Below are 288,358 nucleotides of genomic sequence, written 5' to 3' on the forward strand. Positions count from 1 at the left end.
GTCCTTGCAATATCGCTTTTGAAGCTGTAGTCAATGTTAGGCAGCTTCGACTGAACATGTACACAGAACACCACGACGTTTGCGTGTGCTCCTCGCCGCAGAGCTAGGCACTATGTCTAGCCTCTTATTCAACCATGTGAAATGTTCAGAGCCCGTGCATAGTAGTGCCTATCTGGCAAAAAAAAAAAAATAGCAACGAAAACAGAGCCCAAGTCACAGTAAGTAGTGAAGTATGTCTGAAACAACATTCAAGAAAAATAATAAGGGGCGAATTTTCTTCTCCAAGGTTTGTGTTTTAATTTAGTATCTTTAACTACGAAACCATAACAGCGAGTTCCGCCTTTGGTTTGCAAGAGAAGAATTTAATTTAGACGTCAGGGCAATAGCACGTTTTCTTATATGATTGCATTGCGTTGTCGTCAGTGTATAAACACGATGTGATGAATGAATAGTGCCCGAGAGAATCTGTAAAGCAAGTTAAAGATAAAAACGGACTCACAGTAGAGAGCCCCGAGGCACGCCTTGATTAATGGATTTGGTCTCGGAGAAAGTATCCTCCACATAAACCATTTGTTATCTGTCAAGCGGGTAACTTTTCAATAAGCTCGCTGTTTTTCCCCCGAGTACGGGGTCTATCTCGCTGTCAAGAGAGTTATCCCAGGAGCCGGTATCATTATCTAAATTTTGGCTTCCTATCCCGACAGCCTCTGCCTTGGTTGTCAGGTGAGTGAGCGCGCACGCCGTGATGCTTAGGCGTGGTTCCGTCTCATTACCTTTCTCGTGTCCTGCGAATTCACGGTGCAGTCTTCAAGTTTGATGACTCGTTCAGGTCGCTGGTTAACGTGCAAAACTCATAATTTTGGAGCTTGAATGGGCTTGCAAAATAACCAAAAATGTGAGTCTAAATATCTTAGTAGTCGCAATGACAGAGATGCACTTTTGTAGTCTCGAAGTGCAAGTTTGGGTGGATAAGCATGCAGCTTACTGTACCGCTCGCAGCAATCCGTAAGATACCTTGTGGTTGGCTCAAGATAGCCTTAGTCGCTTGTGTGCCATAAAACAAAACACAACGCAGGACTTTCTACATAGGCAAGATATGTTGCTGGGCGAGTTGTTTGGTAAGAAAAGTAGGGCTGGCGGACCATGGGCAAGGACAAGTGGACATAGCTGTGCTGAACTAACAACTTTTTTCGCCGAAGGTACCCAAACTGCAGCCCTCTATGCTGCGACAGAAAGATGACAACCAAAAGAAGGCAGAGACGCGCATGCGCAAGCATATCCAAAGATTAAACGAAGCAAAAGCTACGAGTCGCAGCCTTTCTTTGTTGTTTCCCACACAAAATGGGTTGGTGAACGTTCCGCTGGCCGTTATGAAACGCGACACCTCATCGAACGCGTCTGGAGAGGTCAAGAATAGAGAGAGAGGCTGCCATTAAAGTGTGCTTTGCTGTTGTCGAAAAGGTCATGTTAGCAGCTGCTGTTCGCTCGGTTAATAGGCTGTGACTGCTACTGGCCTTCCGTTGGAAGCGAAACTGCTGACAGCATATCTGCGTGCTTACTTTCCTTTGATAAGACTAAACCTGGTAGATTCGGCTTAAAAATATTAGAGGCAACAATTGTGCCTTTTTGCCCTATTTTTGAATGTTTACTTTTTTCCGCACGAAACTAAGAGGGGGAATGAGCCTTAGTTTCAACCGTTATACTGCTGTTCAGGATTGTAGGGCACCGACAAAATTTAGAAAGTGACACACAGGGACGGACTCTGTATTACCAGCACTACCGCGATTCTCGCCACCTCACTGGCCATTGTAGGTTTGAGGAATAAAAAGGAAATAAAAATTGCCGTGTGATTACCTTTTATAACGTATTCTCTAAATTTTATTACTTTGCACGTTCTTTGTTCATAACGTTCGCAATGCTTTAAGTTTCTCTGAAAAATTATACGTATGGAATAAAATGAGTACATTGCAAAGTTCTCACTCGAGTGTGACCGAATATATATCGTTCATTATAATGGCCATTATTGCTTGATAAATGCTTCTTCAGCCTTACATGTCGTTGAGGGCTGGCAGCCGAGTGTCCATCCGGGCGAGAATTTTCGGGCCCCTGACGCGCACGTGCCGCTTAGTAAAAGAATGCTTGACCAGGAGCCCACGCACAGTTGTGTAAGAACTCGCAACATACCCCAGACCCCATAGAGTGAAGGCTCTTTACAGAGTCCCTGAGAAACGTCAGAAAAGCATATATATTAGGCCATATCTTATCGGAACGTACGTTTCTTTAGAGAAGAAAAAAGCACAAGTGTTGCCAGATTCTCCGTTGATTTCTGCCAGGATATGCTATTCGAACAACAAATTGACCTATCGAGACCCATGTTTGTTGTCTTTTTCTTGCTCCTTATCTGTTGTGTTTGTTTTTATATGCCAGTACCCTTTCGGAGCTACGGCGGAGAGATTTGTTGAGATGAAGGGATGAGGAGGGATGCAGGGGCAGAAATATGCCAGACGTTCACAACAAGCCCAGAGCACAGTTTTGCAACATGTTGCCGAACCAGAGGCGAGCAATGCGATAACGCATAAACACAACACGCGCACAAAGAAAGAATTAGGTTAAAAGAGATGTGTGTAACATGTGGAACAGCAAGGAGTTGTGTAACCTAACGGACTTTCAGAGAAGGCTAGAGGGTCGCAAGACACAGGCACATGCGGTACTCGAATCTGCGCCTCAGCTCTTGGGAAAGCTGTTGCCAGAGTGCAAGTGTTTGGCAACTTGCCTTGCACAAGCCGAGGTCGGAAAGCGGTGATAGAATTTCCTTGCAGAGCGCACGGGAGAGACGCATTTCTGGCAACGTCGCCGTCGGCCGCGGTCTCCGTACTTGTTGATGTTTTAGCTGCGGGATATTCGCATGGAGCAGCCGTTTGTCAGCACGCCGCCGTAATAAAACGCGAGGGAAAAAAAAAAGTGAAATAAAGGAATGATTTTTAGGGCGCGATAAATCACCATGTTTTATTTCACTCAACGTCTTTATTTCCTTTCTTCGCAGCTTCGATGGTAATACTTTGACTCCCCGGCCACTGTGGGAACAGGAATAAATAAACGTCGTATGTATGAACAAACAAGAATACAAGTGAAAAGGCTGGAGGCAAGGGGAACATTGAACATACATCAGCGGAGGGAAGCAGCAGCGAAGAGCCGTAATACAGAAGTGGTTACAACGAAAAAAGCCATCTGCTCAGTTCTATTCAGGAAAGCACGTTTTTCGTTTTCTTTTCACCCTTTCCACTTTTCCGACCCCAATCTGGCTGGCGCACCGACATCCGTCACATACTAGGCTTAGCGTAGATCGAACTAGGGGACCTCAGAGTAACTGTCATGCGACCGAGAATCCTCCCCAGCACCTATTCATATTTCAAACCGGATCTCGTGGTTGAAATTGCAGACATTTCTGTCAAATCGGCCACATTGGCCAACTGGCTTCGCACTGACCAGTAATGCATGCCCGGTCCCGAATTCGGTCTATGAGCATGCGAGCTCGGTTATAAAACAAGGAAAGAGAAATAACGCCTAAAATAGCAGCCAAGAAATAGGAAGCACGAAAAGTTTTCTGGAACCCTAACACTGTACGCCATTAAACTACGCTCCCTCTTTCTCAACTGTTCTCTGTTATGATAAACGTATTTTTGTTTTCTTTTTATTTTGTGGTAAATTCCCTCCTCGTGATGTTAGAGTGTGGGAGCAGCGAGCCACGCCCATACGTTCTCCTTTGTTCCCTAAAAATTAGAAAAAACACTGGAAAAAAGGGAAAACGGGGGTAAAGCAAAAAGGAACGAGGGAAGCAGCCCAACGTCCGCACCGTGATCACTGCCGAACGGAGTGGGCCATCGTTCTTCTGGTCGGGAAAACTTTCCCGACCAGGAGGCGTGGTGGCCGAACAGGCTCCCGGACCCCACGAAGGTCGGCACGAAGGTGACGTCGGGGCGGATTACAAATGGCGGGAAGCCTGGCCGCTTTTCACTTGCCCCGGGCTGTAGGGCACCGCCGAAAAAGTTTGGGGACGGTGTGGCAGCGGGCACCGCCTTAACATGTTATTTGTCCCCGCTGACACTCGGATGGGGTCACGAAGCCGCTGTTCAGTGAACGGCAGCTCCGCGGGCAACTTAGCGAGTTCCTACTTGGCCGCTCTTGTTCGAGCATTCTGAAGAAAAGAAAGAGAAAAAACTCAAGAAAGGGGGGGGGGGGGGAGAGAGAAACGCTGGTGTGGCGACCTCGGCGCATACTGCCTTTTTGGGCGAATAAATGATCGGTTAGGGCTAAAAGAGACTGCAGCAAAGATGGGCTTTCCGGCTCAATGCATCCCCGGTAGCTCGAATGATGTCGTTCGGGCGATGGCCAAAGCAGTAAGTATGCCTGTTTGAGCGACTCTACCCGGCTTGAGGTGTCCGCCCAATATTCAACAACAGTTAACAGACAATTATTATTTAACTCAAAAGCACAACTGGCATGAGAACAGTTAAGGCGCAATATCAGAGCTGGAAATGATTAATTTGGATAACAACATTACTTGAATTCAAAATCAAGCCGGGTTTCATCTTCCAATCTTGAACTCTATGATTCTTGGCCGACTCATAAAACTCTTCCTTGCATAAGTGCAATCTGAAAATAATAAAAGAAATTCGTTTTCTAAGGGACCTCATTCTATAAACAACCAATTAAATCCCCGGTGGCTGCGGAGCAGCTGACCGGGGCGGCGGTCAGGCCTGTGACGCAGCGGAGGGTGCTAAGAATCATTGGCTCCGGACAGGCCGCCATTGTAAACTGAACCTGGCAACGTTTGAAGCAAGTGCCTTACCCAGTGAGGCTAGTTAAGCAGTGCTGTTGGAGAAATTAGCGGGTAATAAATGGGATGTCATAGGGCCTAGTGAGGTTAGGAGGACAGATGAGGCGTATACAGTCCTAAAGGGCGGGCACGTACTGTGCTATCGTGGATTAGCAGACAGACGAGAGCTGGGCGTGGGATTCCTCATCAATAAGGATATAGCTGGCAACATAGAGTAGTTTTATAGTATTAACGAGAGGGTGGCAGCTATCGTAATTAGGCTTAATGAGAGGTATAAGCTGAAGGTGGTGCAGACCTACGCCCCTACATCAAGCCATGATGACCACATAGTTAAAACCTTCTCTGAAGAGGTGGAATCGGCAATATCCAAGTAAAATCACAGTACACTGTACTGACGGGCGACTTCAATGCAAAGGTAGGCAAGAAGCAAGCTGGAGACCAGGCGGTAGGTGACTATGGCATAGGTTCTAGGAATAGTAGGGGAGAGTTATTTGTAGAGTTCGCATATATAAATAATTACTGATCATGAATACCTTCTTCCCCAAACAATCCAACAGGAAGTGGACGTGGAGGAGCCCCAATGGTGAGACTAAAATGAAGACCACAGCACAACGTTGATTAGTGCACTCGATGAAGAAGTTACTATTCGCAATCAGAATCTTAAAATATTTTACAAAATATTTCGGTCCCTCAAGGTGTAGGATTGGTGCACTCGTAGTGAAGCAAAAGATTTCATGAAGCAATTAAGCAAATCGTCCAAAGTAGAGTAGATTAGTAATAAAAGGATGTAATTACTTATTGGCATCCGCCCACGCGCAGCCATACGGCTGCAAGGGAAAGCTACACAGCTTTCTCAGAAACTTCGCAGTTACCGCCCTGGTTAGCTCAGTTCGTAGAGTGACAGCTCCGGTGAAGCGGTGGTCCCGGGTTCGAACCCTGGGCCAGAAAGAATTTTTCTTTAACTGGGCAGTTTCTGGGAAAGCTGTTTAGCTTTTCCTTGTATACCCGTATACGCTGCGTTTGTGCGTTTGAAAATAACTAATTAAACTCTTATTGTGAAGAAATTAAGTGAGAGGGGTTGGAGAGGGTGGTGAAAAGGGGAAAGAGTGGGCATCCATCACTGCGACAACTCATTAATGTGTATTTACTGCGGGCTAAATATTTCATCTCAATCGGTGGCAAAAGCAGCCCGGCAGGTAAACGGCAAATGCAGATTATTTGATGTGCTTGCAGTGAAACCAGAAGGCACCTTTCTCGAAGCATACACCTCATGATCGGCCTAAACGAGAAAGAAACCTGAATGCAGGAACTAATTGTCGGACTCAAAGAACGGGCTCAATCCTCTACATTGTTACCAACTTGTCTGGTATGTAGGGAACATTATGTAGAACGAAAGAATTATTTAAGCAATGCTAAGTTCGGTTAAGGCTATTCGGTTCACCTTAATTTGTTCCTCTAAAGCTCGTAAACTTTTAGTTATTTAGCAGTTATATTGCCACACTACAAAATCGAATACAAACAACCTTGTTCGTTAGCTTCAAATAGTACCATTTAGTTACCCGAAAACAATTAACACGTCGCAACTGATAAACATTTTGGTAATGCGGGAATCTTTTACTTAATTTGTGTATTCAGTAATTAAAAACAAACACTTATTTTGTTCTATAATGACCTGATGATCCTGAAGCGCTTTAAATTCAGCACATACTTTTTTTGCACGAATATAATGTGCAATAATATAGTACAAACGAAGGAAAGCCAGCTGTTTTGTTCATTTTTCTCCATTGTTCGTTCTGTATTTTCTGCTCACTCCCCTCTGCAATGCCTGCAAGGCCCTGGGGGTGAAATAAAATAAATAAAGAAATAAAAACACAAGGTTCTGAAAGATATGTGACGCAGATTAAGTGGGCATAAGAAAGAAACCGTATTATACATGCAGCAGACTTTGTGAGTGGCGTGCACAGCAGAGCTGCGGCACGAAAACAGAAAGAAAGCCTTTGTATTTTAAAAAAAAAAGCATACATGTGCGGACAGTTCTTGCGGCGAAAAACCACAGCACGATAAATATGCTCCGTTATGTGCATAGCGTCACGTCTGATGTTTCATATCGGACCAAAGCACTTTGGTAGAAAGGCTCTCGGCGCGAATTAGAAGGAGTTGTTCTCTTGAAACTGTCAAAACTGAGTTACATTTATGTAGTTTCGACGGTAGCCATTCAAAGTTAAAACAGCTTCCGAAAGAGCTGGAGAAAAAAAGTTTCAAAAAAGATGGGAAGCAAAATGAAAGGATCTGAGAGCATAGCTTTAACGCAGTAAAAAACGAAAGAAAGAAAAACAAGGGATATAACATCTCCTTCTAAGGACGTTTTTCGAACTCCGTGGAAAGTATTACGACACCACCGCGTTGTTATTGGATTAGGAGAGCACACCATGCTTCAACAAAGCCCTCTGTAGGCTTCTCTCCCTTTCCCAAAAGCCGATCACTCCTGCTAAGTGTGTTTCTTGGGGAGGTATTGAATTCCTTTCCTTTGCTTTCTTTTCAGTTTGTTACGGCAGGAAGAGAAAAGATGCACGGGGGGGAGGCATATTAGGGCCATTGTAGATCGTTCTGAGGAGAAATGCGAGGAAAAAGCCAGGACCGAGACAGAAAGAAGACTAGACAAGAGAGGCGACGAAGTGGCGTCGCCTGAGAAGCGACGTCAGGAGCGAACACAAACTTAAGCACACACACACACTCGCAGGAACCCTAAAGACGACGCGGAAGGGCGAAATACGGGTAGGAGGTGGGAAGGGGGGCTCGAGCGGGCCGCCGCGTCGCGGATGAAGATCTATCAGGCGCCAGGACGCACCGTCCCGTTCCGGAAAGCGGGCGCTTCTCTGGTGCCCCTCTTTTCAAACCCCATCTCTCTCACTCTCTCCCTTTGCTCCCGGCACCCATCCCTCGGAGTCCAATCAGGATCCGCCTCGCCGGTGCCGTCACCGGGACGACGAGTCAATACGTGTGGCGACGCGGTGTCCGATACAGCGGGAGGGCTACGGCTGCCGCGGCTAAGAGAGAAAAAATAAAGGGGCAGAGAAGGAAGGGAATCTAGGGCGCGCTGGGGATAGTGGGAGAGAGAGAGAGGTGGTGCCGCGGAGTGCAACAAAAACGAAGTGGGAAAAGGGCGATGAGAGAGAAATGATGCGGAGAAGACGGTGGGGATGCGCTGACGCCAAGGATTCTGCTGCTCTCTGCAGGCGATGCCGATGCCGGTGCCTGGCCGGGACTGGCCGGTGGATGGATCGGCCGATAGCTGCAGCTTCACTCGTGCCACTCATCACTCCCGCGGTACCTCTGCTTCTCCCTTCTCATCCTTTCTTCTGTTTTTTTTTTCGTTTTTTTCTCGATCTACTAGAGTCTACGGTCGTGCTTTTATTAAGCGCCCATCCCTCATTCCTGTTTTGTTCACAGAAGTTCGACGGCCTGTAGAGGTAAGGCGCCCGACGAGCCGCGGCAGACGACACGAGACGACGAAGCGCCACCGTGCGGGGGCACAACCGCGAGCAGTCGTCCCACGGGGCAATCTGTCAGGACGGAGAGAGAAAGCACTGAGAGGCGCCGCTACCGACGCGAGAAACGCTGACTGCCGCCTGGAGTCGTTTTTTGTGAAGCACTCCGAAAAGCGGCTCTTTGGCTGGCGCTCTGTCTGCCCGAACGAAAAGGTGAAGCGAGCTCATGCCCCTGCGGCTTTCGTAAATGCGTCTCTTCGTTTAGCGCATGGCTAAACCTTTCAATAACAACAGCAAACAGGAACAACCCTTGCCCAACACTGTTGTTTTAGGGCTTAATGCTAGATCGAAGACATGCGACAGCAATCGGCAGATATATTCCAAGCCCACGCTAGGAACATAGGCCGAACCAGTTCTCCACAGAAAACAGAACTGCTCGAGTGCCATCCAAGGACCCAAATCCTCCCCAGATGCAAATTAGGATCGACAACCAACTAATACCGAGAGTCCGAACCTTTAGGCTGCTGGTCATGTATATCCAGAGTAATGGCCGGGACAATGCTGTGCTCGGCCATCTTAGGGCATGTACAGCCAGTTCCAATCTTTTCATCCGCGCAATCACGAACAAGCAAAGAGGGATGACAGAGACTGATACGCGAAGACTAATTAGATCAAGCTTATATTATCAGCAGTATCACCTATACAGTCCTCTTCATCGCAGAAAAGAAGTTTCTCAACAAGCTTATGCATCAGGATTATAAGATAGCTGTTCACCTACGCAAAAACAACTTCAACAGAGAAGTTAATGCAACTCGGAATCCGTAACACTATAGAAGAGCTCACGTAGGCACAACTTATCGCACAGTGTGAGCGACTCACAAGCAGAAAAAGGAAGGGCTATTCTATCTAAACTGGAAATAGGGCCAAACGCTAATGCACATCCTCATACACACCATTCCTGGAAATATACCAGATCGTATAATCATACCAGCACTACCCAAAAATACGCACCCAACCCATGATCAGGGCACCATGCAGCCAGAGCTAAATCCCTGCATAAACATTACTCCGCTCTAGGAAGAAGAGTCCACGTAGACACGGCAGAATATCTCAGCCCATTAGTTTTTGCGCAATCGGTCGTGGACAATCAAAGCTCCCCCATCTTAGCAGCTACAGTCACTAAAACCATTCAACCAATAGAATCTGAGGAGGCAGACATTGCATACGCCATCGCGAAAATGAAGGCGGAATACATTTTTGGCGGTTACAAATCTGCACACAGAAGTCTCGCTAAAAGAATTCACACACCAGCTTTGTTCATCGTAGCCAAAGCTAAACAACTAAAACAGACAATCTGCATCGTATAGGTCCCTGCCTACTCTTCCCATTCGGGAAACACGGCCGCCCACAACCATGCCCGAGGATTCGCGTCGACCGGACGGTGGGCGACCCACACCTGCAATTGGCGAGGGAGCTCATGGTCACATATGCATTAACCTCTAACAGCATCGGAAGAAGTTGCTTGTAGGCAATTGCAAACCCAAACTTTTTGTAGTAGGATACAACTTCAAAAAAACAGCAGTTGCTAACCCTGGGCCGTCGTCCGTGGCGTAATGTATTACTCCGCTGACCAACAGCAACTGTAAACGAAATGAGCTTTCTAATGCTTGACTACATCAAACAATCCACGTGTCAAAATCCAAGAGCTTATAATTTTTTTGTTGTGATACGCTTTTTTATCGTGGAGGAATTCTGTGCGCGGAGGCTGAATGTGGGCGGAGCTTCACTGCAGACTTCAGTTGTATCCGACTATAGGTTCATTGGCCTTGGCGTTGACAACGTTGTGGACTCGGTTTATTTTCAAGAAAGGAAAGGCGCATAAACAGCTCCCTAAGTCAGAGGACACCTCAATCGCTAACAATCGCTGTATGGTCCGCCTGCAAAAAAACCGTGCTTTCGCACAATATTTCGTGCTTAGCAATCCTAAACCACCAGCCGTTTTTTTTTTTTTTTTCGGACACAGCACACCTGTCGTCAGCTACGTCAGTGAGCAGAGCCTTAGAGGTCGCCCGGAAGCACCAAAAACGTACCGCTTGAAACACACGACAAAACGAAGAAAAATCAGTTCATATTTAACCAATGTGGTGCCCTGTTCAATTTGTCCTGTAGTTTAAGTGATACATTTTTCGCCGTTTGGCGAATTTATGCAAGCCAGTCGCCTGAAATACATGTAAGTATATGAAGGAACCTGCGCGCTCAGTCGGCGGGTATCATTACCTATCATTACCAGACGGGTAGGCAGCAAGGCTGTGCTAAAATAAATGTGTTCCCCAGCACACGCATCCCATAAACCTTTGCTTCCGACTGTATGCAAGTGATCGCTTTGTGTTGCGTTGCGTTCGGTCCACAAGTGTCATCCTCCATGATATGGCACCGTCACCTCGCTTTTCCTCGTGAGGCTTAGAAGTTCTTGCGCAGTCCGCTCGTAGGCCACGTCAGGATAGCTAGGCTTCGGCATCATCGTTTTTTGTTCGGGTGCGCGAGATTACCGAAAAGGTGTGCGCATCTCGGAATTCACTTTGCTACTGGCCGCCTGCACTCACAAACAGGATCTCTGAAGCGCACTTCATCACTGATCATCAAAATTCTTTCTTTCATCATTGTTGTTCCTTATAGAGTGGTAATAAGAAAGGGACTCGCCGTCGTGTATTTATGCTCAGTCCAATGTCAAATTCAGGCACTCCGTTCTCCTTCCCAGTTCGCACGAAAAGCGATCCTGAAGAATTCACCCGCGAAGTGCGCAATTCTATAGTAGATGAGAAAGAGTGCACTTCTCTTGACCAGAGAATCAGGCGGCAACGCCATTCAGAAGTACCGGTCGTTGAGTGCTTTCAGTATGCTTCACATGCTTTAGTACAGGCGGCATTCCGAAGAGGACTATAGTTTTCTGCATACCCTGCCATATACCCTATACCCTGCCATATACCCTGCCAGCGTACCCCGCATACCCTGCCAGTGGCGCATCGCTTGACCACTCCACCAGGAGCTGTAGGAAGACTCCCAGGGATCTATGAATGTAGTGAATAACTGATTTCGTATTTAAGGACATTAACCCATTATCGCTATCCGAACAACTGGCATGCGTTGAACACTGAATCTGAACGCCGGAACCACAGTTAAAACCGACTTGCTAGTAGCAGTAGTAGTGGTTTATTTCAAAGTAATCATAAAAGAAATGAAAAACATTTTGCTAGTCCCGGCATCTGCTATCGCTACTGGAAGTACCTGAGCTGGGGCAGCAGAAATAAAGGGGGGGGAGAGACGACATGCTAGCGCACATAATTCATATTTAGTGTAACTGCGCAAATCAACCATCACTTTGTTTTTTCACGCTGCCCTTATCCGAAACGACGTGAGCGCCGTTTTAGAGATGACTGTGCACTAAATTATGATATTACTTCAGTTGACAGTTTTTTCTCACCGTTTAAATCGTGTTGAACGAACCCATATCCCCTAAGCGAAGCTGCAATTTGTTTATCATATCAGTTTGCCTTCCTGTGCTAATAAACTTGTCTGGACTTCTCGAGAGCATTGAACTTCGTCGACAATCCGTCTTAACTTTGTGTTCATGTGTTTTTTTGTAAAACTGCGTTTTCAGGCTGGGAAAAGCGCGCTTGCTTGGCCTAGAAAAAGGAAATCCCCGGTAAAGGCCGTAAGTTATGCGGCCATTTCACGTGAGGCCATGACGTCATGCTGTTTGCTACAGGGAAAGGATAGCATTGTGTCAATACTTCAGTGCAGTCTTCGCGTTTTGCTTCCTGTAGAGTGACTGGCCTTTCTCTAGTTGGACATATTTGTCAACTTTGCATTCCGCAATCTGTCTCAGAGAATAGTTGTCTGCTGACGTTTCGCTATCCTTCCGAATCCATTTGGTCCCTCATAATCTGAATTGCTTTGGGACGTTAAACCCCATAAATCACTTGGTACCTTCCGGTTGCCAAACGTCGCAGCATATCTAAGGGCAAACCGGAATGAGCTGTCATTAAAGCTAGCATACAAGAGACGCTAAAGAGTGGCTCACATTTGTATGCAGGCTTTATGCGCCGAAAAACTGACTCGGTACTCATTGCGCAGAAAAATCAAGTACCTGTGCTGTATGAGTTGTTTTGCTTTTCCGTGCGCAAAATCCTGCAGACTTTGTCGATCCATCTGCTAGTTCATACTGCCTAAAACATTTGGCTTTCGAATCGGCTCAGCTGTCTGATTCATACAGCAGATTGCAGCGTTGCCCCATTAAACTTTACGAACGCCGACACTTAACGGTTGCAGCTTCACTGCCGGACTTTATTTCCTGTCAGGGAGACAAAATAACAAACATAAAGTTCAACCCTATGGAACATTATAGAAGTGATGCTAAAGGTCATCTTGTGACTCGTGGTGAAAGCAACTTCTACGTCCTTCTACTTCTGCGGCCTTTTGTCATGCCCGGTAAAATGCAAGCCTTAAGACGATAGGGGTGGACAGTAAAGGTCGAACATGGTAGGCAGCTTCAGTAGGGACATGCTGGAAACAGTGGAAAAGGAACCAGGGAACATACAGGCAGCGTCCAATTTATATTAGCCTCTCAGTGATGCAAGTCACAGCAAAGGCTAAAAATAAATGCGGAGCAAATGCGTTGCCAACTCAAAGCCAGCCACAAAACAATATCTAAAAGACGCTTATGGTCTTTAGGTGACTAGTTACGAAAAAAAAAAAACTGGTTTATGACATCGGTTCCAAACAGAAGTCCTTCTATACTGCAGCTGCACTACCCATAGGAATGAGACAGAAGAAAATAAAAGAAAAGCATTAAGACGAGCGTTCCTCGAATTTACTGTCAACTTCACATTTTACTGAGAGCCTGGGACCTTAAATTGCATTTCTGCCCTTTTGTTGAAAACAGTGTGGCTCCCTAATAGCTCAGGCAAATTTCCAACAGAAAATTCTTATTATCGCAACGCAACGAGAGAGGTGATCAGGAGTAACCTGAGCTTCTCGGAGCGTGGCAGGCCTTCGTTGAAGGAAATAACCGCGCGAAGCACGTGCAAAAAGGCCGAACGCCATCTCTCCTTAAAGTGCAATCGTTCACTCCTGTCAGGCCGCGCCGACATTGGTGCCTCTTCATTTCCCTGTAAACCTTTCCCTGTAAACCGCCCAGTGCGCCTCGAACCGGCATCAATCTCCTCATCTCAGCCATTTGCGCTTTTTCGCATTTCCATTCTGCCAAGGCCTCCCAAGCCAGCCCATGAGTCTCTCTTTTTTTCTCTTTGTTGAGTGTAAAATGCGTAGCAATTTAAATGAAAATAGATCAATCATGCAGCATTGAACGTGAGGATCACTAAATAAATGTCCATGAACAATATTCACCCCCTTGTGCTCCCTTCGAACTATCGGCGTACAAAACGATGCAAAATCTTTTCGACGAAACGAATGCTCAATTTATAGTTAATTTTAGCTCTAACTGTTTTTGTGTACTGCATGACACCGCTCTTCATTGGACCAGTAGCACGACTGTGAGCCTTCTGAACGGCGAGTTTAATCAGTAAATTCGGAACTCTTTCAGGCTTGCTATGGTTACGTAATTGAAACCTCAAAATGTCCCCCCAAAAGTATTTCTCTAACCGTGTATTTGTTAGACGACATCCTGCTTGCTCATGTGCCATGAAACTCAACCTAACTAACCTTGCTCTACCTCACAATGCGTAACTGGCCAACGTTACTCTCAGCCTCCCTGCATCAAACTCCTTCCTTGCATTCAAGAACATTTTCGGCGCGAAAGAGAAATTGTCGCTGTCGTTGGGGCACAACGCTGGCAGAATAGCCACGGAAAGAGAACAGAAGGGAAGAAAGAATACGGACGGGGCTCAAAGCAAAAGGAGGCAGCGGAGACAGACACAGCCACACCCCGGCGAGGCTTGTTGTCGGTGGCAAAGAGGCGTGCACCCCCTCCGGATGATTAATTGAAAGGGCGCTGATCAATAGCGAGAACGATGCCGCGCTTTGGCGCCTCGAATGTCTTTTCTGCGCAACGCCACCGCCGACGCCGATGGGGGGAGTAAGGGGGGAGGGGGGGGGAAACGTCTTTGTTCACCAGCGTATAAGCACCGCGTTTTCAGGGCGCCCAATCGGGGAGAGAGAGACAGAGAGAAAGAAAAGAGGGGCAAAAGGAGGTGCGGGAGACCTGCTGGGAGTTGCCCAGACGTGAGCACGGCGGGGTCAAGAGACGACGGCTGAGGAGTGGCGTGAGCATCGTCAGCGCTCTGTGCGCTACTCTGTCTCACGACGCTAACTCTCCCGCCGTCTCTTGAGCCCTGCAACCTACCGCAATCCTAAGCCAGCTTAAAGGGCGGCTAAGGTGTTTGCGAATTTGGCGAGCTTAAAAGGGTGGAATGTGTGGAACATGCAGGTAAAGCATGCGGTGTCTTTTGTACTGTCCCCTGAAATGATGACGCAATTGCCGAATAAACCCGGAGACTGCGTATAGCTTTCTCTACAGTGCGCACCGCAGAGTGGGAGGACGCACGATGACGTCATATACGGCGGCGGTACATGTCCAATTCAGCAACGCTTCACTGAAGGAAGAAAACCAAGGTTTCATAAGGCAACGCCCTGGGAGCGTTGTTAGTTGGGGCACCTGACGACGCCCTGCGGGGTGTAGGCGATAACAGCGTTAATTTTAAATCTCACCATCCGTGCCACGACATTATGCAGCTTCTCCGCACTTCTTCGTCGCTATAGTCTGAACATCACCGCCGCTTTTTTTGATGATTTCGTCACCAAGTTATTTTCTATCGCCGAAACAAACTTGGCATATTTTGACTTAGAAGCGCCATGCCTTCGAATCCTTGAAGAGCGTCGAATTGCCGAAAAACGCCTCTGCTTTCTTAAAAAAAAAGGCATTCTTGGCATCCTGGACTTTCGTAAAGGCCAACTCTCGTCGTTTATAGAGGCTCACGCGTTTCAGTAATGCCTTTGCATCAGGTGGTCCTCTGTGGTGTGAACAGTGTTTCTCAGATTCTCAGCTCTGTGGTTTTTTGGTTGTGCACAAATGCCAATCAAGCATGCCCATTTGGTGGCCTTTGTTCAAGTTGGCTACTGCGGCCAAACCTGTGTTTACTACGTCACAAAAGCACAAACTCCGCGAATAATGAAAGGAAATAAGGGCAAGAAGCGTGACATTGTATTGTCAAGTTTAATGAAAAGCGACTGATTTCATAGAAGGGTGGCGCCTGTTAGAAATTAAATACCATCATTAACACAACAAGCCCTGTAAAACGTCCGGAGGTGGCTTTTAAAGTTTCGAGCTGTGGCAGGTTGAGACATGCAAAATGATAAAACTAAATATATGTTGCACTGATGGACTGCGTCAAATGACCGTGTGATCTTCCCAGTTCAGCTTGGTCCATTTGTATCAAAATGCTCAGTTGAAGGCCAGACTTATCACTTCTCATTTGTTGTTACTGAACAGTGCGCTTACTTTCCTTACACTGTTGTGTTTGGGAGGCGGGGGGAGGGGGGGGGGGTACTTTTGATTTGTTGTTACTGAACGGTGCGCTTACTTTCCTTGCACTGTTGTGTTTGGGAGGCGGGGGGTACTTTTGATTTGTTGTTACTGAACGGTGCGCTTACTTTCCTTGCACTGTTGTGTTTGGGAGGCGGGGGGTACTTTTGATTTGTTGTTACTGAACGGTGCGCTTACTTTCCTTGCACTGTTGTGTTCGGGAGGCGGGGGGTACTTTTGATTTGTTGTTACTGAACGGTGCGCTTACTTCCTTGCACTGTTGTGTTTGGGAGGCGGGGGGTACTTTTGATTTGTTGTTACTGAACGGTGCGCTTACTTTCCTTGCACTGTTGTGTTTGGGAGGCGGGGGGTACTTTTGATTTGTTGTTACTGAACGGTGCGCTTGCTTTCCTTGCACTGTTGTGTTTGGGAGGCGGGGGGAGGGGGGGCTACTTTTGATTTGTTGTTACTGAACGGTGCGCTTACTTTCCTTGCACTGTTGTGTTTGGGAGGCGGGGGGAGGGGGGGGGGGGGGCTACTTTTGATTTGTTGTTACTGAACGGTGCGCTTACTTTACTTGCACTGTTGTGTTTGGGAGGCGGTAGAGGGGGGCGTGAGTTCAGATGGCGGTTTCTTTGAGTTATAGGAGAGGGGTTCATTAAGTTGTCTGTCCTAGTATGTTCTTTAAGAGAACTCAGTTTGTCCTTCCGAGTTGCGACATATCTGGACATGCAGTGCACGCCGGAGCAGTTCAGTCTTACGAGCGAAAGGGTGGCCTACAAATTCAATCGAAATGTGAGTCTACAAAAAAAGTGAGGCATCAGGAGCTTCACTCCCTGTTTATTTTCCTTACAAAGGAGTAAAAAAGGCACGAAGAAATCAGTTAAAGGACGACTGCTGTATTTGGTGATGATACGGCATCCTAGCGGCAAGCAAATTTTTGGGCCGGGCAGCACAAATGGGTAGGGAATCAATTGAAGACGACCGGCGTTCAGGGTGTCCTGTCGAAGCATCCTCAAATGAAATGTGCCGCAATGTGGAGACCATGAAAATGGGTGGATCAAAAGCAGTGTTAAAGATCGTGCATTAACACTGACATTTAAGATGGCACTGTTCCAGTGCCGCCTAGGTAAGTCAGGAAGAAGTCCATCGTGAGTTAGTGGTAACGAGGAGAGTAGGCGAATTTAGGATATCCCTGGGAAACAGATATTAGGTTTTAACAGAGGACGATGACCGTAGTGTCAGGACGTGTATGATAATCTCACAAATATCATTACGAAGTGGACAATAGAAGTAGGGGGTAGAGTAGCAAGACAGGGTACAGGTAAGCTCTCTCAGGAGACGAAAGATCTGGCTAAGAAACACCAGCGCTTGAAAGCCATCAAACACGCACGTAGAATAGAATCGGCAGTGCTGTTAAAGATAAGCGCAAGGTAAAAAGTATATTATGAGTATATTATATTGTGAGTATATTATGAGTATATTAAAGGAGAATATTATGCAGAGAATCGAGAATGGGCTAAAAAATGAAACGAGGAAACTAGGCATGGAAAGTAGGCAGCGAAAGTTTCTGTCGCTAAGCGACAAGGGGGGGGGGGGGGGGGCAGTGTCATTAGTCTCATTACCAATAGATAGTTAAAGTGGTCGGCAAATTCTACACACATCTATGCAGTAACCGAAATAATCTAGACGCTAATTAAGTAGGCAGTGTGGTAAAGAAAAAGGACATCTCGCTGGTTACGAAAGAGGAAGTGAAGAAAGTGGTACAACGAATACAAAGGAAGAGATATTTGGCGAGGAACAGGTAGCTGCACACTTGTTGAAGAAAAGTGAGAAACCGCTGTTAGAAAAACTGACTACCCTGTTTGCGCAGTGCCTGAAATTCTGAAATTTTTCAGGAGCCCCAACATCATCTTGATCCATAAGAAAGAAGTAGCCAAGGGGTTAAAAATTACAAACTGTCGAGCTTACTGTCCGTTGCCGGCAAGGTATTTACTGAGGTACTCGCTAAATCATTCCGGGGAAACAGCCGACTTCTGTTAAGAAAAGGACCCGGCTGTCTTGAAGCATATTCGACAATAGCCCATATTCGCCTTGTCATTCAGGAGATAGAGAAATTAGCAGAATATAACCTACCACTGTGTACTGTAGCTTGTAAAATCGTTTAACTGAGTCGAAAACTCAGCAGTCATGCAGGCATAATGAAGCAAGGGTGTAGGTGATATGTATACATACAGGTAAATATCCGTAGTAGCTGCATAGCCACCATGGCCCTTCACAGAGGAAGTAATAAAATTTCAGACAGGGAGACTGACAACAAGGCGTCAGACAGGGAGACTTCTACAAGGCGTCAGAGAGGGAAACACAATCACACCAGTAATTTTCACCGCGTGTTTACAAAATGGTGTTAAGAGATATGAACTGGATAGAATCGTAGGGAACTCAGGAGACGAGTTGCCAAATCTGATCTAGGCCTGAGACAGCCAAAGCAGAACGGTGGGCATGAAAATTAAAATGCAGAAAACTGAATTAATGTTCAAAAGTCTCGGAAGGGACCAGCAGTTTACGATTGATAGGGAGGTGCTGGAAGTGGTAAAGAAATACGTCTACTTAGGACAGATAGTGGCCGCAGATTGTCACCACGAGGGTGAAATAACTTGAATAATAATGGGATAGAGAGCATCTGGCAGGTACTCTCCGGTCATGAATGCAAGTTTACCAATATCCCTCAAGATAAAAGTACATAACAGCTGTAGCTTACCAGTACTCACCTAAGGACAGAAAAGCGAAGGCTAACGAAACGGTTCCACTTAAAGTCAGGAGAACGCAGCCAGATATGTAAAGAAAATGATAGATGTGGCTTAAAGAGACAGAAAGAGAGCTGAAAGGGAACAAGCATGACTTCGTCATATTCTAGTCTAAATCAAGAAGAAAAAATTGGCCATGAGCAGGACATGTAATGGGGAGGCATATTAACCGACGGTCATAAAGGGTTACGGGATGGACCCTAAGAGAAGACAAACGTAAAAGCGGGCTACCGAAAGTCAAGTGGGTGGATGAGATTAGGAAATTTGCGGGGATAAGGTGGCCACATCTGGTGCAAAGATATGGAGAAGCCTTTGTCCTGCAGTAGGTGTAGTTAGACCAGAAATGATGATGTTGATGATGATGTTTCCAGTATGACTAAATTTTTGATAATGGCAAAGGTCAACTCCTGGTGAGTCCTGAATGTTGATGTTGTGACAAAAACATGTCGGTAGCAATTTATTGAGGACAACTTAAACACGCTTAGAAAAAACTGAAGCGACTTTTTCTGGTCTCGAGGTCTTGCCGGTGGTGAAACATGGGTCTACTACCATGACCGAAGTCCCAAACAAGAGCGTTGGCATTGGGAGCACAATTTAGTCGACAACTTCAAAGAAATTTCGAATGCAGCAATCTTATGTAAAGATCATGATGACAGTTTATTCTGATACAGAAGCCGTTTCGTCACTAGATTTCATGCCACACAAGACGAAAATTACTGGCGACAACCATAACTTAGTAATGGGCGTTTTACGCGAGGCCTTCAAAGGCAAACACGTGAGAAGTCTTGGCAGGTGTAGTGCAGCTTCACGACAAAGCTCACGAGTCTCGCAAATCAGGAGCTGCTCTCAGAGAAAGCAGATATATATAGCTTAACCATTCACCTTACAACCGAGGCCTGACCTTCACTAATTACTTTCTCTTTTGTAATCTAAAGAAAGTTATTCGTAGGTAGTAATTGCGTGGTGATAATGATTAAGAAAGGCCAGAAAATGGATCTTGCTGCGCCAAAAGGCTACTATTTTGATGGCATCGATTACTGGAGGGGAAGTGGAATAAATGTGTTGAACTCAGGGGGGATTGCAATAAAAAGCTGTAAATTTAATACACTCGGAGAATTTTGTTTTTTATTACGTGTAGAGATAGCTTATTGAATCTATCTGGCATTAATAAAGTGACCAGTCACAGCTGGGCAATGAACGAAACAATTACGGCGCCACTACTAAGGGATGGAACATCGTAATTTTAGACTGACTGCACTTGATGAAGAACATCATCATATAATATTGTCTTTTTCAGTTTCGATAAGAGCATTGCCGGTTTACGTTATTTTTGTTCTGAATTGCGTAGGTCCCAGTCAAACGAAAGGATAAAAACTGGTATGGTTTTAACCTAGTTTAAATCGAGCAGACGTGCGAAAGAGTGTATTTAGCCTGGTTGACTCATGGTTTTGCTTTGCTGGGTCCTCGGCACGTCTGGCGACGATATTAGCTCGATAGTAGTATTAGTAGATGAAGACGACGCTCGATGCACAGCGCGCGAAAATGTGTGCATTAGTTCGACAGTAGTATTAGTTAAAGAAGACGACGATGTGCAGTGTATAACGTTAAAGTTAGTTGCTGTTTAACACGAGGCGTGATCGGCTGCTGCGATAGCATAGTCCAACGGACTCTATAAATTACACACTGAAACTCTACCTGTCAAGACGTGGCTCGATAGGAAAAACTTTTTTGTGTCTTCTGTAAACTGTCGCTTGTGTAATGTGCCTGAAACAATTGAACATTGTTTTATAGACTGCAAAGACTTGATTTTGTTTTGGGATGTGTTGCAAAGGACGCTACAGAAAGATTTTCTCCTAAATTCTTACAGTGTGCGCTACCTTGTTGTTTCCCAACCTGACTCGAATCCTTATGATATGATTCTTCTGATTGGACTTCATAGTCTTTGGAAAACGCGCATGCAAGATCGCAACGTTGAACCTGTTGTTTCGCCCAGAATTCACTTTAGCCGAATGTTGCTGCAGGTAACGGACATTTACAAAAATTGGACTTTGTACCGGATTGGTTCCCTCTCCTGATGCGCTGTATATCCTTACCGGCCTTTTAGTTATAATATGTGACTATTATGTTTCTGCCACGTAGCGCCTACCTAGGTGCTCTGTAAATAGTTGTTTTTGTGTGTGTATATACACACACACATATGTATATATATGCTTTGTATACAAAACCATGTAAATAAATACCATGAAAGAAAAAAAATAGCATAGTGCTTTCGTGCTGTGGCCAGTGAAGCTGTTCTGATCGTGTCGCTGCGGGTTCGAATCCCAGCCGTGGCAATATTTATGGTTTGGCCAAGTCACCCTAAAGGCCATGCTTCACAAAACTCGGTGAACCGGTTAGACCTCGTGAGGAAGTGCTTTCGTATTAAAACATTTTTTTTCGTAACATCTTTACTTGATTAATTTCTGCGTCAATTTAGACTCCAACAGCTCATTTTCCTATGCTGCACATTTCTTTACGTACGTTACACCGATCCACATATAAACTTACCTTCTTGATCGTCGTCTCATATTCATTCCAGCAGCCAAAGAAATGTGTACCGACTTGCACGACTGAGAACGATCAGGAATGTAATAAGGAAGGAACTCTTCAAGGAACGGCTTGGATTATTGCTCTTCTAGACACACACAGAAAAAAAAAAACAAAAATTCGAGGGAACGTTTGAGTGGCAGCACGTGGCAGGCACTAGGCACCCGTGCGAAGCCCATTCGGATAATTTATTACCGTTTCTTGTCTCAGTGTTGCCAGGGGACACAGGAATAGGAAAGACACACAGCTCTTTTCTAGCGTGAGTGGGGAAAACGAAAGGCCTTTACGGCTGTCACGGAAACCGAGAGGAAGGGTTCTTGTCAGGACAGTCGGGGGTGGGAGCGAAATACAGCGCAAGCGGCGAACGATAAATGTTCGACGACGTAAGCATCTTATCGAGTGATGGAGGGGACGCCGGGCTACAAATTCGTTCTCCGCAATCTGCTTCCGTCGGCGGCTGGCGCAGAAAGAGGCTACTGACGGTGAAACAAAAATGACTCTTGCCAAGAGAGCGCTTGCGAGATGACATGTTGCCCGCATAGCGTCTTGCGTATAGGCTGCCCGAAGCTCTGAGAGCTTTATTTTGTAACTTTGTTTTTAGATCTCGCTTTCTTGGCAAGCTTTTCCTGGGCGTCTGTTTTCCTCAAAAGTCGACTGTTTTCTTTAGAGGTCATTGACAGTGTTGTTGTTTCTTATTTGCTGACATTTGCATGATGGTTCCTTGAAGTGCAGCTCATCAAAACTACAAGCAAAGATAAAACTAGCAACCCTCGCGGAAAGCCTCTTTCAAATTCAAATCGCCGAAAAATGTTTCTCCTCAAACCAGAAACAGATTGCGCCAACTCTTCTTCTCGTTGTTTTGCCTTTTGTCCTTTCGTCTCCTCCTCGGTCGTTTGTCCCGAGGCAAGGCTAGTGGCTTTCTCCCGTCTCCAGCTCATTTCCGGTGGATTTCATCCGGTCGGCAGGAACGAATTTCACTCGAGACGCTCTCTGTTCCCGGAAATTTCCCGACCACGTAAAAGACTGTATTTCCGCTTGCTCAACACCTTCCTGGGATCGTTTTCATGTCAGTTGTTTTTTTTTTTTTTGTGTGTGTGTTTAGCACTACTACTGTCTACTGTGATTTGGTTCTTGGCACTTCAAGTGCCGTTTCTTTCTTCTTCAGCGGGAAACACTTGGACGGCTTTTTCGTGTTTCTCTTATATAAAACAAGTACGTCAAGAAGGTGGCGCCTGGGAGCAACACTAGCTTCTCTGTTCTCTCAGGCTGCAGATCTGGCTGATAAGAAACTTAAAATTGTGACATTATTTTTGGAACTGTTCAGCTACAGTCAGAAACATTGAGGCAATAAGGTTCCGGCAATAATCCTAATTTTTTAAATATTATCACAGCACACGAACTATTGAAAGGAGTTTTAAATATCGCGGTGTTTAGTTTATTGAAAGCAAAGGATAGGTAGAAAATTATGCAATTGTTATTAATACCACGTACTTACGTCTCCATAGTAGTGCGAGCATAAAGAACATGAAAAGCACTAGAGAGATTCAACGTTTAGAATAAAGCGTAGCAAAGGTAAGAAACGATTCTTATTTTATCTAGCTGTTATGCCGACTTTTACCTTCCCCGACGCATAATTTGCGCTTCTTTTTCACATCTTGAAAGACTACTAATTTCTAGAGAACCTGGCCAAGTCTTTTTAGTATTTCACTAAACCTTCCGCCTTTGTAGTATGCGGAGAATGAGGAAAAAATTTAAGTTAGTTGGAAAAATGCAACAAATAGTGGAGTGCATGTATCGCCTCCACCAGTCGTTGTATCAAGCAAACATCGATAACGTCATGACATAACTTTCGTGGATCTCTGCGCCTGGTCTCCATTGAATTCACATAGACACCAGGATCGCGAAGTGATTTTCAGCGTTGCTGTCACAAGTATCGATCTAGTATCCGGAAAAAGCATGTAGAATTTCAAAATCCAATTTTCTGTGTAATAAACGCGTCTTTATCTGCCAAAAAACAATCTCTTTACCCATATAGGACATACCATTCAATTTCTACTAAGAATGAAAACTCTACCAACATGTCCTCAGTGTTGTTTTTAAGCAAAACGGGGAAAGATTATAGAAAGACGGCCGAATCCTCAGCGCATTTCGCTTGGTCACATCAAAGGTGGCGAATCAATGAGTTAAAGTTGTTTGTAAAACCTACAACCGGTCATCCTTCCTTTCTCAGCGTTATGTGGAGCTATTATCAGTAATAAATGCGTCCGAAGGCACCGCCACTACTTTCAGTTGCAAAAAAGAAGGGGGACATTATACTGCATATCAATACAAATTAATTATAATATGCTCCACATAAAAAACTATGAAGAGTTGAGAAATAAATGGCGCCATACACTGTGCTTCAGAACCCTCTCTTACAGGTGCGTGCTGAGGCGTAGGCTGCAGCAGTGATATTGAAGTGATAGCTTAAATCTGCTAGGTAAAACCGGGTATTGCCGTGTGTACAGTATCACGAGCGTGACTGGCAGGTGGCTCCAAGAGAGGCAGGTTGGACACCTAGGTCACGCGACAATGCGGCGCCATCGCAACCTGACCATCGGATAGTGAGCTCACCGTGATAGTTGACCCTTAAATTAATGATTGGTCGCTCGGGAAGAACAACATAGGCCACACAAAGCACACCGCTATAAGCGCCTTCCATCTCAGGGCAGTGGCGCATCGTTTAATCACTAACCACTGCGCTACGAATAGTATCCGGACTCCCAGGCATCTATGAAGGTATAAAATAGAGAATGTACTTCTGAATATATGAGAATTACCCCAATAGGCTATGGCGTCATGCCCATAAGACGGAGCTTATTAACCTCAAAAGAAATGAATGGGCTGCCTGATACATACTTCAGGCACACATTGCATGCACGTGGAAAACACAGGAGCAGGTGACATAGCTTACCCAGGCAACCTAGTCGTGTCAAGGTGCGGGAACCAACTGAGACTGTGCAGGTCGCATTTGGTTCTCTTCATCGACAAGACATCAACAGCTGCGTGTGCGGAGTTCACTAGTTGGCTGCCGAAATGTGAAAACAAATATTGCATTTTAAATGGCTTTCCTCGAAAGTCGCCACAGAGTGATGTGCGCATGAGGTGTATCCATCGTTTTACTTATATAGGCAGACATAAATGCATGAGAAAAAAGTTATCAGTAAGGCGGCTGCATTTTTGGCTATTAAGGCTTCTCAACAGATCATGCAGCTTCAGCATGACTTTGTATGGAGGGCGAATGGTGATAACTTTTTTTGCTAGTGATAACTTTTTTTTTTTAGTATTATTTGCTTTTGCGACAGCACGCCTTCTGGTTACTGTTAGCTGTCTTATTGGTAAAATCAAAATAGCACATAAAGTATTATTAATGAATGGCTCTTCTTTTCTTCGTCGTCATTGTATTCTCTTCAGATGGTCGGGACAGCGAACACCCGGGAGAGAATCAAGTGAACAGCAGTTTCCGCGCAAGAAAATATTTATAGGATTGTTTACTTACAGCTACCAGCAGCGAACTACTTCCTGGCGGCCCCGAAGACGCTTTCCTCGCCTACTCGTGTGTGGGTTGTGTTCCCAACGTAGCTTCAGACAAGTTCTCCCTCAGGAGTTACATGACACAATCTTTAAAGAGTCCTTGTATTCCCTTTCCAAAATCTTTTAACAAGAAGTGAAAGCGGTGCTTGCTGCCATTTTTCTCGAAAGCGGTTTACCTAAAGTAACGTCAGGGCCTCGGCCAATCGCCATTGCTGGTAGTGACATCAGGCTTCCTTTTATCTGCTGCTAAGCTTGCTCTTTCCAAAAGCAACCTATGCGTTTGTTGGGTGGGGATGAATTAAGCACTTGGCACGGGAACGCTCATCGACTCGCCAGCGTAACTCTGAGCGCCGCACAATCCCAGCGTGTTCAGCCGCCTTTCTCATCGTTCCCCGAAAGCAACGCGCCGAAGCTTACACTTGTGTTTAAAATAATGAAGAAAATAATTTGACAGCACATGCTTGACTAACAATCGAGTGTCTTGTTCCAAAATCAGTGAGCACGTACCATGCTGCATATCACTCGTCTGTGTTCTATATATACGAAGTTGCTCCTCTGTGCGGATTAAGTCTAGTAGTCGTGTAAAAGTGCGCAAAAATACATTTCAAACTAGCCTTCCAACCTTGAGTCATTGAACTGCAAACGAATTGATTGCTTAAGCGTGACTTGTTACAAGCGGAGACAGCACATTTTCCGCGGACGCAACGCGTTTTGCTAAACCTGCTGGCGGATTGTGAATCGTTAAGTGTGCTGCAGTCGGATGGCAATGTCAGTTTTGTTTTTATTGAGTACGTTGCTAAAACGAAGAGAGAAATGCCGTAGTTAGACGACCACAAAAAGGATAGTAAAGAAACCAAGTGGGCGTTGAAGAATATAAAAATTGCGATATAATCATTAGCGGGAATTTGTAAAAACACTTCTATTTCCCTTGGTTGCCCCCACGTGGTTCATGGCTTTAACCCTTTCGGCCCTGGATTTTTTATTTCGGCCGCAGATTTTTTTGCGCCGCGTTTTTACAGTGCCTAAGGCCCCATAACCACGCAGTAAAATTTTAAAGCTTGTGGTGCGAGTATTAATCTATTTACAGGTATGGTGTCAAAATCGGACATCAGGGCTCAATGGGTGTAAAATGCTAGTGGGACTGTTTTGGTAACCGCAACCGACAAGAAAGAAATTAACGAAAAAAATTCTTATTTTGCAGTGTGGAGACCTATAAACAAGCTTTTTTTTACTTCGTAAGGGATAAATAATCTCGCAGTTTCCACAAAAAACTTCGCTCGCTCCTGTCTACCTTGCGTTTTGTATCATGCCTCCGCGTTCTTGTTCCTGCCAGGTTTGTGTTCCAGCTTGTGTACGTCACGACAATAGCTCACATGTTCAAAACTTGCGTAGCCTTCCTGGAAGGCGACTGTGGTCAAGATAAAGGCTTTCCTCGAATCTGTAACGCCCTCCTCTATCGAGCTTCACGAAGCACTTCCGTAGCGCCCAGCGCGAAGGTCGGCAAATCTAAGTTCTAAGCTTGCGCGCGGCACACTGTATCTCGCTTGAGCTTGTTTTCAAACCAGCTGTTCGCTATAGAAGAATTCATAAAGTAGAACATAATCTCTTCGTGTCTGTGTCTTGACCGAATGCTGTTCCCTACAGGTGACAGGAAATTCCCTCTCATCCATAGGCTTATGAGTTCGGGATATCTCTCGGCCGGGGAGAAAGAAGAAGCTGATCATCAGCACACCAAATATGCTTTCTCAAGAAAACACAGCCAAACACGCTGCATTGATCCGAGCGTCGAGGGCGCGCCACACGTGCTGCACGAGCGGCGGAGCGCGAGTTTGAGTGTAAATACCCCGGTCGCTTCTTGCACTCAGTGTCGATGCTCACAGCTCACAGGAGGAGGAGAGAGGTAAAAAAAGCAATAAAAGCGCAAGGTCAAGCGTGCATTTCTTCTCGCTCTTCCTTCGGTCCGGTTGCTGTTCGCCGACATCCGCATGGTCATTTCCAGGCTCAATCTGAATATTCACCATGTATGATAGCGAAAATTTCCATTTTCCAATTCATCACAAAGCAAATTTTAAGATTTTGTCCATTTTCTGTAATGAACTTTCATGTCAGCAGTCCAAAAATGCCGTTAGTATAGGTGCATCTGCTAAAATACTAGCAGATTCTATTCTACAAAGATGACCTGTCATCACTCAATGGCCACCGCTGGCAACCGTTGAGCCCTGATGGTGTCAAAATCGCACATATCAAAATTGTGTTCAAACGCAGCGTCTACGCATTCAGTAACATTTACGACGGGGATGGGAGCTTGGATAGGCGTTTCGCACAACATATAAAAATCTGAGCGCAGAAGAACGAATGGTTAGTGAGATAAAAATGCGCAAATTTGCTACACCTCGGCTTCTTCACTCCATGCCTCCCATGCTGCTACTTCTTCTTCCTTAGACCGCACAGCTCAATGGAAGTCCGTGAACAGCGATGTCGATAGGAGCAGGGATCCCTAAGGAACTAATGTATTAAACATTAATAGTATTTTCTTCTGTTACTGAGGCGTGAGCGTAATATTTGTGTTGTGGTGTCAACTGACACCGCCACGGCCGAAAGGGTTAAGTAATAAAAAATCGCACGTTTACATCATCCGTGACGTAAGAAAAAAAATTAGATTGACTGATTGGCTGCAGAGCAGAGCGTGATAGGCCGTTAGGCTAAGCGGCACTTCTTGGGCGCACTCCATAATTACTGATAATGCGTTTGGTTGCGCCTCGAATGCAGATCACTAATGTTATCATCTGATTTAAATTCTATAGGAAAAAAAGCCATCAGTCTCTGAAATCAAGCCTAGAGGAATATTACTAGTATTTCTTCCTAAAGAGGGGAAGGGATTCAGTTATTAAATAATACTTCGAGATGTGAGACAACTGAACAACTTAAATGAAAATACAATGAGCAGCAGGCGGCATCTGAACCGCCGACCTTCAACGTGCCACATACTAGATAGGTATATCAGCCTAGTTTCCCTGGCAAGCTTAATGAGAAAAAATCGGAAAGCGTAGTTCAGAACAGCCTACTATTTTTTTTTTTTCAGCTTACGTAGCCTGTCGGAGAGGAGTCGCTGTTTATAATGAGAGCCCTCACTCATTAATATTAGAAAATATGGGAAACAACAACAAAAAAGAAAAAGTGCCTGAGGTTTGGGGCGCGGGGAGGGGTGAGAGGAGCGGAGGTGTAGGAAGAGACCAGAAAACCCCAGCCTCAAAGAAACTGCGTTCAGCAGCGTAGTTTTGCCAAGATTGCACTAAAGAAAATAGTACCTTTATGGAGGAATAAGGTCGCTGTATACTATATCCTAGGTGCACACGCCTGTGAACTCCGTCCGCAACTACTCAAGGTAACAGACTAACAGTGAAAAGAAACCAAAGTCGAGGGCTGCAAATAACTATAGGCCGCTCAGCCCGAACTTACCTCCACTGTTCAATTTGCACCTCTCATTGTAGCTTAAGAATTCAGTCCTTCGCTTCGAACTTTTCAACGTATTGAAAAACTCAGCGCAAGCCGGTGTGCTTAAATTTTGTGTGAAAATCGAAAAGAGCAAGAACATCGATTTACATCAATAATGGTAAGCTTAAAAATAGCTTCCGCCGGCGGTTTCGAGCGCTCTTCGCCGGTATGTTGCGCAAGCTTGCGAAGCCGGCGCTGACAGTCTCTGAGCAGAAGGATCGAACTTAGGAAATCAAAAATGTGTGCCCGCAAGGCGCTGAGACGCAGGTCTTGCCGGTCTGTATCTCTTGAGGCGTCTTAAATTTTCTTGCGCAGCTATTGAGCCATGCTCTTTCGTTGTTCTTGAAAAGCTCTTGAACAACGTCAAGAGCAGTCAACTATTCGGCACTTAAATGGAGCAATTTCTCTGGAAAAAATGGCAGCTGCGAAATTTCGCAACGTTGTTAATGTGCGAGCCCACAGAAACAAGCTGCCAGCTTGTGAAACAAAAACGGCCCAGCTGACGTGGTCTAGTCGAGAATCGGCTGTTGCTTTGGCCGTCATTAAACCTGTAAAGAAGTGTGAAGGAAACAATGTTCACGGCAGCCTAATTCTGTTTTGCTGCTAACGTACTCGAGCCTCAAAACCCTGAAGTGCGAGTTTCCCAATACCTTTTCTCTTCCGCACGTTTTCGTGTAAGCTGGCTTTGCCGTAAGGTGAACCATTGTGAGGCAGAGCACGCTTTAAAGGAGAACTCAAGAGAAATGGGGCATAATTTGCGAGACGTGCTCCACGTGGCCATCGAACCAAAAGCAGGGAAACCAACGGTAAATATAGCATAAATGGTAGGTCACACTGAGCGGAAGTAAAATACGGCGTAATTTTTGCTTTTTTTTATTGCTTACACCTATTGTTTTACGCGTTGACTCTTTCCTCGTGCCGCCGAGCAAGAGGTTGGCATTTTTTCAGTCCCCACAAAGCAACATTCCCTCCTTGTTTACTTTAAGGCAAAGCAAAACTACGCAATTTTTCAATCCCTACAAAGCAAATTCCCTCTTTGTTTGCTTGAAGCCGAAGCAAAAGTACGTAATTTGTTTAACAGAGGTAACAAAATTGAGTGCCATTCACTCACTCTGCAGCCAGTCTCACCGTCATCTGTTAAGGTGCTCTCGATAATGCACTTAATGAAATCAGTTGACAGTGTATCTTATAAGAATTAACAGGTCGTGTGACCAATCGGTCACATTACCGATTGCAGTCGGTGCCCTAACTTTGATATACGATGATGTCATTTTGAGGGGGCAGATCTTAGGGCGAGTGCCTACAACAGCGGGCGCTATAAAATGCTGAGATATTTACAGCCTATGGACGAAATCAGTAATATATATATATATATATATATATATATATATATATATAGGTTGCGAGAACATGAAGTACTTGACTGCTGACAGGAGTATATAGCGAAGTATACGCTTCGTTAAAGGAAACATATTTATTCGACTCGACGTTTCGATTGGAAGATCGACCTTCTTCAGGAGTGATTTTACTTTGTTAATGCATCCCCTTGGGGCACGGGACGGCGCACTTGTGCTATGCCAGCGGCCATTAAATCATCTCATAGCCACCTGTCAATCCGTCTCATTCCTTGGCTCGCCACCCCGTATCATTTGGTGTGAGGTACATCGTCGTCCTGGTGCCTGGAGCATCGCCGCCTTCTGCTCGCCTTGGTCGTGGGCCGAGGGGACGTGGACTCCGCCGCCTGGCTCACCCCAGCTCGATTTGATTAGAACTGACCAGCCCTTTCCCCCCGGCCCGTCCCCAGCCCCGAGCATAAGACACCACGACCAGGACCGGACGCACTATGACCCCACGACGACCAGAACCAAAACGACCCCCGCCCAAGCCACCCGGCGAGTCCCTAAACCTTGACCTTCGGCTCTGGGCGACCTACCGCTGGCCCTGAAGTTCCGGGGGCAACTCTTCATCAGACCATCTCATCCATCATGATGGCAAGCCTTTCATCTCCTTCTGTCCTTTCTCACCATCCTCACCGTCAGCTCATGCTTCAGAATTCACGTTATCAATAGAGACGATCGCTATGTGGCCTCAGGTAATGTTACGAAGCAAATGACGAAGAACCGGGTTGTAGCCTGGGACGGAGTGCTCGCGCTACGCTGGCGGCCATTAAAATCATATTTCATCGGTCATCGTGTCGTTCTATTCCTTGGCACCTCGGAACAATATATATATAATAAAGCTTTATAGATCGCACTTCACCAACGCAGGTGCAACCTGAAAAAAAAAACGGAAACAAATAGAGTGATCGGTCGTACGTTAATCCACCCAATAAGCAATCGAATTGGCAATGAATACTGAGAGCTTCTCCATACAAGCTTTTCTCACCATAGCGCGGCTGTTTAATCAAAAACTAGACGCCCGTCAGCGAAGTATGCAACGACGGCTACGCGCGTGCAGACACTGAGATTCAAGCACCTGAACCGCGGCTGTACGGCTCGTTGCGATCACAACCCGGATGTCCTCAAAGCGCATAGCGCGGGCCGAAACTGGGCCGGCGACGCCAAGTGAGCCGGTACAGCGCGGCACGCCGACTACGCGCGCACGAGCGCTAAACGTTTTCCAATACGAATTCGCAAACGCCGTTGGTGCCGCCCACGGCGCCGGCGAGGAGACCGCTACAGCACCACCCTTCCCCACTACTCGCGTTTAGAAACATCGCCGGCGCACTCATCGGCGGCTCGCTTCGGCGTCGGAGTATACGGAACTGCGGACGAGCGATATTCATTACCCACTTATGGATTTGTCATTACAGCGGAATGTGCCGGCCTAAGTACCTCCGACGATGCGCCGCTCCGAGAACTCTACAAACCGGCCGGCCGGTGTTCTTTCGCTTGGCACAGAGAAAGCGTAGCTGTTAGAAACGGATGAAGGCGGAGTGGTGGGCTGGCTTGCTGTTCGGGCCGCGTCGTCTTCTTGCGTCTGGTCGACACGGGCCAAATACGATAGAGGAACAGCTTTTTGAAGGGCAGTTCGTCAACTTGATGATAGGCGAACAAGCCTACTCTGACATTCTTGACAAAACTGCTTCGGTGTCGTTTAGCTCGAGTTAACGATTTATTGACCACGTGGTGTCGCACGTTAGGAACAAAACGGCTGGCATTTTATATACCTACATTTGGGCTCCCAGTGGAGCTCGATCTTGTCTACAACGTGAGAAGATGGCGCCTGGAGCTGTTCTATACTGGGGCATTCCGGCTGCGAATTCATCGAATTTTGTTGGAGAAATCATGAGTGCCTTCCGTTTTATGGAGATGCAAAAAGGTCGTGGTGCGCGATTTACGTCTTTTTGTGTTTATTAGGACCCCACCTATGCAATGTTTGTAGGTGGAGATAAGTTGGAAAGGTAGTTAACACTGTTGCCACATTTCGTACCAGCAGAAATAGAGGCTTAATAAAATCCAGGAAAATAAAACAATTACAACCCAGGTTAAGAAAAGATCTCAACCCAGCTTTTTAAGGGAAGAAAAACTACCCTCGGTGTGCCTGCAGTTAGAACTTTTTCTTTTTATCTCGCCATAAAGCGTGCAGTAAGGCCTCTTTCCTGGAAAGCCATTAAATCCCTGAGTTTGCTGGAACATAGCGAAATAAGCAGCGAATCTAAAGAAATTACCGAAGCTATACATAGATTATGTTGGATGTGAAGCAGCGCAGCAGCACACGACCTAAGAAAAAAGCAGAGGGAAGAGACTCTTCCGTCTGATTTTTTTTTATGCTGTGTGCCATTGCGCTTCACATCAACCATGCAAAACCAGCTCGCCCAACAGTTCGTGCTCTGAATGGATTATGTGGGACGCCGTAGTGATGGGCTCCGACTTAATTGAGACCACATGTGGTTCTTCAGCATGCGCTGATATCACGCAGCCCACAAGCGTAATTACCCTCCGAAATACGGCTGCTTCGGCAGAAGTTTAACCCATGACTCTGTGATCATCAGCTAGACGTCATGCTAGCATAATAATTCATGAACAAATTTGAAGACTGCGCGAGTAACTCTTGGCTATAAAATGGGATAATAGGCCCGTGCAAACTGAAACGATGATCACTCCGCGTTCTCCGTTGATAACCGGAGCACTGGATAAATACGTAGACGACCCCACAGCTTGTCATACCATTTTATTTCAAACAAATAAGAAACAAGCATCTCATTAACGCAGCGCGTAGTCGTCGTGTTTCTCTTTCAAACTCCAGTTAGAGCGCCTGCTGGAAAGAAATCACATGACTGCCTTGTGACACATATGCATTTACAGAGACACCTATGCTTCGCTTTTTGCATTTCGAGTGGCTTTTTAAATTTAAAATTTCTTTGCGTACGCTCACCATAATTCATCTTGCTGAACTCTGACAGCTTCAAAGCCTATTACAGAGATACGCGGAGCAGGCAAAAGTAAAAGAATAGAAGGTGGAACAAGGGCGCAAAAAAGCACTTTTAAGAACCTCTTTTCTTGGTGACAGCGGAGATCATCATGCAGACCTGGAGTATTTCTCAACGTCCTCCATCAACATGCAAGCCGTCTCGCGACAAGAACAATGTGCGGCGCCAACACTCTGGTAACGCGAGTAACGCGTCATGGTGTCGTTTAAAAGAAACGTGAGGTCCGTGTCCTAGGAAGCACTAGAATCTGGCGTGGTGCGCTGCTTACACCGCCGCGTCATCCGGCGAGGCCATTCCCTGTGTTGCACTCCTCTTTCTGACGCACGCAGTGTCCACCGTGTCGCTTGTCACAGTCGAAGTCTTGAGATACGTCGACGCCAGCGAGCCGACTGCGCTGCCCGATCACAGCAGTGAATATCCGTGTGTCGTACAACACTTCACAAAGGCAAACAAATTCACCCAAGACGAACACCCACCACATTTTTTTGCATTTTTTTGCAGATTTAATGTTTTGCGTGGATAGTTACCCTGGAGCTAGGAGCTTGAGTTTCAACATTTCATGCATGTTGTGATCTCTGTCTTCAGCAGCAGCAGCTGTGTACATGGCTGAGCAAAACGAGGGGGTGAAAAATATTTAACACCTTCTGCGGCTGCTGCTCCTAAAGTCATGTTTTCCGGCATAACTTGACGTTACAAGTGAGAAAGCTTAACCTTCTATGAGGCCCTCATGCATTCCTCAGAAATTTCGTCGAGGACGACTGAAGTAGTGAGGGTAATAAGTACTTGCGTCTCTTTTGAGTACTTTCGCTTTCTTTGTACTTTGTAAAAAACACTACATAATATTAGCACTTCTCAAGCACTTTCATCAACTTGTCATTTCAACAAATTAAAATCATTGATGCAAAAATTTGTGATTATAATCAATAACGATGATAATAATAATAATCTTTAATATTATTCCGCTTTGCATGGAGCTGCGCTGTAGCCAGGGGACATCTCCCGTATTTTTATCTTTATCAGCCGCTTGGCGCAGGATAGATTTGTTCGCGCGAAGAACACTTTAAGAAACAGAAAGCAAAAGAACCAAAAAAAATTATTTCACCAACTAAGTGGCCATTTCCGCTAAGCATTTTGCACGTAAGTGCCGTCCGCAGTTGACTGCAGTCTTTTCCCACTATGTCTATTCTGATTGGCCACTCCTCAAACCAACCATGAATGTAGCGACTGACAACATTGACGATAAGTGCCGTCCGCAGTTGACTGCAGTCTTTACCCACTATGTCTATTCTGATTGGCCACTCCTCAAACCAACCATGAATGTAGCGACTGACAACATTGACGATAAGTGCCGTCCGCAGTTGACTGCAGTCTTTTCCCACTGTGTCTATTCTGATTGGCCACTCTTCAAACCAACCATGAATGTAGCGACTGTTCGGGAGGTTTGGACAACACTGACGATTATCGCCTGCAAACTCATCTCCAACGATTTAAGTAGCACCCTGACCGGCGCGTTGCCACTACTGAGTCTTTTCCTTGGCTGTTTCGCGGAAGGGGCTTAAATCGTTGCTCAGAGCTCTATCTCTTCAATCGCGCGTCGAATGCGCCATGGGCGCTCGGAGTGTACAGGGGCAAGGGGTGGCGTTGAGTCCGAACTGTGCTGCCTGATGTGTAGTATCGTTATCGACTACGCTAACTCAAAGCAACGTGCGCTTTTCTGCACATGGGGAGTGTCGGCGGCTGCGACTACCCCTCGCTATGCCGGACAGTTTCCTCCATCTAGATGAGGAAGTACCTTGATGGGCCGCCAGTTCATTCTACATTTTCTTTTCTTGAGGGCAAGTGATTCACAAACTTCCTACACAATACTGGTGCTCTTGCTTTTACTTTTCTGCATTGTTTCAGTACTTTGAATGAAATTTGCGTTCTGTACTTAGTGCTTTCAATCCTCTTCATGTTCAGAGAGTCGGATTGCTTTCATCTTGGTGCACAAGAGAGTACGTGCTGTGTCATTCAGTCTCCGTCCTCCTCTTTGTTAATCAACTTTTTTCTTTCTCTTACCATTCTTTTGTACCTAACTCACCGCTTAAACAGGAAGGCCTTATGCCCTCTCATTTGGAAAGCTGCTGGCTTGTTCCCCCCCCCCCCCTCACCTCTCTATAATTTTTGATGGTTAGTGTTGCATGTTTTCATATCTATGAGCATTCACAATGACCAGTGTTTATGTAAGCAAAACTGCTGCAATTCAGCCAAAGGTATCTTGTTGTTAAAGAAGCTTAATTGATTGGTAAAGAATGTTCAAGGACATTCTCGAGAGCGCAGTGCTTTCCTGGCGACTTAAGATAGTGTGCGGTTGTCACCGATGCCCTTCAACGCAATCTTGCACGAATAAAGCGTCTAAAATAGGTGCGGTAACTATCGTGCATACGTCTCGAACAGCTCACTCGTTCAGTAGTCAACCAAATTTCAGAACTTCCCAGCGTTTTTCTGTTTTGTGCACCGCAGCCCCCTTTCATGTACACTCAGCCGTACTTGAGGAACGAAGAAGCGGTCTGTTATTACCCTCATAGAAACGCTCTTTTGACATGCACTGATAAACCAGGATGTTTGGTTAGAACATTAGTTTCATTCAGTCAACAAATAGCGTCTTGCTCAAAGCTCATATCACCCGCTGATAACCACCGATGTCGCCGCTTCTGTTGTGGGCCCACATGGGAGCGAGACAGAGAAATGGTTCAGACGCCGCTTCTTTGCCGGCTGCTCGTCGGGGAAAATGGGAGGAACGCAGGGTGATACCGCGCACATGCCCACGCCCTTAAAGCACGCACACGCACAAAACACACACGAGCACAACCGGGAAGAGGAGCGATGGTCGGCGTATTTGCGTAGTCGCTATGGCGTCGAATGTTGCGAGGCAGACGGTCTCTTCGCCCGGATTGTGGCCCGTTCCTCGAAAGTCCTCCTCGAAGTCTCCCTCGCTCACGGTCCTACGAACTTGGTGTTCGCTGTGGCGTATGTGCAGGGAAGGGAAAGGGAACAGAAATTTTAATTTAGTAATCTGACCAATAAGGAACAGCGTTTTTGACCGATGAATGCATGTACTATCGTGATAAATTTATTACGGGACGCGTGTTTTCGGAAAAAACGTTTATTGCGGCTCCATCTAATGTCCTAATTGCGTGGTATTGTTGCCAGCAGGTAGAGCATACACGTGCCCGCATACATTGACATATTTCAGGGCACTGAATCGCATGACTGAGTCGAAATTTTTTTCTTTCCACTCACCATCGTCCATTTAACTTTTGGTTTGGTTTGGTTTGGTTTGGTTTGGTTTGGTTTGGTTTGGTTTGGTTTGGTTTGGTTTGGTTTGGTTTGATTTATGGGGTTTAAAGTCCCAAAGCAACTCAGGCTATGAGAGACGCTGTAGTGAAGGGCTGCGCAAATTTCGACCACCTGGGGTTCTTTAACGTGCACTGACATCGCGCAGTAAACGGGCCCGTGTGCTGTGCGATGTCAGTGCGTGTTAAAGAACCCCAGGTGGTCGAAATTTCCGGAGCCCTTCACTTCGGCGTCTCTCATAGCCTGAGTTGCTTTGGGACGTTAAACCCCATAAACCAAACCAAACCAAAAGCTAAATAGATGATAGTGAGTGGAACTTTTTATCACGATAGTACGCATATAAAAAACAATAGACTAAGACTATACACGCTAACTGCGGAACACGATCCGCTAACGCTAACAAAAACTGTAGAGCACTGTGCAAATGAATCAGTAGAGTCAGCTAAGGCTGGAATAAAATTTAAAAAATTGCTTGCACGGAAGGGCGCTTCCTCATTGTTCAGTGCCCAAGAACTTGCTGACTGCGGCTGGTCATCGAATGCGGTAACGAATCCTGAATCTATTATACATGGAAAAATTAAATCAAATTTCATTGCTTATTAATTGACGAAACGCAGCACAATTCTTATTGGTACTTTGTGGCGCTGTAATTAATGCCGTAGTGGAGGGCTTCGGATTAATTCTGTCCCCCTGCGGTTCTGTTAAGGTACAGTCTTTGTCTAAAGTAACCAGGCTCCACGGTTTTCTTCTCAGTCATATATTTTTAATAATAATAATAATAATAATAACTTTATTCACATAATGCATACATGATGCCGGAGGCCTGCGGAAAAAGCTGTCACAACGGCAGCTTGACAAGGCCACAGGCCCCGCACTGGCAACATCACACAGTGGTCAGCAAAATAAACAACTAAACACAGAAATTCGCACTAGTTATTTTGAGTTCATAGAGGGGAAAAAACATAAAACTACGGCATTCAACGTTTCAGAAAACCGCGTTACAGGTCAGGAACTATAAGTTACATACATTGAGATTCCACCATACATCGGGAATCGAGAATTAAAGCTATTATGCCAGCCCTCAAGCTCTAAATCCCTGTATGGTAAGAAGAACCCCTGTTCTCACCTTCAAAGAACTTATTGATCTTTAAGGAAGCCGTGAGGACTGTTATACCAATGAGAAGCACACCATGTAGCCTGGTTACTTTTGACAAAGGCTGTACGCTGACATCTCGCAGCACACGGCAATTTTTAGCACCACTTCCTTCCAAATGACGCCACGGCGGCAAGGATTCGATCTCGCGTCCTTAAGATCAGCAGCCGAAACACAAAAGCACTGAGAAATTGTGGTGGTATCAAAAGCACGGTTCTGTTAAGAAGTGTTTCGAGACAGAGCTCAGAAAAGTCACGTAATAGTGCGAGCGGTGACGTCGGAATAATTCAGAACTGTCTGTAGCCTCATGACACTTTATCCTGAAAACTATAGGGACAGTTTGCTGACGACAGCTGCACTGACTAGTTGAGAAGACCTCACAAGTTTGTTAAAATTGAGAATTGTCTAATCAAATTTAAATGTGAACTCCCAGAGCATACGGGTGGTAAAAATCATATTTAAAAAAATTTCGCCTAGGTCACTTCCATAGCTGTCGGATTACTGGCGGAGAAATATTTTTGCCAAATGTTCCTGTATTCATCGGAGATTAAAAAAAATGTGCCCTGTTTTTTGTTGAGAAGGAAAGTACGTGAGAGCTAGAAGCTTCTATAAGCATAATCCTAGCAAGGTAAGTAAAGGCGATATATCCACGCTGCGTTTACCTTATCAGCGCCAAAAGTATCGTTTTATTATTTTAAAGCTTTCTTTTTGCAAAGTGTAAATGAAGAGTACACCTTTTTTTTTGGTGCAGGCATCGAGTTACACCTACTAATCTTGCTAGTGTTTTATGTAGATAACAGCGTGGCCGAAATAAATTCAACTGCGCTCATGTCGTAGAGGACTTACCTTGATAATACATGTTTTTGTACATGGATGGGCAGTTGGAGCCCTGCGAATGAAAAAAAAAGGTACGTCAGTGTCAGTCATCGCTTTTTTTATTTATTTTATTCATTGGCAAAATAAAACGGGGAGAACCAGCTAACATTTTCGCTCTTTCTTGACGCTCTGATTTATTTAGCTAGTGGATAAAGAAGCCGCCTAAACAAAATTAAGAGGAAAATAATAAAAAAGTACGTCTTCTTTGAGGAGGAAAAAAAGACCCAATACGTAGCATAATTACTGTGCTAGTTTACGCATCCTCATCATCAGTCATTACATACCCTTTTATGACCCGAGGCAAGAAACATCGCTTTAAAAAACATAGAAAAAGAAAAAGAGCTCTACCAGCTAAGATAGTTAATTTACGCAGTGGTCACTAAAGGTCGTTAAATATTCTGTCCGTCAATTAGTTGCAACTAACTGTTCAAATTTCAAACAGTTTTTTTTTACTTCTGCAGTTACATGGCACGCCACGAAACAATAGGAAATAGGTCTTCACTTGAGGAATGACTAGCCCCGTCTGAACGTCTGCTTCAAGGACACATGTGGAAGACAAGCAGGTGTGTTCGGCAAGTGAATAGATGCAAGCCTATTACATTTTGCCTTTCTTGGAATGAAATGCGAGGTAAACATGTACTGAAGTAAGATCTTTTAGTTGACCAAAATGTGAAAGCATTAAAGGCAAGGAGATAACAATAGGCATCGGGCTTTCATTTTAGTGTTGCCCACGAGGAGGACTGGGCGGCTGTTATTCAATGCGATCGAGACCAGCGAATGGAGAGACGGGGGGGACCAACCTGTTTCCACTTGAAGTCAATGTTGGTTCTAACCAGCCTCTGGTTAACCGGGAGTGTGGGCCTGAAGTTGTCCGACAGCGGAGCCTTGGCGTTCAGCTCGTCGCCTTGCATCAGCTTTCGCAGAAGATAAAGCTGCGACAGAGGAAAGGAAAAACAGACGATGAGAAAGCGATCAAAACTGCGGAAAAGGGTTAAGAAGGGACAGAGCAGCAGAAGGTACAGAATTGTACCACAATTACGACCAGTTTCGGTTTTTGGATAATAGACACCTCTAGAATACCGTGTACCGTGCTACCGTTACCTTTAACGGAGTGCCTACTGGGAGCCCGAGCGTCGTCAGTGCGCATGCGCAAATCGCCTTGAGGTCGCCAGGTGGCGCCAGGTACTCGGCAGCTGCGCGCGCGCCTGCAGCAACGGGGCCAATCCGTGCGGGTGCATTAGTGTAGGTGGGATCCTGCTACTGTGCTAACGGTAACACGGTACACGGTATGCTAAAGGTGTCTGATGCTGTCAGGAATCTCTTTTAGTTTATCAACTACTGGAATTTTGTGTTACATCGGTTAGACATGTCATTTTGTAGCTAAAGCTAAATTGGCCACGAACTTGCGATTTCGCTGTGGCGCTGCTCCGAGTAGGCACAGAGACCGACCCTGAGCCGTTGCATAGCAACCGCCGCAGCTGGCGGACGCCGCGCGCTCCCTGCGCCATAACGTCAAACCGCGCGACCCGACGCGGAGCCGCCGCCGCCGTTCGGTATGACGTCACACCGCTTGCCTCGTCGTTGCGCTCGCTTCCGCTCGCTTCGCCAACTGTATCGCATGCTTTCGCTACGTATATCCCAACATAGCCGAGCTAAGCCACTGCCAATTTTCATGCAGTTTGAGAATATAGTATCACGAGGAAACCAATGAGGAGCGACGAGTAGTTGCTTTATGACGACACAGATGGAGCTCGAGTGAAAAATTACCTGCGTCATCTTCCTAGAGCCCCATCCACCCACACTGCGCCATGTCTAGGTAAGGTAGAGATGCTGCGAACTAATCAGAAACCCAATTAATCCAACTGAATTTGAACTGCCTAGATGTCTTTGCAAGCCCCTAAGTGCCCAGTATGTGGTCTTTCGACAAAGCTCTGCTCTAGGAACGCGCCCATAGGAAGAAGGCAGGGCAACTTTTTGCCGCGGTGTTGCAAACCGAAATTAAACGGGGTGCACAGTTTCGGGGATGTGGCAAGCGGCAGCACCTGGCGAGCCCCCGCGTCCAATAAACCGCGGCACCAAATCCTGAAAATTGAAGACACATCCCGGAAATGTCAGTTTACATCGAAAGGTTTGCGTGGTTGCTCTGAATGCCACATGGAACACTGATAACGCATGCAGATCTATGCGCATGATACCACAAAGTTCTTACGGAGGTGGTGGGAGGACCCTCCTTATTGAGCAGGCACGGAAGCTTACAGAAATGACGGATTGCGAAAGAGGATTAGGAAATTATACTTACTACAATACGAAACAGTACAGTAAAATGAAAAAAACGCTATCTCAAATGTCCTTTGCTACTGCGTTACCCCAGTCACGCCTGCATAAGACAGTCGAAAATAATTGCTGCGCTCGATTAAGACAAGATTGTATCTCAGGGAACGGCACTTCAATCTACGCTGCACTTTCAAGTCAGCAAAAACCGAACTTAAAAAAAATTTAGTTTAATTAGCGCAACCTATTCTTATTCATATCAAACAAAGGCAACTCTTGTGTTGCGAAGAATAATGATGATTCGAAAACTTAAATTAATTCTCTGTAAAAAAAACAACTAAAGAGTGAATTCTAGAAGACAGTGTTTATTAAGCTGCCATCGCTGAAGTCAAACGCTGAAGTGCTAGTTTTACTGATTCCTGACAAACGCAGATCCGAACAATTTCGGGCTCTGCCTATATCTACAGTCTTAAATTAAATTTATGGCCATGTATGCAGACGCGGCAGTTTAAGATGTCTACTCTCATTGTTTCATACGAAAAAAAAAACTAAACCGATTGTTCCATACGCCTTGTCTGCAAGTTGTCATGCGACGACAATTTTGTTCAATGCGAGAGGTCGTAATCGTTTTTGATCATGTGAATGAAAAAAAAGAATGAAAAGGCTTGGAATTGGCGCGAGGGCAAATATTTTCATAACGAAAATACGAATCTTAATCTGGAGATTCAGACACTGACTCAATTATAATTTAGCCTGTCCCGCGTTCCTGACGCCGTTCTTTGACTCCAGGCGACCGCTCCCTCTACTTCTAGCACGGCTTTAACACAACTTGACTTTTTTTTTCTTTTTTATCGCTGTTCTGAGGACCTGCACGTGTCGCGTCATATCTTCTGACTTTTGTGCTTCCCTCCTTTCCAGCAAAAAGCGCGACGGAGAACGGCACGTGCGGCTTTGCACACAAAAGTAGACTGCGACTGTCTTTAATTGAATCCCTCCCATACAATCTCGTGTTGAACGCGGACACAACCGCCCTGTGATGATACTCCGACTTTAAATCTAACTTTCACAAGACGTGGGAAGACCAGCGGTCCACAGAGGAGCCGTTTTGCGAAATTGAAATCCTTGCTGCTCAAGTCAACAGAGTTTTGAACTTTTCAACAATTGTGGCGGCAGTGTTCTGCTGTTCGCTGCTCGGTTTCGTTCAATACTCGGGCGAACCAAGCAGTAAACGTTCAAAGATGTGTAGGAATAATAGGTGGCTGCAAAAAGGGGGCAAGATTTGGTACTCTTCCGTCGCAATAAAGAGCGCGGAAAGTTGGAAGCAGAAGCTGGGTCTCTGGGAAGAGGTCTGGCTCAGAAGGTTACTCCTTCATGTAGCCACCACCCCAGCGGTAATCTGGCCGTCGCCCGTTTGGTGACCTTGCCCCTTCTATCCTGCTCCTGCCTGCGAGGCAGACACTAGGCGCTCTGGACTGCCCCTCTTTGCGCGCCATCTGGCAGAAACACCTGCTCTGGTGCGGACCGCCCGCAGGTCAACCGGCGAGTGTAGAACACAATCTCTGGGCCGCTCCACCAGACGTTACTGAATTTCCATCGAGAGTCAGGGGTGTATATCTATCTGTAAATAAAAATCTCAACCTCTCCCGTAACCGAGAGTAGAGTAAGCATAAAATGTTTACGGGCATAACACATTGGTTGTAGATGGTACATACTAGTCAAAATCTTGAAATGGGTCTAGTGTTCAACACACCACACCACACGTACTCTGCACTGGTCCATGTGGACGCAGTCGTTTCCTGTGAGTGCCTGGGAAATCTCTTCCGCCCTGCCTCGTCAGCTGTATCCGGTTTCTGTCAGGCTCCATTGCTCGGCTTAAGCAGCTGTGACGGTGGCGGCATTGAAATGCAGGACGATGCAGAAGCGTACGCGGACACGACGAGACGCAGGCCTGACAAGAATGTATATGCAGCGCATTCAAATACTCCGCGAGCGTGTATACATCTGCCTGCCAAAGAGGGAAACGTCATGAGCTGAAGGCCCAGCGGCCGGTCTTTTACATGCGTGAGTGTGGGACCGCGGCGCCATCCTTTGGCCGCCGCGGTGGCTCAGTGGTTATGGTGCTCGGCTGCTGACCCGAAAGACGCGGGTTCGATCCCGCCGCAGCGGCTGGAATTTCTTTGGAGGAGAAATTCTAGAGGCCCGTGTACTGTGCGATGTCAGTGCACGTTAAAGAACCCCAGGTGGTCGAAATTTCCGGAGCCCTTCACTACGGCGTCTCTCATAGCCTGAGTCGCTTTGGGACGTTAAACCTCATAAACTAACTAACTAACTAACTAGCCATCCTTGGGGACGGCGCGGAAGCAGTTTTCCCGCCCAAAACCCTTCTCGCCCTGGAGCTGCCCTCTTGCTCTAAGCGGCCCTCTCTCTTAGAGAGTCTCGTTAAATCTCGTACGGCACCCGGATGTTCTCATTTCAGCTCCCGGATGTGTGGAATCCAGTGCCTGGATGAGTGGAATTCAGTGCCCGAATGTTGGCTTTCGGTCTCAGCATGACGTCACCACACTGCCGACAACGGGAGCTAAAAGCATTTCATGCTTAATACTTTATGCCAGCAGTACACTGTCGCAGTAAAAAAAAAGTAAGCTGGGTTTATATGCTGAAGTTGCTGAGCACAACGTGTGTGTGGGTTTGTGCGCTATCTCTGTCTAATCGATAAGGCCCATGACTCGACATTTGTCATACTACGCCGTCAGTGACCGATCCCCCAACTCCCCCTCATTAAGCATGGAATGCTTTTATTTCACATTACTGACAGGCTGACGAGAACATCGTCCGGGAAACGCGGCGACTCTAAAATCGAACAAGTATTTGAACACGACGCCAAATACGGAGCCCGAATTGTAACGGAAACATTCTGAAACTTTCCTTCCGAATGCTATCAAGGCTACTGGAGATTGAAGATAGCGTGTGGTGATTTTATCAAGATTGTTTTGCCACATCGCTTAGAACTCGCTGTGCCGGCATGACACGCATGCCGACGGATCGGTGAGAGGGCACCTTCGCCATCAAGGTTGCGTGTCTGTGCTCCCAAGCTCGGCACTAAACAAATGCGGGAGCACAGAGCACTGTGCGCCTTACCCCAATTCTCAGTATGCATCGCTTGGAAGCCGTAGAGCCCGAACGACGCTCGTACAGACCGGACGGATGAGAAGCCGTTTGCGCCGTCGAGTTTGCGTTTGTGTGCACGCCAGATTGGAGCCTAATGAACAGATACGGCGAGCCTATAAAATGAAAACACTCAGCGCCGCTAAACAAACTCTGCCAGAGATGCGTCATTGTGCGCGTTAGAACGAAAGCTACCGCGGTATTTTTGGGTCAGAATCACTGCCGCTCAGCGCGCCGAACCAGCGTAGGAACACCCGTCCCTCGGGAAACCAACGACTTCGGGGAGGAGTAGTCCTTGTGTTGTGCTGTGCTGTGCTGTGCTCGGTTGGGTTGGGTTGGGTTTGGTTAGGTTAGGTTAGGTTAGGTTAGGTTAGGTTAGGTTAGGTTAAGTTAGGTTAGGTTAGGTTAGGTTAGGTTAGGTTAGGTTAGGTTAGGTTAGGTTAGGTTAGGTTAGGTTAGGTTAGGTTAGGTTAGGTTAGGTTAGGTTAGGTTAGGTTGGGTTGGGTTGGGTTGGGCACATAGGCAATTAAGGCCATCATGCGCCAAGCTCATGAGTGGTATCAACATTTCCTGCAATGCTTTTCATGATAGCGCCTACTCTCGATCAGAGAAGTTGGATTTTTTTCTTCCGTCTTCTGTTCTTGTGCAAACCTCAGAAAAACGGAGCAGACTGGGATCGCAGCACCCAACTTTCTTCACAGCACGGAGCACTTTGAACATCTCACATAATGAGATTTGAAGAACTCTGGCAAAAGTCACTACGGAGTGGCATATTCTAAAAGGCTGGTTTGCATAGTTTTCAACAATAGAAACAAAATGCGGCTCGTCTCTTCTTTTTTTTTCTTTTTATGCACACAGGGGGCTCTGCGGAGGCTTGGAAAATCTCTCGCAGCTCCAGGCGCCTTCAGCTCTAAAACGAAGGCGAGTCTTTAGCTTTGGACTGCGCTTCTAGCTGGTGCAAGAAGAAAAAGCGCGACAAGACGCCGGCGGCTGTCATTCTTAGGAGGATCCTCTTCATCTTGGCGGACCAGAAGAACGAAATGTGTAAGAGTCAGTCTGAGGTAATGCGGTTCTCATCCCATGCTTTCTCCATCTCTTTCTCCTCGATGTCAAAAGCGCGACACAAGACGGCAGCTATGGAACTCCACGTAAAATACGCTCATTCCATTAGCGTCACTCAGTTTCAAAAATGAAGGGGCTTTTGTCTCCAAGAGAGAAAGGGACGTAAGGGGATGACGGTATGAATAAACCGCGTATCACTTTCAGTTGAGGGGCTCCCAGGAATAATTTCAGGTTACTTCTTTCTATTTCTCTTTTTGTTTTTAAGGCAAGTCGCAGGAGCGACAACGAGTAGATGACAGGCGGCTGTCTCGCCTTTTCCAACTCCGCTACCTTTCTCCCCTGGTGATTAAGGTTCCGTGTAATTGAAGCTGTCCTGGCCTCGTTTCTGGCTGTTCGCTCACTTGTATATATATATATATATATATATATATATATATATATATATATATATATATATATATATATATATATATATATATATATATATATATATATATATATATATATATATATATCTTTCTCAGGCGGACAGGAGAGCCTTTAAATCTGTAATTTCACAGAACCAGCAGGCGTAGCTTCCTCCCAAATGCTTCCATAGCAGAAAGCAAACCAGCAACATTTAATCTTGCCTTGATTACAGCCACTTAAAAAAAAAACAAATCTCTAGAAAAGTTTTCTAATGTGCACTGGCACACACTGAACTCGAGAACATGAAACCAAAAAAGGTAAAGATAAAAATCATTAAGCGCGCCCACTCACGCTCACGTAGAAGCTACCGTTACAACCACACCACGCTCTCTTTCTTGTGGAAAAATAAGCATGCCGCAGTTCTTTTTTCAAGTCGCAAGAAGACAGTGTTGAGTCGGTGTCAGAAAACTTTCAACCATCCAAAAAAGAAGCAGAGAGCGTTCGCCGAGTCCTGGGCAGACGCAGAACAGGGAGCGAAGCCAGACATATTATACGACGTCAACCTCCTTGTCTCTCTTTCGTTTAACTTAAGCGCAGTCTTTCCGCTCCACCTTCACTCCTTCCATCCGCAGAACTTTACGGGGAACGGCTATGTTTTTGAACCGAAATCAGTTCCAGGCGAACGTATAACTAGGCCCCCCTGTCCGCCCGCCAAGAAGAAAGGCGAGATGACGGCGGAGGCGGCGGCATCCCCCCCCCCCCACCCCCCCCCCCCCCCCCACCCCAATGTTTCCCCGCGGTCGCATATATAAGCCTGCATGCAAGCACGCATGCAAGCAGCGGGGACCGGCTATACGGGGGAACGGTGGGGGCAGATATTGGCTTACACGGTCGAGGAGCGCATGCATATGAACGAGAGAGCGCGTATGCGCCAAAAGTAAAATGATACACGCTTGGGTGGAAGAGGAAAAGGGGAAAGCGGGTAGGGAGAGGAATGCTCGTGCGGGCGCTTGCAAAGCGCTGTATACAAAAAAAAAAGAAACACGCTGGGCATCACGAATGAAGGAAGAGGTCGCATGACTGACGAGGTTTCAAAGAGCGTATACATACGAGGCGAAACGCAGAAATAAAAATAACCAGAAGTGCAAACAGAAAGAAAAAATGAACGGCAACGGAAGTGGAACATTGTTTCGGCCCGTGCCCGCTTTGCCTCACTCCGTGCTATTTCTCGCCCTCTTCATCCCTCCCCCTTCCTCGGGGTCTTTTGTCTCTTCCTTTGAGAGGGCGAGAGACTAATTACTGGAGCGTCGTGTTTCAAGGAGGCTGGGCGGGAGTCCTCCAAGAGAAAAGGAGAAAGGGAGATAAAGGGGGAGGGGGGGGGGGGGGGGGGGGGCGTTCTGTCGCAGCCTTCGCTAATCTCCGTGAGTCCGGGCCTGCTTGTCCCGGCAGCGTCGCGCTCAACCTGCCCGTCGCTTCGGTTTCCTATTCGCCTGTGCCCGCCACGCCACCCCGTACAAAGTTATGCGCAGATCCTGCTTCGCCACGGCAGAGAGCAGCTCCGCTAGGGCTTCAGACTACCTCTTTCTTTCCTTCTTTCCTTCCGCACCTAGCGTCAACAAGAGTAAAAAGGGAGAAAGAAAAGAAAACGTACAACAGGACGAAGTTAGCCAATTGTGATGGCAGCAAACCAGAACTGCGAGCAAGAATGAAACAAGGGAGATGAGGCGGTGGTGAAGAACAGGAGGGGGGGGGGGGGGGGGGGAAATGGCAAAAGGCCAGCTTCTTTTATAAATAGCGAGCATACTTTTCTCAGCCAAGAAGGACGCGGTGAGGCGAAGAAAAGAAGCCATGCGGTGTGCTGTACTTGCTCTGATGCTTCTCGAGTGCGGCGTTCTCGTGTTTGCTGCGTCGCGAGAAGGACATCAAGCTGCCTTATTAGCAATTTAATCAAACAACTTTTTGGAATGCAGGCGCTTTCATTAAACGTTGTCAAGATGCGCGGGTAATGAAGAATCACAAACAAAAGGGGAGCGCAGTTCAGACCCGCAGTGAAGGAGGAAAACGGTTAAAATTCGCGTTGTCTGGTTAGGAAGAAAAACGATCAATTGGTAAGCACCCGTAGCATTAAAAACAGGCAGTCACAAACACTCTAGGGGTACAATAAGTGCATGCCTTCCATCGTTTTTAGCTCAAGGGATTCATCGTTCCGTCATTGCTTAACGCTGTTGACAAAATGGCCGTGAAGACAGCGGACGCATAGAGGTACGGCTCAAAGAACAGCCTGACTTAACGCGCATATACGCTAAAACGATTCGATCGTTTTTCGTGCCGAAGTAGGCCCACTAATTTGGCTCCTGTTTCAGAAGTTTTTAGCGGCGCTGTGCTTTGCACACAGAGTCTCGTCTGATGTTAACTACCCTCTCCTGCGTCTTTTTAAACATATTTATTGAAGAAAGTAGTAGTTAATCGTTTTTTATACCGTGACCCATTAGATTTTTAATTTCTTGCCCGCAAGATTTTTGAAATGGCTCTGCACGAGTAAATTGCAACGCCTGACAGTGTCCGTCCTTGTAAAGGACAAAACAGAGGAAGGGGATACGTGGTTTACTTGACCTAAGGGGCTTAACTTGTACCCCGCTTGTAAAGCTTGTACCCCGGAAGCATGGGAGCATAGAAAGGAAGCTAATTATGTCAGTTTCGTCGTCCATGAAAGCAGCATGTTGGGTTACTTTGGATAAGACGCGGTAATCTCCCATGGGCCCTCGTTAGGCAGTAGCTATCTAGCGCAAACGGCTTTTGTAGGGTCGAGGTTGCTGTTTGGACTGTCATTTCAGAGAAAAATGTTTCGACCTGAGCTCCTCACAGATAGAAGGACACAGAGAAAGAGAAAAATAGGTAGAAACAAAGCTTAGCCAGATTATCTTGATATCCTTACAGCGGGATTATTTTAGATACGCTTTTTTTCGTCCTCGAGCAGATTTAGGTTCTGCAAATTGCAGGGTGGACACGCCATATGCGACCCGAAGACGCGCACCACGATGTCTCAGATGACCCTTATTACTCGTTCGAAGAAAGCCTAGTCATTATACCGGCGTGCGCAACGTGGGGGCATGATCATGTCCGAATGAGCGTAAGACCTCTTCAAGAACAACTGCGAGACTAAAGAAATTGCAAGACAGCGCATAATGAAGCATAGATTTTGAAGCAAGGGAAGCACAGATGTAGAGGAAACTGCGAGCATCTATCCAGAGCACTTTATTGCAGCCGTAATCGCGACAGTCATTGCGCTACATCATGCTGCGTTTAACTATTCAAAGAAGGAAGTAAACGAGAAGTACGATTTCTTTAGTTTAATTCCTCAACTTCAACAAATGGCCCCTTCATCATCATCATCAGCCTGACTACGCCCACTGCAGGGCAAAGGCCTTTCACATGTCTCTCTAATTAACCCTGTCCTTCGCCAGTTGCGGCCACCGTATCCCCGCAAACTTCTTAATCTCATCCGCCCAACTAACTTTCTGCCGCCCCCTGCTACGCTTGCCCTTACATTTGCCGAACACCTTCAGCACTGCTGGCATACGTACACCGACTATACAGTGATGAGAGCGCAAATAATACGGATATAAATGATTTCGTGTAAATAAGGCCACTAAGCAACATACTTCAAGTCGCTTATTCTTGTTCATTGAAAGCAGAAGCTGAATTTTCAAGACCAAGGAATAGGGGACCAACTATGTGATGTTGGGGTGAAGGCTAGGATGCAATATTCTGTAGGAACAATGCGTGTTCCTCCGCACTTTAATGGCCGTCACCTTCAGCAGAATGTCTGTTTCGGTAAAATTAGGAAGTACACGCTGTCACGTACTACGAAGGAGGGTAACAATGGCTGGTTCTTTCAAATCCCTGTCCCACAAAAGACGACTGCCAGCAAATTCATCGCGTCAGTGAGGTGATGCTCCCCCTCCTTTCATCATGACTTTTGGGCTTGCTGCATTCCAATGACTTTGATAAGAGGCAGGCCACCACATATTGCACCATAGAGTCTCTGATTACTGCACGGCTCACGAAAATGGACCTGCCGAAGCGATACCAAAATTAGCTGAAAACAATTTACAAGTATTCATCTCCTAATCGTCCGCCAAGTGCTTGCTCTGCGACGTCGCGCGATGTGCGATAGCACAACGAGGTTATCATTGTAGCCAGATCATACCAGACCCGAACATGTCGTTAATACGGGTGTCAGGGTTGTCGTGCATCAACCTAATTTCGCACTTTACGACTGGACACCTATAATTTCGAGCAGCAAAAAGAGAGAAAGAAGGATATATGAACGGAGGAGGAGGAGGAGGAGGAGAGTGATGCAGGGAAGCTGTACCTGTTGCTTGGTGATGTAGATGGGCTTGTTGAGCACGATCCAGGTGACCGTTTCGTGGCAGCCGGGCATGGTGAGCGACCCTTCGTACGTCATGAAGTGGTCCGTCTCAGGAAGCAGCTCTTTGATCGACAGGTGCTTCATGGCCGCCTCCTGGCCTGCAGGGCAGACAGAGTGCCACGACGGGCTATTAGCATGGAGCCACATGGTGGATAAACCCACTTCATCGCGTCGAGTGCACATAATATAGGAACAAAGGAATTAAAAATGAACTATCTGTGAAAATTTTGAATATACAGAAACAGAGATCAGTTTAGTACCTGTTAAAAACAATTTATCATGTCAGTAATATGAATCTTGTATTTTATGAATTACTGGCTTCTTTTTTGCCAATTCCCAAATTCGACTCCCTGTATGTCCACAAAGTCTGTCGTCGTGCTATTCAGGTGCAGCTTGACTTTGCGGTCGGCGTTCAGCACGATGAGAGGCTTTCTCACATATGGCACATGCGAGTATAAGCTTAGCTAGACTAAGCTAAGCAATCGCTTTGTTCAGTAAGCGATCTTCTACACTATTTTCTTAGGCTACTGACCCGCTATAAGCTACAAGGTCTCATTCAGTAAGACGATGTAAATATTGTACCAACACATCCGAGTCTGCTCAGTCAATCAGTGAGCAAAGAAAAGTTTATGGCTTATGGTGTTTCCCAAAGCGACCCAGGCTATGAAGGACGGTGTAGACAAGGGCCGCAGATAATTTTGACCACCTGGGGTTCTTTAACGTCCACTGAAATCGTACAGTACCCGGTCTTCTCGCATTCCACCTCCTTCAAAATGCAACTGCCATGGTCGGAATCAATCCGCGTCTTTCTGATCAGCAGCCGAGCACCATGCTTAAGACGCAGGTCTCACGCTACGGGGGTCGCTGGTCCGATGCCTGCTACGTTACTATTCAAGCACTCTCTCTTTCCATCTGTTGAAGATCTCTCATCATGCACATGCAAGGGGGCAAGTATCTGCTCCAGCTGTGGCAGAAATCCTATTAACTTTGAATAAATTGTGCGAGATTCTTTTGTTGTTCCCCAAGAGTGTAAGCGACAAGACGTAAACACTGCTATCATTCCCTCGTCATGGCTCATCCCCAAAGGTTACCATAATATCTCAGAAGGCTGTACAGCTAAAAGGGGCCTGAATCCCTTGCCACTTTTGCGTTGCCCACATTGTGGGTGTCCCGGAAGTTGTCGTTACTGTAGAAGAGCTTCTGTTCAAACGTGTTCTGTCCTACGCTGACGACACAGAGGAAAACACGCCCTGACATGCGTACAAGGTCCCCGCACTCGGCAAGCACTCATTCGAGTGCCCAACTTCAGGCACTCGCATTCTTGGAGCTCAACTTTAGAAGCTTCTTGTAAGGCGCTTATTCGGATGCGGAGCCGTTTAATATATCACAGATAAAGCTGCTGCAATCATATTTGCGAAAACACAGTTTACGAGCAGTTAGCGGTCGAAATGACACAAAAACTTATTAGTTGTGTCGGTCCGCATGTGCAGCTAACGGTTGCGCAAGCTCTGCCGTCAGTCTCTGTCAATCTCCGTCAATTGACCCACCAATATTTTGAGCTCCAGGTGCGCCTTTTTTCATTTGTACGACCAATTAGCGGAAAGCCAGCAAAAAGCAAGGATAACATCGAAGCTACATGAACGAAAGACAGGGAAAACAATAAAGGTATTCAATTTAATTTGCTGCTATAGCCGGATCGCTAAAACCAAGCAGGTGTGAACAGCATTTATTCCTCGTTATAAAGCTGATCTGCCTCAAGAGACTTTCTTTACAAAAGTACATTCGAACAACTACACATGCCTTTTGAATGTTCCGTAAACGGTATCTTCTACGAAAAGAAATACGTTTGAAACGCTTTAATGAGCAGTCTCTATTCTATTCTTATATTGGTTACAGTCACTGTGATCTGCCGCTGACAATCGTAATTACTCAGAAGCATAGCCGCACATGCTTTTCGGCAACAGAGGCTTTCCATGACCTTCATAAAATAAATGACGCATCTTAATAAGAAACAATAAGTTTTTTCGCCAATGTAGTGGGAGCTGTTGCTGTTGAAGCATTCCTCCGCGGTGTCGAAATGCAGCCTGTGGCCAACGCGCTCCGTTTAACGGCAGAAAAAATGCGAAAAGCGGAAGAAGCCAAAAAGTAACCGCATTCGAACGTTTTCGGGCTGGACCGTGCATGGAGCGAGGAACTTCTCGGTGGCCGGAGGCGGACACTTATTTTCACTTGTCTGAGCCAACTTTTTTTTTTTCTCCGAGACGTGCTTTCGCGAGGAAAGGACGGAATGAAATAACGACCAGAAATGTCGGGTAAAACGACCCAACGATACACCGGCCAAGAGATGGGGGTGGCGAGAGTGGGGAATGGAGAGGGAAAAAAGGGCTACATTTGTGCTCTAGCCTCGTGTCCGATAGAGGCGATGCTGAAACACCGCGAGAGCGGTATTTCCGCCGCCAGGCACGGATGAGAAACTGGCGAATGATGGAAAGGATGGCGGAGAAGAGAAATGAAAGAAGAGGGCGCGCTAGGAAAAGAGAGAGAGAGAAAAGGCGGGGAAAGCAAAATACGAGTAGAGACAAGTCCAGGAATAAAGACAGACGAATGGCAATTTCATAAACGTCGAGCGCTAGGGAGTCTTACACACGCAGCGCAGACCGTATGTGCGTCTCGCCGTTTTTCTGCCGTCTGCCATCTCTCAGCTGTCTTTTTGTTCTTTTTTTGTCCCATTTGAAGGGGCAAGGAGAGTGGTGATGCGGCGAGGGGGTTTAAATTTATTGAGCCCTTTGTTTCTTGCAAACCAAACGTGCTCCTTCCAGCTGTTTTGTTCTCAATTCGGATAAATGGTTTGCTCTTATTTCCCCCTTTTAGTTTCCCCACCGGCAAATCTCTCCCTTTAAGCCTGCGTTGGGGGAGGAGGGGTGGGTCGCGTTCGCGATCCTCAAGCGCTTGCTATGCTGCGCTCGCCCGCCTCACGGCGAACTGCATGGCGAGGGTTACACCATGCATGTGTGTGCGTTTGTGCGAGTTGTGGAAAGCGTGGCACGAAAAAATAAAAAGGAGAGACACGCGGCATGTAAAGAAGGAGGAGGCATGGCTTGTCGCAGTCCAGCGAGCGCGGAGGACATTTCGGAATTTTGCCTCCGGCTGCATTTACAGACGACTAAACTCGACGCTATGATTGATGAATACCGAGGTTCCCGTCGGCGGAGAGCGGGCCACGGGAGCACGTGGGGTGAGCAGAGAACGACTGGTGTAGAAGTGCGGCGGTTTGCACCTATTAAAGTGTGCGGGTTCACCATTTCGAAGCGGTAGAGTTATTCGTGTTAAAATTTCTCGTGCCAGTGCTTTTTGGCCCAACGGTGAGTGGTTTAGTGTGGAATATACAAAACAATATAAGTTGAAAACGAAAGAAAGAAATGTAGAGGAATTAATGCATATCGGTATAAATAAGGACGAGAAATATGCCACAGCAATTTCCTCGGACAATTTATTCATATTGTACCGCAGCAACATAGCTCGCAGAATATATGTAACAATGTCATTCCTCGAAAAAGCTGTTCACTTTGCTAATGCAACATGTCGCTTTCGGGGAAACTATAGATGCAAACTGTGACACAATGAGGTTAGGCCAGGGTTAGGCTCGGCAGAGAAAAGAGAATAGTCGACGAGAAATTGGATCTAAAGGCAAAATAATAAAAAGAGACGACAGGGCGATCATGAGCCCTGACGCAAGAAAGCTGCGGTAATAGTTGCATTTATGTTCGACGACAAGTTTGATGATTTTACTCGAATTAATATTTTTACTCTAAGTCGAGGCTTCACACACTCCACGGAATTTTTCTGCAGGATAAAGGTGGGCGAAGTTGAGTGAATCGATGGCGGGTGATGGTGAAGTGAGGTGCGGAAAGGAGGTGGGTCTAGGGTGGCTGTGGGTAGGTGGTGGGCAGCCACCTGGTAGGGGGGTGGCTGGTTTGCAGTCCGAAACTTCCAGCGTAGTACGTGGCCCCGCCGGCCGTGGTGCAAAGTGTCCTCGCTGCTACCGTCGATGCCAATCGCATTAGTCGCAGGACTCACGACAACACAAACTCCGGCACCTCGCCACGCCAACTACAGTCTAGCTAGCGAAAGACACTGGCGTGTCGTCAGATGCTTAGCTAGGAGTGGTTTTAGCTATAATGTCGGCCACGTGTCATCAACGATCAGTGAGTGCCGTCAGCTACCCCTCCACTACTAATGGAGCAGACCCACGCCGTCACAACGGAGCCTGGTGGTCGCGCGGGAGTCATCATAGTCTGCGTGTTAATCTGCAGGTTGCGGCCTTCCTCTTGTCATCAATGGTGGTCCGGACGGGACGCCCTAGTGCCGGCGCCTTTTTATTACTCTCGACAAACGACCGCGGCCTATCGGACGAGCATGGCTCTTGTTTCTTGGTTGGGGGCCCCTCATGATTTTGGACGCAACGGCACAGTCAGCGACATCAACCATTGCGGCCAATTTAAGCAGTCGTACGCCAGGATTCCACTTCAGTATGTGAGTAGGCAGGACAACTGACGCACTATTTCACGCTCGACGTTTTCATGACGTAGAGGTTAGTCGAACCTTTGCTCTATACGTAAAGGAAACAAGTCATCGTTCCTTGTTGCTTTTAGATGTCTACAAATCGTGTGTGAACTGCCTTAGGAATGAGCTAAAACGCTTTGCACTTTCCTTTCGAACGCTGGTTATGTCGAGCACAACTACGGCTCTCGCAAGAAAGCCCCTACCTCCCACTAAAACGGCGACAGCCTGTGTAATGTACTAAGGCTTTCGAAAGTCTACTGGACGCGTGTTCTCGAAAAAAAGAGATGAAAACGCCGAGGCAGCGTATGAGTATCGAGCGTTAGCAATATCGAACGAATATTACGTCATTATTCATTTTCGCTGTATCCGGTACAAATTTTTTGTTATATCCGGATATGTATTTTTTGATGGCGACGTATACAGTGCAAGAAGACATATAGTTTGACACCACCTCGAATGACCTACGTCAATTATTTTGACCATAATAGACGTTTGAAATTTCAAGAAGTTATGGTTTGCGGAACCAAAGGTCGTCGATGTGTATCTCTATGATATACTAGGCTTTTATTCGACCAGTAACATCATGCTCCGTAATGCGCTGAATCGTTTGATACCATTGTGAACATTACACTCCAATTAGGCGGTCCACAATCTGTGACCAATATTGCCCCCCACTGGTACCAATTAATGGCATTGCGTTTCATACTAACGCGACCTTGAGTAATGCGAGGATTAAAGCTAACACTCTAAAAAGCTTGCAGTAGCTCTGCCCTGTGACGCATTCGCGTAATATTGTTACCAGCGAATAGAGCATCCATGTGCTCTCATTTCTTGACACATTTTATGCGACTGGATTACTTGACTGAGTTGATTTTTTTTTTCACACACTCGCGTCTCTTAAACTTCTGATCGAGATAGTACGTCATATCAAGGCCGCGACTACACTGTGAGAGATTCCCGCATTGTGCGAGCCTGCCGCTTCAGTGCAATCCAACCTCACGCAGATAGTTCGTGATAAAAAGGCAAACCAGGAAGCCCTCAGCAACAAGTTAATATTGACAAACGATTTGCTTCACTAGAAGTCAGAGCGAGAACAGACAGCAACATTGAGCAATGGTTGAGGTTTGTCAGCAAATTTGTTAGCAATATCATCCAACAAACTGATTCCCTTCCTTCGCGGCAAACGGCCTGGAAGGATGGTCAGTAAGAAATAATTTGGTCTCGGCAACGAGAATGAAAATTCACATCAGACTGAAAAAAAAAACTATTTCAATCACTTATATCTTGCGTGTGCTCTGAGTTGACCTTACACAGATTGTAAGAGTGCACCTTGTTGGTGGCGCGTCAGTCAAACAGAGGTTTCACACGTTCGTAGCAAATTTTTGCCCTTTATAACTCAAAGGAACTCAATTTTGCGCAGCGTTTGCTGTTGAGAGATAGCGACATCTCTTTTGGTGATGACTACTGCAAAGCGACGCGTTGCTGTCACAAGAAGCTAGTCGATTTCGCCAAAGCGTTGCCCAACTCACCTCTCTTTCATCTTCGGTACACTGTAAACACAAACACACCTACTCGAGAGTAAAAAAAAATGGCAGTGGCTTAGCTCGGCTATGCCGCGATATACGTAGCGAGAGGTACGGTATATCCCTGGTTACGTCTAGTTGCTTATCGTGATGGTTACGTGTTAGTGAAGGCGGCACGTGTTATTCAACTTTATTGACTGCCCCGCCGCGGTGGCTCAGTAGTTGCGGCGCTCGGCTGCTGACCCGAAAGACGCGGGCTCGATCCCGTCCGCGGCGGCCGAATTTCGATGAAGGCGAAATTCTAGACGCCAGTGTGCTGTGCGATGTCAGTGCACGTTAGAGAACCCCGGGTGGTAGAAATTTCTGGAGCCCTTCACTACGGCGTCCCTCATAGCCTTAGTCGCTTTGGGACGTTAAACCCCAATAAACCTAACCTAAACTTCATTGACTGCCAGAAAAAAGGCCCGGTGATCCGTAAAGAAACACGCGGCCGTTCGGTCGGAGGCGAGCGGCGTCGGCGCCGGCAGCTGTGGCGTCACTCGGCGGCTCCTGTCGGTGTCGGAGGCGAGCGGCGTCGGCGCCGGCAGCTGTGGCGTCACTCGGCGGCTCCTGTCGGTCGGAGGCGAGCGGAGCGGCGCCGGCAGCTGTGGCGTCACTCGGCGGCTCCTGTCGGTCGGAGGCGAGCGGCGTCGGCGCCGGCAGCTGTGGCGTCACTCGGCGGCTCCTGTCGGTCGGAGGCGAGCGGAGCGGCGCCGGCAGCTGTGGCGTCACTCGGCGGCTCCTGTCGGTCGGAGGCGAGCGGCGTCGGCGCCGGCAGCTGTGGCGTCACTCGGCGGCTGCTGTCGGTCGGAGGCGAGCGGAGCGGCGCCGGCAGCTGTGGCGTCACTCGGCGGCTCCTGTCGGTCGGAGGCGAGCGGAGCGGCGCCGGCAGCTGTGGCGTCACTCGGCGGCTCCTGTCGGTCGGAGGCGAGCGGAGCGGCGCCGGCAGCTGTGGCATCACTCGGCGGCTCCTGTCGGTCGGAGGCGAGCGGCGCGGCGCCGGCAGCTGTGGCGTCACTCGGCGGCTCCTGTCGGTCGGAGGCGAGCGGCGCGGCGCCGGCAGCTGTGGCGTCACTCGGCGGCTCCTGTCGGTCGGAGGCGAGCGGCGCGGCGCGCAACTCACCAGCTGCGCGGCTGTGACGTCACTCGGCTCCTGGCGCATGCGCACAAGTGGCGCCGAAGGCCCACAGCGAAACGGCAAGACTGCGGGTAATGTAGTTCTCGCTGCACAAGGGAGCAAGCTGTCCTCTAGCGAACTCCGTGTTTTAAAATGGATTGTGCTAGACGACAGCTTGGTTACTCTCTTTTTACTGCTTTCTGTTTGGAGTGCACGGCTGCTCTGATAGCGTCTGTGAATCTCTCTTTCGCCTTCGGGCACCCAAGCAGCACAGGTAATCGGCCCTGTATCGGAAATGTACGGTTTCACACCACTCCTTAGTAAGACCGGCCGTCGCCAATACATTACCAGTATTGGGCCGATAACGTGTGATGCTGGGGCGCATGCCGTAGATGACAGGCCAACCGACTCGCGTCGTTTATCGGGTTCACCTGTACTCCCCTCGACTTTACATCCTTCATATGCCAGCGCGCCAGAGCAAGAAAGTCTTCAAACTTTTTGCCTTCTTCGCGCGAACAGACTGACAGTTGTTTACAGTCTTTGAGGGGAAGTGAGATTCAGCGCTTACCCCGCACACTCTGTGTGCGCCTCCGTAATATTCGCAGCAAAGTGAACAAAAGGGACCGTCTGAGTTCCGCTATCGATTCGTGTGAGGCTGTTATTGTAGCGATTGCTGAAAGGTGGCCTAACGCTCATGTTAAGAAAAGCGACCCATGTTCAACTTAAGGACACTGCAATGCATTTCTGTACGACAGCGATTGAACGCAGTGCAGCGGGACTTTGTTGGCTATTTCTAAAGCACTCGCTTCATAGCATACAAGCATTGCCGGCCAAATAGAGTCCGCGTTGTGCTCCTTTTTACTTTAAAACAGAAACCATATATTCCCGGCTGGCTATCATACCCTCAATTAGGATTCTATCTTGGTTAACACTTTGCATAACACTTTTAACACCACTATTTGGCGGTATTAACAGCATTCTCTATGATACTAGGAGCTTTTAACTACCCTTCCATATTTGGGCATCTACTCTACGCCATAGTGCGTCATTCTTCATGGAGTGTTAGGCATTCCTCGATAGTTGATCTTCGTTTAACCTCACTCAAATTGCTGATGGCCCAACTCGCACTAGTCATGGTTCCTCTAACCCTCTAGACTTTGTCCTTATTACTTATCCAGAACTTATCCAGAATGTGTAGCATTCGAAGGATCTATGCAAGCGCATATGGCGACCGCCGTCTCGCGTGACGCAGCGCGAACCTTGTTACGTCATCACAACCTGTCCATCGGATTGTGGCGCAAACTGCCCATCGAGGGAGTTGGCAGCTAAATTAGTGACTGGTCGCGAGAGATCCCTCGGGAATAGTAGCCTGGGTTTCGCAAGCCCCGCCGGTGGCTTTTTTTGAAACTGCCACCTGCAGGGGCAGTGGCGCATCGCTTAACCGCTGCACCTCTGCGCCAGGAAGGGTATGACTCCCGGTGATCTATGAATATAGATAAGGACGAATTACGCATGTATGTGGGTTAACACATTAAAGCTATCGCTCCATACCCTTAAGGTGGAGGTACAACAAAATCAGCAGGATCAGAAAAGGCTAGCGCCTTCAAACGATCCACCGATGATCTCCTAAGAGATCTCAACGCTGACTGCAGTCTTAGCAACCACTGCTAAGTAAAATATCCGCTTAACATTAACGTAGCCACTTGCCGAAATAAACGCTAATATACATTATAAAATGCTGATGCAGCTAACCACTAGGACATCCGCTGTTTCTCTTCTTGCGCTTCCCTTCGGACGGGTTGGTCGTCTTGCGGACGCAGCAGGACAACCGGCGAGCGGTGCAGTTGGAAAGTCTTCACAGAGCAACACGTGAAAGACGTCGTACTGCCGCTCCTCGCTTATTTATCGCCTTGCTAACCTACTCGCGCATGTCTACGTTTCGCGACAACCCGCTCATATCACTGATGAGATAGGAAAGGGAGAGTGTACCAAAGCAGAGCACCGGGCAGCGCGTAGACTGATAACGCAGGGCAGACATCTGTGCAAAAAGTGGAACTTTACCAGCAAAAAATGAGCTGTTTGCACTCAGGAATGACGGCAGATTTTCACAACACAGGGCAAAACATCGGTGATTACGTCTGGGCATATTTCCAGAGAAGGGAGTTCTTAAAACAATCTGCAGTCTAACATTTAGCATATACGTACTAGAAGCAATACTTATATCCAAAGGTCAGGTTTTTCACTTCATGCTAAGCTGTTTCGTAGGCGCTCAGGCGGAGTTATGCAGATTTTGTGGACTACTGAAATATTTACCAAACTGTTGTCTGCTTCACAATACATGGCTTTATTGCATGTGATTTGAAATGAGAGCCAACCTTTTTTAGCTTTGACTATAACTAACTCATTTTTTTTACCTAAGGGCCGCACTTTATTGAGATCTGGACGTGTGTATGCGGACTGCGGAGAACGCTAGAAACAGCGCAATGATCGCATTGTTTCAGTCTCAAGCTTGAGTGGTATACAGGAAACAATTACGCATATGTCTATCTAGTCGTTCTCTACAAGTTTCTCTGATCCATTCGTCACTAAGGGAATGCTTGCAGTCGTAATCGAAGGCTCGCAACGTCTATAGTACTGCTTCGCCAGTTTTCAAAGCAAAATTTTGGCTACCAAAAAGCGAGCAAAAATCCACTTGCCAATACTGAGTACAATCGCACCACACCATAAAAAAAAATTGCATTTTAAAAGTTTCCCCACAACGGGCCGCTCAGAGCCTGTCACCTGCACGCAGAGATGCGCAGCTCCTATAGTCCTAGACTGTCTTCGGCTCGACGTGACACCGGCGGTGGAGGTAGAGATCCTAACGGTTAAAAATTCCATCCTCCGGCTAGTGAAAGAATCCGACGCTGAGAAGGAGAGCAGTTATATATGAAGAAAATATTGAGAAAGCTTGTACTCCCGGCATTAAGCAGACTCTTCGTCATTAGCGCCTGAGCGAGCCCGGAAGGCCTTTATAAGGCTTGCGCAAAAATCTGTCACTGGAGCCCGTCAGGTGCAGGCATTCTCGTCCTGTAATACGGCGCCGTCAGGTGGACGGAGAAGAAGGATGGCGCAATCAGTTGTCTTTTTCCGAGGCGGCGTTTAGTTTTAATAGAAGAACGGTTCCCCCCACGGCCGGTCCAAACACAACAAAAAGCGTACAGCCTTACACCTGAGCAAACAGAACAGGCTGGGTCAGGCTGGGAAGGCAACGACGAGATAGCATTATGAAACCAGGCTGTACTGAATCACTTTTTTTTTTTTCATTATCTTTACGCGGCTACAAGCGAAGTACCGTTTATCCTATGAATCGTTATCGCGCAGTTAAGAAGCCAAGTAGCTCCGCTCACTCGTTGTGCTTGCCATAAATCGCCCGACGCCGCGGGTGACTTTTAATCTTGAGTTTGGAAAATTGCCCGCTTCTTGCCTGTCATTGACACGCGCACGCCGGTTTAAACGAATGCGCACCAATTTGGACCCAATTTCATTTTCTGGATAAAAGCCAGAGCTGCAGGATTCTAGCGTTGAGTGGGAAAGGTAAGTGCGCGTTAGCAGCGGTTAATCGTTTCGCCATTAGTAAGGCAACGTAAAGAGGGAGACATAATAAAGAAGAAAAAGAAAGTAAAAGCGAGTGAGCGAGGAAAAAGATCATACCCAATGCATCGCACGGTACCGCAGACGGTGAAACGACAGTACATTTTAACGTGCATTCGTGAGAGGTTATCACTCCGTGATAACAGAAAGGGCGTTCTTCGCAAAATAGTTAGTTTAAATAAGAGTTAAACAAAGAGATCAGAGAGAAAGCGGGACAGGTATTCTGGGCCACTCGTTATAGACGAAACTTTTTCCTTTTATCAACACTGAAAGAAAGATCACCTTTGACCAATAGGCAGGCAAATAATGAAAACCAGATGAACAAAGTATTCGCTACGCGAGAGCGAAATGTTGTTGTATTTCCAGCAGTGGCTTAAACTACTTACAGCGGTGGCTCGCAGTAACTAACCGTATTACAGGCGTTGTGGTGAATGCCAAAGCGATGCTAGGTTTTAGTGCGGGATGTACCACACCAGTCAGGTACATCCGTCCACCGCCAAACCAGTCAGGTACAGCGCCCGTGTCGTCTTCTCTTTCCTTGGTCCTTTGTCCGTTTTGCGCTGGTTCACAATATGAATTACTTCCAACTTGCCCAGCAAAACGTACTGTAACATCAGGCCTGCCGCGAGCGAATCCGACTCATCAAATGACCTGGCTAGCATTTCTTCCCGTTTTCGTACACAACGCTCAGAAAATGCTCTCTGAACAGCGTTTGTCGCATCGCGTTTCTAAAGCTTGCTAATAACAATACGAAACGCGTTGAAAGTAGGGGTATTCGTAGATTACTATACAGGTATATCTCCTTATACCCTGAGCTTGGCGCATGATAGCCTCAGTCGCTTATGCGCCATTAAACTCAACTCAACTAAACTAGGTATATCTCCAACTGTGTAGCACTTGAAGAGATTCCATGCCACATCTCTGTAGTGGACCGGCTCGGAGGGAAAATTTACTGATTTTGTATTCATTATTTGTATTTCTCTGATTGCATTTTGCAGTGGATTGAATACGCAATGTCAGCCATGAAGTTCCTTCCTCTTCTTTGGTAAAACGAACACACACACATTTGGAAGCTTGAAACCAGGAAATATTAGCGATGATGGAACTTCGCTTCGACGATCAGGTTAGGTCGGTTGCACAAGTTCCGAGTTTGGCAAACACTCCCGCTTCTAGCAACACCCGGACAATACAAAGTTCTTACAGAGGTGCCGCCCAGAGTAGAACTTCATCAGTACAAATCACGTGGCATCCAATATCCCTCAAGATAAAAGTATAGCTGCTATATCTTACCGGTGCTCACATATGGGGCAGAAACGTGGAGGCTGACGAAAATGGTTCAGCTTAAGTTGAGGACAACGCAGCGAGCTATGGAGAGAAGCATAATAGGTGTAATGTTAAGAGACCAGAAGCGGAGACAGTGGGTGAGAGAGAAAACACGCGTTAATGACATCCTAATCGAAATCAAGACGAAGGAATGGGCATAGGCACGGCATGTAATGCGAAGGAAAAATAGCCGCTGGTCCTTAAGGGTAACGGAGTAGATTTCAAGAGAAGGCAAGCGTAGCAGGTTGCGGCAGAAAGTTACGTGGGCGAAGGAGATCCAGAAGTCGGCGGGGAGCGGTGGCCGCAGCTGGCTAAGGACAGGGTTAATTGGAGAGACATGGGACAGGCCTTTGTCCTGCAGTGGGCGTAGTCAGGCTGATGATGATGATGACGTGACCTGCATTCTCCCAAACCTTTCTGCGCTGCGAATGCCCAGATACCGCCGTAAAGACTAGTGCTCGTGATTCCAATTATATTCCTTCATACATAACAAACCAGCGTCTGTAGTGAGCACGGATGTCGTTGCCGTAGGCGGGCATTCATGAGTGTAATACTAAGAGGGGGGGATCCGCCTCGGGAGGCAGGTGGACGGTGCAGGGAACCCCGCCGCGCACACGTATAGGCTTCCTAACGAATCTCCTCGGCAGCTGCCACCACCGGCGCCAACCCATCGATCCAGCAGCCGATCCGGCTTCATTAAAATTCACGCTATAGCTCGGCCCTCGGAACAGTTTAATACCTCATCCGAGGAGTTTCCAGGCCTGTGTGCCAGGGTATGGATGTGCTACACAGTGCGTTGTTCACAAACGCCGTGCGGAGCCGCGCGCTGCAAAGACTTCGGAGACGTACAGACAGAGCTGTCAGATGAGTAGAGAGCTGGTGAATATTGCCGCGAGAGGCTCGTGCCGTCGTTCTCGTTCGTGCCTTCCTTTCCCAACGTTCGTTCTTTCGCCCTGTTGTTGTTGCTTTTTTTTCTGGTAGTGATTCTTCCGCTACTTTGGGCGCATCGGCGCTTTCAGGCTGAGGCGGCTGATGCAGCTAAACGCGTTTTGTCGTTCCTTCTTCTATAATTAGCTCAGGTGTCAACCGGTGTGTAATCCAATCACGCGACGCTTCTCTGAAGTCGCTGGTCTCCGAGCTGTCGCATTTGTTATACCTGTATCGAAATACGCTCGTGACGTCACCGATTACGTTGAGGAGATTGCACCGTATTATCTATCGTAAGCTGTGTACGTGTACACGCTGCATGCGCTGCCACCTTCTCTAGTCTCTCGATATTTTCTCGTCCTCTCTTCAGTGCGCCGGAAAGGCTGAAATTTTATTGCGCTTTCTTTCGTCATTCCGAAACGAGCTTGGGTTACGAAAGTCGTGTCAGGCCTCGGCAAATTTATGCTCCCTTTAATGGCGGCCAGCCCGAAAGAGATACTTGGTTAAGCTATCTGCGTGATTGTTGTAAAGCTTACAGTGTAATTATGTACCAATGTACCAGCGAAAGAATCAGCTAAGGAAAGTAATACATGGAGCTTCGAGCAGCAGAACTCTTTACGGGCGCACAAAAATCCTGCCGCATCGTCTCGATGGTGTATAAATCTACGGTATGAAAATAAACCCGTTACGAAAATTTTCGAAGCAAAAAATCTGGACAGCTGCTGCGACGAAAAGATGCTATGAAGCCCAGCCCAGATATAGCCTCATCCGACTAGTGGGCACTTTCCCAGAACTGTGGCCAAGCGTTTAGATTGGTTGAATTGCGCTTTATTATGAGAACCTTTCACCACTGGACGAAAGAGAAAAATCGATTTTCTTATCTCTCCTTATACGGCGAACCTCTGATGCCCTTAGTCAGCCTCCCGGCAAACAAAAAAAAGTGCATAAATGCTCGCTAGAAAGATGAAATGTTGCGGCGATAACTGTCGTGCTGCGTAACGAAACGATCTCCGGTGAATGCGGGCGTATTCCACGTCACGCAGTGCATGTCATATGCCTTGAAGAATCTGAGGTATCTGTTAAAGCCCAATTAGTGAAACCCCTGAGAATTTTCAGTTTCTCTTTCGAAGACAATCTACAGTGCTCGTTAAAAATTCCCCAGTCACAATAATTATTCTCACAGGGAAGACCTTGCGGAACTCCTAGCACGAGGAAATTTCTCATTTCTTCATGAATTCTGAGGGGTGTAATTTGTCGAAAACGGGATTTTTACTGACTTTTGTGAAATTTTAAGAACCAAAAATGTGTATTTTGTTTTTCTATTGCCGGAGTTTTCAAGCTGATGCAGGAATAAAGGGTCTGAAATAAAGATTTTTCGGTCTACTTGAGAGAATTTTTGCTTAAAGCATAGAATGTCAATGACCCTATGCTTTAGAGGGATGAGAACTAGGGTTCCTTCTCTTTTTTTTTTTTCTTGCGTTCCTGTAATTTGGACTGCCTCATCCACAATGCAAGCCCTATGACCTACCGTGCGACTTCGCAGCAATGTTTGACTTGGACTTTAGTGTGTTCTTTGAGAACTTCATTCGTCAGACGGCACCCTTTAGATAGCTTTCGAGGACTTGACACTACCTTAGGGAGAAAAACCTGCCTTCTCCGCCGATCTACTTTGTGCTGTGTGTATGACGTGGGGAGAACGTGATTCCTTTTATGCCTCCGCAGTAAAGTGACAAGGTGACGTCGAATATCGGGGCGTAACTCGAGCGGCCGCCCAAAAGTATCAAGTTCGAGCTACTGACCCTTTTATTGCAGCACGAGTAGAATCAAACCGTTCAGTCATATATCCTGGGGTGGTAGTGAAGTAACTTCACCAGAGACCAAGGGGCGGTTTGCGTCAAGGGGAACCTCTCCTGTTGGTTCCGACCACGTGAATACCTCGTAATTTTCAAAAAGAATTTCATCTCACTTCTGGACGAAGCACCTGCATGAGGCCGCGTTTCAAGTTCAGTTTTGTGTGCTGAAAATTTTACCTAACCCAAAAGCCTGGCTGATCCCAGCCATATACAAAATTCAGTCGGTCGCAGGTTAGGAACAAACGCCTTGACTGTACGCTGCTAGGAGTAACAACAAGAGGAGTCTAAAGGAATCGATTATATGATAGAACAAAAAATTCTGAGAGGGAAAGAGTTTGCAAGACGTACTGCAAAGAAAAGAAAACAATTGAAGCATCCGAACAAAATAAGCGAGGCAACAAATACTATACCAGCCATCACTGGCTGAGATTTCGAAACCCCCGCCGCAGATGGCGCTGACAGCAGGCCGAATTGTGCGTCCGCGTTGAGGGCTTAAACTTGATCGGCCACATCTCTCCTACTGTTTATTTCATTCCGTCCTCTCATGGGACTTCGATGGTGGCAGGCAGCTAGACAAGTCACTGAGCGAGCAGCTGTTCTTGTCTTCGGGTATTCGAGAGGAAAATACCCTCTCTGAGATCAAAGCGCTGCCGTTGAGCGCCATTGACATCATCTGGGATGAAAGCGAATTGAGCAGTTTCTATCAAAAAGAGAAATGCGGTACAAAGTGTAAGCATACTATAAAGCGCTAGTATAAACTGGTTAAGTTCCTGCACCTTTTGAATCGTAATTAGCCAGAACAGCAGCTTGTTGGTGATCCATCTCGAAGTAACAGCGCAAAAACATAGACAGGACACAGATAATAAGAAGACACTACGAGCGCTGCATTTTCTATCACATTGCACTGTGCATACTCAGCCGAGCAAGTTTTTGATGGGCAATCCCTTACATGAATTCCAATATGCCTGCGTGCTTGTTCGACGTTAATTTTATGTTCTTTCAGCCTATCGTTGGTGCATCTGCCTGTCTGGCTTATGTACTTCTTCCCACATTTCACAGCGCTCGTGGTGTCTTCTTATTCCATGTGTCCTGTCTATGTTTTTGCGCTGTTACTTCGAGAACCTTTTGAATGTTTTACTGCAACGTCAAGACGCACCCAGAGGTTATGGCGTTTTCTTCAGGCTCAGAGGTCATGTGCAGGAATTTTAGTGCGTGTTAAACAACTCCGAATTTATCGCAACTGACACGGAGCTTTTTATTTCGGTGTACCTGAAAGCCATTATTTCGGCCTTGGCAGGTAAACTCTGTTCGTTAATTTAAGGGCTGAACTCTCAAGGCAATAAGGAAAAAGCCCATTAATTCATTACTCGTCTCTCACGGCAAATACTGAAGTGTCGATATATACTCTGCAGCATGAGATGAATGTTTAAACGCCAAGGTTTGTAAGAGACACAACTACGCAAATATCGATTACTTGTTCTGAATGCTTTTTGTCTGTGTTACGTGTTGCGAACTTTTTTCGAAATGATCACTACACTGACGCATAGCAAGTCACTGTAATAATGTATTTTAATGCGAGAGCATTAGGAGGGTCATCACGGCGATAACTCTCGGGCGTCCGGCATCCAGCTGCCAACCGTGGCATATGGCATTTAGGGGGAGTTCCCGCTCTCGAGCTGCCACCTTCCACCTACTATAACACTGACCAGAAAGAAACACCAGCTGTAATAACACATCGGGTATAATGAAACACTGGCTATAATAAAAAGCCGGCTATAATAAAACATTGGTTGTCAGGTATAATGAAACACTGGCTATAATAAAAAGCCGGCTATAATAAAATACTGATTGTAAGAAAAAGCGGGCTAGGACGAAACACCGGCTCTGATGGCAAAACGGTTGTAATGAAACACTGGCTATAATAAAAGGTCGGCTAGAATAAAACACTGGCTGTAAGAAAAAGTCGCTAGAACGAAACACCGGCTCTAATGAAACATTTGCGCTAGCTACTTGGCAACGGCGTTTCAGTGACTAGTGAGAGAGACTGGGTTCTAGTGATGATAGAGGTACAAGTAGTTTCAAGCAGCGGTAGTGGTCGTTATAGTAGAGAGAGAGAGAGAGAATAAACTTTATTTGCTCTATTAATGCAGTTCGTGTTCATGCTGCAGAACAATAGCACAAATGATGAGAAAGAAGATACAGAATAATGCTCTCACATTGCCTCCTCATGAATCCAATTGATCGCCTCTCTTATTTTTTTTTAAATAGCGAGTATCATTCTTTGCTCTGATTTTGTGAGAGCATCTGTCGTTAAAAAGTAAGTTGACGCTGCCTAAGAGGCTGCGTGTTAAATGTCATAAATGGACAAAAATAAGCTCATATTGCAGAGTAACCGCAGGCTATGCTTCCTTCATATGACGCACACGAGTATTCCAACTTTTCTCGCGCTTTTCACGCGTGTTTCATGAGCACTTCGAAGCGAGGCCAGCATAAGCAGATCATAGTAATTGGCGCGCCATCATTAGCATAAACTGAGCAGTTCCTTACACGAACCAGCCAAGCGCGGACCCGCAGCATCCCGGACGCCCGAGGCGGAACCCACCGGTAAATCAAATTCACGCCGAGCAGTACATCGGTACCTCGAAGCAGGGTGCATTATTAATATCCGGCAATCGATGCAAACTCGTCGTCAGACGACGCCGACGATGCTCGCAAGGCGGAAGCTCTTCGATCATTGCGTCCGCCAGTTTTTCCCCTCTGTGTGGACCGTTCGGAAGCAGCGACTACGACGAAGAAATTTGTCAGCGCAAGAAAGGCAGACAGGCTCCCGGAACAAAGAACAAGTAAGCTAAGCGACTAGAACGCGAAGAGAAGATCTGCTTAAATAAAAGCAGGATCGCATGATAAGCGGATGCCGAGCACGCGGGCGACAGACAACAGACGGCGCTCCTGCTGCCGTGTATGCCCACCTAGGGGGACCCGCTGGCGTAAGTCCACACGCAAAGCAGCGGGTCGCGCTGAAACAAAAGGGTTTTAGTGAGGTTCGGTTGGGGGGAGAGGGGCGGCCCCTATCGGCGAGGGGGAGAAAGAGACAACAACCAGGGCACAGCGCCCGGTTGTGTGTGTGAGCGCGCCATGTGTGCCGTGCGCTGTCTTTTGTCTGGGCCGGACGCTCGTCGCCGCGAATCGTCATAAATCAGGACTGCATGCGTCTCCCAGAGCCGGCGGGCGGGAGACCCCGGGGCTCGTTGGGAAGCGGCGCAGGGGGCGCTGCAAGCGGCGAGTCATTTCTCCGGGCGGCTCTCGTGTCAACAGATTAGTACCCGGCCCGAGGATTGCTTGCGCATGGCCCTCGCCTTCCCTCGGCTGCGCTTGGATTCGTAACATTTTCCTTTCTCTGTTTGTGATTTCAGTTGCACTCAACTCCCTTCCTTGTCCTTGCTTCTGCGTTTGGCAGTAGCGTGGGAGAAATTGCTTGATAACGCCGAAATTTAAATGCATTGTATGGCTTGGTTACTTGTCAGGATCTATGCATCGCTATGTATTCATCATAATCCTTTTTTTTTCATTCTTTTAATTGGCGGTGAACGCTTTAAGCGAGAACAGGTCTATTGGGCTGCTACTCAGGAGAGGGTAAATTTTCCGAGTCCTTACCAGAGCGGTCGAAATACATCACAATTCACTATTAAACGGTGCCTGCGGACAAGGTTGCAGCGGCACGATTGGAAACACCGTCCGGCAGCGCCTCAATTTTTTTAGTGCATTTCTCGCTGAATATTTACCTACTGTTTGAATTACGGCATGCTTAGCATTTTATTGCGCAGCCGTGAAATTTTACATTCGCAGTTCCATCTTTCTTAGACTCCCTCTTAATTCTGAGGCAACTGCGGATTACTGTAAGATACTGTTATGACAATGTTGATGGCAATATGTTCATAAAGCATAACTTTCACTCCATCCTTCATCCTTTCTCTCATGGTGCAGTTGAGGTGTGAATCCAGATGTCAGACAGGTTCTGGGCTCTTCAGTGCCTCAGACCCAACTATTCAGTTGGTCCGGTTGTTGCGGTGAAACTGCAAAACTAAGCAGGTTTGTCGAGACGTCGGTGTGGCAGCAAAGTTTAGGAAAGTATCTGGGGGTAAAAAATATGAACAGAGTAAAGCTATATAACTAAGCATATATGTGCAAGCCATTAACAGTGCGTTGCCATCGTAGAATCGAACTATAGATACGAGGTGCGTAACTTTCTCTACGAAGTATGAAGGCGAACACGCAACATTTAGGCCCCAAAACCGCCTTGCTGCTTGACGAATAGAAGTGAGCCTATAGTGTGTGCGTTTCCTTACGACTTTATGTTAATGAGTGAGAGTGTCATGAGAAAGGAAGTTTTACTGAACCGCCTAACAAAACCCACTATAAAAGAATGCTTTCGCATTCCCAAAAAATAAATATGCTCGAGAAACTTAACCTATCTCCACTTTCACAACGCAGAAGGATAGCTAGATTAAAGGTTCTCTGATTCGCCATAACTCATTTAACTTCAACACTCAACAGTACATAAAGCAGCGCATGTCTCGAACATTCAGAAGCAGCCACCAAGACCGCATCCAACCCATGTCAGCACAGATAGATGTAGTCGTTTTTTTACCAGAACAATAGATGAGTGGAGCTCGTTGCCCCATGAAATACTAACAGCAAACACTGTAAACGTATTTCAATCCAGACTGACTGGTCCTTTTTCTGTAGCTCAAATTGTGTACTAACAATTTAATGATGGTATATTTATTTTGAAAGTGCACATTTGTTCTGGCTTAATGTATTTGTTTTTCGTCTATGGAAAGATGGCGACACCATGATGAATTTCTCTGATTTCTTTCTTTGTAATTGTGCCGTTCATTTCACTCTTGAATTACATGACCTGTTTTGAGCATGGCAGTACTCCTATTCTTTATTTATTGTCTTATAACCAACCTGTAACGGCCCCAGGCCAACAGTATTAATAAATAAATAGTACTTAAGTATTCTTAAGTGCGCTCTGTAATTTTTCGTCACAGGCCTACCACGTCCCACACCCGGTGACGTACACAGAGCCCACGATAAGTTCGCGACGTGCAGTCGCATAAGAAGTCGTCCGCTCACCTCTGTATGTTATCCGATGAAGCTGGCCCGTCAAGACTCGTAGTTCGGAATGGGACAAATCACCAAGCTGCAAAATAGAAAGAGAGACAGGAAGGAATGCATGAGTAAACAAGCCATGTGGTGGTATTCACGCTGGTAACTACGGCATTTACCTCCAGAACCCCTCATAGAGGACTTTATTACAGTGCAGAAGCCATCACGTCATTGTATCCTAGTCTCCGTGCAGTATTGTTTATTCATGTTAGTACAATCGCGTCGTAAGGTCGAAGATTCAGCTGATGTCAACTGATCAGGACAGTAATTCTACGATGTATTGCACATAACGGTTCTTGACCGATCTGCGAGTTGGGTAGCGTACTTATTATAGTTATAGTGTCTGGTTACAGTGTAGTCACTGACCGGGACGTTATCATCGACCAGCCATGAACCGCCACTCTTACTGTGTCAGTAATCACTTTCGTAGCGAGAGAAACAGAACCAACTTGACAAAATTCACTTGAAATATGTGGGAACGAAAATGGAAAATAACAACGAAGGACTTGCTGAGCTAGCCTAACTTCAATATTGTACGCCTTGCTGATATCACGGCAAGGCACAGACCTAAGAATGGAATGTAATATTTCCCTTTTCTTCCGGCACAAAGAGCGGGATGTATGCGTACCAAATAGAAAGCATGGCCTCAGAACCATTCTTTCCCGACGTGCAGCTGTTCAAGGTGCTGAGGATCACAACCTGAGTACCTGAGTCAGCGAGTGAGTGAGAGGATGAGGGAGCGAATGATTTAGACAGCAAGCGATTGAGGCAAGTCCAGGAAACCTGACAGTCGGTTCTAGTTTCCATAGCTGCCACCACGTACCGCGTGGCGCTGAAAGCTCCAAAGCACTAGAGTTCCTGTATACATATACAGGTAGAGTTCCTGTATATGCTCCCGCAGGTAGCATATACAGGAACTCCGCAGGTACCTTTGGTAGCATATACAGGAACTCTACAAAGCACCGCATGAATTTCTAACGTTTGGTATGTATACATCTAGGGCCTTTCGTTTTCCAGTTTTACATTTTCCAGAATTGGGGAGTAGAAATCTGGCGATCTATTTTCTTTAGTATAATTTCGGGTACACATCACGTTACTGAGCAGGCATTTTAATAATTCGGGCCTTTTTCAGGCACTTATCTTCAGAAAAAGACTATTTACTAAAAGCGTTCGATTTCGCACGGGACGCAAAATACCCCCTTTTTTTTTTTTGCTCGATATTTCAGAAACAAAAGAAAAACAACAGTCTGCGCATTAAGAAGCCTGCGCACCATATTTTAATATTTTTCACCTAGTACAATTGTTTCATCGCGTTAACCATAAATCTTTATACTAAGAGCTTGTGCGTGCAAGACCTGCCTGCTTTGTGCACTGCGAAAACAGTAATTAAAGATCACACAGGAGACTTCAAACGGCCAAGAGCCCTGTACATTGTTAGCGTAGGCTCCGCTTGCTACTTGATGCCGAATAAATGCCGTGTTACGGTGAGGCCCCTGCCATATTAAGTGTGGCGCGCGTGTGTGGTGCGCGTTGTTCGTGCGCGTTGTTTGTGCGCGTGTTTTTGTGCGCGTGTTTTTGTGCGCGGGTTTTTGTGCGCGGTTTTCAACTCGGCGTGCTTCCCCTGCTTCTGGACCCACTAGAACTTTCTTGGACACTTTTTGTTTCTGGACACTTACGTTACCTGTGAGTGTGTGTGCATAGGGCGACATCAGTTGCCGCAATGTATCTTTGTTTTTGTAGAGGGACGGATGTCCCTTTTTGATCGAGAGTCCAAATAAACTTCTCCTCTGTGTTGGCCTGGTTAATACCCTTGTCCTGTCGCCTCGCTTTCAAAAGTTCCTTTTCGAACGTATCCTCAAATTAAGTCCCGTCATGAATAACAAGCGCTTAGAGAGGTTTAAGACCACCAGTCCAACGAACGCTCCTCTGGAATAAGCGCGGAATATCCCCCGATTCGCGTTTCGTGTCTCCAGCTTTGTTCAGAAAAACGTACGCTCTCTATGCCTTTTCATATGTACAGACTTGGTCAAAAGTCCTAAGGCCGCAGCATTCACCTGCAGCGAAGTGAATGTTCCTAGGATGCTGCGTGTCGCGGATCTTTGAAAACAAAAATCAAGCAGGAAGCTTCTCAACCGCAAGAAGAAAACTTCTGCTAGCATTTCAAGGTGATTCGGACTTTAATAGTGCCGTAATGACTAGGTTAGGCTGCTGAAGCGAAAAGCCTTTGGCCTTAAAGACTTTTGACCAAGACTGCACGTAAACCTTAACTAGCCACTAATTCCAATGTCCTTGTGCGTACTGTAGTAGGGGAAGTTTCCGGGAGAAACCGGATTTAACTCAATTTTTAAGAAAGGTGTCTGGGGTGCGAGAATTGGGTAACATCGGCTTTTACAAAAAACGAAAGGCTGTGTAGTATACATCCCATTGATTTTGTCTTACCGTCAGATGTAGTTGGTGTGAGCGCATAAAGCATTTTACACGTCATATTTTTGCTGCGAATGGAAAGAGTTGGCGATGATAAATACCGCGTTTCCACATCTCAGAATTATAAATTTAATATTTTCCCATTAAGTTGCACAGTGTTGCCTTAGAAAGAAAGAGAACAAACAGGTTATCTTTAATGACATTACTGGCCTTGAACTACCTGACTTTGCCGTAACCGACAATGGCTTTTATATGTCTGTTTTCACGGGTGGCATGTTTTTTGTGTTTTATCGCTCGTGAAAGCAACAGACGTTTGACTAAGCTTCTTACTTGAGGGTCTGCACCACTCCTTACCTGTTTCTACCCTTTATCGTAGCTCACTGCACCTAGTTTTGTTCGCAGGCCTCGCAACATTTAACACAATAATCAGTAGTTATGAAATGATAACTGCCGCAAGCCCGCGTTCAACGTGAGATGCGCTAGTTCTAATGATGCGAAGAAATAACGTTGCATTGCAGCCGCTCGCGGCGTCTTCCTCACCTGGAGCAAGATGGAGATCCCGACGAGGCCTTCACTCCTTCGTAGCTCCACGGCTTCGGACATGTTGGCGTAGAGGTCTGAGTTGTAGCCGAAAATCTGAAGCTGCGCATATAAAAGCAAAGCATTACAACTAATTAGAGCGGTCACGTGCACAATATTAATTAAAATTATTAATTAAAACACTAGCGCATAAAACAAGGACACAGACATAGAAGAAGACAGGACGAGCGCTAAACATCAACTGAGGATTTACTGCGACAAACAGGTACATAAAAGCACTTCGGTGACAGATGCGCACACTGAGTCAGAACGAGCACAAACTAATCAAAATATGCAAACTGCTCCTGAGATACATTTCTTCCTTTTTGGACAGGGCAAGTGATGTCGTGCTGACATATTTATCACCTTCCCTCTTAATGTGATAAGCCTCACAAATCTCACCGCCTAACCTTGTGCCTCCCCTACCAAGCGCACACGTGGCATCAAACGCCAGGAGCAGTTTGCCACATTTTGATTAGTTTGTGCTTGTTCTGACTAAGTGTGCGCATGTGCCACCGAAGTGCTTTTATGTACCTGCTTGTCGCGGCAATTCCTCAGTTGATGTTTAGCGCTCGTCCTGTCTCCTTCTATGTCTGTGGCCGTGTTTCATGTGCTAGTCTTTTAATTAATGACGACACACCAAATAGCCCAGCTTTCCGCCTTGACTGCATTGACCTGTATAAGGATATTGTCGGAGTGCAAAAATAAAGTTTATACCATTCTATGGTATAGCGGTTTGACCTACGGCTCTGGTTTGATCTGATTATGCCCTGGCATAGCTCCCTTCTACAGGAGCTGTGAAAGGCCCCTGGTGTAAACGGCGCTGTGTTCCTTTTGATACGAGGGCTCCTTTTATACGGTAGTTGTTCTAGAGGCATCCTTCTGACACCCACGGCCAGAATTATGTCATCGAGGTTACAGCCTGATCTTCACTACACCACTGAATCCCTGGCGGCGTCTTCCTCAAGGGAACACCAAATCACAAAGAAGAACATGGGATCAGAAACTACATTAGAGGCTTCCCTCGTTAGTGTAATTGGACGCGTCGGTTCTTATAAGACCATACTTGTTCATCATCCAGCATATCGCAACGCTGAATAATCGCAACGCGCTCTTGCTTTGAGGGCTTAATTTTTCCCTTTGGTAAGAATATAGCCTTATACAAAAACGAAATGGAATGCGCATCAAGAACGACATATCTGGAGACAGGGCCACGGACGCCGAAAGGCTTGTTGCCTGTGTCCCATATATTGAAATAAATATGCAGAAGCAAGAAGAAGAAAAAAACAAATAATCTAAGCCCAACCACTTTTGCTTCAAGCGCCAGCGGTTTCTTGGGCCTGGCGGCGTACCAACGATCTCCGATAATCGAAGCCGGGGCGCCCGCGGCGACCGCATCTCGTCGTCACGGCGGCGCGCCGACCAAAGCGTCGCCGATTCTGCGCGTTCAATCAAATTTGATCCGGCGCGGGGACCGTGGCGCCCATCTGGGCCAATCCGGTCGGCCAGGCACGGGACTAGCAGCGAAGAAACTAAGGAACTATAGAGGTGGGCGCATGCTTGAAAAAACTGCGCTGCTTGTTTGCTGCTTTAAAAACTCCCGACAATAACGTTGCGACATCACCGTTTCGTCTCAAACAATGGAATATGACAGGATGTTCAACGTTCGCCGCTATGGCTATGGCTGCGGGAGGAACACTCTCAATATTAGGCTACATGCAAGACAAATAAACCCGCAACTAAAGATTAACACAACCGCTGGTTAGCGGTGGCTAAGATGGCAGAAAGCCGAATGTGACATACGGAGGTTCTGGGTGCGGATCAGTCTAGTGCCATTATAGTTGTCCTTACTTCCAAATTTCTGCTAAATTATCTTAATTTTAGAAGAACTAGGCTAGAGACTCTCCAATTCGACAGTCACGACCATCAAAAAAAATTTGTCCCGATGCATTACTTGGTTTATATAATTATATGAATATTTCGAATGTACAACGTTGTATGCGCCTTCTGTTTCGGAAACCACAACCCCCGCGCAGTGGATAAGACGTTTAGAAACAACTCCATTCGATGCAAGGGTTTAAAATTCTATCAGGTCAGTGTTCCTGGGTTTATTAAAGAGGAACAGGAATTGACCTCTATCGAAATGCTGTCGTCACGGGCAGGGATCGGCCCCTGAAAAATAACGCTGGGTATCATTGCAGAGGAGACGAATGGCGTTAATGCGTTTGTCCTGCGATTTGATGCTGGTGAAAGAAATCCAAGAGGTCGGCTTTATTTCACAATACTGCCGGAAATTCCTCCCTCCCATTCCCGCCCCAACACGCTGCTTTATTTCCTGTGTATAGCTGATTGTTATTATACAACATTACGCAACATTGCCCATATTAATTGGTGACGCTAATTAAGGACCTTCAATAACTAAGAGTGTTCCTGCAATGAGATTCGCCTGCTAAGTCGTGTGAGGTGCTTGTACATTGCCTCCATTTATCCCACTGAACAAATGTTCGTTCAGTGAGAGGAACACTTCCTTTTTTTTTCTTTTCATTGAAACTGCTTTTCTACGTTACTGTTCTCCCGACCAATCAGAATTCTCCAGTCAAAACGACGTCGAATTTTTCCCATAACGGGACTTCAACGCTTCGGCGTTAATAGTATGCCGGCTTTTTGGAGTGCCGTACATTTAGATTGTGTCCTTTGTATGAGGGAGGTTTGTGCATGATGACATCGAGAAGGCACAATATATCGTTTCTATACCCGAGTCAGCAGTGTAACCACGTTCGCTTCGTTAAAGCACGATCCGCAAGCTCAAAACAGAAGATACACAACTAACTTAGTATCAGTTCTGTTCGCAACGTTCTCATGCTTTTTCCGTTCCACTTACGTCATCGCACACGCGGTCGGTCTGGTAGCAGAGCGATAAGAAAGCGGTCGCAACTGCGCAACCTTCGCGAACAAACGGGAGCTCCACAGGCCACCATACCAGACCGAACGGAGACGCGTTCCAACTGCACCCTCGCCCGTGTCAAGAAAATCATTTCCTTCGCTCCCCACTCCCCCCCCCCCCCCCCCCCGATGGCGTCTTATCGAAGGCTCTCTCTTTTGTTTTCTTTATAACCTCCCCCCCCCCCCCCCCCCGCCCCCCAACGAAGGTTTCAGCGCGGAGCCTTTCAAAGGCGTCCCCCTCCAGACAAGTCTGATGGGGGAAAACTCAACAAACCAAAAGGAGGCGAAATTAATAAAGTAAAAACGCGGCTATATAGGTGCGCTCCTTTGCTTCTTCTGCTGCCGGCTCTGCTGGTGTGTGCTACACTGCAGACGTCAATAAAAGATTTCTCCCGTTGAGGCAGCGGCCGAGGAGGCCGCGAAGAGTAAGACAATGGTGCGTTGAAATCGGTTCCAGCGCGCGCGAGCGCAGCTGCCAAGCGCCGCGGCCACGGTGTGTTTTAAAAAGACGGCCGCTACACTCCTCCTCGCGAGAAAGAAAGAGGAGGAGCGAGGTAAGGGAGGATGGAGAGGAGGCAACGAACGGAGGAGGCCCCGCGATCGAACGCATGCGGGTGTGGGAGGCTTGGGCTCGCTCTTATTTTGTGAATCCGGGGTGAAAGGACGCAACATGTCAGACGTCTTGAATCGGCGCCAAGAAAACAGGACGCGTCGTTCCCGTCTGCCTTTGTCTTCCCTTTGGGCACCGAGAAAAAGAACGACCGTCTCGCCGTTTCGTCGTCGTCGTCGCCTTTCGTCTAGGCGTGTTTCTCGCTCGTCGCAAAAACCGTGGGCCGCTCTTCCCTCTGCCACTGACGGTGTCTCGTGGCGGGCGGTGCTGAAAAACACGTTTGCAGCAGCGTCGGCGGGTGTTTTAGGTGATACTCACCACGTTCGTTTAACGCAGCCCGCACTCGGCACTTTCTTTTAAACCTTGAACGCGTCTCTCTTCAGCTCCAGTTTCGGGAAAAGAGTTGATGGCCGCTCTAGGCTCCAGTTTTTCATTTCCTCTCTGAATGAGAGGTGAAAGCTTTGGAAACGAGGACAGCTTCCGTTGAGCACCTTTTCATGGCGCACGACAGCAGAGTGGTACAGCGGTGCGCATTTCAACGCACGGTTTCTTCTGTTATGAAAGAGCACTGAAGACGACGCACTAACTGTGGAGACGACTGGGTCGTAGACGGCTGTTTTTTAGAAGCAGCGATGCTCCTTTGCGTCGCGGCTGGATTGCGGCGGTCGACTTGTTTGGGAACAGCGAAGAAATGATGCCCATTTTGGGGCCGGCTTTCAGCAATGACTACCGCGCGGCTACGGCATGGTAATTGTAAACACACGAACTGACAGTAGTGTTGCGACATGAGGCGCCGTGCGCAAAGAAAGGGCAACATATCACAGTCGGGCTGCAGTAAAAACCAACTCTCGTATCTTCGTTCGCAATTTCGGACAGATATTGTGAACGGCACGAAGACCAAAGAAGTAAATGTGCAACAGTAAAGTGCACCACGGCTATCAAGCCGAAACGCTACCTTTTTGAGGCCACATAACCTGCGATTGCTACCTTCGTTCTTCATACAAGAGCTCTGTCTCTCACTGCCATCTTACCACACCGTCTTTCCGTTTATTTGTTCGTTCGTTTGTTTCTATTAAACTATGTCCCATCTTGTATTGTTTCTCTCTCTTTTTAGTCGATAGTTGGAAGACGAGTACGGAAGAAGTGCTGTCAGAATGCTCGTTAAGCAGAGCCCGCAGTCGGTACTTTTTTAACTCTTAGCGAGTCCTTTCTTCATCTCCAGTTTCGTGTACAGTTGACGGGCGCTCCAGCCTACAGGCGCCAGTACACGACAGCCACACAATGCGTTTAGCTTCCAGGGAAACTGTGTATTAGCACTAATCACTGCTGCTACGTGAAAGACCAAAGGAGGCCCGCTTGCTTAAAGGATTCTGTTGGTCTGCTACACTTTCAGCAGTGGACGAATTTGTATCGTGCGAGTTCGAGAACACCATAAGCGACTTCATGCGGTTCCCAGCTCACCTTTGTCACTGCTCAGTCGGGTTCGTACAAATTGTGTTTCATTTGCAGGGTTCCGCGTCTCTGAGAAGCAATGAGAACCGTCGTCGTCATGCCTACGGAGCTTTCGAGTGTCAGAGGCGCTAAGCAAGTCTGACAGTACGACTCGGCAGGAACAACGATGAACTGGGAACAGTTAGCAAGGAGAGCGCATCAAGACCGGCCTGTTTCTTTTTCTTTCTCAAACAACTACCTCTTTTCTCGCTGCTCTTTCTCCCTTTGAAGTTCATGTCCATTTTGACTCTATCACTAGCTTACTAACTCACTCCTTCCCGCAATCGTTCGTCGACTAATCTGTTGGTTCGTGCACTTACTCATTCATCTTCACTTACGGAGGTGATCGCTCGCTCGCTCGCTCACTCACTCACTCACTCACTCACTCACTCACTCACTCACTCACTCACTCACTCACTCACTCACTCACTCACTCACTCACTCACTCACTCACTCACTCACTCACTCACTCACCCACTCACACACTCACTCACTCACTCACTCACTCACTCACTCACTCACTTGCTCATTCTCTCGCTCCCTCACGCACTCACTCGCTCGCTCACTCGCTCACTCGCTCACTTACTCACTCACTCACTTACTCATTCTCTCACTCACTCACTCACTCACTCTCACTCACTCACTCACTCACTCACTCGCTCACTCACTCACCCGCTAGCTGGCTCAGTCCTTCATTCGCTTGATCACTCTCAGTCGCTCGCTCGGAGCACTGATGAAGGGAGAGATGCACAGGGAACCTTCGCGTTCGCCGCGCGAATTCCGTCGCGCAAAAACATCTGCGTCCAGGTGTTTGTTTTCGCAAACTCTACGTCGCCTAGTCGCACCCCCAGCAGCGACGCACGCCTGGCACGACGGTAAAAGTGAATTCCGAGCAGATATCTTCGCCGCCAGCGCCGACATCAGGAATAAGAGGGGGGGGGACAGCAATAGAGAAAACATGCCAGCGTCGCGTGGTATGCAGGCCCCGTACACGCTGCGTCAACGATGGTTTCGTCGTAAAGTCATCGTCGTCGCCGTAGTCGTGAAGAGAGTGAGGTAAGCACCGAAACATCAGCGCGGTCCTCCGGTGGAGAAACGCGCGCGAGACATCCGCTGTATCCCTGCGGGTGCTTTTGAAGCCAGCGTCCAGGAATGCGGCGGCTTGATTGCGGGCCCGGCGCTCAAAATTCCGCCGCCAGACGGGGTGTTGTTCCTGAGCGAGTCGTTTAGGTGTTATTGCGAGTGTCGACACAAATCCACCCGCCTGCTCATGGCCCTCCGCCGCGAACTTACTTTAGAGAGAGATGTCCCATGCACACTGTGGTGACGTATTATTGGGCTCGTCGTCTCAGTTACACTTTTGCGAATTGCGTAAACTTTGCAAGCGCAATAAAGTTCTCTGGCATTTGGAATTCTGGTAGCAAAAATGTAGCAGGCTTTACACAGCATTTTGATTTTATTTCTGCGTATACTGAGAGGGAAGGCTTGCAGTCAACGGCATCACCTTTCATTGGGTGATTTTTTTATTATTATTCGATCAAATTGTAAGAAAAATTGGACTTTAACAAACACTGCAAAGCAGGAAGGATACAAACCATGCTGCTGTGTTGCTTCACTGCTTGGAAGAATGCTTTATTATCTGGATCATCTTCAGTATTACAGGCAAGCTCATATTGTAAACGAGAAAAGCGAATAAACCCTGTAGCATAAACACGCTTTTCGTGCTATTTTGTCTTTCATCTGTACCTGATTTTAGATTACATGTATGTCAGCATTCTTTATCGGCGCAGGCTACTTCTCTACTAATAAAGCAATGAGTAGCAAAAATAAATGCAAATAAAGCAATCACTATTACAACGCCACGTTTATATTTCCTTCAGGATGCCAAAAATATAACGCTTTAGGCGTTTACACTGCTGGGTGATACAGACGCGACAGCATCGACGCAGTTTTGCAGATGGCCTATTTGATGCTGTTATTACTGAAAAATATCTCCCATATTATCATTTCATTTTGTTCGATTCCCCCTTTTTTTTTTTTTGCCTGCAGTCGGACAGAAGACATTTCATCGGCATGGGAGTTGGGAAAATGGAGGTCGCCTTTTGGGAACCTTAACAGCACCGATGTTTTGCACAATGACGACCCCTTAGTACCCCGGCTAGGGATAGTCTAATTTTGGAGTTGGGAGTTACTGTTTTCGCACTGGTTTCACTTGCTTCAGTTCACGCGTCCGGCCATTTCGCCACACGATTGGACTTTTTCTGAGGCCTGCTGGGATGGATTTCAGCTCCTTTCATAGATGGCGTTACTGCCTTCACACTTATTCATCCAGCGCCCGCTCTCTTATAGGAATTGCAATAAAGCTTGTTGTTGGGCTAGTTAGTGCGTAACTTAGGTGACGAACAGCGCACAAAAAACGAGGACGGGAAGAAGGTGACACGTAAAGCGCGAGTCCGTGCCACGTTGTTCCAGTCCTCGTTCCGTTTTTTGTGCGCTGTTTCCCACCTAAGTTATCCTCTAGCAATGACCGGACACTTCTCTTGATGACAAGTTTACAACAAGGCAGTTTGTTCACTCCGGTAAAGCACCCGTTCACCTTTCCGAGTGTATTCGGTATTCATATTAGAGAGTTATAGCATATCGTTACCGTGTTTACGTTGCGTTACCCACGTCACTCGTGAAGTCACCCGTGTGTGTTCGGAATAGAAACAATTGGAAAGAGGACTTGTAATGTGAATTAAAGGCCGCCGCGTGCCTAGAGCGACGTAACTTTAAACAGTAACTGATTTTACGCAAAGAAAAATTCAACTTTTCTTTGTAACTTCGAACAGCGATTCGAACTTGGCCCTCGGGTCGCAAGCCAGGCAGGCTACCGACTGAGCCATGTAGGCATGTTGACTTGGCTGAGGTACAAGGGAGGTAATGCGCTTGCGGTATTGGTTAATTTGAAGCTTAGTAATGCGGTAACTAGTGGAGTGAACTAGATATGTGCTAATTAGAAGGATACTAATTAAAGTAGAATTATGTGCGTAAATTGCAGTGTGGAAGAGTTCAGAGACAAGGATGCGGAAGCAGCGTTGATATAACTGTGATAAATGTGTGAATATGGACAAAGAACAGCGACGGTGCGAAGAGAAACCGCTGAAGGAACCATTAAAGCTGTTGTCTCATACCCTTAAATGCGGAGCTTGAGTGCCGCCCTAAATTTTCATATATCTCTGAGATGTGCTAACATTGAACTCTCACATGAGTTCTGCTGAAACGAAAACTTCATCCTCTCAAGCTAGCGTGTTCTGTAGTCCCCATACAACCAACGCAGTTACTCAAGATTACCCGTCCTACTGCACTCACGGGAGCGAGATCCCGTGCAGGTGCCGTAAAAAAAGCAAGTCTTTTAGTACCGCGCATTAATCGTGCCAGAGAATAGAGCGGATGATATCTGCTTTCATGCAACGCACGCAGCCGCTATCTGCGCTGATGTCATAGTCCTCCGAACTGACAGTGCGCAACCCTTGCAGGCTGACGAGTTGGCAATGCACGCCAGGACACGCGGCGAAAAGCGAACCGGAAGAAACAATGCCGGCCCATCGCAGACGGTATCGACGCTGTACACGAGCTGGCAAGGTAGTTCTATTCCCCCGGTAGAAGCGAGTAGCGTGCTGCGAGTATACGGAGGACTGATGACGGCGCTCGCATAAGCACCGAACTCAGTGGCGGTGTTCAGTAGGCGAGTTCCCACGCGAACATCATTTTTTATTTATTTACTTTTTCCCCCTGTTCGTAGCGGTAACGCGAGGAGTAAGGGCAGCCGCCTCTTTATGCGCCCCACCTATTGCATTTTATCTCTGCCTGCGCTAGTAGAAAGGGAAGAAGGGTTGATTGCGCCATAGTTTTTCCTCAGCACGCCAAACCTCGGAATTCGAGATAAGGCGAGAACACTGGGGGGGAAGCTGGGCTTCCCGAATACGATGAGGGGGGGGGGGGGGGGGGGGGGGGGGGGAGCGCTTCGTAGATATCTACGAGTCACGTTTCTTGGCAGTGGGGCTAGTACCCCGCCGTTGTTCCGTCTCTGGCGCACCCGAAGCCGGCACGAATCGCTTTCGATTCCGTTCCGTCGCATGAGACGGTGCAGTTACATTTTGAAGACGATGTTATTCGCGGAAGAATATGCGTTCTGCCAGTGTTGGCTGCGACCCAGTACTGTGTGACGTGCTTCTGGAACAGTAAGCACGGGGAGCGAATGAAGAGACGGATATCAGTTGTAGGCGGCGTACAACAACCGCCAAAGAACGACGCAGAAACAGCGTGAGGCGTAATTGCACTCAGTATAGACGTCAGTTGCGTGACGAGGCGTATCAAGATGTTAATGTCATTTCCTTTAACCGGATGCTCTTTATCTCCCTCTATAAGGAATACTGTACTTCGCGGGTGATCGCCTCCGCCGTTCAGGCATATCGCATTTCTTAGTGATAAAAAAGGCGAATGTATAGAGACTTCTGGACCACACCAAATAGACTACTCAGGCCCAGAATATGCATAATGTCACGCATGAAGTTACAGTGAACAATCCAGAATCTTCTGCGTATGTCGCAGGTCGCGGTATATGCGTGGTCTTCGGGGCTTTCCAACTTGCTTTCCGATATGGCTGAGATCTCTAAGGAACAACTCATTTGCCGTCGCTGCGTGACGGCCTCGGTAAGGAGCCGAGCTGCTTGATCCATCAGCGCGGCGCAGCCTCAATTTCCTTTGATCGCCGCACTTGCTGCACACTTATTGCCTATAGTGCAGAAATAGGATGTGTGTTGACTACGGCAGTCTCGTGTGGGAGCGTCGTGCCTCAAGTGTATTGGTTTTACGAAAGTAAGAATTCCACAGTCAAGTATACAACATGGCGGCAGCCATCGATAAGTTAGGTGTGGCCCGCCGTAATCTTCGGCGTCCGCTTGCGGGCAACGTTGCTTCCTAAAAGTATCGTACCTTGTGTTTAATAATAAAAATTAACATTACGCTCTACAGACCAAGGCGCACAGGTCTTTCATTCGCAGTTGTGTGTATCGTGAACCAAAGCCTCCTGTATTACAATGCCGTCCACATCAACCAGCTTCCGCAAAGAAGATCACCCATGCCATCCTTCCTTGCTCTCTCCCATTCATGAGCCTTCATGCCTGCACTGCTCGTGGTAAGACAGGGGAAGTACATCCCACATCTCGAAACAAACCATGGGAAATAGGAGAATCAGTTTTACAGCGTTGGCTAGTTCCTCACTTTCGCGCCGTCGTCGGCGTCCACAGCGCCACCCGCCTTGGTTGCCAGGTGACGAAGTGGAGAGAGGGAAAGCGGGGGAGGAAGAGAGGATGGGAGCCAAAGGGTGGCCTAGTGGCTTTGGCATCCGCCTCGGCTGCGGGTGGCGGTTGGTTTCAAATCGGTAGACAGACAAGGATAGGTAAAAGTGTTCCCTGGTCCGATGCCCGGTTTTCATAGGGGTGTGCGCCTGTAAGATGTTCTGCAAACCTCACTGCGCCCTTTCGGGGTAAACTCAACTTCGGACACTTCCCCCTGCGAAGGTGGTCCGTGTTACCGTGTTAACACGGTAAGCGCGTTACGCAAGTGAAATTCTTAGGCGTACAATTCCACGAAAATCTCCTCTGGACACCACATATTCAGCGCATTAAGCGTACCATAGCACAATGCATTGGAATGCTCAACAGGCTTCGCCCATTTCTACCGCTGCGGCTAAGGCGCCAGCTTTATTTTAGTGCAGTTCATTCAAGGTTGCGCTATTGTTTGCTTATCTGGGGAGTCACTGGAAAAGCAAATCTTGAAAGCCTTTTTTTATTGCAAAAGAAATCTATTCGCTTTATCGAAAATTTATCAAGATATGACTCCACATCTTCCTACTTCAGCAAAAACCAAATACTACCTATACAAACATTATATTATGAGCGACTGTCTCAGGTGGCATTCTTGGAACTCATAGCCAATCGTCAACAATTTTTTTCTAAATACACGACCGATCAAACACGATATGAGTTCAGGCACACAAAAATACAGAAACCAAGAAACAGAACAAACTATGGTAGGCAGTCTTTAAACTGGCAAATCTCAAACCTTTTGATCTCCCATCCCGCCTTAATTGATATTATGGAGAAATCTTCCTCTCTCTTTGCTTTTCGTAAGCGAGCGAAAATTTATTTTCAGGAAAATGCACTATAATTTTTTTTTCTGCTTACATCTTTCTATTCATCGCGCATTTGTTTTATTTTTTGTGTACACAGTTAGTTTCTATATATATGTGGGATCTGTATCTGCTCTTGCACTGCTCTGTTTTGTGTTTTTTTTTTCTTTCTTTTCTTTTTCTAGGTATACTATTAGATTCCATACATATTTTTGATCTATGCTCTTGCACTGTCCTTTCCTGTGATTTTTTTAGACGTGGTCTCTGCTTAATAAGAATATAATGAATGTTTCTAGTAGGAAGTTGTGTTGCACAAACATTTACACTGTGATCATTATATTGTTTATGTATGTGCATGTATGTGCCCCTTGCTGTTGTGTTCGAGTGGTGCTTAGGGCCCAGTCAGGCGGATTGATTTTCGCCTTTTGCCCTCTGCACCAAGGCACTGTGTTGTCTAAATTTTCCTGAATAAAAAAAAAACACGGAGGTTCAAGTTCGTATGCTTTAACCAGCGTATGTAAACAGACGTACAGGTTAACTGGTTTGGTTTGATTTGGTTTATGGGGGTTTAACGTCCCAAAGCGACTCAGGCTATGAGGGATGCCGTAGTGGAGGCCTCCGCGGAATAATTTCGACCACATGGGATTCTTTAACGCGCACTGACATCGCACAACACACTGGCCTCTGGAATTTCGCCTCTATAGAGATTCGACCACATGTTAATTGTCACTGCTGTAAGCGATCTTTCGAATGAAGTTCGCTTCAGTTATCACTGCAGTTGTGGACAAGTTTGGATTCACCTCCGGCCGTCTGACATCGCGAAAAAAACACATTTTCGTGGCAAAATCTTTGCTATCACACCGCAGCTAACGCACAGATATTCGCATTACATACTTTTAACTGCCTGGTAAGTTGGTAAGTTTTATGATCCCTTTCCTTCCGCGAGGTGACGCTTTACGAAGGAACATAGCTAGCCAGCAGCTAGCGGTGTGACATAAGACACCACTCCTCTTCAGTGGCGCCACATCGCGTCGAGTAAACAAGCATCTCCATCCAAAAGGATAAACTAACACCAAAGAATGCTGAGGTTAAGGGACGAAAACAACTTACGTGAGAGACAGCTATGTTCTTCTGAAATTACTCGGAGAACGTTACGCAGGTGTCATCGACAGTATGCCAAATTTGAAAAGACTTGAAGTTATGCCCGAAGGCCTGCTTTCGGAAGTTTAATAAAATGCTTTTCCTTATTTTCGTGCAAGATGGAAGCCCTTAGTGTTTTTGTAAATTTTGTTGTGCACTATGTGCATTGACATTCATGGAGAAGGTGTAGGTATAGCACTGGACTAAATCACAAAGGTGCAGCTTCGCATATTTCCATCATCACATTACTGCTTACATTCGTCGTTCCAATGGCTGACACCTATCATCCCTTGCACAAATATTCAAGCCACCGCGCTTTGTTAAAGGCCCTGTAGTGCGGACTGTACAGCCTCCCCAGGGCTCGAGATATCTAGAGGGTATACACAATGTTGTTGCCCATTCCTTGTGCAGTTTTAAGAGTCTCGGTTGCTACGCGTGCTAGGCAGCCCGGCCTCAAACCCAACGGCCTGGTAACGCAATAGTCTGGTAGACGAAACAAAGGGAAAGAACGTTTGTTGCTGAATCCTCTTGCACGGTAAGCAGTACCTCGGGACGCCTTTAGAAGGGACTAATGCTTTAGCGTGTATCAAGCCAGAGTAGAGAAACGCTTTTCTCTCTGCAGAAGAATGGAAGTCTGGGCGTTCAGGCGGCGTGCTGAAGCTCAGACACAGAAAAGTCTGCTTCATCAGAGAAGCACTCTTAAGGCACGTATACACCTGTGTAACTTAAGAGGTAAGTAGTGGAGAAAAAGAACAGAGCTTGTGGATATGCGCGCTGTAGCTATAGTAATGCAGTGCAGCATTAATGACTGCTTTATGGCAGTTTTTGTGTCAAAATAAGTTCCCCGCGTTAGTTAAAATGACATATATTTCCCTCCACCGCAGCTTGCCCCAGGAAAGATCCCATCTGGACTTAAGCTGTGATTAGGCAACAGCTTACATTGCAAGAATCACTTTGCCTGCTGACGTCAAGGCCAGGAGGCAGGAAGGTTTTGACGGGCATTTAGCTCTAGCAAAGCTGCACAGCTCGTTTTCAACAACTTATGCCTGGGACTCTCCATTATTTTCGCGCTTTTATTTTTTTCTTTAACGCATGTCTGAGACCAGTATAAATGTACTATATAATGCGATTTCAATGTTATTGCTTCCGTTTTGGCTGAGCAGGAGCAAAAAACCTTTCCTTGAAGTATGGTCACCTGCTTCCAAATAAAAATGACGCTGCAGAACAGTGGATACAAACAGCCAACTAAGCCAATTATTTCATTCGACCTCCTTGCAATGATAAACTGCGTTGAATTGTTTTATTCCAAGTCGGTTACGCTTAAAGCGCTCGCCTTCAAGTCACGTCGGACTAGGCAGTTCGGCTTCGACGTTCAGCCTTCGTAGTGGGCGATGTTTTACTTAGAGCTACTAGCGTTAGGCGCAAAAATAGCATCGCGATTAGGGCACACCATAGAGCAGCGAGTGGCCTTTCGCAACTCGCCAGTACATTGACGGCTTCCTTGAGAGAGAGAGAAGTAAACATAAAAAGAAAAAAAGGCAGCGCAGTCACATTTTCATCCGGTTTACGACGGGCATAAACATCACGCCAGCACGTAATCACCGCCGTGTCTTCTTCGCAGCTGCAGCCCAAATGCCGCCGCCGACAATCGAAGCGCCGTACTGCTGCGTTGGTTGCTATCGATTGCAACAAAAAGTTGACAGCAGGCTCGGAACCCTTCAGTAGCAAAGCATACCGGAGCAGAAAACAAAAAAAAAGGAATAGATAGAAGCAGGAGCTAACAAATGAAAATGCACACAACACGGCCCAAATACAAAAAAAAAAGTAAGAGGAAGTTGAAGGGCGAGATTCAAAGCTGCGGCAAACTTTTGACTTCGTCATCACGTGACTGGCGAACGGAAGCCCGAAGCGGATGCGTGTAGCGCCAAATAGCCCCGTGATGTCGATTTTTACGCGAGCACGGAGCAGCACATCGCGGTGCCTTGGTAACAATCCAAATGACTCCTTTCCCAACTGTCGCAGCGCCCCCCTCTGCACTTCCCCCCCTCCCCCCTCCCTCACTTCCCGCCTCTTCAGCGCACACAAGCACGCACCTCTCCAGCCAAGGGAACGAAGATGACATAAACGCAAAAACACGGGAGATCGTGCGAAACAGCAAGCGTTCGGAGCAAAGCAAAGGCGCGAAAAAAAGATGGCCGAGACTAAAGGTCGATGAGAACGTTGCTCGAATGTAATATTGATGGCAGCACTTGGCGCGTTACGCACTGCATTTCAATGAAGTCGAAGTCATTTTTGTTCTTCCGTGCTCGACTTCTTGTTGGCCGTTAGCTTTTTTTTTCTCTTTCTCTTTCTGGCTTCGCGTTTTTTTCTTTCCTTTTTCTTTCTTGTTCTTCGCCCCACCCCTCTCGTAACACGGATGGAATACTTGCGGGCCTGCGAGTGCTTCAACACTCCCCTCCCGCCCCCCCGCCCCCTCCCTCTTCGAATGTTCCTTCGTCGCCCTGCTATACTGTCGTCGAATTTGAATTTCAGTTTGCTGAGAGCCGACTGCAAGCGTGAATAGTGCTTCGTTCGTTTTTATTTTGTTTTTCTTTCTGCCGTCGAAGTATGTTTGAACCCTTGGAGCCCACAATGTGTACCTAGGAAGTGTCTGCTGGCGTATGAATGTAAGTCTGTCTCAAGTCGACCGGAAGCAGACATGGCGATTTGAAGCAGACGATTCCTGCGTTCTAAATCCTCCGCGGTAGAGAGTCCGCGACCACCGTTGTGCGTTTTCTGACCGCTTCTTTTCTTTCCAGTTTGTCGGCGTGGTTTGCAGTGAGAGCGAATAGGGATCAAATGCAAGTCTGTGGCAGGCAGGCGCCGCTCTCACGGAAAAGATTGATAGGCTTTGCATTGATGCTTCAGCCAGTCGCTTGCTAGGCTGCCTCACAAAACAATCCCCACTTGAGCGGTTGTCTTTCGGTTGATTGTAATTTATTTAAATGGGCGGAAGTTGTCCTAAACTCGCCTGTTGTTGCGTGAAGCTCATGTTACTGCCTTTCACTGCGACACCCTCCGCAGAACTAGCGCAGTGCACGGGAGAGCCCCTGAAGATAAGAACAATAATCGAAACGCCACTAGAGTCCACTGCCTTGTCTAAATGCGAAGTAAAGCGCCCTTTTCTCTGACCCTTCCATTGGCGATAAAAACCGTAAATTAATTTCTAATTGCTAATCTCTTTCTGAGGCAGACTAATGCAAGCTCTCGGCGCGTAATTTTTACCTCTATCAGCACTTACCAAATAATTAAGATGGAGCACTCGCGCAATGATCTGTCTGCCTCTGCTCCTAATTGTATAAACCTATTAGCCTTTTATTCTAGTGTAGGCGATACAGGATCTAAACCACATCGTAGACTCGAACGAAGTTCTAGAGGGTTATATTGGGACTGAAAATGAATAACGCAGCTTTAAAAATTCACGGGGTCACCTAATTGCAGGATGTGCACTCAGTGGGATAGCATTAGAAGCTGTTGCCACTACCAGAAGTGACGTCAGTTCAGGATTGGTGACTTCACTAACCTCCAGCCAATGGGGAATGGGGGTCTGGTGACGTCACTTGGTTTCAGCCAAAAGGCGAACAAGGCCGACGACCTATTCTGACCCCATGAGGCTTGTTATGCCACCGCATCAAAACTGCCCTCCGTTCTGTTTTCATGCGGTTCTACAGCGAGTAGGTTTCTGTATAGCGTTTTGTTCAAAGCGACTAAATATGGCGTGCAGCAACGAAGGCTGCAGCAGCGTATTAATAAGAGAGCAAGTTTGTGATTACGCCAATCCCAGTTGGAATGGGACAGCGGAACAGTGCAGTGGAGCTGTTTTCTGAGTGAGTGAGCGCTGGAGATTGGAAGACGGGGAGGGGGGGGGGGGAATTGGAGGGGGGTAGATCTGATAATGGGAAGTGCCGCCGCGGAGCAGCTACCACCCCATATTCCTCATCAACACTGAGTGGTGTAGTAGCAAAGACTTCGTGCTGCAATGCAGGAATGCACACACGAGCTGCATTTTCAACCTCACTTTGTCTGCAGTTCTTTGCCCGTCCCCACCACGAGAGAACTCGAGAAAATAGAACACACGTGATCTGAGTGGGAGTCGAACCTTTCGTCTCGAAAGTACCACTCCGTGCATCGAACCATTCGGCTATCTGCACATTGCTACCGGTGACGTTTCTAGCTTGAATTTCTGCTTACCTAAACCGTTCGGATTTCAGCGGGTGGGATTCGTTCTTCGAAAGCCGCTTTGTTCTTGTCACGTGATAACTGTAATGAAGTTGAGTCACGTGGCTCACACGTATGGCCGCAAGCGCTTTAGGGGTATTTCTTTTTCTTTTTTTTTTCTTAGGTAGGGGCCCCTCGTGCTCTACGCCCTCTTTACGTTCGTTCATTCCAGACTCCCAATTTCTGTGGTTTCTTCGAGGAGGCGCGCGCGGTCTCTGGTGTTTGGCCTGCTTTCGACTTGTCTTCTTTCTGCTGGCGTTTCGTTCCTTTCTACCTCCATCTTTGTGCGGTTTCTTAATTTGGTTTTTACTATCTTGTTTTACTCGTAGGCGCATTACTTCGCCCTTTTCTCGGACTAGGTAGCTGCGTGTCATACAAAGCGTCCACTTCCAGTCGAAATGAGTTTTTTCGATAACTTTGATACGCTTCGTTCAGCTCCTAACGAGAATACCATTTTCTCATAATGCAGCCCCTACTAGGCTCCCTTGCTAGTAAGCGAGTATGTGAAGCTCTCGCCGCTGCAGACTTCGTCCATTTGATTTATTTTGTCTTCAAGATAAGCAGTGCTACCCAGGCGTCAAGCCTACCCGAGATTCACCTTCCGGCCCATTCCCATCTTCTCTGCGCCACCTTACTCCGAATACTGTAAAGGACTTCATTTTCGCGACGACCTAATTTTCGCGTTTTCCGCGAATCACATGTACTCGGCGAAAGATGGGCGCCACGAATAATTTGGGCAAGATGAGCTCTAAAAGAACAATCACATGTACACCTCAAAATTTGGTACTCGCGAAATAAGGAAGTAAATACTCATTGACACCACTCAAGTGCAGCCATTAACAGCGCTTTCCTTAACTGCTAAGTTTCTGAGAAAGCTGTACAGCTTTCCTTTGTAGCCGTATGGCTGCGCTTGGGTAGACGTCAATGAGTAATTACTCCCTTATTACAAATCTACTCCACCTTGGGGATTCCCGTAAACATTTCACCATCACGAAATGTTGAACCCACATCTTTTGCAGCCTACCCTGACACCTCCCTGCTTTTTATATGTTGTGTTTTTAGCGCGATAGCTGCAAGGGCCCCGTTCAGCTGCTATCTCGATGTCATCATCGTGTCGAGAAAAGCAAGTGACCTACTTACTGCCTAGGTCACGTGAACTTATGACGTCATCACAGCCTGCTCACCGCGGCTGGTGGCAATAGGCTCATCGATTGCAAACGAACTGGCCCCCGTGGCAGGGGGCTGTTGCATGTGGTTCTTGGGGAAGGTGATGGGGAAGGGGGGGGGGGGGGGGGTTGAGTTCGAAGAATGAGGTGCATGGGGTATTAAATGAATGATTGGTCTCGAAAGGTTACTCAGGAAGAGCAACCTAGGGTCTGACAAGCCCCATTGATGGCTGTGTTTGAAGCTGCACCACTGCGCCATGACTGATATGAGGACTTCCCGCGATCTATGAATGTAAAATATAGAAAGACGAATTCCGCATACACGCGCATCTGGGCGGAACATAGGCGACACATAAAGAGTACTTGCACGGGAGGGATTCCTAATACTATCGCATGGTACCTTAAAAGGTAGGTCATGTATCATAAGGGAGATTGGGTGAAAGAGAGAATATAGTATCTGTGCCTGCGGAATAATACGCAAAGAGAGCCCCAGGCAGCTGACGTAACCCGTTAACGCTACAGCGTAATAAACTTATGGCGGAGCTTAAGTGCCCTCTCAAGATTTTTCACTACGTCAGCATGCCTTATATATCGCGTGTGCGGAATAAACTTCGCAAGCGTAAATGGGAGCAAATAGGAACCAATTAGCCCGCCTTGAACTCCACGTGTACGTGCCGCCCACGCGGAGAGCAATAGGAGATGAGCGAGCAAGTGAACAGATCGTGTAGCTCCGAGAGATGCCGCGCCTTGAAGTGTTAGCTCTCAAACGCGCTCTCCTTCCACGTATTTCGGGTGAACTCTAACTAAAGAGCGTTTAGACTCGGTTCCGCACTCGAAGACAGGAGTCCTTCTCTGAAGCCAAATGAAATAACAACATCAGATGTGACGTTTAAATTTAATCGGCTGCACAACATAATTATTACATTAAACAAGCAAGTCGATGGTCGATAGAGAGTGCAGAAAGATGGGGAGTCTTGACAGCACAGAACTAAGCGAACAAGCGAGAGAATATGTAACGACCGACCGAGAAGAGCTGCTACGGCTCTTTCGGTTTTCATTTTTTTTTTTGTTACCATGCATTCAAACATGGTTTTGTTCGATAAACCTTGGAGGCCTCTTGCTTTCCTTCCTTTATCTATTTTTTTATCAATAAATCAATGGTCGTTCGCTTAGGACGGAGCATAACACAGCAACAGCTGTCACAATTTTGTTTATCGCGGCCGAAAAAACTCCTAAAAAGTTTCGTTCTGCCCCTCCGCCGCAACAGCGGACAAGAAGCGATTTCGCACCATGCACAGCGCCTCTGTGCATAAAAGATGCGCTGCTCAATTTTGTTGCGGCTTCGCCTCATGAAGTGAAGATTGACGCGATGTCCCCTCGCTGGACGCCCCCTAGCGGAGAGAACTAGCTGCGAGCCTCTCTCTCCGAAACGCCGATGTGAGGGAAGTCACAGCTGGCGCTGTGAAGTGAAAATGAAGGCAGAGTGAAGTGAGTTGGGGCTTCGCTTAAAGCCGCCTTTCCGCGCCAGCTTAGAAGCAGCTTTGCCTTTGTGCACGACCTACTTTTGAAATAACGCAGTCACGAAATCGGCAAGGCAATAACAGCGCAGTAGCCTAGCTTCTAATGATTTGTTCTAAAAAAGCAGGCCCGCAGACAACCGGAATTTAGCGTCTCGGTCTTGTTTTATTTCTTTTTTTTTTCAGGCAGTTGCGAGAAAGGAAACTTTACTTCCAGAACAAAGGACTACGCGCACAGAGAAACAGCTTCAAGATCACGTTCGCGGCTCAGATGGACCCAAACAGACAAGGAAAGAAAGTTTACCCTCTGTGCTAAGCGTCTAAGGTAGCAGTGCGGTGGGCGCGATTGAGGGGCAGCATCGAAATCGAAGCTACAGCGTACGGTAGGGTATCAACCATCGGCAGCAATTTGAGAAGTTTGAATGCCTTGCTGCTCCCGCTGTTCAGGTGGTATGCGTCACCTGCTTGTACTCGGCTCTCCACATTTTTTGCTGCTATCGCGCGCGCACAGCAGACAGTGCAGCTGATATGTTCTGTGCGCACGTGCGCTGTGCTATGCCTTCATCATTGCATGAGCCCAAGAAAGACAGGTGAAGGTATCGAAAACCCTCGTGTTGATGAGACGCGTGTCGATTTGTAGCAACGCGCCATTGATGAATGTCACCTGGTCGGATGTCACCTGGGATGACACCTACTCTATCGAAGCCATTGTACGCGAAGTACGAGCGCTCCCCGACCCCCAGAACTCTTATTTAGAAGGCCGTGCTGCCAGCGGCTGCCGTCAACGCTTCGACGAAGATGATTTTTTTATGGCGCAAAGGCATCTGTGGCCAAAGAGAGCCTTGACAGAAGGTTTTTTCTTGTACTCAAGGTGGGGTCAATGAACCATTTCCCAAGTATTTCACCCTAAAGAAGCCGAGCACGAGGCAGGGGAAGACATGTACCCATCGTACCACCCTTGGGCACTAGGCGGCGCTGGGGGATCGAACCCCGCACCTCCTGCATGTGAGGTGGATGCTCAAACGAACACCGCTGCGGTCCCGTCAACGCTTCAGCCCCGATCAGTTATATTGTATACAAGAGCAGATTGTTAACACCAAAGGTATCAGCGCGATAACATAATCACGCTCGAGAGCTTGGAAAGCGGCGCAACAGAGTCTGCTTTGAATAAGCAGACGCCCAGAACTCCCTTTTTAAAGAAATCAACGCCGGCAGGCACACGCGATAAGGTCTGCTTTCAAGAGTAAACGCACATAACCCACACTTTTAATAAATAAACGCCGCTTTTCTCTGACCTGATATTTTGCGCAGCAAAATAGGACGTCCATTTACTACAACCTTCGGATACAACGAACGCCATCCGCGTATAGGTTCGTTATAAGTTGGCTCGACTATAGTCAATATTAAAGGGATACTGTCCGCATTTTCATGTCACAGCATAGCCCAGGCGCTATTTTCCAAATATAGCTCGTGCTATGTTAATAATCAAGTCAAGCATTCATTGAATATTATATCAACTAGGACAACTCCAAGCTGTTGTCACTTGGGCTAACATTTCACTTGAGCTGACATTGGGCGCGCCCAGAGACTTATAGTAAACCACTCGTATTCGTTTCAACGCTTGAATATTAACATTACCCAAGGTCGCGTTAGTATCAAACACGAGGTCATTCAAATGAGACCAGTGGAGGGGGGGGGGGGGTACCATTGGCACACAGATTGCGGGTCCCCTAATTAGCGTAGAATGTTCGGAGTGGTATCAAACTATTCAGGCGTTACGGAGCATAAGATTACAAACCGAATTAAAGCGTAGTCTTACACAGGGATTTGCACCGACATTTGGTTCCCCGCACCATGGTTTCTTGAAACTTCAAACGTCCATAACGGCCAAACTAATTGACGTAGAGCATTCGAAGCGGTGTCAAACGATTTATCTTCTTGCGGTGTATACGTCGGCATTAAAAAACTAGACATCCGGCTATAACAGCATATTTGTACCGGATACAGCGAAGATCGATAATGATGCAATATTCGTTCGATATTGCTAACGCTCGATATTCATACGCTGCCTCAACCTTTCGCTCTTCTTTTTTTTTTTTTTTGTCGCGAGTGGGTACAGCGAGCGTTTCTCACCTCGGCGGGGAATGGTTTCCCGGCGATGGTGTGCTCGGATCCGCGGTCGTCTGAGCGGCCGTAGTGGATGTGCAGCTCGTGGAAGCGGTACTGGTAGGAGAGAGGGCCGCCCGAGATGTTCACCGCCAGGCCCGGCGCCAGGCTGTCCGACACGCGGAAGATGACGCCGTGTCCCGTGTTGGTGATGATGCCGCTGATCTGCAACGATGTGACAACGACAGGCTCCGCTCAGTGCGTTGTTTTTGGGCTTCGCGTGCGTACGGACAATTTATTTCTCCCGTAATTTGAGGATAAATTAAATTCTGTTAACCCCAAAATCAGGCCCAACCATTCGCCAAGGCAAGCTGCTGTACATATTCTGCCAAAAATTCGCCGTCATAAGCGGTTTACGCTAGCTGATAACGTCGAATTTCCACCCAGATTAAAGAACCGAATATTTCAGCTTTGAAACACTCACAGGCGTTCACAAATTATCATGTTCCATACCATACAAACCAGACACAAAAACGCCCTGCTCATTTCGCGTCGCAGAATTTCGCCTCCATAGAAACTTGACTGCCTCCGCCGGGATCGAACCCCCATCCTTCGGGTCAGCCGCCGAACGCCGTAACCACTGATCCACCGCGGCGGCCTCCAAGTAAGATTATGACTTCAAAAACATGCCACCCGCGATGTCTTTTAAACCAGAAAGAGCCGTTAAAATGCAGTAGAGGTTGGCCGACAGTGCAACTTTCATAGTCAAACTTTGCACACCAATACGCGTAAATGTCTAGACGAGTGCTTCCTGGGAGGACGAGATAGACGTATTACGTCACAGCAGAAAAATGCCGGATTGTTTTGTTCAAGAAAAAGAATAGATGATCGATCGTAATGGGCATATCATCCGGTCGTGACTGATGGCTCCTGTGGGCTATTAGTACACCTTGAGAAAGGAACCCGTGGGTCAACGACGTGTGCGACGTTCTGTAATGATAAAGTTGCGATGGAAAAACGGCAGGCTTATAGGCACCAGTGGAAAGGTACAGTTTTCGCTAACTCCTGAGGCCCGACAAGAGCGAAAACCGTATGAGCTCTTTCTAGTGTCCAAACTTACTCTGCTATATGGTTACCGGACGACAGAAAAAAATACGACTTTGCAAACCGCGTTCCAGGCAAAGCGCCACATCTGGTCTCACTTGCCTCTGACGAATTTGGCAGAGCGGACAGCACGATCTTGTGGTCAACAGTGCTTTAACTCGGTTGCTCCAGATACATCCTTGGATCCTGATTTTCGCAAACAAAGGCTTGGGGAAGGCCGGGCTAATCTTCTTCATCTTAAAAACATGGCGCATTCAACAGAGGCTAGCCTCTCTTCTTCCTCTTCTTCACCCTCTTCCAAGCGCATATGAATCTAGAATCTTTGGGCAGGCTTTATAGAACAAATGGCATGCCTTTCTATGGGGACCTATTCAAAGGCTTTAATTTTATTCGTCTACCATTTTCTCCTCTTCTTCTTTCAAAACCCCCTGGCAACATCGTATTTTTCCTCTCACAAATGCACTTGGGCTTAGTAAACTCTTGTTCTCGCACATACGCGCACACAAAAAACGGTGACGTGAGGCATACGTAGGTCTGCGAGTAAAAGTATTAATTCTAATACTGTCGCAAGAACTCTTGATGACGTATGCGTCGTGGCGCGATGGGTAAGGCCCGAAGACAAACGAGTGCGACGAAATTCGGCAGAAATTGACCAGAATCAAGTTTTTAGGGTCCATTCTCGGCAGACACGAGCACATATCCGACGGGCGCAAAAAAACAACAAGAAATTCCGCAATAACGCGCGAGGCTGGTGCGGTCAGAGAGAGGCGCGTTTCGAAATTTAATTACAGCCGCGCCTCGCGCGCCAAAATCTTGAGCCGGTTCGAAGACAGGCGGGCTTGAGAGAGATAGAGAGGGATGAGAGAGGGAAAGGATGCACGGCACCAGTAGGGGAAGGGGAGACGTGATGGAAGAAAGCCACTCGTGACGACTCAGAGCGCTCGCCGAGTCCCGCAGTGGGCAAGGGAAGAAATCCCCGAAAGAACACTACTCACGCCGCCAACCCTTCCCCCGACGAGGACATAAGGCAAGGGCACATAGCGCCGCGGAGGGCGAACGAAGGGCGACGCAATCGCAGTGCTCCCCCGCCAAGGCGACCGACCGACGACCGCCCCGGGTTCGAACTCGCGCTAAGTGGATTAGAGCCTCGACTTCTCCGCCTCACACTTTCCCCTCCAGCCTCTCGGCATCGGCGGTCGTTCGCTTAGCGATACAGACGAGCCGTTTATACGCGCACCAACATTCTCTCCCGCCCCCACTTTCGGCACCAACATTACTCCCCCCTCCCCCACCACACACACTTTGGGCACCAAAATCCACTGCTCTCTTCCTACCCTCCAGTGGTGGTTCCTTTCCCTCTGTCGCCCTTCGCGGGAACATCCGGACGCTTTTAATTGGCTTAATTAATCAACGCCCTCCTCACTCTCTTTTTGCCCACTCTCACCTCACTCTCTCTCCCTCGGCGCCCTGCTCTCGGGGGAGGCGTCGCGCGAACCACAACGCTAGCGGCGGCGCGCGCTCGATTCTCGGTACCGGCGGCGTTTAGCGCCGTCGTCAGCTCAGCGCGCGGGCCAGCTCGAGCGGCGGCGACGTCAACTGCTCCAGCTGCGGCCGCGTGCGGGGAAGAGCCCGGATGAGCGACCAGCGGGTGACACGGGCTCTTCTTCCCTTCCCCCACATTTCTTTCCCCTGCTTTCCCTCTCTTCCCTCGCAAAATGCCTAAATGATTCACGATAATTAGGGCTTAACAACGCTCGCTCAGTAGCCGCATAGCCCGCGCTAAGGGACAGAGTGGGACGGCCGGCAGAAAATGGAGAGACGCTCTGCCTTTTTCCTTCCATCTTGATCCGCGCACTTTGATTCGCCTTTTTTAATTCTTTGTTTTTGCTTGGCTCCGCTTGTGTGCGAGTGTGAATGGGTTAAGAGGGAAGTCGGATGGTGGCAGGGAAGGGGGGAGTCGGTCCGCGCGCGAAATGAAGTGCTCGCTCGGACGAACGACGACTGCAAACACTCGCCGGATATGCGCTTGTCGGAGCGTAATAACGACGTCAGATTGAATGCCGCCTGGCGAAGAGCGCGAGACTCAGCGGGGTTTCTGCGGAAGTCGATGCTAAGTTCAGCCGCCGTTTACTCCAAGTGCTGGTGCTCCTCCTAATGCGAACTGTCCGCGGAACTATATGCATGGATTGGGAAGGAGGCTCTACTTGCGCTCGCTGCCGTGTCGTTGTCTTAGTCGAGAAGGAGACAAAGACTCCTCTGTGGGTGCTTGTCTGCTTCCCGGAATTTCGAGCCGAATGCGAAGTGCTGATGAGAGGACCTATTCTGTAAGCGAAGTAAGCGCCACTGTCTTCTCGCTCGAGAGGAGACGCGCATGTTGTGTGGCAGAGTGTAGGCGAGCCACTGAACGCCGCAATTCTGTGTAAACAACCGGACTCGTGCGAATGATAATTTCTGCAGACGGCCTCAAGGAAGGTAAAACAAAAAGGCTCTGCGTCAGCTCTGCCTCCCCGAATCCGCTTTTTGTTTCTTCTCGTTTCTTTTTTAATAAAATCTTTGTTTCAGCTCTAGTAAATCAATTGCATTCGCCTCGGGCGACACCATTCAGTAGTACCTAAAAACCAGACATGGCGCATAAAAATACTTCCCATATTTCTTGATTCGTCCTGAAGCTCTTTGACGACAGCAGTTGAGAAACTGCTTCGGAGCCCGCCTATTCCCCACGAGCTCTTCGCTGAGACCACAGCCGGGAGCTCCGCATTTGAGCTGGGTCGCCACCTATTTGTAGCACCCTGCGACTTTTGATCTCTGCATTACATCTGCGTTTCAAACAGCGCTGATGAGCTTGTCCTAGTACACACCACAGGTTGCGGGACCGTGCACTGTGAGGGTCGGTGCAATATTTCAGCCGTAGTGAACTGCGTTACTGCCCCATACCCAACCTATCCACCCCCTCATGGGAGGCCGCTCTGCGGGTTGCTCAACCGCCTGGCCAAACACGGCTAATGGACACAGCTCTCCGTAAAGTCAAGGCCCGTGGACTCGTGCACAGGCAGCTGCTCATCCTTGAGGACCTTCGTTTTATTTTTGCTTATAAATTAAGTTTTTGTTGCCGCCACTGACACTGCTACTGTTATCGTTGGCATTGCTTCGTTCGAAGTAAAAGTGGAAACTGTGAAGGTTTCTTTTTTAAATAAAGCCGATTAATGTTTCAATCGCCTTACAATGTTGCCAGTAACGGCGAAAGCAGACTACTCTTCCAAGTGCCTTCAGACGACGATAACAACACGAAGGCGCAGCGCAAAGTGCATGCGTCCGCCTGCGGCATTATCCTGGACCAAAAAAAATGCATAATTGAATGAAACTATCCGGCAGTCAACTGACATTATTCCAACAACGTGAGCATCACAGCAACCGCCGCCAGGTGTATTGAATTTTTATTTCTGCGCGTATCAACAAAAATTTTGATTCTCTTATTAGCTATAGCAGTTCGAAGGAATGGTCGATAGGACATTATCGAGCTGTCAGGAACTTGGCTGACAGAAAATGAATTCATGAATGTACCTAACTAAGAATTTCTGTCACTTCCAAGAAAGCATGGTACAAAACGCGGAGGTGGGGCGCTGTACATATCATCAGCATCGGAAAACAAAAATATATATTGACACACACTAAGGAAGGAGATATGAGATGCTATTTTTTGAACTAGAAGACAGTCGTGATCAGAGCGTTATATAAACCAGCGCATTTAGAACTCCCAACATTTCTAATAAAAGAGAAATCGTAGAAATATTAGAAGATGTTTCACATGCGCAAAGAAGGGTAATATTAGCTTGACATTTTAATGTTATCATAGGCGATCAAGCGAGCAGGGGGTACCAGAACTTGCTTACTTGCTTACGTAGTTGATGCAAAAAGTCTAACACCTACGTCATCGTTCGCAGTTGATCATGTAGTTTACAGTTCTGAAGAGAATTTAGTACGGGCTGATGTAATAATCCAAGCAGCTCAGGTAATCGACCCATTATTCCAAATGGATGGTTTCACTCGGGCCCTTTGTTGGACCGGCCTTCCGTTTCCAATACTGGGCCGATTATATTTGCTGTTTAGGAACAGAGTCCACTGCTGACCATTTTACTCTTTTTATATTTTTGGCCTCGCTGCTCCACGCTTGGATCGAAATGGGATTACCGAAAAACCAGAGCACTACTCCCGGAGAAGAACGTTTTGGAGGCGTTGGAAAACGACTGATAAAGGTGATGAAATTTTTTCTCGACACGAAAATCAAGCCGCGTTAGCATGAACTGCAATATTTGTAGATTAGCGTACTTTAAAGTTCCGATCTCTCTCTGTACGACTGGTTCAATACCGCGAGCCAATAAAAATTAAGAACGCTGGCATAGCAAGTAGAAGCGAAATATATATAACCTTTACTGCAAAGAACAATCCAGAATGGCTCGAAATCTTTCGCTCTCAGTCATGCGTGAGCGCAAAAAGCTATACTAAAGCAGACTAATTTCAAAAGCACAAAAAAGTAATTCCAAAAAGATATGGCGTAAGATCAACTCTGTTATAAAATCGTCGCCCTAACACGCTGGTTGACCAGATTTTACCACTGATCACGAGCTTCTGGTAGAAACATTTAGACTTCTTTATTGAGATTGGTAACAATTTTTTGTCTCCACCTAATGCATCATGGAATAGGACTGTGCCAACAGCTCTAGTACGTTTGTATTCAAAGAAATTAGCGCAAAGTAAATAATTGACATCACTCACCAGATGAAAGCAAATAAAGCTATGGGTTATGATGAAATATCAGTAAATATATTAAAAGGCAACATTAACGTCTTGTGTTATGTTTTTGAAAAGATCTACAATCAATCATTCTTAACAGAGTTTACTCTGACCAACTCAAAATTGGGAGGGTAAAACCTACACACAAAGGAAATGATCTGAATGTTATAGCGAATTACGGGTCAATTGTGATATTACCATGCATAAATACTTTTTAAATGCTGGTTGCTAAGAGAATAACAGAATTTATAGTTAAATATGATGTACTTAGGCTCAATCAACATGGTTTCAGTAAAGATCATTCCACCGCTACATTGCCACTCTCAGTGGCAGAAAACGTGAACAGCGCATTAGACAATAACCAAGGGACTATAGGCGTATTTATAGATATATAAAAAGCTTTTGGCTAGGTAGATCATAACAGTTATTATTATTACTAGTACGCTGTGATTTAAGTGTGTCCATCATTAATTTTTTTCAGAAGTTATTGAACCAATCGTACTCAATTTGTAAAAATTAATGGCTATCAGTGTGCACTAAAATAAAAGTTAAAAATGGAGCGCCGCGGGGTTCGGTTATTGGACCTGAATATTTCTCGATATTTATAAATGACTACCCTATTTATCTTGGGTACGCATCTCACTTTTACACGCCTATGACACAGGACTTATTATATCACACAAAGTCACTGAAAGAAGCCGAGGTAATTGCATGAAGCGAACTGGAGAACACACTGAAATTATATAAAAACAACAAGCTCTTGCTTAATATGAAAAACTTTCACGTCTAAAAGAAAACAGGTGCCTCAAACATGTGCACTAGAGATCGGAGGAATATCCCTTTATCAAGCACATACAGGTATTTAGGCGTAGCCTTAGATGAACCTCTTAATTGTATTCCTCATATAGAAACACTGTGCAAGAAATTTACCTTCGCATGCGCCACATTAACTGATAGATTGCGTGTGATCTATTTCAGTGTATATTATTGCTGTTTAACTCACCGAATTCGTTCATAGGTCTTCACTTAAGCATCGTACCTCAGACCGTTCATTACTCTCCAGAAAAATGCATTAAGAAATAACATCGGTACCCTGGCATTCACCATCAGATTTGCACTGCACGGACCTTAACATCATGGATTTCCACTTGCCATTTCAAGATTGCCCTTTTGGTGAACAGCATTTTAAAAGGAATTGCACCTTATAGTTCTTCGACCTTACTACTGCCTTCGAGTAACACTAGGCACGCTAATGAGAGTAATCTCTGTTTACCTATAACAGGCAATGTAAACAGTCGCCGAGCAGTATCACTTATCAGCGCTGAAGTGTGGAATGTCATTCCATCCAGCATTAAACAACTATTGCACGCTCTCCGAAACGATATGTATTGTCAGAAAAGCCCACCTCACCCTACTTGTGAAATTTTCGTATGTTGTAGCCATAATCAACTGGTTAACATCACTGAATTTTTTAATGGATTCATGACTAGCCATCGGCTAAGGATTTAGTTGCTTGTATCGGTGTCTTTATGTATATTTTCTGCGCAATAATAAAGACAAACCAGCTCACATGTGAATTCACAGAGACATTCCACATCCTCAAGGAGTCGCTCATGTGTGTAAACCACAATCGATCGTCCTGTAATGTACTAACCGATAAAGAATAGTATTACTTGACAGACGCCGATAAACTTCGTTTTGTTATCATCCTTTTATTTATATTTTTTATGGCTGTATAAATTGTTCTCTTGTTAGCCAGAGCATCGTTTCGTGCATTTGCTATCTTTGTGCTTACGTCTGTTTGTTTTTTTTCCCTTGTTCATTTGACGGCCGTCAAGTGCTCTCTCCTCGTCCCCTCTAACTCGCTGAGAAGGGTCACCTCCAACGTCCCAGACGCGCTGCGACACGCAAACTTCCTCTTTCTCCACCCATCTACGCGTTTAACCAACTCGGACAGCCGCAGACGCAGCGCATCACGTACGAGTCCTCGCCTCCGCGCAAAAGCCTGGCTGGTCCCAAAACAGCAGCCGCCGGAGCTAGTTCGCTCGCGGGCCAGCAACAAAGGCGCCATCAAAATGCGATCAGGGCACTTGCACCTCTTGATGACCTGGCGGATTTAAAGGGAGGGATTCCTCTCTCTCACGCGCATCCTTTCAATGGAAGAGGCTCCCCGTCCGCTAGACTTCGGCAACTCCCTTCCCCCTATCTCTCCCCCCCCCCCCCCCCTCCCTCTGTCCCTCCGCATCTTCCTCCACCATTTCCGATCGAAAACCGCGGCAGCCCGCCGCTCTTTCATTCGCGGATAGCCGCCGCGCCAGCAGCGCGAAATCAGGCGGCAATCATTTCCAACTTCACCACTTCGCGATCATCGCTTCTTACCCCAGGAGGCGGCGGACGCAAGGCCGCGGGTGCTAACCGTAGCTGGACAACAATCCCTGCCGCCTCCTGCTCTCTCCTTTGGCCAACAGCTCGAATCGCGAGACGCAAACAGAGTCAAGAAAAGAGGAAGTAAGAGTAGAAAGACAGCAGTGTGCTGACGACGTGAAAGCCGAGAACGCCCTCTAGAAAGAAAACGAGAAAGAGAGAGAGCCGTGCTATCAGCACCGGCACGCCAATCAGCATTCTCAGGCACTCTGCAAGCGAGCACAAAAGCAGAGGAGATGGCCCGGCTAAAGGCGGACAAGTAGTTGCTCCGCAATAGATATTCGCTCGATTTCGGCGCGCGTGTTGTGCTAACGCTTGCCTCTCCTGCCTAGACTGCGTCCCTGGCCTGTCTCCCTACCTCCCTTTATCACTGATGCGGTGGAGTTGGGCTTCCCAGCAAAACCTTTGGGAGCGTGCTTATTCTGCGCGTCTTGTGTTGTTCTGATCGGCAACACCACCCTTCCCTCTTTCCTCCACTCTCTTCGCTCACCGTGTTCTGCGGTGCCTCACGCACTGATGGGCTGGTCCGTTTTGCGGCCACGACTACAGAGACGAGGACCGCCCTCCGTTACAGTCACTGTACCGTAGGGGGAGACGAAACCGAAACCGAGTTCGCGTGAGGTGGTGATAGCATCGCGGATAGCGGTTTTTACCTCTTGGGAGCCAGCATCATAAAGCAATTTCGGGGACTCTTCGATCCCCTTATTCCGTTCTGCCGGGATGACTTCGCCCTCTTCGGACGTGCGTGTACAGTCGTTAGGTGCCTGCCGCAGTAAAAGCGTCGGCTATCTCTTTCGCGGCACGGACTCTTGGCCCCCGAAGCGCTAAATCGTAGCCATTCGCACTGAGGCTGTCGAGCTATACGCTTAGGATGTTTCCTTCTCTAGGCTGCTTTTTTCTTCTCTTAACCAGTAGAAAAAACGGTCGTCTCACGGACGAGCTGTGACAGCGCTCCTAGCACAGAATCACGGCTTGCTTGCTTTTTTCTTCGATTTCTTGTCCACACTAAGCAATGAACGTAGGTGAGTTTTTACGTATGCCCCCCACACCCCGCATCACATTCACACGTGCATACAAAAACACGTTCATTCATACAAAAACATGTTCTGTTCATTCGCACAGCTCACACGCGTAGTCTCAACTGTAACTACACCCGTCAAAACCACCTCAGGCATTGAGGATCAATTTACTGAGTGAAACTTGAACGATCTCCGCGAAGGCCAAGACTTATTTCTTCTAATGACTTCTGCATAACAACCCATTGTCTTAGTGGCGAAGACGGCAGGACACTGGGGCTGTGTCACGCAGCAGCAAACTGTCACAGTGAAAGGGAGATGCTTGTCGTGACGACTCGGCAAGTAGCTCGAATCAAACCAGGGACTTCGCAGGTGCGAGGCCGGTGCCTTGCTTAAGTCTACGTCATGCCAGCCAAGGTGGAGGAGATGTAGTTGCACTTTAGCATCACCTGACAAGATTGGAACCCTTGTTCATTGAGTCGCATTTATGTACCACCAAACCTCATGAAGTGACGCGTTAACTGGACAAAACAAGTCCTTCGCATATGCGCACCATCCAGCAGCGCATTGCAGGCTGTCTAATTTTTCTCGACCTCGCTTTCCATGACTCTGTTAGAATGATAGTCGCTTGGTTGCGCATTTGATAAACTGCCGTTAAGGAGCTTGACAACAGGGTGTGCGTATGCTTCTTAGTAGCAGTTCGAGAACATGATGCGAAAGGAGCGATTTGATCGAGGAAAACAGGCATGGCACATAAGACATGAGACATGGGATACAACACATGAGACACGTGACACAGGATGCAACACACGAGACACAAAACACAAGCCCCGGGGTATGGAGCACGGTTAACGGTGCACGGGACACAAGACACGGGACACGGGACACGCTACAGGGGACACGGGATACAACACACTAGACAAGGGACACCAAACACGGTTCGCGGGAGACAGGATACGGGACGCTGTGGTGTCGGCCCTTCTTGTCTACCGAGTCAACGCGCCTTTTTGCCATCGTGTTTTCAGTGGGCTTTAAGTCTCGCGCTGTCTCTGGTCGCTCCCGCGAACAGGCAGGAGCGCCACATCATCAGATGGGCTCTCGAAAGAGAGCGATGGCAATGGGTACGGCTGAACGAAATGGCCGTGTTTGGCTGGCAAGGACAGCGCTAGCAGGAAGCCCAACACATTGCTAGTTTCAGGGCCCAGGCCTCTGTCGAGCTCCCTCGCAAACCGAATGCTGAGAGCAAAGGCAAGGAATAAACCAACGCATACGCGGGTACACGTCCTGTCGAGCCGTTGACTTGCACTTCTAAATTATCACTGATTCACTCCCTCTCTCGTGTTGTATTTCGTCGTAATGCACTGGTCATTGGTCACAGCCGAATGTGTTATGAAAAATGACCAGCGCTTTATGGTGGAATATACCACTGGTCTTGGTCATAACACACTTTTGTAATAAATAATTTGTTTTCCCACTTCTTCAGAAAAAGCTAGTCATAACCTGCTCTTATCTCCTTTTCATGGAGGAAGTACCGGTATTTTTTATTGCATATACTACGTACACTGTTGGGGCAAAAGTGCAGTAATTCCTCTGCCTAATTCCTCGGTCGTTGAACTGCTTAGTGATCTCTTCTTTCGCCTCAGCAAAGAAACCGCTTGTATTAGAAACTAAGTTTAACGTAGCTCATGAAGAACATAATGCTTAGGGCTGTGCACAAGCCTGTATAGAGAGAAAACCGCCAGAATTACGAGCTTTTTCAGTTTATACTGGCTAGCTTTCTTTTCTAAGCGGCTTACAAAACAAGAATATTACAATTGCAAAGCGCAATTAAGGGTCTAAGCTTCCCGGAAGACCAGCTTAATTTTATGTCCAGCATCGATCGGCATACGCAGTTATGCACTGAGTGATCTCACCCCGTCCCTCCTTTTCTACCCCGTCTAGGGCGTCATCCTATACTATTGCTTTCGGTCCTACCTTTTATCGGGCTCTGAAAGAGCAGCTCAAGAAATGCTCTTGAATTTGTGCTTAGCTAAGCACTGAGCTGGGCTCTAGAGGCCAGCCGTTATTTTGTCGCATTGTTTGGCGGATTTCTTTTTTTTTTATTTACGCCGGCTTTGGACGGTAACCAAAGATAGGGAGAAAAAATGACAAACAAAGGAAGAGGGAAGATTGAAAAGCATGACCCCGCGGTATAACTGTGCGGGAAGAGTAAGAACGGGGTTCAGGGCGATCCCGCCGTGAGAGTCGGTTCAGCGGGCCAGCAACCTCATTGTCCATACGTCCCGAATACAGTGGACGCTCCTCTATACCGTTTCGAGGGTCCGCGCTGCACTTAGACAGATTGGACCGGGGGCCATCCCCAGCGGTGCCCGTTCGGTCACGGGGGGCCATCGGCTGCCGCTGCCAAATCCCCTCTGCGCGTGGCGCAAAATATGCACGGAAGCGGCAGTGGGTCAACGGGAGCCCCGCGCAAGCTGCCCATTAGGAGAGCATTGTGATGGAAAAGAAGGACCGGGGGACAAGAGCGAAATATAAGCGGGCACGTTTGCACCGGGGAGAGGGCAAGAAGAAAGGAGGGGAGAGGGAGTTTCAGCTACTTCCTCCTCCGTATTCGATCCGGAACGTCGCTGTGATTTAGACTCTCTACCGGTGAAAGCGCACTGCTTTGCTTATTAGATTTATGTATGCTTCAAATCCCAGCAGAATAAAGAACCACGAATAGAAAGAGGCAGTGACGTAACGAAAACAAACTGCTTAGTGGTGACACACGCGGACGAAATCTACGAACGGTGCGACCGCGCAGATCAAAACACCGTGTAGTCGGCGGCAAGTCGGAAGGTCGACGATAACAGAAACCCCCAAAGAGATGTTAGGTGAGGGCGAAACAGCGCTCAAAACAAGGACGGGAAGAGAGTAGCTTGTAGCGATGTTTTTCCTCACTCTGCATCATCCGCCAAGCCCAACAAAACGCTCTCTTCAAAAAGAAGTGGGCGGTAGTGGTTACTGACGAACGAAAGCAATAAACAAAACAGCTAGCTGCTTTTCAGAACTATGTCGATTCTACCTGGTGGTATATAAAGTACGCGAGTAATTATGCAAAGGACTCACCAAGGACGCATGAAACACATGCTGACATAGTGCGTGAGACCGCGCACATATTAGCATGGCACGTCTTCATAATCCGAGCTTTAATACGGATCCCTGCAAAGGTTGAGGATAGTTAATTTTCCTGGACGTGCATTAAGCCTCGTAAACCTGCAGCATACGCTCTTCCTAACGCATGTTAGCGCTGAGTTCGATATTTTAGGTGATGACTCTTTGTCGGCAATAAGAGTGCAGTATGGGTTAATAGCTCACCCGGCAGTGCACAATTCTTGTAATCGGTACGTTTCGGTTCGATACCTGATGATCGGTGAACAACCACGTTCGGTCGGAACTTTGCTAAATTTGCAAGGCTTTTTGGGATCTAAGCTAAAGATAGGTTGACTGGCAGCGCATACAGTCCCTTCACGCTCGGTATATGATCAACCATGACTTCATACATCCAGAAAAATATTCTGAGTTCCGCACTCCGGATAAAAAACGTGTATCTATCATTCGCGTAACGCTGATAACAGGATCTAAAAACTATATGGACCCTGTACTTGTTTAGAGACTTCTTGAAAGTTGAAACCGACTATGCGTGCGACCTCGTCAGCTTGAGTTGTCCTTGGTGTATACTTGGTGTGCTTGAGCGTCCGTGCACGCCACGTGCGGTTTTTCTGACTCTACCAGACAGCTTAACTTTCAGCAGCATTATCACGTCGTGGGTGGCCTTAAAGCCGACGGGGAACTTTCTTCACAGTGTGCGTCTCAAACCTCGCGTGGGCCACAAAACGACAAAATGCCTAGGAGAAGCCAACCGAAGGGCCCCCTCGACGTAGCAACGCGCGTAGGAGACCTATAACAAAACAACTGCGTGGAACCGCAGATAGCACCAAAGATAAGAATAAGACAAAGCTATTGCATTCAGGTCGCGGAGCACATGTCAGCCTGAAAGGAGGCAACCATAGAACGAACCGCGAGCTATAGTGAGGAGAGCCCCCGAGTACGTTACATCTCGAGAATTCTAGAGGCTCGTTTTTCTTCTATTTTTTATTATTATTCGTACGTTTGTTATCCGCGTATACACGTTCTTCGTAGCGTGTGCCTTTCATAAAGTTTCTCCCTGAGAACGCAGCCAGCAAAACTTTCCTTTTAAAAGATTAGGTCTTGTATACAGTTGAGCCTTTCGCAGCTGACATTTTAGCGCCGGCTATACGAGGCAGTCCGTCAGGCGAGAAACGTGTACGCTTCGGTCTCCACCGAAGCACAAAATATTTTTAAGCCGATATTGATACCACAAAGCAAAGAGTAAAACAATGTGGTGGCTGCTTGCTAAGAATATGAAGGAATACAAAAGACATAGCGAGAGAGGGAGAAGGGGAGGCCGGGAGAGGGGATGAGAGGAGGTGACCTGCCCGGAGGGAGAAGGTGGCTTCGGACTCTCGAGCCTAGTGATGACAGCACGTGCACTAAGATCTGCAGGCCAGTTCCTCTTGAGGTAGCGCTAACTAGGGCAATCCACGTTTCACTCATAGGTTCGCGGGTAATCCAGTGCTTTGAGATGCCTTACCGACGGCACGTGGAACTTTTAATACGAAAGCTGTGAATGAATAATCGCTTTTAGTTTGTTTCTAGATTGCGGCGTGCTTTTCCTCCCTCCGCAATTTGTTTCGAAGAATTTTGCATGTACTTTGAGAGGTTTTCTACGGTTGTGCTCACGAGAAATTGTGCGAAGTTCCTTACTCAGATGTGATTCCGTGAAGTGAAAATGGCAGCAATGTGAATAAAACGTTTAATTTAGAGACCGTTTGTGACCCTTTGTATTTTCGGAATCCAGCAATGTGAAAAGAAGGAGGGGTAAGAAATTACACACAGTGATGATGACTTCAGCCTTGAACGCGTTGTTTAAAAAATTAGCTGTGGCTTAGCTCTGATTAAGCCTGAGTGATTGCGAAAGCAATAGCTCCCTGGCTGCGCTTGGCTCTGCTGGTGGTTTAGCATGGCTTCGCCTGTTGTGCAACTAAAGGATTTACTCTGGATACAACATGGTTTCTACTGTTTGTTTATTCCAATGAACACGCTTTTGATTGTCGCTCTGCACTACTCATAGACGATTCTTCAGCATTCAGAGAGTCCATGAAACTACTCTCGCTCACTGAACTTGTAGAACGCCGCCGGGCTCGCCATTCTGCGGCATAGGCGCGTTGCTTAGCCAACCGCTCATGCCTTTCTTCATCTGTCTCCTTGGCACGGCGCCGGCGTTTGCGCGCAGCACGTCGCTCCAGCGACGCTTTGTACAACTCCTCAGACATGACTAAGCGGAGTGCGCCGGCGGCGCCCCGTTTATCCTCTCCTAGCGAGCGCCCTCACGCGGCGGGCCGAGGAGGCCGTCACGTGGTAGCCGCTGCGCCGAGCGAAGGAACGACTACGGCCGAAGAGGCGAGTTGGGGCCCCTGCTCTCCTCTGGTCGTGACGTCACGCTGTCACGTGGTCGTGCGCCGCAGCTGCGCCGGAGCGAAGGAACGACCTCCATCGACGGCAGAAACGTGCTAGCAGTATTGCTTTCGCAATAAAATTGGAGGCGACAGTTAAGTTCCGCCTTAATAGTATGAACCGATAGCGTTAACCCGTTAACGGTATCGGGTCATACTATATATAGGGAATTCCCCAGGTATAGGGAATTTATCATGCTCTATTTTACATTAACAGATCCCTGGTAGTTCTCATACCACTCCTGGCGCAGTAGTGCAGCGGTTAAGCGATGCGCGATTAAGCGATGCGATGGCAGATGCTGCCTCCGGTGGAGTTTGAACGACCCTGGTTGCTATTTCCGAGCAACCACTCGCGACCGATCATTAATCAAACTGCCACCTACCACTGTGGGCAGTTTGCTCACTATCCAGAGTACAGATTGCGATGACGTCACGTGCAACATGCCTAAGGTGTGCTACCTGCCCCCTGGGTTGCTTTTGTGGAGATTTTTTTCGTGGCTTTTTCGCTCACGGTCAACGACACCTGATTTTCTCTGACACCATAATAGAGGGAACACAAGAGAGTGTTTTCTCTCTTCTCTTGTCTGCTCACGGAGCTTTCAAAGTAATCGATAGCTGCCTATACTCCACTCATTTTTTTCTGGATGAAGGGCGTATAGCTCGTCTCCATCAATGTGTATTGTGCGGGCGTTCTCGGCGGGTGACCTCTTGCCTTGCCGCGTCGGATATGTAGCCAGAGAGAGAGAAAGAATGATGGGCACGTGGAGAAATCCGAGCAATAGCGCTGAGTCCTACGGCATTGCAGACGAGCTTTGAGATGAGGTGAATGTTGCTTCAGACCGGTCGGATAGGGTCACAGAGAAGGTAACACGAGGTTCAAGTGCCCGTGTCGTAAATGCCCCGAGCGAGCGAGGTTAAAGGTCCTGCCATTGTCGATGCCAATGAGGCGAACGTAATGACAAAAACTGCCACTGCGTGGGATTGTAATCAATGATTTTGAACAAAGGGGTGCACTGATTGAGTGTCGTAAAGTGTGCGCTGAAGTTTAATCGTAAAAAAGAAGGAAAAAAAAAAGATCCTCATGTGAGCGCCGCTTTTGAAATTGCGCAGAGGAACCCTGTACAGCGCTCATAGCCTTTTTCTAAACGTTAGTTTGGATGTGCAATATACAAAATCCTATTTGTATGCAGCGTGTCAGGTTTCATAAATTCTCGTCAGGCAGATGGGTAATTGGTGACTTCGACTCGTTTATCGCCCGAGGTTTCATGACAGAAAGTACAACTTCTAATCGTGACGTTATATGGTGCCCTATAAGTGAGCATGTTAGTGAATGTGTAAGAGAAGCACCTCAGTGAAAATGATGCGTGGTACGCTGTTAAAAACGCAATAGACTGGTTTCAAGTACGAAATGGATACCAAACAAGCTAGTCGCGTGTGCCTAATGGGGCTGCTAGCGAAGACAAAAATTAGAAGGGACACTTAAGCCTTCTAATCGTGACGTTATATGGTGCACTATAAGTGAGCATGATAGTGAATGTGGAAGAGAAGCACCTCAGTGAAAATAATGCTGGGTGTGCTGTTAAAAACGCAGTAGACTGATTGCAAGTACGAAATGGCTGTCAAACAAGGTAGTCGCGTGCCTAATGGGGCTCTTAGCGAAGACAAAAATTAGAAGGGACACTTAAGCCTTCTAATCATGACGTTATATGGTACACTATAAGTGAGCATGATAGTGAATGTGGAAGAGAAGCACCTCAGTGAAAATCATGCAGGGTGTGCTGTTAAAAACGCAGTAGACTGATTGCAAGTACGAAATGGCTGTCAAACAAGGTAGTCGCGTGCCTAATGGGGCTCCTAGCGAAGACAAAAATTAGAAGGGACACTTAAATTAGAAGGGACACTTAAGCCTTCTAATCATGACGTTATATGGTGCCCTATAAGTGAGCATGATAGTGAATGTGGAAGAGAAGCACCTCAGTGAAAATGATGCAGGGTGTGCGGTTAAAAACGCAGTAGACTGGTTTCAAGTACGAAATGGCTGACAAACAAGGTAGTCGCGTGCCTAATGGGGCTCCTAGCGAAGACAAAAATTAGAAGGGACACTCAAGCTCCACTTTAAGGATATGACTCGATGGCGTTAGAGTTAATGCCCATATATGCGGAATTAGTCATAGGTTCTACGGAGTCCTCAAACCAATCCTTCCGCAATGGTGCAGCGGTTAGGAGATGCGCCACTGCCCTGCGATGGCAGGTGCTGCCACCTGTGGGGCTTGTGGGACCCCAGCTGCTATTCCCGAGCAACCTGTTGCGATCAATCTTTGAATTAACACTCGCCTGCCGCAGTGGACAGTTTCCTAGCAGTCCGGTGGTCAGGTAAAGGTGACGTCACAAGGTCACCTGACCCAGGTGGCGCACATAGGTTGCTACTGGTCAAATGTTTTAGGGGAATCCCCCAAGGTAGAGTAGATTTGTAATAAGGGAGTAATTACTCATTGGCATCCACCCGAGCGCAGCCATACGGCTACAAAGGAAAGCTATACAGCTTTCTCAGAAACTTCGTAGTTAAAGAAAAATTCGTCCTGGTCCGGGGTTCGAACCCAGGACCACCGCTTCACCGGAGCAGTCGCTCTACCAATTGAGCTAACCAGGACTTTTTTTTTTTTCGGGACGGCAAGCTTATGGTAGGGCGAGAGCGAATTGATCAATAACTCGAAGTGGGAACTGTGTTGGTCAAATGGTTTTGTAGCCGTATGGCTGCGCTCGGGTGGATGCCAATGAGTAATTACTCCCTTATTACAAATCTACTCCACCTTGGGGGATTCCGCTAAAACATTTGACCAACACAGTTCCCACTTCGAGTTATTGATCAATTCGCTCTCGTCCTACCATAAGCTTGCCGTCCTGGTTAGCTCAATTGGTAGAGCGACTGCTCCTGTGAAGCGGTGGTCCTGGGTTCGAACCCCGGACCAGGACGAATTTTTCTTTAACTACGAAGTTTCTGAGAAAGCTGTATAGCTTTCCTTTGTAGCCGTATGGCTGCGCTCGGGTGGATGCCAATGAGTAATTACTCCCTTATTATAGGTTGCTACTCCTGCGGGTGGCCACCTGGGCCACCATATAGTCATCCCATTTGTCGCTCACAATACCGACAACGCCAATAACGTTGACGTCGACAACGCAACGCCAACGCCAGATTTTCTGCGTAACGGGGCCAAAATGGTAGGTGTGTCATATTTAAAAAGTGCTGAGAGCGCGCGTTGTGCCGAGTGAAAAAGTGTCTAAAGTGCCAGTTTTCTTAACCGTTACTACACCATACAGCAAGGATTAAGGTCTAGTAGTCCTCTTTTTCATCGGTTTATCACTTTCTTTTTGTCTGTAAAATAGTTGTATTTGTTCAAAGCTTCAAGCTTCTCTGCGAGATAAGCTCGTCGTGATACATGGGCTTGACATGATAACGCGTTACTGGCATGTTGCGGGAAATGCACCCACTCGTGCTTTCTACAGAATGAAGGCGGCGACTGGAAGATGATTACAGCAGGGGTCAGGTTATCATTATCACCGTCATCAGGCTAACTATAACTAATTAGTCACTGCGAAGTAAAGGTTTCGAACCGTCCTACCCCTGCTGGTGCCAAGAACACGAACACCGTACCTGCGAATTTTTTCTTTTCATAACTTCATCCAATCCTGCGCCATCTAAGACGGCATATTTGGTGCTTCGGTACTGATTTCGCACTTAATGTCCGCCCGTTCTGTCACATCTCCAGCCAAAGTTCGCCTTTTTTTTTAATTCAGTCTAGCTACCTGCTTTGGCAATCTTGCGCTAGATGTTCCTCTGATATATGCTTGCAGTACTACAATACTAAGAAAAATCGATAAAGGGCTCTTGCAGTTATTTCAGTGCTTCACATTTCCAAGCCTGCGCTTAAACGCATTCCTATGGGACTCTGACCTTGTTTTTTCCTCTCTTTGTTCAAGCCGAAAACAATGCGTTACTGTAATGCTATCAACAGAAAGCAGGAAAGAGAAGCCTTTCAGAAACAAAAACTGCATATATAAAATGTCTCCGCAACTCACAAAAGCATAGCTGAACTCCATTTTTCAGTCCGTTCAACCAGAGAAAAAGAGTGATGGTGAAGCGGGGGAGAGATACCAAAATACTTACCAAGTAAAGAAAGACTTTTTTCTCTCTGTCAAGACCGCAGGTCAGTAATGAAGTGCAGTAGTTCAGTATCATCTCAATATATTCATCGCAAAATCGCTTCAAGAAGCATATCTTTAATAAGTAAACATATCTTCAGCGACTTCATGAATACGAAAAGACTTAATTGTATTTAGTCGCTTACTTCCCGAAAGGCAAGGGATACTATTCTTCTCATCACCTTAAAGAGCGGGGCAAGGGTTAATTAATTCAAATCGTCCGCAGACTCCGAGCCCCCCGCGCGAGTATTCACACGCAAACTAAACGGCCTCCCACTCCTCAATCAGCCCCCCATTTTTGCATCTCGAGCGCGAGACAGTTCCTCGGCGGAGAGCGCAGCCATTGAGATAGCCCCATATTGCTGCGCTAGCTGTAAGCAGAAAAGCACACCTCAGGCATCGCTCCAAGTACAGGGAAAGAAGATTGGGGGTGCAGGCTGTTCGCTTCTGAAAAGATAGCCTGCAGCGGCAGCGTTTCAACGGTTTACATACAAAGGGCAGGGTAAGGAGGGTGGAGATGAGGGAAAGGGAAGACGATGGTTGCGGGGTGGAGGGGGTCAGGCTGTTCGCAGCGGCGTTCCTTTCATGATTTTCCGCCCCGTCTCGGGCACACTTGCTGTTGCTGAAAGGTGGCCCCAGTGTTCGAGCGCGCCCGCCCGGCACATATCACCGGGTGATAGGACCAAAAAGGAACCTTTGTTCGGGGGAACTCACTGGCGTAATGCATCTTGAACGAGCGATCGGGGAACATGCATTATGAATGAGGCACCATCGGGAACGACCCTGAGAGTGTGCGGCGAGGAGGGAGTGGATAGAGGGAAAGGGAAACTTCCTCCACTTTGCATCATTTCCCTATCTCCCTTTCCCTATCTCCCCTTTGGCTCCCATCGGCGACGGCGAGAGATGTTTGGAAACCGGAGAGCGTGTATGCGCGCTCGTCGGCAACTCCTACCACCATCTGCCTCGCCCCGTTCTCGTGCTGCTCCGTCGCCTAATACCGGGGGCGGACGTCCACATCTCCTCTTCACGTCATCAGCATCTCTTCCCCGGAGCGTTGGGTTCCGGGCGCGATGCGAAGGCGTGCAAGACCGAATACACGGCGCGCGTGCGAGCCTCTGTGGGGGCAGTCGTCGAGTAGCCCGCAATAACCGGCTACTGCTAGCGCAAAGTATAACTCGGAGCAGGCGGGGCTGGTATGATGTGCGGCACACTGTGCATTGACATCTGCCTGCCAATGCTGGCAACGTTGTGACGTGAGCACAGCGGATGACGCCAACTTTGTTTCCGCAAGCCTGTTCCCAGAATCTTCCTCTCCACTGCATGGCCGAAGCGTTGCACTCAGAAAAGCTGTGCAGAGGATTACCTAACAGTTTCAACCGCCATGTTCTCCGATAGACGCATTGCCTTCATTTCTCGGGCGAGCATTAATGTTTGTGTGCCACCGCATACATTGGCAACATGGTTCCGCTGTTCTGACATGTCCAACTCTCTCGGTCAAAATTTAAAAAGCTGACAAATTGAGAGACGCTGTCATGAGAATATTGAAGACAATGGTCCATTCTTCTGATATGGAACAAAACCTTTCGTTTAAAGTGTTTCCTTCGATTGTATCGGGCAATCAAGACTCCCAGAGAAAACCAATGGGGCACGCTTTTAACGACAGCAAAAACGCTAATAGAAAAAAAATACAGGACTGCCTTTGGGTGATCTCTGTATGTATTGATTGTTACAATGAAATTTTGCATTATATGAAGAAACTGCGTTCATAAAGTTTCCCACTCAAATATGATTTTTTCTAGAATTTCTGAGTTTAATCTTCTCGCGCATGGGAAGCAGTGCCTTTTTCGTTAGTTTTCGCAACTTATGGAGCGTTTTAAATACACTGACTTTTTTACATTTCTAGAGATCCACTGGCGTATTGAACGAGAAATGTGTTAGCCGCCTACATATTCTTTTAAGACGCTAAAGTCTCTTTTTTTCCGTTATTATTCTTCCGTACAGGAGCACTGGTGCATCCGGAAACTGGTGTAGAGCGTTATTAGATTGACCTTTCAGCTTTTCTTGTAGCTCAAGAAATCTAGTGCAACAAAAGCGCTCGCTATATTACAGCAGTTCTTTCTTGGCTTCTGTGGTGACCTGTCGACGGCCCGTGAGTGGGCGTTCACACAACTGCTCTTTCTGTCTTCAGTGGATTGGGTACACATCTCATAAAATGGCGCCTTTCTCCCTCATTGTCGGGTGTAGCATGTCCAATTGACTGCTACACCCGACAATAAACGGGGAATAAAGAAGGAATAGTTCTTTCGTATCAGCATATGCATCCAACACAGTCGCCAAAACGTGTAGTCAAGAATGCGGAAAAGGACCAAAAGGTTTCTATCTGGTTGTAACTGCTTTCCACGGTATGCTCACGACCAAGACCACAGAAAGCGACACTGGTCAAAGGAGGAAAAAAAACTACAGGACGGTGACCACTCCACAACACGTGATTTAGCGACAGGTGTTGGGGCATTCTCGCGATATACTGATGAAAATAATTTCAGAGCGGCAAATATATGTACAATTTATAGACCACTTTCTAGTTTTTGACACATACTCGTTCTTCGACTAGAACTCGCTTCAGCCAGTCATCTCCAGGCCGCCAGCCTCTCCTCGCGCGGCTAGCACCCTTCGGTTACGCCGACAACTACTACCTCTATGTTAACTTCTGAGAGCGAGTCTTCAACAGCTGTCGCTGTAAAATGAAATCAAACAGAAACTAAGTTAGTGAACAAATACTGGTATTGAACAAGAGAGCAAGATTACGCCCCTATCCCCCGTCAAGAAAGGCGTGCGAAGCATTCGTGCGAAAATCTACGAATGTCGTGACGTCAGGCGCCGGGCGCTCGGTTTCACCGATAACGCGATCCGCGCACGACCCGCGAACCCTGCGGTAAAGGTCTTGCTCGTCGTGCTCCCTTCACGGAATGTTTTGTTTCAATCCCCATCTTCCGTTGTGTGAACCATCTGTACTTTCCTGCTGTTTCTCCGCCGACGTCCAAAGGCTGACCGCGATGCTGCTACCTCATCGGTACAATACACGAAAAAAAAAAAGTATTTCACTGGATTCGAAAGTTTTCGCGAGCTGTCAGGTTTGGGCATGAGTGAGGGCCTCTTCGAACGCAGCCGAGTTCGAGAACAGAGAGGATAAAAGCGGGACGGGCCAAAAAGCAGCGTAAATTTTCATTCCGCCCTTCTAAGTTGGCAAAAGTGCGCGGACCCCTCACTATATGGCGCCGTGGCCGCGTACGTGATCAACCTGCACAGCAGGGCACGCAAAATTGCGATCGCTCACTGCAGCAGCTCGCACGAATGAAACGTCCTCCAAACTCTGTCTGAAGGAGTAATCAGGACGGAAAAGAAAAAAAGAAAGAATTGCAGAACCCGCGGAAGAAAGGTATGTGTGCACGGCTGTTCAAGAAAGCGTCCGAAGCGAGTGAATTTTCCTCTCCGCTTTAATTCTCAGTCAACGAGTTACGCAGCTTTTTGTATTGTTTCGTTTTTCGAGGGTGTGACTTCACATCCGGAATTTTCTTTAAGTCGCTCGCAATGCAGAGAACGCAGCGAAAGAGAAATAGCTGTGGGAACCGGAGTTCTCTCGTGCTCCAAGCTGCCAGCGGCACAAGGCAGCAACAGTGAGGGACGCATTATGCTGTGAAAGTTGGCTGAATCGAGAAAATGCGGTGAACACGTTAGAGGCAAATAATAGCAGCAAATTCGGCGTAACTTAAAATTCAATGAAATCCGTCTCTTGCAGGATGTTAAGGGTTTGACAATGTACAAGCTACTCAGATATTTCCGTATTAAACCGCCTGCACAGGACGATAAGCTGGATTTTATTGCACAACTTTGGGTTATGAAAATGACGATGTGACATCTAAGTAAAAGCTAACTTCACCTGCCGTCATCTGCAGAGTGTTAAATTACGAGCGGCATATTACTGGCGAAAAAAATTAACTATCAGTTTATTTAATTTGCTAGACTTAATGTGATGTATGCGCGTTATCACAATAGGTATGGACACCTCGCATAGGTTACGTATGTCTGTTTTACCGACAATGTAAGCGGCAGCTGGCGCGACGCTGCTTGTGCCTTTTTACTTGGCTACAGCTGCCGCAACATCGGTTTGCCTCCTTCACCAGGGAACATAACTCCTTTCATTGCGATAGCATTACGAGGGTCATGAAGGCGAAAATTGTCCGGTGCCGTCGTCTGCGTCGGATAACCCTCCTCCTCTCCCCTACGCCCCTTATCAGCTCTCCGGAGGAAGACTGCGGAGTAAAACTGTCCAGAATTGTCCAGCTCAAGCGATTGTAATGAGCGTTAAAGAATCTTTGATGCGCCTCTCGTTATTATATAAAGAAAATCGAAAAGCCAAATGCCATCCCATTTCCCCCGTATAAACCCAGTTTATCGCCATTCAAATATTTTCGCTCCAGTCACATACAACTCAAGAAGAGCGGCGAATTCCCCTCAAAAAAGCTGCTCCAACCAATGGCGTCGACTGATTCCGCCCTTTGATCGAATCTCCCTCTTGACCGATTCCCTAAGACCTGCTAGCGTCAAATGCAGGGGGTGACAGATGAATGGGGAACAGCCACGAGCTTAATTGGATTGACCGCGGCGTCAGGAAAATCGGTCGACGCCATTATCTTGGTAACTACGTTCTCGAAGTTCTAAAAACTGATATCTTTATTGCTCACGTTGGGCTACATGCCTCTCAAAAATTAGAGAGCCTAACAGTAATAGTTAAAAAGTTAACTTTTCATTATTAGTTAACCATCCGGCTAGCTAGCACGTCTTAGCTCTATTCTAATGTACTACACCGCTGACAGTGTTATGCCGAAAAAGGCGGTGCTCTAAATCAGTAAGGCTATTTTTCAAAATTGTGTAAAGTCTAAGGTTAAACACACCCTGTAGAATTCGCGCTTCCTCTCACGAGACGAAACCTAGAAGACAACCAAGCAAGAAGCACTTACGAAATAGCCCCTCAGACTGCTTCTTTTATAGTGCGCTATCCGCAAGTAAAGCTGCAGTATTCAACACAAGGCAGCTCTCATGATCGACGCCCGTTACTGCATGTTCTCTGCTGTTCTCTGCTGTTCTCTGCTGTGAAAGCGTGACAAATGAAATACCTTCCAACAAGAAATATTTATCTATCACGGTTCCCTTCTATAGCAGAATACCTAGCTTCCGCTGACAAGAAGCGAATTTTTTCTGCATTAGTACCTAAAGAAACCTCTCTTGTTTCACTTGAAAAGAAAATGGGGGGCTATGCTTAGTGATTCTAAAATATGGAGAGCATCAACGCAAATAAAATCCAGGAATCGCTTGTGCAAGAACCACCATATTTTTAGCCTATGCAGTATATATTCTGAAGAACCACACCTCTTTTTTTTCTGTTTTTTTTTTTGCTAACCAACTACTTGATTGTCTAGGCTCAGATCTCAAACACAGGTCGCATTTGCAGGCGGGGCATGTGCATTACAGCACCTGACGATGTTGATCACCGGCACTGAGCGCGAGCAACGGAAATACATTACTTGCACATAAAGCGTGGTAAGCTGCTACCGCTTTGAAATTCGGGCGTAGTTCGATATATAACTGGAGAAGGAGAAGAAGATTGTTGCCACAGTGCAGAAGCTCGCAAGTGATAACTACAGTTTCATTTCAGATTTTATGGTGTCAGATTAAGCCCACTATTTTATAAGGGTACAACGGATATGAGATTATTCGACCGAGAAGTTCATTGTTATTGTAAACGTTTCAATGTGAGAAATAATGCAGCATCAAAGCATTGAGCTTTGCAATGGTCAGTGAACCTTCTCCTATTTTTAATAGGCCGTGTACATCCCCAATGACCGCAACTAAATGATTGAGTTTTGACGGAAGCCCCCAACTCTAGGCGAACCTATCACGTCACTAGATCAACTACGTGAACAAGCATTCGCGACTGGTAAGTTCCGCTTGCATCGTTCGGGAAATGTTCAAACTGAGCTATGGAAAGAGTAATCAAGATCGTGAAGACTAGTTTCAGTAGCATTACAGGTCTACCTCTGCGACGGTGAAGATACCTCGATTTTTGTTTCACCCTACAGGATTCTCACCGAACTAAGCTTGGGCTTGGAATATAGCTTGGGACCAACATTTGTTTTTGAATTCTTGTTCAGATAATGTTAACTTTCAGGGAAAATTAGCTGTTCATAAATGTCCTCCGTAATGTATATACGATACAAAAGCAGTTCACGGTGACTGAATCAAAGCATAATTTCGAAGCTGTCACAAACGACTGCACAAGACGCGTAGCGCGACATAAGTATGTCTCAACCATTTCGGTAGTTGCGAAGAAAGGCTGTCACAAAATTCGGCGCATTTTCGAAAAAAAGAGTGCCGCGCGGAAGCGATCTCGCCAGCGCGTGCCGTTAGAAGAGGAGAGAAGGAAACCCTGTAGAGCACCTAGCCTTGTGTGGGGTGCTGCCCTAGCCACATTGCTCGCCCGCGCTGCGCCAAGGGAATTATGTCAGCGCATGTCGTCGATTCTTCCAGAATGTTGAAGTGGTTTCTACTCAATGTTGATTATTCAATTATTCTACTCAATGTTGAAGGCGAGGGCGTAGCCTTGAGCATTCTAAGTGATGCCCTCTCCTCTTCACTCGCTCACTGGAGCCGGCGCAACACAAGAAAGATCTCGAAGCATCTCGAAGCCAGTCCTCGCACCTGACCAATGGGGACGCTCGCCCGGCGCGAGAGGGAGAAGGAAATTGCACAGCTGATAATGTGCGCATGCGCACGCCTACCTTGGCGCGAAGAACGAACACACGCGGAGCTTGCCTATATATGAAGGGCGTTGACCGCTGCCTGTCAGCCCGAGCCGCCGTTCAAGCTTCAGAGAAGCGCGCCCGCTCGACTCTCGGGACACCACTCGCACAGCCACGGACCAACGAGGCCTTGTTGTAAGCCTCTGGTCGTCGGACTGTCGCGGGACCCGGTGAACAAATTGTGTTTTTGTTTGTGGCCTTTCACTTGTGTTAGTGCAGGTGCACTATTTCTTTTGTATTGTAATCTCTCTCGAGTGCTACTTTAAAAGACTTGCATTGAATTGTTAATCACTCTGTATGCGCTCGTACGAGATATTGTGAAATCCTCTGCATAGTCTCCTGGCTGTATAAACTTTGTTTTGTTTGTGAGCCTTTGGCTCCGACCCATTCTCTGGCTTGCGACCGGCGAAAGCTGGGTACCAAACGACCACCCCCTTGTCACTTGGTAGCTGGTCCCCGCTGAGCTTGCCACGCTGAGTCGAGGGCACCTCCTTTCAGTCCGAGACCGCTACCCTCACAAGCTCTAAGGGTGTCTGGGAACGCATGCTATACTGCGCGAAGTGGTGACAAAGGCTTAGGCAAATTATATTGCAGGGAAGCTCCACTGAGAAGCCGTCGCTCTATTCATGTGCGTGCAGCAGTTACACGGGAGTGTTACTATGCTGGCTTTTCATTTACTGCTTGCTAATACCATTGCAGATGAAATTCGATGGAGGAAAGAAAAAAGCAGCAAAAAGCGAGAAAGACCCCCTCTTGCCCCTCTTGCCCTTACCCTGCTCTTGTCCACGTGCAGCGGTTTGAGGTGCGGGTCGAAGAGCAGGGTGCCCGGATTCAGGTCGACCGGGCTCTGGCGCCGGCCCTTGCTGCACAGGTTCCAGTCCGGGTTCAGCAGGCCCCAGAAGTCGGGACCTGAAGGAGAAGAAGGAGAAACACTTCTTCAGTGGCCGTTGTCAACCGTATACCTTATATATATATATATATATATATATATATATATATATATATATATATACACACACACGAGGGGGTACCCACAAGAAACCGGACTTATTTTTGTTTGAACTTATTTGTTCACATTTTAAGCACAGACCTTCAATCTCCTTCAAAGTATTCCCCTCTTGCAATGATACGCTTGTCAAATCTTTCATTCCATTTTTCAAAACATTTTTTAAATTCATCTTTTGTGATGCTTGACAGTGCCTCCGTCGTTTTTTTCTTCTCCTCAGCAATATCAGCGAAACGCTTTCCATTCACCTATTTTTTCATTCTAGGAAACAAAGAAAGTAGCACGGGGCAAGGTCGGGAGAGTATGAGGGTTGAGGAATAGGGGTCATGCCATTTTTGGTCCAAAATTGTCGTAGAGACAGGGCTGTGTGAGCAGGGGCATTGCCATGATGGAAAAACCAGTCACCCGACCGCCACAAATCTGGCCGCTTCCACCACACACTTTTGCCCAATCTATTCAAAACATCCAAGTAGGAAGCCTGGCTAACTATCTGACCCTGCAGAACAAATTCTCAATGGACGACTCCTCTCATGTCGAAAAAACAAATCAGCATTGTTTTGAGGTTTGGTTTCACCTGACGAGCTTTCTTGAGGCGACGTGAGAAGTTTTCCATTGGCATGATTGTTGCTTTGATTCAGGATTCGATTGAGGAACACTTGAGTTGTCCCCATAGCATCGTCCTTGTACGTCTTTCTTAATATTTCAAGAGTTTCCATTCAACTTTTTCCGAGCAAAAATCAGAATTTCACCGGCACACGCTGTTCACGAAAATCAGCCATTGCAAAAACGACATTCACACAAAACAGTCGTCACTCTAAAACTCTGCCTAAACTAGTCTGACCTCCTTCAACGACGGCACTCGGCTTACTGACTCTAGAATGTTCGTTCTATGCGCTCCTAGTGGCAAAACGCGGTACAACAGAAGCTTTGCCGACCAAAAAATTTAGTCCGGTTTCTTTTGGGTACCCCCTCGTATATATATATATATATATATATATATATATATATATATATATATATATATATATATATATATATATATATATATATACATATATATATATAAAGCATGCAGCGAGAGCTCATTCGGCGTAGACGTTTGCAAATGCGGATTCTGGCTATGAGCCGTCAGGAGTGAAATAACTGAGAAATGGCAACAGGCTGTTGGCTGTTGTCTCTTTGCGTCCTACAGCATATGCTGGTTGGCATCGGTTGCATTTCTTCTGCGTGTGTACGGCCGGTTTCATGCCCGCTTCATGTAAAGATATTTGCTCCCGCTATCCTCAGCTATGCGATAACCGTGCACAGTGTTTCTCATTCGAAATACACACAGACAGCGGCTTTTGCCATTTTTCTTATGCTGATGTCAACCGATAGTGTAGCAGTTGCATAAAAAATACAATGAAAGGTTCTTTATAGGTTTGGTTCAAAAAATCTTTGAAATTTAAATTCCTTTAGAAGCACGCAGTGCTAAAAAAAAGCAAGCACTTAAATTAGTTACGAGCTGTATTTTTCTACACGAACATAGACAGTCTTGTGTCTGCCCGTTTAAGCGGCACGAGGACCTTCGAGGACTGTAGCTACAGCGACCGCGTGTGAATTTTTATGATCTGCTTATTTGGTTATTTATTCACAGGCGCTGCCATAATGATCAAGACCTCCATCTGCAGTGTAGCGCGGAGAGAATTTTAGCGTGCGGGGAATATTAAAAAACACAATTACTTTATATATAATACTCCTAAAAATTGTGCAAAGTAAAATGAAATAAACCATAAAAACCCACAAATGTGGCATTTGTGAAGCATCCTAACACGAATAGCTATCCTAACAGACACGTTTCAGAAAGGGGCTGGGGGTCCTGCTGCGCGGCTTTTAGATGCGTAAACACAACTTAAAGAGGTCTAACCGCATCACCGAGTTTGTGTGAAGCTTGACCTTCAGGGTGACCTTGGCCAAACCTCAAATAAATAAAAAAATAAATAAATAAATAAATAAATAAATATCGCCGCGATCGAAGAGATCATGCAGCTTCGCTGGCCACTGCACGAGAGCACTATGCTATCGCCGCATTTTTTTTTTTTTCAGGTGATCACGCCTCGTGTTAAACCGCAACAGACTCTCGCGTCATGCATTGCACATCATCGTCTTCTTCAACTAATAATATACACACTCTTGTGGTATGCATTGTACATCATCGTCTTCATCAACTAATACTACTACCGAACTAATGTGAGACATTCCAGCGGCTAAATAGACGAGGACGAAGGTCCTCGCCCCGTACATCTCTTTCTCACTCTCCCCTCCTCTCATGTGCTTCTTGCCACTTTTAACTTCGTCGCACTTCTTCGCCGCGGTTACGCCAACATCGCCCAGTGTGTTCTCGAATCGGCAATTTACAGCTCTCGCTGTAAAAACCAGCTGTTGCTTCGTGTGAGAAGATGGCGCTCTGCCGATTCAGCCACCCGACTTCGAGGAGGGGTCGGTTTCGCCGGAGCGTGCGGTTCGGGCTCATAGACGAGAGCTCGAACTTCAGAAAGGCAAGCAGTAGTGGTGACGAGCTTGTTACTTTACCACCAGATTGAAGATGGTCACTTTAGCTGCACGAATTGGTATTCTTCGTTCTATTTTCGCCAGCGCGAAATGGTTTATATGTTGTTCTGCTTTTTGCCATTAGTGATGCCGTTGTTCTTGATGTTGTGCTTCCTAAGAGATATTCCCCCTGTTAGGTGGAAAATAAATTGCAGTTCGACCCCAGACATCATGACGTAGTTATTACAGACTCACTGATTGTCTCCAGGTTGCTTTCACGGCTTCCCTTCGTGTTCAAGAGCGCGGAAGCGAATATCTGGTTTCGAGAAACACGCCCACCAACTCCTCTCGCGAGGCGAGGCGAGAAAAGAACGCGAGAATTCCTTCAAATCTTTACGGCTGAAGAAAGAACAGCGGAAAGCTTTCAGTGTGAAAAAACAACAACAACCAATAGCCTTATTTGAAGGAAAATAATACATATAAAAATTAAAACTGACGAGAAAGGTAGCAGTGAAGCGTTGTTTAGAAACTTCTCAGCCAAAATTACTTATATTTTTTTCCTTACAAACTACAGCTCCTCTTGAGGTTGTAGTGAGGGGAAGGCGAACTGGGCGTGATTTAAGCGCTGAGCTCCGTTCGCGCAAGCCGCGACTTCTTAGGCTGGAAAAAGCCGCCGCCGCCGAAGAGTTCGCTTCGGGTTAACCCGGGCCACGTAAAACCAATTTGCCGCGCGCGTTGCAATCGCGCTGGCCCTTTCCTTCCTTGACTTCCAACAAGCAGCAAACCATCCGTGTCCCGAGTGTGGGCTTTTCTTTCACTGCACTCTGCCGTCTTTCGCACCTTGCACCTGATTTCCTTTTTTCTTCTTTTTCTTTCTTTCCAGGTGCCGTTGTTCTGGCTCGCGGAGTTCGGGATCCACGGCTGGTTAATCGGAGAGCGCACTTTTTCAGCAGAGTCTGTTCTTTTGTTTTGTATCTCTTCGTTATCAACTGCACTGCTGTGGAGTTGGCTCGTCCCCACTATACTTTACCAGTTCTCGTTGAACCGCGTATATAGGCAACAAGAACGCCGCTTCAAAGAGACAGAAAAAACAACAACAAAGGAGTATTCGGCAGCCGGAAAACGAGGAAAGAGTGGACCCCGGGTCCGAATGTGCGAGGTACACTACTGTGTGGGCGTGCGGAGTTTCCTCTTTGGTATGCCGCCCGGCGCCAGCGCAGATTGCTGCTGTTCGTCGGGGAAGAAGAGCCGAACGAAGCGGGGGCACTGCCTCCGCGTCGCGAGAAAGGAGGGCGCAGTTGTGGCGGCTGCGGCGGTGGAACACAAAGGCTCCCCACCGGGCCGAGACATTAGGTCCGGGGGTAAGCGGCGCCGGTTCGGGGAGTGCGCGAACGCGAGCTGTGAGCGCGGCGCCAGAACCGTGAAAAGAAAAAAAAAAAAAAGAAGTGAGGTAACGAGGGAAAGAGCGAGCAGCGCCACTTTGGGAGGCTTCGATCGCCATTTCACGCGAATGATCCGTGGAATTCCAAAGAGGGCTCTGCGAACGAGGACGGGACAGGCGTGAGGGAAGACGGTAGGCCTGGGGGGTGTACAAAATGGGCATGTTTCTTGTTTTGTTTGTTATACACGTTTCCCTTTTCTATTCCCTATGTTCTCCTTTCTACTTTATCTTGTGTTTTAGACGTTTTCTCTTTTTAACGTGGCAATGTAGTAAGGAGCGTAACCGTTACACTCTGAGTGGGACGGCTGACCAACTTGATTACAAGCTTGCGCTCGCTGGTTTCGAAGTGGTCGTTTGATGGTCATCGGCCGCAACATTTCTCGTTTTGCAAGCGCTCCCCGGAATTCTAAGTTGTGCCGGTTCAGCGTCCGATCACCCGTCTATAGCGGGCAGCAGGCTTGATCTACACGCCAGTGCAGCCGACGCTCGTCTTGTAATGAAGCCCTAGTGCGCGGCACAGGCGTGGTTAAAGCTGCCAACTGCGCATGTGGATGCGATCCGTTGATGACCTCTTGAAGTTCTTACCTGCCATCGTCGGCGGGGGCAAGGGCATTCCTAAACTTACGATTGTATGCACGCAGGCTTCATCTGCAGCACGATTCCCGTCATTCTAGATGTCTTTGTGCCGAACCTTGTAAGCTATGGCGCATAATGCATGCATTCGGATTGATTTAGACCATATCAGCTTGTTCAGAGGGAATGAAAATCTCAGTAAACCTGCGCTTTCCTGCACTGCACGAGTACCGAAATTAGGCTGCGGCGGCGGAGATTGCAAATCTCGGACTCATTCTCCCCGGTAGATCACCGCAGCGAAGAAGAATCCTGAAACGTTTAGCCTCGTCACAAAGATTGTTTTCTTATTAATGAGCTTAAAAAACAATTAAGAAGATGGAGAAGAATCTTATTAGGTCAACGCAGCAACTGCCAAACAGGGAATGTATTTATATACCTGGTGTTTCAACGAACACTTTCAAACATTTTAGAAAATAGGCTTTTTGAGGTAAAAATAGGGCTTTTGCGGCATACTAATACCAGTGTTGGCGAACACCGGAAAACCGGTGAATCAATTTATGTAGTGAGCTGATTCGCTAATTTTTAATAATTAACTTTTAACTAGTAGTGTTAGGCTTCTATTTGCAATTAGAGATCTGTAGCCGGTCGTTAATAATAGCCATATCAGGTTTTAGAATTTCGAAAACGCGATTACCCTTGGCGCTGCGGCTCCACAAAATTTGGCTTTTTCGACTAGTTATGGGCACTGGAGGGTTAGCTTTGCATGCATGCTTTCGGAAGAGCATGTAATTTCGCACAATGCAGCCAAATTTTGTCGAGCCGCAGCGGCGACGGCAATCACGTTTTCAAAATTCTAAAAACTCATATGGCTATTACTAACGACCGGCTGTGAATCTAGTTGCCACTAAAGGCCTATCTCTACTAGTTAAAAAGTTCATATCAAAGATCAATTAAGCAGCTTACTACTTAGAATGATTCACCGATTCTCTGGTGTCCGCCGACACTGGTAATATTATGCCGTAGAAGTGATATTTTTACCGCAAAAAGCCTATTTTTGAAAATTTTTGAAAGATTTCGCTGAAACACCCGGTATAATCAAGCCCTGAAGCTGCTCTTAGGGTTAGGAGTGATATTGTTTTGAAGGTACTGGTACCTGCTAAGACAGCATAGCATTCTTCGACACACGCTGTAATTCCGGACGACGAGAGTATTTTTCCTCTTTGACGGTTTTAAAACGCGGCTGGCCAGGCCGCTGAGTAAATCTACTCCCTCATTCTTAGAAGCGGAACGCCTTAGGCGTTGAGTCACGGAATAGGTGGTCTGCAGTTTTGGTAACAGTGGTAACACACGTAAGGCTCACGCTCAAGTACTACCACTGAGGAGTAATTAACATTGGTTGGGGTTGAAGTAAGTCCCCTTTGATTGTATTAATTCTGAAACACACAACCGCACTATACCCGTCTGTATAAACTGACGTGCTACATGACAACGAATGCCACCTCAAAAATAAATTATTCTGCAATGGTCGTCAACAATCGATCATCACCATCTGCCGCGAGCGAGTTGAAAGAGTCACACTTTAAAGAAATTAAACCACAACACAAGCATTTTCCTTTACTCGAAGCTTCCGGTACAATTGCGCTACAGATTGAAACATAGAAGTACACTGATCACATTGAGCCTGCAAAAAGTTGTCAGTGTCTTAACTCTGCTATGCCAGGATATACGTAGCATGAGCAGTGACGTCACGTGGCTCTGCGCCGGCGGAAGTAGCGGCAGCGGCGAGCGCGGCGAAGCGCGCCAGCTGAGCGCAGTGACGTCACTCGCTCCTCGCGCATGCGCAGTATGGTCGACGGAGGGAGCACGCGAAACGGCGAGAATGTGGCCAAAGTAGCTCACGCTACAAAACACCTTCTCAAACAAATACGAACCCGCATTCTACTCCCCTATTTTGCTACAGCAAGCTTGGGACGCTTCAACTGACCGTAAGCTTTTGGCTGGAAATGTGTCACGCTTCTTTCTAAAATCTATAACTAAGGTCGGATCGTACTACTAATTGTCACCGTGAGTGCACATCTAGAATATCCAGAAATGACGAACCATCGAGAGATCAAAGCACTGTCACCATCAGCAGTGACGAGGGTCGAAGTCACCACCTCTTAACAGCAAGCCCTGACTTCCCAAAGCTTTTAAGCTGACATTTCACACCAGACTGGCAAAGCAAAGCCGCCAGCAAGGTATGAGCACAACTTTTTCTGCACTTCGTGTTTTCCTATCTTCCCGTGTCTGTTCTCGGAAGATAGTCTCTGTATTCACGAGGCACGCGATCTGCGGTAGCGCCAGAGGACGAGACTCAAGAGTCCGTATCAGCCGAGACAAGGCGGAAGCTCGTTCCCTCAAAAGGATCAAATCCACTCTTCATAGCCGCCCCCTCCGTCCTTCTTTTTTTTCCTACCCGAGCAGCCGCGTTCCCCGCCACTTCACAATCTCTCTCTTCCGCGTCGGCTTTTGGCTTCCATGTTGCCGTCAGGCCACCTCCGCGGCGCCCATAAATTTCCCTCGACTTACTCGTAAATCTCTTCGCCGATATTATACGGCTCCTAGAGGTCTCCCTAGGCCTGTTCCCTACATCCCTGCGTAATCGGGAGACAGCGAGTAGAATATATGGCGCGCGGGCACGTCGGCCTATGGCCAGCCACCGCTCTTTAGCAGTCGGCTGTCTTCTACTGGGAAGAAGAGAAAACTCTAGAGGGATACAACACAGGGCTAGTCTTTTTGATTCTCAGTCTGAGCTTGACCTTTATGGCTTTCTCTTTTAGGAATGATATCGCTTTGTGCAGTCTGTGTTTCTCTCTACGTCCTACGCGTTCTCGCCTACTCAGTCCGCACGCAACAGCAACGTGTTCGCAAGTGTGACCTTATCGCCTGTGCCATCTGGCCGCTTACTGATTTTAGCGGAAGCAGGGTAGGATTTCAGCGCGCCAGGAAAGCGCTTTTTTTTTCAGTAACAAGATGCTTGGGGGCCTTTCGTTGTCAATTTAACGCTGATGTTGTCCAGGTATTTGTCAAAGGAAGGAAGTTCTCATAAATGCGCCCATACCGGAGCTTGGAAGGGAAAACGTTATGTCCTACGCGGCGCGTTCCCCCCCCCCCCCCCCCCCCAAAAAAAAAAAAAATCAGAAATCAAACGGAAAATACCCGCCGTGGTGGCTCAGTGGTAAGGCGCTCGTCTACCGAGCCGGATACCCGGGTTCGAACCCGACCGCGGCGGCCGCTTTCGGTGGAGGCGAAACGCAAAAGGCGCCCGTGTGCTGTGCGATGTCAGCGCACGTTAAAGATCCCTAGGTGGTCGAGATTATTCCGGAGACCTCCGCTACGGCACCTCTTTTTCCCTTTCTTCTTTCACTCCCACCTTCCTCCCTTCCCTTACGGCGCGGTTCAGGTGTCCGCCGAGTTATGTGAGACAGATACTGCGCCATTTCCTTTCCTCAAAAACTAATTTACCAATTTACCAACTGAAAATTATTAAGATCTAGGTGTCCTATTCTTGCTTCAGCAATTGTAGCCTTCGCTTTGAATGCTGCTTTCCATGCATGAGTCTGCGGCGAGTATTCTTTTTTTACCGCGATAGCGTTGAGGTTCTCGTTGTGCAGAAAGTCTGGTGTCGTCGTCGGCGTTTTGAGCCAAAAATCCCCGCAGAAGCAAGCTAGGTGAGCCACCCAGGTCACGTGACCTTTTTGGCGTCATCACAAGCTGTCTATCAGATTGTGAGAAAACTGACCACCGTGGAAACTGGCAATTAAGGATTGGTCACTAGGGAAGAGCAACTTGTGTCGCTCTAGCCCCACCGGTGGAAGCGCCTGAGTGCAGGGGCTCATCGCTTAACCGCTGCACCACTGCGCCAGGAAAGGTATAAGGACTCCCAGGGACCTATGACAGTTAAGTCCAGAACTACAAATTCCGCACATATGGGCATTAACCCATTAACGATATCGCCTCATACCTTTAGCAGAGCTCAAGTGTCCCCTTCAATTATTTGTTTTTGAAGGTTCCCAACAAGTGCTTTGGTGTGAGAAAAGTGTTGGCACTGATTTGAACAGCTCGTCGTGCAGCGCGCGTTTGCAGTCAACGTCCAAGGGTATTCGTTCGAAGTTCGACAGGCCACTAGCTTGTGGCTGCTGCCTCCAGCATACAAGCAGCGTTCAAAGAACGACGACACTTCGTCGCAGTTACATCCGTCCATGGCCCTCCCACAACGCGACCGATGCGCCAAGTCGTCTATAGCGGCTTTAAGGCAAGTACTGCCGCTTCCAATGCACCCGCTTCGGCTTCGGAAAGTGGTGGGTTCGACTCCCGCTGCCGGCCGGGTACCATCCGGTTTTCTCAAAATAGGTGCAAGCCATGCCCCGCCCTGGTGCTCGGCTTCCGAGGGTTGCATTGTTTGGGAAAAGATCCTGCGCCTTCAAATCCCGTCACTGCGGGCTTCAAGACAGGGACAAAGCGACTCACAGAGACCTTTTTCAGTGCCAGTGGTTTGGACGCCGTGTCGGCTACGGGAGGTGGTTGGTTCGAAATCCACCGCCGGACACCCACCGGTAAAAATGGTTACAAGCGTCCCCCGGCCTGGCACTCGGCTTTCTTTAGGGGCGTACGTTTGGGGGAAGCGCCCATCGCGGGCGAAGCCCAGTTTCGAACGACCTTCGCAGCCTTCTATTAAGGTGTGGTACTCATCGGCCATCGCGGTTCGAACACGGTTCGAGCGCACGCCCTAGCGCAACGGTCTTTGTTTATACGTGAGGACAGAGCAGCCCGTCCGCAGGGAAAAACTCCCACGGCGTCTTGCACTCGCACTGATGCACTGGTTCACAGTAGCAGAATCAGCAGCAGACATTTAACAAAAAAAAAGCACGGCTTTTTGAATTGGCTTTTGAACAAAAGTGTCACTTTGGCCAAATGGCCCTTGTTCTTTTATTTTTGACTGGTTTAAGCCTGTACGCGAAAAAAAATTTCAGAGCGATCTGAACTTCATTCCAACTAAAGCTGGCATGGCGCCTCATGCAACGTGATCAGCGACAAAAAACTGGACAGGATTTTTGTACCTGGTAATCAGATCACTGAATTCACCAACCGGTAAAGACTTGACAGACGCACGGATAAGAGAGAACGCTACATCAAGCGGTTTAACAGTTGTTGCGTGAAACCACAGCTGGCGACACGTGACGCTCGAAGTCAAAGGGGAAAGACATTAAACGCACGCTTACTGCTGTCGTATGCGAGGGCGTTATATCTCAGTCTTTCGGCTCCTTTCCAAGCTCAAAAGCCTAGAGCTGCTTAATACATCAGTGCATGGCTCTCAAGGACTTTACTGAATAGACTTCTTTTTTTCGACAAAGAATAGTTAGAATTAGTATATCTGCTATCACTGTTATATCCTGTCAATTACAAACGCAAGAAGGCTTAGTCATGAATTGCGCGCGCTCACGACGCTTCCGCTGACGGATGCACCAAGCAAGAACACTCTCCTACGGTTTCATCTCTAAAAACAGCGGTGGTAAACGAACGCAACGCTGTCCGCCATCATACGGATACGAGTACAGATTACACAATAACGGTACATGACTTTCTACCTCTGCAACAGCACCGTTTCTGTCGGACCTCTTCTCACGTCTTCTCGCAAGACAGTCTGTCTGTCTCCCCACGCGGCGCGGTTCAGCCTGCTTGAAGCGACCGCCGATTCCGTGGCATTCCTTTCCTCCCGTAGCTGCAGCCACTTCACCCGCCACGGAGAAACCTTTAATATCGCGAACCCGAGACCACGCGCACTCTGGGCCGCTTCTCTTTCGGGGCGAGATTCGAAGGCTCGGTTATCCATCACGGGCACCCGGCTGCCTCTCTCCAGCTTCGACTAGGCTTGGGCCGCTGCTGGTGTTGCCGGCCGAGGACGACGAAGACGACTGCTTGGTGCGAGGGGACGCTATATTTTGTGGACCCCCCCGGCCGAATGATTAATCTCCACTTCCACAGCACACGCTCCTCCGAGGCGCCGCTGTCTCCGTAGGAGGCGGTCCAAAAAGGCACGCGGAAAAAGGAGGAAAATTGAATGCACTTGTTGTAAGACATGTAAGACAAGCGGAATATGTTCTTGTCCCTGGCTTCCTTGTTTCGCCCTTTTCTCTCACTTTCTGCTTATTTATTTATTTATCGCTAGGCGCAAGGAAAGGAAACTGCAGAAACGTGGCCAGAAGGATATTTATGGAAGGCTATTTCTCTTGCATTGTTCTATCGCGAACGGGGTGTCTTGCAAGAGCACATTAATACCGCTCCACGTCGGCTGCGCCGAATATTGCGTGCCGGCGACTCGAAACACAGTGACGGGCAGAGCGTTCTTCGCTGTGGAAGCCTTGATTACTTCCCCCTGCCGGTCAAGAGCGTCTTGTGGGGCTCGGAACTGTAGTCGGGGGAAAGCTAGCTTGTACGAAGCAAAGCATCGAAAAAAAAGTGCGCAAATCGATTTTACTTAGTTCGGATACTACGCTTTTGACGTTAAAAGTCTTAATGCATTCGCTATGACAGAAGTGGAGGAGGGGGGGGGGGGGGGGGGGGGTATTGCTTGTAGAAATGTTTCCAGAAAGTTTGTGTCGTAGAAATGCTCCTCCCCCCCCCCAACCCTGCGACTTTGCCCTGCGCGAAATATAATCGGGGGGAGGGGGGGGGGGGGAATTGTTTGTACAAATGGTTCCAGAAAGTTTGTGCCGTAGAAATGCTCCCCCCCCCCCCCCCCCCCCGCTCCTTTGCCCTGTGCGAAATATAAGCTCTTAAGTAATTGCTCAATTCGTGCCTTTTATCACTCTTATTCTGAATTGGTGACGTTCTAATTATCGCTAAAATGTGTTCGAACTGCTGTGGTTCCTTATGTTTAAATGCATCGGCTCCGACAACTTTCTGACTCAAAGTTCTTATGCGCATTTATTTATGTATTTAAAATTCACAGTACCCTTAAACGCCCTAGAGGGAGGGTAGAACATAGTAGAGGGGGAAGGGGGGAGGGGTGGAGGCGATACAAAATATACCTCATACACAAAAAGTACTATCAAAACCGGAACGAGCATAATAAGTAGTGCCAACATGAGTATAAAAACAAGTGAAGGAGGGGACACGCCCGCTCCCAGTGCTCAATTTCTCTACAAAGAACGCATTTCTCCTGCGTAAGTAACCATTCATTTGTTTAGGTGTGGCCTACTTCAACGGTGAACCTCACCGCCAACTTAACTCGTCGTGCGGACGTCGCTCTATGGGGAATCAGAGTGGGCACAGGCATGCACTGATTTCCTTGGTATGGGACTCTGCTGGAAGTCCTTATCCCAGACGCCTCATTTCACATGCCCCCTTTTGCCCCGTATACCCGCCATGAAGGCTACTGTGAATCATCTGCTGTGCACCTTTCCTGGGCTCCATTCAGCGCACACCCGCTACCTGCGCACCTTGCGTACCGGACAGGTCGTTCACAAAATTTTACGGCGAAAGCCTTTAATGCCTCATCGTGGTCGACAGAAGGTTGTCAGCAGAGGTGTCCGGCTTTTTCTATTCAGATCCAGAAGAAAAAATCTTTGGGCACGATTAAATTCGAACCACCATCCTTCCGTTCCGCAGCTGAGCGTGGTAATGGCTACGCTACTTCCTGCCAACGCATATGTAATTCTCCTTGTCTAGGACGCTGGAGAGTATTTGCAGAAAGAATTCGAATCAGATGGATGCCTCCCAAACGCCCTCCAGTGTCTCCAGCATTTAAGTCTGTTTGTTTGTTTGTTTGTTTGTTTGTTTGTTTGTTTGTTTGTTTGTTTGTTTGTTTGTTTGTTTGTTTGTTTGTTTGTTTGTTTGTTTGTTTGTTTGTTTGTTTGTTTGTTTGTTTGTTTGTTTGTTTGTTGGGGTTTAACGTCCCAAAGCGACTGAGGCTATGAGAGACGCCGTAGTGAAGGGCTCCGGAAATTCCGACCACCTGGGGTTCTTTAACGTGCACTGACATCGCACAGCACACGGGCCTCTAGAATTTCGCCTTCAAGAAATTCAACCGCCGCGGCCGGGATCGAACCCGCGTCTTTCGGGTCAGCAGCCGATCTCCAGCATTTAAGATTCACAAACAACTGTGTACTTAACTAACATCTGAACCATATATCAGTGACACAACCAGCAACACCGCACTAAACGCTTTCGCCTCACTGCACTTTAGGTCAACAAAGTGCCCCCCTGAATTTTTTTCAAACTGTGAACACGTGCTGCTCCGCCTCGAGTGCTGTTAGAATTCAGCAAATAAACAAGCCTTCAATTTGCTCCTTAACTTACAGAACATGGTACACTAGTGGTAATAAAAGAAATAGTGTCATTTTACGACACAGTCTATGTCCCGAAAGTGTTTGTACAATTTGAGTGCACCTCAGTCTCGCCATCGATACGTGCTCGCACGGTACGCAACCTACTCTTTAACCCTCCAAACAATCCTGAAGAACTCACCGATTGCCACAGTAGGCTCATATGGCTGGAACAACCGCTTCACAAAGGGGAATCACTGAACGAAGACTCTTGTAACACGGAGCCAGAACGGGGGAGCTGCGCGAATTACCAGCCTCACTAAACAATACCCTAGAGCCGGGATGAACAATGGTAACTCGAACCATTCCCTTCCAAATTACTAGTCTCTCAGCAAGCCCGAACTAGAAGAACAAGAAAAGGACAGACAAGATTAATCGAGGATAAAAAAAAATGCGTACAGCCTTCACCGAGCACGCCTATCACGGCAGGAACAGCAGGGACTGACCGGCCAATAACAAGGGGATTTCGCGGAGACAAAGGACGAGCCTTTCAGAGAAAAAGCAGCATCGACGGATGGCAGGTAAAGCGCTTTGGTTTCTGTTACCTGAGCTTGGCTGGAACAATACGGCCGTATCCGTCATGTTCTACTTGTATTTGTGCGCGACATACTTGTTCTATTGTTTCTTTATTCTGTCTTTCTTGCTTTTTTTTTATTGAGTTCCTCGCTCTCAGCAGGGTCCTTTGGGATAAAGAAGAGGTTCGTTTTGCTGCTGAACTCAAGAGCAACACCATTTCCTTTTTTTTTATATTAATCTACGTCTTTATTCTTTGTTTTTACCCTTCTTACTCCCATATGAACCCAGATTTCCACGCTTCTGTCTCGTTTTGGCGCTCGTCACAAAAATAAAGCAATACACAAACATAAACGTGAAAAGATCGCGGCTCAAATAAAAATCGCCTAGCGGAGCAGCGCTGCAGCGGCAAAAGCAGCTGCGGCCAGCTAAGGAGGGGAAAGGAGTTTTCAGCTCATTAAACCGTCTGTCCCCGCGGCTCAAACGGCGCAGTCAAGACATCCGGTCGTTAACAAACCTCGGTGGCAATTAAGACGCAGGCCGGAAAACTTTCCTACCAAACTCTTCCAGGCCCCTCCGAGCCGACTCCCACGCACCCTCCTCGAGCCTCTTCCTAGCGGCTGCCGCGACCGCCTTCAAAACGTCCCTCACCGCCGGCTGATTCCCCCCTCCCACCCGACCCACCGGGCTTCCCTGCCGACCTTAGCTCTTTCCTTATATCCCCACCGCTTGGGTTCATTCCCTCTCCGGGCGTCTTTTGCGGGGAAAAAAATGAGCACAAGTAGGCGCAACGGGGCTGGGAGAGTGCCGGCAAAAGGGGAGCCTTCTTTGGGAGCTGCTCATTACGGGCCCGTTATTAAGCTTGTATTAATAATTATAACATAACGACATTACCCTCAGAGCCGCGCTGATGGTGTGGGCCTCTCGAGGTGAGCTGTGCGAGCTTGCTTGCCGCTGGGATCCTGTTTTCTTATTCGTTCTGTTTATATGCTTTTTTTCTCGTGTTGCATAGGTTTATTTTGGGAACTGGCGTCTAGGGTCTGAAGGGCAAATAAAAGAAAGAAAGAAGAGAGGATTTTTTCTAAGACATAAAAGGTCGTAATGAGCGCAAGAGATGGTAGTCTTGTCCCGAATTTCTAATCCTTCGTATTTAGTTATTTATTTGTTTTTCTAATTCCCGAGACATTGTAGATGTAGGGACACGTGGGCAAGGATCAACCTCGTGCAGGATACTTAGTGAATAATAGCAGAGCCCACTACACGTACAAGTTACGACAACGAAACCACTTCGTTGATACTCATTAGAAGGATGGTTATGCACTAAGAGGCTGTATATTCAGGTGACCTTTCGTAATGATCAACTACGAATACCCCTACCCTTATTGTTCATTTAACCAACCGCGATGGCTCGGTGGTTCGGACGCTCGGCTAAAGAGCCAGGAGACCCGATTTCAATCCCGGCTACGGCGACCGCGTTTCTGTAGAGACGAGATTCAAAAGGGCACCCGTGTGCTGTGCGATGTCAGCGCACGTTAAAGAGTCCCAATTGGACTAAATTACTTGGGAGCCCTTCATTACGGCGTACCTGCTGCCCCATGTGTCGCTTCGGCAATTCAATTCATATCCCTCAGTGCCACGGAAAGCTACTATGCCATTCACATCAACACCAAATTCTGTCACTTTACTTCAGTTTATGACGCCCGAAGGCATTCGAAAATGGTCGTCCGGAAACGTACGCGCTCTAACTACTGGGCGGCGCCCTCTGTTTGGGCAAACGGCTTTGGCATGCGTTTCTCTAAGTTCTTGTCCTGCGCAGCATTATTCTCTTGCCCACGTGGCCTTTATGCAAGCGAATTTGTACGGTACGTCTGCGAAAACTTCCGCGCCCAAATCAAGTCCCGACGCGAGGAACATGAGGAAGCACAAACCAGTTATATTTCTTACACGCGCGTAATTGTTTTTAGGCAAATTTACCTTCATCAGCAGAAGTTAAAATTCTGTTCAACTTTAAATTAAATTTTCATTTTTATTGAGAACCTCGTTGTGTGTGCACAGGGTGGGAGGGTCATCCTAGTTGTTGTAGGAACGGCCCCGCCGCGGTGGCTCAGTGGCTACGGCGCTAGGCTGCTGGCCCGAAAGACACGGGTTCGATCCTGGCGGGGGCGGTCCAATTTCAGTGGAGGCGAAGTTCTAGAGGCCCGTGTACTGTGCGATGTCAGTGCACGTTAAAGAACCCCAGGTGGTCGAAATTTCCGGACCCCTTCACTACGGCGTCCCTCATAGCCTGAGTTGCTTTGGGACGCTAAACCTCAATAAACGAATTGTTGTAGGAACGAAATGGGTGCATTGGCTCGCTACGGTTCCTATTTGCTGCACTCGATTTCGATCTAGGTTAAAAAAAAAAGATAAAGGGAGATGTCTGGTTAACGCATTGCAATCGGTTACGTGCTAATGTAAAACATTGATCTTTCAGACACACCGTTGTGAAGGGCTACCCCTGATTCAATGTTTGCCAAAATCTCAGTAAAATAGGCGTTCTTGCGCATCGCGCTGTGACCCAGCAGCCGCGAATCCGCCGCGGTAGGCAGACTAACGGCAGTCACCACTCTTTTCGTCTCTACCCCGCAAACGATCCGTATCCGACGACATCGCTCACTTCACGCCACTGCATGCATGAGTAACGCGCGACACTCTTATAGGTTCGGTTCGGTTAGGTTAAGCTAGTTTGGGAAGACTCGAATGGCCAACCGTTCATTGAAGAGAAACAAGAAAAAAGAAAAAGGGGACGAGGCTGTACACAGTATAATGACAGGCTGTCCCCTATCGCGCAAACATCTCCCAACTCAGCCTCACGGCGGCCGATTATACCCCACGCTGCGTTTCACGTTTCACGCCTCCACGCAAAGCGTCATTCCCGTCCGTTTCTTTCCGCTTATAGGGACGCGGGTGTGCACGCTACTGTCGCGTCGCAAATGAACCGAAGGCTGCTCGTGTTGGGGCGGCGCGGTCATCTTCGTTAGCCGCGTTAACGACACGTGGCGCTAATCACGGGCCTCTCGATCGCTGGTGCGGAAAGATCAGGACGCGCCCCCCTCTTTCCAGTTTGGTTCATCGCTCAACGCCCGATGTTCCCCTGGAGTCACGCCGATCGAGTGCACTGTCTGCCCTCTTCAGCGCCCGCTCTAGCGGACGGAATCATTCTGCGTGACCGAGCCCCTTGTTTTAACAAAGGAGCAGGCGTACTAAGGAAGAGGCTGTTAGCATCCGATGTAACGTTCAATCATCTACTTGACTAAGCGACCGTAACAACTGGCGCACACCGTGAACAGTGGGGACGCTTAGAGTTAATTCCCGGTTGTAGGCGTTACAGCGCGCAGACGCAGTCGTGTACAAGGTGACGAGGGCACAAAGCTGGGCTTGTCATGCCCTCTCGTCTTGTGTCTTCGTTGTTACACATTCAACTACGCCTGCGCGCTGTTACATCTACAGCCGGAAATTACTAACAACGCTCCAAGGTAGCCGTCTTCATGCAAATCTTAAAGGTGCAGTGAAGAGAAATCTGAACACGTATTTTTGCCGCGGGAACTCGATCTACACGTTGCGAGCATTGTTATAAACTTCGACTTATTCCCCTGTGTGGCAGATTTTCCTAATTAAATCGGATTACCATCCAGCGCTCCCCCCTTTTTTTTTTTAATTCTTCCCGTACGGTGGGCGGAGTCGACCAACGCGTGGAGTGCCTTTCAGACGGCTCCGTGGAGGTTTTGCTTTCGCTTTATTTTATTTTTAAATTTCCGTGAATAAATAGTTTCATTCGCAGATAATATAGCTGCAAAATAAGCCCGCAGAAATAAAAATACGCGCGGACTATTTGCTACTACGGATTACTATGTATCACTCCGCCGATGGCAGAGCGGCAAGCCTCCTCGGAGCTGGCTGAAAGGCACTCCACGCGTTGGTCGACTCTGTCCACCGTACGGGTAGAATTAAAAAAAAAATAGAAAAGGCGGGAGCCGGACGTTAATCCGATTTAGTTAGGGAAATCGGCCACAAAGGGCAATATATCGCAGTTTCTAAGAATGCTCGGAACTTGTAGATTGAGTTTCCGCGGTAAAAAGACGAGTTTAGATTCCTCTTCACTGCACCTTTAAGCAAATTACGGAGCGATTTTTCAAAACTATTCAGGCGCTCTCAAAACAGGTCGTGATTAGCTGGCGACTCGGTCATGTGTTAATATTGGCCGTTTCTCAGAAACTACTCTGTCTTAGCGAAGTTAAAGATTAAGCGAAATCACACACACTGATGCTTCAAAACATCGTTTGGTATCGCGAGTTGGCATCATGTCAAGCGCAACGCTAACAACGAGACAGTGAAGCGTTTTTGTTATCCAAGCTTTCTTCCTATGATGTTATTGGATGTACGCGGCCATAATGGGCCACGAAGTCTTGAGAAATCCATTTACTTCATTCCCGCTATGCCGACTTCGCGTGAGCGCAGTCATCTAACACGGACAAAACGCAAAAGCAAGGACCTCTCTTCAGCTGGTCTTTGCAGTAGATTTCACGCTCGCCTGGACATCGGCTTAAGCGTTTCGTTCTTCCGCCCAAAGTGCACGGCTGCACCCGAGATACTTGGCCCCCAGCACAAGAGACAGATGGGGCCCTGACTGTTAGATCCACTAGCCACACCATGAATAACGACTTGGGCGCTCGTTGCTTTGGACAGTATTAACAACGCTGCCCTGTCAGTAGCAGACACACTGGCAAGGCAGAGAGACAGCGTGCTGGGATACAGGAGAGGGTGTAGGGGGAGTGGAAAGCAGTTTGCTCAGTGACGTCGTTTCCGCTTCCAGATCACCGCCGGCGTTCGACTGCTTCCTCGCCGTCCGCCGGCCAGCGTCATTAAACGCTCCGGCCGACGACTGAAAAAATGGCGTCGTAGTGCTCCCATAGAGCCCGGCGTTAACCGCGGCTGAGCGCTAAGACCCCGCAGCCTTCGCAAACGACTTCAAGCCAGCTGCGAAGGAGGGCAGAGACGTCGGCGGCCGATCGGTGCCGACGACGCGAAACAAAGCACGCAGTGCCACAGTTGCCGGTGTAATGGGGCGCAGTGACCCGAGCCCAACGGCCGATACATACAGGAGCACACATTACAGCACACCGAACGCCACTTGCTGCTGGTGACGCCGATAGAGTGTGTTTTTCACTCTCGAGCGCCCGCCGCCTAAAGCACGCGTGGTCTACCCGCGCCTAACGTCCGCGCTCCGGGAAACGGCGCGCCCTGTTCACGGCACTTTGAGTCATTTACGAAGAGAAATCTTTATGCGCCTCACTTCTCCGCATCTCGATCGTGTCGCCGAGTGTATAGTGCGTGCATTTTCTCTCGTATTTCCTCTGCCTGCGCACACCCACAGCGCTGGCTTGGGGGCTTTGGAGTTCGGTCGCTGGGGCCAAGGTGGCTAGATCGAATCCCGATTGAGGCGATCGCATTTCGATGGAGGCGATAATCGAAAACTTTCGTGTGGTGTGTGACGTCAGCGCACGTCAAAGGATCCCAAATGGACTAAATTAATCCGGAACCCTTTACTGCGGTGTTCCTCACAGCCCATCTATGGCTTCGAGACGTTAACATAGTATACCACACCACGCCACACCTCACCGTACATCATGGCATACCGTACCGTACCATAATATACACCACACAGTAACACACCGCACTTCATCCCACTACAACATGCCACGTACCATGCCATTCCACTATACCACCATATCATGCCATAGCATACCATTCAATAGCATAACATATCATAACCAAAACCAAAGTAAACCAAAGTAATATTCAACAGTCTGACAAGGGAACAGCAGTTCGCAATAGTTAGCGAGGTGCTGGAAGTAGTAAGAGAATAAATAAGCCTACTTATTACGTGTTGTTAATTCTTTTGTTGCAGTTTCGTTTTTGTTTCTGCTGCATATGTACAGTATGTACAGAGCGCAATGTGTCTGGCTGTATGCTACTGCCTGAGGTGGTGAGAACTTCGTCAAGCGTCCTCGCTTTTTTTCTCACCACCTCCATCATTTGTTATGATGGAAATAAACATTATTATTATTATTATTATTATTATTATTATTATTATCATTATTATTATTATTATTATTATTATTATTATTATTATTATTATTATTATTATTATTATTATTATTATTATTATTATTATTATTATTATTATTATTATTATTATTATTATTATTATTACTTAGGGTAGGTAATGACCGCTGATCCGGATCATGAGAGGGAAATAACTAGAAGAATAAGAATGGGGTGGAGCGCATATGGCAGGTGCTCTCAGATCATGAATGGCAGTTTGCCAATATCCCTCAAGAGAAAAGTCTACAACAGCTATATCTTACCGGTACTCACCTATCGGGCAGAAACGTGGAGGCTAACAAAGTGGGTTCAGCTTAAATTAAGGACAACGCAGCGAGCTATGGAAAGAAAAATTATAGGTGTAACGTCAAGAGATCAGAAGCGGGTGGAGTGGGTGAGAGAACAAACGCAGACTAATGACATCCTAGTCGAAATCAAGAGGAAGAAATGGACTTGGGCAGGGCATAGTATTGCGAAGGCAAAATAACCGGTGGTCCTTATAGGTAACGGAGTGGATTCCAAAAGAAGGCAAACGTAGCAGGGGACGGCAGAAAGTTAGGTGGGCGGTGGAGATTAAGAACTTTGCGGGGATACGGGGGCCGCAACTGGCAAAGGCCACGGTTAATTGGAGAGACATGGGAGAGAGGCCTTTGTCCTGCAGTGGGAGTAGTCAGGCTGATGATGATGATGATGATGGGGATGATCTTATTGTATTATACAATGCCACAACACGCCATGCTATACCATACAGTACCATACCATACCATACCATGCCATGCCATGCCATGCCGTACCATACCATACCATACCATACCATACCATACCATACCATACCATACCACACCATACCACACCATACCATACCATACCATACCATACCATACCATACCATACCATCTGCGTCTCCGCTAATTCATGCCGGTGGCAGTCGAGTCGAGGAAGGTCATTTTGTGCTTTGCACGAGCAGGCGATTGTCAGTCGTACAGTGTTTCTACACATAGAAACACTACCACTATTGTCATAAAAAGAACCGTTGCCATTTACTAGCCGGAAAATTACTGCCTGGTTGTGCGAAGGTGGTTGTTCGGAGCGTTCGTTAATAGTACCCTGACCTGCTTAATACATCATTCAAAAATGTTCACTGCGAAACTCGTTTTCGTTTGCCGCAGCTGGTTTTGTAATACGAGCGCTCAGTAGCACCCCTCACGCAGCCAATAATTACGTTGCACTTCGGTGTATGGTTCACTGCAGTTCTTGCACAATACCTGCGAGGTAATTTAAATGCCGAATGTCACACAGTGTTGTTCGGTCTTCTTTTTATTAGTTGACAAAAGTTAAAGCTAAGGAGATCCGTCTATCAAGTGCCTTTCAAAGCTTGCTCCACTAAAAATGGCAGCGTTTTATTTGAGACGTATTTCCACTTACTCTCCGCTCATTTCTGCGGGGTAAGAATAGGCCCATTATTAAACACCCTGGCGCTGCCTGAAGTTCGCCGCCCTCAAGGAGTTGGGATGCCCCGAACAAACAAAATAAATACGTCGGAGCACGTAAGTACGGCAAAAAGAAATACCAGTCCTACTGCCACAAGGGGGGTGAATAGAAATCGGGCAGAACGTGGCGTAAAAGATAAAACCAACCAGCGCAAAATGCTTAGGACGCGTATATAGGGAGATAAAGGTATACAGGCAAAAAGAGCGCGACAAACAAAACAGCGGACGAGACCACATCGGTGAACGCGAAACGAAAACTTTTCTTCTCCTAAGGGAGGATGCGCCGGAGCAGAACGGGGCATCTCTTCGACGCGGGAAAAAGAGGGAGTTGGCCGATGCGCTGGGGAGAGGGGCCGGTGGGGAGTGTAGGTGTGTGGGTGAAAAGGAGAGGTTGCCAACGGAAGGAGCTAGGCACGAAGCCAGCTAGACTCTGCGGGTGAGATCGGTCTCCGACGGGGCAGACCGAGCAGATGAGGAGGAGCAGGAGGAGGAAAAGGAGAAGGGAAGGAGTAGAGATGGAAACCGGGAGGAGTTAGGAAGAAGTGGAGAGCTCCAGCGCGCGTAAATAAATTCTCCCCGCACCCCCGATAGAGGAAAGGACATGCTCTCCATCTCCCGCGCGTCGCGACAAAGCCAATACGGCGGCGCGCGCGCGGACCGAGAATGCACCCGTGAGGACGAGCCGAACCAAGGCAAGCCAAGCCGGAATAAGTTCAAATAACGCGCCAGGCACAAGAGCCCAAACTAGGCGTATACGTACGTACTTCGTCGCGAGTGAAGAGGGAAAAAAAACAGACGTGCGCGCCAGTGCACGAATTGCTGTGAGCGAGTGTGGGAGAGGCAGAGCCGTCTGCCGAGCCAATGAAAACCAGCTGAGGGTGAATCTATAGACAGCTTTCGCCTTTAGATCACCTTGAGTCCCTCTTTCTCACTTTCTTTCTATTTCCTACGGCAGTATTGCTTTCGGTTCTCTCGTCGGCGCATTCTCCCGCTTTTGGGAGGGAGAAAGGGAGAAAAGGGACGATACGGCCGCCACAATTTATTGCGAAGCCGAGTTTTGAAGAAAGAGGGATGGGAGACAAAGCGGCAGAAAAAAAAGAAAAGAAGCCAGTCACATGCGCTGCACAAACGTGCGGAACGGAAAAGAAATAAAAAAAAGAGAGGAAAAACTATGAGAGAATTGCGAGGTGGTTGAGAGACACAGTGAGAAGGATGGGCGGTGCACACAAGGAATGAAAAACACAAAGTGAAGCGGAGAAGAAGAAGAAGAAGAGAGAAAGAGAAATTTGGGGAGAATAGCACAGCACAGCAGGAGGGAGTCAGCCAACTCGAAAGGAAAGCAATCGGAATGCGTTCTTCGAAATTAGTTGCTCTCGCCGCTTGCACCGCGGGTTCCGCTCTGTGCTTCCGGCTGCTGTCTCGACTGGCGGGGCCTGATTTCTTTTTTTTTCTCCGCTCTTCTTCTTTCCTCCGTTTCTTTTTAAACGAAATAGAAGGAAAGAGGGAAGACGACGAGGACTGTTCGGATGCTGCTATTGCGGCCGAAGTGGCGGCGCCATCAGTGCCAGGGAAGCGAAAGCAACGACTTCGAACGCGCATTTGTGCGCCAGGCGTGAAGCAGAAAGAGAATAGGAGAAGAAGAAAAAGAATGGAAAGTGGGAGCGAAACCGCGGCGCCGTGAATGGAAGGGAGTAACGAACGCAGGGCAGCCCGAATACGAACCTTCTTTTACTCGCCGCCAGCTTTAGCACGCGTCGGCTAAAAGCGCAGGTCACGAGGAGTAGTTTAAAAAGAAGAAAAAGGGGATTTAGGGTGGCGGATCCAAGACGAACTGACTTGCACTGCCGGCTAGTGGGCTCGTGCCGTGAATACTACGCGCGTAGTGACGCTGTTTGTTGTTGCCGAACGAACTTTTTCCTTCACCCTTCTCCAGTGTGGAGTGGCTGGCCAGGGCCACATTACAGCCGGTCGGCCTTTCCATCTTTCCTTTCATTAAACTGCTTTCTCTCTCTCTCTCTTTCTTCACACACGCGAGAGAAATAAACTAAGAAGACAAGACGAGCTTCAACATGGATGAGACGTTCTGCTGTTTGGGTTAAGCTGGGGCAAAGTCGGTGTCGCTCGTAATCCTCTTGGGCTTCGCAGATAACTGATAGTTGTTTTCAGAGCCCCGTTACACGCACCTTATAGCACAAGGCGAGGCACATCCAGCTTGGCTTGGACCTCAGATCTGGTTAGATAAATGTTAGCAATGCACACTAGTGGTGGCGGAGTAGCCGAAGGGAACTGTGCCCAGGAGCGTTAAACCTAGAAGTCTTATGCTCAGAGTTGTACATCGCTTTACTGTAGCCATTCGCAGCTGGCGCGGATGCCCCGTGGATATAATCGCAATTGAACAGGAGCCATTGCAAGATATCCTGGCTGTGGCATTCCGCTCATAAAGTCTGCTTGAGATACAAACACCACCGGGGCTGTAGTTAGCACCGCACCTGACTCCATGCGGAATAAATTCTTAGGTGCTTTTGCGATTCGCTTTTATCACCTCTGCGACGAGGGAGGGGCGGCGACAATGGCATCAGAAAACTGATGGGGCGCTATTACAGAACTCTATATTGTCATGAGCGGTAAAGATGGATTATTTACCGGCTTGCTCGAAAAGCTAGTTTCGGTTACAGCTGCGCGATTCACGCCAGTTGTATTTTTTTTTTCATTCATACTTCCGACATCACGTCGCTTTTATTTAGAAGACACAATTTTCGTGTCTTCCCACTTCACGATGCCCCAAACTTATGTCTTCAACGTAGAATCTCAAGTCTCTTAACAAGACGCTCTTAATCAGGGTTCTCTACTGAAATAGCAAAAGATGTGGTAGTGTCTTCAATCTTCCAATAAGGAGAGGCAAGCTCGTAAAGGACAAGCAACTCTTTTTTTTCTGTTCTTGGTACACAACACAACATGACCATCGGCACGGCTGGCTACCGACCAGGATAGGGCGGCATGCCGAGCGGCGGAGCAGGGGCACCGTAAGGTGCGCCGTAACCGCCTGGAGGGTACCCGCCGGGTGGGTACCCGCCAGGAGGGTACCCACCAGGAGGGTACCCACCAGGTGGGTACGCGCCAGGAGGAGCTGTGCCAGAAGGAACAGCGCCAGGAGGGGCACCGACGCCAACAGTAGCCGTCGGCACCTGTTCTCCAGACGCCCCCTTACCAGGCAGCCGTATCTCCACAAACTCAGTCTCGTCCACAGGACCCATCATGGTGTCTTCCGTCCTGGTGCTCGTTACGCGGATCAGAGTCGGTTGCGAGGCTGTCTTCAAGGAGCCCGAGCCCGATGGTGTCGCGGGCTTAGCAGGGGCTGCTGCCGCGGGTGCAGCCGCAGCCGCCGGCTTCGCCGGAGCCGAGGCAGCGCTAGTCGTCGGACTAGCCGAGGCACTGGTTGAGGCAGCCGACTCGGACGACTCTCCTCCTTCCGATTTCTCCCCCTCATCCGATTTGCTCGCCTTCTTCTTGCCTTTCTTGCTCTTGCTTCCTTTCTTCTTCTTACTTTTGCTACCTTTTTTCTTCTTGCTCTTGCTTCCTTTCTTCTTCTTCTTGCTCTTGCTCTTCTTCTTCTTTTTGCTCTTGCTCTTCTTCTTCTTCTTACTCTTGCTCTTCTTCTTCTTTTTCTTCTTCTTAGCCGCGGCCATGACGGCCACCAACGTGGACACCACGGCAGTCACCACCAGGAAAAACACGAACGCCAAAAGCGAGTCGACGAAGCCATCGCATGTGGCACTCATGGTCTTGTCCACGACATTGTAGACGGGCCCACAGTTTCCGACGTTTTGGGTGATGGTCGGCCCATGGAGGTACTGCGCATAGTACTTGGGCAGCATCGTGAGCAACATGCGGCGGTAGCTGGTCGCGGCCATACGCGCAGCGGCGTCCTGTAGGTCCACCTTGTCCAGCTTCTTCAAGAAAGCGGACGCCGTGCGCCGCGTGCCATCGGTGAGGGCTCGCTCCTTGGACAGGCTTATGCGTAGGGTCTTGACAAACACCGTCACGTTGACGTCATCAGCAGGTAGCAGAGCCACGTGTCGGTCGTGGACGAGGAACGAAGGCATTAGCTTGGCCATTCTTAAGCTTTCAGTGTCCAGAAGTGGTACTCTTGTGCTACCGGGGGTGACGTCCATGTCCTGGCGCACTTCAGCAGGGATGGCCAAGTCGGCGAGTGTGGCGTCTCCGTGGCTGCATTTGCCTAATATTTCGCTAGGGTGGATACCGCGGAACATTGAGGCCCGCTCGTTGAGTGGCCACAGCCGCACTGCGAGCATGTTCAGGACCTTGAATGATCCTTGTCTGTAGGAATTGCAGAGGTAACATTCACCGACCGCGGCGTAAGGGAAGACCTGCAGAGCCAAGTATAGTGCCAGCACAGCCACTATGTACAGGAAGAAGGCGCCATACGCCAGCGCTACGCCAGCGACCCGGAAACGAGTGTTTTTAGCCTCGGTCTCTTCGTCAACGTTTTGCTGCGTCAAGGCTACCACGATGAAAGGTATCATAATAGCGAAGATGCAGAGGAAGAAGATGGGTACAAGTCCGAAGAGCGTGGACGACCGGAACCTCTCCCACCAGCCAGTCCTTGAGCCGTATGTCATCAGCCTGTTGAAAGCTCTGTCTAGACCGCTTAGCGTCTCTTTCAGTTCCTCTTCGGCCCTTGCTTTCGCACTGTCGTGAAGCTGCTTCTTCAGACTCTTTACGACTTGCTTCCTCTCCTTGGACGTCGTCTTAGCCACCTGACTCGCCACCAGACCACACAGTCGTTTCCGGTAGTCACTTATCCGGGCCAGACTTTTGCTCGCTCGCAGCAACCGGTTTCCCTGAGACCTAACTCCGTCCTTTACAAAGAGCATTCCGATTTGTCGGACGTTCTTGGCGCAGTCGGTGACGTTCAGGCCGTTGCGCTGCACCAGCTCTTCATGCATGCGAGATTCGAGGAAGCGACTGAACGCCTTTTCAAAGTCGCCTTCGATCTCATCAAGATGGCGCCGCTTCTTGCGCCCGGCGTCTTCCATCCTCTGGTTGATCGTGTTGGTTACGAAGGCGGCGAGGTCCCTGGCCGCCATCTCCTTCACCGCTGGCAGGGTGTCGATAGAGGCGCTCAGGTCGCTGCTTGTTTCGTACAGCAAGAAGGACAGCACAAAACCGATGGCTGCCAGGAGCAACGTCACGGCCATGGCAGTCGTGTAGGCGGTCTTGTAGGAAGGCGAAGGCTCTTCCTGTTCCTCCTCCTCGTTATCCTCTTCCCCCTCGCTCTCCTTGTTGCTGTCTCCACCGAAGTAGCCGACCCAGCGCCCAGCTACCACGACTACGCCACCGATGGCCACCACGGCTAGGAGGACATTGCCGACTTGGACGACAGAACTGATGCCGTGCTGGTAGTTACCCAAGATGTCCATGAAGCTGTTGGGCTCCCGGGCCAGCTCGAGGAAGAAGTTAATGTCCCGAGGCCTGGACTCCAGGCGATCCAGGAAGTTGCGCATGTAGTGGACCGGCGCCTGGTAAGGACGCACCGGGGTCACGTCCATGGTGTACGGCAGCTGGTTGGACATATAACTCGGAGGTCCCGGGCCGCGGTCTGGCAGCCTGCCGCCCTTGTGCATCAGAAACAGGGCCATCGAGGCGACGGCGCTGAACGACGCGAACATCTTTGCCCTTGCTGCTTTGTCCTCCTCCTTTTCTAACCGCACCCGCTCGGCGGCCCGTGCTGGCGCCGACTGGTGCGTCCATGTTACATCGAAGAAGCAGAAAAAAAAATTAAAAGACGAACGGAAATGCAGCAGCAGTGCGAATGCTGTGTTTAATTTTAATTCCTACAGGAGAAAAAAGCAGAAACCGGAGGCGCATACGATAAATAGGCAAAAAACTTTATGCAGCAGTTTTATCCGGGCTTCCTTAAAAAAGACAAAGTTTTGATGCTGGCATTCTGGGGTTGTCAGTAACAGAAGACTGTACGTTTTATATTTTATTCGAGAGCACTACGAAAGGAGGCTGACACGAATTCTAATTAGCAAAGTGAACAAAGGAATTGTCTGATTGCGTGCTCGTCCATCCACTTCTCAAGGCCATGAAAGGGGAAGCCGCACATAATGCGGTTAATACTGAAAACTATGGGATCCCATCGCTGAGGAATCGCCGTCACAGGGCGCAGAGAATCGACTGGCAGATTGCCTGATTATCCATCACAACATGGGCACGCCACCAAACTGCCATATTGTCACCAAAATATGAAGAAATTTTATTCTACGAAACCTTTTAAGAAGAAAAGCACACCAGGTAACCGTCGTATCAAGAGTGAACTATAACATAGCTTGCGTGCTGTTGAATTGCAGCGTCATCCTTTGCTACTTTGGATTCAAATAAGCAAAGCTTCCACCTTGATTCAGGCAAAATTTTCGCCACCTCATATGTCGCATCGCTGTATCAAAGTGGCGTCGGCTGTTTAACTTTCCCCCTTTCTCTGTCTACCAATTAGGGCTGAAGAACTGAAGAAAAAACGTCAAAGTCATTCATTATTTACACTGAAAATAAAACGTGATAACAAACACCCCGCATCCCACGCGAGCGGGTCTGCACGAAAACCACGCCGAGCACGATAGCAGCCCTTCTGCGGACACCTGCAGCTCCATTAGGCTCGCCCACGGAGCAAGGCACGCCTGGCTCCCAGATAGCGGATCCCAATTAACTACGCGCTCGGTGCGCACGGCTTTTATCTCATCTCACTCGTGTGTGCGAGCCGCTCCAGTCGCACGCGAGAGGGACGGAGAGTGCAGTTGTGAACCCGGCCCAGCGCCGGACTCTGTCTTAATTACGCAGGCGCGACAACTCACGGAGACTGCCACGGGCACGGTATTCTCGCACAGGGCACCCCCGGAGCCAGACCCGGGTCCGGGCGAGCAGTGGGCACGCGATCCCGAAGTTTCCTCCATGCGGGAAACGAAGGGACTCTAACCCCCCGAGTACGGCAGCGGCGGTGGTCGCGGCGAGACCCGAGGGGTCCGGACAGCCTCATCAATCTCGCAGAGTCACGCTTTTGTTGCGCGCCGCGCGAGAGGTAGACTGCGCGTGAGCGGTACACGTCGCGTCGCCCCGGCGATAAGCCGGCGTTCAGTCAGTCGCTCGCTCACTCTCTTATTTCTTCCTCGTGCAGTCTTTCTCTCACTGTCTCACCCACTTGCCATCGACTCCTGGGTCGCCGAATTTTTGGAGAGGGCTAGCAGAGGGGTGGTGACCCGTCTTTGAACGGCCACCTGGCGAACACTGTTGTACTGTACCAACAAAAGAAAGAAAAACGGACTGGGTCCTTGTTCATGCGTTCATTACTGCATTAGCAAGCGGCCAATGCGCAAGAACGAACTTCGATCTTTAAAGAATAATAAGTGTAAGGGTACGGCAGGCACAGTACGTCTTTTTTGCTCTTAACGAAGCTCTTAGTGAAGTTCAAGAATCTTTAGGGCCTGTCACCGACGCTTGTAGATACACGAACCCTTTTTTGTTGTCCAAATGCTCTTACACTTGTATTGGTGAGGCGGACTCACACTGAAAACCATGTATAGCGTCAGCTGTACGTGTTACATTATCCCATTTCATGACGTTCAGCGTTGGCATAGGTGTGTAGGCTAAGCGCAATTGCACAGCACGAATATATTTTTAGTTTTGAACTGGCACGCACTTTTGCGAGTGGACGGGGAAATATGTGCTGACATGATAGACCGGACATAAAGAGATAGGAAGTCTCGAGGTCGAACACGATAAAGTCCGAATGCAACAGCATAAGGCATTTTATGAATTACTGCCGCCCCAGGGAGAACGAATGAGAAGCCAAGGCGCTGCCCTTGGAAATACACAGGAGGAGCTGGTCAGCAGTAAGGTTGTGCAATATAGGTAGGTAAGGAATAAATGTCCGCATATTCTGACTTAAGCGGCCTGCGTTGTACGGACAGTGTTAAGTCGCAATTCCGCTTTTATAATGCTGGCCCACAAGTGTGCGGCTATGTAATCAATACGATGGGTGCGCGTACCCCCAAACATACTTAATTACAGGCCTGAAGTGGGCCAGTACAGAAAAAGCACTATGGGCGCCCACAGGGACGAGTACCGTCCCGGCGAGGTGAAAAATGATGTGTACACTTGATGCAACGGGCGTATTCCGACCTTGCCGCCAGTCTATAACACTCTTTGCACACTCTGCTTTTCCGACTGGAAATTTTCCGAGCAGCCAGCCACAACATGGCTGCCGACCATAGCAGCCGACCACAACATGGAAGCCCGCGACATTGACCTGGCATGTCGCTGCGCTCTTGTGGACAAGAAAAAGTTATATGCGCATTTTACATGTTGTGTTGTGTTGTGTTGTGTTGTGTTGTGTTGCATTGTGTTGTGTTGTGTTGTGTTGTGTTGTGTTGTGTTGTGTTGTGTTGTGTTGTGTTGTGTTATGTTATGTTACGTTATGTTATGTTATCTTATGTTGCGTTGTGTTCTGTAGTGTTATGCTATGTTGTGTTATGCTATGTTATGTTATGCTATGTTGGGTTAAACGTCCATGAGGCGCACATAGGCTCGGAGACCGCGCCGTAGTGGAGAATTTCAGATTAGTTTCGACTGCTTGGAGTTATTTAACATGCACCGACATTTCCAACAGCCCACAGGCTTTTTTGCATTTCGCCGCCACCGAAACGAGGCCACCACAGCAGGAGTCTAACGTCCTTAAGTTCAGCAGCCGAGTGCCTTAGCCACTAAGCCACCGCGGCGGGTGCGTTTAACTTAGGAAAAACACATGAAGTCTACAAAGTTTCCATGAAAAGACCTCCATACCAAGGCCGAGTCCGTTAACCTGTGAGTGCCGAAAAGGGAAAGAAGCGTGAACACGTGCTTAAGCAATCGGGTTAGATTTATAAGGCGCAGGTTTCAGGAATAGTGAACAAATCCTGGCTTGCGTATAGCGCTTTGAAGTTATCCTCCCACCGAAACAACAATAAAAAGAGAAAAATCCGTCATGATACCAATCGAACGAAAACCAGAGCACACGCAAGAGAGACAAGAGAGTGGTTTGGCCTCTACAGCTTGAAATCGACCATACAGCGCGGTTCGCAACCAAGCCCGTGCTGTAAGAAGGAAAAGAAAACAAGTACCGGTTATACACTCTCACCAGAAACAAGCAAAAACACGCACTCCTAAAAGCTGTTAGACGCCGGGGAACAAACACCGCAAACAAACATGACAAGAAAGAATATAGGACGAATGCGAACTGGGAGGGGAACAAGCGGGGTTGAGAGGATCTAAAGTAAGAACACTACAGGGCAGAAAAAACGCCGGCCAGTGTGGCGCGGTGGCGAGGGGGAGGAATAAGGAAAGAGAAGAGACAAGAGGGGAATGTCGAGGGGAAAGAGGGCGGCCAAAGGTGGTCCTTTGTCGAACACGATTGCCGGTGCCTCAGTCAATGATCGCCGAGTGCGCTCGCTTTCACTACGCTTTCGTGAATTCAGCGCGGTGTGCGCTCCTTGCCTCGCCGCTCGGACGACCCTGATCGGCGATTTCATTCCCCTTCCTCTCTCGCTCTAGAGCAAGGAGATGAGGGGGAGAGGAGGTGCCAGGCGCGTTTCTTTGGAGAGCCCTTGAGTCCGCCGACGAAGAGTTGGGTTTCCTTTCTTCCCAAAGGCTTGCCTCCGCAAGGGCTTACGCCGGCGCTCCGGAGCCCATCTTGAGCTTGTTACGTGGCCTTCTCCTCCTCCTCCTCCCGTTCCTCTTGTTCTTCTCGGGGAAAGCTTGCATTGTTTGGATCCCCCTGGGAGTTGGTCGGCCCGGTTTTCTGTTTCCTTTGTCGGAGCTCCTTCGAACGCCACCCCTTGATTGTTGGGGAGAGGAACGTTTATTTGCGCTCCGCTGGCGATAGCCCGAAGGGGGCTCGAGCCTCGACCGCAGGCCACTCCCGAGTTAGGTGAGTGCGCCGAGGTTTGCTCAAGATTGTGATCGAAGTGCAGGTAGCGTAAATGAGATGTCCGGGCAAATTGTCTCCTGTTACCTTGCGGTGGTCGGAATGCTTAGGGCTGAGCTGCGAGGCCCTTTTCCGCCCCTTGGCTGAAAGAAGGAAACAGAAGCAACGAACTGGCGTTTTCAGGTGTGGGAAGGAAGAAAAGATGCCGTCTACTGAGGGCCAACGACCGAAATATCGCGATAAGGAAGAGGCTTTTCCCATCTCCTTTGTTACTTTGCTAGTATAATAAGGTTGTCTAATTCAATTAACGAACTTCATTTTGCTTTGTTTCCATTCAGTCAAGAGATTACTAGGCTTTCCTAGTAAGCACATGCTGCAGCTGACGCATTTCGTGTACTTTAGTGCATTAATCACAAGCCTCGAGTTCACTCAAGAAAGAAACAAAGGAAGAAAGAAAGAAGGGAAGGAAGGAAGGAAGGAAGGAAGGAAGGAAGGAAGGAAGGAAAGAAGGAAGGAAGGAAGGAAGGAAGGAAAGGAAGAGGGAAAGAAAGGAAGAAGGAAAGAAAGGAAGGAAGGAAGAAAAAAGGAAGAAAGAAAGAAGGAAGGAAAGAAACAAAGAAAGAAGGAAGAAAAAAGAAAGAAAGGAAGGAAGGAAGGAAGGAAGGAAGGAAGGAAGGAAGGAAGGAAGGAAGGAAGGAAGGAAGGAAGGAAGGAAGGAAGGAAGGAAGGAAGGAAGGAAGGAAGGAAGGAAGGAAGGAAATTTTCTGTGTTCTGTTTCAATTCCCACTTTTCTGTCTGTGAAAACGTTTCTGCAGCATCGACTCTCTAGCTCAAGCGCTCTTTATTACGCTGTGAACTTCCTTCCTTTACTAGGAGCTGAAGAAAAACAAAAGGCAAAACGTAATCCCCTACTCCACGTGCGGTAACTAGACAATCAATCAGATATGCCCATTGACAACGAGAAAAAAACTGAAACCCATTCTACGCGCCGCAGAATAGCGCCGTACGGCCGCGAGACACTGGACCAGCGCCATGATACAAGTGTCGTCATTGAGGGGGTGGACTGGCGTCGAGCCGGCATAGTGACGACAAAGGCGCGAACTCATCGCGAGCGAAAGAAGAAGAAAGAGAACAACATCGCGCGAACTATTTAATGCGACGCTCATCTTCACCGTAGCTGACACGCGATACTCGGGAATCACAAAAGAACGCCTCATTGAATTGGCCGCGCTAGATGGCGCCGCGGACGTAGACGAGGTAAAAAAAATAAATGTCGACGAAAGCTCTCGCTCCGTTACAAAGGACATGGGGGCGGGGGAGGAAGAACGAGGAGAACCAAGCCTGACCCGCGTCGTACACATACCGGCGTGGAGGTGATGGAACGCGCCATGAATACCGCAATCGAGCGGCCTGCCTACGAATGCCGCCAGCGTCGGGAAAAATAAGAACGGTTGCTGGCGCAAACGAGTCACAGGGGCGCCAGATCGAAACCACGTTCTTCTGCGGTCCACCCACATCCACGTGCCCAAAGGGGGGGGAGGGAGGGGGGGCGAGGGGGAAACAAACGAGGGGAAGCGAATCCCTGTGCTGCGTACGAGAACGGCTATGGAGAGACCCGGTTTTTAGGGCAGCAATCGTGTATAGTGTAGGTTTGTGCGGGTCGCTCCGGGCCTCAGAACGAGAAACTAGGGGGAAAGCCGTCCGAAAAGGGAGCAGCTTATTCACCAAACCGATACGCTGATCTTGTCCTGGGCCTTGTTCCTTTTTCTATCAGCTTGCACAAGTGAGCATCGTGAATCGGTCTCTGAGTGGGAGCAGTTACTTCGTTAAGGACCAGTGAAAGGAGCGCATGCTTCGGCGACTGGTAACTGAGTTTTCTTCGTTTTTCTCAGCTTTCCTCTTGGCGCGTGGCCGTGCGTATGGGTTGCAGTCGACTTCGTCGGTGCAGGACGCACATAGGCGCGCTTCCACTCGCTCGTTTGTATTCTTGAAGCACACAGACACACACATACTTCTCACATGTGTAGCCCACTCACACCGGCGCAGGAAATCTTAAACAAAAGGAAGCACTCAAGGAAGTCCAAGTTTGACGAACCTCAGGGCTCCCCGAAGCACGGGGTTGTCGTTCCCCTGCTTTACGCGGAACCTATGGAAATTCGGAGAGACTGTATGCCTACGGACAACTTTAGCGTTTGTGATATCGCATGCGGGGAAGGCATTCTTCTGCGAAAAAGAACGCGACCATGTCTTTCATCGCTATTGAAAACATTGACGCGAGTTTCATTTCGACACTTCACGCCTCAAGTTCCGCCCTAAAGGAATGAAAACCAAGAACGACAATGGTGAAAAATCAAAACACCACTGCAGAAATGGTTCGATCGGCGGAATCATTACCAGACCTGTTAATTCTCCCTCGCGACTGCTGAGGAGAGTCACGCGCCGGAAGCGATAAACAACCCCGGCCTAGTTAAATGTACAAAAAAAAAGAGCTCCCATTTTCTTGTTCTCGTCTTCATCATCTGCTTTCCGTTCCCTTCTTCCCACAAGGGTAAACAAGCATTCTTCGGCGGACGCGAGTGACTTCGTCTTCTTCTGGGCACAACGGGATGAAGACGAAGCAAATAGCCTTGACGGAGTCATGAGCACGTCCTTGGCAGCGGCAACAGCGCCACGGAGGAACAACAACAGCGTGGGCGTGCGTGTGGAGAGCAGAACGCCGAGTAATGAAGAAGACAAGAGAGACAGAGAGACAGAGCAGGAGAAAGAAAAGCGCGGAACAGATCAGTCGCCGTGGGAGGGTGTCCTCCTCTATCCGGCGGCGCGCGCGCTTCCTACCGGAAGTCATTTAAGCGAGCCGGGCCTCGTCAGCGGCGCGGAGTCGGCATCGCAAGGAAAGAGCAATCTCCGCCTAATTGTCGATACCGGCAGAGTCCTAATTGCAATTAGCGAGGGCCTCCCCCCTTCGCCCGGACGGCGGAGTCAGCCGCGCGGGACCGTTTAGTCGGGAGGCGTCGCTGCTGCTGCTGCCGCCACCGACGCTGCCGGGAGCTTCCGAGTTGTCTGCTGCGCCAAACCTCCGTTTCTCTTTTCCCTCCTTCTCTTCCTCTCTCTCCACTCATGCTGAGAGCCCGATCGCTGAACAATTCCTTCTTCCGTTTTTCATTTCTCTTCGTTCTCTTCAATGCTTGTTTTTTTTTTTTGCTTTGGTTTGCGTTGGGTGCTCTCGGATTGCTTGGTGAACCCGTATAGCACCCGCGATTTTTTTTTTAATCTTTGGTCTACCCGGGCATACAGTGTGAGCAAATCTTCCTCTGCCGTACATATCTGGCGTGCGTAATAGATATACGTCATCGAGCTAATAAGGAGGCTCCGTAGGGCGCATTGCCGTGAATATTGATAAAGCCGAGAGGAGCATGCAGAAATGGCCAGCCGCGTTGTATACTGCTATACTGCTTCCGGAATCAGCGGACATGAACGCGTCCTGAAATCATCAGAGTTCCCTTTACTCCAGAACGAAGGAAATATTAGCGAAGCTTTGCCTTGCAGAGAGACGAGAGTCGTTCGTATACCGTAATGCTCATTTATTACGGCAGGCGTATTCTCTATAGCAGAGATGCTCGAGCTCCTTGTGATGCTTCAGAAAGAGTAGTGCACTGACCACGTTATAAGGCACGGCACCAGCAAATACTATCAACTAGGGACGATATGAACAACGCCTCTTTAACGAGAGGCGCACAATCTTGCAACGAGAAATACGGTTCACGCGGAGTGATTTGCATACTGGCATGTTGGCCCAATTCATGCTTCTCGATATGCGAGGATACGCTCGCTTCCATCGTCGATGCGTTGCTAATGTTCCCCACGTGTTCTTTTTTGGGTAATAAGGCCTAATTGCAATCTTTTTGCATTGCACTGGGAATATTCCGTGCGATAAAGCAACGTTATAACTCAACTACGCATAAGTGTCAATACTGCGCGCTCATTCTCCAGCCAGCTGCTGCAAACATGTTTGAGCCCAACGAAGAAAATCCTTTACAGTGGCAGAAACCGCAATGTCATTAAATGTGCTGGCATATTATAATGCTTGCGCTAGTTCTGACAGGATCTGTATCCGGCACGGCCAGTACTTGAACCACTTTACTCTAATTGCACTGTTGCATTTCCTGACGCGGCGTAGAAAACAGGCTGCACGGTAAAGTGAAGCTATTCGCCACTGGGTTTTAAACAAATAAAATCAACCGCTGTTCTTTTTTTATATAACAAGAGTGGCGTGTAAATATTCCCCAACGCAAACAACTACGCTGGCTCTTTTCTTGCGTTTAATGGCCCTGACCATCTGTTAGCGCTATTTTTGTTTTTTGATTAAGTTTAACCGTAACAAAGTTCAACCGCCGCCATAACAAATGTGCCACATGGGCAAATTTAATGCCTTTCATTGCTTACTGCCTTAATATTTAATGGAACTCGTGCGGTGCCACATGTATACATTTAATGGCAATATCCTTATGCCGTTCGTGACGTACATAGTTCGCCCCCAACACTTTCGCCTGTGCGATGCGTACCCTCGTCCCCATTCCACACGCAGAAAAGCATGCAGCTTTGTTAGTAACTACTGCCTAATAGTAGCAAATAGTTAATTCTTAACTTTCAATCAGATGGGCCATCTCTACTGCATTTTCCATGCGAAGAGCGCCATTTTTACCAGCATTTGTGGCAAATACTTTCGACTTGTGTGCCGACATGCGAGCTTATGGCTACTTTTTTTTTTACTTGTCAAGCAAGAACGGCAGTTTTTTTTTCTGCAAAATAACTCTTTTATTACATTCGGGCAACATTTCCAGGATATTGTGCTTATGGGACTGTTTATATTCAGGTGAAATTTCTGACTGCATTATGAGCGTTATCATCATCATGGCTTCCATATATTGACATTAAATGCGCATGTGTAGCCCCAACTCCAAAAATAATGGCATTGACATACTCAAGGCCTTAAGCATTTACTGTCATTTCTTGTGGGCTGGTGGAACGGGTATAAAACAGCGGTGCCTTACGAGGCAGCAAGAAACCTTTAAAAGGCGCCTTGCCTTGGCCTGCTATTTTCTTCTCACAGCTACTGGTCCCTTAGCACATTTCCAGGATTACTGCACTATGCGCAATAAAACTGAGTAAAGCGAAAATAATTCAGAACATGCCAGTAGGTTGTAGTGTTCTCAGAATAGAAACCCGCTGCAAATGAAAACACGAATGTACGTAACTTCTAGAGAAGACAGAAAAAGGAACAACATTGCATGTTGCCTCCACCAAAATTCGATCTCCCAGTTAACAGGTGCCCCGTCGTTGCGTCGTCCAATTCGTCAGCATATACCGCTTTACTACTCATTTCCCGTCTAAACACTCCTGTTTCCAGCAATTTAACGACTGTGTCTTCGCCACTCCCCCGTAGTGGGTATGTGTCATCTTTTTTTAAACCAACCAAAATGCACGCGCGAAGTTGTGGACGGCAAAGCAAACGATAAATCAAGCCGTCCGCTTGCAGTGCAAACAAGTAACTATCTAGTTCTCACAACTTTCAAGGATTATTTATGGCAAACGGAGAACACTGACACTGTTGCAGTATGCTTCGTTGTATGCGGTTGTACAATAAGAGCGTCTGGTTTGTGCTGGAGTTCGACAGTGTTTTGTCCTGGTCTAAAAAAAAATATTTGTCAACGAGGATGGCCCACTCACAGATAACACGCAAAGAAAAAAAAAGGGGCTAAAGTTCGATATAGATTACTTCTCTTAAAACGAATTAATTTTCCGCAAACACTCGTCCTTTCTGGAGTTAATTAAAAGTTAAGGCTTAACTGTTCGTCCAGTAGTGAAGAAAGGTAACAGCTCATCCTTAAAAGCAGCCGACAAAACAAACAATTTCATGTGAAACTTGATCTCTCGGGTAATTTCGAGCCGTAAGGCTTTTGAGGGCACTCAACAGACATCTAAACGCGAAAGGAAAGAGAAACGAACTAACATGAATATACCTTATTTCTAGAATTTATGACATTCAAATTGGGAGTCGAACGCCCGTTTCCCTTGGCCCCACAGCAGATGCCACAGGAATTGAAAGCACTATATACAAACCCCATAAGTTGCTAAGGTATACCACTCTGATTCTCTCATCTTGTCCCAAAGTATTGCTATTTAGAGCGCAGCATGGGAATCTTGCGTCCGAGTGCTTTTCCAACAAGATGCGGTAAGCCTTAAACTCTGGGCACAGTTGTCTAAATCGCCTTTTTAGCCACAAAATAAGTATCGAACCGTCTGCACTTAATTCCCCATACTTCGCAAACACGGATCGCTATTTTTTCGTTGTGTCTTGCGCATCAGTTGGCCCTATTTGCAGTAACTGCCATATGCACATTACGAGCTGGTGTAAAAAGACTGCAGCTCACGTTTCACTACATTTTTTTAATACTGACGAGCAGTTGAGAAGGAAAATTGACTGTCTGTCGTCATCACTGTTGCGCTAAGCGTCTCCGACACTTGCACAGCATCACACAAGCTCGCAAGCTTACAGCAACAAAATAATTCCTTAAAGCTGACTCTTTCAACTCCACAGTAAACAGATATTAAATTGCGTCGCACATCTCTTAAATTCGTTTGATCCTTTTTATATCCAAAGGCATCCATCCGCTTAGGCATGGACAGAGGCTTCGGGTAATAATCTGCACTTTAAAAAAACTAGTCACCTTGCGGTAGAGGCCGTTCCACATGATTTTCTCTTGCTGAACCACTTTCTCAGCAGTTAGTGCCGCGAGTTTGCGGACGGCACTTGCACTTGCGAACTGTACATAGAGGGGGCCGGGCTTTGTCAAGCCGCAGTCATGCGGCTTTTTCCCGTCACCCCCTTTTCTCCTTGAGAGAGAAATAAAGACGATTTGATTTGATTTGATTTGTGGCAAGGAGCATTCAGGGAGAAGGCACTAATGCAGTACGGCATGATTTGTAGACAAACGTTCACGTCACTCTATCCCTTAGCCGTTTTCTTTATTTAGACAGAATGCATATATCAGAATGCTCTTCAGAGTAGCGCTTAACAAGGTAAATTTCAATTTATAGGTTACGTAATAAGCATGAACTTGTCCTCTCACCTGAGATTCCGTCATAGGTCCACCATTCTTCCCAGTTTCCTAGGACAGCTGTAAAGGAAAGCAGAATCATGCATGAGACACACAATCATTCTTGTAAAACAAATACGCAACATTTAATCCGACATTAAAGGTTGCATTATGGGTTTTCCCGCAACCGAATCATTGATGTGTGGTTTCTTGTAACATTATTTCTTTTTTTAACAGACCATGCACTTTGGCAACTTTTCCTCGGCTTCTGGTGCTGCCTTGAAAACGAGTCCTTCCTGAAAACAATTTACTTTGTGTTCTAAAACATACAGTACGTTCGGATGCGTGCCCCATTCTTTATGAATCAGCCATTTACGACACAGTCTAAGAACTGCCGCTGCAATAATTCTCCGCTGCGATGCAGCCCAATGCTTCGAGCTGTTGAAATGAGAATGCAGAGCATTACCAATTGGAATCAAAGCCATCCCCTGAAATTACCTGGCTATAGCATTGTTTGCCCCTAAATTAAGCAAAAAAAGAATCCCTGAATGGCATGTTCCCACATCGATCTCAATCACAAAACAGTGCTGAAATTTCACCCTGTACAAAACATGTGTACCTGTTCTACACTGCATGTGTGGTGAGCAACTCTGTTTGCACCAAAAATATCTAGATTCACATTGATTGATTGATTGATTGATTGATTGATTGATTGATTGATTGATTGATTGATTGATTGATTGATTGATTGATTGATTGATTTTCTATCCTTCTCTCTTCGTCTCTTGCCGCTTGTTTCGCTTACTTTTAAACTACTTCTCAATCCATTATTTATGACAATTTTCATACGTTTTTTAACTGAGTTCATTTCTCGCTACTTCATTTTAGGTTACCGAACTCGGCTTCGCCCACACTGAGACATATGCTCCGCATCAGGGCGTCTTTGCAGCAACGTTCTCTGGACCTTAACTTGAAAGCGTGCTTCTCCGCAGGTATTGCTTATTGCGGAGAAGCAAATTAGTGGAGCGAGAACGACTGCTTTGCGGACGCATTAACAACATATGAAATTATAAATAGTATCTTACAGTCTGGTGAATTTGCCTATATTTCCCTGATTACTGAGCAAAGGTTATTACTGAGCAAACCCTGCGTCATAAGCCCCGCCTTTCTTAGAATACATGTTCTCAGCCAGGTAAGCCAATCCAACTGCTGAGTTGCATCGTTTCAGATTAACGGTGTGGTAACTCTTGTTTTCAGACTGCTGCTGGGGCACATCAGAGTCAAGAAAAATTGATCACAATGCTGCTGCATTTGGCGTTGTTACGGAAAATGGAATTAAAAATGAATACATTTGGTTATTTCCTCTTTTTTTATTTTTTGCTGGATGTAGCTAAGACAGGAGCGAATTATTTTCTGGTTGAACCTCCAGTTTTCAACGGTTGACGTTTAACAGATGTCGATTATAAAACACAAATTACAGAGCCATTACTGCAGTTGACCAATTGCATGTTTCTTTTGCTTTTATTCATACCTGCGTGCTATCATAGCTATAATAAAAACTACCAAGACTGCCGACGCTAACAAGTGAAGCTTTATGCTACACCAAAGCCGTTTTTCATTACGAACGACATACATCGATACACTGTTTACTCTACAGTACTTGTACCCCAGGGGCCGTATTCTATAAGCTGTCTATTTTCCGTTGTCCATTTCGGGTCCACTCGATCTTCTGTCAGTGGTCGCTCAAATACACCCGCGGCTTTCAAGAGTCTAGGGCAGGCGACATGGCCATTGGGTGGTTGAAAGGCGGACCTCATGATTGACGAATGGCTAGTAGTCAGGTCCTGTCACCTGATGTTGACAGAGCGCTGTGATGCACCTCATCACCTCACCACTTTAACCAATGGTGAGATCCGGCCGCTAACCACCCAGTCGCCAGGCCGCTTGCCCCAGACGCTTGAAAGCCGTGAGTATATCTGGGTGACCAATGACAGAGGACCGAATGGGCATGAAATGGGCAATGAAAAATGGACACCTGATAGAATGCGGCCCCTGTTTGCTGTACGTTGCTATTTTAGGTGCCTTGGAGCCAAACGCAAGAACTTTTATTGCTCTCAGGTCTACAATAGCCGACCCAAAGGCATCATATACTTTGCAAGCAGTTTATGAGAATATATCAACAGGAAAATCGCTGTTTTACTTACAGCAGTAACGAAAATATTCCTTTCCGAGTATAATGGCGAAGCTCGTGAAACCAGTTCGACAAACAAATTTTGCTGTAAGTATTTGAAAAAAAAAAAAACACGTCAACCGCAGTTTGCTTACGCAAGAATATTAAATGTATAGAATATACAAAATATTGCATATATTACGGCTAGCTGAGAACTATTGATCAAAAGATACTGTGACACAGGAGGGAGCGAGTTTGATTCACACTCGCAATAAGTGCGGCCGCTCCCCCGAAGATGAGCGCTGATGATGAATACATGTATGTATAGATGAAGAAGAACGTCGCACGATGATGATGAATATGTACAGATGCGGACGAAGGCCGCGCACTGCGCTTACGATACTTCCAATCACCACGCCAATAAAAGTAAAAAAAAAAATGCGAGGCATTTAAGCAGGAAGTCGATGACGCTGCGGAATATTGCAATGACAGCTACATAGGACGCACGCGATCATTCCTGGCATCCTTCTTTATAAAGGGTATACATGTAGCTGTATTAATGTCTTAATAGTTGCACCTAAACTACTAACCCTGCTTGAGTGAACTGCGAGACATATAATTTCTTTTTTTTGGGTACGAAGCTTTGAATGCACACGCCATAGCGTCGTCTTACTGCTCCGCTTTCGCGTGAAACGACGTTGTTGAAAGGCTAAACACCTCAAGGGAAAGACAAAGTGTCCATGCAGACGCTCTCACGCCTTCCCTCATTTCTCTCCGCATTTCCATCAGGAAATAAAATACAGCGCTGACATCCCAAAAACTTTGTACGACAGCTCTGTGCCAGTTTTAAAAAAAAGGGTATCAAAAATATAAGCTACCCATCAAGGATTAAAAAAAAATGCTCCTGAACTTTAGCCAGATACTGTCTCTCACCTTAAAAAATCTCTTGAAACCACCGCGGATTAGCGGAGGCCAAGCAGTTCATATAATCGGGAGTGCAGCATTATTAGCGAACACAGAGAGCATGTCTGAGCGTCGCTTCAAAGCGTCCATATTAACGTGCTCTACCTGACCCACTTCCTTATTAGTATACCGCAAGTCAACATGACCTCACGTTCCACCTCATATGTCTACTGAGGCACTAAACACGACTTGTACTCCTCTAGTCCAAAGTATTCGAATGGGCTTTTTCTAAGCATGTAATTCATTATGCAGAACCCACCATTAACATTTCCAAGTCGGGAGAGAGGGGCAGCGGTAGCGGCGGGGGAGACCGTTCCAGCCGACAAGCATAGTCCGTGAAGCCTGACGTAATTCCTCTTTGTTCTGCTCCTGCCTTAGTCGGCTTTTGTGAATAGTCCGCATGCACATTCTACTTAGGTCAACATTCGTCGACCCCTCTATCTGCGGCAGATTACTGCTAAAGTTCCAGCAACTTTAATCATTAGTAAAGCTGCAAGTTCCGATCTCTCTCCCGATCTCGCCAACTGGCCTTGAACGAAGCAAAGAAAGCACCGACCAAACTTTTTTTCTAAACACTAACCCCGCGAAATTCTGAAGCTAGCTCACCAAAAAGTTTGCTTCGTGACCACTTTCCAAGGCGGACAAAGCGAGAGCACAGTCTCTGCACCCTAAAGTACAGTGTTTCGCTAAAAACTGACGCAGAATCCGTCGCTACTATTTCCGCGCGAGAGGCTTATCCCCGACTTTCCGCCCACAGTACGCCACACGCAGTAAACACGAACGACAGTATGCGGTGTTGCTAGCTCGCAACAGCGAACAGCTCAGACTGTTCAGCGCAATGCACAAAGCAAGAGAGAATTGTTTCCAACTCGGTCTGAAACATAAGCGCCTGCGCGCGCTTCCGGGACGAGTTTTCCCGGAAGTGCGCGAACCCACACCGGAAGTACACGAGCGCCAGACAGTGCCGCACGCGGTCGCCCTTCCGATCCCACTAAAGCCAGTGGCTTAGAAAAAAAGCCCGCTGAGGAAGACGCATGAATGCAGGGAGGGAAAGCGACACAGACAGAATGAGAGAGAGAGTGAGAAAGACAGAGAGGGGAAGAGGTTCAGCCAAACGCTCCGGAAAAACGCGCGTGCGCTGGGAACTTCGCGAGTTTCCGCTCTGGAGTGCGCTCACGTCGTCAACGAGGCTATTCGAGACGGATCGGATCACTTTACGACGCTGACGCGGCTCGCATAGCGCTCGTTAACGGAGGCCCGAACAAGCTTGGCTCCTCGGACCGAATCACTGTCCGCGCGCGAACTGCGCGCTGACGTCATGACGCTAGCTACGGAGCGGCGACTCTCCGGGTCCTAGAGCACCCGAGGTCTTCCTCACTTTCACCCTCTGGCTGAGCGTTGCTTTGGTGCACGGAGCTGGTGGAGAGGAGGATGCGAGAGGATGAGATATCGTTGGCCGTAACGAGGAGTGAGTGTTTCGCGCCGCCTTCGAGGCAGCCTTTCCTCGGTAGCTACTTCAACACGAAGCGGCGGTGACTGTCCCTCCCTTTCCCCAGGTCTCTGTCGTTGGTCAGTATGTCCAGCCTGTCTTGTTTGTGTGACGTCCGTTTCTCTGGCAAGTGGGTTACCGAGTGACACTGGGAACTGAGATGCTATTCGCGCAAGCTAATGATCTCTTTGTAAGCATTTTGCAATATCTATGTCGTATACTAAAATACACAATAAATATCATGTAAGCACTTTTAGTTCAATGTACTATGTTTAATTGGAAACAACTGAGTCTGAACTCTTACGAGTGGTCTTGAAACCTGTATACTTAAAAATGTCATTTGCACACGACGTTTGCGTTTGGTTACTTAACACACATGGTTGTGAATTACCCGACGACAACTTTTATTTTTATTATAAACCTATCTATAAGCCTACATAAATAGAATGATCAAAATGTTATTGTAATAAAAATTTAATAATACATGCGTGTAGTCCAGGTATCGGTTGTCTGAAGGCCACCATATGTTTGGTCGTGTATTTTTCGTACTACTATAAACTTAGTACCGTCGAATGCAGCGTCAGTGACCTCGAGTGATTCTATATCGGTTGTGTTAAACTACGAAAATATGCGTTCTGGTTAGAAACCAGGGTGTCTTTGTACTTATCAACTATTTTTCTCTAGCTGGTCTTGCATTTCCCGGAGTTCTCATGTGTGTAAATTCCACAAAGGCTTCTTATATCACGTCTATGTTTAGAACCTGTTTGTGGGCATGCCCTTCATTCCAACGGCTTTCTTTCCAGCATTTATCTCTTTTTGATGCCCGAATACTCGCTATTTTGGCTTTGTTCGGCAGCCGAGCTGATTTGATTCTGCGGTGGCTGCATTTTGATGAATGTAAAATGCAAAAACTCTGGGTTGAAATTTCCTCAAAGTTAAAGAACTCCCGAGTGGTCGAAATCAATTCAGAGCTCTAAACTGTACTGCGTGTTATCTCCCCCTGAGTCACATTAGGACGCAAAAATAAACAAATGAATAAACAAGTCATGCCCCTCGGAATACGTGTTGCCACTCACGGAAGAGTCGGCTACTCCCGTGCGCATGGATATCTCGGGCGTTTGCAAGCAAAAGTCGCTGCTCTGTTCATGGCGTTGTGTACAAAAACATTTCTGCTCCATAAGTGAAGAAAAGCGTTCATACAGAAATATGCAAGACATTCTAATGCATAAAGATTTCCCATTAAGAAAGTACCGCGCAGCTTGATTCGCCTTGTGAACATATACTAAGGGAGGCGCTTCGGCATAAACCCACTACACTTAGAGTGTTCGCACTACTTTGCTCTTTTGGTCTTTACAACCAAGGCGGCCCTAAGAGTTTCGGCTGCGGTAAGGCTCAAGAACCCCGACACATAGTGCCAGACAGAACACTAGTTGTTGCGCACACTATAGCGTTAATGTATCTCTCATCTAACGCATGTCCTAAACGTTTAAGCAAGACAAATCCCCATGCCCGAGACAACGATAGTGTGTGTTTGCTCTTAGCTACAATTCTGAAAACAAATTCATATATTCGGAAAGTACCTATAGAGTTTGCCTTACTATGCTCAGCGTCAATAATGCGTTCGGTTGTATGCATTTTTGCATATAACCACAAAAAGATAAAAATACCACCTGTCTAAAGCCTGCAGAAGAGAAAAAGGATATGCATTGGGCGTACCAAACATTAATATAAATTTACGATAATTTGTGGGTCGATTTATAGTACTGCTTTCCTCCTTGCCAGTTTATGCATGAGTGTTCTTATCCCCAGACAGGCTGCGGTTCGGGTAAAATGAAACTTCGATTAGACGTCCAGTGAACACAATTACGCGGCCCCAGAAAATCACAGCACTTTTCTTTGCCTCCAGGAAACACGCAAAAATGTGCTCCTTCAAGAACGAACAAAATAACTGAACATATTCCGAATCGGTCACTGCCTCCCTGCCTTTACTTTTTCAAGAAAAAGCGTATCGACATGTGCCGTCTACCATGTCTTCATGTATATATTTATACTTTTTAGCTGACATGTGGGGTGTGCTGGAGGACAATGTAGGAACCTAAAGAGCTGTTGCGGCTACGCTTTTAATCCTATGAAATCAATATTACAGTTTTTTTTCTCCTTTATACAAGCAATAAAAGTACTGACAACCCTAAAAAGATAAAAAAGAATCCACCACAAAGGCCGTTTTAGTATTTCTATCTTCCTTCGCTGATGCCAAGAACCAGCAATTTTCACGGTGGTTACAATTATAACACGCTCGAGTTGAGCGCATTAATCAGTCCGCTGGTTGCTTCGGGTACCTTACTGGTTATTTTCTTTCTTTTTTTATTGTCCAGCCAAGCTTGTGAGATCCGTGAGACGTAATATGCAGAGTGTGAGGAAACTTCGCTCTTATAAAGCGGCTCAGCGAATATCGCTTCTTGATCGCTGCGTCAAGAAATCTAATTACAGGAAGTGAGCGGAAACAATGTCTTATTTTTCTGTTCTTAACAAAGTTTGCACGTTTCTTGTCAAGTGTTTTCTAACAAGTTTGGCGCTGACAGGAATTTAAATGCTGCGGTTTTCTTGCCACGCGAACTCAATGACGGACTAATTCGTTGTCTGCTATTCTGATCTTATTGAAAAGCTGCACCTAGGGGATTTATAACTGCATTATTTTCCAGACATATCGTAGAATAAAACGCAATACGAAGCATAGCGTTTTTTGTTTCAAAACGTCTGCGTACAGACGCGTTGTCATACTGGACTAGAATTCTTACGCGTATTAACACTTCGATTTGCGAAACCAAGGAACTTTTGCAGATTAAAAGCGCATATGTCATTTATGTTTTCCGACAAACACATTTTGCTATTTCACTACGCATCGATCACTGTGAGAAAGGCTATAAAAAACATCTGGCACATCTCTTCAGAATAAAAAAAAGCTGCTGTTTCATTACTGGACGCTGAAAACATCAACGACCAATGTTGAATTTGCGGAACAAAGAAAGCCATCAAACTGACCATACTAAGTTTGCCATGTCCAACATCCTCGTACAAAAATTTTGAGAAGTACAAAATTGTAAGATACTCTGATGGAAATATCGAACGTAATGGTGATTTCTTCTCATATGTAGCAAAATCTTTGTTATACGAGGTCTGTTAGAAAAGTATCCGACCTTATTATTTTTTTTTTTGCGAAAACCTGATGGATATGAAACAAGCGCGCTTGCACCAGCAGACCTTGAACCGTCGCGCGCATGCGCGAATTTTTTCCTGCCTGCCGATAGCGTCAGTCGCTGGGAGGCAACGTTTGAGTGAGGTAATGCGCAGTGCTCTCGTCGGGTTTTTAGTGCAAGCAAAATGGCAGTGCGACAGGAGCAGCGCTAATGCATCAAATTTTGCCAGAAACGGGGCGACAGCCAAGTGGAAACCATTCGGAGTATTCAGACAGTTTTCGGTGACGATGCTTAGAGCAGCACACAAATTAAACAGTGGTACAATTGGTTTAAAGACGGCCGCACATCGGTGGAGAGCGAGCCACGCTCCGGTCGGCCATCAACATGCCGGAATGGCCAGGTCATTGCCGAAGCGAACGCTCTGGTGATGCGGGACCATCGTGTGACTATCCGAGAAATTGCGGAAGAGGTGGACATAAGTAGTTTTTCTGCACATTCCATTATCACCGAAGATTTGGCCATGAAGAGAGTTGCGGCGAAATTCGCACCGAAGCTGCTCACGGTGAACAAAAGCAGCTTCGTGTTGAAGTCTCACAGGACACGCTGGATTCCACAAACAGTGACCCCGACTTCATCAACACCATAATCACTGGTGACGAGTTTTGGGTGTACGGGTACGACCCGGGAACCAAATTCTAGTCGTCACAGTAGAAGCATTCCACGTCCCCAAGACAAAAGAAGGCCTGCCAAATGTTCAGCAACGTCAAAGTGATGCTGACTGCTTTCTTGGACTCTCGCTGTGTGGCACACCTCGAGTACGCACGCCCCAGGGTCAAACAATGACCAAAGAGTACAACAGGGATGTCCTCCGTCGCCTACGTGATGCTGGGCGGCGCAAGAGACCGGAGTTGCGGTCAACAGGAAATTGGCGCATCCATCACGACAATGCTCCTGAACATTCTTCGCACTTGATTCAGACTTTTTTGGCGAAAAACCAGACCCCTGTAGTTCAACAGGCTTCGTACTCTCTTGATATGGCCCCCTGCGACTTCTGGTTGTTTCCCAAAATCAAGAGGCCATTGAAAGGAGCGCGATTTCAGACAAGAGAGGACATTATGGCTGCAACGACAGCTGAGCTAAACTCTATTTCTAAAAGGCCTTTTTGGAATACTTCCAACAGTGGCAGCACATCTGGGAGAAGTGTGTGGAGTCCCAAGGAGACTACTTTGAAGGTAATTAGGTTTCCAACGCTCCAGTTATGCCATTTTTTTTTCTTCGGCCAAAGGTCGGATACTTTTCTAACAGACCTCGTAAACTGTTCCCATCAATCGCATCAAACAGTTAAGACTGGCATAAAAAGCAATAGGGAGCGCTTTTGAATAAAGCAAAAACGTTAACAAATAAAGAAAAACAAGACTGCCGTTTGGTGGAATGCGGGTATACTGATTGTTATAGTGAAATCATACATTATAAAAAAATGCATTCATAAAGAGTTTTCCGCTCAAAAATGGCTTTGTCGAGAATTGTTGGGTAGGTTACAGATTGTTTAAAGACGCATGTGAAAACGGGTTACTACAAAACCAAAAAGGACAACTGTTACTTCACAATTTACACGCACTGCAATCACCACACTTAATCCAAGTCCCCCGAGCAAGCGAAGGTACATCTTCTCTTCATTTATTTCGTTTCAAAAGGGCTAAATAAACGTGGCAAAACGGAGGGAAGGGGCAGGTCCCCAAACGCCCTTCCACTTAGCGCCACTCGGCCGCAAACCAAAAGTCGACACGTATGCCGGCGACGCACGTCACCAAGACAGATTCCCCAGCGAAGATGAGGGGGAAAGGAAGCGGGAAGGAAAGGGGATAACGAAAAACTAAAAGTTAAACGAACCAGATTTTCTGCCTCTCGGCGAGAAATTGGTGTGCAGCTATGCCTTCCACGAACGAGGCCAACTTCCTTTTGCCTCTTCCTCTTTCCCGTCTCTCTCTTCCTCTCCCAAGGAAACAAGCGCTTATTTGCTCCCGGGCTCGTTTAGAGCGTAAATAATTTGGCAGGCCCCGACCAATTAATTACCCTCGCTCGACGCACTGGCGCCATTGCGTGCGCCTAGCGTAGCGCGGAGGGAGGGAGGGAGGGAGAGAGGGAAGTTTCTCATTTCTGGCTTCTTCCTTTCTCCCCTTTTCGCGTCTCCAGCACACACTGCCGCCTTTTCGCAATGGACGTTATAATAAGATAAAATGGAGACTCGCTATATCGAAGGGGTTGAGACAACAGCTCGTCTGGAGAGAAGCAAAGAACAGGGTCTAGCAGAGGAAGGGAGAGGAAACGGTGGGGAAAAGGGGAAGCTTAGAGAAGAGAGCGGGGGAGATTGGGGAGGGGAGGGGGAGAAGGGAGGCTGCCAGAATCTGCGTGTGTGTGTGTGGACGGGAGCGGAAAGGAACCGGAGGAAGTCGGGGGCGCACGGCTTCCCCTCTTTCGGCCGGAAGTGGTGGCTCCTTACTTCCGCCTGAGCGCTTTTTACTTCCACCCGAGACAGGAGCCCGGCTGCGTCTAACTCCATCCGCGCCACATCGGAGCTTTGTCATAATTCTGGAAAACTGGTGACTCTGCGTCCTTTTAATATACTATTTTTTTCTATTAAACCGAGCGTTTCACTTTCCTGTCTTCTTTTCTTTTTGTTTTTTGTTTAAAGAGAGTCCTCGGGATGTCAAGCTCGCTTCTTCGGTTGCCAGAATTCACAAGGTTTTCGCGAAAGAGAGAGAGGGGAATTGAGAGAGAAAGAGGAAATAAGGCGCCCGACAAGAAAGGCGCTCAAGCGGCGACGCAAACACGACTCCGACCGGAAGTTTCGCTCAAGTCAGCCGTATACACAGACGCCAAGAATTCAACTAAGGAAAGGAGCCGCCCGGCTTGGCCAAGTCAGGGCAAACCAAAAAGCCTTCTCCCGACCTGCACTGCGCTGACTTGAACGCGACGATGCCAGTGCCACGTTCAACGGCGCACACCCCGTCAGCCAAGGGTTGGAAAGGAGAGGAGGAGGAGGTGGAGGGAGAGGAGAAGTCAAGTCGCTAGTGTCGGAGACTGCTGAGCGCTCGGGAGCGTATGGTGCGGGTATACAGTGCACGAATCCTCTCGCCCCACCGGCTTTCTTTGACGAAGACAACGCTTGACGGATGGGGGCGGCGATGATTCTTTGCGATTGAGAGAAGGGGGGGAGGGGGGGGGGGGGATACGAACGGTGGCGCCGGTTTTAAACCGAGCAGCGCGTCTTGTTGCCCACTTCTCGGCTCCTTCCTTCCGCATCTGTGCTTCCGATTGAGCGTGTTCTTTTGAGCTCCCTATTGGTCCTGAAACTGTAAGTCATGGAGCCGCTTGAACTTCTCAAAGGAAATCCCCGCATTTCTTTCTTTCTGCTTTTTCCTTGAAATGTGGGATATCGCGATATAGTGTAGCGGAGAGCAGACCTTCACTCTAGAGATAGATGCTTTGGTCGATGCTTACGTACGTTTCATACGGTGAGGAGTGGTCACTAGAAATCTCGCCTTTCCCTGCTCTTAAGAGGTCTAATGCGAAAGTTTTGGGAAAGACGATGTTACGTTTCACCATTTTTCTCGCAAGAAACGCGATAGAAAGCACACCTTCATTGTAGTTAATCCGCGCAAGCCTAAACTTCGCCGGCCTTTTGGTTTTCCTGGCAGCTAGGCTACGTTTGTGGTCGTCCCGTTTGCCCTTATTTGCTGCCTGCAGCTACCTTCTGAGACCAGTGGTACTCTATGCCGTAATCGAAGATTCAATAAACTTGAACTAAATCCTCCTTTCAGCCTCTTTTTCCTTTCATAAACTTGAAATATCCGACAATTTGGAAAAATGCAGGTAATTTCGATTCTTAAATTTCCTTGCATCTCCGGTAAAATTTTCTTTTAGGTAACTTTCGCCCCCGAAATTCGCAGCAAAAAAAAATTCACCCAATGGAACATAACTGCCTGATACCCGAGTATATAACGTGTCACTGCTTTTTCCAAGAGCTGAGGCTATAATAAATTGAGTAAGGATAATTAACAGTAATAACTTTGGTTTGTACGAAGGTTTGTGAGCGGGGCCATTCCCAATATGCAAGAAATTATGAAAATTTCAAAAATTTACAGCCATCGTCCCCCAAACGCGCATTTCGGCGCGTTAGCTGCGCGGTTACGAATGCCAAGAGGGACTTCAAATGGTTTCACAATGTGTTGAAATGTACGTGAAACTTTACATCGCATGTCATTCATCATCATCTTCATAGATCACATGACAATCGTCGCTGCTTATGCTCTCTCCCGTCCTATTCAAAGCCCCCGAGTACATGGGAAAATAGCGACTACAACCATGCTGACTACATAAAAGCACAGGTTTTATAAGTAGTCACGAAACAGCAATCTACGAACCAAAACCTCCTTTCTTTGCTGCCGTCCCTCCGACTGCAAAGTTTCGTATATTGGTCAAATCTCCTGTATTAGGAGTATAAAGCTTCAGAGAAAAGCACTTTCCCGCGATGATGTTGTGTGTTTTAAAAATTCATTTCAACGAGCATGGAAATCTAAAGAGTTTTCTTAAGACTTTCAGAGACCTTTCACTTTTACGCAAGGCAGTAAACAGAAGCATAATTTTTTAAGTCTTTATCTAAACCCGGATGACCGTTTCCTCTTCCCCAGAGTAAAAAATTGCATGCGTCATAAATGGTATACAAAACCAAGCTATCCGCGCGGAGGACAACCAACACGCAGCACTCGAAAATCAACGGAATGCTTTCCAAAATGGTTAACTGCGCATTATATCAAGGGGAGAATCTCGGCGGATTGTTATAATGAAAGAATTTATCGCAGCTTTTTTCTGCCAAATTCAAACCACCCGAACACTGTCGTACGAGCTCCTAAGTGATTTATTTATTTCTTCGTTTTGATAACTTTTCGTAACACGATTCCTATAAGTGTTTTGATCCTATCAGTACGCTTACATCCATCCATCTGTATCCATTACTAATTCGTGTAAGAAATTGTGGTTGTTAACTCTGGTTTTCACTTGAAGTTGAATCGGCCAGGTTCGTGCAGCAGGAACAAATAAAGTTTGTTTTCTAGTGTAAGCCTAGAGAGTTTTCGAAATGCGGCACAGCTGCTTGAGCACTTCACTAACGGAAGGAGCCGTCGAGGTCTCTTCGACAGGTCGCGTATAGCAGAACGTATCCAACGTATCCAACGTATCCAGCAGAACGTATAGGAGAACGTATCGTAGCTACACTCACGTAGGAGCACAGGAGCCCTCAGACGTTCTCGGTTGCCTAAGGACTAACGCAGACGTCTCCAGGCAACAGTGTTTGCCAATCCGACGCATTTTTTTTCTGGGCGTCCCGTTACGACACCTGCTGATCCCCTCCGCAGGTGTAATAAGCCGTGCGAACATATCCGTAACGAATGGGCCTCCGAGCTATGAGATATCCGGGCATATAACGTGATTTACGCAGGAGATTTAGGAGAGGAAACAAGAAAAGCTTCGTAGGTGCCGTCTTTGCTTCGTCGTCAATTGCTCCTCCTGCTCGAGATGTATACCTCTGTCGAGTTTGCCTGGTAAGGAACGTCCTTTTTGGCGGCAGTGTTTACCGTAGCCCAGTTCGCTTCATATGAAATAGTCAGGAGCGTTAGGCTTGTTTCCGACATACTGCTCTCGACAAAGTAAAGCCTCCAACGGAAACTCCTCGAATAGCTAGAGGTATTGAACAGTTCAAAGTTGCTCAGAACCTGCAAGAGGGTAGGGTGCCTTCGTAATAATATTTTCTGCAGAAATTCATTCCTTTGAGTTTACCAGGTGACAGCAATTGCTTAAAAATTCTCTGCACTTTAGGGTCTCAATGCCACTCTTGAGCTACGAGGAATCCCGTTATGAAGGGCTCCGGACACCTCGATCTGATCACCTGAGGTTTGCTGAAGTCATGACTGGGTGAAAAGCCTCGTCATGCTCAGCTGCAGGTCTCTGCAGGCGTGGAGCTACCACGGCATGTGTAAACGACGAATCTCAAGAATTCTTGACTGCGTCCAGGCCTTAATTACGCAATCTCAATTTCCCGTGGGAGAGAGAGAGACTATTTAACGAAATACAGAGAATTTAGCTGGCGTTAAAAAATCGCAGGCATGCTACTCTGCGTAGGAAGGGGAATTTGGGAGATAAAGACAGAAGGAGAGCAGTGTGGAAGAGGTAAAAAAAAAATGAAGATAAAATGCGGCCATGAAATGGGTACTATGGATGCAATGGCGAGTACTGATGTAACCTATGGAATGATGGAGTGCATAGTCCGACAAATGGGCTGACGAAGTTCACTGCATGAAGAATGCATGAAGATAACGTGCAAGTGAATTTAAAGCTTATCGAGATGTCCCGTGGTTATGCTAACGACTGATTTAGTACTGGGCATTTCTAAGCACCACTCCTTTACAACCGGCTGTTATCACTCGACAACAGATAAAATAGAAAGGAAACGGTACAAATGATAGCGAAAATGTAAGCAGGTATTGGTTGAGGGACGTCGAACAGCGAAGCAATACTTTGTTACTTGCGAAAAGCGGTCGCCACTAGTCGTAAGCGAACACAAACTCTCTCATTATTTGCCTTATATTAATTTATGCCTACCTAGAATTGAGTCCCTGTTTTCTCTACCATGTTTGTGTATGATTTGCTCAATATGTCGCCTATCTAAACAATCGACAAGTTATATACGTACGATGGGTTCCTTGCTCTCCTTGAGCGCCTGTTGCGCTTGTACTACCGCACGCTACTGCGTGTTGCCCAGGGCTGAAAGGAATGCGGCAGTTCCTGCACATGGCAACGCGCACATCGATCACTGTCCCGGCGTTAAGCAAAAGTAAATTAATCACGTTACCTAACCTTCCTATATTTTTCTTCGCCGAGTATTTCCCGGCAGACACTTGTGGACGGAACAAATGACAACTCGGTCGACAAAAAAAAAAAAAAAACGAAAAATGCCGAAAACCTAAATATAACAAAGCCTGCCGTGTACCGTTCGCTTTTGTCACCTTTTCCTGCAACTCGCATTCCTCTTGCCGTCGCTGTGAGCTCACACAATGATTGATTTCCGGCGGCGCTTCGGTCAGGGGAGGACCGCGGGTAAGACTCGCGTCGCTGTTCGCGCGGGACACCTCATGCACCGAGAGAGCCCCGGTGCTGGCAAAAAACCGTTTCGAGACTTCCGGCCCCTCTTCTCTGCCCTTACTTCGTCTCCCTCTCTCAACCATCCACCAACTTTCGCTCTCCGCAGCGACGCCGCGCAAAACAGAATCGGACAGTTCAGGCGCTCAGCAGAAGCGCGCATGTAAAGTAGAAAGATTGCTACCACTACCGCTGCCGGCGCTGTTGCTGCCACTGCGACTGACTTTCCCTGTGCCCGACAACAGTCGGAAACAATCGCGCGCGACCCTCCCCCTCCTTCCCCCCCTTTCCCAGTTGGCTACACAAACAGAGCTCGCTAGCTCACAGGGACCGAGCGCACCGGAGTAGTGGGCGAGCGCCGAGTCACGAACGAAATTTCTTTCGTTGCCCCCTAGGTTCGTCCTTGCCCCTATGTCGCGCTACGCCCGCGCGGCTCGTGTACGGTCCAAAGTATTTTCCCTCCTTCCTCCTCCTTCTCTTTCCTCTTTCCACTCCTCTTCTTTCTTTTCCCATCTTTTTTCTCCTTCCACTATCTTTCCTGCATTTCCCGACGAGTGTCGCGGAAGACTGGAAAGCAGCGTTTTTCAATCTTCCTTCGGGAGCTCCTTTCTCTCGAGCTGTGATGGATCGAGTCCGCGGAATATCGACTTCTTCTGTTTCCAGCAAAACAGAAACAATAAACAGGGACCCCCAAATAAACAAAAACAAAAAACGGGACCGACAATCCAGCCGTTCCTACTCCCTCCCTCTTCCGTCCTGGACAAAATTGTATCAGGGGCCACAAAGTCACAAGGGCGGAGGAAAAACCACCAGAGACAAACAATGTGCGCCCAGCCGTAAACAGAGAGTGATTCGCACGCGGCTTCAGGAACGGAAGGATGAGAGAAGAAGGATAAAAGAAAGAAGAGAAAAGAACGCCACGCCCCCTCACTGCTGCTGTCTCCGAAGAAGGGTTGGTGAGACAGGGGACACACTGCAGACATTTGCGTGCCATCGCGAATTCCGAATTGCTTTCTTGACTTGTTGTGTCCCGGTTTTAAGCGAAACTCTCGAAAACAAGCTCGGAGGGAAGACAGCCCCGTTAACACTCAATCTAACCATTCGAGTTGAAGTAGGCCTTGTTGACAAACAGACAAAAGTACCACGACGGTTTGCAGTACGCTTTTTTTCCCGCGTTTTTTTTTTTTTTTGCGTGAAAAGTAATCGGTAACAAACTTCGGAGCGCAACAAGAAAAAGAATATCTACCATAAATGCTAAGCGCAAAAAGGACTACACTATTTTCATCTATCTGGCAACCGCAATACATTTATGCAGATGACAGGTTAGGCTCGAACAGCGTAAAATCGCGGAATGACTGGAACGCCTTTTGCAAAGCGTTGTCGTTGAAGGACGCGTCAACGTTGCGCTACATCGGAACAAACGGCGTATGTACCAGTTTTCATGAAACCTGTAACGATGGAGGCGCCTACGGGAGAAGCCATAAGGCTCGCTTGTGAAAAAAAAAAAAGAAAAGAAACTGTGACGTTTGCTGTCTGCTCTGCAGTGACGCGTTTGCAGGTGGAAACCTAATAACTGATAATAACGGTTAGATAAACGTGTCACTAGGCTGCACCAACCCTCTGTGTGTAATCATGTTATTCCTAGTTGGAATGGCAGAAAAACTCATGTGTCCGCTTCAACGAAGCCTTCAACCTAATAATTGTAATATAAACTAAATGTCTAACCGTGCCGTCCTGGAGATGTGATGGGTTGTACAATGAATGCGTCGGTGTTCCAAACAAGAGAGAACTGCAGACTCGTGAATAATGGAAAACAATTCTAATGAGCCAACACCCTATTGGGAAGTAGCTTCATCATTGACGGAGAAGCAACATATGCTATTTCTCCACATATCACACAGCCTACGTTATCCTGTATTTCCATTCGATTTCCGCCATTTTTTTTTCAATCCTTTCGCTGCATCCTTCTATTTGCAACAGGAACTGTTAATACCTGATCCAGCGCAACTATGGATGCTAATTGTATGATCGAAGTGGATGATTGGGCAAGTTTAGTTGACTCTAAGCAAAAAACATGGCAAAGTTCTAACGTAGTTAAACCGAGTAGACGTGCGAAAGCATGTGTTTAACCTGATTGGCGCATGGTTTTGGTTTGCTGGGTCATCGGCACGTCTAGCAATGATATGAGGTTCAGGTTAAGCTCGAGTCGAAAACGCCGACATGCAATGCACAGCGCGAGAGAATGTTGCAGTTTAAAACGAGGCATGATCGGCTGCGGCGATAGTCCATAGTGCTCTTCAGCAATGGTCAGCGCAGCTGATCTGTTCACGTCACCGCAGGTTCGAATCCCAGTAGCAGAAATATTTATTATTTATTTATACTGTGCTCTTGGCACAAACCGGCAGAAATCGCAATAGTAAGGTGAAAAGGTGAAAAAAGCGCTCGTGTTGTGTCTTCTCTCCTACTTTGGTCCTCATTTTTGACGCTAACTTCATCATGAAAAATCGCAAGTTCTTGCTCGGTGTTTAGCCATCGGAACGGTGCTTTTGCACTAAAAGCGCAGAGGTGCGGACGACAGCAGAAACACCCGAATGGGGTATTGATTCCGCACCACATCTCTGTTTCTTTCGTCCGCGTCCCTGTTTTGTCAATGCCAAGTTGCCTTGCCCGTCGCGGCAACTCAAATACCAGAGCCTTCTGCGGCCCATCTCAAGGTTGCATGTTCCATTTCTGGACTCCGCGATGGCAGTTATGTGAATCAAGCATACCCTACAAATCTGGACAAAATCATTGTTGAACGGGAAACAGTTTATGAACGCAATTTTTTTCATATATTGTAAGATTTCATTATAACAATCAATATATCCGCAGATATTTCGTTGACAGGCTTGTAAGTCTTCGCTACTAGCGATTTCGCTGTCGTCAAAAGCGTTCACCATTGGTTTTCTATGGCAGTCTTAACTGCTCGATGTGAGCGAAGGAAAACATTTAAAAGACAAATTTCGCTACATACGTATCGGAAAAATGGACCATTGCCTTCAATATTTCTATAACAGTACCTTGCAGTTTTTCAGTATTCAAACTAATTTTTTCCAACCCTGTTTGGAATATATGCGTTAAACTCCAGCGCACCTCGTGTCGCTTTAAATCCTGCCCCCCCCCCCCCCCCCCTCACCCTAAAAAAAATTTAATGAAAAAACCAGACAGAAAAACCTTATAGTTCACTAAATTACTCCGGAGATGACCTCTTTCGATGTCTATTGTGTTAATTTAAGTCATGGAACGGGACTCCATTATCGCCATTATCAACCCCACCATAGTTCCCTGCTAAACCCTTTACTGGAGCCATAATGCGTTTCTCTCAGCTCCACTCATAACGACGAAACGTGTTAACTTTCGTGTCTATCAACTCTATTCCCATGCCGTACGAAACCGCTTGCTGCCCTACTTTACCGTCAACGACTGCGAAGTGGAAGCATCGCTCAAGCGGTCGACGATGTGTAACGACGCCCCATCTGGGTGGCAGTTGACATCGCTGCATGCGCAAAGGTCACATCGGCCGACTGAATGAATAATCATGCTCGGTGTATACGACTGTCCGGCACAACGACAAACTGCTCTGTTCCGTCGTCACCATACAGTAGAGAGAGGCCATTTAGCTTACGACAGGAGCTTCAGATGTGCTGATAGCAACCGCAATATACAGGTCACCGCAATACAAAGCGAAGGTTTTTATTGGCATGCACTCAACAACTTCTTTCTCATGTATAAGAGCATAGTTTCTGCTTATTTTTTTCTCTTCTAACGAGTTTCCGGCCGCATGATCCTTCCAATGATAGCACCTCACGTTTTAGGGCGAAATAAAAATAAACCAGATTCTTAAGTGCGATCTCAGTGTTTCCTTCTATTGCTTTCATTCCTACGAAAAGCCGCTCGATACGCTCAATACGCGGCTAGTCTGTGTCCCGTGTGTCCGTCAAGAGGCGGTCATGTGGTTCGGAGTGGCATTTGCAGCAGTAACGACAACCCGAGAATGCGGTGACAACTTCATAAGTCAGCTCTGAAAGATCGATACCGCAGAAACGTTGCCATCGCGAGAGCCCCAAGCAACAAGGCTAGCCGAGATTAGACAACGTTTCCAACGGCAGACTTTTAGCTGATACGCATCGACGACTCTTTGGGTCCGTACGTGGCAGGGTTGGACCGGGACCAGTGGACTGCGGCGTTCAGGCGAGCCGACACTTTGTGCTCCCGCTACGGGCCTGACCGAAGAGCGTGATCGTGGCTCATCAGTCAGGGCTTTGGACCTAAGCCGTCCCGATCTATACCCCGATGTTTATTATCATGGCGATTGGAAATTATACCATGCATTTTTGATGCGTGCCCCCAGAGGTCATTATCTTCTTCCCTGCTCGCTTTATGAAGGAGTCAGCCAGGAGGGGACGCCCGGATCCTTCTTAATTTATTTTGTTTCGTGCGTCTTTATTTCCCGCGCGCCTTGAACCTATAGGACATAACCTCGTGCTAAAGAAAGCACAGAATAACTTCTAAGAACCTGCCGTTAAAAAGAGAAGGGAATATTTCACGCTTCGTCCGATGCAGTCTTGCATTCGTTACGCTAGGTCGACTTCCTCCCGCTGAAGCCTACTCGCAGCTCAATTGTTCTGGCTTTTTGGGCATTGATATTAGTATATAGAGTTGAACCTCGTTATAGCAATTTTGAAGGGGCCCGGCGGTTACTTCTTTATAGCCATAGCTTCGTTATAACCCTTGTTGACCGAGCTTCCAAAGAGAATCGTCATTCCGTCGTTATATCCATTATTTCGTTATAAACAGTTTCGTTGGGTTTCGTTATAAACCCTACCTCTGCATTTCTGCGCAGTGCAGTTGTGTTCCGCACGTATATGCACCAGTCTAAAGGTGAAAACGACTTGGGAAGTAATTGTATCAATTGAAGGGAATCGCAAGTAACTGTACATAGTAAGAAAACCATCCACCCTTTTCAACCTGCACTTCAGCGTCACGTTCAACGAATCTTGTGAGAAAACGTATTTCATATACCACTTTTTTTTTTCCTTTCTCCAAAGCCATAGCGATAGGGTAGCAATGCACGCCTATTACTTCTACGCCTCCGGGGAAAAGGAAAGGGCAAAGCCTCAGGGTTGTTTTTGTCTGCTCTTTTAGGTTATACCTTTGCCAGATTTCAAGTGCAACGCTAAGAAACTCCAACAGTAAGTTGCTTCGGCAGGCGCCCCGAAAGCGCATGACTCCGCTCAGAGCAGATGCTCGTCGGCGCGTTTTTCACCTGCACAACCCCTCAAGTGATAACGTGTCAAGGCGGAAGTTTCTAACCGGGGTATACAGCAACTCTACCGGTACCCTTCGCCTTATAGAAGTCCACCATGCAGGTATCTTTATTAAAACGACAAGATTCCCCAAATCTTCTTTCGTTACATTTCGGTAACTAAAGAAAGTCCTACCGATTATAAGGCAAACAACTCTAACTTTCGTCCTCACAGGTTCGCATCATATCGCTATCATATGTACGGAGAGAAATAATCGGCAGCCTCTGTTTTTACCAAAGCAGCGGCAAGCCGGGCGTATCTAACGTGTCAGGCTCTGCCAGTATATGGTGTGTCTCGACAGCTCGCCAAGAATCTTCCTTCTTTGACGTACGCTGGAAGAAAATAGTAAAACCCTTGAATGATAGCGATCGACTATCCAGAGGCGATGCCAGATGGATGGCTAGTGCCATTCCAACGACGTCAATGTTAAAAGTACTCAATAACTTGGTGCGCCCTAGTATCGTGATCGCGTTTTTTTTACTAGTTCGCAAAAACAGTTTTATATCATGAACTTTCTCAAAGAGAGACTTAGCTTAAAAATGAACTTCAGTGCAGACGCATCTCCAGTTTATGTTTGAGGAACCGCAGACATAAGCTGATGTGCGCCGAGGAACACAGGTATGTTGATATTAGATGTGCTTCACTTCACTTCACTTTATTACCTAAAAGACCCCCACTTAGGGGTATTACATAAGGGGTGAGTACAGATAGAATCAAACTTTATGCACAAAGATATTATTCTTTAAATATGACAGTTCAAAAATTCGAAAATGAGGATGGACAGGTTGTTGCAGTGACGTCGTGTTGAAGTCCGTTCCAGTCTTTGGCTGAGCTAGGGAAGTATGATGCAAGGTACAGTTGAGGTGATGCGTATTAAGCTCTAGAGAACAATTTAAAATTTAACAAAAGCTTCCCCCAACTGGCAAGCTGTTTTAATGCTTACAAATTAATGTCCTGAATTTTGTTTTGCACACTTTCATTATTTTGTTTGCACACCTCTGGCAAAATTAGCATACATTGCAACGCCTTTTAAACTCTCTTACCTGCGTTTAAACCCTCTTACAGATGTAGCTTACAATTTTTTTATAATTTGAATCTATTTTTTTAGTTACAGACCTACACAGTCGTAGAACTAGATTTTCAATACTTCGGAATCTTCGCCTTTTTGAAAGTTTTTGCAAAAAAAAAATGGGGTCAGAGTAGAAATTTCGTTTCCACTGCTTACAAAGCCGGCATAGTTAATCAGTTATTACTGATCGTTCTAATCGCTTCTTATCAGCTAGCCGAACTGGTTAATTGCAAGGGGTGACATGTGAGCCAGTGCTGAATGATGAAATTTTTTTTTGTTTTTTATTCGAAAGACCTTCTAAATAAAATAACGAATACTCAGGTAAGTCATTTTCTTCACTTCGGCACATTTACATGAACCACCTGCATTGGAAACGCTGCGCTGGAGACTGCTAATCCTTTGCAGGGCATGCAAGCATACCGCAAACTGCGGCAGCTAGAAAGGACTTTCAATTTACCCCAAAGATAAGTTGGTTTCTTATCGTATGGATCTCAGATAGTCAGGGCCTCAATGTATTGCATAAATTATGGCAAGTCGTCAACAGGAACTATCGCTGAAACCGCGCATACGCCTCGGTAAGCCGGCGAGCGTGGTTATCTTACCATATCTCTTCAGGCCGTTCTAGTGCGCCAACCCGGACGTCGCGGATTCCGTCTACGGACAGCATTCGTTAGCGGAAGGTTGCCGATTGGGCACATTTCCTACCAGCCACAGTCTAACGAAAGCTCGAACATTTCTGAAACGAAGCACTTGCTAAGCACTGCGTTGCTTGCGACGGGTATAATTGGGGATCAGCGTAAGACCAGGGCCTCCTTTGACCGCGGCCGGCTGCTGCTCGAGTCGGCGGAAGGGGGAGCCGCCGCGTCCCCTTTAGGCGGCGGAGAAAGCATTCTCGTTAAGTATTCATTGTACGCCGGCGAATTCGGCGCTAACACAATGGACGGACGCCGTCTTCTTCAGGAATGGCGCCTCCTCCACCGGTGGACGACTACATTGTTGTGCGTCGCTCGGCGCTGATTTGCTCGCGACGAGGAACGGAAGGGAGAGAGGGGACGGCGGAGGCGGATAGACCTCTTCTGAGCGATGCCATTGTCTCAGCGAGAATGGGCCTATGCACGAAACGGGGCACAATGGCTGCACATGCGTCCGCTAACGGCTTCGAGGCTTTCGCGGACTCGTGGTGAAAAGGCGTCGTCGGCCTCGCAGCCAGAGCTCTCGGCGATGTCGACGCCACCGGTGTGTGTATGCAAAGGCAGCGTTTCTGGGGCGAAAATTGGGGGTGAAAACCTGGTTTTCGCCATCAGTTAAGCAATCAAGAGATAACGACCCTCTCGGTGTATACACAGGCAGGGTCCCTGGCATGGACCCTTTCGCAGCGGAGATACATGGTGAAAGGGATGACTTGTAATAGATTTCAAGAGTCAGCGAGCTTAAGAAAGAGATCTTTCTGCTTTGGCAACCACGTATGAAGATGTGCAAGAGCATGAGCACGCACTGGCTGGGTTACTCGACCCTCTAGTTCTAGCAACACTAACAACCATCAATTGTAAGTAGTAATTGAGAGGGCTCCTCAAGGGTGCGCTTATTTTTCTCAGGCAGACAAAACCCGATGCTCTATTTAGTACAATTATTCTTTCAAGCATTATTTTGCCTCAGCACATTTTTCCAGCCCTACCTTCATTAACGGAGCCGGCGGCCACCATTGCTTGCTACAACAATGAATGCTCAGGTCATAGGCAGCACTTATACCAATAAGAACGGGATAAATAAGTAATACAAAAAAGAGCATGACAAAATGTGATACCAGCACTTTGTCTCTACAATTGGCTTCCAGCTTGCGCCATCTGTCAGTTGAACTTGTCATCTGCATGAACTGCGCATGCGTGGTTTTTTCTACCAGAGGGGCTTGAGAGAAGGCAGAAGAGGAGAGACGCGCATGCACAAAGAGGCTGTATGAAAAAGATGGATTTTCCCAGCAATTAAATAAAGAAGACAATCTCGACATAGTTTTATGTCATGACCATGTGCGTGTTTGGTGCAGGTGCGGCAGGCGCGACTTCTTGTATGTATTGTTCGCGGATGTTTAGTTCGCCCTGAAGGACTCCATGGAGCCCGATTCTTTCTGTTAGGAGTTGCGGTCACACCTTTTTTAGTGTGTGTGTGTCTGTGTCTGTCTGTGTCTGTGTCTGCGTGTGTGCGCGTGTGCGCGTGTGTGTGTGTGCGTGTCTGCGCGCGTGTGTGTCTGCGTGTGCGTGTCTGCGCGCGTGTGTGTCTGCGTGTGTGTGTGTGTGTGTGTGTGTGTGTGTGTGTGTGTGTGTGTGTGTGTGTGTGTGTGTGTGTGTGTGTGTGTGTGTGTGTGTGTGTGTGTGTGTGTGTGTGTGTGTGTGTGTGTGTGTGTGTGTGTGTGTGTGTGTGTGTGTGTGTGCGTGCGTGCGTGCGTGTGCGTGCGTGTGCGTGTGCGTGCGTGTGCGTGCGTGTGTGCGTGTGCGCGCGCTGCGAAATCATCACACTCTGAATTAATAAAAATGCGGTTGCTAGAGAGGAAGTAGTCGGCTCCAGATGAGGATGCCGTCACCTCCCAACTCAGATATAAAACTAATATAGGTGTGCGAAAAGTATTTTCTCAAGATCGAATCAAATACGAATATTGTAGAGAAAAAACAAATCGAATAGTTACAGAATTCAGTCGAACTAAATACCACCGGAATATATTCGCTACTTGTGGAAGTATTCACACAAAGTTAATAAACGTGTGAAACCGATAAACGCTGTCAAAAGAGGCAACACGGGTCGCCGCACCACCTCCTTCAATGGGGTGCGCGACGTTAATTATATCATGTATGTCCGTTATGTCACACATGCTAACCGCCGCAAAAGTTTGCGGTATGGGGGGGTGCGGAAAAAATTTTATTTCGACGCAGTCACGCATACCAATAGCATGAAATATCGGCAGGTGTGTGGGAACGTAAATGCTTCATCAGCTGGTAACACTATCAGTCGTTTTGGTCACTAGGCAGTGCTACAATATACTTTCATCTGAGAACACGCATCCCACAAATTTTGTGGCTGTTAGCACGTACAGAAAATCTATCATTTTGCGCTGATTTCGATTGAGAAAAACTAGACCCACACCTTAATAAGGCGCTAGTTAACGATTAGGTATTTTTTTTTTTTTCAGCAGCCAGTGTAAATACGAATACGGAACATGGTGAAACACGACTAGACACCAACACTTAATAGGTTACAACTATAAAAGCTACTTACGAGCCATGACCTCCGAGATCAGGCAACATGGCTCGGTTTGCTAAACAAGTCTAAGCGCTGCCACGTCGGCCTGTATTGGAGGCCATAGATAGCATTATAACCACCGATGCACTACAGAACCGTGTCGCTGAGTTAAACTCTTCATAGAGTGAAGACAGCTTGCGTTAGCATGCTGTGCGGCGTAGTAGTGGACCCTGTTTTTGAAAAAGTAGTCGGAGGGAACTGCGGCGTGCCTTACTTGAACGTCGTGCAAATTATTCGAAAACTTTTCGACTACTGGAAAGCATACTCGGTCCGTTTCGAATAATTTTGAACGCGTGCTACTTAATTCGAACGAATCGAATAGGATGATATTCGATTGGCTGTTCGTAAATTTCTAATATTCGCACAGCCCTAAAAGTAATGAAAGTGATGCAAGTATACTGTACCAGGTTTATACACGCTTTCAATTACTCTCACTCAGAAAAGGGACGCAGGGGAACCTGAGCAGGGTCGCAGACACGCAAGGGGGGCATCAATGCAGCCCTTACAACATGTTCTTTGCCATCAATGTGCTCTTTGTGACATGTTCTTTGCAGCCAATACGATATGGCAGTTTTGTATTAGCGCAATTACGCTCCCAAATGTGGTCGGTTCTTCCCGTCCTCAAATAAAAGAGTGGTAGAAAAATGAGTAAGTCACGGGAGCAGGGAAGGGGGAAGAAGGGAGGGTGAAGGCAGCCTTGCGCAGGGCACGTCTCAGCGATGTATCCCCACTCATCCACTTGTCCCCCTCTACGTGCAACTTCAGATCGACGTAATTTAGACGAAAGGGGGGGGGGGGGGGGGGAACGATCGAACGGTCCCCCTCCCTCGTTTTCGGCGAACATTAATCGTCCCCGCTGCCCGCCATCCCTGGACAGAATGAAGCCTGCCGCCGTGGCCTCCCCCTGTTCTCCTCCCTGGGCCGGCACGGCGAAATAAGAGCGAAATTAAAGGGATTCGGAGGGGATAGGTAGAGGGTCTGCAGGGAGGGGAACCGTTGTTAATTAAACCCCGGCCGTCATTATGTCCGTCTACAAGAAGGGCCTTCACCGGGCGCAGCCTATGTTCGCAGTAGCAGCGTCTATAGCCTAGAATGTGTCTGTAAAGGACATCCAGGGGAAGGCAGCTGTGGGTTACATGTCCGTTGCCTTTGAAGGCATTCCGCGAGTAGGAATCTTTACTTTCTGCATGCCGTTTAATTTATTTTTCGTCGTTTTTATCTTTCTTTCTGTCGATGTCGAGTTGCATTATGTCAAATGCCCAACATAATTAAGAATTTATACGCAGTCTTACATGCGAATTTAAGCGTCCCATACAAAAAACAAAAAAAAATCGTAAACGCGTTCTCCCCACTTCGCAGCGATCACGCCACAACGGTATCTATACGGCTTCATCTGCCTTCAAATTTGTGACCAGTTACTTCCACGCCGATATTCCTTACGCGACCACAGAGAGGAAATTCTTCCTAGCGCCCTCTCCCAACTACACATGTTGCTTTATGGCTCAGCCTTATGGAATTAGGATTTTTGTTTTCATGGGCTTTGATTAGGTTGCTGTCTTGCTATAATTCTCATGAAGGTTTTTCGTAACCGATTGCAGCCACAGGGGAGAAACTGGTAAGGAATGGACGTCAACTAAAGGCGTCGCACTTTATCAAAAAGAGGCCTTCGTCGGACAAAAGGTAAAAAGTGCGTTTTGAAGGTAACAACATTTTTGGAAGCCCTTATACGCCTGAATCGACCCGACCGTTCGGTCCGTAAACAACCCTGCTCTCTATGCTCACAGGTTAACTAAAAAAAAAGGCGACACTTCAGCTTCGCCTAAAGGGTATAGTGAGATAGCGTTAATGGATTAATGCCAATGTATGTGGAATCGGTTACTCTCAACTTTGCATATATAGATCGCTGGAAGTCCTCATACCGCACCTGGCGCAATTGTACAGCGGTCAAGCGATGTCCTCCTGCCCTGTGATGGCAGGTGCCACAACCGGTGGGGCTTGTGAGACACAGGTTGATCTTCACAAGCAGCCTCTCGCGATAAATCATTAACTTCCGCCTGCCGAGGTGGTCCGTTTGCTCACAATCCGGTGGACCGTTTGTGATGACTCCACGAGGTCAGGTGACCTCTGTGGTCCACCTAGGTGCCCAAACGGCCGGTTGCTATGGCCGCTCCAACTGCACGGCTTCTAACGGTCGCCAACGGTGAAGTCGACGCCGGAAAAATTTTTTCTGACATCGCGGTACTAACGCTCTCAGGTTAAAATGCAAAGATGACCCTCCGCGATGGCTCTGCAGTAGTTAAGGTGCTCGTCTATCGAGCCGGAGTACCTGGGTTCGAACCCAACCGCGGCGGCCGTGTTTCGATGGAGGCGGAACGCAAAAGGCGCCCCTGTGCTTTTCGATGTCAGTACACGTTAATGATCCCCAGGTGTTCGAAATATATTCCGGAGTCCTCCACTACGGCACCTCTTTCCAACCTTTCTTCTTTCACTCCCACCTTCCTCCTTTTCTTTAAGGCGTGGTACAGGCGTGGCTCAGAACTATTGTATCTTGGCCATCATGACTGAAGTTATCTTATCAGTGTTGTTGGTGTAGAGAGTGCATTTTTTGTGTTCCTTGCAATGAACCTTCAGTTGCTAGTCAGCGCCTGTCCCGTCTTCTCTCTTTTCCCTTTTGCTATGCTGTTTTCTTCAAGCACGTGGTTCAGGTGTCCACCGAGATATGTAAGACAGATACTGCGCCATTTCCGGTCCTCAAAAAAAAAATTCAAAACAAAAATACCACCACGGCCGAGGCTATCACAATGCCCCGAAGGGTACGCGTCTTCTCCGCGCAGTTCAAGGCGGCGAACCCTTCGGCGTGGTCCGCGGCCTCCCCTCGTACAGCTGGCCAAGGCCTGGCGTACAACCGCCTTCCTTCAGCCTTCCCCTGTCCGACAGTGCCCCACGTTCTCCGACATAGTTCCCGCTTTGTCCCTTGAACACGCTTCTCCCTTTTAAGGCTTCGTGTTCCTTTCTGTTCATCTTTTTACGTTACCCTAGTCCATTTTCCTCTGTTCCCTTCTTCCTAGCAATGGTTTTCTTTCTTGGCTTTCCCATCCTTGTTTCCTTTTTGTTTGGCGATCGTTTGAAAAACTTGGCGACTCCACCCTTGAGAAAATTGAGCCAATTAATGCTCAACGCTGGACGACGGCCCAGCGGGGAGGGAGGAGGGGGGGGGGAGAGAAAAAATCTAACGAGCACACGCCCGCACGAATGTCCTAATGCGGAGAGAACAGAGTCTGTTGGCGATTTTGTAAGGACGAAGAAATCGGCACAGATAACGCGCTAAGCTGGGCGACGTGCCTCCGGCTGTATGGAACACGAAGCGCGGAAAAAGAAAAAAGGTAGGGGCAAATTGTGACTGATATCACAAAGATTTTAATTTAAGCGACGAACATGAGATGCAGCCGCAAAGAAAAGATGAAGTTTCAGCTTTCACCCACTCAATTTCGAGACGCTAAGTTGCTCAAGACCCTCTTCAATCGGCGCTATGCACGTTATATTTGTGTTTCTATGAAAAGCAGATTACTGCAAACCACTCCTTTCTTTTCTTCTTTTTGCTTTTCATGAAACGTGAACAAAGCATTACTTCATGTCTACTGATATTATGGGCAGCGTGTATAGCGGCAATGACCAGGGCATTTATTTTACACGCGAAACCTCGGCTCGCTTTTTTTTTTCGCTTCAACCTGTATTTTGTGCTCTCACCTCCTTTTCCCCTTCAGTTACTTTAGCGCACGAGAAACAGATCCAATTTATTCTATGCCTTGATTCACCATGTTCGCTGATTAAATGGGCTTTGCTTATTTCGTGTTCCTACATGTCCGCAGTATTTATTGATTATTGTGATGTTGTAACACGTACCCTCCTCAGTTGATTGTCTATTGATTGCTAAATATGCATAGTCACTACCACCATCGTTAGTAAGAAACCTCAGAACAGAATCTCAGAACGGAAACCTCTTTCATGGATCCTGAATAAAAAGATTGCAATCGGTCAATATTTCAACGACTTCTAGTACTACGCAAACTATGGCCGGCCTATACCACACAACTTTGTATCCTCACCTTCCCTCTTGACTATCTGTCGTTAGCGGCCTCCTTTAGAATTACTTCAGTTGCCCATAGAAGCCGTTGGATATCTTTAAACCACACCTCATATCCCAGACATCTCCATTTCCTTCTGTTCGTTTTTGTTTTAATATTAATAACTGATTTTTTTTTTCGGTCCATCCTGTCTGCTTTCTGACTCTTAAAGGGATTCTAAACAGAAATCTCAAGGGAAACAAAAACCAACTTCTGAGTGACAGATTATTTCTGGTGCTTGTCTGTACGCCGAAAGGTGACCGCGTTGCTAGGGAATCCCAAATAAAGTCCACAAGTCTCTCCCCCGCTTACACCCCCACGAAACGTCTGCGGAGTTAAGTCATTTTTATGACGCGTGTTTCCCTCGAGTCATGTTACGGGCTTTCGAATGAAAGCTAAGAAGAAAAAAAGCTGCTTGCTCCGCCGATGAGATGGCTTTATGTTGCAGTATACCGGATGTTTCAAACACACATTCAAAAATTTTCAAAGATAGGTTTTTTGGGGTAAAAATATAGCTTTTGCGGCATAATATTACCAGTGTTGGTGGACACAAGAAAACCGGCGAATCGTCTTAGGTAGTAAGCTTGTCAACTAATTTTTAACAATTAACTTTTTAACTAGCAGAGTTAGGCATCTAGCTGCAAATAAAGATTTGTAGCCGGTCGTTAGTAGTAGCCATATCAGTTCTTACAATTTCGAATACGCGATTACTCTTGGCACTGTGGATCGACAAAATTTGGCTTTTTCGACTAGTTACGTGCACTGGAGGGGTTGCTTTACCTGCATGCTTTCGAAAGCGGATGTATTTTAGCACGATGCAGCCAAATCGTACGATGCAGCCACCACACTGCCTTCCATAAGAACCGCCGTGGTGGCACAGTCGTTCTGGCATTTGGCTGCTGATTCAAAGGCCGCATTTCGATGGAGGCGATGTCAATGTGACGAAAGAAACAGCAGATAAGAAATCGAACTTCTGATCACAGACACAGCCTGTCTGGTCGCGGCGCCGCCCCATCCAGTCAGACCGAGTCATGGACTATGCTGCGCCAATTCGACGTACAAACGACGCCCAGTTTAGTGGACATAATTAGCGGCAATAAAGCTGGTTGGTTTATGGGGTTTAACGTCCCAAAGCGACTGAGGCTACGAGAGACGCCGTAGTGGAGGGCTCCGGAAATTTCGACCACCTGGGGTTCCTTAACGTCCACTGACATCGCACAGTACACGGGCCTCTAGAATTTCTCCTCCAAAGAAATTCAACCGCCGCGGCCGGGATCGAACCCGCGTCTTTCGGGTCAGCAGCCGAGCACCATAACCACTGAGCCACCACGGCGGCCAATAAAGCTGGTCAGATGTGTCAAACGTGTCATCGCGCTCTGTCACTCGTGGGCGGCGTCACCGGTCGGCCAGTGCGCCATGGGCTCTAGACATGTTTATGCAAGCAGGTGATGACGTCATGGGTATGTTTCTGTGACGACTAGCGTAACGTCTGCTTTGACCCCCTACGGCAATGGGAGTAGTGACCAATGGCAGAGGACAGATTGGATTGGAACGGAAAGGGATCGCTGCCGAATACGGCCCCTGCATGACTTGAGAATTCCTACGAGGTCTGCATGACACCAACAAACATGTGCGTGCTGTCTGGCACCTAGTCCGTTATATGTGCCCAAATTTTAAGCCAGCTGAAGTATGCTTCCCATGAGCTGGATATATGGTTTACAGTGACGTGACATTCAGGTCATGAACCAGCGCACTTAGAGACCACTATTAGAGAAGCACTATAGAGACCACCACTTGAAAAAGGACAGGCTCTGTCCTTATATATATATATATATATATATATATATATATATATATATATATATATATATATATATATATATATATATATATATATATATATATATATATATATATATATATATGGTGTATGTGTGTGTGGGTCGCACTCCTCTAATAATTTTTATGCGTATTTTTTTGCTATGTGCTTTGTGTTTCCCACTTGCCTGTTCTGTGCCCGCCGCTATAAAAGGGGATGCATTCACAATGTAAAATCACCCCTGAAGAAGATCGGTGTTCCGATCGAAACGTCGAGTTGAATAAATATGTTTCCTTTAACGAAGCGTATACTTCGCTATATATATATATATATTTGTCACAGGCGACCATGTAATGCATGTTTACCAGATCTTCAGGGCAGTGCGGCACTGCGCCTGCCGTGGTGCTGCCCGTTTCATATTTCTTGGTCCTGGTGCCGTCGTAACAATGCCGCGTTCAGAAGCGGTAGTTTCTGTTCTCTACACACGCGAGGTGTGAACTCCCAAAGGTCAGAAATTGCGATGCGGTTGGTTCAATTGACAGAGGGGAACTGTTGAAAGGTGTTTACCGATTTACAATCATGTGATCTTCTAGAGCTTCTACCCTAAACCAGATCATCGGCCCTTCCTCTCGGTTTAACATGTGAGAGGTAGTTTATGGCGCATGCGCAATCCGCTCGGCAACACATTCCCCAGAATGTATATCTGTCAAGTAGTGTTGAGAATAGGGGGTTGACCTCCACGAAGTTCTCTCCCCGTCATATATTGATTGATCGAATAAAAAAAAGACCTTATGTTTGACTCCAATTTTGGTCTGTTCGTTTCACTTTCTCTACCCGCCTTCGCATCTCTATGGCGACGATGGGCGGTGCAGGCAGCGGTCAAAGCATTAACGACAGAAGAGCCGCTAGTGCAAAAAGAACCTGTCCGAGGCGGACAACTCGATTGCGAGCAACAAAGAGCACTCTGTTCTCCGGCACAGCTCCCACCGAGACGCTCAGTCACGCAGCCGCGTCGCCCGCTAAAAGCATCGGCACGGCTACAACCCCAACCCAAACGACGCGAGAGATCAGCCTTTCCTCTGCGTGTCCCACCCGCAGGCGAAGAGCCGGAGCGCTCATCGTCCGGACCTCCCCAACACTCGGAGTCTCACCCGATATATCTGTCACAACCGAAACCGTGCTCGCCACGCATAACGGATGGCGGTGCAGATGTCGCCTAAGCGCGAAGTGACTTTTTATTCGTAAATTCCTTTATTCATTCTATTTCTTGCCGTCGGGAAGCACTGGTCGACGGGACAGGACCTGTTGTTGGCATGGTAATGGGTGCGGATTACTGCATCGATACCCCTTCTGGAGGCACGGCATCGGAGACAATAGCCGCCATGCACGGCATCTCCGTTCAATTAGGATGACCCGGCTCTCATTCCTGCCTCGGCCGTCCTTTATCCGAAGCTGCCATCACCCTTGCCTCTTCCTTTCATCTTCCTCCCTTCCCCCGGCCTATATACTAACGCCCCGGGACAGCGTATAGAAGTCCCCTTCCTGGGTCTTGTGGCAATTTGCTTTGGAACTAATAAACCTCTGAGTGTCTATATATATATATATATATATATATATATATATATATATATATATATATATATATATATATATATATATATATATATATATATATATATATATACGAAGACAGGGGTTACTCTTCAATCTTTAGGGCCGTGAGCGCAGTCGGGTACTGCACGCACACCAGCTTGCTTCTTCCTTCCGGGAGAGACCACCAATCACTCGACGCTGCCAGCACGCTTCGGCTGAGATTGATGGACGCTAGTCAGGAGAAGCTTGACCGCTGTCACCCCGAAGCCGAGGAGAACCATCTGTTGTTCGGGAGGACGAAGGTTCGCCCCGTGCTTCGCGGCGCTTTGATGCTCCGAACCCTAATGGGTACCGGTAACGTTGAAGCACAAGGTGCGCAACGTATGTAGACTAGTGCTGTTTGTCACGACACGGCACCATCGCAATCGATTGTGTTCGTACCTTTAATTGCGGTGTCCTATATTGCTTCATTTTAGAGAAATCGTAGCCAAAGCGCGCCCTGATGGGGCATATACGCTGGCTAAAGAGCTCTCCGTTTCCATTCCAAAGGACGACATCTAGTGAGTAATGGAGGGATTATGAGTGTTATGGGCAAGAAAATATCGGAGCTGAAGCCTCGCGTTCAACTTGGGTAGAACGACAAATGGGGATACTTAGTGACCTTATTAAATTGTTGGGTGTTCGCGAGTGCCTGGCTATACTCAGTTTCAGCTACTTGTACAACGTGCGAAATTTGGTGACGGCGTATGACGACTGATTTATTTGGTTCAAGTGTTGAACCAGAAAAAAAAACGAAAATAATTACAAAGCACCGCAGTGGTAGTAGTGGTGGTCGCGGCGGTGGTGGTTGGGTAAATGTACAGGCGGTATTAGCCGCACGGTGGCATGTCGGCATTTGCTCCGCCTGAATCCTACTGGTACTGACCTATGGGGTAGAAACGTGGAGGCTAACGAAAAGGGTTCCGCTTAAGTTATGGACAAAGCAGCGAGCTATGGAAAGAAAAATTATAGGTGTAACTTTCAGAAGCCTGAAGCAGGCAGAGTGGGTGAGGGAACAAACGGCGGTTAATGACATTATAGTCGAAATCAATAAGAAGAAATGTGCCTGTCCAGGGCATGTAATGCGAACTCAAGATAACCGCTGGTCCTTAAGGGTAACGAAGTGGATTCCAAGAGAAGGCATGCGTAGCAGGGGGCGGCAGAAAGTTAGGTGGGCGGATGATATTAAGAAGTTGGCTATGATGCGGCGGCCACAGCAGGAAAAGGACCGGGTTAATTGGAGAGGCATAGTACAGGCCTTTGCCCTGTAGTGAGCGTAGTCAGGCTCGTGATGATGATGATTATTATGAATAATGCATCGCAGTGCGTGACAGCTTATGGCATTGTGATGGTGAGCTCAATTCCCGGCAGCGCCAGCCGCGTTTCGATTCAGGCAAATCGCGAAAAAATCCGTGTGCTGATATTTTCGCACGATATTTTCATATTTGATATTTTGCATGTTTTCGAATACGCCATGCGGTCTAAATGACCGGGAGCCTCCCAGCAGACAACGTCTCACATGCCGGATGCAGCTTACTAACCTAAAGGAGTAAAACACAAAATTTCGAGCGCAAACAAACGATATGATTTGTTTCATGGGTCTAAAGAGGTGTCTTCTAGCAAGTTTCAGTCTCAGAAGCACAGTCTGGAGCAACCGGTACCTCCTCTTATCGTAAGGTCGGAAATAGTAACAATTCGTAATATTAAGGCGAAAGCCTTAATGACCCATGTTCGAGGCGTCGGTCCGTACCCGGGAATCGTGCCAACTGTGGCCTCTCCTCCGCGCAGCGGCGCAACCTCCTCCCCTCCTTAGCAACCGGCGCGCAGGTGGGTGGGTGCAGCTGTGCATAGCAACTGTGACGTCACACAGTAGCAGTAGAACGAGCGCACGAGCGTCGACGGTGGGAGTTGCACCGCCGCTCCTTCGCCAGACGCCTCGTTGCAGTCGAGTGAGTGAGACGCATGGCTCCGAAGCGGCCCAGTGATTGCGCACCAACTGGTTCGGGGAAGCGGCGGTGGGTTGACCACAAGGCTTTCGCCAAGCACGCTTTAGAATTTCCAAAGTGTCTTCGGTAATTTTTTCATATGTGTCACGTTCTTTGTTTTTTCTTCTCTTCCATGCCGACTCTTGACAATGGGAAAGCAGAATTCATTGCTGCATAACAAAAAGTGCGCAGGTCCCATTAATGGGCCCGCTAAACAAGTACCGCGCAGTTCTTTTTGTCGCACCCTCAAAGGCAGCCAGAACACGGAAACCATAATGCTATCTTCCCAGTGAGAACACAGCGTTCTCTTTCTGTTACTCGGAGAAAAGAGAACACTCTTTGCGCGAACACTGTGTTAGCCCGTGCCAAAAAACAAGCCCGCGACGTTCGCTTCATTTTGCCGCTTCCCACTGCCTTTGAGTTTCACGCTAAGGCGTGCACATTCAGCCACTAAGTAACAACGCCGACAAGCTTGTAGCGAGAAGAAAAAAAGGCCGTCCGCTGCGTTTTTCCTCACGCGAGTAATAAACCCAATTAAGCGTCGAGACCGCGGACTGGCAAGAACAGACCGGGCGCCGAGGGAACGCGCAGAAAGAAGGAAAAGGATGAACCGCCGCGTTATCAAATCATGGCGCGTCAAGACGCTTGATTAAAGGTCGCTGGAATCGCAACGGCACCATTTATTTTGTGCTCCCTCTCGGCTCTTCGCTCCGTAACAAGTGGCTCCCGCAAGAAGTTCACTCGTTAAAAAACTGTAACACAGGCGGTTGTGTGCTGTAGAGGCAGCGTGTGTTAGTATTGCGCGGCGTGACTATCCGCTCGGGGAATTCGAACAGACTGAAGCAATGTATGAAAGGCTCGCGTTTATTTTCTTTTCAGGATAGAATTAGACATCGTAGGAAGCCTAAACCGTTAAATAATGACGCTACTGCATAGTTAAAAGTCGTTCTCATAAGCTTATTTGAGAGAGCTATATTTAATTCCGTTTTTTTTTTTTTGCAATATCATACTTGGTTACATTCTAAAACTGAATTATCCTATGTATAAAAAAATATGCGTTTTTTTTTCATTTTTATTTTTGTTTCGTGCAGATGCAATTCCGTAATGTGCTCGCACAAGGAATACCAAAAATAATTCTTACTTGCCACTCAGGAGCTAAATTTTGTTTTTACTTGTGCATCAAACTTAAAGAGGCCGCCGCGGTGGCCCAGTGCTTATGATGCTCGACTGCTGACCCGAAAGACGCGGGTTCGATCCCGGCCGCGGTGGTCGAATTTCTATGGAGGAGAAATTCTAGGGGCCCGAGTACTGTGCGATGTCAGTGCACGTTAAAGAACCCCAGGTGGTCGAAATTTCCGGAGCCCTCCACTACGGCGTCTCTCATAGCCTGAGTCGCTTTGGGACGTTAAACCCCATAAACCAACCAACCAACTATTAAAAGGGATTGTGTGTCTAAAGGGAAACTGCACCGCTCACACTTGGGAAGCAATTACTATGTGCGTGTGTGCGTGCCTGCGCGCGTATGTGTGTGTGTGTGCATGCGTGTGCACACATATCTTGTTTGCGTATTATGTGTCTTGTGTGTCTGAGGACTGCCCCTCCTCGGTGGCCTAGTGGCTGTCGCGCTCGGCTGCTGATCTCGAGGTCGTGGTTTCACTCCTGGACGCAGCGGCAGTATTTCGACGGAGGCAATATACAAAATACAGAAACACCTGTGTACTCTGCAATGTTATCGCACGTTAAAGTATCCGAAGTGATCCAAATTAAGCCGGAGCCCTCCACAGGACGTTAAACCCCTCATTATGTCACGACTTAATAAGCAAGAAAGTGGTCTAAATGCTACTACAGAGATATGCAATACATCCATGTTGGCTCCTAGCTTTAAATGTTCGCGTTAAAATGTTTACTGCAAACAAGTTCCTGCCCCATTCTGTACCTCTCTGCATTGCGCTATCTAAAAACGTTCTGCTTCAGAGTCGTTCCCTAAATATGACTCAATTCTTAACTTGGCTCACCAGGTATACAACATTAGTTTTTCTGACTGGCGATATCTGTAGGTCATAGCTGCGCTCGATAGCTGAAAACAATTTTCCTCCTGCAGTTATTCTACACGCCATGACAAGCGTCTACTTGCGATTGAACTTAAGCTTGAAAATTAAAAGAGCATCGTGATTTGGCTTGTACTTGAAGAAAAATGACAACACTCGTAAATAGAATAAAAAAAGATTTCCGCATCGAAGCCTGTCTTAGATTTTTTTTTTTTTTCTGGCACCTGTTGGAGTGCTTATAAATAAGGCACGTTTGACGTACAAGGGAAGATAACTGCACCGAAAGGTGTTCCCCAAGTGGACAGTAATAAAACACATACCTTAAGCGTAAATGTCAGTCAATAGCGAAGTCCTTAATCTAAGTTACTGCACGTGATTTCGCTGTCTGAGGCAAGTTATTTATTTGTGAAATGGCCAGAGGAAACAGAATGACACGGGCTGTAGGCTGGCTAATTATTTTACTATGTCACACCCTTACTTCAAATATGACTATATTAGTGACGTAGTCTCGCGTTATTTTCAAATCAGAACTTAAGACAAATTGTTCGTTGTATGTTTACAAAGGGCGTCAATTTTTTTAACTTTCTTTCTTCGACTGTTTTTTATAACAGATAGTTATCCGCAGTGACGAGATACATGAGTGCTGACGGCAAAATGACTTGATGACTTGTCTTGTTGAATTAAGTGTACTTTCGCTATTTTAGATAATATAATATAATAATAATAATAATAATAATAATAATAATAATAATAATAATAATAATAATAATAATAATAATAATAATATTAATGAAATATATATAATGTGCAAATTTTATATGCGTGCACATATATTATATTAGTACTTACATATTATGCTTCATTTGCTTGCCTTGTATCATAGAACACGATCTTTGGGTGTACAGTAGCTTAACGCGGCTATGGCGTCCTCTCGTGATGCTTGCAAATCATGGTGAGCGCTCTCTCCCTTTAGAGGAGGAGCAGAGGGGGCGAATTTCTAGTTTCCAGCCCCAGTTTCAAGTCAGACGCTGTCCACGAGATTGTCACGGGCAATCACAGCCCATTTGACTGAGCTGAATATCACGCTCGCGCAAAAACCTCAGGCGGAAGCCGAGGCAACCGTTCGCTCAAAAAAAAAAAAAAATTCATCTTTTTTCCTGCTATTACAACTCGAAGGAAGGAACGGAAGAGAGTCGCAAAAAAGAAAACGAATGCTTTCTTTCGCGCGCAGTCTTTGCCGTCGACGCCAGAGAAGGCGGTGGCAACCACGCCGCCATCTTGTCGACTGGCGAGGGTTTTTCGCGCCCTCTTTTGCTCGCAAATATCGTCATTGCCGCGCGAAAATTAATGACGTCGCGACGTTGTCGACAGCAGCGCCTGTGTCGAGAGGCAAACTTTGGCGCCCATATGCAGTTGCATTCCAGCCGCCCTCTCCTTCTCCTCTGTGCGCCTACGCTTCCACTCGCGTACCGGGCTCCCTGTTCTTTCTTTTTTCTTCGCTCATTCTTTCTTCTCTCGTTCAATCGCGATGTGTTCCGCCCGCCCACCCGCTATTGCACGATCGCCTTCGGAGCTCGGCCCGTTAGTGAGGGAGCGAGCGAACACGCGACACTTTCATCGGATGCGGAAAAGCTCTCGCTGTGGCTCCGCTGAGACGTTGTTCTTTGGCAAACAAAGCGGTGCTTGAAATTGGCAGGAACAGTGAAGGATTAGCTCGAGTAAAAACGGCAACGCCTAAGAACGGATGGAGGCGAGGGCGTGGAAAAAATTGTCCCTCGGGCCACGTCGAAAACGATAGCGGTTCTCTGTGGAAATTCAGGCGCGCAGTGTTTTCGAGGGGCGCTCGACTTCTTTGGTGGTGTGCTGGCGTTGTTCTCGACAGCGAGGTCTTATAGCTCTTTTCGGAACATAGTTTGTCGTCGACCACAGCCATGAGATAAAGTTTCAGGCAAAAACGTTTAGCGTAATGGCCAACATTTCCTTCATATCGACAAGTATATTTCTCCGTCGGTAAGAGTGTGAGGTTTCCTTGCTTCATAAAAGGCTCTTTTTTTTATTTACTCGACAGGAAAACCGCTATATTGAGGAGCTGTCATTCCATAATTGCAGCTGCTAAGGGTTTTCTATGCTAATGGTTTTCGGAAAGCAATAGAGGTGAATTAGCCCCCGATTAGGCAATCATCGAAGTGGGAAGGAGTCGGCGACGAAGAATTTTAGGTGCTCCAACCTCTACTGAAAGTACCAATCTAGGAGATGCCAGGCAGAGCTCAGTGTGTGAACCAACTGGTACAAAACAACAACCTGGACGGTGAACTGATTGTGGGGATAGGCTATAGGAAAACATTGCGACCGTTTTGTGTAAGGTGTGGACAAGCTTTAGAAAGGTGGTTTTAAAATTTTATGTTGAGCAATGAAAAGGAGTAGTAAATAGTTACGTCTGCCTCAAATATCCCTCGCGGTGTAAACTTGCACAACAGTGAGCTAAATTTTAAGTTCTGTTTAAGCAGTGGCCACACTGGCTATTCCTGCGTTCCTTTATGCATTTTTATCTGGAAATATAGCTCGCAGAAAACCGAGATACGCGACGCCTCAGCCCGCGACAGAATGCGTTATGCCACCAAATAGCTCACAACTAAGAGACTAGCTAAGGTTTGAGCATATATGGCTACATTTTACTTCCACACCACAACCGCAGTGCTTGCGTGCGTGTATGCGTGCGTGCGGACGTGCAGGTGTGCGTCAAGCAACTAACAACCGCACATTCTCTATACCTTTAAGTTTCGTTTCTGCTAGTCATTCCCTCGCTATCCTCTTAGACATGACGGGCACCGGTCGATAGTGCCAGACAAACTGAGCCTGAACCATAATCATTAAATGCTTCCCCTCTGATGTGTCTGCACCCTCGGCGTATGTCGTTAAAGTGAGCGGTCGCTGTCGCCGGTCTACGCAAAACATCACTCCTGAACATCTGGGTGTACTCGTGCCAAGGTGTTTGTGAACTAGTCACCGTATAGCGCTACAATTACCAGTGCATTCGGCTGAAAGGCATGCGTAAGCTTGCATGTTAAATTTCGTCTGTTTTCTTTGTGAATTCTATTGAAAATTGGAGAATGGAAAGGGTACGGAGTGTCACACTGCCGTGGATGGCAGGTGGCAAAAGAGGAATGGGTGGTTGGAGTCCCCGCGATCTCTTCTTTTCTCACCCACTTCCGTCGCCGTCCTCCGTGGAGAAGGGTGTTCCCCTCTCCCCACTTTGCCACTGCCAACCGAGGCTTCCGACGCACAGACGGATGTGCAGATTTTTCCAACTTGGAGGTTCTAATGCTGACGCATGAAAAGAACCGAGGGCGCACAGGGCATGGAAGAAACTGGACAGGGCACCGTATTCTCGCGTCTCGCGTTTGCTTTGTTGTTAGCAGCTACACAGAGCATTAAAACTTGATAAGCATGATATACCAGCTAACCCCGTCTGCAGTCTTACTGAAGTTTTCACGCATCCTTTGACTTGAAGTTAGAAGGTCAGCGCCAGTAATGACTGTTAGAAGCACCCCGTGCTTGAAATGCAAGCCGTGCCAACGACGGCGTGTTGTCTTGCCTGAAGAAGTGGGTCATTTCAGCTGAAAGAGCCTGGACTTTCGGCTGCCCTCTGGCCCTTTGAGTCTCCCACGTTCTCGGCTCTTCGAGCGCGGCCCGTCAGGCGCCTGTTCCGTCAGCGTGGCGTGCCACTTCAGCGCCGAGGGTCGGTCGGCCGGTTGCCTCCGTCCTGGCCGCGCTCTTAGGGAGAGGAAATGCCCGACGCTGATCCATGGAGCGTGCAGTGGCCCCGGGTCCGGCACTCGATCGATATCAATCGCAGCTCCCGCGTCTAGAGGGCTGCGATTGTTGCTGACCTGGTCCGCTGCTTTCATCTATTATTCCCGGCGTGGCCCCACTCCGCTGTGGGCGCGAACCCCTTCGTCCCCCCTCCTCCGGGCCATCGGCGCTGATCAACGTCTGATTGGCCAATCGGCGCTGGACGACACTCCGTCTTGCTTGGAGCCAAACTCTGTCTCGCACGTTCTACCTCTCATTCTGGCCGGATTACTTCTTATACGTCGGTCTAAAGATAATGTGAGCGAACGATACCCTGTCTAGCATGGACGACCTACATTGACCTAAGTGACACCAACACATGAGTGCGCCTTCGAATCTCGCAAGTTTTGAGAAATTAAAGTATACAATATCAAAAGAGTGAACCGACCTGCCGACCAGACTACTTTTCACCCGCTGCTGTGTGACCTTTCAGCGGTATCAGCGCCACCCCGAAGATCCCAAAAAACACGCATATGTCTTAACCGCAACCCTTGCCCATCGTAGGTCTTTTGCAAGTCCGTAAGGTTATCTTTTAGCAATGGTTTGGTTTGGTTTATGGGGTTTAACGTCCCAAAGCAACTAAGGCTGTGAGAGACGCCGTAGTGGAGGGCTCCGGAAATTTCGAACACCTGGGGTTCTTTAACGTGCACTGACATCGCACAGTACACGGGCCTCTAGAATTTCTCCTCCAAAGAAATTCAACCGCCGCGGCCGGGATCGAACCCGCGTCTTTCGGGTCAGCAGCCGAGCACCATAACCGCTGAGCCACCGCGGCGGCGTCTTTTAGCAATGTTGTATTATTTAAACTTAGATTACAAAGTTAAGCAAAACGTTCTGCTGGGCTTGTTGGTCCATAATCCTATTTGCGAATACAGGTAGCACAAACATTCCCAAAGCGAAGCGCGGGGATGTGCGCTGTAGAGGGGGGCTAGGGATCAACTAGGACCACGTAGGCGTCCATTAAGCTGCCCCAAAATCTCGTTACAAGCGGATTTTTGCCCTTCCATCTCCATCTAATGAGCTCGCCGCGGCGGGGATGAAGCTCACAACCTCTTTCTTACGGGGCCAGCGCCACAGTCACTGTGCCGCCGCGTCCGGGATACTGTTCAGCACAAAATAACGCAGAGCTAGCAAGCCTGCTCGGACTGCTCCGAGTAAGCGGTGTGGAGAAGGCGGGATCTATTCGCCCTTCTCCAGACCAACGGAGCACAGCCTGCCCAGTATGCTAGAAGCAGACGTCTTCAGAGGATGAGTGGAGCAAGGGCAGAGAGGATACTTGCGAGTGATTGGTCATTTTCTCTTTCAGCTCGAGGACACTCCTCGCTAGGCATCTTTTTCTCTTGGCCTCGAACGGCTCTCTTCACAAAACCGCAGACTGTAACTCGCACCAGCGTCCACTGATGGTTATACGAGTTCAGCGGGGTGCGTTGCTGAGCGAGATGGCTTTTTTTGTTATTCGAGATTTGTACTGTGAGGCATAAGTTTAGAAAGGGGTAATTGAATGCAGTAGATAGAAAGTTAAAAGAAGGAGTGAAGGCCAGTTTCGCAGAGGTAGTCGCAGAGGTTGCCGGGGAAGTGATTGTCCATAGTCCACTTCACATAGTCACATTCGTGGTTCCACCGCAGGCCGACCTGCCTGAGGAGACGTTTTCTAATAGGAGCCGTCGCTGAGCACGTCCACAACAAGTGCCGCACATCACAAATGTCCGGTGCAGCTCCACAGTGAAGGCACTTGTCAGCTGCTGGCAGATCTTTGTCACGCCAACGATGACGGACAGATGGGGTCAGAGCCACCCCTGCCCGAATCCGGCACCAGGATACCTCCTCCTGCCGAGTAAGATTTCGGAGTAGAGGGTGCGAACACGGAGGAATCAGAGCGTGTGTCCGCTGGTGCAGAGCTTGTGAATCGGAGACATGGGACAAGAATGGATCTGAAGTAAGAGGGGAAGGTGGCGGGTCGTCTAATGTGTCAAGGTGAGTCATAGCATCCGCTGGAATGTTATGTGGATCGTGAGTATGGCTTCGAAGCCAGTGTATGCGCACAGATCATGGATACTTTGCGCAGAGCAGGTGAATTGATTGTGTAATCTCGAATGAGCTTCGAACAGCCTTAAGCTCTTTAAGGGTGGCGAAGGAGTGGGTGTAAATATGAACTGCATTGAAAGTGGGAACGAGCAGTAGGGAAGCAATGCCATTGTAAATGGCTTGAAGTTCCAATGCCAGAGCAGTGCACGTGTCCGCGGTGTATGTCGCGCGAGAGTTGAGGTGCTGATGGGAGGGACTATACATAGCAGTAACTCCTCGCTCTGCATATGTGTGTGGACAGTTTGGGCACTGAGGCTGCCTTACACAGCGCCACGCAGCCTTCCAGTCCCCCGCCTACCCTTTCCCGCCACCCCCACCGTGGCCCATCTGGCTCGCCTCCCTGGATCTGAGGCTGCAACGTCCGCGTCGCAAACAATGAGAATACTACTAAAGCGCAGCAAGCCGGACACAAACAGCATACGAGTGTTTTTCCCCACAATGTGGAGGATTCCTGCTTCCAAACGTATCCAGCCCGATGACGCTGCAACTATAAAATTCTGTTGCGCGTTTGATTCCGGCAGAGGCGGCCACGTTGAAAAGCGGGCTTAAGCGCTTTTAATACACCTTAATTGCTATGCGATTTGTAGGAGCGGATGTAGTGCAAAATAATTCGGAGCAGGCCCGAAAGGAGCTTCTCATAGCTTTGACAGGTAAGAATCTGACCGGAAATTCTTCAATGACTTCTTCGTCACGTCCGGAAGGACTTAGCGTGTTAATGATTTGCTTAAGCACTAACGGCATTCACGCTGAGGGGGTCGACTGGTCTTAAAGTAACATCTACTACCTATAATTCCGCCAAGGTGGCTCAGTGATTATGGTGCTCAGCTGCTGATCCGAAAGACGCGGGTTAGATCCCGGCCACGGTGGTCGCAATATGAACGAGGCCAAATGCTGGAGCTCTGTGTACTGTGCGATGTGCACATTAAAGAACCGCAGGTAGTCTAAATTATCTGGAGACCTCCAATAGGTCGTCCCTGAAATCCTGAGTCGCTTTGAAACGTTACACCCCATAAAAATCAAAACCAAAACTACCTACAAAAACGCGCTTTCTCAATAATGCACCTTCTACAATTTCTCGGCAGTGTTCCCTGCGGAGAGTATACTAACCTCAACCACTTCATGTGGGCCTGCAGTAAAAACCCTTTCAGCGGAATAACCACAGAGGAGCAGTGGGAGACCACGCTGCGCACCTCGGACCTGTAGCAGCAAAAGTTGCTCACAGACAGAGCAGACCAGGTCGCCGAGATCCAAGAGATCAAGGCCACCAAGCGACAGTAGCCCGCCTGCGCCAGAAGAGAGCCGTCCTCTTCAAAGACTATAAATAAAGTTTATTCTCTCTCTCTCTCTCCTATCTCTCTCTCTCTCTCCCTGCAGTTGTTTTTTGTCAGCGCATTTTCAAAGCATCTATTTGATACAAAAACCTTACGGACAAAAAAATAGCTAAGTCCAAGGCTCTCCTCTTCAAAAAACGCCAACACCCTTTATTTTTCTTTCAAAGCACTCCGTAAATATGTTGCAACCAAGTCAAACAGAAGTGTGGCTCTGAAAAGAAAGTGAAGTGAACATTAGCGAAAGAAACCACTTACTCTCCCTCGAGAAACATCGCCAACCAAAACGAAGAGTGTCACCCGAACAACGGCCGGAATGAGATAAAGCGTTTCAGGCGTCCGCGTTTAAAACAAGCGCAAAGGGGAGAGAAAGGGGGGGGGGGGGGGAAGGAAGGAAGGAAGGAAGGAAGGAAGGAAGGAAGGAAGGAAAAACTTTATTTTACTCTAGTCCTTTTTCCTGCGGTTTGGGAGCATCTTCAGAGACGTTTTCTCCTTGATTTTACCCCCAGGAGTCTTCTCTGTCGAAGTCGTCCGCCTCTAATCAGTGGTCGGTTGCCCTCAGTCCAGGGCTCCGCTGGCCACTGCCGCCCGTTGAGCCCGCTGTACCAGACCTTCTTGGTCTTCACAGCGGTCGCTGGACAGCAGAGTCTCCCACTGCTCCGCACTCGGGTTTTGTATTTTGGGGACCACGTCTATCTTTTGGCAGGCCCATGTGATGTGATAGAGAGTAGGTTTTCCGTCGCACCAGGGACATTTGTCCGCGTATATGGTAGGGTGCATTTTGTTTAGTATATGTAGGTGTGGGAAAGAGCCTGTTTGTAATTGTCTCCAAGTGACAGCTTCCTCTCTGCTGAGAGATTTGTGCGGTGGGGGATACCGCAATCTTCTGCCTCTGTAGTTTTGTAGTATGGCCGAGTAATCCCTGGGTGGTGGCGCGAGTTCCGCGGGCTCATCGGATGCTCGGAAAGTAATGTATCCTCGAGCTATCCTGTCGGCCTCTTGGTTCCCTGCCACCCCCGTGTGCCCCGGTACCCACACAATTTTGTGTGGGATCTTGTCGCTTTGTTCTTCCTGGTTTTTAATTCTGTCGCTCGCTGCGAGGAGTATACGGGGGAGAATCTTTTACTTCGCTCTGCACGCGACGTGTTTTCTTTCTCGTGGACATGTTTCGGAGACGCCGGTGGTAGTGGCAGTGACAAGCTTTAAAAGGTCGCTAATATTCGGGGCGCGGGAGCGCGTGCCAACGGACCTCTCCCTACCTCTCCTCAACCTCCCCTACGAAGCTGGTGGCATGGCGAAGAGCTAACGAGTACCCAAGCGAGCCTTCAGCTCGTCGCTTTGTTTCGAGACACCGCCTGGTGCCGGCATTTGCATGGACATTATTATTCCTGGCCTGGGAGAGGAAGGGAAGGAATGGGGAGAGGGAGAAAGGCTGCAGCGACGACAACGGCGACAACGCGCGCTCGCGGAGGAACGAGAACTGTTTTCCAACGCGCCTGGCGCCTCGCACCCCTCTTGCTGCGACGCCGGGTTCATCATTCTTCGCTGATGAGGGCCGACACAAAAAGCACAAGCGCCGCCGCCGCGCTGCGCATTGCGAGCACGCTCTGACACCACCGCCGAGGAGGAGCAGCATTCTGCGGACCTCGGTCATCAGAGTTTTGTAATGCGCTTGTTGTTTTTTATTTCCGCTTTTCCTCTCACTTCGCGGAAGTACTCCGCTATGATTGCACTTCCTGGCGCCTTTCGCGGAAGGGCACTTATCGCTTTCTAATTATTTAATCGTGTTGGACGAGAAAGAGGAGAGAGAGAGAGTAGATGAGAGATGACGCACGGAAAGTTCCTGCTCACCGCACGTGACATGTGGAGGTCGGGGAGGTTCCGACCCCACCGGTGGGGAGTTGCCTTTTAAGGCGGAAGCCTTTAATGCCTCATCGTTGTAAGCAGGAGCTGTCGACAGATATGTCACGCTTTTCAATTGGTCGAAACGGTCGTCAAGTCACAGCGCGCGAATTTAAATCGGGGCCAATTGTACTTTGGCTACTAACCATGCAACCAATTGAAGGGGTCGTATAGTGATGCTTCAAGTAAGTTTGAGTTTAGTTAATTGCTTACTTAACCAATTAGTCTAATTAACCTTTCTAGTCCGACCAGATAAATAAATAAAACCAAGTAAGAAATTGATCGAGCTTGGGAATCGAACCCCGGTCTGAGTGCGAGTCGAGCACGCTACCACTCCGCCATGCCAGCACGATGGTTTGGAATGAACAAAGGTGCGTCTAGTGAATACGGTGTCTTCGTTCACTCCCATCTTCCTCCCTTCTCGTTACGGTGAGGTTTAGGTGTCCACTGAGATATGAGAGACAGATACATTTCCTTTCCTCAGAAACCAATTTACCGACGAGCAAGGCGTAATTGTCCGCGTTTCAGATTGGTCCAAATTGTCGTGACGTCACCGGGCGCGAATTTTGACGGGTCTCCACCGAAATATGTGAGGCAGTTACTGCGCAACTTCCTTTCCTCAAATACAATTTTCGACTAGTGTCTACTGAGATATGTGGGACAGTTACTGCGTAATTTCCTGTCCTCAAATACAATTTTCACTTTCTCCATTACGGCTCCTCTTTCTTCTTTCACTCACACTTCCTCCCTTCCTGTACGGTGCGGCTCAGGTGTCCACCGAGAGAGAGAGAGAAAAAAACTTTATTGTAAAAAGAATGCGGGGCACGCCCCAGTGTCCCCGCACGACCCCACTGCACTCAAGTGTTTATGTTCCTAAGGCCCATAACACTGGCAGCCCGGCCGGTTGCGATGCTCTGCACGGCCGGGTCCTCCGAGCGCAGCAGGGTCTCCCAGTCCTCCCAGGTCTTGAGGCTCTCTAGGTCCCGCGGGGGAGGGTCCGCCGAGCAGAGGGAAAGGATGTGGAGGGAAGAGGCGAAGGGTTCTGGGTATAGGGCGCATGCTGGAGTGGGGAAGGAGGGATGATAGTGGGCTAGGGTAAGGGGTGAGGGAAGAGAGTGCGTCTGTAGTCTGCGCCAGAGCGTTGCGTGTTTGTTATCTAGGGAGGGGTGGGGCGGGGGGTAGAGCTGGCGTGAGGCTCTGTAGGCCTGCGTCAGCTCGCTGAATGAGTGCATACGCTCCTTCGTGTCCACCGAGATGACAGAGAATTACAGCGCCATTTCCTTTCTTCAAAAAGCGTTGCGTTCAAAGAGCAACGCATCGCGCCGAACGGGTGGTGGCGTTCGTTGGACTCCGTGGCTGCGCTACAACACGCTGTCGCGTTCCACTCCTAAAGGCGAAGCTTAAGCGTCATTAATTGACAGTTAATTAATGGACCAACAAAATGTGCAGTGAACAATTACGTAGCAGAATGCAGCACTCAGGCTTTCGCCTTTCAGCACTTTAGCCGCTAAAGTTCCTCATAATTTTTTTTGTGCCTTTTCTGTATGTTATCTGCAAACCTAGAGGATTACATTTATTCCCTTCTCTCGTGCACCGCACTCAATGTCGGAATGACAAGTATAACTTTTTTTTTTCGCGATCCTGGGCGGCAAAAGCGGTTACCCTAAGCGAGAGGTTTGAGATAAGCGATAAAATTGAAGCTCCCTGTTGTTCATTGCATTAGCACAAAGGCAACCTTTAGTGCATTCCCGGAAACAAGCTATGTGTCACTGCTTGCGAGGTTGAAATATTATTTGCGACGTCAACAAAGTTTTCTAATTTGGCTTATGGTATATGGGGGGTTTAACGTCCCGAAGCCACTCAGGCTATGAGGGACGCCGTAGTGAAGGGCTCCAGAAATTTCGGCCACCTGGGGTTCTTTAACTGGCACTTACATCGCACAGTACACGGGCCTCTAGAATTTCGCCTCCATAGAAATTCGACCGCCGCGACCGGGATCTTACCCGTGTCTTTCGGGTGGGCAGGCGAGCGCCATAACCACTGAGCCACCGCGGCGGCACAGCTTTCTTATTTCATCCGCCCACTGGATTTTTAGTCACAGCCACGTGAGAAGATTACTGATCTTCATTTAAACAACCCATAATGAATAAATTAGAGCGGCTACTAGCATGCCTGCGATTAACGGCTGTAGAGCAGGCACTTTGTGTTAAAACTACGAATGCCTGCTGGCGTAAATTCCCTTCCTGCCTGAAAATTGTACAGGATGTTTCACTGTTCTGTCGCCGGATAAGCGAGTCAAGAGCGGCGTTGTGCCTATTTGCAGTACCTTTAATAGTACTGACTCGATCACACCCAAAAGGCATCCCAGCCAGTGTTGAGCAAGCCAAGAGAGGAGTTGGACTGGCACACCGTACTGAGAATTATTCTGGCGGCACCTGCACAGTAGTTTTTCTTTTCACTTGGTCGTGACGTTCGCAACGAAACCAGCATGACGTCAGCAAGGAAACGAACAACCACAGGCAAGGCCGATGCGGTCACGACGCCACTGCTGCCCCTATATATACTTCCACAGCATCCAGTTTCGTCAAGTAACAGGGACCATGCACACTTCGACAGTTCGTCACACAACCACCACAGTTTTTTTTTTTTTTCTGAGGCGAGATTAGCGCATTGGAATAGTCAGGCGCGTGTGCAACTTGTCACTGTCATTCGCCGGCGTTCTGTGCCGGTCCGCCAGTCCGGCATGGATGTGGGGCGCGTCTATTGAAGTAAATGGCATCATCAGTGTGTTTCTACCATGATCAGGGTGACGTCATCTTCCAAGAGATGCGTCACCGGGAGCTACGATCAACGGCAGAGAACCAAATGCAACGAAAACTAAATGAAAAGCCACGAAATACGGCCCCGGAGAAATTTAATGATGGAGGATGCGCATTTTTATCGCGCGTCAGCGTGAATACCGCAACAAGTGCCAATGTACTCAGTCAGTGTCCCGAAGAGACGCTGAACTTAATGCTAGTTGGAAAAAAGAAGCAAGGCTCACACGGGGATTCTGCGCTGATGTTCCGTCAGTTAAGTCCGAGAATTGGACTGTGTGACTTGAGAATTTGACTCTGAATTTGACTGTGCCGACAGCCGATGGCACAGTCAAATGAGTGTTTGTGTTCATAGCTCATATGGCTGTTTTCAAAGAATTGCCGATAGTGTTTCCCGAAAGCAGTAAGAGGTTACTTAGCAGTTCCGCAAGTAATGAAGAAATGTTTGTAAGCTTAGCCGTTAGGGACATTTTAGAGGTTACATGACGACACGGAAGCATTTCTGCACCCATGAGCCTCTCAGGAAACCACTGGTACCATCTAGCTGAATCAAATTCATCATGATGATGCTGCTTTTCCGTTGAATGTTTAACGGAGGTTCCTGATACAGTTTCTCAGGAGACTAACATGTTAGGCTATCTTTATAACGTGCATGTCTACCTTTCTATGATGGTTTCGATGTTCGTTTTAGGAAAGAAAAAATTGTTAGTAAAATACTTGGGAGTTCTTTAAAAAAAAGGCCAAGCTAGCAAGATTTTTTACGAAGTTTCGCACACTGCGAAACAGTCATAAGATTAATAAATCGTCCAGTAAATTCGCAACATGCCTTTCGTGCTTACCCCGGTAACATACCACGCATAGTGACAGAGAGAGTGGGAGAGCTCTTTAATCAAAAGCAGAGATTTTAGCCGGCGTGTATATTGGCTGACATGCTACTCTGCGTAGGGGAGGGAATAGGGGAGTAAAGATGGAAGAAGGGTGGGAGAAAAAAGTGCGGTTATTGAAGAGGGTTGCAACGCAATAGTTCACTGCACTGGCTTCTTTGGATGAGACCGAAGTCAAGTTCTATGCATGTACTGCGGGGTGATAAAGTGTTCGAGCAATTCAGAGTTTGTCTGAAGCACCAATACCGCCTAAATAAGCAAATAAGAATAACATTGCACGTCGCTGCGGTCTGTAGCAGCGTAAAGGGCCCAATATGGAGTCCACTGTGAGTGGCACTTGGGTGACGGGTTACATGCATTGTTCATAGTGCGCACGTTCGTTGGCGTACAGTGGACATGCGAAGAGAGTATGAAGCACAGTCTCAATTGAGCCGCAGTTGTCACAATACAGGCTGTCTGCTTGCTTGAAACAGTATCGCAGGCTGTTCCTACATACAACCATAAGACAAAGGCGACGACAAATTGTTTCTAGATGACGCGGAAGCGCGAGTAGTAGTCTTGATTTGAGCAGTGTGTCGATGAAATGGAGAAAGGGGTAATGACGACTCGGCGAGTTCCAGAGGCGGTTCTTTTCAACCTGGGTATATTTTTGGCGTCTTGAGACGCATCTGATTTTGTGAAGAAGATGCACTTATTGTTACTATGCACGGTGATCGCCGCCTAGCCACCGCAAACAACTGCATGAGCATAGGTAGTGATCGCGGCCAAATGGTTCCAGGAGGGCTGGGTTAAAAACCCATCCGTGAGAAGTTTCATTCCACCCAACGCCCGCAAATGAATGCAATGTGAGCAAAATGTAACGTTTTTCTCAAACTATCTCTTAATCATTCACTGACATCGACCTTTAGGAAACCCCGCATAACGGACATCTAAGGGCTCTGAAGTACAGTCCCTCTCTTGTATGGCAGTTAATGGCACCTAATGCTCGTGATCGGCTGGCACAAGTGGCGTGGTAGCGAGCTTCCGCCTTGCATACAATAGATACTGGTTTCGAAGCAGGTACTCCCCCCCCCCCCCCCCCCCCCAAGCAGCTCCAGGTAATTGACTCAATATTGGAAATGGATGATTCCAGTCTGCTGGGGCCGTTGGTGTCCCAATGAGTGCAAGCTTTCTCCAGGACTGCTACCAGCATTTTTGTGGTCCGAATTTCTATTAAAAACCTAACCAAAACCAACCATTTTGGCCAAAGACCTTTCAGCAAATTATAAAAGACATTAATACCCCAAGCGGCACAGGCAATCGGCCCAGTATTGGCAATGTATCGGCAAAGGCCGATCTTACAAAGGACCAGGGTGTAAGCATCTATTTTCAATACTGGTTTGGTTTGGTTTACTGGGGTTTAACGTCCCAAAGCGACTCAGGCTATGAGGGGACGCCGCAGTGAAGGGCTCCGGAAATTTCGACCACCTGGGGTTCTTTAACGTGCACTGACATCGCACAGTACACGGGCCTCTAGAATTTCACCTCCATCGAAATTCGGCCGCCGCGGCCGGGATCGAACCCGCGTCTTTCGGGCCAGCAGCCGAGCGCCGTAACCACTGAGCTACCGCGGCGGTTTCGCAAATGGTTAGTCTCACTATGTTCCTTTGCAGGTGTGGCCTTTGCCAATACACTTCCAGTATTGGGCCAATTAGCTGTGCTGCTGGGGCCGTTGATGTCCCAATGGGCGCAAGCTTTCTCCAGGACTGCTACCAGGAATTTTGGGGTCCGAATTTCTATTAAAAACCTAACCAAAACCAACGATTCACGTCAAAGACCTTTCAGCAAATTATAAAAGAAATTAATGCCCTAAGCGGTACAGGCAATCGGCCCAGTATTGGCAATGTATCAGCAAAGGCCGGTCTTGCAAAGGACCAGATTGTAAGCATCCATTCGCAATACTGGGCCTATTACTTGGGCTGCTTGGGATACCGTGTACAATGTTTCAGTTACAGCTAGAGGAGTGGTGGAAGCCTGAAGGCACATGCTCAGCAATGTCCCTGAAAAACATTGCTGAAAATACCTCTAACTGTACCGTAGTATCGAGAACCTTGGCAGCAACGCGGACTCCGCACTACTTCGCGCACTGTGGTGAATGCGCTCTCGCGCACCTCCTCCAGGTTGTTGAATCTAAAGTGCACGCAAGGTGGCCGAGGAATTTTCCACTCAGCCTTAATAAAGCGCATCATCGTGATCAATATCCCAGATTTTTACTCCAGTAGATTAACACATTTCCCCATCACCATAACTTTACTTCACCTAAGCCCTTGAAGATAACATTTTCCGAAACATGTTACACACAGTCTTTGCCAAAAGTAACCAGGCAACCAGGCTCTCTTCTTCGCAGTATAGTGGAACACTTACGATACCCTTGAGGACCAAAAAATTGGCAGAGGCTCAGCTTGGTTAAGCCCGAAAATTGCGAAAGCAACTTCATCCGTTTCTTCAGCCCGCATCCGCCGCGTCTACCGCCGCTTTGCGCCGACGGTTGGTTGGTTGCGACTGAGAGAAGGATGAATAGCTCGCTGCTGTCTCTTACGCGCATTGCGACGAGCTTCCCTAGCGGTGGGAGTCATCGTCGCGAAGCAATGTTAAGCCGCTACATCTACTGCTTACTAGCGACGTGAGTTGAGTCTAATCTCTTCGGAGTAACGCCACAATTGCGCTCCTACCGGAGAGCGCAGGAGTTAGGCGCCGGTGAAGGCACCGCCGCTTCCTCCGACGGCGCGAGATGGTCGCCCAGCTCTTCGGCGTGACGTCACAACACCTGTTGCGCTCCTAGCGGAGAGCGCGGGAGTTAGGCGCCGGTGAAGGCACCGCCGCTTCCTCCGACGGCGCGAGATGGTTGCCCAGCTCTTCGGCGTTACGTGACGCATGACGTCACATGGGGTTCATGGCACCGCCGCGTCACGGCAAAGGCTTGAAAGTGCAAGCAGTATTGCTTTCGCAATAAAAGTTTGAAAGGTGAGGACAAGGGTTCTCGTTGCCTTTCACAGATTAAGAGCTTAAGGAGTGCCATAAGTACTTGGATACACGGCTAAGAAACAAACCCTTTCCTTTGCTACTTGTGGTAAACACGGTATATTCTTCCTTCAGACTGATTCGCGACCTTGATAAAAGCCCACTTATTCAACTGACGGGGTATCTTGCAGTGTAGAGGTCCTGGCGATTGACCAGACTAACGCCGACTGGTGGAGCACACCCTCTAAATGACGTTAGCTACTGCTTTGATCGTTACTAGTCATTTCTAGCGTTGTGCTTCGCCCTTGTACCTCCTGTACTTCCTCCTGATGGTGTGCCTGTACTTTCCGTGTCTGTATTCCCATGCGTCTGCATTAGCGTTGTATTCAGCCTCCAGATTCTCTTTTTCTTGCTGCGGCTTATACCACTTCAACCAAAGTTAATGGTTTTCTATCGCGTGTGCTTCCTAGATCATTGCTCCTAATGATGTCGTTTTGAATGTTTTCTTCGATTCTACCTCTGCATTCATTTATGGAGAACGCGTCACTGTCCCCACCCCGACCTACGTTGCCAACAACGGCACCGAACGAATATATGCCCCGTCCACAAGCGCTCAAAGCCTCCGCGGGCACAGCTGATACCTGCGCACCTCGCAGAATAAAATTGTATCGTATTGTATTGTATGGCATTGCATTGCTTTGTATTGTATTGTATTGGATTGGATTATATTATATTATATTGTATTATATTATATTATATTATATTTATATTATATTGTATTATATTATATTATATTATATTATATTATATTATATTATATTATATTATATTATATTATATTATATTATATTATATTATAATGTATTGTATTGTACTGTAATTTATTGTAATGCATTGCATTTGCCAGTCTCGCAGGGCTTTGACCTCAGTTCAGCCACAATTTTGCTTCTCTGTCGGAATCGTTTCATGCTTCGAGGTTACCTTTTATCGTTTGTTCAGTCCCTACAGGCAAGATGCATAAGAAAAGAACTTTTATCATCGCCGCTAGGTTCCTTGTTTGGTGTCTACGCTGAATTGCATGCAGCGTTATGTTATATGCTGCTCAGAACACAATGGGGCCAGGTGGGTCCTGCTCGCTTCATTATATAGTACAGGGCTGTCACATCGCACTCCGCAAGACGTCGTTTCCCCGCAGGGGTGGTCACGTCAAAAGGAGGCTTCCTGGCTTCTTCCCAGATACCTTCATGCCTTTAAACAGGACTGCAAATAGTGACGGCATCCGCTAGAGAGTTTTGTGAGAACTTACGCGTCTGATGAAAGAAGACTGCAAGGTCTCAGAACTGTGCCACAAGCGGTCGGCCTTACTTCATTACTTAAGTTACCCGTGATGATGAAATTAATGGCGATATTACACAAGTCAAGTCCAGCCCTTAGCTCATAATAGCCTCCACATTGATATTGAACTCTGGATTAATAATTGTGCACATGTGTGGCACCAGCGCCCTACTCTCGAAATTTATTTTTCCTTTTTTTTTTTGATCAGCGGTTTTCGTGCAACTTAGGGACATTCGTAAATGATCGCCGAAAAATTCCACTGCATGCTCAATACGTGCGAGAAGCGTTTGCCTTTCGTTCGCGCTAGCGCCGAAGAGATGGGCACTTTGTGGCAGTTGAAGGCAGTACTTGTTTACGAACAAGGCAGAAGTTTTAGACATGCAAGTGGAGCGGTCCAATTCTCCTCTTCCATTGAAGCTTTACTTCTTTGTTGGTTAGGCGGCCTGATGCGCCGAACTGACGATAACATAACTGCAACGCTGCAGCAATTAAGAAATAAAGACATCTCTGTTCTACTCTTCCACAGAAACGCGTAATCATTAGCCTCTCAACAAAAGACGTGCGGCAACATCCCCCACTTGCATCGCAAGCAGCTTTACTGGCACATAGGGAAACGTCTGATGACAGCCGTGACAACGCAGTTATGTTTTTTTTCTATGTCATCCCCGTTTAGATGGAGCCCAAGAGCAATACAAGCTTGGCTATCTGTTCTGGATGTCGCAGATATCAGGCCGGCAGTCTAAACTGACGAACCTACTAAAGCTTCATGGGCCAGGGCAAGTAATGCTTTGGAGTAACGTGTATGGCTTCCGCCTGTAACACTCGTGAGCAATCGGCATTCTGCTAAACTCACTGGAAGAACATGTCTTATCGTTTGATACTGGGCTTAACTTAACACTGACGACAGCAATTCTGATTGCCCAGATGCATTCATTGAAGGCGTTATGAAGCTATCTCAAACAGCACAGATGATCGGCCCATTACTGGAAATGTGTTGGTAAATATCGGTCCTACAAAGGACCTCAGGGAAGCCATCCATTTCTAATTATTGGACCGATTACTTGTGTTGCATGGGATAACCTCACACTGATGGCACAGCAGTATACATGTTTCGCGTGTTTAAAGCGTCGCAAACTGATGCCTTCCCAGCATTACTTGAGCGCAGCCAGGCCCTTGTCAGCGCTCTGACAAAGTATGCAAAACGCTACCTATGCTCACATACAAGGAGGGTAACCGTTACCACAACTTCGTCGCTGTTTCGTTGTTCCCATTTCATCCGCATGAACTATCACGCCGTATCAAGTGACGCCAGCGACCACATCATATCACATTTGCAGTACTCACAGACAGCAGCAACGCGTTGTCTTTGCGGAGTCTCATACGGCCTGACTGCATCGCTTCAAATTGTACTCGCATCGTTGCCGTAAGATGAAATACAGAACACGAGCGTAAAGCTCAGCTCGGTTCTGCAGTTTCTGCAAAGCTCGTTCGTGCCTTGGTAGGCATCGTGATAATGTTCGTAAGCTATTCCAAGACGGCTTGTCAATGTTTAAATTTTTAAAACTAGAATTTTACACTGATAGATCCTCTAGGAATTGTCGCGATGAGCAAGTTGTTCTATCACAACTGTGATATCTCATTTAGGTTTTTATGATTCGCTCTCAATGCTTTTGAAGCCTAAACATTGTATTTAGATTGAAAAATTAGTGCAAGCTGTCTCAATTCTAACTCGTGAAAACAATGCGACCTATTTAATTTTTGTCATTAGACATATACTTGAGTTCTTCTTTACCCATTTTTACTTACACCGCAGTTAAACTCGTTTCGAACCGAACAAACTAATACTCTCGGTTCTTTTCCAAAAGGCAATAGCCCCGTTTTTATGCTTTTGATGTCCTTTTTCACATTTTGCGTGAGCAACCTTGGGTTGAGTACGCTGCGATGAGTTTCGGTGCATTTGCTAAGCAATTTTCTTCGTTCGGCATATCTTCTCGTTCGTAGATCGTCTGAATTTGTTCGTAGACTGGAACGGCGCTCTTTGATAACCATAATTGCGGATGGTTTCTCCTTTGCACATAGATGATAATATTTATTTAGTTCCTTCTCTAAGGACACAAGGCTGCCTCCCAGTCACTAGCCTAGCTGCGTTGATGCAACCTTTCTTCATTCCATTGCTTTATTCTAGGATTATATCTAGACTAAAAGTGCTTTCTTTTCGCTCAGTGCTTTCGGGTGCAGCAATTATAAAGGCTGAAACAGGCTGTACAGGTCTATCCAGCCTGTTAATTTAGAATTCAAGCGTATAATGTCCTATTTTATATACAAAACTAGCCAACTTTACGAAGAAAAGTGTTTACAAAAGGGCAAAAATGATCTATGCGCTATTTGATCAATTAAACCTGACCAGCATTGTTAACAGTGATGTTTATATAAAACATTTAAGGAAGTGGTCAAGAACAGCACAGTTCTAAATTCCACCCAATGCAACTGAATTAACGTGAATAAAAAGCAATTTTCTGAAATCTAGAGAAAGTCTTGTTTTTTTTTAATTTTTAGCAAGATGCAAGTTCAGTTCAGTTATAAGCAGCTGCTAAATCAGTAGTTGTTTAAATTTAATATTTGTGTTTCGATTCCATGACTGGCCCCCTCGACTGCGTCCTAAGAATTTTAGATAGGCTATTTTTTCTTTTCAAAATTCCCAACTTGGGATAGGTGTTTTCACAGATATGTACGCGTTGGAAGAAATTAGAGACCATTTTATTTTTATTTTTCAAACCTGCATAGGTATGTTAAAAGGTAGTAACAACTTGAAAACTACGGCATCTACAGTTTTGCGAGAAAAAAAATCTCCTAGAGCACGAAAATATATGCTATGCTATCATGTTTACTCTTGGATTCAAACCATATTAGTTGAAAGTGTTGACTGTTCCCGTATTAAAGAAAAATAATGGACTCCCTGGATTCGCATTTAACCTGAGAGCGCCACGGTCTATAATTAGATGCTAGATGTATTCAAGTGGCTGCGAAAATGTGAGAAAAGCTTTGTTTGCGTTGCCCGATGCAGAGTTTGCCAGAAGACAACGCAATTGAAAGCTTGATATTATCCATTATACTCACGCTAACCTCTCTGTTTTTTCTTGCTTCTAAAACAAAGAAAAGCCATCTCAAGCGTATTTAACCCTCGATGTCCCAACTGCAGCATGTGCGCCCCGAAAATACATCTAAGTTACTTATCACATATATCAGAAGTGAAGTGTGATATCAAATTTAATATCGCTGCCCTGTCAGCAGCGACGTGGCAGCAACATTTTAATGCAACTTTTGCTATACATTTCCCTTCTGCTATATATACGGTCTGTAACCAGTCCATGTAGTGAAGCCACATGTATGGACGTTGGGATAGAAAGGGTTAAAGTCCGATACCTTGAACTAAGGGATATGAGAGAGAATCTTGTTATAAGCGGGTGCTGCATAGCTTTTAGCGATAACCTTCGGCCTCCGAACTAATTTATCGCCGGTGTGAAGATTCGCACGCGTTGACGAAAACAAAGGGTCACTCACTCGTGAAGCAGAGGAGGCACAGTCCGAGTGCGACATGCGCAATCTCCCAGGTGGCCTTCATCTATCAGGGGGCGGTGCCGGTGTCCCGCGTAGAGTAGAGGGGTGTGTGCGCTCCCTCCTCTCGCAGCAACGTTGTTCGTGCCTTCAGTCCTGTTCCTTTTCAGGCGCCCCGGAACCCTGCCACGAAGAACCGCCGCCACATGTCGGGCCGGCCGCACGCTAACGACGGCGGCGGGCACAGGAGGTAGTTCCGTCGATAACAAGGAGATCACGGGGAAACATTGCAGCGCTTCCTGTGCTCTTGTCTTCCCCGTGGACCAAGCCTACATTTTTATCGTCATGACACCCGGCCGAGTTTAGATGCCTTCCTCAACCGATAAGAAAAAACACTTGGCTGAACTTTGTGCACAGCCACAGGCGTCCAGATTACGGGAGTTGTGTCCACAACGCTCAGCCCAGCCGACAGCCGCTATCGCGGAATTCAGATGACGGGACTAAATATTAGAGCGTCGCAGCTGCCGATAACAGGGCTAAGTGGCGCGCGCAACTGTACGGGCCAGGTGCGAGCGAGGCGCGCGCTCCTCTAGACGTCGACGCGCCGGCGCCTCCGGTGGACTGTCCCGCGCGGGACCCCCGGGCTCCTTCAAATACGAAGTCGGGAAGAAAACGGGGGAAAAGGGAGGAAAGTAACGGGGGAGGGAAGAGAGAGCCCGGCCCCCCGTCAAGAAGGTGAGGGAGCGCGAGCGCGGGGAGGGAGATAATTCTGACGGAAGCGGAAAGGTACTTTTCCCTCCGCCCCCGAAGCACCCCGTCGCGTTTCCCCAATCGTCCTCCTTTCCACGCGCGACTCGGTGGCGCCGCGTTGCGCCGCCGGCGCCAACCTCCGGAGGCTGGAGAGCCGGGAGACGCGGCGCGGTAGGTTCCCGATTCGGGAAAAAATGGTAGCAGAGAGAGAGAGAGCTCTTTTCCCGCTTTCCACTCTGGCCTGTTTCAGTACCGCAAACTCGACGCGGACGGTAAAAAAAATAAATTTAGAAAGGTTGTAGAGCGGGTGAAAGAGAGTGAGTGAAGTGCTCGATGTCGAGAGGGCGTGTGTTTCAAGAGCGTTGCCCCGATTTTTCGCTTATGATTAGACGTCCTCGCGACTCGTGCTAGTGTTCCCCTTTCCCCATCTTCCTTTCTCTCTCTTTCCTTGCTTTTTTTCGTTCGTGTTCGCCATCTGTCTTCTCAGGCAGGCCGGAGGTTTCTCGAGATTTCATCCGTCGATAGCACAAGGAGGGCCTTCCTTCGGCGAAGTGCAACGTTTACGACGTCAAACGTATGCTTCATTGATTTATACATTGATACGCGGCGCGGGCTCTATACGAAACACGACGGGCGCGGGAAAAACGGCAGGCGAGAAGGAGGCGACACTTTTCTTCTCCCTTTCCCTTCGAAACTGGCTTGATCCTGCACCCTCTGCCGCGAGAGAACAAGGAGAACCAGCAGCCGCGATGCCTCACCACCTCGCCTTTTCTTACGTTCGCCCCGTCGTCGTCCCGAGTGTGGATCTACAGCGCTGTCGGGCGCGATCCAGAAATGCTCCCGGGAGCTTCCAGCTGCCCCTTTTCCCTTCTGGCAGCCTTTTTCTTTCGCTCCTCTGTTGTTATTCGGCCGTGGCTTCCCGAGTGCTGATCGCAGTGGCCCCTCTTGCCCCGTAGCTATAAAAATTGACGCTCTCTTCTGTAGGAACGCCGTGAATGCAAAGTCGTCGACAGCGTTTTTCCCGCTGTGTTTTACGATCGTGCATGTATAGCAAAGTGTCTGTCGCAGGTCGTTCCCCGGATAACTATCCCAAGGCCTTGGCTTCCCTTTGCCATTCAGGCATTTTATTTTTGATGTAGGCTTCGCACGTTGTTCCGCTGACGATGGTACCTTGACTGCCGCCATAACCGACGAAGGAGTGCATGGGAAGGAAAACTGGCATGAGGGAATACTTTGGCACTGATTTCATCAACTTGGTGGAGCTCCATACCGTTGGGTGGCCATGAAGACGTCATCTCAATATGTGAGTCAGTGAGTAATATTTATTTAAGTAGGGCTGTCACGAAACCCTAGTTACGGGAGAGGGGATGTAAGGACAAGCACATTACATCTGATGGTGAATGCCTACCTCCCATAAAATAATCTCAGGAGAGCAGCCTGGCTCAGACCCAGGTGTCGCAAGTCCGTGCATTCCATTCACATTATGTGTAGGCGTGTGTCGTCAGATGCTTTTTCTTGACGTTGTGGTAGGCAGGGCATTCTCACGCTATCATTGGGAAGGCGTCCATATGTCCCACATTATGCACGTTAGTCTTGCTACATGGTCTTCGGGGCATATTTGCATGTCGTCGGTATTGGTCACCAGGTCATCAGTTTCGTCCGCGAGAGGCTCGTGGCAGTTTGTTGCCTTGGAGACTGCCATTTGGCATGTGCATGTAAGAAGCAGCAGTCGCACCTCTCCTTGTGCTATCATGCGTGTATGTGAGCGTGCGTGCGTGCGTGCGTGTGTGTGTGTCAGCAGGCGGGACAATCCGCCTTCTTCCACGGTGCTCTTTTTCAGCCACATACAGGAATCAGGCAAGAGTCATCAGCCCAAAGGTCTTGCTTTACGATCTCTCGGAGTACCTCGACGTGTTCTTCAGCCACGTACCGGGATCAGGCAACAATCACCTGCCCAAAGCTCTTGCTTGATGACCTCTTGAAGTACCTCGACGTGTTCGTCAACAATGTACCGGAATCAGACAACAGTCACCTGCCCAAAGGTCTTGCTTTATGATCTCTCGGAGTACCTCCACGTCTTCGTCAGCCACGTACCGGAATCAGACAACAGTGTGCAAGAGTCATGCCGATTCTCAGCACATGTGTGGATCGATATGCGCATCGTGTCTTCACCGCCCGTCTTTGCTGCTTGTGTTAAGGCTTTTTATGATATTTTTGTTTTGACAGTTCGACGCGTATATGAGAAACAGGCGCATTTAGCTCAGACTCCTCACTTAGTTATTTCTATTATGAGTGTATCACCTCGTATCTTCACTCTCTCTCCCTATTTGGGTCCTAACTCAAATATGGAGTAGTAATCGAAAGGCATGCTCCTCGTGCCGGTCACTCCACTTTTCCTGGCCTTCACATTTTATCTCTTTCTATATATCTGTTGCTTGATGTACGCAGAATCAACTCAGTAGGCCTCGTACCAGCCTGCAATCGCAACGTCAGACATTCCAAATCCAAGAGAGAGCGCGAATAGTAATATTTTCAACACACGCCAACAGTATTCGTATTCTGCCTTGCGTTAACAGTTGGAATGAGTTGCTGAGATTTCTCTCCAAACTGTTTCTTTGGCGTAGAGGAATCTTGCGTATGAAAGTTTCTTCTCAAGACATGCATTTCGCTTCCGTCTCTTCGGTCAATAAGCAGAGGTCTGCAAGGGTTACCCTGCATGAGGTTCAAAGTCATGGAAATTTCACACGTAGGTCACGAAAACTAATTCCTCGTATGCACTTCGAATAGCGGCGAACTGACGACAAGCTGCGAGCTCAGGACTCGTCATTTTTTTCTGCGTCTACTTTCACACGCAGTCGCTTCCGATAGCGACATTTGGCACAATGCGACGTGAACTTCGCATGAAAATTGCTCATGCACAAATTTTCGCGCACCGTATACGGCAAGCTGATAGTTGTGCATCTGGCCGTAAGGTACATCTAGTGGCAAACGAAATCTTTCGCAAACCATGGCACCCTGCTCAGTGCTTCCGAGCTTCGCGAAGACCTCTTGATCACATTGTAATGAGCAAGCTCGGTGCAATGTCGTCGTACTTGAAGAGGGAAGCAGGACAGCGTGTCAAATTCCGTAATTAACATTCTAACCATGCTTCGACTATTGCTTTAAAAAAAAGCTTGTTAAAAGGTAGAGAGTGACGTTCAATACATCATTGCAGTCACCGTTCTTGCTTATCACGAGCATGGCTTTTTGACTACAGTGTTCCAAGTCAGTGCAGTGTTCGTTGGTTATTTCTAACCCGCGTTTCGTTTAGAACGAGCTAAAATTTGCCGCCAGAAAGCACTGCGTGAGGTAAAAAGAATTAATAATCCTCAAAAGTAGGTCATTCTGGAATCCCAAAAAATTATTCGCTGTTCAGATACCAGCACACTACTACGTGATGAACGACGGAGACTATCGAGGCTGATTTTAGCTTGTTGTGTGAGTTGATTGCCCTTTTCGTTTAATTCAAGCATTCCCGTCCTGGTGATTTTGATGAACAACTTTCTACGCCATACTCACCACGCAAGCAGCGGAGCGTGAAAGTAATTTGGACCACTTTTCTGGTAGCGGAATAAATCTTCCCAGTGGAACACGTGTTTTGGGCGGGACAGTAACAGTTAACATTTTATATGCGCCAGCTGCAACGCATTGCGTTATCAATTGGTTTGTTATCTTTGCTTCTGCCAGGTTGTTCAATGCGTTCTTCGTTGCACCACATAGCTCCAGAACCTTGCCTCTAATCTGAATAATAATACCATTATCGTGAAACGCTCGTCAGCAGCAGCTTGTGAGAAGATTTTGTAGAAATAAAGAACTAAGCAATAGCTCGCATTTCGCCTGCCTCAAAACCCTAAATAGAAAAAAAAACTTCGGTATTGAAGAAATATGCCTTGCTAAGCAGGTCGCCCCTGGGGGCGCCCTTGTTTCCTGGTTGTACAGTCTTGAAGCCGCTATAGTGAGGCTTATGTCCCACGTGTGCCAAGGCACGTATGACTAAATATATGTAGTAATGCGAGCGACTGAGAAAATAACACGTAAAAGATTTTTCTTTTTTCACACAATTCGCATCGCTTAGGCATCCAGGAAAAAAAGGCCCATTTTGGCAAGAAGACTAAGAAGCCTTCGTAACTTTCGTAATTCTACCAATTTAAAAGTGCTCAGCGATAGTACAACAAAGGAAACATTTGAACCCACATTTGTGCCGCCGCACTGTGGTGTGTAAACGACTGTTGCCGCTAAATTACGACGCAAGACGGTTTCGATATTGTTAGCAGATATGTGAGTCATTTGTGAAAGAGAGCAGGTTAGAGCAATCTACTCAGAATGCATGAGACTACAATCGCATTATTAGTTCACGTGACTGCCTTTCGGGGCAAGTGTGTATCTCAAGGGCTTTGCGTACAGTCTAAACAGAAAGGAGTAAAAAAGCTGTAAGCTGTCCTCTAGCGCACTCCCTTTATGATAAGGGAGTTTATTCTCTTTTTACTCCCAAATGGGCGCATGTCCGTAGAGACTGTACCCAAGAAGTCCTGGTCCGCAACTTCGACTCGTTGTAAACTTTTCCAAGAAGAGTTTCTTCAACATCGCGCAGCAGTTTCTGCGAACGCACTAGTGTTCTGTGTTGCTTCCCCCGTGCCGCTTGGAAGAAAACCGTGTTTTTGCTCTATTTCTGTTCGCCCCGCACCTCCGAGTTAACCGTTTCGGAAGGATGAGCTTGCACAAGGCAGCACCCCATAAAGTGAGGTGGGTGGGTGGTGAAAACATTTATTAATCATAGAGAGAGGTGTTGGGGGTCGTGACCTGAAGGGTCACGCCCTTACAACCACTAGGTGGGATGCCTAGTCAGGCACACCATTGGCGTTTGCCGCAGCCCGGGCGCGCTGCGTTAAGGCCCTTTGGGCCTCGAGGGTGCAGCAACCGGACAGGGTCGCCTCCCAGTCCTCTCGGGTGGGGTTCGGGATAGGGGGTAGGGATGGGTTCTGCTGGCAGGCCCACACCATGTGGTAGGTGTCAGACACCTCCCCACAGTGTGAGCACCGCCCGTCGAATTTAGGATCGAAATACTTTAGAATTGCCGGGCACAACATCGTGTTGGTGAGCAGGCGCAGGAGTACCCGCTCGTTGACCTTCCCCAGCCCTTTGCATGGGGTGGGAAGAGTTTGAATCGAAGATGATAGGCCGCATTTCTGCACACTCTGAAGGTTGTGGTGCCGTAATTGAGAGGTGTAGTCAAGGCGAGATGAGAAAAGGCTCATGAAGAGCTGGCTTTTTGAACTCCGATTTTTTTTTTTTTTTTGGGGGGGGGGGGGGGGGTGGTACGATCCGAAAACTATACAGATGCTGGACCAGATCATGACGGATTTTTTTTTTCACAATTTTAGCACCACCCGGGGCTCCTTCAACGCGCCTAGAAGTACCGTGGTAATTCAAAGCATCTTTCTGACTGAAGTAGCCGTTCCTTGTTTTCGTCGAAACCGGCCTTAACAAGGCCTTAGTCTTAGGCAGGTAAATAAAACTTACTTTATCTTGAAAATATGGAGGCGCTAATATCGAGACACGGACACAAGAAAGCTAAGTGGGACGTAAGGTGTATTTTTCTGAAATTATTGTATTTCAACTGGCTCTACACATACCCAAGAATTCTGGACAAAGTATTTTTGAACCAAAAAGAGTTTATCAACGCAATTTTTTCATATATCGTAAGATTTCATTATAACAATAAATATTCCTGCAAATCTCCCGTCGGCAGGCTTGAACTGCTTTGCTATTAACGTTTGTGCTATCGTCAAAAGAGTTCTCCATTGGTTTTCTATGGCAGTCTTAACTGCTCGATGCGAGCGATGGAAACACTATAAAATAAAAATTTTGCTGCACATGAAAAGAACGGACATTCTTTATTTCTATACCAGTCCCTTACGGTTTTCTAATGTCCCACGTCCCACGTAATGATGGTGGATGGTGGCAGTCTACCCTGGACGGTACAGCACTGTTCCCAGCAGCGGACGAACTGTTTTGCCGAGTTCGTACCAATTGATTCTAGTATGGGCGCTCGGACTGTATCTTCCCTACCTTCTGGATCGTTGGCTCGCTGACTCTAGCTGAAAGTCTTCGAAAAGGTTTACCTCAAACTAAACCTCATAGACAACAGCAGTGGGCAGAAGCTTGCCCCTGAAGTACTCTGTTCGCCGGAAAGCAGTTCAACTCATTCTCCAAGCCAGCGATTCCCTCCTCCCCAACTTCAATCTCAAGGATATTTCGTTTTCCTCAGTACTGCCTCGCAAGATGGCCGCCAGCGCTCAATCAAGCCAGTTATTTGGCAAGCAGTGATTGTCAAGTGGTTTGAGCATGTGCCTCGCATGCGACATGCGAGAGGTGCGTGGTTCGATCCCCAGTGCCACCAGGTGCCCACCTGTGATACAATGCGTACAAACTTTTCCCTCGCCTAGTACTCAGCTTATCTGAGGTGAAATGCTTGGGAAATGGGTCTTTCACCCCACCTTGTGTCACCGAAAATACCTTTTCTGTCGTGGCACTCTTCAGCCAAACGTACCCTTGCGCATAAACTTTGTCATCATCATCTCCTTCTATTTTATACTAGTCGGGTTGAGTTGACGTTGTTGTAAGCTAATGGTGGAATCAGCCTTGTGATTATTCTGCAGGCAGTTGCTCCACTTTATCAAGATTTAGATCACAGGTCTGTGTCCTGGCTGATATACGCCGTGCACACAGTCCCCTGCAACTTTCATCAAGTGCTGCTCTCACCATCTGTAGCCAAGATCAATGTCTCGAGAGAATTTGAGAAATAGGCGCTGTTTCCTTCATATATGATTGGTTTCCACTCTGGTAAACAATGTCTTGGAATGAACCGTGTGGCGCTCCTGCCCTCTTGAGGGATTCTATTCTACAATACGCTGCGGTAATGGTTTGAAAAGATGTGCATTGTACTGTATCGACTGCGCTTATTTTATCTGAACTTGCTTCGGGCCGCACTACCAAGCCCTTGATGGTCATGAAGTCCGCCTTGTGATCCGAGAAATGAAAAATGTGTTCGAGGTACTATACAAAAGCATATTTCTGGAATACAAGGTCGATTCAGGTATTGTGAGGTGTGGTTACAGCTGCAGGCGATGATACAAGAGTCGGGAATGGAACGTTTTTGTTCATGAGTGTTACAACCATCTACTGTGTCTTGATGCCTAAATTAAAGTCTCCGCCGACCAACGTCAGGCAGTGCAAGCGGCCGTAAAGTACGGCGAGTGAAAAGTAAATGACGACAACGGAGAAAGCTGTCATTCGACTCTGCTGCGCACACCTCGGCAACGTTGTCCCATGTGCCGAAGATATAAGGTGGTCGTGCATATAGATATGCATGGGCGAAGATATATGGCCATTCCCACCACTTTGTCGTGGTCGCCTAGGGCTCCACGTAGTACTCGCGGTCTTTCATTTTGAGTTGTTTGAGACAGCCACAACATAGAGGAATGTCGTGAGATGTGGCCGTGGTGGGTGCCGTGTGCATGTTCCCCGAGATAATGAACGTTTAGAGCGGTAATCGAGAGATAAGGATTAGGCGATCATTGCATATCATTTGGCCGCCAAGATCTCGACATTGCGCGATTTTAACCGGCCAAATGCATTTGCCAGTTCATTGCCTTGTTCCTTTGTATGGTCTCCTTCCGCCACCCTCTGGTTACAACATCGCTCCGACGCCGCCACGAAAACCTGCAGTAATCCCTTGAGAGCTCCGCTGTAAAAAATCGTGTGAAAGCAGGCAAGCCTCTTTTCTCAATTGCCTAATACTCTTTTATGCCATTTGGCATTTCGCTTTATGTATGGCTTGTACCTTGTTTTAAGTTCTTGTGTATAAGAACGAAAACGTTTTCGACGGTCGACGAACAAGCTCTTGTTCATCGAGGTTGTCACTTTCTTCGGCAGCGTTCTTTTCCCGCACAAAATTTTTTTAGAAAGTAAGTATTGTATATTTTTATGGCCTACAGGGGGCGCCCCAATTCATTCAATATGGCGTCGTTACGGAGGACCTTTATCCAACTCAGCCTAGGTAGAATCGCGCAAGTTTTAAACTTTTGCGATAAACTCTTGCTTGTTTTTCAATGATGGGAACCTCGTGCGATCTAAGGAGCCTCTTTTCTCGAGGGTTGAAAAGAAATACTAAACGAAAGACAAGGCCGAAATAGCTGTCCGCCATTTGAAAACGACCGGCGTTAAAGCGGTGCGGGAGGCGGGCGATGCGCGCTTTGGAGAGAATTTAAAATCTATGACATCGACTATGAAGACTCTTGTACAAAGGTGAAAATGTGCCAGTCACTGTCGCTTGAATTTAAAATCCTAAAGCTGCGACTTTTTGTGCTTTTTCATGTTAATCAATTATTTTACAATGTGCTACTTTAAATATGGATATACATTTACAACCACGAGCACAGCCGAAAAGCGAGAACAATCAGATCGCCTTTTTCCGCCCACTGTCTTCTCGTAGCACTCAACCCCCCCCCCCCCCCCCCACTTGTCGCTTCACTTTGTTCGCAAGCAGTGGATGCATGATCGCCATGATGCAATTACTTTTGTCCAATCCTATTTTATTTTACCATCATCCCGACTGTCTGTCTGATTCCAGCGACTGGGCCAATTAAATTTCAAAAGGAATTAAAATAAAATGAAATTCTGGTGAGATCACGATATCACCATACTCCCTTCCTTCTCGTTCGATAACAAAGCATCGTATCACCATACAATCAAGCCGTAATAAGGTCCGTTATCAAAGAGACTGCCTTGCATGAAACTAATGTGTGCTCGGCATTAAATCCTAACAATGAGCACCCCGTATATACATAGGCCCTTAAAGTTCAGGCAAACTGTCTTTTTACAAATATACACCAAATGCCTGGTAATAACTGAGCTGTCATGGGTCTGGAGGCGTTCCACTAGTCTGAAAACAATATGTTCGCATGTGCTTTCACTATATAGCTGGCACCACAAAACCCAAGCAGTAACGCCAGTGGCTCTTCACTCTCCTAGGCGTGTCAACATTCATGCAACAATTCTCTTGAGATTTAAATTTTAGAGCGCAACTCTAACAGCAACATCTGAAAGTGCCGGCTAACCACTTACGCAACGAAGCAAACGACGTGGTCCTGCGCGCGCCGATCCTTCTTGGGCTAGTTCGCGGCGCCACCGCAGCGTAGCGCTGATTCCGTGAAAATAGCCGATACATTATAGCCTAAACTCTATGTGTAGAACGCGAGTTCAGGTCCGTGAGGTGTTTTATTTAGCAGAAAAAAAAGGCCCATATTTAACTTCTTGTGTGTCTGTTTCGTGTTTCTAACGCGTTTCGAAAATACCGATGTGTTCTTTTGCATTGCGGGACATGATCAAACTTCGGGCTCGTTATATAAATAACTCCACACGCACCCTTCCCACTCCGGTGGAAGTTGCCGATATGTTCTTTTTAACTAAATCAACATCACAATCATGATGAGGCGAGTTTTGTGCGCGGCAACTAAAAGGCATGGTATGGTTTGGTATGGTATATGGTATGGTATGGTATGGTATGGTATGGTATGGTATGGTATGGTATGGTATGGTATGGTATGGTATGGTATGGTATGGTATGGTATGGTATGGTATAGCATGATATATGGTATGGTACGGTATAGTATATGGTATAGTATGGTATAGGATATGGTATCATATAGTATATGGTATATGGTATGGCCTGGCATGGAATAGCATATTATGGTATGATATGGCATAGTATGTCATGGCGGGTTGTCATCTGAAGCTGCACAGGGAGCTATGAGAGACGCCGTAGTAAAAGTACCGGATTAATTTCGTCCACATGGGGTTGCCCAGACAACGCACAGCACACAATCGTTTTTCTGCATTTCGCTTCCATAGAAATGCAGTCACTGCGGCCAGGATTCGATCTCGCGACATTGGGCTCAGCAGCTGAACGCTAAAGCCAGTGAGCCACTGCAACAGGTGTAAAATAAAGACCTGTCCAAACTACTTCCAAGTGTTCCTCTTTCAAGCCAGGCACAGCCACTCCGACAAATTTTCTGAGCTCCTTACCAAAGGCAGCGTCGATCATTCGTTCCTTCTCCTGGCATCCGTTCTGCCACTGTGTTCAACAGTGGTTATCAGTTTCGATTACACATCATACCCACGTCCATCTCCCCTGTGACGGCGTGTCTTGGAAACGATCGTTGTGCGGAGCGATTATCTAATAATTGAACGACCATTTCAGTTTGGCTGCTATGTAACATTTATGGAGCTATAGGCTTTGAGTCCTTTTTGTGCATTTTGGTACATTCCAGATACACACAGTGAGCAACCAGGAGGTGCGAGGAATACTGGGAGAGCGGCTTAACCGAAGCACATTATCGTCCCGGCAGGTATCGCAAAGTGAATCAAAAGTGAACTTTACTTTGAGGTTTTTACACTCTTCAAGTGGAGACAATGTGCTTTGAAGGCTATGCTTCCTTACATATCATTTCTTATCGGAATTTTCTGACGCCAGTGACCTGTGACTGCATCAGAAACGCAGCCAAAGTGACATCACAGTATATCTGCGACCCTAAATCTCCACTCCAAGCCTTTCAATCAAATGGAACAGCTGTTACCAGACTGAGTTGGCTCTTCATTAACTGCTGTCTTCAACGACAATCTTCTTGGCAGCACCTTTGTAGGCCTGTTATCTGAGAAAAGTCTGGCATTTAACTACCCGTTACCCCCGTGGTGGAGCAGGGGCGACGGCTTCCGGTTGATGACCAGAATTTCACTCTCTCATTGCTAACCCTAGCACCTGCATGCCCCTTTCACATATTCACTATTTCATTATTTGCAATCGTATAATGGAATAAGCTTGATTGATTGATTGATTGATTGATTGATTGATTGATTGATTGATTGATTGATTGATTGATTGATTGATTGATTGATTGATTGATTGATTGATTGATTGATTGATTTTTGTAGGATCAGTTCCGGCCGCTGTGGCTGAATTTCTTCAGTTTAGGGGAAGAGCAAATAGGCTCGCATAGAAAGATTTCGACGGGCGTTCAAGAACACTGAGATAGCAAAGTTATTCCAGAACACTCCACTACAATGTTCCTCGTAGCCGAGAGTGTTTAAATGCCGCGAAAAATTCATAACCAAGTGGTAAAAATACGTGAGGCCTTTTCTTATACTTTAACCGGCACCTTATTTCGCTACCCTTGTTGTTATTACCGAACCCTGCTCGAGCCTTCTTCGCTTAGTCCCAGCAAACGGTACTACACACCGGACCCGCGACAACAAGCTCAAGTGGCTGGCGCGGAGATTCGCAGAGCCAGCCACAAACTCTCATTTCATTCACGCTTAAACACGAAAGAACGCAGTTGGCGACGTGGGTCTTAAAAGCTTGCTGGCCTCGTCTTGTCCGGCGATGCCAATTCCTGGCTTTGGAGAGACGGGCAAGCGCCTCCATCCTCGCGGTCTTTATCGGGACAGGCCAGGCGTCCGCGGCCACCGCAGCTTTGCGTCGCCGGGCTGCCGCTTTAATTTGGGAGGCAGTCAACACTTTTCCCGCATTGACGTGGGTTGTCAGCTTCCCACCGAGGCTCACATCGCCCCGTGCCGCCAAAGGAATAAAACTCGAGTAGGAAGGAAAGTAAGCAGCCGCCGAGGGCCGTGCCGCTCTCGACAGACGAGATGGCGTCGAGCCGCTCGAGACGAGTGGCGCCGCTGAGTGGAAGTAACTCGAAAGCCCCCGCTCCTTCTTCGCAAGTTACCCGACACACTAGACGGCTCGCACACAATGATGGCAGCGACGTGCTTAACCCGAGAGTGCGTTATATGCATTTTTTTTTGTCGTCCGAGTGTCTTGTGTGCAAACTGGGAAAGGCCTGCAGGTTTTTCATGCAACCAGTTTGAGTTCTTAATATTTCAAATTTTTGAGCACGGTTCAGCAGACTGTCTCGGCACTCCTCTTCATAAAGTCAACTTTCCAAATTTTTTAAAAGTCTCGTCAAAAAAATGTTTAAATGATACAAGGAGTGAAATTTTGAAAAAGCTACCTTGTTTTCAGCGGTATGGCCGTTACGCTCGAAAATCAAGACAGTGCGACTACGCTTAAAATGGTGCGCGAAACTGTGTTCATGATATGCATGTCGCGATAAAAATTGGTAAATTGTTTTTTGAGGAAAGGAAATGGCGCAGTATCTGTCTCACATATATCGGCGGACACCTGAACCGCGCCGTAAGGGAAGGGAGGAATTGGTAGCAGTGAAAGAAGAAAGAGAGAAAGAGGTCTGTCATTATCACGCAGGGTTGCGGCTATTTTACTTATTCTAGGAATTACAAAGGGAGCCAGAAAACCGGTTTGCATTTATGACATTTTCAGGTGGAGGAGCTCCTTTGGCTTGTTCTTTTCCTTTGCTAACATTATTGGTACTAAGGGCGATGCAGCGCAGAACTTTCTATAGCCCGTGTGTCTGAAAGCAAGCTCGACCGAGATCGAATACTTGCACAGAGCTTAAAAGAGGTGAATGCTTTCTTCCACACGCCGAAACTGCTGTTCTGAGTAGCGGAATGCAGTTTTCTGATAGTTTTCTCAGAGACATGTCCGCTATGAGGCTTCTGTCCCTCGGGATCCACAGCACCCTCGAAGTGGTGGTGGTGAAAAACTTTAATCAAGAGAGCTTGAGGGTTAAAAAAAAATAAATAACCCTGCTGCATGGTCGGTATCCTTAGTCCGGGACACCGCATGACGAGGCCCCGTCTCGCGCCCGCTTGACCAAAGCCCTATGGGACTCCAGTGTGGAGCAGTTGAGGAGGGCAGTCTCCCATGCCTCTCGGGTGGGGGTGGGGGAGGGGGGAAGGTGAGGATTCTGAGTACATGCCCACACCATGTGAAAGATATCGCAGATCTCTCCACAGTGCGGGCAGCGCCCATCTGTGTTCGGATCGAAGTGTTTTGCTATTGCAGGACAGAGAAGGGTTCCTGTCTGCAGGCGCCGCAGAGTTCGCTCCTCCGCCTTACTCAGCCCCTTGGCAGGTGCCGGGTAGAGACGGTGGCTGTCGCAATAATAAATTAGGATTTCGCGGAACCGCAGAAGCGGTTTATGAGCTTCTGAGCCATGAGAGCTAGGATGAGGAGCCCGATGTGTGAGCGCTCGGGCGGCCGCATCAGCGGCCTCATTGCCTCGTAGACCCTGGTGGCCAGGAGCCCAGATCACTTTTGTGCGAGTTGTATCGGCGAGAGCGCGTCTTAGAATTTGCGAGGCCAGAGGTGATATTTCGCCTGCAAGATAATGTTCACAGGCCCGGCGAGAGTCTGTAATAACCGTTTTCGATTTTGGATCGGCGGCAGCGAGAGCTATTGCGACTTCCTCCGCTCGTGTTGAATTTGGGGCCCGAAAAGATAGCCCATCGACATTCATTCCCCGGTGGACTACGGCAGCCGTGAAGAATCCTGCGGGCGACGGCCCTGTGATGTCCACGTAATAGACGCCCTCTTTATACCCATATTGCCTCTCAAGCGTGCGAACCCGCGCTTGTCGTCTGCCTTCATGTGAAGCCATGTCCATGTTACGCGGGAGCGGAGCGACCAAGAGCATGTGGCGCCACAGCACCGGGATGTTCTCCGTCCCCTCTGGTATGCATGTGTGTTGGATGTGTAAGCGGTTTAGCAGGCGGCGCCCAGGCACCGTCTGCGATAGCCGCGTATATTGGTTCACGAGGTGGGCCTCCCGCAACTCCTGATAGGAGTTTACCACTCCCAACGCCTTCAGTTTGGCGTTGGAGGTAGCCACCGGAAGGTCCAGTGTTCGCTTTGTTGCCTTCCTGATGATGGCGTCAATGCGCTCGTCTTGTTGTTTGGTGGTGCGTAGGTACGGCACGGCGTAGAGGATCCGGCTGGTCACGAAGGCATAGGCGAGCCGTAGCGCGTCCCTGCCCCGCAGACCACCCCGCTTGTTGGAAACACGGCGGATCATGCGCCCTACCTGTTCACCTATGCTCTTGAGTTTCGCTATAGTAGAGTCCGGCCTAAGTTTGTTATTGATGAACAGACCCAGGATCCGGAGCTCCGCCACTTCTCTGATGGGACCGCCTGACAGAGATATGTGTAGAGACGTGTTGTCCTTGTGGTTTGTCCTGACGTGTAGAAGCTCTGATTTGGCGGGAGCACATTGGAGACCACAGTCGGCAGCATATGCTTCGACTATGGTGGCGGCCTGCTGAAGGCGGTCCTCTATCTCCCCAAGGCTCCCCTCGGTGGTCCAGATTGTAATGTCGTCTGCGTAGAGTGCGTGTTTTATGCCATCTACCTGAGCCAGTCGGCCGGGCAGGTGCATCATGGCGATGTTGAAAAGGAGCGGTGATAACACCGCCCCCTGTGGTGTACCTCGTGTACCCATAGAGTACGGGCCGTACTCCTCGTCCTCGATCCGGAGGAGTGCCTGACGCGCAGAGAGGAAGTTTCTGACATAGGCGAAGACCTTCGCCCCGCAGTTAGTGGTGTTCAAGTTAGAGAGTATGGTGGCATGTTTAACATTGTCAAACGCCCCCTTAAGATCGAGGGCGAGAATGGCCTTGTCGTTTTGTTGCATGGCTGTGGGTCGTATTATGTCCCTGTGTAGTTGGAGTAGGACATCCTGTGCAGACATGTGCGGGCGGAACCCGAACATAGTGTCTGCAAAGAGGCCCTTACCCTCCATGTATGGAGAGAGGCGATCCCGAACCATCGTCTCCATGAGCTTTCCCACACACGAGGTTAATGAGATGGGTCTCAAGTTGTCCGTAGTCACGGCTTTACCTGCTTTGGGGATGAACGTTACAAGGGATGTTTTCCATTCGAGTGGGAGCGGACACCCATCCCAGATCTGATTTATGTATTGTAGCAAATGGAGATATGCACAGTCGGAGAGGTTCGCCAACAGTTTCACTGTTATGCGATCCCGACCCGTTGCCCCACCTCGGCGCATTTTAGCCAGGGCCGCCTTAAGGTCATGCAACTCAAAAGGGGCGTCTAAATCCTGATTTGGCTTGCCGGAGTACGTGTACTCGGGCCCAACCGGGTCGTTTGTGCGGCAGAGATACCTGTCGCACAAAGTGTCCGCAAGTTGCGCCGTCGTACCTTGGTACCCGTGCAGAGCCCGCCGGAGCTGTTTTTGCGTCTCCCCTTTCGTTTGAGAAGGGTCGATGAGGCTGCGCAAGAGACGCCAAGTCCCCTTCGAGCTCATCTGACGCTCTGCCGAGTTGCAGCGTTCTATCCAATTGGTGTCTGTGAGCTGGGCGGCATATGCCGCAGCCTGCTCCGTAAGTTGTGCAATACGAGCTCTAAGCTTGCGATTCGTCTTGTGTTTCTTCCATCGTTTTGTTAAGCTCCGGCGCGCCTCCCACAGATGCAGGAGGTGATTGTCCACTGCGGGGATCTCGTCGGTGGTGTGAAGTGTTTGCGTGTGTTGTTTCTGTATGTTGGTGACCTGTGTTGCCCACTCCGCATAGCCGTCAGAGAATAGTACCGGAGGGACGTCCTGAATTCGAAATTGGTGCCAATTGGTTATTTTCGCCTGGCCCCATTTTTTACGGGCTGCCTTCGCCAAAAGCGTGATGCGGAGAAGGCAGTGGTCGCTGCCCAGGGTATCCCCCAGGTTCTCCCATGTGGCGTTTGTAGTGTTCCTAACCAGAGATAAGTCAGGACACGTGTCACGGGTGACCGAGTTGCCCACACGTGTGGGGCAAGACGGATCCGTGAGCAACGTAAGACGAAGGGTGGAGATGAGCTCCGCCAGCTTGCGTCCCCTGGATTTCTCGAAGTGATAGCCCCAATGTAGACTGGGTGCGTTGAAATCCCCAATGATCACCAGGGGTTCATTGTCAGCCGACTTGAGAGCACGATAGAAAATTTCGCTGAAAGTAACACGCGGCTTATGCGGGGGGCAATACACATTAAGCACATGTATTGACGGGTCGCGGCGCCTGAGAGGCAGAACCCTCACCATGGTGTATTCTTGCTCAGTCTCCAGATCAAGATCGACCTGAATCGCGGTGTATGCTTTATGCACCAGGATGCAGGTCGAGGGGCCCCCCTGAAACGAGCTATACCCAGAGAATTTAGCATCATTGCCGGGCTCTTGCAAAGCAAGAAGCGCCGGCATGTCACCAAGGGACTGCAGGTAGAGCTGGAGATCTGACCGTTTTTTGCAGGCTCTGAAACCCCTGCAGAGCTCACTGAGACACAACTCACGTAGCAATAGCAGTGGCTCAGGCACACTGAGGCGGGGCTCTGCATCATGAGAAGCTTAGGCATAACAGGTGAGGGCCCTTCAGCCCAGGTGATGTTACCGACATAGATGCGCGAACGCATTCTGGTCAAACCTCTCCCCAAGAACACGCTACTGGATCGTCACGAAGGCCGAAAGAGGGCCAAGGCGAAGGCTTTAGGCAAAAAGTATCTAGGGGGCGATAGTGCCGTGTATGTTGATGCGGTAGAATACAACCTCACAGGCAACGACGCTTCCGCTGTGAGCGCGGTGAATATCTCCCGGAGGGTAGCAGCTACGGTGGTTATGGGCTGAATGGAAGAGGCCAATGAATAGCACTAGGGATCATTCAGAAAGGCACCATCCCCATTCTCAGTGATTCCAAAACGGCCCTTCGCAACTTCGTGAGGGGACGTATCTCCGCCATTGATGCAGAATTCTTAGCAGGATGTCAAACGATGGGAAGGAAGTCGATCTAATATGGGCCCCGGCTCCCGTGGGTGTCCCGGGGAACGAGGCCGCTCACCAGTATGCTTGAAGCTTTGTCAGCCGAGCCGGTGAGGTGGTCTCGGACCCTGATGTCCCAAGGGGTGAGGCGCTAATTACATATCAGGACATAACCAACTCTTCCAGGGAGCTTAGAGCGCGCCTGCCACCTCCACACTTTTCCCTCGGCCGAGAACAGGCTACCACGTGGAGGCGGCTGCAGACGTGGTCGCAGCCAAACCCGTGGGCGTTCACTAATACCGTTCCCGGCCTAATGAATCCTTGCTGTCAGCTGTCCGGTGAACCAGCCACATTAGACCACATAATCTGAGACTGCACGGAGCATCCGCCTCCGGCAGATATAGTCACATCTCCCTGGCTTGAACAATGGGAGGCTGTTCTCGCCAGCACGGACTCGGAAGTCCAGTACCGGGCCACGTCAAGAGGTCGCCGATAGACTTCAACTTGGGAGGTAGGGTGAAGTGAGGCGGGAGTCTTGGCAAGCGAAAGAAACACTTCGGTAAGTCTGCATTTAGAGATCCCTAATCATCCAGCCAGCGGCGAAAACGCTGAACAGGAACCAGGACACGCTTCATCATATCTACGGGAAAAGATTACGAAGGACCGCTGAAGCCTATTGTGGTGTCTGGTTCAGACCAGACGCATGACACGGGACCACGCAAGCGCAGTATGCAGAAACACTCCTTTATTCGTCACAGTCAAGCCACTTATATAGGAAATCATATTGAATGACGATGGCGATATGTACACTGAAAAAACGAAACTGAAACAAGAAAGGATACAACATCGCCTCCCGCTTGAAAATACAACATAGTAATTTACAACAACCAAAATAACACGAACTAAACACTTATTGTTCAGGTAAAGAAAACCCAAATCTTTCTACAGGTCGGCGTACCCTAGTGCTTCGACGCAAAGGTTGCTCCACCGAATCCTCTAAAGGAGCAACCACTTCTTCATTAACTTCAGCACTTGTTTCCGGCAATCGCAACAATTCACCCTGTTCAGCGCCTGCGCGGCTTTCAGGCCCAGCGGTACCCGAGTAGTGATGAGGCAATTCCCATGCCCATTGTTCTATTGTCTGCGATTGATTGCAGGGAACCCGAACTAGTTTAGACGCGTTCCAGCAACGACCGTCGCTCATCAAAAAGCTATTTTTGCCTTTTCTGCCGACAATCTTGAAAGGTCCCATGTGATTTACCGACGCTTTCCCACCGCCTGCTGGCTTGCGTACACCAACGAAGTCCCCTACTCTAAAGGCTGGTCTTTTCGCACCTCGCCTCCTGTCCGTATACTGTTTTGCATACATCTGCTTCGCCTTAACCCTAGCAGGAACATTCGAACCGGCATGGACACTCTCTCTTGTCGGCAAACCCACTGTATTGAGTCTTGTCCTTGGCTGACGCCCGTGGAGCAACTTAGCTGGCGACACACCAGTTGTCGCATGCGGCGTGGACCTATATATGCCGAGATAGTCAACCACAGCAGCCTGGAGGGGCCGTTGTTCCAATCGGGCAACCTGCATGAAATCTTTCAGCACGCGATTAAAACGTTCAATCGCGCCGTTTCCCTGTGGATAGTACAGAGAAGAACAACGATGCGCAATACCCCTCTCTCTCTCAAGAATGTTTCAAACATTTGCGATCTAAACTGAGGCCCATTATCTGTGACAATTTCTTCCGGATAGCCTTCTCGGCTGAACACAGTCTGCAAAAAATCGACCACACTCTGTGACGTTACTGTAGATGAAAAGGCAACCTCAGGCCACTTGGAATGATAATCGATCAGCGATATCATGTACCTACAGTTTGAAGGGGCCCAGTCAATCGGTCCCACTATATCCATTGCTAGCTTCTGCCATGGTAGCGCTGTAAACGTCACCGGCTGCAGCGGTGCAAACGACGGTTTAGCGGACTTGTCCGCGGCCTGGCAGATATGACAAAAATGAATTGCTTCTTCTACCTGTTTATTCAAACGCGGCCACCAGTAAAGATCACGTAGTCTCTGCTTCGTCCTCACAATTCCTGGGCGACCTTCGTGCGCAAAACCAACCAGGAGCGAGGTTAATTCACTCGGAACAACTACCTGCTCGCCGCGCATCAAAAGGCCATCAACGAAAGAAAGCTCTTCCCGCACGTTAAAGTACGGCATTACTTCTGCTGGCAAAGCTTTTCTAGGCGCCCAACCATGTACCACGTGCACAACAACCTGTTGCAGTGTGCTGTCTGCAGCAGTGGCCACCTGCAGCCGTTCCTTTGTTAGGCACTCTGATACAACGGACACAATTTCTTCCTGCATCGTCTGCTGCGAATCACAGTCAAGAGGTAGGCGTGAAAGCGCATCGGCCACGACATTTTGCGATCCCTTTTGGTACTCTACGTCGAAGTTATAGTACAAAAGTCGAGCTGACCATCTCGATATACGCAAAGGTCGGCGTCCTGTACCGGCAGCTGAAAGTAACGTCACCAGTGCCTGGTGGTCCGTACGTAACAAAAATTTTCTACCCCACAAGTAGACGTGCCAGCGCTCGCACGCGAAGAGACAAGCAAGGGCCTCCCGTTCCCCAGCGGAGTACTTCCGCTCAGCAGGAGTCAGGGCACGTGATGCGAAGGCCACCGTGCGTACGCTGTCACCATCGCGTTGCTGAAGAACGGCTCCCAGACCCTTATCAGAAGCATCTGTCGTAACAATTACATCAAGGTCTGGGTTAAACATTTGTATGACTGGGCTTGAAGACAAAGCTGTCTTAACAAGCTGGAAGCTACGCTCAGCCGCATCATCCCACGTGAACTGTTGACCAGACCGCAGGAGCCTTCTAAGCGGCTCGACGAGATCAGCAAATCGCGGCACAAACCGAGCATAGTAACCAGCGAGACCCAAAAATGACCTCAAAGTGGCAACATCGTGAGGAGCAGGCACTTTGACAATAGCGTCAACCTTAGACTGCAATGGTGTGAGCCCTTTTGAGCTCACCGTATGCCCTAAAAAGGATAGTTCTGAAACAGCAAATATGCATTTCTGGTTGAGCTTCAAACCTGAATCACCAATGCGTTTTAGCACCTGGTGTAGATTCTTGTGGTGCTCCTCACGTGTCTTGCCCCACACAATCACATCATCAATGTAACAAAGTACGCCTTTACAATCTTTCAAAATATGCTGCATCATTCTCTGAAAGGCTGAAGGGGCAGATGCAAGGCCAAAACACACTCTCTTAAAACGAAACAATCCTTCGTGTGTGATAAAGGTGGTTAGTCCCCGACTTTCCGGAGTCAGTTCTAGCTGGTGGTATGCCGACGCTAAGTCGAGCTTTGAGAAGCACGTTCCTCCAGCTAGTTCATGAAGTAATTCCTCTGTATGCGGAAGAGGAAAAGCATCGGCAATTACTGCCTTGTTCACTTCACGTAGGTCCACACACAACCTAACTGAACCGTCCTTCCTCACGACGACGATCGGTGAAATCCACTCCGATGCGTCGACAGGTTCAATTATATCTTCGGCCAGCAGGCGTTGTATCTCTACCGATACCTGTTGCCGTAGCGTGAGCGGCAGGCGTCGGAGTTTCGCAACGACTGGTTTCACAGATGAACGACAGTTAACATGGTGAACAAAGCCTTTCACATGCCCTAACTGTTCCGTGAACAAGTGCGCAAACTGGTGCGTAAATTCTGAAGGCAGTGAATCAGGGCATGTCACCTGGCAGCAATTCAAGGTTGAGCCGTTGATAGTGATTCCCAGGCTCCGAACGGCATCAAGCCCCAGCAGCGAAGTGCCCTTGGTTGTGACATGAAAAAGCACACTGGCTCTGTTTCCCTTGTAAGATACGTCAGCAAGAAAGCAACCGCTTAACTTGATTTGTTCTCCGGAATAGTTGCAGAAATTGGCAGTCGGCGGTCGTAATGAGTACGTGTCGGCTAGATATTTGTGGTAGTGCTCTTCACTGAGCAAAGAAACCGTAGCGCCTGTGTCGACAATCAACGACAATCTCATCTTCCCGATAGAAATGTTGGCTCGAATATCCTTCGCCGACGCATTACGGTCACCGATTTGAAGTACCGTGACGGCGTTGGCCTTCTCGGGCTTTCGAACGGCATATTTCTTTTTCTTCGATTTGCACATGCTTGAAAAGTGACCAATTTTTCCACAAGAGTGGCAACGCTTGTTCCTCGCCGGACATGCAGTCGAGTTAGCCATATGCGATGACGAGCCGCACCTGTAGCAACTTCCTTGCTCAGAGTCTGACGTTTTTCGCACATCTTGAATCTTGTTCACAGTGCTATGCGCGGATTCCCCGAGCTCTTGTTGTGTTTGCTCAATTTGCTTCCCGATGTCAACAGCACGCTGCAATGTGAGCGAAGACCCTTCATAAAGCATGCGTTCACGTGTTGTTCGTGACGAAGTGCCTTCCAATAATTGGTCTCGATTCATGCTATCGGTAGCACTGCCAAAATTGCAAGTAGACGCAAGGTCCCGAAGACTGTTTGTAAATGCTTGAAATGTCTCACCAGGCAGTTGTCGTCTTTGGCGAAACCGGCGCCGCTCCACCAAATCATTCGTAGCGCTCGCGAAATGCGTATTCAGTGCAGCAAGCGCGTCCTTGAACTGGTCCACCTCTTCCTTCTTGTCCCCCTTGTCCTCGGCCTTGGCGTCCGCAGTCATGTCTGCTCCTTGTGCAAGGATGCTGTAGAATATTCGCTGGCCTTCAACCCCGAGCGAGTTTAGCAGAATTGCCTTGCAACGCTTCGGCTTCAGTTCATCGCCGCCAATGGCCTCCAGGAAATTCAGGAATACGCGTTTCCACTGCTGCCAAGGCACAGCCGGGTCACCGGGTGCAGGCAAGAAAGGGGGCGGTGCTGGGAAACACCCGAGTGACATGGCTCCGATACTGATCCTCGCAATATGTGGTGTGAGCAAATTTCACTTATCTGCGTTCTTGCGCTCCTCCGGCGTTCTTGCGCTCCTCCGGCGTTCTTGCGCTCCTCCGGCGTTCTTGCGCTCCTCCGGCGTTCTTGCGCTCCTCCGGCGTTCTTGCGCTCCTCCGGCGTTCTTGCGCTCCTCCGGCGTTCTTGCGCTCCTCCGGCGTTCTTGCGCTCCTCCGGCGTTCTTGCGCTCCTCCGGCGTTCTTGCGCTCCTCCGGCGTTCTTGCGCTCCTCCGGCGTTCTTGCGCTCCTCCGGCGTTCTTGCGCTTCTCCGGCGTTCTTGCGCTTCTCCGGCGTTCTTGCGCTTCTCCGGCGTTCTTGCGCTTCTCCGGCGTTCTTGCGCTCCTCCGGCGCTCTTGCGCTCCTCCGGCGTTCTTGCGCTCCTCCGGCGTTCTTGCGCTCCTCCGGCGTTCTTGCGCACCTCCGGCGTTCTTGCGTTACTCCTGGCCGTCGATGAGATCGTGGCTGCAAGGGCTCCGTGTCGCCTTGCACCGTAGGCGGTTCATGCTCGTCGCCAATATGTGGTGTCTGGTTCAGACCAGACGCATGACACGGGACCACGCAAGCGCAGTATGCAGAAACACTCTCCTTTCTTCGTCACAGTCAAGCCACTTATATAGGAAATCATATTGAATGACGATGGCGATATGTACACTGAAAGAAACGAAACTGAAACAAGAAAGGATACAACACCTATACAGACTCCGCTTTTTTTTTCGAGACTGTCTTATTGTGAACAAGGGCCCCGTATGGGGCCCGAAACGTCACCTCCGTTTTTGACTTCGTAAGTGACGAAATCTTTATGCTAACAGACTTCAACTGCTGGCCACCTGGAGCAGCTGAGGAAACCCGAGAAGGTCACCATCTTCTTACTGACAAATAAAATTTTCTTCTCTCTCTGTCTCAGAGCGATTACCACAGCCGTCGCTTGCTGTCATGTTTTGTTAGAAACCTGGAATAGTCTCGCTCAGATTCTTCAACAAGTTGTTTACAGACTCCTGTCATAGTAGCACGCCCGCCCTTCACGCTACACCCCACGCCCTGTGTCTTTTTTTTACAAAGGGGGAGGGGGGGAGGCAGAAGGTTATGGGCGTCTAACTTCCCAAAGCAACTCAGACTATGAGGGGCGTCGTAGTGAAGGGCTCCGGATATTTCGACCACCTGCGGTTCTCTAAAACACCTGCAGATGTTAATTTATGCTAGCTACGCTTTGCTTTCTTCCGTCATTGCTTGTTTACTGCCCCTTCCATCTTATTGCATTTGCCTTTTCCTTCCTTCGTTTTCCCTTCCTTCCTTCCTTCGTTTTTCCTTCTTTTCCTCCTTCCTTCCTTTCTTCCATCCTTCCTTCTTCCTTCCTTCGTTTTTCCTTCCTTCCCTCCTTCCTTCTTTCTTAACTTTGCCTCATTCCTTCGTTCCTTACTTCTTTCTTTGCCCCATTTTTTCCTTTCTTTCATTCCTTCCAATCTGCTTTGTTTTCTCTGCTCCTTTCTATCCTATTGTTTTTTTTTCCTCTCCTTAGTGACCGCCTTCTCGCATTCACTCTTACCATCGCATCTTGGGCCGTTACTTCGCATTTTTCACCAATAGTTCGAATCAGCACCACCTGTTTATCACCTGCTTGCGCATTTCGTCCGTAGTTCTTTCCTGGCGTCGGCTTCCACACCTTTCAGAAATTACGACCTAAGCGAGGTAAGTAAACCAATCGGGCAACGCCAACTTCCGGACAGGGAAGCCCTAAATTAAGAAATGTCAAAAGTTCGGCAGTTCAGGCTTCGGGGCACGCTTGCAAGAGCTCGAGACCACGCTAAACAAAAACGTTACGCCTCTGTTCCACAAACTGGCGTCCCGCAGATCCGCCAACACACTCCTCTGCGGACGCTCGCCAATGGACCGGGGTAGACAGCGCTTGCATTCCAGAGGGGGAATGGGAAGGGGGGAGAGGCCACGGCGCGACCGGGCGGACAGCGGGGCAAGCCAAGGCAAAGGTGTGAGACCGCGCGCGCCTAATTAGGCCATCTAGTTTATTGCGACGAGCGTGGCCCGTTGAAGAAGCCGCCCCTCTGCCAGCCAGGAGCTACGAAGAAGGCCTCGAGGCGTAGGAGGTGGCGGCCCACCTCCGCTCTCTTACCACCCCACCTCCCAAACCCCCTTACTGCACCGAAGTCCTCTTGCCGGAGCCTCCTTCAATTAACAGTCGCATTTAGATGCAAATGCGCGCGTTCCCTTCCCTCCGTCCTCGGGCTCCGGACGGACATCGCCCGGCTCCCGTGTGCGCTCTCTCACCGAGAAACCTCTTAATCTGCTCACTGACTGCGTTCGGTCCAACCCGCTGCCGAAAAGGGAGAGCAGGCACCTACAGCGCGAAGTTGAAGAGGGCAGGCGAGGGAACCACGAAGGAGGGGGGGATGGGGGGGAGGGCGTAAGCGCCCACCCTGTGGCCTGAAGAACACGCTCTACTGCAGAAAAACTCGCGGCAGTTCTCGCCCGCCGTTCGCCGCCACAACTGCGGGGACAAGCGCTCGCGCGGCGGCGCCGACAGCGAGAAATTGCCCCTCAGGGCGCCCTACCCAACAAGGTCCCCCCCCCCCCCCCCACTTCCTCGCCGCCCCGCTGGACATTGCTCGTCGTTGCGCTGATGTGCTCCGCTCCGCAGGGGCGATACGAGGGAAAGAGCGGCAGCGTGGAAAAGGTCGAACGAGTTTTGAGCCCGGGCGCGCACAGAGGGAGACCGAAATTTATTCGACCGTCTCGAGTTTCGTCTTTATGTGGAGCGCGTGACTGACTCCGCGATGAGGCTAATCAACTACTTAGGTGACTAAATCAGGGCGGCTAGTTATGAGTTGGACGAAACGGCGTACTGCGCAATTAACGCGGTTGATTGTTCCTGCAGGTTTGCGCAAGGCGGGAAGGACGCGTTGGGGTGCAGTCAAACACGGTGCTGCGGAATTACCGTTCGATTCCGTTTATTAGTGAACTGTTTCCTTCCTCTCAGCTTTCCAGGCTACCGTAGTTTACATGGTATTGCTGATATCGGCGACGTATGATAAACTGTGGCATTTAAGGACTGATCTTATGGTTTAAGTGCGGCGAAGGCAGAGCTCCGAGAGTAAGGGTTCAGGAAACAGTAAGGGTCATCAGTTAAAACGAAGTCGTGATTGCTCGTACTATGTGTACCCACTTGCCTAATTCGTTAAGTTGGCTTCGCCTCATTCCGCTTTGTCCCAAACATAGCGTCATCGGTCTTTGGTAGCATGAAGCTAACCAGCTAAACGTGCACGCTAGTACCTCACAAGGGCACGTGTTGTCACGGTAACCTTTAGACGAGTTAAACTTCACATAGCGCACAAATTACGCCTATGCTTTGTGTCTCCAAAACTGAGTCTCGCCATTACAGGGGCAGGCGACATTGAGGTGATGCCGCGTTAAGTTATGCAAGCGAAGAGACAAAGATGAACGCGGACTAACCGTTATACAGTTCATCGCGAAATCTCACGCGTGAGCGTACCCCTTTTTCTTTCTTCAATAGCTTACTAAATACTAATAAAAAAAGCTCCAAAACAAATACGAAACATTTGCTGAGCCCTTTTGCGCTTAGCGTAACGGTTGCATTCTGATTATGGTTCCGACTTTCTCACTTACTTGCCAACATTTTTTCTATTGTTTTATTTTCATTCAGCCTGCCCATCACTTACGAGGCGCCTGTCGACTTGGTATTTATTTATTTATTTATTTATTTATTTATTTATTTATTTATTTATTTATTTATTTATTTATTTATTTATTTGCCGCCGCGGTGGCTCAGTGGTTATGGTGCTCGGCTGCTGACCCGAAAGACGCGGGGTCGATCCCGGCCGCGGCGGTTGAATTTCTTTGGAGGAGAAATTCTAGAGACCTGTGCGATGTCAGTGCACGTTAAAGAACCCCAGGTGGTCGAAATTTCCGGAGCCCTTCACTACGGCGTCTCTCATAGCCTCAGTCGCTTTGGGACGTTAAACCCCATAAACCAACCATTTATTTATTTATTTATTTATTTATTTATTTATTTATTTATTTATTTATTTATTTATTTGAAGATAGTGCAGGCCGATGTGGCCCAAGGGCAGAGAACATAATGATACCTTGATTTAGATGTGTAAATAAAAATACAACGCACGGCGTAAATCGTTGAGAACAAGGAAACAATAAATACTAATAGTAATAGTAACAGCAAACGGTCTTCCAACGCCTGAATCAAATTACCAGTTTGAAAAACTAATTGTGGAAGTAAATTACATTCGCAAATGGTTTGAGTGAAGAAACTGTACTTAAATTAATTCGTCTAGGGAAAGATTGGCTGCAGCTTTTGGTCCCTCGCGTGTCATGTTCGCCTGGCAGTTGATGGCTGAATAAAATTAGGTAATGAAATATTTACTTCTTGTGCGAGAATACTGCGAAGGAACAAAACTGGGTTTATTTTGCGACTGACTGAAAAAAGCGGAATTTTATTTTCAACCATAAGCTTTGTAGGAGCATCAAACCTGCTTTATTTGCGGAAAATAAACCTAACTGCTTTCCTCTCAATCAATGATTTCAGTAAAGTTTATATCCGTTTTTGTGCGCGGATCCCCAATAATAAAAACATACTCGAGCTTACTACGGACGAATGTGTTATAAGAAAAGGGCTTTTCGTTCGTCAAGTTCGCCGTTGATTCGCTCGTTTTTTTGGTTGCTTTTAGGGTTTTTGTTTTTCCTTGTGCTTACGCAAGAGTGCTGCAACGTCTCAGTTCGTGTTTTTGGCCTTTCGTTTATTGACAACGTCGTAGATTTTGAGAGCATTCAACCTTCGCGATAACATTTTCCATGATGTGATCTAATATGCACTGTCAGGCTACCATTACATTTGAACAAGCGTGTTCACTCTTTCCAACCCCTAGTTTTCCACTGAGATCCTTCCAGTGCTGCTGAAACAAGCTACTTGTTAGCGCTTTTCTGATCACCTCTTCGTTGTCAATCATCACCGCACATTCTCAATAACAAATTCACGGGTGATTAATGCTATTCTTGCGGTGCGACTTCGATTTTGTGAACGCTCTGACTGGTGGCATCATCTGTATGAAGTGGAGCAAACTAGTGCATACGCCAGAGATTTATGGTGCCCTCTGTGCGCAGCTGCGCCAGCTGTATTGCCACAGCACCACAGGCTGGCAGTTTAACGCATGAAATGGAAGGCTGCTTGTCATGTTTTTCAATTTTTTCGAATCATTTGCGCTATCGTCAAGTTTGTTTGAATGAGGTCTCAAGTTGGATCGAGTGTTCGATCAAGTGCCAGCAAGCGTAAGCTTCAAACCGGACGCGCGTTCCAAATCGGGCTGGTGTGCGCAAGTGGTTGCGTGCTGTGACGTTCGTTCTGTACCGCGCACGAATGAAGTGGTCGACGACGATGTTTCTTAAAGCACAGAGCGAGAGGCTAGCAGTTTAACACGCGCAGAGAAAGGCTGCGGCTATGGTCCAAAAGCAGCGGCAAGCGAAGCTCATCTAATAACTTCACGCCCCGCGGGCTCAAATCCCACTCAAGCCCGTATGTGCGTTGTTTTTTTTTTCACACACTGCTGGGTATACGTCTGACTCCGGGATTTCGTTCACATAACCGTTCTAATGCGAGCGCATTAAAAGGCAGGAATAACGTTGTAAGTTTGGTTGTTACTCCCTCTGGTTTCTTCTTGTTAATGCTTTCGCTCATCGACACGAAAGTGACGAGGTTACATCTCGTCTGCAAAATCTGTAGCGGTACAGCGATGGCCCACATAGGCAAAAGTAAGCGGAAGGCGGTCAACGCAGGCGAGGAGAGTGAGAGACTTTAATGCCTGTGATTTCTCCCATTTATGCAAGTAGTAGCAGTAGCGGTTTATTAAAAAATACCAAAAATAAAAAAATGGCTGACGCTTAGCTAAGGTTAAGCCTAGTCAGATGCGAAGCATATTGATGGCTAGGCTTGGTAATACATGGCTTTCCTTGGTTGACGTTCATCCCGCTCTTCATCGGTCTCTGTGGCACGCTGAAGCTTTCGCTTCTCGTTCAAATCAGCCCTGCTTCTAGGCGGCATCCCAACACCTGGCCGCCTCGTAAGAGCCCGAAGAGCGAGGCAAGCTCAGCTTTATACCGCTGCTGTAGCGTCACGTGGTCAGCTGCAGCGCCTCTGATGTGGAGCCTCCACCGCCGACCGCGCGAGCCGGCAGCCCATCTCTCCTCTGCTGTGACGTCATATTGTCACGTGGTCAGCCGCCGCGCCTCTGATGTGGAGCCTCCACCGCCGCGGCCGACCGCGCGAGCCGGCAGCCCATCTCTCCTCTGCTGTGGCGTCATGTTGTCACGTGGTGTCACGTGGTCACGCTAAAGGTCAATGGTAGCTCCACCGCCGCGCACGACGGGCGCACGACGAGTGTAGCCCTAGTAATATGCTTCGCAAAAAAGATGTTTCTGGCGGCGGCAATCGCTGTCTAATACCTTAGGCACCCAAGCTGCGGCCGGCGGAAAGTAAAGAGACAGGGAGAGGAACGAGAAGTACAGAGAGCAGAGATTGCTCCTCTCTCTACTTGGAAGCGAATAAAAAAAAATGGAGGGTACACTGAAGCCCGACCTTAAGGGAATGACGTGATAACTTAATGGGTTAACGGCCATATATGCGCTATTGGTCATTCTCAAGTTTACACTCATAGATCCCTGGGAGTCCTCTTACCACTCCTTGAGCAATGGTGCGGCGGTTAAGCGATGCGCCATTGCCCTGTGATGGCAGGTACTGCCACCGGTGGGGTTTGTGAGAACCATGTTGCTGTTCCCGAGCGATGCGTCATTAACTTAACTGCCACCTGCCACGGTGGGCAGTTTGCTCACTATCACTGTAGGCAGGTTGTAATGACGTCACAAGGTCACGTCACCTAGGCGGCCCATCTAGGTGGCTTCTCCGTGGATTTTTCGCTCGCAACGCTGACGACGTCGCCGGATTTTCTGTAGGACGGGAGCTTCAACTCTACCGCGTTAATGTGGTTTCCTCTGATCCTTGTTTCTATAGGTCCTAACTTGCCAAGACCCCCAGAAAATTCTCCACACATCTTCTTCTTGTATATCTATTGCAAAAAGAAAAAAAAAGGCAAAGAAAAGAAAAGTGTCCCTCACTCTCTTGTCGTGCAAGCTCTTCTGTGGCTCTCGCTTCGTGTGCGCACGTAGACAGGCCCGCTTCCGCCATTAAAAGCTTAGTTGGACGGCGCTTCTTTATAGAATTTTGGGTACAGGACCTTAATAATGGCACAGGGAATGAAAAGCCACAAACAAAACAGGAAGACAGGGAGAGTGTTCTGGGCCATCTGGCGCGATTAGGAAGTAAAAAAAAATATGGTATGCAAAGAGACGCACTACTATTTCAATATAAGAACTATGTGAGGCCGATACTTTAATTACGTTATGCCCTATTCTCTGGTTGCCCAAACTTCCAGCTTAAATCCTTATTGTTGCCGGAAAAGCGCGCCCTACGGCTTTGCCTCAGATTTTCAAAATCAGTTTCGAACGCTGTCCTTTACCTGGAAACCCATAATCCTTATGTACACTCTAGCTTCCCGCTGAAGGGTTTTCAGTCAGCTTAAAGGTGACATGTTGTGAAGAAGTCAGCGCAAAAAACGGACGAGGGACGCTGACTTCTTCACAACATGCATCCCGGCAGCTTGCCCTCCTGGAAGGTGGCACTGCTATGGGAGAGCAACAAGTCTGAAATTACAATGATGATATTCACCCGTGAACGCCGCACGGTATATGACTAAACGTGGCCAAAGTAAGCAAACGCAGTCCTGTGGAGTTCGCATATAGGACTACGGTAGGCGTATACAGCGCCGCCCCTGTAACGAGCATCCCTGGTAGTTACTACGCTAGTAATTGAAGCAGCTACCACGCTATTCATTTCTCCTTCTTCAACTCTTCTCATCCTTTCCCTTCCGCTCTTTATTCCCCAGCTCATCGCCACACCTGTTCACAGGCGGTATTGCCGACTAATCGACGCATTCAAGCATCGCGTGGTTCTGGGGGAACGAAAACCCCAGGGGCTGGCGGCGTCTCGAGATGAGGGTGCCATAAAAGAAGCCCGCCAGAAACAAACACCAGAAGCAGATTAAACAAGGGGGAAGAGAGGAACGCTCGAGGCGCGCGTTGCGTGGTTGGGAGGACGAAGGGAGAATAGAAAGAGGATGAGGTTTGGGCCGTAATAAAAAAAAAAAAGAAACCGAAAAATGCCTCGAGAAGGAAATGCCGGGAGCGGACGTCGAGGCGGGAACCTCAAGGAGCTCGGGGCCCGAAGCACACACGCGACGGGCAGCGCTGCTGCGGCGGTCTCGGAGAATGTGTCTTCGGCGATTAACAAGTGAGCAACGTTAAGCGTTCATTTGAGCGTTATTGAAAAAGCGGGCGAGCGAACGAGCGCCGGATGCGGCTCTCTTTAATGAGTCGCTTCGTTAACAACAACGCGGATGACGCAAATCTTCATTAGCGCGCGCAGAAGTGGCTCTTTCATTTACCTGCGCTGCCTTTCCTTCTTTCTCGCGCTCCTCTTTCTTTTTCTTCCCCCTTCTCTCGTTTCCTTGAGTTTCACGCGCCGAACCCCGCAGCTTCGCCCCCTAGGCTCTCCTTGTCTCTCCTTCTTTGTTCCACTCTTCTTCCCTTCGTTCTTTCCTTCTTTGCTTTCATTTGCCCTTCTCCTATTCTTTCTTTCTTCCTTTCTTTCTTTCATCCTGTCTTACTTTATTTCATTAGCAATTGCAGGCTTTCCGCCGATGTTACATTCAAGAAGTTCCCGCTCCCTCTGAAAGCAGAACCTAAGAAGGGCCGTACCCTTTCTGTCTTCCCCTACCCCCCTCCCCCCCTCCCCATCTTCTTCCAAGTTTTCCCCTGATCCGCCACGAATGCGAGACAGGAAAGAGTGCGGCTGTTTAATAAATGGCGCTGATGCTCGAGTTTCGATCGGAGCTGGGAAAAAAAGTTACAAAGAAAGAAAGTTATAGCAGCCGCAAGAGCAGAAAATAAGAGGCGGGGGGGGGGGGGGGGGGTGGATAAGGCGGGATGGAAGCAACACAGGAGAAGGAACGCCGAAGAGCAGCGCACGTTACGCTGAAATAGAAGTTGGAGATTGATAACCTTATCGCGCTTTATAATTAGAAGGCTTCCCCCTTTCGCTGTCCCCGCGTAAGATTGCACGCTACCACCCATGCTTCTTTTTCCTTCTTTTCTTCTTCTGTACTTTTTATTATTCTGAGAAAGAACAGAGAAAGCAAGTAAAAAGATCGTTTTTCTCAGCTCGATATTGCCAAACTCTTCTTCGCCTTTCTCGGTCCTCTCCGCTCGAGAAATCTTTCAGTGCGATGGTTTTCAGGTATGCCCTCAATAATCGTGGCGTCTCGTGGAATATGCGTGCTTTCTTACGTTATCTATTTCTCTTTTTCTACGTCTTTCCGCACCTGTGTTTACCGTTTTCTCTTCCTGACCGATTTCCCCGCAATCTTTTATTCCTGTAATTCGGGTGGGCGTTCGTTCTGCTTTCTAAGACCGTACTTAACAAAGTGTGTAATTATAAAGCGGGTGCTGCCCGCCCACTGCGCATGAAAAGGGCAGGCAACATTCCTTCTTCTCCGGAGCGAAAAATATTGCGTTGACACGAAGATATGCGCCACGTCTCGGATTAAGGAAAGGGACAGAAAACTAACAGTAACCTTTAAAAGTCTACCCAAGACTCTGTCGACACGAAGATATGCGCCACGTCTCGGATGAAGGAAAGGGACAGAAAACGAAAGATAACTTTTTAAAATTCATTTATTTGTTCGTTTGTTCTCGCCAATCTTTTTAAAACCTCCCTGGCCGCGGTGGCTCAGTGGTTAGTGCGTTCGGCCACAGAGCAGGTGTACCCGGGTTCGAACCCGGCCGCGGAGGCCGCGTTTCGATTGAGGTGAAAGGCAAAAGGGCGCCCGTGTTCTCTGCAGTGTCAGTGTACGTTAAATATCCCCAGTTGTCCGAAATTATATATTCCAGAGCCCTTCACTACGGCACCTCTTTCTTCTTTCACTCCCACCTTCCTCCCTACTCTTTATTTTTTATGAGCTTAAGCGAAACCTATGAATACTTGCGGTTTTTTTTTTCTAAATATTTAGTGTGTTCCAAGCCCTTTCCATAAAATGAACTCAGTACTATTTTTCCTACGCTTATGGAAAACACTGGGCGGAACCGGTTAGCGTCGTCGACATTTGACAATAACCAGTTTTAGAATAGGGTGATTATATTCTAAAACTCCTCAATGCATTCGTTTCTTCTTTCTTTCAATGTTATATGTTCATAACAATAATTTTACTAAAAAATTGTGGATGCGGCTCACTGTTCCGGATGTCGTAAATAGTTATCAAGAACTCCCACTGTAACTGAAAAAAAAAAAGTGGATAAAGCTTCAAATAATGAACTATGACTCGTATCTAAGCAAAACTGCTTGGCGACGTGACATAGTTTAATATAACTTGTCCAACCTAATCGGACGGGCAATTCTGTCGATATGTTTAGTTTCCAACACAGCAGCATAATACGCTGTCTGCCATTGCGTACTGAGCTTATGACATCGTTTCAACACTCACAAGGATCCTTTCTTACAGCGCGCCATTCATAATGGCTACCTGATTTTATTCTGCGCACAAACAAGGTTGTGGCTCGGGCTAATTGGTACATGTTGAACTATTAGAAACAGCTCGAAGAAGACATGGGGAGGCGAAGAGGAGAACGAGCCAGTCTTGTCACTAAGTGTTCTTTTTCGTCGTCCATGTTTTCTTCGCACTGTTTCTAATAGTTCCGCACAAAGTTTGACGTTGTTACAATCAGCAGAAGCCGCGGAGAAAGCAGTAGCGAAACTTTCACCTCATTTGTGAAAGTTCCCTGGGTCATTTGAAACCGCCGCCTTTTCTTGGCGGCGATAAATGTAACACCGCTAACCTCAATACCGCAGCGGAAGCAAAGCCTGAATGAGGAAGGAAAAAGGCAAAAAATAAACGCTGGGTAAACAAATTAAGGAGGAACAGCTTGGTCGCGGTGAGAATGTAAGACAGCGTGACTTATCTGGGGCTCGAAGATTAAGCTAATTTTTCACCTCACCTGTTCTCCTTCCCTAGGAATGTGCGCGGCTTCTTTGGTTCGGTCGAGAATAGAAAGTTTGTACCGAAGGTCGACGCGCCGCCTCTACGACCTCGGGAGAAATTACGCACAGCTTTCGCTTTCTTTTTTCTTCTTAACTGAAAAGATTTACCTTTGCTATTGCCGCAGCGAAGGAGTCATTTTTCGTTTCTCCCGCGTAGCTCTAGCGAAAGTGCATAAAATAGTTGAAGTTAAACGCGATGGAGCAAATCTTCATAATTCTGCGAAAGCGCGAGTGGAAGCAAGTGTTTGCAATTGTAGAGGCGTTACGAGAGACCTTATGCCTAGGGTGCTTGTTCAGTACTTCTTCGTTAAGGTACGGTTAAAAGTTATTTCGTGTTTCATGTCTGACGAAATTTAACTTATCTATTAAAGATGCGGTTAGAGCCCGCCACACAGGTCCGATGGCAGGGATGGTAGGAGGGGGGGGGGGGGGGCTGTTTAGACGGCATTACTTAGGATAAAATACGTTCTTCCGGACAAGTGTGATACGTCCTATGCCTAATAAACCGCATTGCTTTCAAAAATTGTCCTCGCGGTACTCCATCTCAGCCACCTGATTTTTCCTTCTCAAAGCAGAAGAATGCTTAACAATGTGATAATAACTAGCAAGAGTGGTTGCTTTCATTGCAACAGGGCCAAGGAGAGTCATTTTTTCCTAATTTTACGCTGTTAGTAAGATCGCTCCGGGAGGAAGGAGCCTCGCAAAGGCTCGGGCTTTATTTTGTTCCCTGACACCTTGCTGCTCCTATTTAGGAGTGCGATCGGAAGCCTATGCTTAAACATCTATTCCTTTCTTTCTTCCTTTCTTTCTTTCTTTCTTTCTTTCGTTATTCCGTTCTTTCGTTCGTTATTCCGTTCTTTCGTTCTTTCTCTCTCTCTTTCTTTCTCTCTCTCTTTCTTTCTTTCTTTTTTCTTTCCGTCCTTTTTCTTTCCCTCTTTCTTTCTTTCTTTCCTTCTTTGTTTCTTCTTTATTTATTTCTTTCTCTCTTTATTTCCTATATTTTGTTTTTATTTTTAGTTATTTTTTTATTTACATTTCTTTGTCCTCAATGACGATGAACACGTTTCAGGCAGTCCATGCGCTGCGACAATCAACAAATTATTCAATAAGCAGTCCGATACCCACCGACAAGCAGCCAAATTACTCTCAGCATATCATCAGTGCCCACAGCAGGTATGTACATCAGGGACTAGGGATACGTTTAGTGATCAAGAGCACGGCGGAGGCAAAGATTAAGACAGCTAGAAGAAGCTGGTGATGATCCCGGCTGGGCCTGATGATAATTATGATGGTATACAGGTCGTACTGTATCCCATCTTCTCGACTCCGAAACAATGCACCAATGAAAAACGCAACTTTCTACCCGGTACAAAAGGACGCAAGTTCCTTCTTTCCAGTCCCACATTCCAAGTGCAGTGTAGGAACAGTCTCTCCTCGCAACAATCAATCTCGCACCGTGGCGCTGCTAGCAACGCACCACTCACCGACAGAGCCACCAACCAAATGCGCCCCCTTCAATCCAACGTCGGCCAGGGCTGCACCTCACTCTCCCACTCGGTGTCGCAAACAAAAGAGTTACGGCGCAAGAAACTGCGTCTGCCTCCACCAGAAGGCGCCGCGAACACGGATGCACGCGTAGTGAAGCTAACATGGTCGCGCACTCACGCACGCACACACGCACACACACGCGCGCAAGCGCACACACACAAACATGGCCTCGCGCAACAACGCACAGGCAATGCAAGCGGGGGGCACCATGGAGGAAGAAAAACTAGGAGGGACCATGACGTCACAATCTTGAAGCCTAGTCATAAAAAATATAATGAAAAGCATCATGGGAAATAGGCCCTCACGTGACAAGGCAGTGGTAGCTCTTAGCTGGATTTCGGTTTCGGTTTCGCTCTCTCGCTGTACGAGCAACTACGCGACCATCTGCTTGCGTTCACTGACGGCTCCGTGGTGAGCGCAAACTGGTCGCTCGCCGCAGCGGCCACCATCCCCGAGCGACGCGTGCGCTGACTGCGGCGCAGTGGAGACACTTGGAGCACATACTCCTTCGCTGTGCCGCTTCTGCAGTGCCGCGTCGCGAGATTCTCGCGGCCTGCAGGGCGCTGGGAATCATCCCGGACAGTCTCGAAGCGCTCCTGTGGCCGCGCGGCACTGCGCGCACCCGTGATATTCTAGCCTCTATACCCGTGACAAAACAGTGGTGAGCCTCTGTGCGTTCATCGAACAGGCGGGCTTGACTTCCCGCTCGCTCTTCGCCAGGTAGTGCACGCGTGACACGAACGCTCCGTGGGTGCTACCTCCGACGGTATACGCGGCCGGGCGCCCCACCCCGGCCGCTAGTGCAGTATGCCGCGCGCGCGATTAGTCCGAGACAGGACGCTACGAGCGCGCGGCTATGTATACATACAGTTTACTTCTTTTTGTAAGTGATTGTGCGCAGTGGCCGGGAGACCCCGCGCAGAGGCAGACGTAAAGCCGCCGGCACTCTCTCTCGACAGCGAGAGAGAGAGAAATACTTCACTGCTGAATTTCACGTCGGAACCGCCTATGTGCGCGCGCGTATTCGGCACGACTTGTGCCTTGAGAATAGAGGAGAACGGAGGGCCCATGGGCTGGCCGAAGTCCGCCTGCCCGAGAAATAGAATCTTGCGCAGCGCGCCGGAGCGCTCGTTCAACACGTCCGTCCGCCGTGAGCGCTCTGGAAGCCGCTGCACCCTTTTTTAGAGGCTCGTTTCTTCGCCTACTCTCGAGTTCTCCGCTCATAGCATGCGCTGAAATAAACGCTCCGTATGTGTGTATAACGACGAAAGGAATTCCTCTTCATTCTCTTTATGAACCACAGTTGAACAGTGACGAGGTCGCGGCCGCACCCTTTGATGAAAAGTTTACCCGCAGTTTTCTACAGTGCACCCAAAAACTCAAGAGTGTAATCAACAGAGACGCGGAGCCTTCAGACAACCTCGAGCTCGGTACGCATTCCGCCAAAGCGCTGCGCTGCGCTACTTCGGAGCACGGACGTTCACTAAAAAGCACCGCTGGCTGGCAGTCTGGTAACTGTGGAGGAGGGCCTATTTCCCATGAGTCAGTGCGCAAAAGGGCACTCGGCAGCGGCGTCAGAGGAGGATGGCTTGCAGAGGCTGAGCGCACTCCCTCCTAGTTTTTTTACCTCCATGGGGGGCACGCGGCGGCGGCGATCGGCGTCGCAACAGCGCGGTCGCGTCGCTTAGCGGTGGCGGAGAATTCTTGCGACATTCCGGCGGCAAGACAAATGGCCCAGTCCGCGGGCCTGGAGAGACTTAAGGGACGTACGCGGCAGCACCACCACCGCGGTGGCGTTCAAGAGGCGCACAGCGCACCAGGGCCGAGGACGCACGGCTCCCCAGCGCCTTCTCTGCTTGCGCGTTGTTTCTCTAGCGCCGCCGCCCCCGCTCTCGTCTTGAGCTGTCGGCGCGGCTGCGCGGCCACAGTAATTGTCTGCGCTCCCTCGGCCGAGCCACCCCCCTCCTCCACTCCCCTTTTCACTCTATCTAAAAAACAAACAAAGAAGAAGAGAACTACGGCGTCGCTTTCAACGCGCGCGGAGAATTCGCGTGCTCGCGATACTCGCCGACACCACCGCAAGAAACGGCCAGGCGCCCGGTTTCTTGGCGTGCGCTTATTAATTGCCGTGACAACATTTTTCCGCGGCGAGAGAGGAGCAATTTCTTGAACTTAACCGACCGCTTTGCCCGTCCCTTCCCTTCCGCCCCTGCCTAACATACACACAAACACATCCGCTTCGCTCCAAAGTTCGCCTCGGTTCCTGCTCTTTGTCTCAGCTCACCGTGTTCGTGCAGCCTGTAGGTGCCTCGCTGCCGCTCGGCGAGTCGCGGAAGAAGCGCTGAGGCGACGCAGGTACGAAATTTGGGTGCGGGTGTTTCTATGAATTTCACTAGATTTCGAGTCCTTCTTGGTTGGGGCTCAGCAGCAACAAATACAAATGAAAATGCTGGCTTTTGTCGCCTCGGTTTGTTGTCACGCGCGCCTGCGTGTTTGCAGTGCAGGTGGTATCCACCTTCGCGCCCCAGGAAACAAAGGCTTGGGCCGAGGTCTTGGCTCCATTATGATTAATGGACGCGGAAAAGAGTTCATTTTCTTTTTCTTCGCAGAATTTGGGTGAGTATTCGCTACAAATGCAGGAAAAACAGCAAACAATGAACTTCTACTATCAGCATGAAAGTTCGCGTTTCAAAGCAGCTGTCCAACTACACTATTGCAGGTGTTTAAGCTACTAAAACTATCAAGACTGAATACTGGAACAATAAATAACCATTTTGTTCATATCAACCTTTGCGTTTTTTTAGAAGAAAATAAGCATGGATATGTACGCGATTGTGCCCGGCTCTTTCCATTCATTTGACCGAAAGGAATGTTGACAAACAACGCTGATCTCATTCCCATATAAATATTGAAATGCGATCATGTATGTAGGCTTATCATGAAGCTTGCAGTGGGCCGAGCCTGAGAGTTACGACAGCGCTAAGGATGATCGAGATCGCTCTTTACGAATCTTACCTTGCGCTGACTGAGGCGACTTTCCGCAGGACACAGATGCCAAAATGGGACCGAGCGAACGGATCCAAAAAAGACATGTTGGCTGAGCAGTGCAATTTGGTTCAAAATAGATGAGTGAGTGAGGCGGCGACCAAGAGTCAGGTGGGTAGATGAGATTAGGAAGTTTGCGGGGGTAAGGTGGTCGCAGGTGGCACATGTCCAGGTTAATTGGAGAGATATGGGGGAGGCGATCGTCCTGCAGTAGATGTAGTTGGGCTCGTGATGATTGTGCAGATTCTGAGCAAATGAGTGAGTTAGTGAACTTTTGAGTAAGTGACCGAGTGAGTGCGTGAAAACGCGTGAGGGTGGGAACATGTGAGCAAGTGAGTGCAAGGAAATCAGCGAGTCAACCAACAAGCTAGAGCGTGCGATTAGTAAGCATGTGATGGAGCAGAGGAGTGAGTGAGCTAGTGAGTGATTGATGTGTCTGGGCCAGCGAGGGGTGAGTGAGCTAGTGAGTAAGTGAGGTTCTGAGTGAGTGAACCAGTGAGTAAGTTAACGTGTGAGAAAGTGAGTTAGGCAGTTAGTGAGTGAGTGAGCCAGTGAGGGTGTGAGTGAGTTAGTGAGTAGTGAGCCTGGGAGTGTGTGACCAAGTGGGTAAGTTAGCATGCTAGAGAGTGAGTGAGCCAGTGAGTGAGCATGTGAGAGAATGAGTAAATGAACCAGTGAGAAAGTGAGTGAGTGAGCAGGAATGCTAGCATGTGAGAAAGTGAATGAGGGAATGAGACACTGAGTTAGTGAGGCAGCGAAGGAGTCAGTGAGCCAGTCACTATGTTAGAATGTCAGAGAGAGAGTAAGGGTGTGAGTCAGTGAGTGAGTGAGCCAGCGAGGGAGTGAGTGACCTAGTGAGTAAGCATGTGAGATAGTGAGCTAGTGAGTAAGCATGTGCGAGAGTGAGTGAATCAGTGAGTGAGAGAGTGAGTGAGTGAGTGAGTGAGTGAGTGAGCATGTGAGAGAGTGAGTGAGTGAGTGAGAGAGTGAGCATGTGAGAGAGTGAGAGAGTGAGTGAGTGAGAGTGAGAGAGTGAGTAAGTGAGCATGTGAGAGAGTGAGAGAGTGAGTGAGCATGTGAGAGAGTGAGTGAGTGAGCATGTGAGAGAGTGAGTGAGTGAGCATGTGAGAGAGTGAGTGAGTGAGAGAGTGAGCATGTGAGAGAGTGAGTGAGTGAGTGAGTGAGTGAGTGAGCATGTGAGAGAGTGAGTGAGTGAGCATGTGAGAGAGTGAGTGAGTGAGTGAGTGAGAGAGTGAGTGTGAGTGAGAGAGTGAGTGAGCATGTGAGAGAGTGAGTGAGTGAGTGAGCGAGTGAGAGAGTGAGTGAGAGAGTGAGTGAGTGAGTGAGTGAGAGAGTGAGTGAGCATGTGAGAGAGGGAGTGAGTGAGTGAGAGAGTGAGTGAGTGAGCATGTGAGAGAGGGAGTGAGTGAGTGAGAGAGTGAGTGAGTGAGAGAGTGAGATAGTGAATGAGTGAGTTAGCATGTGAGGGAGTGAGTGAGTGAGAGAGTGAGTGAGCATGTGAGAGAGTGAGTGGGTGAGTAAGAGAGTGAAAGAGTGAGTGAGTGAGCATGTGAGAGAGTGAGTGGGTGAGTAAGAGAGTGAAAGAGTGAGTGAGTGAGCATGTGAGTGAGTGAGCATGTGAGAGAGTGAGTGAATGAGAGAGAGTGAGTGAGTGAGTGAGTGAGCGAGTGAGAGAGAGTGAGTGAGAGAGTGAGTGAGTGAGAGAGTGAGTGAGAGAGTGAGTGAATGTGAGTGAGTGAATGAGTGAGTAAGAGAGTGAGAGAGTGAGAGAGTGAGTGAGTGAGTGAGCGAGCGAAAGAAAGAAAAGTAAGCACTCGAGAAGAGTGAACTATTAGGAAATGACCATGTGAGCGAGTCAGTGGAGGACGTAGTGTTTGTCTGGATCGTCCTGTCTGTCTGTCTTTCGTGTTTCCATTGCGCTTTATTTTTCATCAGGAAGTAGCGGGTGTTGTTTACTTCTGTCTCCAGGGTTACGACAAATTCAGTAAATGTTCTCTCCTCCAATGCGATAAACCCTCGGCCACGATATCTTCACCTTGGTCCTTCTTGCCAGCACTCCTTTTCATCACTGTTTATTGACGTTTGTCTGAACGTGGCTTTGATGCGCGGTTTCGCCACGCATTTGAGGAACGTCGTTGATGGCCAGTAGAGCTAATACAGTATTCGTTGCGTCCGTCCCCGCTTCGGTCGCACAACATGAGGCATGCCTTCTGCCCATGAGCCTACTTCCTTCGAAAACTTGTAAGCACCCAGAGCCTGCATGACTCACTCTTCTGGGGGGCCCAGGGCTGTAAGACTTCGCTCCAGCACAATATTTGAGCCTCGCCGGAAGCCTGTCATGCTTTCTTCTACCCATGCAACTAGTGACGGAGTATTTGTCACCCTAAATATTCCACAATTTCTCGGAGTACATCAGTTAGCAGTGGAAAAGAGAAAGATTTCCCGGTAAAGATGTGATCGCTGTTGACTTGACGTAACGTGAGGAAGAAAGAAAGGGCGCGGGAGGAAGTAAATAAAAAGGAAAATAGGGAGAAACGCACCCCGTACCCTTCAAGATTCCGAGAAGCGCGACAGCTAACATGGATTCCCTTCTGTTCCGCCGGAAAAAAATAAGAGCGTAATAAGCGTCGCCAGGCTTCTCTCTTATTTTTCTTCGTGTGCTCCTAATGCACCAGATACGCTATAACCTGTAACTCCAGCGGCTGTTCCTCGTCCAAATATGCCTCGTTCGTCGTCGTCGTCCGTCTTCTTATCCCTCTTCCTGCCCCTCTCCGAATCACTCCGTTCTTCTTTCAGCCGTCGCTTTCGGCAGCAAAACCGCCTCGTTACCCATGCCGCCACGGGCTCTGTTGTTGCAGCAAAAAGCGCGCCGCCCGTCCTCCGCTGCCGGGCGTGTGTCAGCGCCAGTGGACATGCCTGTTTGAGTTCCTATTAATCCGGACCGTTTGTCCGAAAAATTAGCCTGTCTGTCTCCCCTAGCGCACTCTCTCGCTCGCTCGCCCCGAGCTGGCTCCGGTTTCGCGCTCGCTCTGAGACGGACCCAGCTGCGACGAAACAATTGGATGAATTAAGACGCGCGTTTTGAGTCACTACTCGGTCCCTTCTAACTCTCATCTTCTTTCTTTTTTTCTTTGTTCTTCTTACTCTTGTCGGCCCTTCGCATCTTATTACAATTGTGCGTATGTTCCTGGAGTGTTTCGTTCGCCCTGGGCCAGAGTGCTGGAAGGAGCCCTTTATTCCTCGAAGCTTCTCTCTGTTCTTACGACAACCGTCGAGACGTCTGATTTCTCGCGTCCCCAGCCTGCGTAGAGTTTATTTTCGCGAGTTATGGTTTCTTATTCCTTTTTTCTTTTTTTCTTCTTCTCTCGTCTTTTCATCCCGCCTTTGCGAAGGGTGGAATGTGTGTCGTTCTTATTCTCGAAGACGTGAACATCGCGTTTAATTATTTGTTCAAGAGAATTGTTCCTTGCGAAACCCAACTTATCTCTCTCCGGCCCGTGTATATTCTCGCTTCTTCGTCCTCCGTCTGAAAAAGAGGCTTCGTTTATTTAATTATGCGAATTCTGTATTTTTGTCGCATTTTTTTCTTTTTTGCGTTAACGTGCTCACTGCCAAAGTTTATGCTGCTGCTTTAATGATGATTCGCGCGCTGTTTCCGACCGCCTCAATTAATTCTAGAACGTAGAGGCAGTAGTGAAATTCATATTTTTTATATATTTTCTGATCGTCACTCTTAATTTCTGACTCTCGACTTTTTTGTAGTCATAAAGAACTCGGCTGCCTGCTGAATGCTCATTCGCTTCGCACTGACTGTCTCTTCGATAATAAAAATAGCGTTTGCACATCGAATTTCGCTCGCAGAAATACTCCTCACCGAAATGCTGATGCCTGGTAGACGTATTCCGTGAAGCTGCAACAGTCATGTCTTTCCTGCTTCTTTCGTCACAGTCCAGAATTGATGATGAGACGATGCCTTGGGCATAATGAGTCTACCAATTCAGACTGAAATTATCCTGAAGCATTCGTCTTGGCTCCTGACTGTTTTTTTTTTTTGTGCTCTCAGTCTTGGAGTTTTCTTTCAGCTCCTTTTTGTCAGCAGCCTGAGGGGAAGCGACGTTCTTTGCCTCAACATCACCAAGATCGCAAAATCTAGCCTTGGCATGCTTTGACTGTTTTCGGCGTCTGATCCTGGCACCTCTTTTAAGGAGGGGCTGCTGAGTGCTGATAAGATGCCAATGCTGCCTCATGTAAAAAAAAAAAAGAAATGAAACTTAAGATCAAGATAGAAAGTAAATACCTATTCTGCAACACATAATTTATCGCAGCACTGATGTCGATCAAAATAAGCCTGTGAAAGCTAGAAGTCTTCTCGAACTACCAACGCCAATCCATACAGCGAAAGGATTTATTGAACAAGTCTAAGAACACTTGCTTCTGGGCTAGTTGATTTTGGTTCATAATTACATAGTTTTTAGGCGTAAAAACAGACGAGACACATAGGAAGGTAACAGGACGAAGAGCCAACTTCCAACTCAGTTGGAAGTTGGCGCTTCGTTCTGTTACCTTCGTATGTGTCTCGTCTGTTTTTTTCGCCTAAAAACTATTTAATTATGATTTATTGGACGTTGCCCTTACTGATGCATACTTGGCCGGCTACTAAAAATAGGGGAAATGAAAAAAATGAAAAGCGACAGGAGAATGGGTAATGCTCATAATGATAGTAAATATTTCTCAATGGTCTCGCGCGAACCGGTCTCACACGTAAAGTCACCACCTTCGATAAATCGGTCAACATTACTACCGAGACACATCCGATCGAGGACAGCAACAACTCGACGTTAACGCCTGATCCCCGAGTTGACGAGGATTGGAAATTTGCTAAGTGGCGCATTTAACACCTCAGAGGATCAAAAGCGTCTGCTAAATGGTGGCCCTCACTTTTCTAAGCATCAGATGAAATCCAGTCAGCTGAGCTACTGGGAGAGTAAGCTGCACGCTCGCTGCAGCTACGTCAGGACTGCCGATGGAAGCGATTGAATAATTAAGCTTCGGTCCCCCTAGCAGTGCGCGCTTGGCCAAGCTTCGAAGGGCAAAGGAAATACCACTAGACCCCTTTTGTACTCATGTACACCTTGCTCCTTGCGTTTCACTAATCAAATCAAATCTTAGCCACCCATATTTACTTCTTCATAGAACCATCGTTCGTCATTTCCTCTTTAATAAAATTTTCTTTTTATCGATAGATCTCAGAGAAGCGTGCTTCTTTTCCAGGCTTCGAACTCATCATCTCGCATTAGCCAGCGGTTCAAAGTCACCATTTCCTGTTTCCTCACTACTATTCTTTTAATTCTTTCGTACCCAAAATTCGTGCAACTGCGTTCCCACTTCCATTGCGTCAGCTGAGTGTGCACTATCTTTCAAGTCAGCACTGATAGAGTACTTTCCGGAACAGCCCTATTGTTATCAACAATTATACATTTTGTACTTTTGAGTTTTGCTTTTTACATTTTACCCATCGCTTCTATAATGTCGTATCAGGTTCTGACGGTAACGAAATAAATAGTCAAGTAGACAGGTCAAGCTCACCGTAATAATACTATTTCATTCTAGTTACTAGCGTCTTGAGTATCTTGACAAATATAATGGGATCTCACGGTCCCTTGATTGCGTATTCGTAAAATCTTGGTGCTTCGGTGTTGTCGTTACAAACTATTCTAGCTCTTCTTACAAAATATTTTACATTCATGTAAAAAAAAGATACGAAGATTCGTCGTTTTGCGTTGCAAAACTAACCAGTTGGCTTTCTTGTGGCCTGCATAAATTTTTAAGGCTAGAAAAAACTCTCCTCACGGTTACAAGTGTGTAACGCAAATATCTAAGCATTAGCTATTGCAAAACGAAAAAATATCTGCCTCTCCCGTAAGCGAGAGTAGAGTAAGCATGAAATTTTTAAGGGCATAACACATTGGTTGTTGATGGTACTAGTCAAAATTTTGAAATGGGTCTAGTGTTCAACGCGCCACACCACACCACACCACACTCTTATTGTTGCGTCGAAGCGATCCTCTGCAATAGTGCGGGCTTAGGTAGGCAGCCGCGAACCGTGGCGGCCTTGTCGTTTTCGGGAGCGACCGCATAATCATGGCGTTGTCGGCAGGGGTGAGCAGTCTTCTGCTGTGGCGTATCACTCTCAAAGCGATCGCTTTCCGCAAGACGCTTCCTACCTCTCCTTTCATCAGGCTCCATTGCTCGGCTTAAGCAGCTGTGACGGTGGCGGCATTGAAATGCAGGACGATGGAGAAGCGTACGCGGACACGACGAGACGCAGGCCCGACAAGAATGTATATGCAGCGCGTTCGAATACTCCACGAGCGTGAATACATCTGCCTGGCAAAGGGGGAAACGTCATTAGCTGAAGGTCCAGCTGCCGGTCTTTTACATGCGTGAGTGTGGGACAGCGGCGCCATCCTTGGGGACGGCGCGGAAGCAGTTTTTCCGCCCAAAGCCCTTCTCGCCCTGGAGCTCCCCTCCTGCTCTAAGCGGCCCTCTCTCAAAACACCTAACAGATCAGGTATGAGTCTCGTTAAATCTCGTACGGCGCCCGGATGCTCTCGTTTCAGCTCCCGGATGAGTGAAATTCAGTGTCCGAATGTTGGCTCTCGGTCTCGGCGTGACGTCACCACACTGCTAACAATGGGAGCTAAAAGCATTTCGTGCTTTAAAAAATTGGCTGAGGCTTAGCTAAGGTTAAGCCTAGTCAGATGCGAAGCATATTAATGGCTAGGCTCGGTAATACATGGCTTTCCTTGGTTGAATACTTGGTCATTTTAATACAACCACTAGAAGTGTAGCAAGGATTGCCGTGGCAGCTATATACGGGATCATCGGTGAATTCAATGCAGAGTGTACAACCGCTGCCCGAGCACCGGCTACAACAGCTTTAGCTTCTCGTTCAAATCAGCCCTGCTTCTAGGCGGCATCCCAACACCTGGCCGCCTTGTAAGTGCCCGGAGAGCGAGGCAAGCTCAGCTTTATACCGCTGCTGTAGCGTCACGTGGTCAGCTGCAGCGCCTCTGATGTGGAGCCTCCACCGCCGCGGCCGACCGCGCGAGCCGGCAGCCCATCTCTCCTCTGCTGTGACGTCATGTTGTCACGTGATGTCACGTGGTCACGCTAAAGGTCAATGGTAGCTCCACCGCTGCGCTCGACGGGCTGTAGTGTAGCTCTAGTAATATGCTTCGCATAAAACTTCTCAGAAGCAGGCCGTTCTGTCGCAGTCCACCTAGCGTCTTGGCGCAGAGCCAAGTTCGCCGAGCGAGCCGCCATCACCGGCGCTCCTGTCGAAACTTAAACACGGCGTGACGTTAATGGTGCGCAGCATCTTCGCGCACTGCGGAGGTGTCTGCTGCGGACGGCGCCAACGCCGACGACGCGAAACTGAGAAATGAGCTAAGAGCTCACGAACCAATAAAAATTTACATTAACGGTTTGCGGCGTGTCGTACTAGCGGGACACGGCTCCTGTAACTGTTGCTACGCCACAAGTGGAGTGTTTTTCAGGTGAAGCAGCATTTAGGGGGCAAGGGTACCCGAAATAAGTGTTAGCAGCGACTGTTGCGCCAGATGTGGTCGACATGAAAAACGCAGAGGCCCTGTCACAAAATATGTCATTACAGTGCTACAATATCGCGCCTGTGCTGTGCTGCCTCTTTTCACTTTCCCATTTATAGTGCTATCATTCGCGTCAGGCCTTCGAAGTCAACTGCGTACGTCAGATCTTATCATGAACAACACGGAGTTAATGATGGAACTGCGCTGTAAAAGAAAGGAGGTGAGGGGATGAAATGAGAGAAAGAGGGGCAGACATATTAGGGGACAGCCCAAGGTGGGCTAAGCTGTATTTGGATACGAGTTAAATTTCCTCAACTTATAAAATCTTCACAATTCAGCAACATGGCCATGTGCCTGACCCGCTTTCAAGCTGGGAACATACCAACAGGGGATGAAGCTCAAGCTGTTATGGAAGGGATGATTGGTTAGCCGTTAAAAGCAGATGCTCCACTTTACCGTGGCAGTTAAAGTGCCTAACGGCGGCCCAACCAAGCTAGCGACCTGCAGCACTTCAGGAAGCTCCCGAAGTAAAGGTCATGCGCGGGTTCGAAAGGCAGGCAAACCGCCGTTTAAACCAGGAAGGCTGCAGCACTCGAGTGGTGTAGTTTTGCGCGTTGTCAGCAGCGCAGCCCTAAGGCCAACTCTGGAGCCCGGACATGCTGCAAGAGTCTTATTGCAAAGCAGAGCGAGGTAGAAGGCCCGAAAAGCCAGGAGCGTGCGAGAACTCGAAACGTGGTTAACATCGTCACTGACTTCCACTTTCCTACTAAAAGATCTTTTAATGAACTTGCCTACTTACCTATGCAATGCAGCTGGAAGACATCTGATGCGATATCGCGGGCAGTACAGTTTGTTTAGGGCCGTCATCTATGCTTCGGATGCAGATTAAAGTACGACCGCTGGACCTAAAAAATATACTGGTCGAAAGAACAAATTCAGAAGTCAGGAATGTAACGTAAGATTCTTTAGTGAATACTGAGCGAATCAAAACAGCGTCGAAAGCAATTTATTTCATAATCTGCCTGTGCTTTAGCCTATTTTAAACCAGTACTTTAATTTTTCTGAAGCCTTCATCACTAAACGAAAGGCATGTTCAGTCTCCTCTGGAGCATACACTCAGAGCTATGGTGGGAGACGTGTAAGCATAAAGATATTCCACTTTTTCCATGCTTTTCTTCCCCTTTTAACAAAGCCACCCGAAATCAAACGACCACAGTAAAGCCCCGGGTTAGGTTAACAAGACTGTAAGGATGTGTAGAGGGTAGTTCTTTCGGGGCAAAAAAGAAATGGCGCAGAGTGTGTTTATGACAGAAAAAAAAAGTGCAGTTGCACCTTCAAACTTTCATGCTTTAGACAGGGAAGCTTCTGGCGCACCTTTCTCGACCGCGCACACTGCCACAGCGCCACCTTTCGATGCCTATGATAACCAGTGAGATTAGCCTCCGATTGCTTTTGGCTTGCATTACCTTCAGCATACCTTCGACGTGCCTGATTTTCCCCTTGTTCTTCCTACAACCTATGTCTCCATCGATTCAAACAGTCCGGCCATCTAAGCTTCTTTTGAAATGGGACTACCTTCGGCTCATCAGAATTCAAATTAAAATTAAGATTTAAAATCCTGATGAAATATATCAAAACCGCATGGTGCTCCGGCGCTATACGTACTAAGCATCTTTCGCACAATGGGGCTTATTTTGAACGGTGGCACGTCAAACGCATGGCTTTGTCGCACTGACCATCCAGGCACCGGAACCTTGGTCAAAGGTGCTGGATGCATGCAGAGAGAGATAGAGAGAGAGAGCTCTTTAATGAAAAACAGAGATTTTAGCCGGCATGAATATTCGCTGGCATACTACTCTGCGTAGGGGAGGGTATAGGGGAGTAAAAACGGAAGAAAGGTGGTAGAAAAGAGTTGCGGTCATTAAGCGGGTTGCAATGCAATAGTTCCCTGCATGATGGCTGCCTTGGATGAGACCGAAGTCAAGTTCTGTGCATGGACAGCACGGTGGTCAAGTGTTCAGAAATTTAGAGTTTGTCTAAAACACTAATAGCCTCTAAATAGGCAAATAAGAATAACAATGCGCCTCGCTCAATGCAGTCAATGTGTTCATGAAACACTTGAAGAGGAAGCCAAGGTCCCGCGACATACGTCTACTCTCCAAGTAGGTTAGTCCCAGAGCGCGCAGGGCAGCCTTGTAATCGCCTCGGAAACACATGACGCATGACATTCCTCACAAACCTTCAGTACACATTTGCGACGGTTTGCAAAGAGGTGCGGAAGATCGAATTCCATACAACAGAAGCATGCTCAAGTCTCGGCAGGGCAAGGCTCTGGTACAGTACCACATCTTGAGCAATGCTGCGTAGGACCCTGCATACACGGGTCATCATGCCAAGCACGTGCAGACTTCTGCTCTTGACCTCCAAACTGCGAGGCGAAAAACACAACTTAGCAGCTTAGCACCTAAGACACGAACAACAGTCGCCCTCGTAATGGCCTGATCGTTGAGAGCGTAAGAAAAATCAATGTGGTAGGTTTTGCGCGTAAACGATATCATGACAGTCTTATTTGCATTCAAGTTCAATTTATTCAACAACCACCACCTGTGCAAAGTTAACGCCATCTTGGATTAAGCGGCAGTCACGAGGGTAGTAGATTACGTGGAATATTTTTAGGTCGTCAGCATACTCGGACATCTGATAGCAAGCAACAACATTGTAAAGGTCATTGATGCAGCGACGGAATAGCAGAGGCCTCAAGTAGTATCCCCGAGGAACCGGAGATGGCACACTAAAAGGACGTGACTTCGGTCCACCATAGCTCACGCGACTTTGTCTACGGTGTAGTTAGCTAGAAAGGCAGCTGCGATATAAGAACTTTCGAAAGCAAAGGTGGTGCATGCTACAGTGGACTAGTACACTGTAGCGTACACGCGAGCTTCAGCTAAACTGCATCGTACCGCCAAGTAACAGCCTTCCGTGGTGTCTGTACAGCCGAAGGAAGGGCCCTGTTTATCAGCAGGCATCGGATTTTCCTAGTTTTCATCCATCGCGCTCCTGGTTTTTGAGAACGCCAAAAGCTTGCCGCTGCGGTGGAATTCAGTCAGGGCTTGCGTGCTGAGCACCCACTTCTGTTCCAACCAGCAATGGGCAATTCCGTACTTTAATTAGAGAATTTAAATAGAAATGTCAGTTCCAAGTTAAAAAGCGCCTATTTGTTTTTGTCAGCTACCCTATAGCACGTTTCCAAACGCTGCTAGCCGGAGGCGAGTACAAATCCGCACTGGCAGAAACAGCAAAGCCAGCATCGCAAGTACGGCGGCGTTTCCAGAGCTAATTCCGTCTAATTAAGATGGAGCCGGAGCCCTCGGCGACGAGTGTCATTGACCGTGCGACGCAAAAGCGGCGACATCGTTAGGCGCCAGCCCACTCCACCTTTGGTCGCACGTCGAGTGGCCGACAGCAGCGTTCCGCTGCCTTTTCAAGCGCGTGGTTCGTAGGCGGGAGCAATGACGAAAGGAATAGGGAGAGGGGGAAAGAGGGGCATGAACCTCTTTTAGCCTCCATCGTACACCGAATAGCCGCCCGTATTCAGTCCTTTCTCCCTGCGGCCACTTTCCCCAAAGCTTTTTCCTTCTTTTTTTTCCTCCCATTCCCTCCTCTCCCTCTCTCTCTCTCTCTCTCTCTATAACTTATAGATGCATTTTGCCTGTGCTGTGTATTCAGCGCAGTATAACGAGGCACGCCACTAGAGAGTGAGTGGCTAGGGAAAGAATAACCTCACCCCGGCAAAAAGGGCCAGCTAATGGAAGCAGTCACGAAATACGCATGCTTATGCCGAGCAATGAACCTGTTCCTCCCACTACCTGGCTTCGCAGAGTCCCGTTCCATATTATGCGGAACCGGCTCTTTTCCGGTGGTTGATCAGGTCTTTACAGCGGCGCGCGAGTTACAGACGATTCTGGCTGAAGCCCGAAGAACAACTCCCAGCTTTCGTTACGGACAGCCCAGGAAGTGGCGTGGCAATTGACACGACGGACGCAGCATGTTCGTGCAGGAGCAGATGGACACAGTGCTTGATTTTGTGAAACGGCGGGAACGCCTACGGGTGAAAGAGGGAAAGAGGTAGGGGTGGGACAAGAGCTTTAGTTCATCGTTTGCTACGTTGAAAGAGGCGACTGCGGAAAGCGAGTTTTAAACTCGAAAGAGAGCTTTAGCCCAACGGGGGCGTACACAGTATTAGGTGAACGCAACTCCATATGCGCAGCTCACAACTGACTGGTCCAGTGCACATCTACGCTAGTACGTCGTCACTATGCTAAAGCTAACTGCAGCAAAACTAATAAGTCATCAATGTTTCATGCCGGGGTATGTGCTCACTACCTAATACCACGCGCTAGGAACTTAGAACTGCGCACCGTGAGATTTGTTCTCCTCGCCAGGGCAAGTCGACACCTCCTATTGCCATGCGGGAGACGTGTTGCCGCGCGCTAAAGCACCTGCCGTCGCCGTTCATGGATCGCTCTTTTCTTTATTTCCGAAGCTTTTGACCCTAAAAAAGCCGAACACGAGACCAGGAGAACCTTGTACCCATTGTATCACCGGTGCGTACCCGACGGCACTGGGGATCGAACACCGCACCTCCAGCATGCGAGGCGGATGCTCAAACCAAAGGCCACCGCTGCGATAAATGGCTAAATGGTTGCTTCGGAAATGGGTCTTGGACTACACCTTGAGAAAAAGAAAAATGCCTCGTGTCATGGTGCTCTTTGGCCCCAGATGCCTTTGCGCCATAAAAAATCACAACCATCATTATTTTTATTTTACGCTTGTACTCAAGCCCACATCCACGAAAAAAGCCGTTCGCCCTTCTGGCCCTTTTGGCAGTTAGCCCAATTGCCACGGTTGCCACCTGCCCCCTGCGATATTTGAAATGTTGAACGGGTGTGTTGTTTTTAAACGACTGCTCATTGTGAACAAGGGATCCCTAGCGCTCCTGAAACGTCATTTGTGTTTGACCGTGGTCAGTGACCAGCGAATCTCATCAAGCCATGATTCCTGACGAGACGGTATGCCGTCGAACCCTCGACTACATCACTGTGCCTTTCGTTATAATCCAACATTTTTTGCACAAACTTAACTTCTCCTTGAAAGACAGGGGGTGCCAAGAACTAATGCAGATTCCGCTTACGTTAATAAAGGCAAGTAAATAACGTAGACTTCCGCGAGTTATATCTAGAGTGTAAAGTCATTTTATTTGCCCCGATTTTCGCTCAACTAGGTATTTTTTTAGCCCTGGACTTCATAATAACAGAACCACAAACACGTTAAACTCGTTTCGTTCTTGCAGTCTGCCGTTCATAAAGCAGATCGACACGCTGCGAGTCGTTAGAAACGATTTCTAAAAAGCAGTGAAACAATGCTTTAGTTTTGCTGCATGCCACTCGGCGGCGTATGATCCAGAGCGCAAGACAGTAGCCGGACATAATGACAGTCAGTGACCTTCACTTGTGGCCGGCCTCAAAGTTCAGATAAAGAAAAAGCAATCTGCAAACATGTGTGCGTTCTTCTAGGCTTGCGTGCAGAGAGTGGGGAAGGGGAGAGGAGGGAGGGAAAATAGGAAGTGTGAGATGAACAAGCACAACGCCACCGATCGCTAAGCACTGCTCGGTACAACATCAGTTCCCTAACCACAGCTCGAGAAATCGGTACACAGGGCGACAGGACAGCGATCGCGAGAAAACAAGTTGAAGGGATGAAAAAGAAGGGGAAATAAAAAAAGGAGGAAGGGGGGGGGGGGGTCTCGCACGCATCACTTTGAGCGTCTCGTTAGCGATCAGCACCCAGGCCGTGTCCGATCGAAAAGGCTTTGTTCGCCGGCGAGCCGCTAATTGAACACGATGGTCCGTCGTCAGGTATGCTAATCGCTCGCTCATTTACAAACCGCTTTACAAAACGCAGCAACAGAGGAGAGCGCGCCAGCCTGCCGCGTGGGAAGAAAGAGAGAGAGAGAGAGAGGAAAACGACGCTGATGCGCGGCTCACCACAGGCCCAAACATAATGAAATTGGGGATGCCGTCAGGAGATGCAATTACACAGAAGGAAAATATGAACAAGTGATGTTTTGGGGGGCTCCGGAAACGTACAGCTCGTAAATGAAAGAAACAACTGAAATTACTGCAGTTCCTGCACTGGAACGCGATTGGAACTGCCCCTTCCGCAGCTGGCATGAAATCGGTGCATCTGCCGTCCCTTCAATTCGACTCATTTCCGCAGCTTCGATTGGGGACTAACTTGAAGGAACTGCAAATGCGTCGCGTGAAAGGTTTGTTCCTGAAAGTGGTGAAGGAAGGCGTCGAAGGCGCAGAGACGGTATAGGTTTGCGCCCCATGTCCGCATTCTAAGCCAAGCACCGATTTGAGACAGGTCGCGTAATAGCATTTCCTCGGCACCCCCAAGTATGTGTATCGTTGAGCAGGTGTGTAGACCATGTATATCTTATGCTAGTATGGAATAGAAACACACCGCTAAAGACGCATCGCAGAACACGCAGCAGATGGCACAATGCCCTGTTCCGTCTATTGTTTTTGTGGTGTTTTAGTTGTACATTTGGAGTCTATAATAAGGTACTAATTCCTGTTTAGCAACATGTGCACATAGTAACATGTGGTTTTATGCAGGTTATATGGTAACTAATGCACAAACTAGCCCAGCAACTTTCTTTACCAACTATACCTCATGATGGTGGTGATGATGATTATCATCATAGCGATTATGGTTGTGGTTGTGGTGGTGGTTGCTTTGCTTTATTGATCGCAAAACTAAGTACAAAGCTACAGGAGACTGATATCACCTGTAGCACGAATTTCAGCGGCAGCTTCGGCCCTGATGAATCTTCGCGCCATGTCTTTTCGTCTCCAAGTCGGTGGCAGGTACATTTGGTTATCGTCTTCTCACTGTCTGCGCCTGCGCCTTCGGCTACAGCATAGTGCTCAACCTTGTCGGGTTCTGGGCTTCTGTTCGCGATCTCATGCCCACTACAAGCTTCTGCTTCACTGGCGTGTGGTAACTCCAGGGCGCCTGAGGCACTGAGCGTCACCCATGTGGGTTCAGAATTACTCAGGCACTTCAATAAAGCCTGACATGGCATCACAAGGGACTATCCGTCTTGGACTAACTGCACGATGAAAAAGACGAAAAGACTCGCGCTCACAGGCGGCGACCAATGGGCAGTCTTCCTTTCGAGGAGTGAGGGTGAAGTTGAACGAAGAATAGCGCGTGTAGTGCGCTAGAACTGAAACATTGGCAACGCTTTTCCCACTTCACCGCTTCTTCCATCTCCCCATAGAGTGCCTTCTTTTTTACTCTCACTCCTTCTCCCCTTTCACTTTCCTGCGGACGCCACCGCCGTAGGCCCGTGACATAAAGAGCTGAATAACTAACAGCTATCGCTATTAGATCAGCGTGCGCACGGCCAACAATAATAAAAGAGTTTCTAATCATGATCAAACTAATGAATATGCGTAGACAAACAAAACAAAGAACCGACATAAAGAGGGACACAGCCACGTCTCGGAATCTCTGGTAATTTATTTTACTGTATGCCTTGATCCCGTAATAAGACAGCAATAAATTTACCTTCTGGTTGAATGTAATTATTCGTCTGCAAAAGAATTGTGTGTAAAGTTTTGGGACCATCCACAGCTAGAGATAGAGCCCATGAGAATCGCTCAAACAGAGGCAGTCACTACTTAAATTCAACTATGAAAGCGATCAACTCATTTAAAGTGTCAATCAGCTTTTTCTGCTTGTAATTAATACAACATCAGAAGCGTACCTCAGATGGGGGAGTTCACCTAGAAGCAGCACAATAATAGGGCTCGCGGTTTCCATCCAGAGTTGGGCACGATACCAGACATCATCAAAAACTATTTCTGATACCGATGCAAGATACAGAAAAAAAAATTGCCCATTCAAATACTCGATACTATATTGCCGAGGCTTCACTACATCACAGAAATAAAATAAAGCTGGTAATATGATTACCTAAGCTAAGAAATATACCCGTGGTTTAAGGAACCTGAGTGTATTCGATATATCCCACTTATTTTAAAAGGGTTTCAACGAATCCGGCCACATGTATTTTTTTAAGTTCTGTAAGACGGGGGTTTACACGTCATGCTCATCTGTTCCGCTGAAGATAGCCGTGTCCCGCTGGCGAAGGGAGCCGGCGCAGATGGCAGACGGTGGGCCTGCTTGCACGGTTTGATGCTGGGTGTCCACAGGCATCGCAGGTGTCGGAAGAGTGCGGTTACGGAGCTCCAGAGCCGATATCGTTACCCGGCGACTCCAGCAAATGTAAGACGGGGGTTTATTAAAGGCACTGGGACCTCAGGAGCAGGGCGGCAACAGTCTGCGGTCAGCCAACACGAGCCCCAAAGCACGCGCAGCGATCGCACTGCCGCCGCTACACAGAATGTTCGTCTTCGTCTTTACAGCTCTAATTTTTTTTAAACTCTGCTGTCAGTGCAGCTGGCTTCGTTAGAACTTTAGCATTGGACTGAACCCAAGGTGACGTTGAAACGATCACTCACACTGGAAGCGTATCAAAATCTTTATTTCGAGATAATTACCTTCCTGCGAACTAGTCTGTAAGCACTTGAGTATTACGAATAAGCTTAAAACATATTCTTATGCTTTTCGTTCCTTACTGCAATTGTCTGTGTCTTTGCTCAATGAAAAAAAGATGTGCATGCTCCATGCTCTTGGGAAGGCCGAACACTGCTTCCTAAGCGCTGTGTTCGTCAGACGTTCGGAAATTAACATTCTATGTTAAAAGCTAGAAGAAAAACAACCAAAAATAAAATAGCTTAAAGTTTTTATTAGGCAAAACATATCTTATTTGTCGCTGTTATTTAAATGTCACCTTTACTTATCGGTACTTATCGTGGTGGCAAGCCAAGGAACAGAACGACATGATGACCGATGAAATATGATTTTAATGGATGCGGTCCTAGCGCGAGCGCTCCGTCCCGCGCCACAGCCCACTTCTTCGTCATCTTCCTCGTAACATTACCCGGGGCCACCGAGCGATCGTCCCGATCAATTACGTGAATTCTGAAGCATGAGCTGATGGTGAGGATGGTCAGAAAGGATAGAATAAGATGAAAGGCTTGCCACCACGATGGATGAGGTGGTCTGATGAGTTGCCCCCGGAGCTTCAGGGCCAGCGGTCGGTCGCCCAGAGCCGAAGGTGAAGGTTTATGGACTCGCCGGGCAGCTTGGGCGGGGGTGCTGTCTTGGTTCTTGTCGTCGTCGGGTCATAACGGGTGTGGACCTGGTCGCCGTGTCTTATGTTCGGGGCGGTGGGAAGCGGCTGGTCAGTTCTGGTCAAGTAGAGCTGGGTCGAGCTGGGCGGTGGAGTCCATGTCCCCTAGGCCGACGACCAAGGCGAGCAGAAGGCGGCGATGCTCCAGGGACCAGGATGACGATGTACCCCGCACCTCACACCAAATGTTACGTGGTGGCAATCCAATGAAATATGATTTTAATGGCTGCGGTCCTAGCGCGAGCGCTCCGTCCCACGTCACAGGCCACTTCTTCGTCATCTTCCTCGTAACAGTATTAAATAACAGCATTTGTTCACATCGCCGGTCTGAAAGAGCCCCCAATGCGGCCGCGCTATAAGCGAAGCAAATGAAAAAAATCATCTGTATACGGGAGCAGCCTAGCACGTAGTCGTATCCCATTGTCTGAAGGGGCCTTTTATCTACGAATAGGAATAGAGCATAGTCGAAAGTCTTCGAAACTCTTCCGTATTTGTTAGCAACCATCGAAAACTTGAAATAAGCGTGTCAGAGTGTTGTTTCTACCACATTGATGAGCCTGTCTTTCCAACCAAATTTGCGTATCGTATGTAGCGAAGCGGCGGCTTTAACAAAGAAATCGCCAGGACCCCTCGACTTCGTTGTAACAAGGTTCAACTATTTGTATTTTCAACTACCAAAAATACCAAGTGCGTTAATTACTGCAATCCGCAGATTATTCACGTAAATACGGTTCACTCATGCAACAGCCAACGTGGCATTCACGCCCAGCCACCGCTTAAGGTCGAAGTTGGTAAACCCTCTCAAACGCTCGATATGTTAGCAAATATCTGTAGCTTGGCGACGAAACCCGCACGTACGTCAATAGACCTCTCCCTCGAGTAAACAACGTGACGTCACGGAACGCACGTGCAGCGACTGCAGCGCTCTCCTCCCTAGCGGCGATGGGCAAAACGCTCTCTCTTCGGCTGGCATCCAACGCTCCCGTACGTGCCTCGGAAGCGATGGAGCTGTCAGAGTACGCGAAGTCACTGCCTGAAATCGCCCGGCAGCGATATGTTGAAAAGTTGAAAGTCGACGGGAAACAGTACCCTGACCCCTTCGTTTTGAAGGACTGGAGAAACGACCGGAAATTGTGGCCAAACGTGCGTTTTGGCGACATATACGTTTATCTCGTTCAGACGCCCGGCCCTTACACTACTGAGAGCATGAAGTGCTACCGTTCGCTGAAGGCGTACGTTCTTGCAGCGGAAGGGCACGTGCGCCAAGTTTTGGCAGCCGACTTTGGTTTAGAGTGCTGCTTTTTAAAAGCAAAAGTGACCCCGTCGCAGAGGACCACCGGCGAGCCGTACGAAGCGTGGACGCTTAACTCACGCTAACTGTCGCGTCAGAATACTGTTCACGTGTGAAGTCAGCGTACAATAATGCAGTGCGTAGGATGTCATATATTTTGATTGTGTTAGTGCATGCGAGGTGGTCTTATATTTTGATTGTGTTATCCGGTTCTGTATCGCAACCGCCGCCGCCATGGCATCGCTGATTCGATCTCGGCCGCTTGTCGACGGGGCTGAAGCTGAGAACGCTTCGTTGGGGGAGAATCTGCTCTAACTGTTGTGCCCTCTGCGTGGTCACTGCTCAGAGCCATTGCGAAAAAAAAAGCGCTTATGACCGTGCGGTGTCGGGTCTGTTAAAAGGGTCCTTAGGCGGCTGAAACTGCTCCGGTTCCGAGCACCGCGACACCCCTTACATCCCATGTGTCGCCTGAGTTCAAACCCTGCACAGCTAACCTACTTTACGCTTTCTTGCCCCATACTACCAGTTTGCAACAACTAAGATGTTGCTAAGATTGTCCGCTCAAAACGACCACACTTCTTCATGTCTGCGCTGGGATTTCTCTTCTTGAATGAGAAAACGCTGGGCACCCGGTCCGGGTGGTCCGGTAAAGGCCGATTCACACGACGGACCGTTCGCCCGCGGCCCGCGCACTACGTGTGCATACGTCAGCACACTGAGGGGCGCGCTGTCGGCCGCCATCCATCCATGCATCCAGCGCGCCTCTCAAAGTGCTGACGCATGCACACGTAATAATATGATATGATTGAAACAGCGCAAGGCCGAAGGCCAAAAAAGAGAGCAGAGGAAAGGAGGAAAAGGACAACACAGCGCTGCTCTCTTTTTTGGCCTTCGGCCTTGCGCTGTTTCAATCATATCATGTACAACCAACTCGCCCATCAGCTCGTGCTTTCATGCACACGTAGTGCGCGGGCCGCGGGCGAACGGTCCGTCGTGTGAATCGGCCTTAACGAGGACGGGGCGCGTGCGTTGGCGGATAAGACGAAAAAGTTCACAGTGCCATTCACCTCGCTAGCTCTCCAAAATCAGGAAGTGAAAGAAAGGAATGCTTCTTAGCAGAGATGAAGTGCGCTCCGCGTATCCTGTCTGCCGGTCTTGGCTTCCATTTATCTCGACGCATTGCGTGCACCCACACCTTCAGGAGATTCTCGCCCGCGGAAAACGAAAAAAGCGGACGCCTTTCTTGGCACGGTTAGTGCATCCCACGGCACAGCAGCTCGCAGGCATCACGAGACAGGGTCGAGGCACGGGTTCCGGCGCCCGCACTGCGACAGCTTCCTTGCTCGCCCAGCAAAACTATACGGGATCGCACGCAAACGGAGGACTGTTTTGCCCATCGGGTGCCCGGCGTGAGCCGGAAACGTCATCGCCGTGACGTCACTCGCCTCGCGTGACGTACCCGAGGAGAGGTCTATTGTGAGAATGCTTCCATTATGCAAGTAAATGCGGTAGTTGCAGAATCATTCGCTCACGCAAAAGTCGGCGCGGCACTCTCACCTAGCCAGTTACGGGAGCAACTCGCAGGTCCGCCCTCGCCGCGGCTGCATACTCGATTCCCTACCATATATGCTGCTCCCTTAACCATCTTTTGTCCCCGAGACGAGAGCCAAAGTCAGTCGCGCACTCTCAATTGTGGCTGGAATGCCAGTCCTCTCTCTGGCGCTGCAAGCGAAGGAGTCGTTTAACGCCACCCCGACAGCCAGCCAAATGCGTCCCGTCGTTTCAGACCTTTCTACGCGTCGCCTCGCTAATGGGCGCGTGCTCAGAGCCCGGCGAGCTCGCTTCTGCGGCTTTTGTTGCGCCTGCTATCAGCGGGTCTCGCGCGCCTGCGGGTGCACAAATGCGACAGACGACCACGGCCATCGCCATCATCACGGCCTCCAAAAGCACGCGCGACGCGCAAATGAGCGGCGCCCCTCATCTGTGCCTCACACGAAGCAACGATCCCGGACGGTCGCGCTAATTATCGTGCGTTCTTCGCCGCGAAGCTAGCGCCACGGGTTCGGCTGCGTGCTTATAACGACAGCGACCTTGAACACCTTTGGCTCGTCGGGATTGGAGCTGAAAGCTCATCACTGTCAACAGCTTGTCAGAAGTGAGATGCCATTGTCTCTGCAATAAGTGAACGAAAATTAATCACTCTGTCATTCACTCAATCATGTCTTTCTGCTTGTTTGCTGTTTTAGTTAATTAGTTAATGCACTCCTTTTTTTTAGAGCGCAGCTCTTTGGCGTCCGTTCCTGGGTTTCGCGTCGTCGTCGGCGTTGTCGTCGGCCTCGTAACCAGCTCCGTCCCCCTTTCATCCGCAGCTGGGGTTGACTTACTATCGGCGTCAGCGGCATCAGTCAGTCGCTGCTATCTCTTCCCTCCTCCCTTTATCGTGTTGTCCGCTTGCTGCGCGCGCTTCTGCCCCCATCGTTTGCCGCTGGGTGTACACGCCGCCCCCCTCCCCCCTCTTCCTGCGAGTCTCCGGTTGTCAAAGCGCCGGCTCGAACTTAATTCCTTTCTTCGCTCCTCCTCCAATGCAACCCCTGTGCGGTGGCAATCAGAGAGCCAGATCGGTGGCGGCGGATCTGTATATGTGCACCGCCCGAGCCGAAATTGCGAATACGTGTGAAAAATAAAAAAAAAAATTCTGTGATAGCGCATACATGTGTTGCTCGATTTCTTTGCCTCAATCTATCGAAAAGGTGAAACAGCTTATTTGCTGCGCTCAAATTTCGCATTAGGAAGTAACGTAATCGTCGGTAATTTTTTCATTCATGAAATTACTATTTCGCCCACTCTTGGGGCCATTCTATCGATGCGGACAGTAGAGCTGCATGTGTGACAGCATGATAAGTACCCGGTTGTTTAGTGTTGTCTTGTGGGAGTGTTCCTTCCGAACAAGTCATTTTTTTTAAGCATGAAATGCTTTTAGCTTTCGTTGTCGGCAGTGTGGTGAGGTCACGCCGAGACCGAGAGCCAACATCCGGGCACTGAATTCCACTCATCCGGGCACTGAATTCCACACATCCGGGAGCTGGAACGAGAGCATCCGGGCACCGTACGAGATTTAACGAGACTCTCTAAGCCCTCCTACAGGACTGACATACAAGCGCCAGTAGCTTCGCGCCGAACGGGTGGTGGCGCTCCTCCCGTCCTGTATGGTGCGGTTCGGGTGTCCACCGAGATGACAAAGAATTACTGCGCCATTTCCTTTCCTCAAAAAGCGTTGCGTTCAAAGGGCAAGGCATCGCGTCGAACGGGTGGTGGCGTTCCTCCCTTCCTTTACGGTGCGGTTCGGGTGGCCACCGAGATGACAGAAGATTACTGCGTAATTTCCTTTCCTCAAAAAGCGCCGCGTTCAAAGGGCAAGGCATCGCCCCTTCCTGTACGGTGCGGTTCGGGTGTCCATCGAGATGACAGAGAATTACTGCGTAATTTCCTTTCCTCAAAAAGCGTCGCGTTCCACTCCTAAAGGCGAAGCTTAAGCGTCATTAATTAGCAGTTAATTAGTATTTAGTCATTAATCAGTAATTGGTCAATAATTAGTAATTTGTCATTACTTCGTGATCAATTATGTGTGATGAAATCCAGAGGTGACGTCACCAGTGTCACATAGGCAAAGTGGTGCGGGAACGGTTTGGTTTGGTTTATGGGGTTTAACGTCCCAAAGCGACTAAGGCTATGAGAGACGCCGTAGTGGAGGGCTCCGGAAATTTCGACCACCTGGGGTTCTTTAACGTGCACTGACATCGAACAGTACACGGCCCTCTAGAATTTGTCCTTCAAAGAAATTCTAGCCGCCGCGGCCGGGATCGAACCCGCGTCTTTCGGGTCAGCAGCCGAGCACCATAACCCCTGAGCCACCGCGGCGGCCAGGTGCGGGAACGCTTTCGCCTCTACGCAAAAAAAAAAATTGGAGGCTTATCAAGGTTAAGCCCAGTGGATGCGAAGCATGTTATAGGCGTTCTTCGCGTTCTTCATCGGTTTCCGTAGCACGCTGCAGCCTTCGTTTTGCATTCCTATTATTAACGTCCTTAGCGTTTGGAGCCATCTTGACCGCATACACGCCCGGCGCAAAGACGCTGGCGCGGTTGGGGGCACAGAGACTGACGCGACGGCGGGCGCGCGCCGCTTCATCCCTGGCGTGACGTCACATATCACGTGATGCAGCGATGGTGGCGCCGCCGCCGTGTCGCGCGCGACGGCGCGAACCGAAGCGTGGAGGCCTCCGCCGGGCGACGTCCGACGGCGCGATATGAGGCCCCATCTGCAGCCGGTGTGACGTCATCACGGGACGTCACATCATGTGATCTCACTTCAAGGTCAATGGTGGCCACCGCCGGGAGGCGACCGACGGCGCGATATGAGGCCCCATCTGCAGCCGGTGTGACGTCATCACGTGACCTACTTGAAGGTCTCTTGAAGGTCAATGGTGGCCACCGCCGGGAGGCGACTGACGCCGCAATGTGAGGCCCCATCTGCAGCCGTTGTGACGTCATCACGTGACGTCATGTCACGTGACACCACTTCAGGGTCAATGGTGGCCACCGCCGGCGTCGCGCGAAGGCCCGAAACCTATGCTTCGCATAAAATCTCTGCCTCTCCCGTAACCGAGAGTAGAGCAAGCATGAGATGTTCCCGCACCTACGCAGTTTAGACAATTTCGAACGCGCAGCATATACACTGTTAGTACAATCTACAACCAATGTGTTATGCCCGCAAACATCTCATGCTTGCTCTACTATCGGTTACGGGAGAGGCAGAGATTTTTTTTTCTATCCTCGAGCTGTCACGCGCTGCTAAAAACAATCCGTGACCAACTAGCCCAACAACTTATCCTATTTATGTTCTAACTGTTCGACATCCGCATTCAACGATTGCAATCGCTTTTGACCTACAGCGTATACAGCTCGTTCTGTCGAGTTGCCGTCGGACAGTAGTAGTAGTCGGCACTGCGTGTGGGAAGTAATCGGGGGCTGCGTAAAAACGATCGTTCCATGTCAAAAGTTTGCCGCAGAATGTTCCGAATAGTGTAATACCATTCAGCGTTTCGTGCAGCATAAACTTGCTAGTTAAGTTAGAGCCTAGCTCGCGGCAGAGATTCGAACCGGCGCCCTATAATCGAGGGCAGCGTAAAAAAGTATCATGCGCGGTTCGGGTGTTCACCAAGATAAGTCAGTGTTATTGTGTGATTTCCTTTCCTAAAGAATAAACAATTTCCGATTTGTCCAACGGGCAAGGCGTCGCGTCGAACGGGCGATAGCGTTCCGTAGACACCCTGGCAGCGCTGCAACACGTTGTCGCGTTCCACGTTTAAAGGCGAAGCTTAAGCGTCCTTCAATTTTAATCCTAATCTCTTTCCACCCCGCCGCGGTGGCTCAGTGGTAAGGCGCTCGTCTACTGAGCCGGAGTACCCGGGTTCGAACCCGACCGCGGCGGCCGCGTTTCGATGGAGGCGAAACGCAAGAGGCGCCCGTGTGCTGTGCGATGTCAGTGCACGTTAAAGATCCCCAGGTGGTCGAAATTATTCCGGAGACCTCCACTACAGTGCTCTAGAGCACTGTACCTCTACTACGACACCTCTTTCTCTTTTTCTTCTTTCACTCCCACCTTCCTCACTTCCCTTACGGCGCGGTTCAGGTGTCCGCCGAAATATGCGAGACAGATACTGCGCCATTTCCTTTCCTCAATAACCAATTTACAAATTTACCATCTCTTTCCAAACCAGTTCTCAGAAAGCCCCCCCAAAAAAATAAAATTGGTAGTGGCTTAGCTCTTGTTTTCATTTCGAATTTGTCTGGCACAAACGCGAGCGTCCGCATTAAGTTGACAGGAAACCTATCGCTTGCATGCTTTAATGAAAAAACTTTTGCTACTTACTACAGGTCTTAGCGAGCTTGGTAGTTGGAGCCCCTAGTCCACAGCCCCTTTGCCTGCTGAGGCGATACAGGCCCGCCGATCAGTCTACATTGATTTTCCAGGTGACAGCTAGACAGCACCGCCTTAGACTGCTCTGTCGTGGCCTTTGGTATTTGAGGTACTGCCGTTATATGTTGGCAGACACAAGCTCTGTGATATGAGGTTGGTCGAACCCCGCACCAATGGCAGGTGTCGCAGGACTGGGTGGGAAGAATCTCGTGTGAAATAATGAGGTTTGGGAATGCGTTGGTTTCTGATGGTCTCCAGCGGACTGACTGCTCCCTGCTAGTTTTGAGTGAGGCGTAGAGTAGCGTTGGCGGGCTCATCAGAGATGCCCCAGGATTGCATTGTATGTTTGTAGGCTGACTGTCTGTGTATGCTTCGACAACATTTAGCGGGAAAACTGGGATAACTTTACTGCTTCTTTCTTTTCGCGAACAGGGAGAACGGGTGCTTTGTACCAAAAAAATATTTTTCGATTGACTGATTTATTGATTGATTGATTGATTGATTGATTGATTGATTGATTGATTGATTGATTGATTGATTGATTGATTGATTGATTGATTGATTGATTGATTGATTGATTGATTGATTGATTGATTGATTGCGTTATAGCATCGATATATCATGCCCTAAATATACTGACTTGTCCTGCTTTCCGCTGGAATTGTTGATTTTCAACACTGTAGTCTTATAGGGATGGCCAATTAATTTTAAGCACCCATTTTTTTTCGCCACAACAGAAGGTTTGCTGGCTAAGGTGCTCGATTCCGTAACGACTTGTTAGAAACGCAATAGAAGATTTTTACCCAGAATTTTCCGATATGTGTATGCGCCCGTTTTTGTGTATCCCGATGCTCAAAACCATGATTGCGAGCGCGATGGCGATTGCACGTCTGCAAAAGTGATGTACGGAAAATTAATATAAATCCACTTGGCAGGCAATAATTGTAGTCGGATACAAAATAAGTTTGCAGTCGCCTGCGCACAGAATTACTCAGTGACAAAAAGTATTTCGCTGCTCCACTGTTAAAGATTTTCGTGTTACCTAAACAAGAAGCTAACCATTGGACTTAATTGAAAGCTCGAGAACGTTGGTGCCTCTGCCTTGTTTGATATAGTCAAACATCAAAAAGCTGATTTGGTTTACTGCAGTGATTCGTCAGCGGAGTAATCAGGATGCCGCGGAACATGGCCCATTTACCAACTGCAGATTTTTTTTTTAATTTGTATCCTTACGAACACATTTAGTATAGAGTTCAACAAGGGGAAGCTTTGGGACAGCTGGTCTGACATGTTGGAGAGGAGAAATAACCGCGAACTTGACAAGACTGAAGAACGAGAAGAAGTCGTCCTGTCTTCCTCTCGTTCTTAAGTCTCGTCCAAGTTCGCGGTTATCCCTCCTCCTCAACTTTTAGTATAGAAAAGCTGTCCTTTCAGTTTCCGCACCCAGGGTTATTACGGTAGTGATGTACGCCTCCACGAAGAAAGCTTTAGTGGACCGCGGTTGCCGCTTCGCCCAAGAAAATCAAAACGCTGTGGCACCATCTAGTGACAAAAGCTAAAAGCCTAACATCGAAGATGCGAAAAGAGGGTCGCTTTTCCTCGAAGGGCGCACTGAAGAGGAGATAACTATAATAAAACCTGAGAACACTCCTGAAAAAAAAAAAGAACGCCATGCGCTTAAAACATATTTTATCGAGATAAGGTCACATGGTGGGATACAAGAATAACGGCAGGGTTTCACCGCAAAATGGCACTTCAGTTTGTTTTATGCGATTTTTAATGCAAGATTAACATTATAAATACTCCTTTCTTTGATGTTAAAGTGTTTAATGTTTACAAAATGAGGCAAGTCCCGTGACACGTTTTGGTAAGTGGTCGCTCCCTCTAGAAGAAATAGAGCAATAGGGGATAAGAAAGGCGCCTGTCGGCTGCTAGCAAGAGGACTCGGACTGTTCGCATTAGCAGGATTAGAAAAAGAGTATTGAGAAAGCATTTCATTATTTCATTCCAAATACCTTTCACATCCCGAACGGCGCTGCGTAGGAGGAAATTTTCACACCAATCCGACGAGCAGGTCGTTTGTGACCATTCGGAAGAAAACTTCAACACTACTATGAGTGCTGTTGCAAACTTGTTCTCAGAGAGTGTTTGTTTTTCTCCGTCCTAGCTCTAAAACACGGCAACAGACAGCTTGCAAACCAAGGCACGCATACCATTTATCAAGAAAGAACGTTATACTGAAGAGCAAGAGCGAATGCTTCTCGTATACCACATGTGTCCTTGCCTTCATAATTGATTTCTGTAGCTGTTATTGCTGCTGCGTGCAGGTGCGCTTGGGTCCCCCCCCCCCCCCCCCCCCCTTTCTTCTTCTCTACCGATGATGCTCCATCCCAGAGGTCGGTCAGGGGAGGTCGAACAGAGGCCACGGTGCAAGATGAGCCTTACGGAGGAAACACAAACAGAAGAGCTACGCACCCGAAACTTCTCCCGCGAGATGAATAGGAAAACGGGACTGCTAGTACCGACGAGGAACCGCGTCTTCTTCTTCTTCCCTATTCTCCTACGCGATGGCAACGAGTTGGTCGGAATGCGGGGGCTCGCCAAGAACAACAAATGGGTTGCCGGGACCAAAAATGGAGGAATGTCATTGTTTGCTTAAGCTTGCAAATACGATAATCCAATCGCGAGGAAGCGGCGACTCGCAGGCGGCAGCCGCGAAGACCTTGCGAGGAGGGAGCGGCGCTTCCCCCGGGAGCCGTCGGGAACCCTTCTGCGGGAGCTCCTTCCAGCCTGGGCCGCTCGCCACGTGGAAGAGTTCGACTTATTCTCGGGGACTCCCGCTTGGCCTTTGTTTTCTCTTTTTATTGTTTGTTTCTGCGTAACGTGCGCGCCTGGGGCATCAATAAGTTTTACTAGTTTGCCCGAAGCAGGCGCTATGTATATCTTTCGCTGGTTCCGTATATTTCTTAAAATGGAGGGCCAGTTCACAGTGATGGCTGATGCGTAAGGAAACAATGCTGTTGTCTTCGTATACCTATTCGTTTTTGTTGGTAGTAGATATTTCACATTTCACAGTTGACACATTTCCCCCCCTTCCTCCCGGCCTCCCCATCCCCACCATCCACCTTGTATTTTTTATGCATATGAGTACGTGTCTTTGCAGTGGGTATAAGCGATATTGTAAGCGGATAGTCGGTATGAGGGCAGGAACCTTTTCTTTGGTCAGATTTTGCAGCTAGTAGGAACAGTAGGCCGTCAGAATGAACGAGTTCGCGCTGCACCTCAACGCATTCGGGTGTTTTCTCACAGTTGCAAGAGAAAATATCCCCATTAGGCCCCGCGATATTCGGTGCCGTCGGGCGACAGAGGACGCTAACTGGTTGTGTCAGCAACTTGCGACCCGTTACAAAAGATAGAGCCGCATCATATTCATCATAATCATATGATGTCCAGAAAAGCTGGCCTTGCAACCTCTCTGATGCATTACATTGTATCCGAAGGGCATCAACTAGAGCTACTTATAGATGTAGTTTATTACACCAGCCTTGCTGCGCCAAATTTAAGTCCGACATTTTTTGTAGTCTTGGCTAAGGGTGTAAAATGGCGGAATTTATTATTATTAAAGACTTTATGACACGTCACTCTTGCCTCGGCCATTCCGTCATCTTGCATGCTCACTGCTCTTCGTCTGTCACCAAAAATCTGTAGACCCACTAAAGGCAAGTACGTCCTTGCACCTTCGGCTTTTTTTTTTCTTTCTTGACACTGCCAGGGACTGATACAATCTACCTGCTAATCTCTTGTGCCAATTTGACGTTGGATATTTCAGTAGCGCTGTGCAGCAAATCGATCTTCGTTGAAAACGCCAGTTCTTAGCGGAACTGTTCCAGTCAACACATCACTGCATTGCTCACTTTCTCGCAGTATGGGCATACCCACATGCTCTAAAGAAATATGGATGGTTGGGCCCGTTGGTACGCATCCGTTGCGTGCACAGCAGCCAGAAATAGCGAGATGCCAATGGACGAGAGACGACATCCTGTGTCATCTTCCATTCGCCCCACGTTCGTATTTCACTTTGCCGTACAGGCAAAACCCACATGGTGTGCATAGTCTGTACACATGGCCAGAACGATCTCTTCTTGAAACGCCTGTTCTAAAAACTTCCTCCTTAGGGAGGACCTTTAGCCCTAACCACGGAGAACGCAGATTGTACATAACCAGCTTAAATAAATGTTTTTTCTCTTTCTGTATATCTATGCTGGACCTCAACCAGGCTCGGGGAGTATTTTATTGACAAATCATAATTCAATAATAATTATAATCATCATTATAATAATGGTAGCACATTAGCCCGTGTGCATACTGTTTATAAAAGCTTGTCTCCCCAGAGACCCGTTTTCAAAAGGTAAACAAGGCGTATACACTTCAGGCTTTTCCATCCCTACATACGCAGTGGGTGATGTAGTACGTCATAGCCTTGAAACTCGACATGCAACGGCGTTCGCTCCGCGCCATTAGTGTCGCGTAACTGGCTTTCGCGAGTGCGCTGGGGCACGAGGCGAGAAGCGCCGTAACGCGCACTGCCGCGCGAAGAGCCTCTGGCGGTGAAGAGATGAAATAACGGAGGGGGTTAGGGGAGGTGAATTAATAACGCGTTCCGGAATTAGCAGCCGTCGCGAGCACGACGACGACCTTATAGCAGCGATAGCGCCACGCGCACCCGATCCGACAGACCGAGAGAGGCCCGCATGAAAGCAAGGGGCTCCGTGCAGTTTAATACGCGCTCATATTGGCTCCATGGGAAAAGATCAGGCCATATAACCTCGGCAACGCCGCCCGCTGCCTTCTCTCCTCGCGCCCTCTCTTGAATGTGTTGCTCCCTTTCGTTCGACACGGTGCGTTCGGCTCGACGCGAATGTGTAGTTCTTAATGCAGGGCCCGTAGCGGGAGGCACTAGACTCGGAAGACTTTTTTTCGCTGATACGAAGGCGTCGGTTCATTTCTCTTTGAGATCCGAGGAGAGATCTGCACTGCGAACGAGAGCGCCCATGCGGGGAGTATAAGGTTAGTGAATGCGGCTGCAATAAGGGTGTAATAAAATTAGCATTAGATACAGTTTTTGCAGCTTATGGTCGTTGCAAGGTTTCTTATCGGCGAAGGAGCAGCAGAGAGGAACTGAATTCCGCGATGCACAACATGGTCTTATCCATGCACAAACTTTGTCTCTTTTTTTCCAAGCACGGGATACGGGGCTCATCGGGAAGTTCCTTGTAAACGTCTGAAGGCTAACAGGTAGATTTTTCTTTTTTGGCTAACAAGATATTCATGGCGGTGTTGATATGTGCCGTCGTTACTGGCACTTCTTTCTGTGGTCAAAAAGCGCTGACAACGGGATTTCAAATTCCAGAAAAAGAAGAACGTACTGTAATACCCCCTATATCCACCACCCCTTTCCCCTTAAGCCTCAGCTAAAGAAAAAAATATCATCAAAATCAATCAAATCAGTAAGTTAAAAAATCCAAATTGGGCATCAGTCTGTGGCAGTTAAAACAAGAGAAAAACTTTACCACACAGCTGCCAACCCTGTAGTTTCATTATTTGCAGCTTTCGTCAGAAAATGCGGTTGAATGAAAGCCTGTCTTAATTGTTTTTCGTTTTTGATTTTTTTTTCTTCTTTATGGGATCGATCACTTCCTGCTTAATGTCGTAACCCCATCTTAAACGACCAAGCGTAAACTTCTGCTCGCTCGCTCAGCGAGCCAGCAGCATATAAGCATGTCATTTCCGTAAACAACCAAACCGAATCCCGATACGCACGCTAACGTAATTAACAGCGCCCTCTGTTGTCAAGCTCGGAAGATAAACAGACTCGCTCCTTTCTTTCTACACCCACATACAAAACGTAAAGGATGCGTTATAAAGCAAACCAAATGATCATCGCAATCAATGCTAACGCCTCCAATAAAAGTGATACGCTCTTTGTACAAGGCATTACAGGGGAAAACCGCTACGTAGAAGATGGCGGCCCATATCTCCCGCTGATGCGTACAAAAGCGCTCGTCAGAGATACCCGCAATGTTTTCTTAAACCACGCGTTAAAAATGAGAGAGAGAGAGAGATAATAATGCATAAAACGTACGCTGCAATTGATTCTGGCTTTCAAAGTCGTCTGTCGCTTCAGCATGAGACGCGGCATCGCACCGTCGCAAGTCAACTTTTCTTACTTTTCCGCTTTGTTTGTTTTTAAGTGAGCACTTTTTTCTTTTTCTTTTCGCGCAGTTACCAACAGAGTATCCCTTTGTCTTCTCTTCTTAATCTCTTCTTATTGGTTCGTTTCTGAGCATTTTTTTTTCTTGTGACATATTCCGGCGGCTTTGAAAGATCGCGAACAACCCTTCCGTCCGTCGCTCAACACCGCAGCATGCATTCGCAGACGATCGGCGGTGTACGCGCGACGCTACCCATCTCGGAGCTGCGAGTCCAACAGCTGAAACTGACGTCTCGAAAGGCGTCGACCGCTTTAAGGGGAACAAAGGAAGAAATGAGGGAAGGAGGGGCGGAGCGAATACGCCACGAAGGTTTCGTTCGCTCGCTCGCTAGAGTGGGTTCATAAAAACCTTCCAGCCAGAGTCGCTGGCTGCTCGTGCAGCTGCGACACGCCGTTCTCAGTCGGGACGTGGCGGATAAGAAACCGGAGGTGAAGGAGGCGTTCTTACGCGCATCTGCGTTCCAAATAACGCCGCCGTCGGTGGTGCTCCTTGCGATCTGATCGCGCATTCAGAATGAAGAAGAGGGAGGCAGAGAGGGGAGGGAGCAGACACAACCTTATATGCGCGAAGCCTGTAGACTCCGCTGTCGTTGGTGGACTGCCTCCGCGGCGCTAAAGCTATGTGGAGCGCCCGTGTACGAAATTTTCCATTACGGAATACGGTGTCGAGACGATACGGGAGGCATATTTGAACTGTTGTTTGGTATCCCCTCCGCTACGCAGCTCCAAGTTATCCACTCTTCCAACCTTCTTTTCTGGGACGTTCTTGCGGGATGGCTGGTTCTTTTCTTTTTCGAATTTTATGACCCGAATCTCTGTTTTTATACCGGCACAGATCTGGATGTCGCGAATACCTGTCTCTGAAACTGCAGCCGCTGTGGCTGTATTTCATTGAGGAAGCAGCAGTGTACATTCGGACTGTCACACTATATTATGCCGCCCGATGTTATTATTAAGGAAGCGTCGCCTATCGTGGTCTTTCTTACTTGTCTGTTTATTTCACGACGCATTTTTTTACATATATTCCGGCATCGCACTTCCAAGCTTCGTTGGTCTGGCTGTACTGAACTCGATCGAGGACGCGAAAAAGTTTGCTTGTGATTGACACGTTCGTATGTTCTTGTTATTGTGACGCGCACTCTGTGCCCCGTTGTTTAGTGGGGTGAAAAAAGAAGGACCGCGGCGATGGTTTTTAATTGCATATACCCATATAAACCTTGAGCAACAGGTTTGACCACTGAACATTTATCGACAGCAGGGTTGATGTTTTTATGTACGCTCACAATTGCCCGTAGAATTGGTTTGCATTCCTCGTAATTAAAGTACATCAGAAGGTCCAAGCGCAAACTGTGCCTCTCTTATCATTCAGGCCGGAAAAAGAACCGTCTGTTTTACCTGAAAACAAAGCTCAGCTTCAGCGAAAAAGGTAAAATCTAAACACTCTTCGTTCGCGCTCTAATCTGGATGTTTTATTTTGAGTCAAGTAATAGTAGCACGAAGTGATTAACAGTTCCTGTATTCTGTTAATAGTAATGTGTTTGTAGCGAATTGTTTTCAGTAATCATCATTTGCAGTGGGCAGTCTTTCAGTTCGAGAACTGCGCCGCAATTAACGTCGCATGTTTCAGGATGTGGTCTCTGTTTGGTATGTTGTAAATTAAAACCCTTGGCAACTGCGAAATTATTTGGAGGCTATGAAGACAAATATGAAGACGCTTAAGTCTCTTAAGGGTGGAATGGGAGAGCATTATATTTCAGATTTGTAGCAGTTTTTGTTGCAACTTCTGCGTGTGTTTGCGTCATGCAACTGTCGGTCCATCCGCCGCCATATTCAGACTGCTAGCTTCAATAGCGTGTATCCGCTGAGCTGTGACGGTGCCGACTTTTGCATAGTAATATAGGATGAGGCTGCTCACAACCGGGTGGGAAGGTCGTAATGACGTCACAAGGTCGCCTGACCTCTTTCAACCAATCAGCGAGTTCTGTGACACGCGCAGCCCTTTTTGCGGAATGTGGGCGCTAACGTTATCGCATTAAAAGAAAACAATTAGCAAAAAAAAGTGGCCACAGAGGCTGCAGCCACCTCCTACTCTGCATTTTTGTCATCTCCTACTATACATTCATTAAAGAAAACGGTCAAATAGAATCTGCTCAAGCGAGGTAGTGAAATCTTTGTTCACCAGGAATGCCTGACGGCTTGGTTGGTCAGTATTCTGTCCTCCCACCCTTCAATTTCTGTCTCGTGGAGGCACTTTTTTTATTTTGTTTGTTTGCTAATTTATTCATTTCTAGTTTCTCGCGAATTCAGGACATTCGAGTGTGTGCTCATCAGCTCAGACTAGTTGTAGAAAATCTACCCACTGCCTCGAATTCGCGATCTATCGGTTTCTTGAATTTTAGGGGCGCTAACCAATACTTTACATAAGGTTCTTCAGTTTATGTGCACTGGCTCACATAGTGTGGCAATTACAATTTTTTTATTTTACTTCATGATTTTTCGTTAAAGGATTAAGAAGCCCACTCAATACAAATATAGAACCGGTCATTGTTTGGCCTAGCGCTGCTACAGGATCGAGAAGCGGAACCTTTTCGCCCATACTCGCCACAAAAAAGCAGATCACGCAGACCAGCCCTCTTTTTCAATCTTCTTAACTTCTTTCTTGTCTCTTTCAACACCGAACTATGGCGCGCGAAACTTTCCGCCGTCCACCGCACCGTCTGCCAGCGAAGCAAGCTAGGATCGCCATCACGCGGGACTTGCGAGTGCATCCGCACATTTGACACCGAGCACAGAGGCGTCGCTTCCCTGCGCCCGGCCCGGCAGCACGCAAAACGTGCATGCGAAACCGATCCTGATGGGGCGTGCACCATCCCCACTTCCCATCGTTCTCCCTTTTCTTCCCTTTTATCCTGTTCCCTTGTCTGCCTGACTCCCGATATTTGCAGTCTCCCCAGCTCCCCCTCATTGCTCCCTAGCCGACCTCGACACGTCTCTCACGTCTCGCCACTAGGGAACTGGGGGAGGTCGGGATGGGGAGAAAGAGGAGGGGAGGGGGTCGAAGCGCAGGCGTGGACGTGAGCCCCGTTGGCCAAACAGGGAGAGTCATGTCCCAACGTCCGCGCCCTGTGGGACACGTAGTCGCCAGGCGTCGTAGAAGGGTGCTGCTTCTGCGGCTGCGGTCACTAGGCGAAAAAAAGGATCGGACAGGAGACAGATATAGGGGAAAAAAATAGCATTAGATAGAGCAACGGGAGCGAGGAGTTTCACACGACGAAAGAACTCCCCATCCGTTGTTCCCTTGCTTCCTCCGTGCATATGCGGGCGGGAGGGGAAGGTGGCATCGCTGGCGTTAGGGCTTTTACTCGGTCCGAAAGGAGAGAAAAAGAAGTAGCGATATTTTCTTGACG

At 47.9% G+C, this 288,358-nt stretch overlaps 2 protein-coding genes across 2 annotated transcripts; both read right to left on the reverse strand.

The window, feature by feature from the left end:
* Window positions 1-33,708: 33,708 nt before the first annotated feature.
* On the reverse strand, window positions 33,709-216,818 carry LOC149370903 (carbonic anhydrase-related protein 10-like). Its single transcript, XM_089563499.1, has 10 exons — window positions 216,209-216,818; window positions 159,156-159,203; window positions 120,760-120,896; window positions 94,047-94,244; window positions 72,576-72,677; window positions 69,579-69,645; window positions 49,405-49,559; window positions 38,924-39,055; window positions 38,094-38,136; window positions 33,709-35,760 (listed from the first exon to the last, which is right to left on the reverse strand). Exons 1-10 carry the CDS (start codon window positions 216,267-216,269, stop codon window positions 35,735-35,737), a joined length of 969 nt encoding a protein of 322 aa, XP_089419625.1. The 5' UTR covers window positions 216,270-216,818; the 3' UTR covers window positions 33,709-35,734.
* On the reverse strand, window positions 145,025-147,739 carry LOC149370904 (uncharacterized). The gene has a single exon (XM_089584272.1). It carries the CDS (start codon window positions 147,737-147,739, stop codon window positions 145,025-145,027), a length of 2,715 nt encoding a protein of 904 aa, XP_089440398.1.
* Window positions 216,819-288,358: the final 71,540 nt, after the last annotated feature.

This window comes from Amblyomma mixtum, chromosome 1 (genome assembly GCF_055824585.1).
Source record: "Amblyomma mixtum isolate Tamu chromosome 1, ASM5582458v1, whole genome shotgun sequence".
In the NCBI taxonomy this organism is placed as follows: domain Eukaryota; kingdom Metazoa; phylum Arthropoda; class Arachnida; order Ixodida; family Ixodidae; genus Amblyomma; species Amblyomma mixtum.

Coding starts and splice junctions, on each gene's coding strand:
- LOC149370903 (XM_089563499.1), bottom strand. CDS start 216,269: ATGAAGGCCACCTGGGAGATTGCGCATGTCGCACTCGGACTGTGCCTC. Junction 120,897..159,155: donor GACCTATGACGGAATCTCAG/GTGAGAGGACAA, acceptor CTTCTCCTTCAG/GTCCCGACTTCTGGGGCCTG. Junction 39,056..49,404: donor TCTACATCACCAAGCAACAG/GTACAGCTTCCC, acceptor CCTCTGTCGCAG/CTTTATCTTCTGCGAAAGCT.
- LOC149370904 (XM_089584272.1), bottom strand. CDS start 147,739: ATGTTCGCGTCGTTCAGCGCCGTCGCCTCGATGGCCCTGTTTCTGATG.